This window comes from Peromyscus californicus, unplaced genomic scaffold, assembly GCF_007827085.1.
Source record: "Peromyscus californicus insignis strain IS unplaced genomic scaffold, ASM782708v3 Scaffold_17__1_contigs__length_78620276, whole genome shotgun sequence".
Lineage (NCBI taxonomy): Eukaryota > Metazoa > Chordata > Mammalia > Rodentia > Cricetidae > Peromyscus > Peromyscus californicus.
The window spans coordinates 1,921,142-2,209,499 of record NW_026294469.1 but is presented as its reverse complement, the minus strand read 5'-3'; positions in this window follow the sequence as shown (position 1 = coordinate 2,209,499).

Here is a 288,358-nt window from a genome sequence, read left to right as displayed (position 1 = left end):
GCCAGAAGAGGGTGCCAGATCTCATTATAGATGGTTGTGAGCCACCATGTGGTTGCTGGGAATTGAACTCAGGGCCTCTGGAAGAACAGCCAGTGCTCTTAACCTCTGAGCCAACTCTCCAGCCCCAGTTATTTTTATTTAATGGATTTGTTAAATATTCTTTGCACTCTGCTGCAAATACCTGACAGGAAACAACTGGAGGGCAGAAACTTTGCTCTGTTCCCACTCGCAGAGACTCCGTGTGCTTGGGCAGAGGACATCATGAAGTGACAGCATGTGAACTGTTCCTCGAGGGTGACAGGAAACGAGAGAGAGAGGGAGAGAGAGAGAGAGAGAGAGAGAGAGAGAGAGAGAGAGAGAGAGAGAGAGAGAGAGAAGGAGACAGTAACAAGATAGCCTCAAGACCCTCCATCCCTAGTAACCTACTTCCTTTTACTAGGCTCCTCTTCCTCAAGGTTCTAAAATCTTTCAAAATATTACCACCATCCAGAGACCAGGTGTTCAGCACATCAGCCCAGCCTCCCTCTTCCTAAGATTTCCTGGGCTACGGAGTGTGACGATGTGGACTGGATCCTCTGTAAGGGCAGAAGACTGCACTACTGCATGCTCAGGTCGGGGCTGCTGAGCACACGGATGCAGTTGGAGAGCAGGAAGATGTGATCGAGAAACGAGAAACGGAGCATGCCAATCTGAGCGACACCTCAGAGGCATCACCCTAAACTTATGGCCGGAAGCACCTTTTGCATCCTGTTTGGCTCCTTGTTCTTAGTTTGAGGTCATGTGACCTGTGGAAAAGCATCTGCCGATTGGCTTGGTTCACCAAAGTTCATTTATAGTTTATGAGATGTGGAGGAAAGAGCCTCGGCTCTCCCAACAATGACCTAAGCTCCAGGCCACTTCGCTCACTTTGCAGATGCAAGCTCAGTGGTTGATTTTGCTAGCTCCTCACCACCCCAAGTTCAGCTATTCTTAGAAAAGGAATTAAATCAGTGAAATCTTCTCAGGTTTCCCTTCCCCAAGGGAGGACAGATTGAGAACTGTTAGGAATAAAGTCAGCCCCTCCCTAATCAGCCAGCCCTGAGAAACCCAAGCGCCCCTTCCTTTTCACAGCCTTTCCAATACAGCTTCTCTTCTCTCCTGCTTGTGTGGGGAGCCTCTTGGAGAGTTCACACAGTGAGTGTGGTTTGTGCACTTGGTATTAAGATCTAATCATTGCCCCTAGAGGGCTGAGAAAATGAAAACACTGGATTTGAGCCCACCTCCTGGCTTCATGCTTGTCAAGACCGGGATCTACTAGCCTTTTAAAGAAATACTGATAATAAAAAGCAGACAAAGAGAGCTATGTGAATTGGCATCTAATCAATAATTTTCTGCGCGTTTTTTCCCCTCCTTAAATTACTCAGAGGCATGTGAGCAAACAAGATTTTAGTGTTCCAAAGCCCTGCTGCTTTCTTTAGACCTTGGATGACACACAAGCCTCCGCATCGTCAGGAGCCCCTTTCTTCTCTGAGATGTTTTATTATTTCCATCATTGTAGATGAGATCACATTCCTTGCCGTTGAAGAGGATACAAATAGGAACTTCCACCCTATGAACCCAAAGTTTGAAACACTTTGGCCAGAGCCTCCCTCCTTTGCCCATGGGCTGGGCAAAGGATGTGAAGTCCCACTGCTGAGTGCCCAGGCCTGAGTGCCTAGGCCATGCTGAATTGTACCTGGGAGTAGGGAGTGTGTGCATGTACTGCTGTTGGTGTTAAGCTTGTTTTGGTCGGTCTCCTGCCTGCCATCTTACCCATCCCCATTTTCTCTCCCCTGCTGTCTCCACTGCACCCCACTTTATTTCTATCACAATTATTGAGAGCATGCATCTGTGATTTTCCCTGGGTGTGGGACAGTTTTTCATTCTAGTGTGGGTGTTCCTGGTTCCCTAAGACGTTCAACATCTTGCTGAAGACCCATGTTAGTTCTGACCTGTCAACTATGGTTGTTAGCCCTGGAGTTTTTAGAGTCCTGACTGCCCTTGGCTGCCTTTGTTAGAGGAGAGCTACACTGTTAGAGAAACTATATGGCCCCGAAGGGGGACCAGTGCATTAGCTTAAAAAGACTATATTTCTATTCATGATAATAATCCACCCAGTTCCCAACCTTGCACTTGAGATGGATGTGTGCAATACCATCAGCCAGTTTCAGTCACAAAACATCCTTTTTGAGACAAAAAGTACCCTGTTCCTCTTACAAAATTCAGGATCTTTCAAAATGATAAAGAAAATTCTGTTCCTTCATGTAGCTTGCCTTCCAGAAATTTAACTGCACAGTTTTCTAAGGCTTGATATGAAATCCTATGGCAAAATTCCAGCCAGGCCCTGACCCATGGGGTTATGAGGACCAAAAGTGTAGGGCGCAGCTGCCTATTATGTCTGAAGCTTGAGTTGAACTCAGCGTAACTAATGGGAGCTCACTTCCAACCAACCACTGAAACCACTCAGGCTCCCCACATGATAAACATGTCTGTAAGATGTTCCCAGACCCTCTCCTACAGTATCCATGCAACAGACAAATCCTCCCCTTTGTGGCTTTTCCCTAGGCCAACTGACATGTGACCCCTCCCCTGTTTACACTTTGGAAGTCCCAGAGGATCCTGGGAGTTTCATTCACATTTGTGGGTGTCTATCAGGGCCCTCCTGAGCCAGGGTGGAGCTGGCATGTCACCTGTGCTGATTCTTCTGTCCCAGATCCTTGGACCTCTGTTGTTCAGTATTCCAGTGGCAGAAAGAGTTTTTAAAATATTTTCAATATTATTTAAGTGATTTGAATACATACATTTAAAAATGTCCCAAGACCAACACGTGCTCTTTCTCCAACCAGTCAAAGAACATTTATAAACAATGTTTTACAAGGAAATGGCTCGCTGTTTTGTTTTTTAACTAAAAAAAAAAAATTAAATTTATGTGTCTGTATGTGCACGCTATGCACATGCAGTGCCTACAGAGTCCAGAAGGGGGCGCTGGGGTCCCCTGGAACTGGAGTTACAGGTGGTTATGAGCAGCTTGATGTGGGAGCTGGGATCCAAACTCAGGTCTTCTGCAAGTGCTCTCAATCACAGAGCCAGATTTCCAGCTCCTGTCTACAACCTTTATTTAGCAGAGTAATGAATTTTGTTTGACATTTTCACATACATTTATTATATTTTGTTTTTATTGTCACCCTGTCCATTGCCTTCCCCTGTACCCTCTTCCTTCCTCTTCTGGCCCTCTTCATCACCCCAAATAGTAGCCCTTCTGCTTGCATGACTCATGTGTTCCATTGCCTCCCCATTGTCCTTCCTCTCCCCCTTAGACTCTTCTTCCTTCTCATGGACTTCTTTCCACTCTCATGTCCTATGAACACACACACACACACACACACACACACACACACACACATGCACGCACACATGCGTGCACACACACGTTACAGATTGCACATATGAGAGAAAACAGGCCACATCTGTCATTATGAGTCTTTCTTGCCTCCATCCTTGGTCTGCAAACACCATAATTCTGTTCTTCACATCTGGAGAGAATTCTGTGGTGTATATGTGCCACATTTTCTTTATCCATTAATCTACTGGATGTCTAAGCTAATTACTATGGTGGCTCTTCAGGTAGCTGTTCTCACCTGTGCCATTTTCTTTGTCCTTTGCCACCAGCCTTACTCGGGGATCTGCACAGAAAGCCCCCACTGAGCTGCTCTGGCTAAGGGATAACTTTGTGCACACAGCCGTTAACTGGCTTTGATGCTGAGCAGAAATGAAGCCTGCCGTTATAAAGTGACGTGTCTAGCAGAGTGTAACCTGACTTTCCCGTCTGTCCGCTATTGTCTTTGCTGGTCTGTGACCCTTCCCGCCACTGTCCAGCTTCACACTGTCTCACTGCACCAGAAACTTACTGAGCTATTTATGGAGAGAACAGAGATGAGTGACCAGTGTGTTTTTGCCTCTTGGCCTTTGGAACATAATCTACAGAGTTTGTTCCAGAAAACCTCACACAGATTTGTGTTTGTGGAAAGAGGTCCAAAGACTTAATTATTTTTTGGGAGCTCCAGTGTTTGTCCTCTGCTAATCAGGGACAATGCTGTGCAGGACTTAGCCAGCACTGCTCAGTGCAGCTGACAGGCCACCAAAAACTCAAGGCCCTGCCCTCAGGACTGAGCAAGTCCAAAGAGGCACCAGAAAGCATCTCTCTCCCAACCCGGAGGAAAAAGCAGGCTACCATGGGTCACATAAAAGGGGAGAATGCAGCCTCCGGGAAGCATCGCCATGGCCTCGGGCTGCTCCAGCCCCAGCATCTCAAACGTGTGTTCTCGTCACCGTCTGTGCCGGCTGTCATCCTTGTTCCTGGTGAGAAGCTGATGCAGAAATGCCAGTAAGTAAGAACGTTGTAACTTCACCAGTTCGTCTGTTCTGCCAACAGTTGCACAGATACGTCCACACAACTAAGATTCTTGCTCCAAATCCCTAAGCACTTGAGGATAGGCTACAAAGGGGCCAGTTGGGGGTCCTCTGTATTCTTCAGCAGTGTGTTTTTGTCCCCTGATTGTCTATAGGCAGGGCCTGCAGAGAACATCATCCATTCCATGGATGTGCATCTTTACAATGTGCAGAGTAGTGTGTTAGCATGCTAGGACTCTAGCAAGCTTTCCAGAAAGGAGGACGTCTGCATGGAACCATTGCTCCAAAGCAGGCTCCAGGTCCAAAACAGATGCAGCATTTTCTAGTCTTCTCTGGTGTTCTAGTTTGACTTGGGGAGGAAAGCTGACTTGGCTCACCCTTCCAGGTCATAGTCCATCACTGAGGGAAGTCAGGGCAGGAACTCACCCTAGATATGGGTTGGGAGGGAGAATAAGCATTTGCTAAAAGTGAACTGTTTTCTGGGCATTTCACTTAGGTTAAGGGCTGGGTTGTATTCCCCTCCGAAATTCATATAGGGAAGTCCTATCCCCAAGTAACTCAGAATGTGTATTTTGAGGTGGAACATTATGTTTTTAAGATTTATTCATGTGTTTTATGTGCATGAGTGCTCTATCTGCATGCATGCCTTTATGCCACAAGAGATCTCACTAGAGATGGTTGTGAACCACCATGTGGGTGCTGGGAACTGAATCCGGGTCCTCTGGAAGAACAGCCAGTTCTTTTAACTGCTGAGCCATCTCTCCAGCCCCCAGAGGTGAAACACTATTATTTGTTACTATTTTTTATTGGTTCTTTGAGAATTTCATGAGATGTATTTTGATTATATTCACTTTCTCCCCCAACTCCTCCCAGATCTACACCCCTTCCCTTCCCACCCAGCTTTGTGTACTCCTCTTCTCCTTCTTTTAAACCCATCAAGTCCGATTTCTGCTGCTCACACACGCTTGGATGAGTGGCCTTCCACTGGAGCATGGTCGACCTACCAGGGTAGGTCATCCTTAAAGAACACTGACTCTACCTCTCCCAGTAGTTATCAATTACCAATAGGTCCTTAGTTAGGGATGGGACTATGTGTCCACTTCCCTCTCCATGTGGAGATACATCTGACTTGCGGCTGCATATGTCTTGTGCACGCTGAGATAATCATTAGGAGTTTATATGTGCAGCTGCCCTCAAGTGTCCGGAAAGCAGGTCCCTCGTGGGCATCCACTGCCTTTGATACCTCTGTTCTTTCAAATCTGTCTTCTCAAAGGATTCCCAAGCCTTGTGGGGAGGAGGTGTGACACTGATGTCACAGAGCTGAGCATTCCGGGCTCTGATTCTCAGCACCTGGGCCAGTTAGTCTCTATTAATGGCCATCCACCGAAGAGAGAAGTTTCTCTGATGAGGATTGAGAGATGCACCAGGCTGTGGGCATTAGGATAAGTCATTAGCAGTTGGTTTAGCAATGAAGCTATTTAGAAGATGGAGGCAGGACTTTAAAGAAATGATTGAATGCACTGGTATGCCCCACCCTGTTTTATGGATCTGAATATTTTAATCCTTGTGGGGTAGTGCATCCTGAACTACATCTTATCTTCTAGAAGTCAGTGGCCATGATGAGGTCTGTATCCCATGTGTTTCATGTTTTGAAAAGAAGAGGAGATGAGGATACAGCCCGCACAGAGAAAAGATTATGAGAAAACATGGAGAAGAAGGCATCATATGACATCATCACAGTGGTGCATGCCTGGAATCCTAGCATTCAGAAGGGTGAAGCTGAGGCATCATGAGTTTGGGGATAGCCTTGGCTATGTAATAAGTTCCAAGCCAGTTGGGATTTGTAGTAAGACCTTACATCTAAAACAAAACAAAACACACACAAAAAAACAAACAACAACAAAAGAATAAATAAATAAAGAAAACTGATTCTCTCAATACCTTGATATTGGATTTCTAAACTTCAGAATTATGAGAAAATAAAATTTCTGTTTCTTTTTGCTGTTGTTGTTGGTTTTGTTTTGAGGCAGGATTTCTCTTAGCTGTCCTGGAACTAGCTCTGTAGATCAGGTTAGCCACCAACTCCTGAGTGCTGGGATCAAAGGTGTGTGCCATCACTACCCTGCACTAAAGTTCTGTTTCTTGAGCCCCACACTCTGTGGTACTTTGCTGTGGCCACCTTACCTAATATGTCTCCCACCGAGTCATACGCACAAACCAATACCATTTCCAATGTGCAGATAAGCAAACTGGAGAGTTGAGAGATAAGTAACTTGTCTATGGTCATACAGGTGGTCAAACAGCATGGCAACATATTGACTTAGAGAAAAAGTATGTGGTCCAAGTCCAATAAATAGTGTTTAAACTCAGTAAAATACTGGCATTACTGACTTAGAAGGTATGGGGTGTTAAAAAGACCCCTTCCCCAAATGGCATGCTAGATGTCAAACTGGCTACAGGCAGGCTGAAGCATTGGGGGAAGTGTACTCTTATAAAGCCAGTGTTAGAATATGCTTGCACCCAATCTAAAACCCAGAGCTTCTTCTCCAATAAGATATTGAAGTTCCCTGTCCCAGTACTTTACAGTAACCCTGTAGCATATCCAAAGATTTACATTTGTGCTCACAGTTGTTTTTAACCAACGTATTACTCTGGCTTTTCAATCATATCATTATCTCTCTTGTGCATTGCATCAAAGCATTTTGATTAGAACAAGTCATTGAGAAAGCAGATGCCAAAGTAAACATTCAAACTTAAATTCTAGTGAAGGGACTGTCCTTTCAGACAGGCCCAAGTTATGGGGACTTCTGTTAATTCTGAGAGGTTCTAGTGTTTGTGGAATTGACTTGCATATCAATTTCTTCTTGATTTATTTGGTTTCTAAAATCTTCCATGAATTTCCACTCTAGTTCTCCTGTTGAGACTTCTTTTTCCCTGATGGGCTTCTCTGAGTTTTCAGCCAGAGGATGGTTTACTTTTCCTTAGGGATCATGAATTCATATTCCTTGGCCATATTCAAAGCTCCGTCCAGCAGCTGGGTTGCCGCACCCATGCTGGCTACACGAGAACCAGCAGTGCCTACCAGCCCACGACTTCCTCGTCGTCGGCACTTCTGGAACAGGCAGCCGAGAAGGCTGGGATGCCAATCCACTTACAATGTCTTATTTGCTTGGGTCTTCCTGGGCTTGTCAAGAGACACTGTGTAGTGATAAGATGCACTCATTTTGAAGGTAGAGAGTTGGTTCAAACTCCAGCGGCTCTAAGCCATGCAAATGGGGGCATACTACTTCATCCCTCTTGGCTTTAGTGCCCAGCTGGCTCCTGGTAAAGACTAAATGTGGCACCACAGATGAAGCATATGGCTTGGAGTCTGACACACGGTTGGTCTACACTAAACAGAGGCTGTCAACAGACCTTGGTTAATACATGCTTTCTGCATGGTTCAGATTTCATGGAAGCCTGATGTACAATTGGGACTTAACCTCATACAAGACCCATGAGTCCCTGAGGAGGGCATTCTCCATGTGTTTCAAACTTGGTGCATCATCCACCAAGCATGTTCCCTCCGGAAAAGCAGGAGACCGCCCAAGGTTTGGACAAGTTCAGGGAAGCATCTGAACTTGTTGGTAGCTGTCCCATCAAAACTGGAGTTGTCTGGGTTTTTACCACTGGGGCCAATATTCTTTTCTGTCTGGAGTTTTAAAAAAAGATCAGAAGGTTGGATTAGCATTCCCTGTTCTTTATGGCATTAAAAGCTCTTTGGGAGGAAAGTTCCACTGATCTCAACCAGAGTCTTAAGGATTAAAGAGATGAGTAACGTGAGAAAATGAATGAAGGAATTATTTGACACTCGCTGGGAGAACTTGGGGACTCAAGGAGAAAAATGAGATAGCTTCACCAATGGCTTTATTTAAAAAACTGTGGGTAATTCTTCCCAGTGTTGCTTTGGGTCTCTCCTTCATCACAGAAGGAGGATTTGGGTTTGAATTCTATTTGTGATATTCATCAGATGAGGGGACTTATTGAAACTTCCAAGAGCCTCAGTTCCAATACTAGTCCATTTGATATATCAGTAAGTGCCCTGAAGCACTGTTGTTCATTCATTCATTCATTCATTCATTCATCACTATCTGTTAGACACTCCATCTATCACACACAAATGTGATAAACAATGTCCTCCCTACAAAAGCCGCCATGGAAAGCTCATCTTCACGCACCTAGACTTCAGGGAGAATTGCACGATACTGTGGCTGTTTTCATTTTTCTCAGCAATGTTTTTGTTTTTATCATTATAAAAATGAGGTTGACCCTTTAGAATAAGCACAGAAATTTTTTAAAGCACAGAACTTGGTCTAAAATCAAACCGCTACTGTTAATCCTCATGGAGAAGCAAGTTTCTCAGCTCGCTTGCGCTCACACTTATCAGAAGCAGAGCTTAGCTAGGCGTGTTCCAAAGGCCGCTCTGCCGTGACATGGAGTGACCTTCAGTCACCAAGAGAGACGTGGACAATGACCAGTGCCCGAAAACCAGCACACTTGCTTCTGCTTCCCTGGCTTTCAGCTTCCCATGCGGCTCCAGAAACTTCTGCCCCACGGAGCTTTCCTGCAGTGCTGTAGGGAGCAGAGGAGTGCGTCCTCTTTCTCTCACAGAGTCTGGGCCTTTGGTGGTGGCTCTGCTACATCTCCCAAACAGTACCATTTATTTCATAAATTTAAACAACTTGGCTTGGTGTGCTACTCATTTGCTTCTCCCCTGGTTTGATTTTGGTCCCCCTTTCTTTTAGAGTTCTGGGTACACTGGCGATTTATTCATGACTGAGTCTTGCATTGTTCTGAGAACTGTGATGTGAGGGAATACCACACATTGCTTTCATTAATATGTCATATTAAATTTGAAATCTAAAATCCAAATCAAAAGTTGGGCCTCTTAACGTTGTTCATTCCTTGGGAAGGGGAAGGCTGGGAATAATTGTTTTATGAGCCAAACTTTCTCTCTCTCTCCTCCACATTCTAATAACTCCCAGGATTTTGAAAACCTCCTTGCCACCGGCTGTACACTACATTTCCATTGGTGACATTCCTCCTCAAGTATAGTGATTCAAGATGGATAGGACTCAGGAGTTTGGAAATCCTGTTCTCCTCTCGCTCCGGAGCAGTGGTTCACAACCATCCTAAGCTGCAATTCTTTAACACAGTTCCTCATGCTGTGGTGACCCCAACTATAAAATTATCGTTGTCGTTGCTACTTCATAACTGTAAGTTTGCTACTGTTATGAATCTAAGTATTTGTGTTTTCTGATGGCCTTAGGTGACTCCTGTGAAAGGAACTCACATCCTTTTCTGCAAGCAGGAAACAGAGAGAGCAAACAGGAAGTAGGTGAGGCTTTTAATCTCAAAGCCCACCCCTAGTGATGCACTTCCTCTCACAAGGCTGAATCACCTAAACCTCCCCAAATAGTACCACCTAACAGGTACCAAGCATTTGAAGGGCAAGGACCTATGAGGGATATTTCTCTTTCAAACCGCTACAGAGACTTACTAAGTGTCAGGAAGTAAATGAAACTTACAAGGCTTAGGCAGAAAACAAAACTCACCAATCTGAATACTCCAGAAACTTAAAAGATTGACACACAGCAATAGCAATTGCTGGGGAGAGGAGACTTTCCAGGCTATAAATGCAGGGAACTACAGTTCTCAGCCATGTTGGGTGAGCTTTTTGGTGATACAACTGCATTTGAATCTCCCACATGCCCGTGAGTAGCCCCAATTAATTCATTGGTTAACTAAGCTAAACTTGGGCAGAATCATTTCTTTGATCTGTAATCAGGTGTTCTATCTGGGGTGAACAGATGTGTGTCCACATCTCCCCAGGAAAAGTCACGAGCACAGTGTGAGGGAGGAAGGAAAACAGTGAGGGGGGCAGGTTCAGCCTTGCCCTTTTAGAGCAGCTCCGTCTTGCAGAAACAAATCCATGCCTACAGAAACTGACATAGTCCAGAGAGACAACATCACTTCATTCATGATGGTGGAGACTCCATCACAAGCACCTTCTACTAGACTCCACCTCTTAAAGGGCCCAGTACCAAAACACCACTCTGCTAAAGACCATGTCTGCAGTTAACAAATCTTTGGTAGACAAGCTATATCCAAACCACAGCAGGGCCCTGCTAGAATTCCTTCTTGGGAGGTTGCCCAAACAGTCACCCTTGGCAATGCCTCTGCCACTCATGGTCCTTCTCCTGACATCATATCCCTGCCATGGTGACTTATTCCTCGGTCACCAATGCCTTCCAGTGGTGCCAGGGCCCCTCATCCAAGCCAGCCCTTTCAATCAGAACAGAGGAAAGACACGAGATAAGAGCTTTAGCTTTCCTTATAAAAACACAGTAAGTTCTAAGACATGGTGTAGTGAGCCCAAAGTAAAACAAGCAAGGACAAGAAAAACAAACAGGATGATTCTCCCTAATGCCCATAATACCAATACTTCCCTAACAACAAAGTGAGTCAAAGAGGCTTGCAGGGCAAGCAAATCAAGCAAAGCTCCTCAGGAACAGGTCTAAGGATTCTTATTTCCTGGACTTGTGTGAACTGGAACCTCTGAGAACATGTGAAATGAAGTTACTACTCATAGTCCCCTCCATCACTCACACATCTTTCATCAAACAACAACACACACACATAGACACACATATAGACACACACATACACATAGACACACAATAGACATACACACATAGATACACACATCCAGACACACACACACACACATAGACACATACACATAGACATACACACATATAGACACACACAGACACACACATAGACACACAATAGACATACACATATAGATACACACATATAGACACACACACATAGACACACACATAGATACACACATATAGACACACATACAGACACACACACATAGACACACATACATACACACATAGACACACATCCACAGATACACATATAGAGAGACACACAGATACATGTGCACACACACATGAAAAGAGAGAGAGATGGAGGATTGGTATTATTTACCATTTCAGGAAAGATGGTGAAAAATTAAGAGAACAGAGGACAGACAAACGTTCTGGGACCTAGACAGAAAAATTGCTTGACCATGGGATCATGGGGCTTTGGGTCGTGGGGCTTTCCCACCCACAGACTTGGGTAAGATAAGTATGCTTGTTTGTTTCTAAGTTGAAGAAAGGGAGGCATTCTGCTTTTCTTTCTGTAACCCACTGGGTCCAGTTAGGGCTGCCTGCTGCAGCAGTGACTGCCTGTGTTGGCCTGATCTTGTGCAGGCCTTGTGTAGATAACCACAGCTGCAGTGAGTCTGTGAGCCTTGTGTAGATAACCACAGCTGCAGTGAGTCTGTGAGCCTCGTGTAGATGATGACCACAGCTGCAGTGAGTCTCTGAGCCTTGTGTAGATAACCACAGCTGCAGTGAGTCTGTGAGCCTCGTGTAGATGACCACAGCTGCAGTGAGTCTGTGAACCTTGTGTAGATGATGACCACAGCTGCAGTGAGTCTGTGAGCCTCATGTAGATGATGACCACAGCTGCAGTGAGTCTATGAGCCTCGTGTAGATGATGATCACAGCTGCAGTGAGTCTGTGAGTCTCGTGTAGATGATGACCACAGCTGCAGTGAGTCTGTGAGTCTCGTGTAGATGACCACAGCTGCAGTGAGTCTGTGAGCCTTGTGTAGATGATGACCACAGCTGCAGTGAGTCTGTGAGTCTCGTGTAGATGATGACCACAGCTGCAGTGAGTCTGTGAGCCTCGTGTAGATGATGACCACAGCTGCAGTGAGTCTGTGAGCCTCGTGTAGATGATGACCACAGCTGCAGTGAGTCTGTGAGTCTCGTGTAGATGATGACCACAGCTGCAGTGAGTCTGTGAGCCTCGTGTAGATGATGACCACAGCTGCAGTGAGTCTGTGAGCGTAGGACCTGTCATGGACAGAAGTCAGCATTTCACAGCGCCCCCTCCTATCCAGTTTTTATCCTTTCTACCCCCTGTTCTTAGGGAAGCTTTTTAACAAGAGACCATTTTTAACTCATCTCAGGGACCTCCTTCCTTCTGCTCTGAGCTCTTCCTGTTTCTGGGAAGTGTTTCCTCATCACTTAGAGCCACAGGTACAACACTCAGGAAACCTAGATAACAATAATATCACAATCACGTTATTGTAGCCAACATGATGTTTATCCCATGATAAAACTAATATCAATGGAATAGTGAAAGTCCATCGTTCAATTCTGAAATTATTGTATCAGCCTTCACAGGAAAGAGAGTTGCCACTGGCTCCCATCTACACAGTTTCTTATTACAGCTAAATTCTATTTTCATGTGCTAGATTTGGAATATTGTTAAAATCCCATGAAAGCAGAAGTTGGTGATCAGGCCTAAGAAAATATGTAAGATCTGGAAAGAAGTTCAAGGATGCTTACATTTCCACCATGAACCAGTGTCTTTGCCCACAGGGAAATGAAATCTCTACTTGTCATGGAGCAGGGCCTGGGGAGCAGACAGGCAGAGCAGGAATAAAGACAGAGCAGGGGATTGTGAGAAGTTTCTTAGCATCCTATACTATATATTTCAGGGAGTATGGTATTACTAACTTGGCATTATGGACAAATCCAAAATTTGCCTGATATTCACAGAATCTACATGTGCCTAAAGAAGAGATGAGCTGTTGCAGGTGACAGGCTCCCAGGAGTTGTCCCCAGGGCAAGATTTGGGCCAATCTGAAACAGGTGGATGGCCACAGTTCCTTGCTGTATGTTAAAGTAATGTCCTGTTAAACGTGATATTCGTATATCATATTTCTCCATGAGCAAGCTGTGCCTTGCAGGCGTCATCTGATTTTCCCACCATCCCTGGGAGCAGGACATGAATGGGAATCTGTTTCATTCAGGTGTGTCTGGAAAAGATGATGAATTCTTAACAGGAAAAATATGAATTTCCCATACTGCACATGTAGATAAATTTTTAGGGGGTATTGGCAGATGTTAGACTGGATTGGGGTAAATTAACAATGATTTGAAACTCATTGAAAATAGGGAGAAACTATCGAAGGGGCCTCATTGTGCCCAAGGCAGAAATCTTGGGTGTTCTGTGTCATAGAATGACTCGTGGAGATGGGGAGCAAGGGCAATGAGCAAATATGACACAATTATGTGTTGTTTCCATAGAAACGGAGCTCCCTTCTGATTGGTTTAAGACTGATCCTAAATCCGGCTTTGATAGCAATGTTTTATTTACAAATAACAATTTTGAGTGTGAGCTTTTGAAGTACTGGAAGGACCTAGAGTTGTGCAGTACTTCCAACTTGCTAACATCCTCAGCTTCCTTACTGTCGTCCAGCTACGAAGACCTCAGTGTTGAATAACTTCTGATGTCACGTGGGACACCTTCAGATAGGACGTGTGGTCAGGCCCGCTCCTACCTGCTGACACACTTGTCGTCACACCTGCACATGGTGCTGCCTGCTTTCAGGACAGGTAGGGCCAGAGAAAGTGAGAAACGGTGGTCCTATTTATAGGGACTGGATAAAGGGGGGAAATCCTTAAGTTTAAAGTTTAAATTCTAAAGCTTCTAATCAAACATGGCATTTCTAGAAACAGGAATAAGGTAAAGAGATTTAAAAAAAAATCTCTGTATGGTCATGATGCCTTTGCGGCTCATTTCCCTCGTCACCTGCAAGAGTGCAGTGTGCAGTAATCGGGACGAAGGGGGCCGTGTGCTGACAGGCTGCCTTCCTCAGAACCTCCCTGTGATATCAGCCATCCAGCCACCAACAGCACTTAGTTGGTTGCCAGCATAGTCCTGGTAACTGTCTCAGTCAGCCACAGCTTCCAAACCTGGCCCAAATTGCTGAAAGTATTGACTATAGGCAACTGGTGAGTCTGCCTGCCTGCATCCATGAGCCACTTCCTGTATCCACAGGCCCTTTCTGTGTCCACGGGCCACTTCCGCATCCACTGGACCCTTCCTGCATTCCATTCAGATTTCTTCCATTAGCTCTTGGCCTTTCTGGTACGCTCCTCCTGTTGTCTATGTGTATGGACTTTTTGAGTCTTGATAAAAAAGAACACTTGAAGCTGCCTGCCCTTTGCTGGCTTTCATTTCAGGTGTGAATCTTCTTGTTAACACTGGGCTGCAAGGCCTGAGAAAAGCTACCCAAGAACTCACCAACTTCTATGCTGGGATTTCTTTATCTGTTGTGCAAGGATTCCCACAGCTAGCTGAAAAGCAGCATAGAAATCTTCATTTGTGTTTCCCTAGCAATTTACTTGTAGAGCAAAGAAGTGAGTAATAAGGCCTCAGCCTTGGCTTGGGAGTCTCTTGCATGGCCTAGCTTTTAGGAACCATCTGGCCCAATCCCTGTGTGGTAAGTGTGACTCTGTGCACCTCATTGCTCCTTACCGTCACAGGTTGCCTGGAGCTGATAGAAATGCTCCCACAGAAAAAAAAATAAAAAAAAAAAAAAAAGCTGGGCTGTGGTGGCACACGCCTTTAATCCCAGCACTTGGGAGGCAGAGGCAGGAGGATCTTTGTGAGTTCGAGGCCAGCCTGGTCTAGAGAGCAAGATCCAGGAAAGGCGCAAAGCTGCACAGAGAAACCCTGTCTCGAAAAACCTGAAAAAAAAAAAAAAAAAGAAATGTTCCCACAGAGTGTTATCTGTCATCTTTCCCAGCCTGCTGTGTAGGTGGCTTGGTGTCTTACCCAACTTTACAGAGAAGGAATCTGACATTTAGATTTGAAGTGACTGGCCTTGGATCTCAGTTCCCAAGCAGAGCTGGTCCTGAAACCCATATCTTTGGCTCCGATCCACTTTCTTTGTCCCAGGGCCCACAACACTGAAGTCACCGATGACCAGAATGATAATCTAAATGATGACTCTAGGACTGGAGAAGATCCCAAATCTTCAAAGAGATATTTGATTTGATCCTTCCTTTGTACTGGTCAAGTGGGTTGGGACTCTGTAGGGATTCCCCCCCTCCCCAGTAGTAGCGGATGAAACAACACTGATTTTAGAACGTTCCATTTCTTAAACATTCTCACTGTAAGTCCATGCCCCAGTTACTCACAAGCTGGTGCTCAGCTTTGCCATCTGAAGAAAGGAACAGAAAAGCTGTCACGGAAACTTAAAACGGTACATAGGAGGAAATGAGAAAAACCATCGTAGACTGTAATCCTGTTTACGTCTCTAAGGAGCCAGCTCAAAAACAGATGCCTGTAATCCTGAGAAACAGTGGTCATGAGCGAGCTACAGGTGTGGAAGAAGAGAGTTGGCGTTTGTGCCTTGGTTGTGGGGTTCCCAAGGGCCTGAGTCTGCTTCCAGCAGCCACAGACATCCGTGTTGTTTGGTGTGAATGATTTGGAAGGGAATCTCTGCATGCTAGGACAGCACCATCCCTTCACAGAAGAGCAGGGTGTCCTCACCAAGAGCCCGCTCTTCCTCCTCAATCCCTCTTTTTCCTCTCTGGCATGTTCATCAGTTTCCTAAGAGCTTTCCTATTTCCCTGCTTTTAAAGAAAGGACCCAGCAAGAGGTCACTGAATGAGACACATTGAGAGATTCCCTAAATCAAGCCTCACTGCTGCTAACTCTTCCTGCCCACCAGAGGCAAGACATGGCTAGATGTGATTGCAGTCCAGCCCTTAGTCCAGCAACCTCGGCTGCTACAAGAGTCCAAGTGAGCAACACCTCCCTGCAAGTGCAGGAGGAAATGAGACGTGAGCACTGTGACTCTTTCCCTCTGCTCCTAGCAATGTCTATGCTTGAGAAGATGTTTAGAATCTAAACTTCAGATCTCAGTTTTTTTCAGTTTCCACCTTCTGTAAATATGACCGCAGGTTTCTTCTTGCCACCGCTCTTGTTGTCTGGAGAGGAGGCCCATAGGCAGTGGGCATGAGCAAGGGATTCCCAGGAAATGTGAGTGCCACTCATCACCTACTCTGACTTTCCATACCTGTGACTTCAGCCCCTGTAGGGAGCCTCGTTTTGTGGCCTTTTACCAGGACTTCTCCATCTTGCCAACATTATCTACATAAGATATAAGGCTTATTATCCAAACCAGGGTCCTAGGAACTTCAGCTTGCCAACATGGTCGTCCTTGGTGCAGCCAGATCTGTGGTCTGGTTTTCCTTACTAACCAGGTTCTCTTAGGGATCAACCATCTTGGCTTGCTTGACCAATCCTGTTTCTTCTGTCCATTTTTGCCTTCCTTGCCGTCCTGTGCTAGACACCCTGTTGGGGTGTTCATATCCTCTGATTCTCTCCCTTCTTTCTGACCGGATGCTTTCGTCTCCATGGTGGGGTCCTTTGCTTCTTTAACTCTGTGATCCTTAGTTTTACTCTGAGCACTCCTGTGGCTTCTCTCCACACACGGCCTTTGTAAATTCACCAACTGCTACAATCACACTTGAATCCGTGTTTCAAGTCCCACTGTTTTCTATAGCAAAATATCCAAGGCTATAATGTTCTCTGTCAGTGATTCTCAACCTTCCTAGTTCTTTGACCCTTTAATACAGCTCCTCATGCTGTGGTGACCCCCAACCACACAATTATTTCATTGCTACTTCATAACTGTAATTTTGTTACTGTTATGAATTGTAATATAAGTGTTGGATATGCAGGCTATCTGATATGGGGCCCCCAAAGGTCGGTCACAGCCCAGGTTGAGAACCACTGTTCTATGTGAAGATGTGAGACCTGGAAAAATACACAAGAACAAAGCGGAGGTACCTAACAATTGACAGACTTGTGGAGAACTGCCCGAGGCCTCACAGAGTTTCATTCTGGTGGCACTCTGGTGGGACCCTCCCAGCTTTCCCTGACTCCCTCTCCTTTGTTAGTCTCTGTTTCTGTTGGGATCAAATTTCTGACAAGAGGCGACTTAAGGGAAATGGGTCTGCTTTGGTTTACAGTTTGAAGGGATACAGTTAATCATGCCGGGGAAGGAACGGCTGCAAGAGTACATGGCTGATCATATCGCATCTGCAACCTGGAAACAGAGAATAGACAGGAAGTGGAAATGAACTAAAAACCCAGAAGCCGGCCCTCAGTGACTCACTTCCTCCAGTGAGACTTCTAAACGTTCCACAATCTTCTAAGACAATGTCCTCAGCTGAGGACCAAGGGTCCAAACACATGAGCCTATGGGGGCAAGTCACACTCAGAAACCCTCGCTGTCCTGTCCGTTTTTTCCATCTCTCTCTTCACCAGCCTGGATCGCTCTAAGCTGCACTGTCTTCTTGACCTGGTGCTCGTGATTGCTCACCCTGTTTCTTTCTCAGAATAAACACCCCACTTCCCCAGCTTTTAATTCAGAACACATGCCGTAATAGTGTCTCCTCCCCACTTCTCTGCCTTAAAACAAAATAGAGGGAAACATCACATCCAAAGAGGTGCCAGGAGAGTGAACCCCGATGACCAGCACCCTTAGTGGCTCAGTGGAACCTACCCACAGGGTTAAAGCATCAAAGCCATGGGCCCCTTTCCTTGATGTGTTTCTTCCACAGTCAACTTCTCCATTTACAGTACTTGGTTAACTCCGAAATGTCTTTTGCTGATTACATGTCAAAAAGTTAAGTGCTATGTGGGAGGAAATTCAATGAAACTTTTAAACAATCTTTAAAAAAATCCCACTCCAAAACAAATCCAAACTATCTGTTGGTAATTTAAGAGGCATTGCCAAGGTTTTGACCCTGTTAAAATTCCTTGGACAATGGTTCTTTTAGGCAGTACTGAGAACTTTTGGTTAGGAACAACCATTGTTTAGCAGCAACATCCACTCTGAACATTTATTCTGTCTGCCTCTCATTTCTACCTTGCTCGTTTGTATGGTTGAAGTATTCACACGGCTTTCCAGTTCTCTTTTCTTCTGATCCTATTATGGTTCTGATTTAATGTTAAATGTGTAGTGTGTCAGAAGTACATATTCATTATCCCTTTATGAAGATACGTTAAAGAAAGAAAAACAGAAAATTGAGAAATTGTGTTAATGAATAGAATTAAATAGATTCTAACGAATATTCCATAAACAAATGCCCATTTTAAATTTATATTTAATCATTAGATATACTGGACAGAGAAGCTGGTGGCATTGTGATGTTCTATTTCTAGGTATATTAAAACTAAACTGTATTCACTTTGCCACACTGCTTTTATTAATTGCCCAGGATAATTCACTGTTATCCGGTGTTTGAATACAGATAGTCTCCAACATCCAATGGTTCTGCTGACAGTATTTTGACTTGTTATGGTGGGAAAGTGATACATATTTAACAGAAATCATACTTTAAGTTTTGGGGTTTGCTCTTTTCCAATCTTGGTAGGAGCAAGATAATCTTGCCACATTAGGCAGCAACAGTGAGCCACAGCTCCCAAGCTCCCAGCACTCTCAGTCGTGGGATAACCTTGATCTTCTAGTGTGCTCTGCTCCCAACATAGGCTCTCTGACTGCTTGGTAGGTCAGCAGTATTAAACACATCCTGACTTACGACATTTCTGATGTGTGATGGCCTTAGAGGGGTGCAACTCCACCACAAGTTAAGGAACACGCATATCTATATTTAGTTTTATTACACAGTGGCTTATGAAATGACTTTGATATTAGTAAAATGTTGTCTTCCCCAAACTCAAGCTGCAGTGGTACAATGTCTGGCCATAAAACTAAACCCCTACTTGAGTGTAATACCAAGGCAATTATCCACACTTCTTTCTCCACAGAAGAGGTGGTGGAGCAGGGAGCAGATACACTTAAGATAAATTTTGTGATGGTTTGACACTCCATAGCAGCACATTGCCTGCTGGGCCGTGGTGCACTTGGCTGGAAGACCTTGTAAGAGCCCGACATTCTTGCTGCCAGGGAAATGATGCCACGATTACACAGTATGGCGGTTCAGCTAATAACTATGTTTGCTTATATGAAATCTTATGGCAATTTAATGCAGTTATTAGCAAATTGCTCCAAATCTTGCCCTTGTTTTACAATCAAAGCATAGTCTGCATCAAACTCTAGGTAGGAGCCCAGCCCTCACACTCTAGTTTATGATCTTTAGCCTTTAAAAGTGGGTGTCAAGTATCTGACCCTGTCTCAAGTGAGATGGGGCGTGAAAGTGCCTGTTCTCCAGTGCATCACTGAAGTCTACAAAATGCTAACACTTCTTCCTATGAGCAAGCCTCAGAGTCCCAGTGAGTCCGTGTGGGTTCTGAGGGTAGGAGCTGTGTGAGGTATAGGACACAGAATGTTCACAAAGCTAGCTTCTTTTTGGTTTATACTCTTTCCTCATTGACTTGTCACAATTTAAAACCTACCTGGTCTGTGATTTTGGAGAGATCCTAATTTGGCACAGCCTGGAAACCACAGGTCAGGTCCCACTGAAGTTACCTCCTTGGCTAAATTCCCTGTTATCTGGCATCTGGGACAGTAGGTACTCACCATTAGCACCCAGTAAACCTAATTTTATGCCTCCATATTCTCTCAGTCCTCATATTTCTGCTGTGAATACAAGCTGTTCTCATGGATTTCATACAGCTTGACTCATCTTCTCCTAAGACATATAAGGAACTTCACTGTGGGACGGTGACTTGGCTGGACTGAGTCTCTCTCCCACACAGTACCTCATGGGAGATACTGGAGGGCCTTCTCTTTTTTGTCCTCAGAAAAGAGATGGTCAAACTACTTAGGTGGTCTCAGAATTTTCTGGAATGATGAAGTTCTATAAATGACCATCTCGTTTCACACAGCTCAATAAACATCCTGCAAATGGTAATGACCATGAGTTAATGTCTTTAATCATATTACACAGTCTGGGTTATGTTCTCCAATTTATTTTAAAGTAATGAGTTTCTAGGGTAATTAATTAAACTTTTCTGGTTTTCATCGGCACCTAACCACAGACAAAGGGGAGCCAACGGTTTATGAAGCTCTTCACTGCCAAACAGCATCAAGTCTTTTTCGTGTGTCCTACTCACCCATTGTTAGCTACGCTTACTGTGACCCTAATACAGTAACCAATGATGAGTAAGACTGGCCCTAAAGCTTGGGAAATCCCCACTGTCAGGACAGACAGGAAGTCACCGCCTAGCTTGACTGACCCTGAGTTCATTCTCACCTTCCTGATGCTCTCCACCTTCCAGCCCTGCAGACGCACTCAGACTCTACTTGGGTGTAAGGGACAGAGCAGAACTTCAGTCGAAGTGGGAAGATATTTTTTCTAACAATCATTTTGAGAGGCCATGGAGTCTGTAAGGGAGAAATGATCATAGAAACTCTGATTTCATAAAATGTAGGTCAAAGTGGCTAAGTGATGGGGCTAGACCAGAACTGTAATTTGGAAGGCAAGTTGGAATTTTCTGAAGCTTACACCGGGACCTCAGCCCAGCGCTGGATTCTACTGCCCATTTAAAGCTCAGGTGGGGTGGAATCTGAAGGGAGAAATGTTAATGTGCTTTTTCTCCCTTTGACCTGATAGTGTCTCAATTTCTGAGCCATGCTGTTAAAATAAAACAGGGAAAAAACTTAAGTGCTCAGTTTAGCTGTTAGGTGCAGCTCCCTAGCTGTACTAGGATTGCTCTTGGTTTCATTTAGCTACATAATGACCAAATTGCTATCAGGGTGACTTTTATGAATGGCCAAATGACCTAATTAATTTTTTAATAGTAGCCCGAAGAAGTCCCCAGTGATGCCCAGGTTTTGATAAAGCTCAAACACTGTTATAAGATCAAAGGGAGATAAGATAAAATTGGGATGTTGAGTGTAACATTGAGAGCCACCTATAAATGGGTAATTGATGAGCTGTTTTCAAGCTGGACTCCTGACCTCAGCGGCCATAACATCAAGGACAGAGACAAGTGCAGTCTGGGCGGTTGAGGACTTGGCACAGCTGCTCTGGGAGGAACAGATAAGAATCCAAACATCCATGAGTTTGCGATGGTCTGGGCAGCAATTCAGAATAGCAGTCAACTACTGTACGTCTTATAGGTTGGGCCTTCAGGAAGGAGTTCACTACACTTGTGACTGCTTTCTACAGTCACAGTGTTCCTCCTCCTTCATTATTATGTCCATTATACTCAGAATACAGGTCACCACACATGTTTTTATCAACCACACCAGAGTTACCAGTGTCAAAACTGTTAATCTTGCGAGTGTTACATTAAGCCACATATTCTCTCAGAATCAATATTAGTTACAGATATTGTTTCATTTAAAGGTCCCAAGGTTGTATTTGGAGCAGAAGACTTTGGCTGAAACATCAGCTGTGTGTCCTTGGGAATAACACTTAAGTTTTCACAATCTCATTGTAAAATGAGAAAGAGTACCTATTGAATGATACATCTGCTTCCTTTGGAAGCTTTGTCACACAGCAATTGCATATTTTGTGTCACATTCCATATGTGAATATAGTGTGCAATGATCAAATAAGAATAATTAACATACCTATGACCTCAAACATTTATTCATTCTTCATGTGATGGAAACGTTACAAATCTGTTTGTTTCACTATTTTGAGTAACAGGAGATGGCTTAGTCGGTACAGATGCTGGATGCCTGGTGATGAAAACTTGATGCCTGAGCTAGGTTCTTGGAACCCACATTAAGGCAGAATGAAAGAACCAGCTTCACAAAGTTATCTTCTGACCTCTCTGTGTGTGCTGTGTCATGTGCCCCTATAATGATTGAAACGTTTTAAATCGGACTGTTTAGAAGTACATGACAAATTATGGTTAACTCCAGATACCCTACATTGTTATAGAATGTTATCCTATCCAATCTCATTCAAATGTTTCATAAGAGTTTGATTTTTCAAAGAGTTTTTCAAATTGCATTTATCTATTTATTTATCTATTTGGTGGATAGGGCACATGTATTATAGTGTGCATGTAGGAGGTCAGAGGACAACTTGTTATAATCAGTCATCTCCATCATGCTGGTCCTAGGAATTGAACTCAGGTCCTCAGGCTTCATGGCAAGTGCCTTTACCCATTGAAAATAGGTTTTGTTTCTTAATGATTACAAATACACAGCAAAATATTTTTCCTTTGGAAAAATGGAAGCTTCTTTAGTAGGTGCTGTGTCAATTAAACTTAAAAAATAATTTCAAACTTTAAGCCACAATTAGACACTTAAGAAATTTTCACCTTATAGTTTATAATCATATAAATATTTTTTTCTATAAAAATATCAACCAGTAAAAGAGTCATTGACCTCTGATCAGCTCCGTAAGGCTTTTGGCATACCTAAATGAAATAATATATTTAATTTTTAGATGTCAAAGTAGATATTCATGTATAAAATTTCAAATAATCCTAATCAGAGACTCATAAATTTTTAGAATATTTTACTTTGACCCATTACTAAACTCTATTAAGGATTTCTAATAGTCATATCAGATTTTTTCCAGGTATATCCAAAATTCTGTAACTATCTCACAATTATACTAAGATCTATGAGTGAATCAAATAAAACATAGTGAAGGAATCGCTTTTTGTAACATATGTTCAGTGTGAACAGCTATGAAAAAGAATTTTAGCAAGAGCTAAAAGAGAATACATCTTCAGACCTCTTCTGAATGAAAGAATCTGAAATTCATGAGAAATGGTCAAAAAAGGAATATTCAGGCCAGCGTTATTTAACATGTGTGTAAGAAAATCATAAATTTGTCATTTCTATAGCACTTAAGTTTTACCTCCAAAAGGATCAAACAGATCTGTTACAGAGAATCATGCAGCAATGTGTGAGTCTTTGAACATGTGTGTTTAATGGACAGAGTAGCAGACCATTCACGGATGTGCAGTAGTGCAACCTAGTAAATCAATAGCACTTTCAAAGCAAGCATAGGACCCTTTCTGGTTTCCACTTGTGGAGGTCAAGGTCTTCATTATAATCCTGACCAAGAACCTGATATACCAAGAGCATGTTTCACAGTGTGTTTCAGTGTAGCTGCCTGGGTTCTCTAGAAGCCTCTACTGTCTAGATCCTAGGCCCTGTTTACATGACTAGACCACAGGACTGCTCAGGGGCCTGGATGCAATTCCAGGTGTGCCTGATGGTGTGCTGGCTTCTTCTAGGAGAAGGAAGAATATTAGTCATGTTGTCGAGAAACCCTTTGAGAGATTTGTAGAATAGTGAGAGATTTTCCTCATGGGCAGAGGATATATCGGCTTAAGAACACATCAGGGCAACATCTCAGTCAGCTTTCTATTTTACTGACAGAGATTTGTCCTGACTGTGGGCCAGGCAGGAAAACTTTAGCTACAAATGGCGTCCAACATGGGGGCAAGAGTTTCCACCTAAAAACTGAGAAAAAAGATTCTAAAACGGAGCTAAAAACAGCTTCCTAATTGTCTCTCTCAAATGAGCAGCAGCTACCGGTTTGAGCTACTGGCAGGTTCCTAGCATGCACGCTCAACCTGCCATATGGCGGGAATGAGGCCTCTGCAAATGGCACATTAAGCTGCATGGTGGATTTAGCCTTTTCTAGTACAAATCAAAAAAAGAGGTTTCTGGGCTACACGCTGCTTGGCTAAAAGCATAGACCCACGATAGCTCCCAGAGCTGATGGAAAACGTAACACCGCCATGTTGGGAAGCTGAGGTGGGCGGAGCCAGCAGCCACAGCTGCTGTAGTTTAAAGCAACAGATTCACAATAAGACAGATTCAGATGTAATAGTTTACAATGTGTGTAAAAAATACGTAGGCTTGAAAGAGACAAAAAAGGTGATCTATACAGTTATATAAACAAATACATAGTTTTAAAAAATAAAGTCTTTAAAGAGACAGTAAAATTAATATATAAAATAAGCCACATGAAGATGAATATTACATAGAGAATCTGGATTGTGTTGTCTTTGGGATTTTTTTTTTTTTTTTTGGTTTTTCGAGACAGGGTTTCTCTGTGTAGCTTTGCGCCTTTCCTGGAACTCGCTTTGGAGACCAGGCTGGCCTCGAACTTACAGAGATCCGCCTGGCTCTGCCTCCCGAGTGCTGGGATTAAAGGCGTGCGCCACCACCGCCCGGCGTCTTTGGGATTTTTAACTGCAGAAAAACATTTGATTGTAAAAGCTGTTGAGTTATGCCAAAATGTATATTTTAAAGGTACCTTGACTTCAAAATTTGGATATAAGGATATGTTGTTTTGGAAAAGAGTCTCTGCTTTTGTTCCCACAGAAAGCCAGAGGTTATGGATTTGTTCCAGATTAAGAAACATCAGGTTTGACCAGCCAAGACCCCCTGAAAGGTCTCTGATGACACCATGGCCCAGATGATCCAACATCCAGAATGGTTTGAAGGCAACTGGCTCAGACGATACACCCTCATGGACTACTCCATAATCCTAAAATTTTCTTTGTGTCCCCATAAGATACAGAGCCCCCCCCCCCCCAGCAGGAAGTAGTAAGAGAAGCTACGCCCAAATTCCCAAATTATATGTAATTTTACTTTGTTAAGGTTAAAACCTTCCTTTTTGAAAAAAAAAAAGGGGGAAGTGCTGTGGGATGTTCTGTATGGCAAATGTGTTGCTGATTGGTCAATAAATAAAACACTGATTGGCCATTGGCTAGGCAGGAAGTGTAGGCAGGACAAGGAGGAGAATAAAGCTGGGAAGTGGAAGGCTGAGTCAGAGAGACACTGCCAGTTGCCACGATGAGAAACAGCATGTGAAGATGCCAGTAAGCCATGAGTCATGTGGCAAGGTATAGATTAATGGAAATGGATTAATTTAAGTTGTAAGAACAGTTAGCAAGAAGCCTGCCACGGCCATACAGTTTGTAAGCAATATAAGTCTCTGTGTTTACTTGGTTGGGTCTGAGTGGCTGTGGAACTGGCGGGTGAGAGAGATTTGTCCTGACTGTGGGCCAGGCAGGAAAACTCTAGCTACATTTTACAGTCTTGAAAAATCAAGGACAGAAATGGAATAGAGAAGAAAAGATGGCTGCTGTGAAAACTTTCAAAGAAATAAAAAAAAATACAAATTTCTAAAGTACTTTCTTTTGAGAAGAACTAGACATATGACATTATATAAAGGGGTCTTACCCGTGAGATGGCCTATTTTAATCTCTGAAAGCAGTAACTGAAAACTCAGGTTACTATACCCACCATAACTGAAGAAGAAAGAAAACCTTGCTTGATAAATTAAGCCTGCACTGCAGAAGATCCAGGAAGGAACTCTACATAGCCAAGAGAAAGATAAACACACCCATGAGATGCAGGAGAAAATCACCTGCACTGTAACAGTAAGACATTGAAGAGCAGAAAATTATCAAGCTTTACCAAGAAAATAAAATGACAAAAATGTCTATACACCTTTCAATAATAGCCCTGAATATTAGTGTTCTAAATTATCCAATACACAGATTAGCGTATAGGATTAAAAAAAAAGGATTCTTTTGTCTCTTCTCTGAAAGAAACACACTTCACTGGCAAAAACAAACACAGCCCTAGAGTGAAAGAATGGAAAGAGGCATTCCAAGGAAATGGAACCAGAAAGCAAGCTGGTATAGCTTACTAATTACTGACAAAATAGGCTTTGAGACAAAAGGATTTATAACTGATTTCTTTGGGTGTCAGTAGCTTGGGACTAGATAAAGTGGGGACAAGTTAAGTGATATTGGTAGATAAAATACAAGCTGTCCAGTTAGATTTGAATTTCCAACAAATAAGCTACGTTTTAGTGTAAATATGTCCTTGGGCATACCTACGCTGAACAAAAACTTACTCTGTGTTTATCTGGTCCTTCTGGGCGGGATGGAAGACAGTCTGCTTATGTGTGAACTAGTGAAGGAGAGAGTGAGGAAAAACGTGAACTTTATCTAAAGAGAGAAGCTGAGGAAATGTTTAGAAGTCCACAAAAGAAATGCAAGGACACCTGAGGTGAGTGCAGAGACAGGAAGGTCCAGCGAGGCAGGCCAAGCACAGCTTCCGCTGCTCGGTTCCCAGGTACAGAGAAGGGTCCCGGAGCTGCTTCCACAAGGTAAGCCAGCAGCTAGGTACCAGCTTGAGAGAGAGAGCTCACCGCTACTCCTGGGCCCTGTTATCAGGGAGTAGACACAATCCAGAAGCCTCCGTCTGGGCTTGTCACGGCCCTTAGGTGAGGAAAAGCCATAGAAGCAGTCATGCCTAGCAGGATGGCCAGACGCCAGGAAGTCCAAGGGTGCAGGTCTGGCTCAGGCTGGAAAGTGCCAAGAAGAGACAGTGCCATGTTTGGTGACTGGAAACTACTCTCAACTGAGAATTACCTGGAGTTTGACTGCTCTGAGCTTCAGGGCAGCAGCAGGTGTATCAGACTCTGGATCACCTCTGTCATTCACTACTGCAGAGGCCGTGAACTTTGAAGTTACATGGGTTCCCATGACTCCAACAGCTAAGTCCCTTCAGCAGGCTGAGTAGTACTTTAGAGGTATTGAATATGTGAAGGCAGGTCCTCTTGTCTGCACGGATCTCAGTGCGGTCCTTGCTTCCCACACTTTCAACACGCTAGGGAGATGACCCCAGTTTACATATTAGCCCCCCAAGGTCTCAGAATCTAGAGGATGGCAGAATGGGAAGCTAAGTCTGTCCAGCAGAGGCCTTCGATACACAAAGCGCGGCATTGACACCACACGGACAGTTCTGGCAGATGTCAGACACTTGTCTGGAGCAGACTCAGCAACAACTTAAACCAGAGGAAAGACAAAAACCAGCAGTGCGGCTGCCCCACCCACGCATGTCCGCAGCCCCGGCTGCCCCACCCACGCATGTCCACAGCCCCGGCTGCCCCACCCACACATGTCCGCAGCCCCAGCTGCCCCACCCACGCATGTCCGCAGCCCCGGCTGCCCCACTCACGCATGTCCGCAGCCCCAGCACTCACTCTTTGATTTTTTTCTTCCTTTCTTTTCTCCTTTCCACACACCTCCCTTCCCTACACACTTAGCAGGATCATTTGCTTTACTGCATTAACAGTTTTTGGTTATTCGCCATTGTACTTTCATACAATTTTGTTTATACGTGATCTTAGTCAGGCTTTCTATTGCCGTGAAGAGACACCATGATCACGGCAACTCTTATAAAGGAAAACATGTAGTTGAGCTGACAGTTCAGAGGTTTAGTTATTGTCATGACAGGGAGCATGGCAGTGTGCAGACAGATGTGGTGCTGGAGAAGTAGATGAGAGTTCTACATCCTGCAGGCAACAGGAAGTAAACGGAGTGTCACACTGAGCAAAGCTTGAGGAAGAGACCTCAAAGCCTGCCCCACAGTGACACACTTCCTCCAATAAGACTACACCTCCTAATAGTGCCACTTTCTTTGGGGGCAATGTTCTTTCAAACCACCACATAAATTTTCCCCCATTATGTATTTTTTTACATGTGCCCCTATGTTTCCTCCTCTCCAGCTTCCCTACAGTTAGTAATATTCTGAATTGGCCTAGCATTTTGAATTGGCTCCAAATGTTCTTATTTTGTACTCTATATTTATCTGGTTTTTTAAAAACTCACTCACTGGTGAAAGCCCTTTACTTCTTCTCCTTTTCCTCTTTTCTAATCCCTTGTTCTCTTCCCTTCCATTGCATTCTTTTCTACTGACCGTTCTTACCCACTAATCTCTCCCACTTTCTCACAGTCTAGTTTTATGATCTACTGAGCTTACCCAGGACCCTGTGTGAGCCTGGGCTGCTGCCATCCATTGGTGCCCAACATAACCAGAGATAATGACCCCCCTTCTCCCAGACTCTGTCACAGCAAATAATTTGGCAATAAAGAGCAGGGCCCATGAGTCCCTCCCCTACCTGTAGCTGAGTGTTGGCAGGACCAGTCTCCCATAGGCCCAGAGCAAATAACTGTACTTGTTGTGAGTTCGTGATTTCAGGGCTGTGTCTAGTTTAGAGGATGCATTATATACATAAGTGAAATTGTTAAACAACAAATTTAATTAAATTGAACATTTTTTCTAAAAACAAAAAAACTATGCTGTTTACATCCTTTCCAGAAAATGTGTGGTGGTTTGAAAGAAAACGACCCCAAAGGGAGTGGCACTGTTAGGAGGTGTGGCCTTGTTGGAGTGGGTGTGGGCTTGTTGGAGGAAGTGTGCCACTATGGAGGCGGACTTTGAGGTCTCATCTACGCTCAAGTCACACCAGTGAGCAGACCACTTCCTGTTGCCTGCAAGCCAAGATGTAGGACACTCAGCTACTTCTTCAGCACCATGTCTGCCTGAATGCCACCATGTCCCACCATGATGATAATGGACTAAACCTCTGGAAATGTAAGCCACCCAATGAAACGTTTTCCTTATAAGAGTTGCCATGGTCATGGTGTCTCTTCACAACAATAGAAACACTAAGACACTGTGGTGCTGCTTGATTTTAGTTATGCTAGTGAGTGTAGATTGCGTTTTAAGTAAGATTTTATTCCATATTTTGTGACACCAAATGATACTGAGGCCCTTGTTAAATTTTCATTTCTGGTCGAGCGTGGTAGCACACGTCTTTAATCTCAGCACTCGGGAGACAGAAGCAGGCAGATCTCTGTGAGTTTGAGGCCAGCCTGGTCTACAGAGTGAGTTCCAGAACAGCTAGGGCTACGCAGACAAACCCTGTATTGAAAAAACAAAGTTTTTTTTTTCCTTCCTAGGTTCTGAAATCTCTGTTCTCTGTGTCAGGTCATGTCTGATCATCCATGTATCTGGCTCTTGCCCACACAGTCATGGCCTCCAGCAACACACACATGGAAAGCCAGCCTCTGACTTCACAGCCATGGATGGTGCCTTCAAGGAAGTTAAGCTTTTGGACTACAGAGGAAAATATGTGACTCTCTCTACCTGCTGGACTTCAGTTTCATGTAACCCATTAGAAATCATCGCTTTTAGTAATCACACTTCCGAAAGCTGGGCTGCCAGGTGCACTCTCAATTCATCCACCTGGTATGGATTATGACCCCACTGAGGGAGGGAGGCTTCAATCCTCTGAACATTCCCCTGCTTGCTGCCCTGAGCCCACGCAGCTGGCACAGGTCTATAGGAAACAAATAAAGTATTAAGGACAGTGTAAAAATTTTTATTCCTTTTTAAAATGTCTTTTCTTGTGGTGGCTTGAAGGAGATTGGCCCCATAGACTAATACGTTTGCATGCTTGGTTTCCTGTTGGTGGACTGTGTGAGAAGAATTAAAGGGTTAGGAGGTGTGGCCTTCTTAGAGGACATGTGTCACTGGGAGTGGGCTTTGAGATTTCAAAACACCACACCAAGTCCAGTATCTATCTCAGCATGCTGCCTGTGGATCAGGATGTAGAGTTCTCAGCTACTGCTCCAGCACCATGTCTGCCTGCATGCAGCCATGCTTCCTGCCATGGTGATGATGGACTAACCCCATGAAACTCTAAGCAAGACCCCAGTTAAATGCTTTCGTTTTTATAAAAGTTGCCTTTGTGTCTTCTCACAGCCATATAACAGTGGCTAAGACATTTCTAATCCTTTGCCAATTTTAGAGGATATGTTACTATTTTTGATCACAATTTATATATGTATCACAGATACTAGCTCATGTATGTACCCATGCATACACTGTGTCTTCTAGGCTATAGCCAGTTTTCTAATTTCAAAAGAATGTTGACAGAGTGTTTTACATTCATTAGAGCTAAATATATCACATTTCTTCATAAATAAAAAGCAGCTTCCTCACTCTTTCCTCTTCCTCCTTGTGTTTGTTTTTCCTTGGCTCTCTCTTCCTTCCCATCACTGTTACTGTTTTCACACTTACTCCAAATAATTTTCAGTTTTATAACACATTCTTCATTAGTTTTTCCATTTTTAGTTTTGTGGTCAATGGTGATATGCTAATCGGCTATAGTTGATTTTAATACAGTGTATTTAATACAGTGTAATATAGTGTATTTCTGTATCTTGTATGTTGACAATGTTATTGCTACAGTAGTTTGTTTCCTCCTTGCCAAGTGGTACTGGGAATTCTAGAGTACGCCACTCAATGAGAAAACCCTGCAGACCTCAATCCAGCAGAAATGTCCAACACCACACATGCACAGAAACAAGAAATCCTTCAAAAGATGCCGACTCCCTTATTTACTGAACAAAAAAATCAATATAAAAAACCCAATAACTTTTCTATATACCAATAATGAACTCATTAAGTAAGAAATCGAAGAAACAGTTCATTAACAGTAGTCTGTAAATTAAATACCTAATGATAATCCTAAAACAGGTAGAATGCCAGGTGGAAATTTCCAAGTGCTTTGTAGAAATGATCAATGACAAAGAGAATCTAAACAAGCAGATGACTTCAATCTAGGGACTAGAGAGAAAAGCCAATGGTACAGAGGAAAAGTCAGGCAAATGGATGGAAAAATGCATGATATGGATGAAAAAGAAAAGATTTTGAAAGGCAGCTATATAAAATGTTGGAAATTCAAAAACTCAACAAATCATATAAAAATATTATAGAAAGCACCACCAGTAGATTCAACCATACCGAAATAAAAATGTAAGCGCTGGTGAACACAGTTAATGAAATGTCACAGGTGAATAATGGGGAGAAATGAGCATGGTCACAGTGTTCAAAAACTCTGGGCTATGACCAAGAGAATAGACCTAAGAATATATGAGCTGGAACAGCAGTTCTCAACCTATGGGTTCTGACCCTTTCACAGGGGTTGCAATATCAGATGTTTACACTGTGATTCATAACAGTAGGAAAATTATGAAGTAGCAATGAAATAATTTTATGGTTATGGGTCACCACAACATGAGGAACTGTATTAAAGGGTCACAGCATCAGGAAGGCTGAGAACCACTGGGCTAGAAGAAGGGGCTCAGTCAGTAGCCAAACTTGGAAGAGAAGGGGTGTGCATCAACACAGTAAGCGCTCCATGTGACAAAGCCACAGTCCACATTAAGGAGATGGAGAAAATCTAACAGTGTTTCTTTTGAGCCCTGGAATGAGACCAGGTGTCTCCTGTCCACTACTACTCAATACAGTGCTCAAAGTCTTAGAGAAAGAGGACAAGAGAAAGAAAGGGGTACAAATGATAAAGGAAGAAATAAAATTAGCCTTATTTGCAAACAACACAATCCTGTACTTAAGAGACCTTGAAGATTTTTCCAGAAAAATCTCAGACCTCATAAACACTTTAGAAAAATAAAGGAACAAAAAAATCAATATAAAAAAAATAACTTTTCTACATACCAATAATGAATTCATTAAGTAAGAAATCGAAGAAACAGTTCATTAACAGTAGTCTGTAAATTAAATACCTAATGATAATCCTAATCAATGAGTTGAAAGGCCTTTATAATGAAAACATTAAGACACTGAAGAAATGAAGCACGAAGGGCCCAGAGAGCTAAGCTAAGGCAGTGCCCAGCAGGAGGAACGGCGGGGGTGGCACAATGCCCAATCTCAAATTACATCACAGAGCCACCATGAACAAAAGCAGCCCAGCACTGGTGCAAAACCAGATATGGGACCAAAGAAATGGGCGACCCAGAACAACCTGCGCAGCCACCCAATCTTAACAAAGACGTCAAAGACGCGCGTTAGAGAAAACATGGCCTCTTTAACAGCTGCTGGGAAAACTGGACTTCCGTGGGAGTGGGGGAGAAATGTTCAGGAAGACAGGAAAGAGAGAGGAACACATGCCGTAGGGAAGCAAGGGGGTGCGAACTGTGGGCGATGGAGACACCTGGCGGGAGAGTAAGAGGCGGCATGGTAGGGAAAGGAATGAATGAGAAGAAAGTACAATGACATGTGAGGACATGAGGATGGAACCTACCGCTTACCATGTTAGCCTAAAAACTCCCTTTCTAAGTGAATGGACAAAAAAAAAAAAAACAAACTATATATTTAGGTGACATTGGGATTAGTGGGTTATAAGAATTTAAAAATATCCAATTTTTCTTGCCAAACTGTTTTCTAAAAGGTTGTACTAAGTTAAGGTAATTTATACATCACTCCACATGTAATTATAAATTTCTTTGCTCATTCATTGTGCTGGGTTCTGGTAATGTAAAACGGACAAGACCTTAAGTGTGAGTCCTAGCAGTTTGGAAGCCTTCTCAGAGTAGAGATACACGCAGGGGTAGACTTGTGCTGCAGAGCATCGTGAAGGTTCTGTGGACCCATGAACAGGGTGCAGGAGTTTCTTAGGGCAGGGCCACGCGTCTACTTCTTGATCTCACACGGAGTCAGATGCACAACTGTCACTCAGCAAACAGATGTGGAAAGAAAGGGAGTGGGAACAGTTAAGGGAACAATTATCAATCCAAGCAGTGACAGACTCAGAAAACATTTCTTAGAAGAACCTGTGATTTGTAATTATCATACCACTTACTTATTCCTTTAGACATTCATTTAACAAGTGTTCGCTGGCAGTGTTCCAGAGACTGTGCTAAGTGTTAAGGACATGGCTGCTACTGTCCCTGTGGAATTGCTGCCTAGCAAGGAAGACAGATAATAAAACAAGCAATTAAATAATGGAGGGCCCAAGCCAGTGTAAGAGAGTACAGTAGGGATGAGTCACTTAGTGTGCGCGGGTCAGTGAAGACTTCCCACAGGCAATGACAGTAAAGGCATGGCCTGAAGGATGAATAAAAGTTAGCTAGAAAAACTGGGAAAGGAGGAGAAAGTGAAGAATGATTCCAGGCAGAGGCAATCCTACAGTGCAGCTCTATGCAAATCACGCTGGTCTGGCGTTTTCATGACTGGCCTTTGCTTTGCTACCTTCAGAGACTCGGTCTCAGCTCTGCGGTTTCCGTGGCTTTCAGCTCCCTAAACCTGTTCTTTTATGAATCAAACAAAGGTGAACCCATACCCTCTCTATATTCAAATTTGATGGGATCCTAATCCAGCGGGTTTAATTGCGCTGTTTTTAAAGCCATCTCGCTAGGAAGGAAATGTATACTTTCTGTTAAGGGAGCTGAGCCACAAGCCATGGTGTGTGGAGCATGAGGCAGACCTGAGTACTGAGTAGTTCCAGACTCGGCCCCTTACCGGCTGATGAACTTGTGGAAACCATTTCACCTCCCTAGGTTCTGCTCTCTGCTTCTATAAAATGATGTCTTAAAGCCTCCAAGGATGGTTATGTGAGCAACCAGGACGGCAGACGTGGTGCCCCAAGGAGAGGCAGAGGTCGCAGTTCTAACTTCTTTCCCTGTCCCAGAGTTCTTGTGCCAAGACAGCATCCATCACATTAGGATGAATGGCTTTTTTGGGCCATCTCTTCCTGGTATCTGTGCCTTTAACGTCTCTTGATTGTTCAATTCTTTCTTAAGTGTTCGTTGAACATCTACTATGTGCTAGACAATGCCATCAGACCTGTCTCTAGCTCACTCCCGACTCCCCTAAGAATTGACTAGTTCCATTGGCACAGGCTCAGTAATCAGGGAGCTAAGTGTTCTATATGCAAAATAGATATAAACATTTCTAGTAAGGACTACAAGGCTTGCTCTGCCACAGAGAGAATGTGTGTGTGTGTGTGTATGTGTGTGTGTGTGTGTGTGTTGTGCACGTGCTTGTGCATGTGCACAGAGGTCAGATCAAGACATAAATTGTCCTGCTCTACACTCTTCATATGATTCCTTTGAGACAGGGTCACTCACTGAGCCTGGAGCTGGACCAGTGACCAGCAAATCCTGGTGATTCCATCTATCTCCACCTAACAGAGCTGAGGTTACAGGTATACAGGCAACCACGTCTTATTTGTATGTAGTTTCTGTGTTTGGGGGACTCGAACACAGGTCCTCACACCTGCTGAGCTGTCTCCCCAGCCTGAGAACTCATGCGACCGCCCTCTCAAGAGCACTGTCAGCCAAACTGCAGTGTTCTCTCTTCTATTCCAATCATGACAGCACCCAGCAGAAGCCTGAAGTGTCCATTGTGGGGCCACGCTGGGCGCAGTCCTGTACCCAGAAGAGGACATGGATGTGGTGCAGCCTGACCCTGTGAAGAAAGCCCTGTAAGCAGATGGTCCAGAACCTGGTATGTCGGCCAAGGAGCTGGAATACACACACCATCACCACTCATCACAACAGAGGCTGATGTCCGGCCCAAAGCCTGGTCCCTGGTCCCCCGTGAGTCACAAGGCCTTCCGCCTTTGGGGGAGATTGTGGGACATGTCTCTATAGCATTACATCATCTCCCAAAGGCAAGGCTGATAGTGAGTTTTTGCTGGCTAAGACCTCAGGCCAGGACTTAGTGTTCTTGATATAGACCATCTGTCTTGGAGTCACTGTTGGGAAGGAAGGAAAGCTTTTTCTGGGAGCCTGACTGGCTCACTGAGCAAAGTCTACGAGGCATTTAGGGGAACTAGTGGAAAGATTGAGACACATAAACAAGACAAGTGTGATCCTCAGCTGCCTGTCTGCGGAGATGAAGCACAGGCTTCCCCTCTTCTCAGGCATAGAGACAGACAGGAAGGCTTGGAGGACATGTGTTTTTATTTGTTTGACTCCATGGGTAGACAGACAGGTATAGATATAGAGATGCAAACACACTTAATTTTATTTCTCTTTATTGCATTCTGTAGATATTGTGTTCTTTATGAATTGAAGAGCTGAGGCTACCCCGTGTAAAGCATACCCAGTGGTGGCATTTTCCCTAAGACCATATGCACTCTGCGTCTCTGTGTTACATTTTGGTAATTCTTACTCTCTTTCAAAGTTTTGTTATCACTGTATCTGCTAGGGTGCTCTGTGAGTAGTGATCTTGGATGACTCTATTATTGTTTGAGGGCATCATGAACCATTCTCCATAAGCTGTCAAGATTAATTGATAAATATGTGTGTGTTCCACCTGCTCTGTTGACCGACTGCTCCTCCATCTTCCTCCCCCTCCTCAGACTCCTCATTTCCTCCCACCCAACTATACTGATCTTAAGTCATTTAACAGTCTTAAGTGGCCGCTAAGTGCTCAAGTCAATTGAAAGAATCACAAATCTCTCTTCAAATAAGAAACTGGAGGGGGCAGAGACTCCTGGCTCAGCAGTTGAGAGTGTGTACAGTTCTTGCAGATACAAGTTCAGGGCCCAGCACACCCACATCAGAGATCTGACATCCTTCTCTAGATTCCACAGGTACCTGCTGTCTGTCTGTCTGTCTGTCTCTTAATTAAAAATAATAAAACAAATTTTTTATAAAGCTAGAAATGATTACAATTAGTAAGAGAGAGGCATATCGAAAGCCCAGAAAGGCCATAAGATAAGCTTTTTGCATTGGTTAGCCAAGTTGTGAATTCAAATGGAAACATTTCTGAAGGAAATTAAAAGTGTTGCTCCATTGAACACATGGATTAAAAGAAATCTTATCAGCTAAGGTAATGGAACATCCTAAATCCTTTGTTGTCTTTTCGACAGTGTCCAAGGATCTGCACCAGGAGTCAACTGCACCTAAGGAAGCCATTTTCTTTACTTAGCCGTCAGAAGCAGCCCCTTAGTGATGATAGCAAGAAAGTTTTAGAGGTCTGGACAGAGGATCAAATCAGCCACAGCGTTCTCTTAAGCCAAAGCCTGGGTCCAGGCTGGCCCTAGCCCTTCTATCTATAAATGGCGAGAGAAGCAAGCAGCAGAAGAAAAGTCTCAGGCTAGTAGAGGTTGGTTTATGGTATTTGAAGATAGCAGCTACCTCCATCACATAAAAATGCAAGGTGAAGAAGCAATCACTAACATAGACATGGCAAGTTACGTAAAAATTCAGCTAAGGTTCCTGATGAAGGTGGCCACCCTCAACTGGAGATTTCTACGGCAGATGAACAACCTTCTGGAAGAAGGTGCTGCCCAGGACTTTCAAACCTGGAGAGATGTCAACAATTGGCCTCAAAGCCTCTCGGCAGAGGCTTCCTCTCCTGTTCAAGGTCAATGCAACTGTAACTTGAGTTGGATCTAATGCTCACACACCATTTCAAGGATGCCAGAACCCTTAAAAGTTAGACTGAATTTACTATGCCCATATTCTGTAACTGGAATAAAAAGGCCTGGATCACAGGACATCTGTTCATAACATGGTTCACTGACATTTTTAAACTCACTATTGCTAACGACTGCTCAGAAGAAAAGATTCTTTTGAACATATCACTGCTCACTGATGGTGCACCTGGCCACCCAAGAGTTCTAATGGAGAGGTACAGCCAAACTCGGATGGCTCTGTCTTTGCTTCCTGTTCATACATACAGTATCTATCCTGTGGCCCAAGGATCAAACAGTTATTTTAGCTTTTGAAGCTTATTTAAGAAATACATTTTAAAGGTTGTAGCTAACACAGATAATACTTTCTTGTCAGGGACCAAACATGGACCATGGAAAAGTGCTGGATAGGCCAGAGAACAAACCCCTGCCCTAAACCAGATGCCCCCAAAGATAAAGAACAGGTCAGGAGGTCAGGTAGCATAGCAACAGAACAATGGGCCCTGACCAGTGACCTTACCACCTAGCAGCCTCATGAATTGCACGTCCTCCTTCACCTGCTCAACTGCACCCCTTCCTTCCTTCTGCCCCCTCCCCCTCCCATGCTATATAAGCCTTGCTGAGAATAAAATTTGCAGCTTGATCAGAACACTGTCTTGCTGTCTTCTTTCATGTCTTCCCATCCCTTTCATTCTCTCCCACAGGTGGGTTGCCCCCATTGACACCCCGCTGGCTGGGGCACTTTCTCTAAGGCATCAAGCCAAGCTCAAAACTTCATTGAGAGACTTTGCCATTCTATATGTCACTGAGAACACTTGTGGTTCATGGGAGGAGGCCAGTTGTTACCACTAACTGCAGTGTGGAAAGAGTTCATGCCACCGCCCTCAGATGACTCTAAGACCTCGGCTGATGAAGCGACTGCAAATGTGGCAGAATAAAGGAAGAAAGCCCATCATCAGGCCATCTGAGCACAATCTCACGACAAAACATTGGTGCATGAGGGGCTGCTTCTGACGGCTAAGTAAAGAATATGGCTTCCTTAGGTGCAGCCGACTCCTGGTGCAGATCCTTGGACACTGTCGAAACGACAACAAAGGATTTAGGATGTTCCATTACCTTAGCCGATAAGACAGTAGCAAAGTTTGGGAGTATAGATTTCACTTTTCAAAGGTTTATATCCACACAACCGTATACTTACTTATGACTGTAGCACACTGGAGTGTGCTGAGGTACATGAGTTTGTGGACACCAGGACACCAGGTCATATCTAACGAGTTTTGAAATGGAAACATCTTCTTCCTCTCAAAAACCTTGTCAGGATCCTCTCTCTGGCTCACACACTAGATAGGCTCGATGTCTTTGGGGCCCCATTTCAGATAGTCACAACTTCTATAAGACCTCTATCTCTGACTCCACAAGTTTTGGTCAAGTGTTCTGTCTTAGCCACTTTGTAGCCAAGCACCTAACTCAGTCCCCAGTATGCTGTAAAAGATGCAGACTGAATAAGTTCATCTATCTAAACATGTCTTAGTTTCTTCATGTCTATATTCCTATATAAACAGAAGAACTACATGTATATCAGACATGTAAAGATACACAAGCTGCACTTGAGGTTCATTTGTGCATTAAAATACCAGTACAGACAAAGACAAGTATACTTTTCCACATACAAAGCACTGCATTTCAATATGGCATTCTCATATAAACTTCACTCTTGGTTTTTTGAGACAGGGTTTCTCCTCTGTGTAGTTCTGGCTGTCCTGGAACTCACTATGTAGACCAGGATGACCTCAAACTCAGAGATCCCCCTGCCTCTGCCTCCCGAGTGCTGGGATTAAAGTTGCTGCGTGCCACCACCCTCGGCAGGCACACTTTGCTCTCACTGGTCCACCTCCCTCCCTCTCCTCCCTGTCCCTGTGCTCTGCTGCTTGGGCCTTCCTTCAGCTGTCGGGCCACAGTATTCTGTCACCTTCTCTCCTCCACCTCAAGATCTCTTTTCCCTTCTCACTGCCCCCTTTCTGTTCCATAACATACATATGCTCATATATAAAATTAAAATCTAAGATCCGTGTGAGAGAGATAATGATACATTTGTCTTTCTGAGTCTGGCATATATCACATGTCATAATTTTGATTTCTATCTAATTTCCTGCAAATGCAAAGGCACACAGTGTTTCCCAAGGTGGCATAGTCTGTTGGGTAGGTGATGTGTTCTCATATTCTCTAGATGATTCAGCTGTGCTTCCGTCAGACTATAAACTACTGATTTAAGAGGAAAAAGATTGGAGGGAAGTCTAAAGTTTATGAGATATTTTTCTTTCTTGATTAGTGAATTTTGTTTCCCCCCAAAATCATGCCTGCATGAAACTTATAAAAATTTTCTCGTAACTAGTCTTTACCAGAAGTTTGTTAGTTAGCATTTATACTAAGTCTACACTCTATTTCAAATTAATTTGGGAATTAGGTGTGAGGTATGTTCAAGGATCATTTTATGTACAGTGGTTTATGTAGTCAGATGCATACATTAAAAATGTATAGTTCAGGGCTGTGGTGTAGCTCAGTGATAGAATACTTCCCCAATACAGGTAAAAGCCTGGATTCTATCCACAGCACAATAAATAAATAAACTAATAAGTGCATAAATAAAAACAGTTCAAGAAATTTTGACAATCCACGTCACCACCACAATCAAAATATAGAACATTTCTACAACTGCCCCCAGCTTTCCCTATACCCCTTTATAGCTAACTTCTCCACTTGTGGCTGTGGGCAAGAACTGCTTTCTGTCTCCATGGTGTAGTTTAGACATCCTAGACAGGATCATGCGATGTATAGTCCATGGCTAGCTTCTTGATACAGTGTGGTTTGGGTTCATTCTCGTTCGTAGTATAGTATGACTCAGCAATTCACTTTTCTTTGCTCAGCAGTATTCTGTAGTGTGGGTTACATAACTTCTCTTGAGCAGTGGTGAACACATGTCTCTGCACCCAGACAGGGCACTAACAACAAACTGAAACAGTTCTATCTAAATCTAGTTTGGTTGATCCAGTGAGTTTATTGGAGTTTCTTATAGGAATATGGGTAAGGGGTTCCTTACAGGAACATGGGTGATTCACAGGCAGCTGGCTCACTGAAAAGCCACCCCGACATTAACTCGAGAACTGCAGCCCTGGAGTCTCCCCTGCCGGGCCATCAGTGGTGACAAGTGTAAGAATTCTTTGCCTATTCTTAAGGTCCACTGAGGTATCTCCTCCTGTTTTCAGTGTTTATGATTTATTTATTTAACCTTTCCTGTATTAATTTCTGTATAAAATGGAGTTTTGCTTGTCTAAGGAGTGGATATCCCACTGCTTCAGCACCACATATTGAAAAGGTTTCTTGGTGCCAGGAGTGGTGGCTCACACCTGTTATCAGGGAACTTGGGAGGCTGAGGAAAGAGGGTTGAAAACTTGGGGCCAGCCTGGACTACGCAGCAAGACCTGCTCCCAAAGAAGAAAAGCGGAGAAAGAACAAAAACAGAGACCCAAACCAACAAAGAAGGGCGTGTCTATTAACTAGCCTTTATAGCTTTGTCAAAGCTGAGCATGTCTAGGGGCTGCGGGGCCACTTCGGGGTGTCTGCCCTGTGTTGTTGCTGTGTGTGTTTACCCCTCTATCAACACCACATGGCCGCATCACAGTCACTATATAAAAAGTCTCAGCCTAGACTGAGCCCTCCCACCTTATTATTTTCCAAAAACTGACAGTTCTTCCAGTTCCTTTACTATTCCACACAAATTATTTTATTTATTTCTATAAAAATTCACCCTAGAATTTTGATGAGAAGTTAATTTTAAGAGAATTGAAGTCTTTGCCGTGCTGATTCATCCAACCCACAGACATGGCTTGTGTTTCCATTGACCTAGATATTTGGTTTCTTTTATCAGCATTGCAGAGTTTCCAGCATACATGTCCTATATGAGTTTTACTTTTTTATTATTTACTACTAGTGTGTGTGGGCATGTGTGTGCCACAGAGTGCATGTGGGGGTCAGAGGACAGCTCTCAGGAGTTGGCTATCTCCTTCCCCTTTTTGAGGCGGGATCTCTCTTCAGATCTCTGCCACTGTGTACTCAAGGCTAGCATCCTCCAAGCTTCCATATGATCCTCCAGCATCCACCTCCCATCTCGCTGGAGGAGTTCTGGGATTTCAGATGGAAGTCATCACATCTGGCTGTTTGTACGTTCTGGAGATTGAACTCTGGTCATCAGCAGGCTTGTGCCCCGCAAATGCTTTTCTCCACTGAGCCACCGCGCAGGCCCTACACATGTTTGGTAGACTTCCTTCTAAGTGTTCTACTTGGAAAATCTTAAATGACATTGTATCATGAATTTTACTATTCATATATTCACTGATATATGGTTAATACATATAATACATAATTAATGATTATATTGATTAATAAAATTAATTGTTACGTGCTTATCTTTTATCTTATCACTTTGCTTGAACACACTTACTAGGTACAAAGGGGTCTCTTTTGTAAACTCCTTAAGGATTTTACTAAACCTATTATCAACCAGGAATCATTCTATTTATTTATATGCTGTACATTTCCTCTTCTCGCATGGTTTCACGGGCTACAACTTCTGCCTTGTTTCTCGTCTTTGCCAGAAGCATTGATGCTTTCAACATCAATATCATGCTAACTGAAGAGTTGCAGAATTAGAGCTCAAAATTGTGGTTGTCAGCTTTAGGGAGACTCTCCCTAATTGCATTCTCAGAGTTTCTGTGATATTGAATTTTGTCAAATACTGTTTCTTGTGGTGTATGTGTATGTGCGTGTGTGTGCGTGTGTGTGCATGTACGTGTGTGTGTGCGTGTACGTGTGTGTGTGCGTGTACGTGTGTGTGTGTGCGTGTACGTGTGTGTGTGCGTGTACGTGTGTGTGTGCGTGTACGTGTGTGTGTGCGTGTACGTGTGTGTGTGCGTGTACGTGTGTGTGCGTGCGTGTACGTGTGTGTGCGTGCGTGTACGTGTGTGTGCGTGCGTGTACGTGTGTGTGCGTGCGTGTACGTGTGTGTGTGCGTGTACGTGTGTGTGTGTGTGCGTGTACGTGTGTGTGTGTGTGCGTGTACGTGTGTGTGTGCGTGTACGTGTGTGTGTGCGTGTGCGTGTACGTGTGTGTGCGTGTGCGTGTACGTGTGTGTGCGCGCGTGTACGTGTGTGTGTGCGCGTGTACGTGTGTGTGTGCGTGTACGCGTGTGTGTGTGTGCGTGTACGTGTGTGTGCGTGTACGTGTGCGTGCGTGTACGTGTGCGTGCGTGTACGTGTGCGTGTACGTGTGTGTGTGGTGTACATGCACATGTATGTGTGGAGACCAGAGGTTGACAATGATGATTTTCTCTGTTCTGCACCACATTCTAATTTTTCATTCTTATTCTTTGAGAATTTCATAGATTTGTACAATGTATTCTAACCATATCTGTCCCCACTCCTTGCCTCTGACTCCTTGTGGAAGTCCCTGTCCTAATATATCTCTCTTCTATCTTCCACTTCAAATCCTTTTTAAGACCAGAGCCCCCGAGCCAAACGAAGGCTGCCCACATGAGCATGGCTATGGGTTACGCACCGAGGCGTGGCAACCTGCCAGCGGCCACTCCACACGAGCAGAGACTGTTCCTCCACAGAAGCCTTCAACTGCTAATTCAACTTCGGCTAGTGGAGGGCCTCAGGGTCCTTTCTACATTTCTTTTTGAGACCAGGTGTCTCACAAACCTGGAGCTCACCTTGTCAGCTGGGTTGGCTGGCCAACGCGTCCCTAGAATCCACCTGTCTACCTCCCTGGGTAGCTCTCCTCCATTTGGAGGCAAAGCCTCCTTTCATAAGCCAGGCTAGCTAGCCCCAAAGTTTCTGTCATTTTGCCCCAGCCTTCACACCCGCCCCTCCCCTTACTTTTAAAGTCAGGTTAATAGTAGCTTCAGAGAATGAATTGGAGTGTCTTTCTGTCTATTTCTACAGAAAGACTGTAGGACTGTAAGTAATTCTAGTTTATGTGTTTAGTAAGATTTTTCAGTGATATAAGGTGGGTCTGCGAGTTATTTCTTGGAATTTATAGATTATGAATTCAATTTCTCTGTAGTTCCTATGGCTTTTCTCAGATGATACCACATATGGCAGACATGGTCTATGCTCCCTGAAAGGCAGTCCATTTTGCCTAAGTTGTTGAATTTGTAAGAAATGTCTTGTATTAGCCTTTTGCTATCCTCTGGATGTCTTAAGGTCTGTAGTAATGTCCTGTTTCACTCTTTTAGTGGTAGGTTTTTTGTAATGGGAGCTTAAAGTACTTATTTGAGCTCTCTTTTTTCTAAAGAATGTGTTTGGAGCTACAAAGTTACTCATAACTGCTTCAACTATATCTCATAAATTCTGTCACAATGAATTTTTATTTAATTCAGGTGTGTGTGTGTGTGTGTGTGTGTGTGTGTGTGTGTGTGTGTGTGTGTGTTACCTTGTGGGGCGTTTACCCACCACCCCCACAGTTCCCCAGAGTTTTCTTGAGTGCGAGCAGCAGGAAATATTAGATAGAAGGATTTATTGCGGAGAATCTTTCGGAGATAAACAGATAGAAAATAAAGGATAGCCTCGAGAGGGCCTGGAACCTATTCCAACGGGCCCTGACTGTCTGTCTCTGCCCCAGGGTTTTTATAGAGACGCCAAGGGGTGGAGCAAAAGACCTCCTCCCCCAGCACAGCCAAGTGCAGACCATCCCAGACACCTGCACTCAGGCCCGTGGTCCTAATCATCCTCTATGCGGACCTGCTGGGTAAAGCCACGAGGAACCCGAGAATGGGCTCCCACAGGTCCCCCTTTCTTAATATATAAAAAAAAAATATTAATGGCTTACAGCAATCTCCATAGCTGTTACACCTCCCAATATGGGAGTAGAGGATGATATAGATGGCATTTCTCTTTTGAATTAGGTCCAAGGTTTCTACAGCAGTCTTAGCTGCCTCAAGACCTTTCTAAACCAAAAGCTCTTAAGGCGACTACAAACTTAAAGAATTCCTTAGCTTCATCATTACCATTAACAAGTTAACATAAATATTGCTATACATAGCCACAATTCTCTCATTACAACTCAAAGCAAACTCTTAACAGAACCATTTGAATTAGCATATATGGTGCTATATATAGTTAACAATTTTCTCCGTCTTACAACTTTAACTCAATCATTTGAATTTTCTTGCTAACAGAACACAGGAAAAACTTCGATGTATTCCTATCAAACTTAAATATTTCCTTAACTCCACAAAACCAGGGTGCATTAATATCAATAGGGTAAATATAATTTCTGCAAACATAATTCAACCTCATAACTCCTCCTTTTCTTTATAATTTTTTAAACAAAATCTCAAACATAGTTAGAAGACCCAAACTTTTCCATTTAAACAGTTCCATTTGTAACACAAAACCAGTCCCAGAAAACAGTTTCTGGGTCATTACTGTAAGTAAACTCAAAATTGTCCCATTGCAATGAAATCTCCATTGTTCATTTCATTTCTTAAGTATTAAAATTCAAACGATAAATTCTGGTACGAGCCTTCCAAATATGAGAAATCCTTAACCAAATTCTTTTTGTAATTTTATCTCATTTTAAGTTCAAAAAGTTCAAACAAGAAATAAATTCTAGTATCAGGCTTTCACTTCCAAATATGAAGAGACGTTTTTCAACCAAAACTTTTTGCAGTTAACAATTTTTGTTCAAACAAGCGTCTCTGAACTTATTCTCAAGCCAGACCTTTTTAGGTACAGTAGTATTGTAAACCGCACCGTTTTTGATGTTAGCTCAGGTTTTTCTGTGTTGCGCTGATTTTCCACGGATCTCAGCTGCGGATGCCTTGTGCTGGTTCTGGCGTCCGCCATTCTTAGCTTCTTAGCGGCTTCTGGAACTTTTGGAAACTGCTCAGACTGCCTGCTTTGCAGTCTACTAGGACACTACTGTATCTCAGGTTTTTTCACCATATACATTAAGCATAGATTCACTCTTAACATTTACACTTTTTAAACTCACATATAACATTTTTTGCCTTGCAAAGCATTTAGACTCACATTCAACATTTACATTTTACAAACTCACATATAACGTATTAACATCTACTTATTTATACTCCTTAAGGAAACTATAGAACTACTTTAGCAAATATATTTCTTATTACTTCTTATATACTTATCAAATTTCTTATTTAAACTTACATTTACAATTAGTATCTTTACTTCTTACAAGCTTATTACTACATGTCTTAAGACTACCTTAGATACTTCTTGCAAGCTTATATTCTTAAAGGAACTCTATAGATCTATTTTACAAACTTGTATAGGGCCACTATTAGCATATATTTAACTTCACAAACACCTAAAGATTTCTTAACACAGATCTAACAGAATTTTTACAAACTCACATATCTTATTTTCATCTTTTTCTACTTCTTACTCTTAATTATTATCACTGTCTCTATTAGAAAGATTCTTAACTAGACAGGAAGTACGTACATCATTTCTAAAGTTTAGAATTTATAGTCAGCTTTGTTATAAAGCACTGGGATTTAGTGAGTGTTGTTATAGAATTGTGATAGTTTTTGCTAGGGGACTATAACCTTCCCAGGACAAAGTCACACTCCAAAGTTGCCAGTTCTCTCAGCTGTTCTGGAATCGGCAGAGATGCAGTCAGCGGTAAACAGTTTTTAACTAGAGGCTGTCCCTTCACCCAAATTCATAATAGCTCCCCTAAGTGCTTCAATTCAGACAAATGTTTCTATTACAGCAGTACTTTTGGTTTGTTCTACGGAAAAACTTCACTTCACACTGAGGGTGAAATTACCGTATTTAGCTGCTGTAAAACTCTTCGCAGAGCACTGCACAGCTATTAGGTGATATAAAGTATTTTTCTAAAGGAGCTAGTAAAACCAAAAGTGGCACAGCTCTGAACTGTATTTAGTATTTTCACTTCATTAGCTTTAACTCCTGATGTTATTAGCAGCTGTAATATTTAGCATTGATTTTTTATAAGGAACTTTCAGGTGAAGAAACTCTTTCGTAAGACAGCTAGATTTTCTGAAGTTTGTTTCCCACCTATAAAGCCGTCATTTCTTTTTGAATGCCTGTGTCCTTGTCTCCTTATTAGATTTGCAAAGGAATTACTCATTGCAGGCAGTTTGTTCAAAAGGCAAAGAACTTTTTTAATTTCAACGTAAGTTTCCTCATATCTAAGACAACATTCAGTGTATAAACTGCTTTCTAGGTTTCTTAAGGATTTTAAAGTGGCTTGTTTGCTCTTATAGATAGCTTTCTGTCATCCAGCTACCGTTAAAAACTTCGCACAGCTATTAGGGTAAATAAGGCATTTTACCAATGGAGCCCCCAAACCGCGAAGCACCTAGTTCCGTATCCTTTCAATTTTTCATTGGAACTGACACTTAAACTCTTAGATGATTTTCCTCCTTATTCTTTTAAAAGCTGTATTTTAAGTTTACCATGAACATATTTTCGAGCTGACAAGTGTTTCAGGGCAATGTCACCATCTTTAGCGGAAAAAAACTACCTTTCCCAGAATGCATTTCCCTTATATCAGACCATAATAATATCAGTCCCTTATATCAGTCCTTTATATCATTTCCCTTATATCAGTCATTTCCCATAGTTCTTTTTGGGTCCGAGAGTCAGCTGGTTCTCTTTTACCAGACTTGCTTACAAATTCTTGCCCGGGAGGCTTGAACAAAGGTTTTTGCTTTTGCAACGGAAGATTTGAACAAGCATTTTACATTTTCAGCTATGGGACATTGGGAGGGTTCTGGTCTCTCCTCAGCTGGCTTTAACAGGTGTCTCTCCTTCATTTGACACGGGCCCCCAAATCAGAACTGCACCTGCCTCGTTAGCGCGCATTGAGGCTGGCATTTCTGATAGCAACTTTCCTAGGGGCTTGTGTTTGTTTTAGCCAGTCAGTGAAAAACAAGATCATTTACAACAGCTTTTCCATAGCTCCTTCAGAGAGATTTTCTCCCACTGACTTTATTCTCATTTTGCTTGTTCCTTTCCCCCCAGATGCAGAGCTTCAGGTATCTGTCTGCGGCTCTGTTCCTCTGCTAGCTGCCTTTGGAGGTAGGGGCTCTTTTTCTCCCCCCGAATCGGCCTCAAATTCTAGCAGCTGTTTCAGGTCATGCATTTTCTGGGGAGGATTATGTCCCTTCTCTCTTTCTTCAGAGTCTTTCTCCCTGACAGTATCCAGTTTGGTCTCAGTTTATCCCCTCTACCCCAGAAACAGTTTCCGACACTACAGTGGCAGCTTTCCCTTACAGTGGCTACTGAAGGTAGGGGCTTTTTGTCCGTTTTCGGGGTCTGTGTGGTTTGCATACAGACTGAAAATCTAACAAGGGAGGTTTTTGCCATTTCTAAACTCCCATTAGGACAGGTGTTTTGCCTCATCAGGCCTTCACCTGGCCCAGTCCCCCAGTGGGTTGCATTTGCTTATCTGGGTGCTCAAGGACAGAGCTTATGCCAGAGGCAATCACCCCTCAGGGCTACACTCCCTCATTTCACCAGGAGTTAGTTGAAACAAAGCTTTTCTCAAAGAGATGCTTTCTCTGACAGAAAGAAAGCTTTACTAGTTCTGTTCTGCCCTGGCTGGGCTCTTTCCCCAGACAGCGTTCTGACTCAGCAGCACAACTGCTTCAGACACAGATCAGCTTTACTGTTTTCCCAGAAAGGTCCTTACTCTGATAGGAAAGCTTTTCTTTTTGCAGCTGTGGACCTATCAACCCCGGACTTGTAGGAAAGCAGGCAACTGTGCCGTTCCCACCGGCTTTAGTTTTGTTTGTTCATTGGCAATCTTCCCCTGGGTCCTGCACCTTCCTGCCTCAGCTCTGTGCTCCAGGAAGTTTACCACTGCAGGAACCCTAGTATCCCCGAAATGCACTCCAACTCAGAGACGCTGGCCAGTCGCCTCTGGGTTTTTGGTCAGAAGCGAGGATACAATGCTTCAGGGGATCTTTGCATTAGGATGATTAGAACACCTTTTCAAAGACGTTCACTCAGACAAAACCCTTGATGCCTCAGCTCCGCTGTAACTGAAAAGCTTGGCTTTTTTGCTTTTCTCAGGTAAAGTTTCCTGCCCTTTTGGGCTCTCAGTAGCTTTTCACCCACACTCTCCCAAGTGTTTCTGACCCACTGTCTTTTACTAGCTTGAAGAGACAGAGCTTAGAAGAGGTTTTTAGGAACTTGTCCCTGCCTCCTGCATTGCAGGGAGGATTTTTAAAGCTTGAAAGAACTTGGAGAGGTTTTGCTGTCTTAAGAGGTTTGTTGTTTTCCCTTAGAGCTAATCACAGGTGGTACTAATATCTTCAGGTGATTCTAATTTTTGTCCTTTTGAGAGAGAAAGTTTAAGGCTTTAGTTTTTAAGTTTAAGAGCTTTTGAGAAAGATGAAGGCTTTTTAGAGAGATTTTTCCCCCAAAATTTTCCAAGAAAAGCTTTATAGTTTAAGAGAAAGATTTTTTTCCCCCAGGAGAAAGAAAGACCAACTTTTCCCAAAACTTCCCAACTTTAAACTTTGGCTTTTTACACCCCCATTTTTGCCTCAGGGAGAAATCACTTTCTCCTGCCACTTGGACTTAGCATTTCAGCTGTCCCCAGGTCAAAAACTTCCATAGGAAACTTTTTCTTCCCCATAAGCTCAGAGAAGAGCTTTTTTTACTACCCGTAAAGCCCAAAGATTTTTTTTTCCCAGTTTGCATTCAGAGCCCCCAAAGTTAGAAAATTGAAGAGTTTTTCTGTCTAGTTGCCTTATTTTTTCCTACACAATCTTACACTTCTAAGTTTCTCCTACACTATATTACTACCCTATGCCTTATACTCTTTTTCAGATAGAAATTGAGAAAGGGATAGAAGATAGAAAATTTTGACAGAAGAGAATTTCGCTGCAGCATCGGACATCCTTCCAGTCCGCTTTCCTTTTCTCTCGAGGATAAAACCCCTGCCTCTCAATATATATATAAAATATATATTTTCCATAACACCGGCATGCCTTATCTACTGGCAGGGCTGAACTCAGCACTTTTGCCAAAAACTCTGTAATAAAACTATTATTTTCCTTTATCTTTAGTCCCTATTACTTTGTCTTTAGTCCCCCCTTTTTTTAGTCCCCCCTTTTTTCTTTAGTCCCTTTTTTCTTCTTTTTTCTTTAGTCCCTGTTCATGGCGCCATTCTGTGGGGCATTTACCCACCATCCCCACAGTTCCCCAGAGTTTTCTTGAGTGCAAGCAGCAGGAAATATTAGATAGAAGGATTTATTGCGGAGAATCTTTCGGAGATAAACAGATAGAAAATAAAGGATAGCCTCGAGAGGGCCTGGAACCTATTCCAACAGGCCCTGACTGTCTCTGCCCCAGGGTTTTTATAGAGACGCCAAGGGGTGGAGCAAAAGACCTCCCCCCAGCACAGCCAAGTGCAGACCATCCCAGACACCTGCACTCAGGCCCGTGGTCCTAATCATCCTCTATGCGGACCTGCTGGGTAAAGCCACGAGGAACCCGAGAATGGGCTCCCACATTACCTGACATTTCTTATTTGAGCCTCTGCTCCTACTTTTGATGTTTTAAACTATTTCAATTAATTATGCTTTATTTCTAAAATGTGGCTTATCTTGATGTCATAACATGGAGACTTGCAAGAGACTGTATATTCTGCTTCGACTGGACTGCCTTTTGTAGCTGTCAACTGGATCCTACCCTTTGAAATACTGAGGTTGTTTTACTTCCTTGCTATTCAGTCACAGAGAGGACAGGTCTCTATCTGAGACCCTAGGCTGCTTCAGCTTCCTATGCTCCTGTGTTTTGTCTCATGTATTTTGTGGCTTCGTTGTTTTGTAAATAGAGGCTTACGATTTTTTCTCCCTGATGGGTTGGTACTTTTATCATTATGTAAAATTTTTATCCCTAACACTTTTCTTTGTTCTAAAATGAACTTTATCTGATATCAACATAGACATCAATTTCCTTTCATTGACATTTCTATGTCTTACTTCATTCTTTTGCTTACCACTTGCCCATTATCTTTTGAAGTGTGTTTTGTAGACAGCACAGACTTGGGTCACATTTTTAAAGTTCCTAGATAGAAAGTACACCTAACACAATAAACAGATCGCTGTTCTACCTTCTAACACAATACTGAGATGCACGATTGCAGAACCAGACCTTGGAGCATATGGCCAGTGAAGTTATATCATTTTCATGCATGTCTCAAACCCCTTGGAGTCCTTTCTCAATAAAAGAGACTCTCTGAGATACATCTTAAACATCCTTGATATAGGAAGGACAGCTCTCGGTGTGCTGTGCTTTGGAAATCAGTAGGGGATGGAGGGTTGGATGTAGGCTCAGCATGGTCATCATTCTTACTTTACGTATAGATCTGGGGTCCTGTTGCCTTACAGGGCATCTTCTATACATCGTCCTTCAGTACCAGAGTTCCATGTTCCGTGTTGGCTCCTCCTTCTTTCCGGCATCCCATTTCTTCTCAAGCCCCAGCAAGCAGCCCCTGCATTTCCTCTCATTCTAGGCCTTTGTCTGCTCTCCATAGAGAGAAGGCCTTCCAAGCTTCTTGTCTTAAATTCTTCATAATTTCAGCATGGCATATGCACCACAGCTATTTCTCCCACCCTTTTATATGGCATAGAGACTTTCTGGTCCAAAAGGTAGAAGTGGAAAGACACAAGTAGTTTCTTTTTTCATAGGAGTATATTGTTATTTTCCTTTAAAGTTTTCTACTCAAAAATATATAGTGCCCTGCACTACTAGTTTTGAGAACCATTTCCTAAATGTGAATGATTCCTGCCTGAATTTTGGTTCCACAATCCACTCTTTCTACAGGGATAGCCTTTGGAGAACCAATCCTCATGCAGGTCTTGGCTCTTCTCAATTTCTGTTTCACTTCCTTTAATACACAAGGTGGAGGCTATAGCAATTCAGTTTACATCTGTCTGTGTTTAGTACTTCTGCTCATCCTGTGTTCTTTGGCAGGTTTTGTTGGCCATGCTAGACTTGCATTGGAATGTCACATAAATCTACAGTGGTCAAGTAACAATTCAATCTCCCATATCCTAAAAAGGAGTTTAATTATCAAGAGAGGAATGAATAATAGAGCATGACATAAACTTCTCAACTTGGACTTGTGCATGAGAGTGGATATGTTTGAGAGACCCTGTGTGAGGCCTAAAAGAGACCTCAGGAAGCTGCAGCTCTTGAGTTTACAACCTAGAGTCTGAAATTTTAGCCTGAAATGTTCCATTTTGCTCATTCCACCCACAGACAGTAAGATCCAAATTGCTGGACAGATTCTTAGAATTCCAACACGTCTGAAGCTGCCTTGAAATGGAATTGCCCAGAGGCCATGGAGACGGACAGGCAGAACTAGCGTCAGTGTAGAGCTGGGAGAGCATGAAGCAGCGTGGGCTTCTTCTGCCATCCCAGAAACCTCTCCGCTCTGTGTCCCTTCTCATGCTCCCAGTCTCTTCCACACGACAATGAGCTTTTTCCTTCTAGTTTTTCACACCACAGCCTGGTTTCCTCACATTTGCCCAGATGCGGGCCTCCACTGAACCACTGTAATTGCTAGACAGGACTCACATCCTGTGGGAAGCAGCAGTCCTGACTTTGAGTCTGGCATACTTACTAGGAAACTGAAATTCTCAAACAGGCTAGAGGGACATCTCTGGTGGTGGAGGTGAACGTAATAGTATAGCAGAGTAGTGGCGCCTAGGAGGGAGAAAACAATGCCTGGGTACCAACTTGCAGAAGGCCAATCTGTAGGGTAGCCTAAGTTATACCTCCTGACATCACAAACAGCTTTAGTGCCAGAAAATACAGCTCCTAGACAGTCACAGACCTGTGTCTATAACTCACCGCAGTCATCAAAAAGCCTTCTGTTTACTCAGCAGGCCACACTTTGTGGGGATTAAGAGAACTCATAAAATGTTGCCTCTATTCAAAGTCTTCTTCAGATAAACCTTTGAAAGCTTTAAAGTACCTCCTTGCTAAGGATTTTCACGGCCCCTTATCCCCTTGGCAAACAGCATATGCACATACACACACACACACACACACACACACACACACACACACACACACACATGCAATCTCATGGTATACATTTAAAAATATTCTGCAGTATGCCTAGACCACAGCTTTATATTTATACACAGCTGACTTCCACTGGCACAGGGCGCTCAGTCATGCTATCTGTAGTTTCTTCATGCTCAGGTGTGCAGTGGAGTGGGGACACCAGTCTGTCGTCAGTTGGTTGTGCAGCTCAGGCCCCTTTCCTGCCTTAGATCTCTCATCTTGAATGTACAGGAAGGGAGCTGAGCGCCCTGCTTTCCCTGGGTTCTTGCTGCCTTGGATTTTCAGTGGGAAACTATAGAACACAGTTCGCAGTACTTCCTCTAACTTCCCGCAGGATCTGGAGCCACCGTTGAAGAACAGTGGAGTACTCAGAGAGGAGCCAGAATTGTGTTTTTAAACGTGGTGCATGGACCACTAACCCATCTTATTTTTTGCATTGTGTGTGTGTGTGTGTGTGTGTGTGTGTGTGTGTGTGTGTTCCCTGAGTGTATTTGCCTATGAGAACACAGAGAACTACAGAAAACTTTACCCTTTAGAACTGAGAATGCCTTTAGCATTCTTCTTTTTAAAGCATTTGCTTTCAAATTCTCTGTAACCAATAACATCTATTATTTAATAACATCCTAATGTTAATCCTGAACTCATGTAAAAGACAAAAGTAGAGCCCTGGCCAGAGTATCCTAGGGCCCAGTAATTTTTTTGTCTTTCTCTCTCTCCCCATCAGCCTCCCACCTAAAGATCTCCACAGAACTCAGAGTTCAGAGCACTCACCTGAGTCATTTGCCAGATGCTCGGAGAGATGGGGACTTGCTCAGGTCTAGATCCCAGTGTGGAAAAGCTACAGACATTGAACACTTATGTTACAATTCTTTTTAGCATCAGTTTTTCTGAGGTTGTTTGGAGCTTTACAAATGAATGACAGCCCTCGCAGGCAGTGTGCTGAGACTCGGGACGCTGTGGACACGGTGTCCTCTCCTCAGACTGACTCTCTAGGTCATTCTCCGTGAAGACAAACGTAGCCTCACTCTTTCAGTGCTTTGGAAGCTGAGCTTTGAATTTAAAAGATCTCGTTTAGGACTCATCTACCTCACATCCATTAGTTTGGCTACTATCCAAAAGTCAGAAAATAACATGTGTTGGACACAGTCTGTGAGAATGTAGATGTGTTAGTCACAGAAAACAGGACAGAAGTTCCTAAAGAAATTCAAAATATAATTACCATATGACCCCACAAGACTTTTCTGGGCATATACCCAAAGGAAATGAAGTCACCACCTTCCAGAGATATCTGTACTTTCAGGTTTGTGACAGCTTTATCCACAGTAGCTGAGATATGGACACAGCCTAAATGTCCACCAGTGAACAGATGAATAAAGAAGCTACTGTATTTCTCTTCCTATCTTCCATTATATGCTGTACTATTAACACATATATACACCCACATATATACATATATAAAACAAATACACATATACTACACACACACACACACACACACACACACACACACACACACACACACACTTCAGTCTACCATTTCTTGAAGCATTAAAAACCTGGAAACCTTGTTCTAACCAGAGTAACTCGGAGACCCTCTCTCCCCTGTATTGCATCACATCACTTGTACATGGGCTCTAAAAAAAAAAAAAAAAAAAAAAGTCAAATAAATATACAGAGGTAGAAAATAAAGCTGTGGCTTCCAGGCATGTCAGGTGTGTGGAGGAGATGACGGTCAGAGGCTGCAGCGGCAGGTGTGTGTGGAGGAGATGACGGTCAGAGGCTGCAGCGGCAGGTGTGTGGGGAGAGGACGGTCAGAGGCTGCAGCAGCAGGTGTGTGGAGGAGGACGGTCAGAGGCTGCAGCGGCAGGTGTGTGTGGAGGACGGTCAGAGGCTGCAGCAGCAGGTGTGTGTGGAGGACGGTTAGAGGCTGCAGCGGCAGCAGGTGCGTGTGTGGAGGACGGTCAGAGGCTGCAGCGGCAGGTGTGTGGGGAGAGGACGGTCAGAGGCTGCAGCGGCAGGTGTGGGGGGGGGGACGGTCAGAGGCTGCAGCGGCAGGTGTGTGGAGGAGGACGGTCAGAGGCTGCAGCGGCAGGTGTGTGTGGAGGACGGTCAGAGGCTGCAGCAGCAGGTGTGTGTGGAGGACGGTTAGAGGCTGCAGCGGCAGGTGTGTGGGGAGAGGACGGTCAGAGGCTGCAGCGGCAGGTGTGTGGAGGAGGATGAAGGTCAGAGGCTGCAGCGGCAGGTGTGTGGGGGGAGGACGGTCAGAGGCTGCAGCGGCAGGTGTGGGGGGGGGAGGACGGTCAGAGGCTGCAGCGGCAGGTGTGTGGGGGGAGGACGGTCAGAGGCTGCAGCGGCAGGTGTGTGGGGGGAGGACGGTCAGAGGCTGCAGCGGCAGGTGTGTGGGGGGAGGACGGTCAGAGGCTGCAGCGGCAGGTGTGTGGGGAGATGACGGTCAGAGGCTGCAGCGGCAGGTGTGTGGAGGGGGATGAAGGTCAGAGGCTGCAGCGGCAGGTGTGTGGAGGAGGATGAAGGTCAGAGGCTGCAGCGGCAGGTGTGTGGGGAGAGGACGGTCAGAGGCTGCAGCGGCAGGTGTGTGGAGGGGGATGAAGGTCAGAGGCTGCAGCGGCAGGTGTGTGGAGGAGGATGAAGGTCAGAGGCTGCAGCGGCAGGTGTGTGGAGGAGGAGATGACGGTCAGAGGCTGCAGCGGCAGCAGGTGCGTGTGTGGATGACGGTCAGAGGCTGCAGCAGCAGGTGTGTGGGGAGAGGACGGTCAGAGGCTGCAGCGGCAGGTGTGTGTGGGGGAGGACGGTCAGAGGCTGCAGCAGCAGGTGTGTGGGGAGAGGACCGTCAGAGGCTGCAGCGGCAGGTGTGTGGAGGGGGAGGACGGTCAGAGGCTGCAGCAGCAGGTGTGTGGGGAGAGGACGGTCAGAGGCTGCAGCGGCAGGTGTGTGGAGGAGGATGAAGGTCAGAGGCTGCAGCGGCAGGTGTGTGGAGGAGATGACGGTCAGAGGCTGCAGCGGCAGGTGTGTGGAGGAGGATGAAGGTCAGAGGCTGCAGCGGCAGGTGTGTGGAGGAGGATGAAGGTCAGAGGCTGCAGCAGCAGGTTTATAGACGGACAAACCTACAGGACTGACTGCCATAAATCGTACTGTGTTTGGAATTCCTTCTAAGTGAGATGTTTCTGGCAACTTTTGCCACAAAAACACCAAAATACCGAAAGGTAAATCTGTGAGATGATGGCTGTATTCCTCCACCCCACTAATCCTTTTACTGTCTATGTTTATCCCATAATTATGCACAATAAAGTTTATTTTTAAAAGATAAAGGAATATCATTGTGTTTCTTTTAAAAATAAATAGAGATAAAAGTTCACCCCATGTTTGAGTTTTGAAATAATGGTTCAAGGAGAGGCAACATGGAGTCTTCCTGAATGTGACACTGCCGTGTGGAGACTTTCTGGAAAATTCACTTGTATAGCTCCAGGGTCTGATGCTAGATTGCAAAAGATTTCTCATTTTGGACTTCAACTCAATAGTGTGAAACTCAGTAGGAAATGGACCTTGAACAACAGTGATAGGTGTCTCCAGCTTGACCAGGGTTGCCCAAGAAACTCAATGGTAGGTTAAATAATCATATCTGCACATCATCAGGCCACACACCCAGCAGAAGAGTCAGAAGCAGAAAGGGGAGGGACTGCCCCACAGGCTCTGAGCAAGCTAAGCATGGGTGCGCGTAGAGCTGTGGTCTGGGTCTTCATGACTCTGCGCCACTTCTTCTATTTTTAGTCTGTCTGTCTGGGTGTTGGGACTTGACGCTGTGCCTTCACACATTCTAAGCATTGTTCTACCTTAGAGTCACAGTTCTAGACCTACTTCTTTTAGGTGAGCCGCACCACAGTGAGATGAAGTCCTTTCTGTTGTTGACTGGTATGGAACTTGCACTCAGATAACAAAGAATTGCTGACCACCCAGAGCATGTGGAGGAAACTCTTTAATAGGGACACAGTCTGGAACAGTGACAGATACTAACAAATAGTCCTGAATGCTTATGTACATAACTGTAAGTGTGCAAATGGCTGGGTGAGGAGTCAACTGCTGTGGGAATGCTAGCTCTACCCAAGGTGGGACATGATTTGTTGATCCTGTACGATGACTTTCACCCTTTGTTACTTCTCACAGATATTTACATAATGTGGAGGTTCCTTAAACCATCTGATTCTAAGTTCTTCTTTCCTTCTTCTGCTCAGTCATTCTGCCTCTAGGAAGATGGGTTTTATAGATGGACTAAAATTCCCACAAACATCCCCATCCTTTCTTAAAATTACTCCAACTGGAGGATTTTAACTGTGAGTCCCTATATTTGTGCTATACCAGGCCTGAGACACTATGCTCTGGAATCTGTCATCCTAGTTACCCAGTTCTTATTATAAATTCCTTACATTTATCTCAAAAGCATACCTTTTGACTTCATAATTGAACAAAATCTTGACGATCACTTCCCCCTCTTCTCCAACCCCCTCTTAAATCATTCCCATCATCATTTCATCGACCTGCCCTGTAAACACGTTCTCTTCAGAGGATCCATCAAGGTCTTTCCATCATGCCAAAATCTTTGTACCTAACTCCAGGAGTCTGTAAAGAGGAAATGTCTACACGTTGGGTTTTCCAGCAAACACTAAACCACCGGACATTTTTACATCAAGCAGACTTGAATTTGAGATCCAGTTTCCACCTAGAAGAGCTCAGAACTGATTCAAGTTTCTTGGTGCCCTTCCCTAGCACTGGCTCACCCTGGGATCACCCCCTCTTTCTGTCTTTTCCGTTACACCCTTGAGCTTTCCCTGAGCACCCTCCTTCTCTTCTCCTTTGTCCCCAAGTTTGCCCCAATCATTCTTTTGTTTCCAAAAGTGACTCCCTCCTGGAGTCTCCTGGCTGTCTGGAAGCCTCAGATCTTCACGGGTGGCCCTGGTTGCCCCTTCTTCCACGCACCAGCCTTCTCCTCTGCCCCTCTGTCCCAGCCTGATTGTGAGAGCTGAAGACCAGGGGGAACTGGACAGCAGAAATAGAAAGAGCTAGGCTTCCTTTCTCTTGGCATCCTTTGTCCACGCCCAGTGAGCATCCTGGGGAGAGGATCTTGGTCTGCCTGGCAGAGAGCAGCATGTCCAAAGCAAGTTGGCCTCGAGTCAGCATTCAGCCTGGGTCAGTGTTTTCTCCCTGTTGAGAACTTGGGCCAAGTTTGGCCAAAAGCCCACTCAGAATCCAGTTCTGGAATATGCGTGTATTCTTCATCTCTCTCCACTCTCCCTGGAGAGCTCAGGAGGCCAGAGGAACTGTTCCCATACCGGCCTCTCAGCGGGGTGGGTTGACAACACTTCCTCTCCAGGAAAAGAACTGGAGTTGAACTTTCCTTTAACAAAATCTAATAGAGGTTTAGGACTAGAGAGTAACATCCCTTCCACAGAAAAGCCAGCCGCAGGGGTGTTCTCAGCAGAGCGTGCCTGGGATACGTTGAAAACACAATTCAATCACAAATGCATCTAAGATGGTTCTAGGATTAATCGTCAAGATTGTGTTCAGTTTTGAAGTCAAAGACTCATTACGCAAGCAAAGCTTTGCCCAGGCAGGGGTGGGGGAGGAGCGAGGTGGGGGGAGACAGCGTGGGTCTTGCCTGGTCACCCCTGCTCTTGTCCTGGCCTTCTACCCCACCCTGTCTCTGTCTCTCCCTGCTATCCTTTTCTAAAGTGTGGCCATTAAATCTAACCACCACACTGAAATGCAGCAAGGTAGACATTCACCACACATTATTAAAATAAGATAACTTAAATTACACATTCAAATAAGGATGATCCTTTAAAATTGCTTGACTTAAATTTATTACAACAATGCTGTTATTACTTAAAACCTCATTTTGGAATTTATCTCTTTGAATTACTTTAGAATTACATCCAGACCCAGTTTATGAGCCAGACAAGAATTTTAGACTCAAGGAGAGGTCTCAAAATATAATCTGGTATATATGAAGAAGCTGAGAGCCCACAGGGTTTATAAACAGATTTTTCCCAACATCAAAAATTTGTGATTTCATTCTCTTGTAGAATAACCCACCCCCAAATGACAGCCCTATTTGCTCATTAGTCATTTGATTAATAGACTCAAATGTCTTTATTAAGCCTGCAGAGATTACAGCATGTGAGCGATCATTTATTAAACATTTTTATGTGCCAACACCTGTGAAAGTCACTTATCACAACAAAAACCACACACCAGTGATATCAGAATGTCCAGTTCAAGGAGGAGGTCACCGAAGCTCAGAGCCATAAGCTATAGTCAGTGACAGAACATGAATGAGGCCCTCTGCTTTCTAAGCCTGTGCAATATTCATAACTCAGGGTACACTGAACAAAGCCACAGATTGTTAGAGTTGATTAAAGATTGTTGTTATTGTGAGAACTGGAAGAGATTGCAACCTTCACCAAAGCATTCACTATAAATCACACACACCATACTCACATACTTGGTGTACAAGAGGTTACAGAATGCTGGTCCAAATGGAGCATTAAAAAGAATCTAATCCAAACTATTATATTTTAAGTGAACAGACTGTAGCCTAGAGAAGTTTGAAGCCTTGTTCCCAACCTCATTAGTGACGAGCTGTGGACCCAGGATTAAGTAAAGTCATATAGTCCATATCCAGAGTCCCTCCCTTGAACTAAATGAAAGATCCACAGCCATGTTCTCCATTCCAGGCAACAACCTGGAGGTGTGACAACTTCAGGACACCAGCCAACCCAGGCATAATCCATGCCCTTCTCAGTAAACCATTGTTAGATATTTGGAGGTCTCTCAAAGCAACACACTCAAGCATTACCTCAATTCTGAGGCCAGTAGTCTTCCCATGACACGGAGAACACGAAAGAACTCACTCTGAGCAGCTGTCATTCTGGAGTCCTTCAACTGAAAGACATCTGAAAAGAAAGTCACATAGAAGACATCAGAACACAGAGGGCCCTGAGCCTCACATCTCTGGCCACTTTTATAAATTAGGGATAGAGATGGGGAAGATTTATGGCTTACCAAACTGAAGCAGTTAGCCCAGGGAACATCTAGGTGGTAACTGAGGAATTCTCAGAGCTCAGTGTTCTCTTCAGTGTTAGCAAGTTGCCTCGTACCTCATCTGTCTGAGGGGCTTTCTCCTGCTGTGGGTGGAATGCCTCTTGGCAGTTCTTAGGCACAAGTCTACTCTGAAGAGAAGATTGCTATCATGTCAGAGCTTCTCATACACATTCACCTCCTTGGGAACGTTAACGTGGCAAGAGCAGGCTAATGTGGCCCTGCTGATGGGAGTTGCATTTCAGGGACAGGACTGTTCACCATCTGTACTGGCTGGTTTTACGTCAATTTGGAGCAAGCTAGACTCATCAGAGAGAAGCCTCAATTGAGAAAATGCCTTCATAAGATCTGGCTGTAAGGCATTTTCTTAATTAGTGATTGGTAGGGGAGGGTCCAGCCGGTTGTGGGTGGTGCCATCCCTAGGATGGTGGTCCTGAGTTCTAAAGAAAGCAGGCTGAGCAAGCCATGAAGAGCAGGCCTGTAGGCAGCACCCCTCCATGCCTCAGCTCCTGCCTCCAGGATCCTGCCCTGTGTGAGTTCCTGTCCTGACTCCCTTCAGTGATGAACAGCAATGCTGAAGTGTAAGCCAAGTAAACCCAAGCCTCCCCAACTTGCTTTTTGGTCATGGTGTTTAATCACAGCAAGAGAAACCCTAACTAAGACACCATCACAACTCATACCACATAAGAAAAGAATTTTGATGAGGAGAGATGTTATATTTTAGATGTCAAAGTTTGCTGTAGAATTTTTTCTGCAAGCTTAAATCAATAATAATATTAAATAATAATAATATAAAAGGATTTTTTGCTACTCTATTGACAATAGCTAGGAAATGGAAACAATTCTATATGTTTGTGTGTAACTTTTTTTCTGACCATCTTGTATGCTTTTTAAAGTGTCTACAATGCACATGCATTAGTTTTATAGTTTAAATAAGGGAAAAATGGTCTCTCAGAAGGCAATTCTAGAACTTTCTAACATACCAGGGAGAATGAGTGCCTCAGAACTTGCCGTGCTACTCCTAAGCTCCCCAGTGATCCCTGTTCCCTGTGGAGTAGAGCACAGACTGTTGGTGCACCCAGGAGGCAGCTTAGCCTGCTTGTCTACTCCATGGCTTGCTTCCTGACTTCCACTTCCTGCACCTCCTCTGTGTTTCTTTCTTCAGCACCCTCCTCTGCCTGAACTCCTTTGTCTCCTCTGGGGACTATGTCAGCGTGTAGCTCAGCGTCCCCTTCTCTGCAAAGACCCTGCGCGCCCTTCTCTCTGCACACCCCCTTGCCTTCCCAGCCCATTTCCTGCTCTTCTTCCAGTGAGTCATGGTGCTGTTCATCCTTGCTGACCATGGCATGAGTATTGTTGGATTCCATAAGGCTTTGCTGGGCCTCTCTCCCACAGTGGATTGTAAGGGGACCAAAGGCCTGTCCTCTCAGGTACCTCCCAAGAAGCCCTTGCTGTGTCCTGTAAGGACAGACTAAATCTGACTAATGATGTTAATCGTTGTGGTGAGATGCAGCATAAACATGTCAAGGGTCTCCTGGTCCCGCTACTGCCTCCCACGCTCATCAATTCCAGGTGTAAACTGTCAGCCCAGGTCCTTCATTTGGCTGGTACCCACTGTCTGTCACTTACTCAGGTACCCTGAGCTAGAGAGTGTCAACTCTGTCCTTCAGTACACAGAGTTGTGTGTGTGACTCTGTAGGACACTATAAATAATTGGGGATTTGCCCCCTTTTGGCCTGTATAATTTATATGTGTATGTGTGATATGTGATACATGCATGTAGGCATGTGTGTGGCATAGCACACATGTAGCAGTCAGAGGACAACTTGGGATGTCAATCTTTCCCATCCACCTTGTTGAGGAAGGGTCTCTGTTGTTTGCCACTGCGCTACTGATGCTCAGCTGGCTGGTCCTCAGGCTTCTGAAGGTTCTGTCACCGCTGTTTCCCATCTTCCTGCAGGAGCAGTAGGATTGTAGACTACACGACTGTGCCCAGATTTGAACTAAGGGCTTCATGCTCGCACAGCAAACATTGTAACCCACTGACCATCAGCCCACTGTCAGGTTTTAATTTCCTTTCAATATTAATTCAAATATGTACTCTTACTGTTATCAACTCTGTCACTAGAGGGGCACCAATTCCCCATTTCCGCAGTTTCTTTGATGGCAAAGGCTGCTTTGTATTCAGTAGAAACCATTCCCTCTTATGTCACAGCCCAAAGCTAGACTACATTACCCAGACTTCCTTGCAGTTTGCTGTGGCCATATGACCTTGATCTGGACAAGGACATAGGAATGGCAGTGTGAATATACTTCCTGCCCAACTCATAAAAACCCTCCCATAAATGGCTGGCCCTTCTCTGTCTCTTTGTCTGCTGGTGAGATGTTGACATTGGGGTAATTTGGAAAGCTGAACACAAAATAGCCTCCTTCAGCCCAGTCCCCTGGGCGTCTGCGGAGCAGAGTGGTCTCGCTCCATAGCTGGTGGATGTGTGGTGGCGTGATGTTTCAGAAACTTTAGATTCATTAATAGCATTTGTAATGATCTTAAATGTTGTTCCAGTCACACATTGGCCATGTTTTGAGCAGTACAGAACACACAGTGTGAAGTGTTTAGTTACACTATCATCATTTAGAATCATGGCTTCTTCAAGAAAAAGAGTGGGGAGTCTTCTCATTAACACTTTTCAAATGATGGCATAAGGTAACGCCATTGTTATTTACTAGGTACACATTTAGTCAAAGTAGCAAAGGCTATTTCTCATTCTAAGCATAGAGTTGGCAACACCTTTTTGGGTTTTTTGTTTGTTTGTTTTTGTTTTTTGTTGTTTTGTAAAGGATTCAATAGTAAATATTTTAGGCTTTGTAATGCACTTATAGTCTCTGTGGCCTGTTCTTCATTTGATTATTATTGCTTTTAAATAGTTCTTTACATACATAACCATTCATAGCTCATATATCTTACAAAAATACACTACAGGCTATATTCAGCCAAGAGCCATGGTTTACAAGTTATAGCCTTTGGGCAAGACTGGGTGTAGCTAGAGTTTTCCTGCCTGGCCCACAGTCAGGACAAATCTCTCTCACCCGCCAGTCCCACAGCCGCTCAGACCCGACCAAGTAAACACAGAGACTTATATTGGTTACAAACTGTATGGCTGTGGAAGGCTTCTTGCTAACTGTTCTTACAGCTTAAATTAATCCATTTCTATAAATCTATACCTTGCCACATGGCTCATGGCTTACCGGCATCTTCACATGCTGTTTGTCATCATGGCGGCTGGCAGTGTCTCTAACTCAACCTTCCACTTCCCAGCTTTATTCTCCTCCTTGTCCTGCCTATACTTCCTGCCTAGCCACTGGCCAATCAGTGATTTATTTATTGACCAATCAGCAACACACTTGACATACAGACCATCCCACAGCAACTGGTCCCACAGTTCAGTGCTCCCTGCTCTGTCCAGCACAGCTCTGGGGACAGACCTGACTGGAATGGCAAGGGAATGAAGAGAAGACAGAAAGACACACTGACAGAAAGCTGGGCTCTCTGCTAGAGAAGCCACAGCACCCCAGAAGTCCAATGTGTCTGTTACACAGGGTTTAACAGAGAGGTGAGGTTATCGCATCCAGCTGAGCAAAAAGGCAGTGTTTACAGTATACAGCTGGGCCGAGGACACATGGCTAGCAGTCTCTGTGGAGGAGCAGTCTTTAGGCTGTAAACAGCTGAGGGGAGAAAGCTACGGTGGACATTTTCTGCACACACATGGATCAGAAGGGGTTTGCCATTTCCCTCTGGGTCTGAGGGTGGGGTTCTTTGACATAGCACACATTCACTCAGGACCTCACACACTCAGGGATTCCTCCATTCCCCCAGCTCCCAGTGCCCTTCAGTCCTCTTCTAAGACAACAAGCCATGAAATGTGCTGCAAATAGAGTCTCTGGTGTCTGCCTCCTCCTCCATCCTACCACTTCCTTAAGCATGGGGGCTTGCATTCACCTCCTTTCCCCAAGGTCATAGCAGAGACACCAGAGAATGTCCTTGACACATTTTGGTGACTAAATAAACGCACACATCTTTGTGTTCTAGAAGTTAATTTTAGTATCTCAGAACTTAAGTGTGACCAAAAGAACTGTTACAGAAACATGAAGCATCTGCTTAACTGCTCCCTTGAGCCAGCTCCTCTGAGAAGACAGGTCCTGTACGTGGACACAGAGGACTGGTGCACGTCAAATCTTAAATATCCACATGGGTGTGCGTTGAAGGTTTGGTCCCCAGCCTCTAACATTGTTAGAGGTAGTGAAATCTTTAACAGGATGGGCCTAGTGCAAGGGAGCACGGTTATTGGGGCGCACTTGAAGGGTTACTGAGACGCTGACCCCTCCTTATCCCATTAGTTCCTGGGTACCATAAGATGAGCATGTCTGTTCACCACACAGCTCCTGCCGTCAAGTTCTGCCTTACCAGTCCCTAATCGATAGATAGGCCAAGCGATCATGGACTGTGAACCAAAATAGTGCCTTTCTTCACCTGATTTATCCCAGAGTCGATCTCACACTACAGGACATGTAGTAACATTAGGAGATTTTTTCACTGTCTGGAAGGGGCATCACTGGTATCCAGTGAGTGGAGGGTGAGTATACTAAACAGAACAACCCTCAAAAAGTGTTTACTACTACTACATAGTAGTAGACCCCTGGAAAATTCATGTGGAGGAATCAGTCCTCTCAGTGTCCATGGCAGCAAGTTGCCGGGGTCATGTGTGGGTCCTGGGCAGCATGGTGACATGCTCGGAGGAGAGATGAAGGTCATCATGGTATCATAAAACCACCCATGTGATATTGCTGTGGAAAACCATCTCTGGGGTGAAAAATAATAGAGAATGGAAAAAGGAGGCCTTGGCTATAAATGGTGGCTGGGTTTTGTTCTTTTTAATTTATTTATATTTTATTGAGACAGGGTCTCATATAGCTAAGACTGGCATAAAACTCACCATGTAGCCAAGGATGACCTTAAACTCCCAATCTTCTCCCCTCCACTACCCAAGTGCTCGACTAAGACTCAAACACCGTAATGCCTGGTTTACGTGGTGCTGGTGCTCAAACACGGGCCTTCATGACACTAGGTGCTCCACCAACAGAGCTGCATCTCAGCTCTGTGTTCTTTTACTTTTCATCTGAAGCACTGTGAGAGGTTTGGCCTCCACTTTTCTCAGGGGAAGAATGGAAATGCATGTTCCATGAGCCACATCTCTATGCTAGAACCTGCTAACTGGGGGGTGGCTCAGCACGAGCTTCTAAGCTTCCTCCCTGGGCATTCTTCTCACGGGGAGAGACTTTTTCCCCTTAGGAAGAACCTTGATGTTGTGAAGTCATTGCAGAAACCAGTTCTCAATGACTCGATCAGCAAAGACCCAAGGAAGCATCTCTTGGGGATGCTAAATCTTAAAACAGAAAGAAAGCAAAGAGAGTGTGGCCTTCGCATCCATTCCTTAGAAGTCGGTCAGGCACCTGTCACTGTCACACAGGGATGGCGATACAGAAATTCAAGCAAACACTTGGAAGAATGTCTTGATTTGTACAATTCAGGGTGGCTGGGGTGCCCTTTGCACACTGCTGGAGGCACAGAATGGGCACACTGATGAGACTGCAGAGCAGACAGCTGGAGTACGGGGTGTGGCTGTGAAAAATGAGCTGGGTCCTCCACCCCTCCCCGTTCCCTCAGAGACTTCTCCATATGGATTCTACTCACCAGGCAAATTTGCACACATTGCTAACTTCTCTCAAAGGAGTTTCTTATTTCAACGAAGGAAAGAAGAGAAGAAGGGAGGGGAAAAGAAGGAAGAAAACCTATGGCAGACTCTGTCATGTTCCTTCCTCTGCATCCTTGGTCCCCACCATCAGCCTGCACACTGGAGGCCCTCACTGCAAGCATGGGCAGCTCTCCACCTTGAAGCCTTTCCTGGCTAAGGGAACCTACAGGGCAAGGGTAGCAGTACTGAGGCAGAGGTGGCTGGAGTAACTTACTAATGGCAAAGAGGAGCTGGCAGATTGGTACCAGCTTCCTTGTTCTTGGGAAGGAGAGCCCTGGTGTATCCTTCACATCTCTTGCCGCCCTCGGGGACAGCCTTCTCCTAACTCGCTGTCCACGGGCTTTCCGCAGCTCCAGGCTGGTGCACGCTGTCTCTGACTAGATCTACTACTTCCGTTCAAATCTTAGTCTTGGGGTCAGCTGTGGAAAACCCAGGTGAAGGAGAAACAAGTGCCCAGTTACACGCTGCCTCAGCCCTGGCTTTACCCTCGGGTAAGAGGAGAACTGTCGTACTGTCATAACAAGCTGATGTTGATTGTTTAGACGGAGTAGGGGGTTCCTTGACTCACTTTTAGGGAGGCTCCGTGGGGGATAGATGGTGATAGTGGTGTGTAGGTGTGAACTGGTATGTAGATAGTGATACTGGTGTGTAGGTGGAGAAGGCTGGTTCCCACTGCTCTGCTGGGCACAGCCAGGCAGAAATCTACGGCTCTATCCACACCATCCACCCTCATAGCTTTAATTCAGATGTGACTGGCAAATACAGTGACAGTTCCTCATGTCCCCACTGGCAGTCCAGTGTTTGTGTTTGTGAATGGTGGGAGACGTCTTGATGACAAAATCGGCCTCTAATTAAGCTGTTATTAAAATTAGTTTGAACTTTCATAGTTAGAGATGTAGAGTCACAACCAATGGGGATAGACAGTCCACGACTAAAACATCACATGGGGTAAATGTTAAAGCAGAGGTCCCACCCCTAGACTTACGCATTGACGGCGCCTTCTCCTCTCCACCCCCTCAGTCACTGCTGATGGGCAGAGGGAAACCATTTTCTGCCATCTGGTTTTTGCAACAGTCAGGCAGGAAGCTCCTGGGGACACGGGTCTTATCTCATGCTGTTAGGCGTGAGCACATGGCTGTGTCCACTCAACGGGCTCTATTAGTGCTGAATGCAATCGTAAAAATAGCCTGAACATGGAGATTTGATAACGTCACCTCCAACTGAGTCACCATGTCTGAAGGGCACCGGGCTCCCCAACTGGTGCCTAATGTCCTGCAAACTGGGAAACAGGCTGATAAGTTCACAGGGCTGTTGTGAAAATCACACGGTAGTTCCCAGGATCCAGAAGAAAACAATGGTGATACCACAACTTTTTCTGTTTTCCCCCTTGGTGTTTGATTTTGGCACTGAGTCCTCTTAAGTGAGAACTATGCCAAACATCTTCTGTGAACCCTTCTACTCAGCAAGTATGCAAGCAGCCTCTGCTGCGTGCCAGAGGCTAAGCAGAAGGAGGGAAGGGTGCCGGGGAAGGCACTGTGGGCTTGGAACTCTGGCTCTGCAATCAGGAGCCCCCTCAGAGCATCATGTGGCAGGGCTGAACAGGTCGCAGTCCCCAGCCTGGTGTCACGGCTCCAGAGTCTGACTGGCTCTGGCCCCCCAGGCCAGGCATCTTTGCTTTTTAGCAATGGCAGGGGCATAAGCTGCATGTGACTGTCTCATTGTTTGGGATCTGGAATGAATTCTCCTAGAACTAGCTATGGAATCACTAGAGTTCAAGAGGAGAAAGTTCATGGGGCTAAGAGAGGGTTTGCAGGGAAAGGCATGGATGCTGTGTACTCCTGGGTGTGAGTGTTGGCAGAGTGTCCCTGGGTTGTGGGGTGGACAGAGTCTGTGCTCAGATGCAAGCATAGCAGGGGGATTTCCTGGGAGAAGCTATCCCTTCCAGTTGAGGAAACCCTTCGCTCATTCCGCAAGGAGCAGGAGAAGTTGTCTGCCACACAACTTCCCTGAGAGAGTGAGCAGGACCCCAGGGTGCTGCTCAGAACTGGAGCTCTGTGCTGGGCCAGCAATGAGGGAACCATTCCCGGCCAGAAAAGCATTCCCCGAACCCAGCCCTTCCCAGTTCCCAGCCAGCCTGGGGGCTGCAGCCCTCAGTGCCAACATGTCAGTCTCCGAATGCAGGGAAATCTTCCTTCCTAATTCCCAGAGCAAACTACTCCTCAGAAAGAGCAGAATCTTGGGAGGAAATCACATCACCCGAGGGGAGAGCCAGTTCTGCCTGACTATTTTTCAGGGCCGCCTTTGGAGCCAATGATCTGTCATTCCTTGAGTAAACAAGCACCTTATCATATCACAAACATTTATTTAACCCTTTTCTCCTGCACTTTTACCAGCAGGGAGAAAGAAAGCAAAGCGGTCGGCAAGGCAGCCAGCGCCCTGTGGCAGAAATGCCAAATTCCCTGAACATTACACCCAATCCATAAAATGTCAGCTGGCTCTTCCCTGGGTCTCCTTAAAACACCAGGGTGGCTCACTCAGACTCACTCCAGCACCACCCCCAGCCTCCAGGCTCCCACTCCACTCCACCCCACCTCCATTAATACCTGCCTCCTTCAACAGACAGCCCCTTCATTCCCCCCCCCCCAATGGAGCCTGTACTAATTTGTTGGGATCTTTGGGGGCTGATGAGGGAAATGGAGGCGTGGGGCGGGCCAGCCAGTGTTTACATCTCTCCTTTAATGACAATCCACTTGACAGAGCTGGTGAGCCTCAACATTTTTTGAATGTGTGTGTGATGTGTTTCAAAGGCATATTTTTTGACTCTTACATCACCATGAGCAAAGTATGTAAATTCCTCTAAGCTCTCACATTCTCCAGTTTTCTTTCTGTGAGTAGACTTTGTTTTTCTTTCTCCATGTTGCTCCCACACAATGGGGCCAAAATCTTGTTCAGGACAAGGAAACATATAAATAGAACATGCATGTGGTATGCAAGGAAATTCATGTAGACTAGCGAGAGACTGTTTGGATGGATGTCTTAGGGCTGCTAGGGAAACTTGAAGTCTTGGCCTGAGCAGTTTGGAATCTTCAGGTCCTCAAGGTGGTCAGAAATGTCAAAACTGTTCTCATTCTTGGGAATGTACTAGCAAACCATGGAAGGGACATAAATTTAAAATGAGAATTTGGAGGAGCCATGAGAGGGTGTGCGTTGGCTGTAGGATGCCTACAAGCCTAGTTAAGAGGCTGAATGTGCTGCATGTAGATGGTTACATGAGTTTTCTTATTCAGCTCATGGACCATCTTACTTTGCTAATGATTCCGTAGCCACCGTGTCTCAGCCGAAACTTTCCTCCGCTGCATTCCCCTGTATGAGTATCGCCCGCCAATCATCCTCCAACTCAACCCTCTCCTCTCAGAACTACACACCAGAGCTCTTGCCAAAAAAACTTTTATCAGAGCAAGTTTGAACACACTAATGCCTGTGGACCCTAATGGTTATTTTCATTTCCAAGTTTGGACATAGATCACTTGTTTGGTCTCCTGCTGGGTTCAGTCAAGGGGTTTTAACATGTAAATCTCTGACAAGGGAGCTGGTGAATTTGTGTAGGTTACCATCTGGATTATCTCCTCCTCTTCATTCCTTACCTTTGCCCAGCCCCCACCACAATTGGCACTCCTGGTGTTCAAAGCACACCCTTATTCGGTATACAGTTTGAATACGGTCCTATTCTACAACTATTGTTTGTTTCTTTAACAAAAACAGAAGAAATCGGAGCATCTGTGACATTCGTGCGGGAGCTCTGCTGGTTTTGATGTGTGTGCTGTACAGCTCAGACTCAAAATAAGCATCCTTCCAGCAATCACAGTGCTTTAGTTTTTTAGCTTTAAATACAAAATAATCAACTATTGCCTTGGCTTTCCCATTTGATGAAGCTTTGTGATCTCAAACGAAATCTTAGCAGCCGCTTGTGTAGTTCCCGAAACCTGTCCTGGCTGTCACGCATGTGCATGTCAGTCCCTGGGAGCTCTTCCCTCCAGGAACCTAAGAAGCAGTGGTTTGCATGTAGTTCATTCTGTTGCCTGAGTTCACAGATCAGGCTAGGTCTGTGAATAAGCCTGTCATCAGATATCTCCTCCGGTATCCCAGCCAGTAAGTAAACCCAGCCCAAACAGAGTCATGATGCCACAGACGTGTGATCTCAGGTCCTGGTTCTGGAAAGTTCTTTAATGAGTCAAAGTCAAAGTCTGGGACATTATCAGGAAACAGAAATATTGTCCTTCTGCTCCAGGACTTGAACCATGATTCAGGCAGGGCCCTGCTTTCTTGTTTGGTCCCTCTCAGAGTGCGGGGCTGTGGGGCCCCCGGACACATCTGTCCTCCCTGCCCCTTACTGTCCACTTAACCTGATGTCCTTATAACTGCCCTGACCTCTCTGAAGCCTTTCATTTCAGACTTTTTTTTTTAACAAGACAATACGAAAGCAAAATGCACCCTGGCTTGGAGAATGCCCATTTTTGTATCCACTGTCATTGCTTCATGATCCCTCCCCTCCTCTCCCTCCTCCCCCTCCCCTCCTTTCCCTCCCCTTCCCCCTACAGTGAACTTTAAATCCTTTCATCCTTGGGGACTGGAGACGAAGTATCTGGCTTTTCTTCCCAGCCAGCCACTTGCCAGTCTGGCTTTTCTCGTCTCTGGATGCTCCTCTTCCTGGCTCCTTGCCAACGGACAGATGTCAATGATTGTCTGATTATTAAGGGAAAATAAGATACGAAAGCACACACATCACCTCCTCTTTAATGATGCTAGCATTGTCTGCACAAGGTCCAGTCTGTGGTCCTGTTTGCAGGACAGCCCTGCGGTTGTCCCAGGTCCAGAAACAAATTCAAGCACCTCTGAACCCTGGAGACTGTGCTGGGCAGCCCTCAGGGGCAAGTTCTGTCCTTACCACCTCCACCCAAGTTCTCTTCCTGTCCCAAACCGTCCTCCTCAACCTAGTGGCAGTCATCTTAGGTTTGGTCTTCTTGGCCCAAAGCCAAACAGCCCCAGCCATGCCAAGTAATACTAATCATAGCTTGGTGTAAGAGAGCACTGGGCAAGGAGTCATGCTGACCTCCCATCCCTGCTTCCTGGCTGCCCGGCCCAGGGCAATTTCTGCTTGCTGCTCAGTTGCCTTCTTGAAAGCTGAGGGGACTAAGCAACAGACATTCCTTCCATTTTTCCTTAAGCAAATATTTATGTATGCTAGACACTGGGAATGGAGCTGAAACAGGACAAACAAGGCCCTTGCCCCCAGTGGAGCAGAAGGGACAGTGGAGGAAGACGGAGAAGGTAACTAAGACGCCAGCATCCTTCTGACTCGGACAACCTGCACACATCTCCCTGACCGTAGCCTAATACGTCGTCCTTCTGATTTATGGGGACCGCCGGCGTCAGTGAAGAGTAAGTAAGCGGCACGAGGAGACCCTGCTGACACCGACTTCTTCCTCCACGCGCACACCTGCTGTGGAGGTGTGCTGCTCCCCGGGTGCGTGCAGCCTTCATCCACTTGCTGCCTCAGATGAGGACTTTGCGGAGGCGGTGGCCAAGTGTGACACCAACGGCCTCTAGCTCCACCCTTTAGTGGAACTGCTAGTTTTAGGTTTCCCCCTCCTTTTCACAACCATCTCTGTTCTTCCCTCCGTGACTCACGTTTGTGGAAATCACCATGTCCACGTGACCCCTTGAGCAGGGGATTGGCTTGTTTTGACAAACACAGTTCACAGTCCATGGCTACCTGCAGCACCTAGGGGACTCTGGTGTGGGGATGAGGATGCAGCCTGAAAGCAGCCCCGAGTCCCCCAGCTCTGGAGCTCCCCCACCAATTTCTTCCCTCTGGGCTCACATCACATGACTCGATTCAAGTCTCAGGCCCTGATACTCAGGCACCAGGCTTGGAAGTCATTTTCTGAGCAATCACACCTTGCTTGGTTGTTAGTCATTTGCATAGGATGTTGAGCTCTCTAGAAATTGGAGTATTTCTAGACCATTTGTGAATCATCTACTTCTATCAGTTTTGACTGTTTTATCCCCTCCTTCAGTCATGAGGGGGACACTTCTGAATCAACATCTAACATTCCAGGTAACCTGGCACGGCAGAGAAAAGCGTTGCCATGTGATCCAGGTCAATGTTTTCTCATGTGGCACCAGAAAGTACACAGTCTCTGTGGGACAATTCCCTTTTCATGATAAGCAGGCCACTTTCCCACCATGATCCACCCGGAGATCTCCTCCCACCCTCCTTCTCTCACCTTCAGACACTCTGTTCTTAGTACTGGTTTGTTTGCTTCATTTCTGGTCTCTGTCTCCAGCTCTCTTTATCTCATGCAAGAAACTTCTCTCACCAGACCAACTCACTCGCTTTGGGCTCACAGTCTTTTCTCCCAGGAGCCTGTCTCGGGCCTTTGGATGCAGGAGCCTGTCTGTCTCGGGCCTCTGGATGCAGGAGCCTGTCTGTGTCCTTCAGTATTGTATTCAGTGTTGCTCCTCTCTAGCTCTCACTGAAACAGATTTCAAATGATCATCTAGTCAATTAACTTCCAAATGTCTGTCTTTCTGGGGAGATTGTAAACCTTGTGGAGACTAGTCTCTCCCTGAACTGCTGCTGTTTTAGTGCCCAGCAGAAAGCCTTGCCATGGGGAGTTTAGTCTCCAAATTTGTGTGGAACCCGATCGGTGTCCTTCTCCTCAGACCCACAGTCTGAAGGAAGAGATGACTGATACGAGTGTAACATGTTCCCTGTGTATAAAGACGTGCAATGTATGCTGTAGAAGCAGAAAGCAATTCTAGCAGGAAGCACGTACATGGAAGACCAACAGAGGGCTGACATTTGAGCTGGAATTCTGGGTAAGATCGGTGTTCAGGTGGAAAAAAAGGGGATTTTGAGAAAAAGACTTGGTGCTGAACAACCAAGAACTCACAAAAGTACAGAATGAATGTCAAGGAAAGCAGAGAGTCTTTTGTATTAGATTAGAATGCACTGGACAAAAAAAGAGGGAACCAATCAAAAAAATGTGGGAGGGCTGGGATTTTCATATAATTTTATATCATATTACTATATATTAATATGTAATGTTATGTTTATGTATTGTTTTATTTATTTATTTATTTGTGCGTGTGTGTGTGTGTGTGTGTGTGTGTGTGTGTGTGTGTGTGTGTGTAGGCACATAACACGTGTGTGGACATCAGGAGACTACATGTGCATTCTGGACACTGCACTCGAGTTGTCAGGATGGGTGGTAAGCGCCTTTAGCTGCTGAGCTGTTTCGTTGACTGTCTTCTAAGATTTCAAGGGAACTGACGGAGAAGTTTGAAAATACGTAAATCCAATTCTCAGTGTTCATTTTAGCAAGATCTCTGCAGCAGAAGAATGATGGCTTGATGGCAGGAGAATGTGAGTGCTATCCAGAAGGCTCTACAGTGGTCCAAGGGAAAAACAGGAAGACCCTCAACTCAGTCTGGGTGGCCTGAACAGAGGGAATGAACAAGAAAGATGGGGAGAAGAGAGGAGAGAGAGGAGCCAGAAGACCTGGTGTAGTTAGCTCAGTGAAGGGAGGTTGAGGAATCAGGTTAAAGCCTCAGGTTTCCACAGGGAACATGTGGAATTTACAATGGCATTAGCTGTGACATATGGTGGTGGGTTGGGGAATTGGAAGCAAGACTAGGGAGGGCAGGCTCTTTGGAGCTCGGACCAGCCTGCCTTGGCAAGTCTCCTCAGCCTGACGGAAATGTCCAGAGGCAGGTTTCTCAGATTTCATTTTCACCCCTTAAGGAGCCCTTTCTAATGCCTTTGTCCTAATTGCTTTGGTCCCATGACATTCTGACTGTTGATGAATTGCTTGTAGACATTAAAGCAGCAAGATTTACTGATCTTCCAATGAACCTATTTTCTGTCCAAGGAACAATATTGCCCCATTGAAAAAGGACAGGATGGGAGGCCAGCTGATGTAGCTGAAAGTTTTCCTGTGTCCCGCCTGGCCCGTGGTCAGGACAAATCTCTCTCACCCACTGGTCCCACACAAAACTAACATTATTTTTAAACTATGGCCATGACAGGCTTCTTATTATCTAGTTCTTATATCTTAAATTAACCCATTTCTATAAATCTATACTCTGCCACGTGGCTTGTGGCTATCACGTCTTGCTTCTCATGGCAGCAACTGACAGTGTCTCCTCTGCTCTGTCTTTTTTCTTCCTCTCCATCTGTTTGGATTTTCCGCCTGCCTCTAAGCTGCCTTGCCATAGGCCAAACAGACTTATTTATCAACCAATCAGAGCATGCAGAAGGCATTCCCCATCATGTCCCCTTTTCTTTCTAAACAAAAAGGAAGGTTTTAACTTTAACCTAGTAAAATTACATATATCAAGCAAGAATTATAGTTAGAATATCTAGTCTATTTGTATTTTGTAAAATTAAAGAAAATATTTTATCTATCCTATATTTGTGAGTCTAAGGTTTCACATCTAATTTATATTTTATCATAACCAAGGAAAATTATAACTATCTAGTCTTCAACTACAGAAGGATATAATATTACCTAAATAAACAGGAAGTGCATTGTAAGCAACTTCCAAAAATCTAGAACGACAGTGACAGCTGGCTGCCTGGACAGTCGCCTAAAGTTCTTCTTTAATGTTGGGGCATCCATCTTCAGCCCACAGGCCTAGAGTCTCTCAGTCACTTCTCTCTGTGTCCTGTAGAGTGTCTGGCAGTTTCTTCTGTGAAGTAGGAACCTGAAGGACCTTTTTGCCTTGTAAAGTTCAATGGTCACCTTCCTATGGGTCCTGCATGTCCAGTCAATACAACATTTTGTCAAGCAGTCCAGGCAAGAACAGTTTCTTGCCCAAATGGCTATTATCTACTTCAGAAAAGATATGGGCATTGGAGAAACTGCATATGGAGTTAACTTTCACTGTGGCAAAAGCTAGCCACTGGGCAACAAATTGGCCTTGCATCGACTGCTGACAGTATGCTGTCCAAAATGGACAGACAGGACACAAAACAAAGGACTACCAATCCTTGCCAAGACAAGTGTGGTTGCAGCTTTGGCAACAGGTATCTTCTGAGACCAGGACAGTATGGCACCATTGCTGAAGTGGCTTTGCAATCAGGAAAAGGCACAGTGCCCCTTTCTTTGAAGGCAGCTGAACAGGCAGTGGACCAATGGCTTCTGGTGTGCAGTGGAACAGTAGCTGAAACAGTTATTCTTGAAAGAGTAACTAGGCTGATGGAGTCTATCCTCTCAATGGCCAACTGGCATTTAATAAAGGAGATGAAGACACCCACAAGCCGAGAAGAATGGGAAGCTGAATTCCAAAAACACCAACAATTTCCAGAATTTAAAATCCTGAATCATGACAGGACATTGGCAGAATTCAAGTTTATCTGGTACATGGAATACTCACACTGAATGTGAGGCCGAGCTGTAGACCTTGTGTACATCCTACTCCACAAATGAGTCTGTCAGATATGCTAAGCCTATAGGCTGAAGATGATACCCCAATGTACAGAGAAACCTCAAGTGACTGTCCAGGCAGCTGGCTGTTTCTCTCATTACTCATTTTTTAGAAGTTGCTTGTTTGCACTTCCTGTTTTACTAGGTAATATTATTTCCTTCTTAGGTCTCTGAGGGAGTTGAAGATTAGATAATCGTAATTACAGTTTTTCCTTGTTAAGAAATTCAGAAAAGAAACTCACTAAGAGGTGTAAAGTATATAAGTTTGAAAGACATCAAACAATAGTTTTCTGTTGGTAATACAAGTCAGGATAGAAAGTGAATTAGGTACATTTTGGACTTACCAAAATATGATAGATAATGGAATATTTTCTCTGAATTTATCAAATGCATATAGACTAGACATTGTTTATGTATTTATTGCTTGTATATATTGTATATAGTTATTATACTTATTGTATTGTAGTTTTTCTTATATAAGTTATAACTTTTTAAAATTTTTATTAGACAAAAAAAGAGGAATGTGGTGATATTTTATTTGTGCTTCAATAAAGCTTGCCTGGAGATCAGGGGGAAAAGGCCAGCCATTTTAAGTAAACAAGAAGTCAGGCAGCACAGGCCCTTAATCTGATCACTTATCAGGCAGGGTCTCTGTGTGTTCAAGGCCGTACAGGGGAACAGAGCCCATCGCGGTGACACACGCCTTTAATCCCAGTACCAACCATAGAGACCTGAAGGTCTGTACAGACAGGTAGTGACAAGGAAGTGAGGTAGCTGGGCTAAGATAGCCAGTGAGAGGGTGGAACAGCAAGGCAATAAAGGTGTGGTTAGACAGGAAGTAGCTCACATTTGGAAGCTGCGGAGTTGGTGAGGTAAGGTTGGCTGGTGGCTTTCCCTGTTTCCCTGATCTCCCTAAGGCTTTCACCCCTGTATTTGTCTCTGTGTTTTTTATTTGATAAGACCATTTAGAAATTCATCTACAAGCTGACACTGAGGGGACACTTGAGGGCGCTTCAGAGAACAAGGATATGCCTGTAGAGGTAGGTGCATCAGCAATGAGCTAGACAGGTTGGGTGTTAAACGATTATTGATGCTAAATTCACAGGGAAAGATGTGAGAGCGCTAACTGACAAGTGAACCGCAGAGTAGCTAAAAATGGCAGGAAAGGCTTTAGGAAAGAAAGAGAGGGAGGACAAGGCTGTAAAGGCAGAGGAAATCCTGTGTCACTGTGGGAAACGCCAGCCATAGCAACAAGACGCCAAGAAAGTTTGATGTCATCAATGGGCCAACAAGGGAGATTGGAGGGGAGTGCCGAGGAGGCCTAGGTGAAGTTGGATTATTAATGACCATGGGCAGTTTGAGCTCAATGAGGTGGGTAGGAGGAGTAGGAGAGTCACACAGAGCAAATATCTCTAAGGAGAAAACACAGGGCACGGTTTTACAGAAAGGAAGGAAGTTACTGAACTACACTAGGGATTTGTGAGATGAAGGGGCAGGATCCTTTCATTATTAAGCTGACAACTCTTGGCCATCAGTACCTCTCTCTCACTCTCTTAATCTCCCATGAAATCAGAGAATGAGACATGTTTGTAAGCCTCATAGGTGTCTGTGCCTTGTGCTGTGGATGTGAGGTATTACAATGGAACATAGAACACAGTTGGCAGGAAGCCAGGAAGACCGGATTGTACGCATGTGTTTCCCAGATCGTGTGCCAAGCCCTGCATTTCACTCATCTGCCAACATGTCTGAAAGACAAAGCCTAGCAACTGCTGGACCAATGGGCATGAGATTCACCTGGACTGGAGAAGATAGCCCCAAGCTCCGTTCTCACCAGCAGTGTGAGCAGTCCACTTCCATCCATCCCTGCCTACACAGTGTCCTAGCAACCATTTCTATCTTTGCCAGTCTGATAATCAGAGAACAGCCTCACATTTTACTTTAAATTTTCATTTCCTTATTTATGAATGGGGTTAAGTATCTTTTTGTGTGGTTAGAAGATAGTCTTACTTTTGTGAGGTTACTTGGAACTCTTTGGCATTTTTTATTTTATTATTATTTGCATGATGACTTACACAGTTTCTTTGCTCATTAAAGAAAAATTATCTTCACTCAATGAAAATAAGTGGCAGGTTTTGATGACTCATTTTGTCCATTTGAGATACTGTGTGAGACATACTTCAACATTTCAGTAGATGTTATCATTATAGTAGTGTACAGTAGCTCAGTTTTCTGTTGTCCATAGCAAAGCTTTTACTACTGTGGGTTTATTTCTTAAACTTTAATCCATGCTTTCTTTTATCACTTTGGTGAGTTTATTTTCCTCCTACATTTTGAGTGCACTTAGAATTCAGTTGCAATGACAAGTAAGATTTGGGTACAAGTATGCTTTCCAAAGGCCTGTCCATTTTGATGGCATTTCTTGAATAAGCTGTCTTTTGAACTGCCAGTTTTGGTCACATACTGAATTCCTTTTTGTCTTTTATTTGTAGGATTCTATACTATTACATAGATCTGTTTGTCTGTACAAGTACTGGTAGATTAATTCTATTCACTAATAGTCACACTCCACCCAAACACATACTTGGTTCTTCTGTTTGTCTACATATTCTGAAATCTCTTTGTGATATGTCTTGATGCAAACCTCTTTTCATATATATTTAATACTTATTATTCGTTCACAATCTACCACTCCATTTGTTTCTTCTCATTGTCTAGGAGACCAATTAAACTCTGTTTTAAATGAAGAACAATTAATTTGGAAAAATAAAATCAACAGTCTTGGTGTAGATTGTTCATAACATAAAAGTGATTTATTTTTCATTTTGCCCTGTCAAAATTGATGTGTAAGTCAGATTTGATCATCGACTGAATTACTGATCAGAGCGACTTCTTCTGCTGTCTTCATTACTGTAGTGGAGGTGTGCATTGCATCTCATGAGCGCCTGTCAGCATCCTCAATGAGTTAAAGCTTCACAAGTGTTTTGTGGCCAAGAAAGTTGGGTGCTGCAGAATATTCCTTTACACTGTGTGAAGATGTGCCACTGTGACTGGGTTAGTAAAGAGGTGAATGGCCAACAGCTAGGCAGGAGAGGTTAGGCAGGACTTCTGGGGACAGAGAGGTCTCAGGGAAAAAGAAAGGTGGTACATGCAGAGGAAGCAGGACATGCAGGAAGAGAGGTAAAAGCCACAGGCCACGTGACAGCACATAGATTAATAGAAAGGGGTTAATTTAAGTTATAAGAGCTAGTTAGAAACAAGCCTAAGCTAAGGCCAAACTTTCACAATTAATAATGTCTCTGTGTTATGATTTGGGAGTTTGATGGTCTGAAAAATCCTGCTATAGTTGTGAAATGTGGCGAAGGAACACCTCTCTGAGGCTGGTGAGATGGCTCCGCTGGTTAAGGCTCTTGCTGCCACACCTGACAACCTGGGTCCAGTTCCCAAGGGCCACGTGGTAGGAGAAACCTCCCTTGTGTACCGTGGCACTTGCACACCACATACGTACACGTGCGCACACATATGATCTAAATAATAAATGTAGTACATTGCCCTCTTTGGTACTCTCTTTCCTAGCCTTTCTGCACTGGAGTCCTGTGTAACTCACTCATACATGTCTGTTTTCTCTTCTGCGGGTCTGACCCGCCACACATACCTGTCTCTTTCTTCACCTGTGTTTCTCGTTTCTGGAAGTCCTGTTTGCTCCTTTTCAAATGCACCGCTGAAACTTTTCACTATTTCTTATTTCCAAAAGATATTTTCAAAAGTATTCAAATAAAATTTGCACAATTGATTATGATATGTCTTGCTGTATGACACGTCTCTGCTGTCTGTTGACTTTGCCCTCTCTAATCAATGGTGCTTTGCTGTCTAGTGTTTGGCAGTCAGTCTTCAACCATACCACCTCCTGCCCTGGGAAAAAATCCACTGTACAAAATCCTAAGGTGAAGTTCTCTGCTGTGTAAATGTTCAGATTCACTTCTTCAATGGGTTTGGGGAACTATAGTTTAGTAACTTTTTAAAATTAAATCCATAAGTACCCACTGGGCAGTTCTCCGGTGCCAGCCTGCCAAACACACCTCTTCTGACCTTTCCTCGCTTTGATTAGTGTTCTAGTGATTCTCCCACGGTCCCACCCTGACAGGGAGGTTCTTAGAGGGAGTGAAGACCTTCTCCACACACTGGATGAATTCTGGCCTTTGGCATCTATCATGGTCACTCTAGTCCCATGAAACCACAGCCAGCTCAACTCAACCTACTCAACCAATGAAGTCAGAGCAGAAGCCAGCCACTCAGCAATTCCTTATCACCTTGTTAGCTCCCTGGGGCTCTAGGAATTGTATTTAGGGGTTGGAGAGATGGCTCAGTAATTATTATTCCTCCTTTTTAAAAACCTTCTTTTTATTTATTCTATATGTCTTTCACATCATGCCACCCCATCCCACCCATCTCCCCTGCCCCCACAAATAAAACAAAATAAAATGTAAGAGAAAAAAGGAAAGAAGGGAGAAAGGAAGTGTAGCTGGAAAATTTCTCTCCAGCTCCCACCAAGTCCCACCAGTCCTGGAGCCCACTTATAAAATAAACACACAGATGCTTATATTATTTAAACTGCTTGGCCATTAGCTCAGGCCTATCATTGTCTAGCTCTTACTCTTATATTTAGCCCATTTCTATTAATCTTTACTTTGCCACGTGGCTCATGGCTTACTGGTACCTTACATCTTCCTTGTCCTGGCAGTGGCTCCAGCCGGTCTCTCTTTCCTTCCTCTTTCCTCAATTCTCCTCTCTCCTTGTCCAGCCTATACTTCCTGTCTGGCTATTGGCCAATCAGTGTTTGTTTATACAGAGCGATATCCACAGCAAGCAAGGAAGGAAGGAAGGAAGGAAAGAAGGAAAGGAAAATCTCGTGGAAGCTGCAGTGTGACACAGTGAGTCACACAATAAACCCCCTTTATCCAAACATTTTTACTTGCAGGTGTTCATCACAAAGAATCATTGGTCTGGTTTGAGTCCCCTGGTCTCTGCTGCACCATCGACACTGGGTCCTCACTGAGACTCTTCCTGGACCTCCCACTGTGTCATGGAGATACTGCAACCCTGGGTCCACAGGACAGATCCCCTCACCTTGCTCCCGGAGATCACAGATGGGATGGATGTTGGGGTGGGTCAACACATAACCCTGGTTCTGGGCCTTGGTAGTTGCAGGGTTGGTCAGCCCACCAGCTCTCCCCTGTCCTCACCAGGGTGAGCTCTCCAGCATTGCCCAGACTAGTTCACCCTTGCAGCAATGAGCAAGGGGCGGGGCCAGGTCTCCCGCTTCCAGGTGACCCCGACTCTAAGGAGAGAACACTGGCCCACACCTTGTGGCACCAGGCAGATAGGCACTACTATGGTGAGCAAATGTATGGTGTGGTATGGGAGAGAGAGAGACAGAATGGTTCATGTCTGGTGGACAGAGGCATATCATGAAGAGGCAAAAGAGGTAAGGAGTGGGCTGAGGTGGCCTGATTGCCACCCAGGGCCATTGCAATGTCTGGACCTGAGCTGCTAGTGGGGCCCATGTCTGGCTTCAGGCTCTGATGCAGCCATGGTCTCCTGATACCACCAAAGACCAAGAGGATAGTGCTGCCCCGAGCTGGTCCCGCCCCTCACTGGCTACAACACTAGGGAGAACTGGCCCTGCCCCTCACCGGCTGAAGCACTCAGGAGAGAGGGTCCTACACCTCACCTGGGCAGCACAGTAGAGCTGACCCTGTTCGCAGGAGCGTGGACGAGCTGGCCCTGAGGGCGTGAGAATGGGAGAGCAGGTCATGTTCCTCTCATATGCCCTGCGTGCAGCGACGTGAGTGAGGGAAGCATTCCCTCCTCCGCTCTCCACCTGCTGCAGGTGGGACCTGGCCCAACTCCTCACCAGCTGCAGCACTCAGGAGAATGGGCCCTGGGCCTCACCAGGACAGCACAGTAGAACTGACCCTGTAGACAAGGGGTGTGGGTGAGATAGCCCTGAGGGTGTGAGAATGGCCCTGAGGGTGTGGGATAGCTGACCACACACCCCTTGTCTGCTATGTGGTGGTGAGAGCTAGGGAAAGATGCCCTCCCTCCTTGCCTCTACCTCCTGTGGTGGGCGAGGAAGCTGTCCCTCACCCTTACCAGCTGCAGTACCCTTGAAAGTGGACCCTGCACCTCACCTGGACCTGAAGTAGAGCTGGACCTGAAGGTATGGTGCGGGAGAACCGACCCTGAGCCACTTACTGCTCTTGTAAAGGACACAGGTTCAGTACCCAGTTCCCATATGACAGTTCACAAACCACCTTTAACCAGTTACAGGGAATCTAACGCCCTCTTCTGGCCTCCTCACAGCACATAAACCTATGAAGGCATACATACACAGGAAACTAATAAATGAACAAATCTTTTTTTAAAAGAATTATATTTAAAGTTTGGAAATGAACTTTTAAAAAAACTAACAATCATAGAAGAAATTTTCAATGTGTTTGCTCAGTTTTATTTTTGAAGGGAAAAGAAACAAGATACATAAAATTCAAATGAACCATTTTCCACTGAGGAAACAAAGTGATTTCTTTTTCTTTTTTCCTCAACTAGTTTGGAGAACTGATCAACTAACTACTTTTATGTCAGAACCATAGGACTTTAATATATAAGAATGTTCAAAATGGTTTTAGCTATGATTTTCAAATAAAAATTCGCAAATCTAACATGACCAATTTTGAATTTAGCAGCTGCATATACATGTGTAATATTTCTCGCAGGAATGGAGGAGGAGTCAGGTGTGGTGGCACACACTTTTAATCCCAGCATTCTGGAGGCAGAGGCATGCAAATCTCTGAGTTAAAGGTAATAATTAATAATTAATAATCAAGATAACCCTCCACAGACATGTCTACTGGCCAATCCCATCTAAGCAATTCCCCCGTCGAGGCCTGCCTTCCAGGAGACTCCAGGCTGTGTTGAGCTTGGAGTCGGTTATCTGTAGGGCACGTGTGGGAGTGTGGCCAGGATTAGATTCTAAAGATGACAAGATTGTCCTCAAACACAAGGCTGTGTGGATGAGGGGACACACCTGTTCTTTCCTTCTCCTGTGCAGATTAACATCTGTGGGCCGAACCCAAGCAAACCTCCCCCTGCCTTACCAACACACTTCCCTTTGACCCGAAATGTCCCCAAGTTTTATGACTTGGATTTGGAGTGTCTCCCAGGGTCCATGCTATTAACAGCTTGGTCCTCAGCTTGGAGCTGATGAGAAATGTTAGAAATCTCCTGGGATGGAGTGCAAGGCTTTAGGTCACTAGGGGTGTGCTTTGAAAGGGATTGTGGGACTGTTGTCCGTCCCTCTCTCTTTTCTGCATTTTGGCAATCTCTGCATGTTTGATACTATGACGGCTGCTTCAAAACACTGGGCCCTGGGAGCCAGTATCGGCCTCCTGCAGCTCGCAGATTTCTGTGGCTACCAAGCCTCTGCTTGAAATATAGCTCTGATCCCCGTGACCTGCTTGGAACTCCTTCAGCATCCCTGCGGCCTTCTGTCCCAGGGTGGGAACTTCTGCTTTAGAAAGATATTATGAATATTTAGGAACAAGGGACTATAAATCTTTTAGCAAATGTGCAATCCTATGGAAATGTTAAATAACAATGATTCTCACTTAACCTCATTGATGGCATTTGGACAACACAAAGAAGTCTTGCCAGTTTAGAGTGTAGCCACCAAGAATTTGTAAAGAAACCACCAAATACCTCTTGCTAAGGCCCAGGGGACGCTCTCTTCATCGACATCAGTCTGCAGCAGGGCTGTGTTCTGTTGGTCTGCGTTGTGTTAGGCTCTCATCTGTCCAGGGCTACTCACAGGACTCGAGCAGCTCAGCTCTCTGCAACCAGCCTTCCTCATGCCTGACAAGTTTGACACAACTCTTTTCCAAATAGTTCCGTCCTCTGCAACGACCCCTGCCCCGAAATTGACATACATGTTTCCAAAATCCAATTACCCATGTTAACTAGGGACTCTCTATCTGAATAAATGATTTCCATAAGTGTTCCAAGAAACTTTAACCATAATAACTTCATCGTAATTAATAGCTCTAGATTAATCTAGGGAGCCTTTCCCTAGAGTCACCCCGAAGACTGAGTTACTCTGACAGGCTCCCCGTAGGCTGCGCTCCACGTTCCCATGGAAGCTCCCACGCGTGAACAGATCGTCAAGGAGGTCTGTCAGAGTCAAGAATGAAACAATGGGGCCGTGAGGCTCTGCTGGGAGAGTGCTCACCTAGCACCCACAAGGCCCGGGGTTTGATCCCCAGGGGGAATGGCACACACCTGGAATCCCAGCATTCAGGCAGAGGCAGATCAAAAGTTGAGGGTCATCTTTAGTGACACATGATATTAGATGGCAGCCTGGCCATCTGTCTCAACAAAAACAAAAAACAAACAAACAAACAAAGCAGCAAAACAAACAACAGACCCCCAAACAAAACAAATTGAAAGGAAACAAGAAGGCGGGTGGTCTGAACACTGGATGGTCACCGTAGTTACCCCAAGCGAAGACTTCTCCCAAATCTTTGAAAGTGGAGACGCCTCCTGCCTCCCCGCTGCAATGCTGATGAATGCTGTCCACTTAAGGCAACTGTCCTCTCTCTTAAGGGCTTTCTGGGGCCGTGGTTACACCAGCGTCTCTCAGTCTTCCAGGTTGACACAGCCCCTACAGTCTGTCTCCATCAGAGTTTAGGTCTCATTTTCTAGCTGGGTTACATCCCCTAACCCCCAACAAAGTTTCTAGGGCCTTGGGGCTCTGAAATATCTCCCCAGACTCTGTTGCATCTTTCATATACTGAGTTAGTACCAAGAAGGTTTGGAACAACCAAGTCTTCATTTATACCCTTTACATAGTTGTAGATGGTTATTACAGGTTTATTATTGTGTTTAGCGACACAATAACCCAGCAATGCCCCATTTCAGAAGTGCTCATGCACAGGGACAGTATTGATGTTTCTGAAGGTCCTGGGCCCCGGGAGCAGACTCTCTCTTGTCCCTTCCGTTACTCTTGCAGCGAGTTCATGATGAGCACTAGCAGGGTGTCCACCTGTCGGCCACCACGAAATCACATCTGATTAACCAGGCATCAATCTGCGCTTTGTAGAAAACTTCACTACAAGAGGCTTTGAAGAGATTCCACTTTAAACACAACAGCACATACGGGAACATGGTATTCACCACTACACCAGCACGAGGTGCTGGGCACACATCCCTGTATCTGATGGCGTCCAGGTGAGTGCTGGTGTAAACAAGGTCTCCTTTGTGCTGTGTGATGCATGTTCTCTGGACCTATTTTCTCATCTCTTCTTTTGCCTTAAACTGAGCAGCGTTAGCTGTCTGGAGCTCAAGGGCATCTCACCGCAGTGCTGGGGTTATAGGCACAGGCCTACCTGTTGTTGCTTGTTTTACTTTCTAACTCTTACTTTAGTGAAGTGATTCTAGAATACTTTTAGAATCAGGATTCAACACAAGGACCACATTAAAGGGTAAAAAATGTCTCAGTCTGGCAAACACTTGCCAGGAAAGGCCCATGCTCCAGAATAAGCCAGCACGGATGGTTCCTAGCTGAGCCTGCGGTGGTGGAACCAAGGCCGGAAGAATCACCGAGCCCAGAGCCTCCCCTCCTTCAGACTGCAGACCTCCAGCCCCTGGTGCCACAGTGCAGTCTCCGCCTCCTTGAGGGGACTCGGGCCCTTCCATCGTTCTGACTAAAAGAAGAAGTCTGCTTCTCGGAATGGCTGTCTTCTGCCTTTATCTCTGTCACCTCCGTCAACCCTGATCTAACTCTTGTCAAGCGTCTTTTCTGCTGTGTCTTGACCACCTTTTAAGGACAAAGACTAAGATGGTGCACTGGCCCCACCCCAGTCACATTCTCAATCATCCTGCATTGGGAGTCTCCCTCTGTTTTTAATGATGCAACCTCACTAGGAACATAAGCCAGAGTGCTCCAACACCCCCAGAAGTGCGGACACCCCAACCAATATAAGATACAATAATTAGCACTGCAGGGGACATTTTTCACATTCTAGATGGTATCTTAAATGTTTTCTCTTCCAGAATTTCTTTCTGAGTGATTCTTGGGATCTTTTCTGTCAAGAAAACTCAGGAAGTTTTGGACCTGGATGAGGGCATGCCCACATCACTGCAACCCGCTGATCAACAAAGCAGTCTGCACAGTTGGGCTCAGCTACTACCGCATTGAAAAGTGGGAATAAAAAAGTTTGGGGGTGAGTTGCTTCAAATGGAAAAGCAGGAAATGGGAATGCTATGGTGTATGGCCAGTTGCTGTGAATGAGGAAGTAGGAAGTGGAGATGATCCGGTGTGGGGCGAGATGCTGAGACTGGAAAAGTAGATGAAATGGGAATGCTATGGTATGAACAAGGAAGTAGGAAGCGGAGATGATACGGTGTGGAGCCAGATGTTGAGACTGGAAAAGGAGGAAATGGTGATGCTATTATAAGAAAGGTTTGCGGGCTGAAGATCTAGAAAGATCAAGATAATAATGAACTTAAGAGTTGCTAGTCAGGGGAATAGAAAGAGACTCGAGCTGGAAAGGCAATGGCTCAGAGCACTTCCTGCTCTTGTGGAGGACTGGAGTTCAGTCCCCAGCACTCATGTAAGCAGCTCACAGCCTCCTACAACTCCTGCTTCAAGAGATCCAATGTCCTCATCTGGACTCCATGGGCACCTGATTTCACTGAGCATACCCACACACAGACACACACAGATGCACACCTCCATGCACATACAGACATAGACACACACAGGCACGCACACGCGCACACACACACACAGCCTATGGATTTGTGCACATGAGGGACTGCTTGGTGTGGCTCAGGGCTGAGGGCATGGAGCCATAGTGGGGTAGCCCGCTCTGCCTTACAGGACCTGCGTCATCTGAGAGTAAGGAGCTGGGGCTGCCCGCTCCAGCACAGAAGGAAGAATCTGAATTTACGGGTGTGAAGAAATATGACCAAGGATGCAGAGGTCTGGGACTCACACTCAGACACAAAAAGCGATGGCAAGAACATACTCTCAGTGGCTGTGACAGCTGCCTCCACGGGAAATCTTAGTCAGTCTGGAGCTAGAGAGAGGGACTCGGTGAGGGCCAACAACGGAGCAGATAAGATGCACGTGTTCACCTGACTGCTCTAAGGCCCACGTGCTGGCCGGGCCTGGTCTGCTGTTCCTGGCGAAGTCCACTTCTCCAGTGTCCCCTTGCCCTCTCCATCGGCCTTGCAAACTCGGGTGACCCAGACTTCCAGCTGTGACTTGGTGGAGATTTCTCTATGGAAGCCGCCATGCAGAACCTTGCTGTGAACTTACTGTTCTCCTGTGCTCAAAACCCTGGCTTCAGCGCCATAGGAAATGCCCTGCTTCTTCAGATAAGACAGAAATTAAGCCCCTGTGGAAATCAGAACGGGTTTATGCTGAATGAAAGCAGCACTCTTCTTTCTCAAAAATTCCATGAACTTTACTGTGGATTTGACTTCTGGAAACTCCTCAGGAAACTCATCTATTTTCTGAGCTTGACCATTCTGTATGATCACTCCACGTTTCCATCTCTTCCAAATGGATTTTTACAACGCAGGACTCGGGATGATTGCCTAACAGCATTAACAGCTAATAAATTAGTCTCCTCCTTGCTATTTTTTTAACAGAGCTGGCAGCATCGAGACCCTGTAGGTTTGGGGGAGGGGCTTCAGAGGCTATGTGAGCTATGAGGTCAAAGGTCAAGATTCCAACAGGACAGCCATGCTGCTTCTGAGGAGGTGGGGGCACTTGAAATTAGTCTAAAATCTTTCAAACCAAAGTACTTCAGAATTTTCCAGTTTTCAGAGAAGCTATGTGCTTATACATACACTCTATAATATTCTCTAGAAACCTGGAGTACCATCCCCTAATAAAATACATATTCATATTTTCTCATCCAAATATATGAATATTTAAATTAAGTGGCATAAGCATAAAAAATGGTCTAATATTCATTCAGATTAGCTTTGATTCAAACAAGTTTGGGTCAGACCAGTCTTTTATCAAATGAGTTTTCAAATCCCTTTTCATTTTCAATATTTTTGAATGTGTGAGTTTATCGGGAGGAACTTACAGGACCTACAACGGAGAAGGGTCTTTTAATGTTGTTGCTGCTCAAACAGGCCTAAAGAATCCTAAGAGTCAGCCCAAGAGGCATGGTTTAGCTGCGTTGTTACAGAGGGCACACCCAGGTAGATTCCAGAATTGCCTGGGTTTTCAGAGCTGGTGTAAGGGTGCAGATCTGATGTAACCAATTCCAGACCTGGGCTCCAGCCACCATGATGTCCTAAGAAAAGAACCAGCTTGGCATCCCACCCCTGAGAGCAGGCTCCTGGCTACCCCACGTGGGAGCTGTCCTGACCTAGAACCATCTGTGAGGGGGTGTCAGGAGGACACAGCCCCCTGTTTTCACCCGGGGCCTCTCTAGTTCTCTTGCCAAAGGCATTTTTAGAATAGTTTTAGTGCCCCAGACACTCTTAGGGCAGCCATTTCCTTCCCTTCTGACTCTTTCCGGCTCCTTTCTTTCTCCTCCCCAGTGCGGCTCTGAGGCACTCCTGAGAGGCTGTTTATTGCCTTTGGCTGACTCCACCTTTCTCCCTCTCCAGCCCTGAGCTTATCTTCTCTCTGCCAGGGGACTAACCTTTGTGCCTTTCCTCCTGCGATTTCATGGGGGAAGCCTTCCACCCGGATGATTTCACATGCTCCTGGCCGTAACTGTGGAGAAATTGCCCTTTGGATGGAACACGTTCAAGAAATGTGTGAAAGCACTGAGCTTCCTGAATTTCCCTCTGCTGTGCTCTTTGGCAGGGCTGGGATGCACCCCCATCGCAGGCTGGGACCAGGGCTCCAGGTACAGTCCAGGCTCATACGCCACTTAGGCAGCTTTACCTGACACACGGGGAGCCTGGGGATCACTGGGGATCACAGGTTCTGTCCCATCCTCAGGACAAACAGGCAAGAAAAGCTTGCTGGAGAGGAGCTCATGAGTCCCGCCCCTCCCAGAAAATATAAAAACAGTTTCTGTTGCTGGAAGAAATGTTGCCTTCCGTGGAACAGCTGCCCAGTTGCTTGTAAATTGCCCATGTTTCTGTAAATAGCCTTCACCTAATTAAATGCTCCTAATTAAACACATTGGTTCACCAAGAGGCTTGGACAGAATCATTTATTTGGTCTGTTGTTGTGCCCTGTCTGCAGGGAACGGGCTTTTGTTTATCTCCCCAGGAAAGGTCCATGCAAGAGATACTCCCGTTCTCCTTCCTTCCTAACTTATGACGTGGAGTCATGAGAATAGCACTGGACACCCCGAGTCGCTGTGAGTAGGAAGATGGTAAGGTGAGAAAACCACAGGAGCATCCTGCTCACACACCGCTCTCCTCTCCCGACTCGGAAGCCCCATGCTCTAGTGTTGCAGAGGAATGCTGGAGTGAAGACCCCACCACCAACGTGCTGTAGACTCTCAAATGCAGTTCGTTTCCGACCAAACAGGAGCATCCTTCATCCCTGTATTGGCTTTGTTTCACAGATTAGGAACAAGGATTCGATAGCAAGTGTATCCATCAGCGAGGAAGGGACTGGAAGCCGCGTTTGGGGATTCCCAGGTGGTGCTCCGTGCTAGGATGCCCAGCCCTCCTGGTCTGCCAGGCACTCACACTTCTCCCTTCTTAGAACACCTCTCAGACACTGGCCAGTCAGAGCAATCGGTCACCCTGAGCTGTGGCATCGGAAAGCTTTGTCCCTTTGTGTGTTCACACTTTTGCACAGTGGAGGAGAAACTCCGCACTCCCAAACCTGCGTATGGATGACATTTTTAATCCAGCGAAATCTGAAAATTCATAGACAGTAAGTGTTTTCCGAGCTGTGTCGCTTTGTTATACCACTCTCCACATTGACTCTTATTAACTGACTCCAACCTGACAAGTCATCTGTTGCTGGCTCTTTTGAGGTAGAACATATGCTTTCAAACTGACCGGGAGTGAATTCAACACTGTTAATATAGAAGTTCCACAAAGTTCTGACTGACTCTTGGGAGTAGCTTACAATCCATCAGACTTAATCCTCTATGTTTGAAAATTTGGGGCCTTCTGGAACACATTAGAAGGAACTTTAGTTGCAGAGTGCAGACGGAGCGGAAGGGCTATGCAAACTAAAACAGCAAATGGTGCTGTTAATCCAAATATCTTACCGCAGTGGCTGTTTCTTTTGGAAGAGAAAGAATAAATCCCAAGACTCACTTGGCCTGAAATATGCAGGTACTCAAGGCAAGTGATTATTGCTCCCTCTGGTTCAATCTATAACAAATGTTTATTGCATGCTTAATATATGCTTGTCACAGGTGTTGGCTATTGACGTAAATTATATTGAATGAGAGGCAGAACATGGCTGCTGTGCTTCTGGAGTTTTAGTCTAGGGGAAAAAGTGTTTGTGATTCTGCTTTGCAACAGAGAGCCTGGTGCTCTGGAAATGCCTGATGGGACCTGAGACCTAACCTGAGGAAGTGGTATGTGAGCAGAAATGCACAGGCTAAGTTAGCCAGGTTCAGACTTTGAGAAACAGTGTTCTAAGGTGGGGAATCTAACGTGAGTAAGCGTCCTGAGTTGAGGACAGGACTTGCCGCACATTGAGTTGCTGAAATGGGGCTGTTCGGCCACTGAGTTGACAGGCACTACAGTAAGTTCATGGTCCACAATTGGAGAGGACTGTCATTGAAAAGTCTACAAGTGGGCAGACCTCCTTAGTAGCTCCATCAAGGCCACAGCCTTAAGTGAAGGCCTTCCAGTTGATTCCAATCACATCCCAGCTTTACCATTCCTGGAGGATACCGGTACTGCCAACTTCCTCAGGCTGTGACTGGGGCTTAGATTGTGAGCAAGGCTCACCCAGATGCACATTGCCAGTCAGGGCACAGTGAGGGTGCAAGCCAGGTTTCTTGATCCTAAGTTCAAAGCCTTTCCCACATCTCCCCTATTGCTCTCATCCTAAGAGCACACTTTTCTTCTCAGATCCTCTTCCAGGGCTCATTGTAGGTTTGCCAACAAGAAGTATGCATTTCTCCATGTCCCCTTGATGAGACAGCAGTGTCGGAGCTGGACCCTTTGCCACACCCTCATGACTGTGCCCATCCTTGTGCCTGCCAGCGAGTTGTCTCAATGGAATCACTTACACAGTCACTGTCCTTGTCTCCTTCCTACATAGTGCGTGAAGAGCAGCACTCATTTTGTTCACAATAATCACTTCCATCCTCTGAAGTTATGCTTCTCATTAGAGCCCAGTTTCTGTTTATATCCTGTGGTCATGGGTGACCCAACCAGATAGACCTTACCAAGCACTATGTTGAGATAGACTCTTGTCAATCACTATCTCAGAACAGGTGTCAGGAACCACCATGGTCTCTTTCTCAAACCTAAGTCACAGGAAAATTTTGGAGAATAAGATTTAAAAAAATAAAATGAACGCATGGAAATATCAAAACAACCCAGTCTTTATCCTGATACATCCCTGCAAGGAAACTCTGTCATGTATTGTCCCTCTGAGAGAGACAGGTGGGGGCCACTGCAGTCTCTGGCTGGAACGGGCTGCCTGTCAGGCTTTCTTGGGAATATGTCACTTTGTAGTATTCCCATTTCCCTCCCCAATAAAGTCATCATTTGGAAGAGGTTGAGATGAAGAGAGTAAATCAGTGCCAGATGGCCCAGGCTCAACTCCTCAGCAAAATGGCTGAGCGCTGCCTAGGTCGAGAAGCACCCCTGAACTTTAGGAAATCAATGAGCACCCCAACAATGTTGTCAAGTCACATGAAGCCACAGGGATGAGGCTGGGGCTTCATTCTCATGGTGCCTATGGAGACGTCAAGGAAGAGTGCAAAAAGGCAGCCTGAGAAGACTCTCGTTTTTGGAATTACTCTTTAGCCGTGATTTGGAAACAGCTTCCTGCCATCATTCAGTGTCTCCAGACTGGATTCAGGAGAGCTGACCCATGTGAGCTTGTCCTTGTGAACCCAGAAAGTAGAGACAACGTGAGGGGATCCAAGCCATCACCACATTCTTAACGTAATGCAAACCAAGCATCACTTCTGAGTTCAGAGCCCACAGTGCTCCAACTACCCACACAAACAAGTTGGTGTCCATATAAAATAGACCTTCATTAAAAAGAGAGAATACCTCCTTCTAAGGATGGATTCAACTGCTAAGGTAAAACAGAACTATAAATACAAAAGTACTATTAAGAAATTAGGTTGATACCTGAACAGAACACTGATAGTGCAGGCACCAAGATCAACAATTAATAAGTGGGACCTCATGAAACTGAAAAGCTTCCGTAAAGCAAAGGACACCATCAATAGGACAGAATGTCAGCCTACAGAACTGGAAAAGATTTTTACCAATTCCACATCTGACAGAGGGCTAGTATCCAAAATACATAAAGAACTCAGGAAATTAGACATCAACAAACTAGACAATCTAATTTAAAAATGGGGTACAGATCTAAACAGAGAATTCTCATTAGAGGAAACTCAAGTGCCTGAGAAACACTTAAAGAAATGTTCAATATCCTTAGCCATCAAGAAAATGCAAATTAAAATGACTTTGAGATTCCATCTTACTCCTGTCAAAATGGCTAGCATCAAAAACACAAGTGACAGCTCATGTTGGCAAGGATGTGGAGCAAGGAGAACACTCCTCCATTGCTGGTAGGAGTGCAAATTTATATAACCATCATGGAAATCAATATGGCAGTTTCTCAGAAAATTGGGAATTGATCTACCTCAAGACCCAACTATATTGTTCTTGGGCATATATCCATCCTACCACAAGGACACTTGATCAACTATGTTCATAGCAGCTTTATTTGTAATAGCCAGAAACTTGAAACAATGTAGATGCCCCTCAATCAAAGAATGGGTAATGAAAATGTGATACATTTACACAGTGGAGTGTTACTCAGCTGTTAAAAAAGTGACATCATGAAATTTTCAGGCAAATAAATGGAACTAGAAAAACTCATCCTGAGTAAGGTAACCCAGACCCAGAAAGACAAGCAAATATGTACTTATTGGTGAAATTATTAAGGCCACTCCACGTAGTTAAAAGGGAGGTTTATTTTGTGGGGAACTTACAAGTGAAGGGATAGTTTACAGGGTCTAGAAAAGGTGTGGCACAGTCTGGTGGTGCTCTCTGGAGAACTCTGCTCGGTCTACCTCCACCATCCAGGTCCAGGAACCAAGAGAGCCAGCGATTCCGGATCTCGGGTCTTCAGGGTCCTCTCTCAGCCCCACCTTGTAGGCATGACAGTTACTGAAGCCTCAATGGGGGTAGTACTTCCGGATCAAAGCTGGAATGGCTACTCACTACATGTACTCACTTATAAGTGGATATTACCTGTTAAGTAAATGATAATCATGCTACAATCTACAGACCTAGAGAGGCTAGGTAACAAGGAGGGCTCCAGAGGGGACAAATGGATCTCCATGGGAAGGGGATATAGAATATATTTTTCAGGTAGACTGGGAATGGGTGGTGGTGGAAATAGAAGGGACCAAGTTGGGGGCAGGGAGGTGTTGCTGTGGAATAATCATCTTGTACACTGTAAAGATTTGTCACTCCAATTGGTTTTAATAAAATGATGATTGGCCAGTAGCCAGGCAGGAAGTATAGGTGAGACAAACAAACAAAGGATGATGGGAAGGTGAAGGGTGGAGTCAAGAGTGCCCGGCAGATGCAGAGGGAGCAGGAGGTGAACATGCCATGCTAATAAAGGTACCACCAGATGGCAGAGTATAAATAAGGAATATGGGTTAACTTAAAATGTTAAGAGTTAGTTAGTAATAAGCCTGAGCTATTGGCCAAGCATTTGTAATTTATATTCAGCCTCTGAGTCAGTTATTTGGGACTGGGCAGTTGGGACAGGAAATGTCTGATTACAGGGGGTGGAAGGACAGAGTACAGGGAGAGAGACTGGAGTTGGAAAGCATTTGGGGTGAGGCACAATGTGAAAGCCTAGTGCTGTGGAAATTCCCTGGAATCTATGAGAGTGACCATATTGAGGACTCCTAGTCCTCAGTGGAGGGTAGAGAGTCTGAACTGTCCACCTTCTGTAACTAGGCAAGGCTTCCAGTGGTGGGACTGGGACACCAACAGCCTCAAAACCTTTGACCTACAATCCGTTGTTCTTACAAAATGTGGTGGGGCAATGATGGTGCCGAACTTGTACGAGTGGTCTAATGACTGGTCTAATTTGAGGTCCATTCCACGAGAAGGAGCCCATGCCTAATGACTGGAGGCTGGATAGCCCAGAGACTTGGATAGAACTAAATATGATAGGAAAAAAATTAGGACTCAATGAAATGATTCCTAATGATGCTCTGCTATACCCATAGATTGGTGCCCACCCCAGTCTTCATAAGAGAGGCTTCCTCTGGCAGCTAATGGGAGCAGATGTGGAGATCACAGCCAAACATTAGGCAGAGAGTCTAGGTTGGAGGTCTTCATCAGATTCCTCCTCTTGAAGCTGGGGAACCCCAAGGAAAGGGGAGGAGGAATTGTGGGAGCAGGAGTGATTGGGGACCCCAGGAAAGCACAGCCAGTGTGTTCAACTAAGCAGGGCTTATGGGACTCACAAAAACAGAAGCAGCAACTGTGGAGCCTGCATGGATCTCTGTGCATATGTTATATTTATCAGCGTGGTGTTTTGTGGAATGCTTAGCTCTGACTCATTTGCCTGCTCTTAGAACCCTTTTCCTCCTACTGAGTTGCCTCATCCAGCCTTGATGTGAGGGTCTGTGCCTAGTCTTATTGTATGTTGTTGTGCTATATTAGCTTGATGTCCTTGGGAGGCCTGCTCTTTTCTGGGTGGAGATGGAGTGGGGGGAGTGGATCTAGGGGAGAAGAGAGGCAGGGGAAACTGGGAGAAGTGGAGGAAGAGCGTGCGTGGTCAGAATGTATTGTATGAGAGAATACATTTAAAAATGAAGAAAGGAAGGAAGGAAGGAAGGAGGGAGGGAAGGAAGGAAGGAAAGGAAGGGAGGAAGGAAAGGAAAGGAAGGAATAGTAAGGTGATGATAGATCAACCAGTGAAGTATTTACCTGCAAGCACAAGTTCAATCTCCAACAACCCATGTTTGTTTGTTTGTTTGTTTGTTTGTTTTTTAAGGCAGAGGCAGAGACACACAGATCCCTGGGACTGGGCTTGCTAGCCATCTACACCGCCTACTTAGCAAGCTCCAGGACAGTGAAAGACCTGTCTCAAGAAAACAATATGGGATGCCACCAAGGTTGACCCCTGGTCTACACACACACACACACACACACACACACACACACACACACACACACTCAGGCATTTAGGACTCTTGGAATAATCCTTGTAGACTGAGATCAGTTTGCAGTGGTATGACAACCTAGAGGTCAATTAAGTGGCTGTAACCTATGAAAGTGATTAGGTGAAGGTGCAAAAATGTTCTGTTGGAAAGGAAATCAATGGGACCACACTTACACAGGCTGTGGTTCCACATGGGTGGAAAAAAGACTGTTTCTCAGACCCTGTGGTATCCAGAGTGATGGCTCCTCCATCCAGACACACTCCGTGAGGTCTCCTCCAGCTGCCAGTGTGCAAGAAAGAGTCTCATCAGTTGTTTAGCCTGAACTGTTTGGGGGGCCCCAGACAGGGGTATCGGGATCCATCCCTGGTGCATGGGTGGGCTTTTTGGAACCCAGTGCCTAGGGTGTGAAACCTTGCACAGCCTTGGTGCAGGAAGGAGGGGCTCAGCTGAGTGTGCTCTGCTGACTCTCCATGGGAGACCTTGTCTTGGAAATGTGGGGATGAGGGGTGAGTTGAGGAGAAGGCTGGGGGGTGAGAAGAGGGGGAATCTGTGGTTGGTGTGTAAAGTGAATAGAAAATTTCTTAATAATAATAATAAAAGAAGTAACATTACTTCTAACATAAAAAAAGGAGTCTCATTTGATTTTCCATTCACATTCTCTTTCCAACTCATTCTTACCTTCCAAAAAATTTTAGAAGTCGTTGGATTTTTATGAATGGCTGTGCAAATGAAGCTGTCCTCTAAATACCAAAGGAACCTCTAAAGGACATTAGATATTCTTCTGTCCTGAGTGGTATTAATTCCTTAAGTTCCCTACAGCTTCCAAATACTGTTATGAAAGACATGGGTAGACAGAAGGTTCTCCACTTCAGGAGGCAGGAGAGTTTTCACATTTTAGTAACAACTCTATGAAATCAAAAGCTAAAATCTCTCTTATGGGAATTTCCTATGAAAATACATGTTTTGATTGATTTATATTTCTGCTGCCTTGGGGCTCCCCCCATCCCAACAACTCTATCTATCATGGTGCGTTGGTTTTTGTTTTTCTTGGCCAAGCCCTAAAAACCAGTAAGTTATTTCAGGAAACAATAAAATGCACCATTGAACATGTCTTCTGTATCTTGTGCTACTGTTTGAATATGGTTTGGTCCCATCAAAACTCATGTTGAGTTTTGGTGCTAATTGTAACAAAGTAGAGAGGTGTTGGTGCCTTTAGGAACTTGGGATTATCACCTTGACACAACCGGAAATCACCTGGGAAGAGAGTCACAGTGAGGTGTTGTCTACATTGGGTTGGCCTGTGAGCATGTCTATAGGACGTTGTCTTAATTAAGCTAATTGATTTGGGAAGACCTGTCCACTGTGGGCAGCACCATTCCCTAGGGGGCCCTGAACTGTATGAACAAAGTAGTCAAGCTGAGCTCAAGCCAGCAAGCAAGCGTGCATGCATCCACTTCTCTCTGCTCCCAGCTGAGGATGTGATGTGACCAGCTGTTTTAAGATCCTGTCCCCTACACTTCCCCACAGTGAGGGACTGTCACCTGGAATTATGAACTAAAATAAACCTTTTCTCAGGGTATGTCATCACAGAGGCTTTTAAAATGAATGCTTTTCTCTGTGAATTGGGTTCTGACCACAAGAAACTGAATAGTTACCTTGTGGGTTCCATAAAGGTAAACCTGTCCTTTCTTTCACACTTGTTTTCTTACACACACACACACACACACACACACACACACACACACACATACACACACACCCTTAACATACACATGCTCCTGCCATAGGAAACCATCTACCATGTGAGGAAGAGTGAGCCCTCACCTGATGCAACTACCCGATCCTGTTCCTTGACTCCAAAACTGTGAAGTAAATGAGTCTCTTTTCTTCACAACTCACCCAAGCTCAAGTGTTTCTTTATAAAAACACCAAATGCATCAGGACAGCGTTCTTGTCTCTTCTGCCCACGCCGCTCGCTTCTCCACGTCGCTCGCTTCTCCACGCCGTTCGCTTCTCCACACCGCTCGCTGGGTGGCAGCATGCTTCACTGCACTCATGCCCGCCGTCTGGAAGACAGTTTCTACATCTATTTTCTACTCACTGACTTTCTTCTTCCCCAGATCCCAGCTGATGGCCATTTTCTCCTTTTCTTCACCCCTGATGTCTACAAAACAATTACTGCTATTATCTTAACTTGCATTTTATAACTCATGGTGTGATCTAACATTTTCATTGGTACTTCTTGCCACTCTTCTGTGATCCAGCTGCTTCTGTCTTTCACACATCCTACTGTTGAAGTGGTTTTCTGCTATGCCATTAGTAAGATGTCTTTATACGCAGTATTGATGATGGCAGTCCATACCCAACACTGGAAGTTGCAGGTATCTTGAGGATGCTTACAATCCATGTTGTCTTGCTTTTTTTAAGTAATATTTTGCAAATGCATCCATTTTTAGAGTGTCATTTTTTAAGTGTATGGCTTCTGCCTTTGATGGTCTTCCCACTCACTCATATCTTACTCTAGAATTTTATCATTCATTTTTCCCATTTATACACCAGCTCATCTGGAATTGATTTGGTATATGACTTGAGGAAGAGATTAAATTTCTTTCTTGCCAAATGGTTAGCCAAACATTCCCACAAAATTTATTGAATAAACTATTCTTTCCCAAGTGATTTATGATGCCAACTTTACACTAAAACACTGAAATATGTGTGTTTTAAATCCTATTTGGTAATATTCTTTTATTGTTATATCTTGCGATTCTTTATTAAGATTTTATTTATTTATTTGCTTCTTTTATGTGTATAAGTGCTTTGCCTGAGCATATCTCTGTGTACTGTCTGTACATGCCTGCTGCTTGTGAAAGCCAGAAGAAGATGCTGGATCTCAGAACTGAAGTTATAGATGTTTTGAGCCATCATGTGAGCTGAACATAGGTCCTCTTGAAGTGTTCCTAACCATCTCTCCAGTACTTTATAAATATTTTTAATGCTCAGTAAACTGCATGCTAATCCTTCTAGATTAATATTAAAATTGCTTTTCCAAATCCTTCCTCAGATTTCATAAAATTTCAACCTGATTTTTAGTAGTTTTAAATATAGCTATATCATTCTAGTTTACAAACCATTTATTATCTGTATGTCTGTCTATCTAATATACATATGTATGAGATATATATGACTATCATCTATCTGACATCATCTATCACTTCTATTTATATATGTATCATCTAAGTTTTTGCCTATCTTCTATCATCTATTTATTTATTCATTATATATCTGTTTATCAATCTATTTATCCAGCCATCACCCATCTGGGCCTTCCTTCATTCATAAGATTTTAATGATACTTGTGAGTGAGCTAAGCCACAGAAGTTACACCTACCATTTGCCCACTGTCACACAAGCCAATATTTTAAGAGTCAGAATTTAGATACAGGTCAGTCTGCTGTTGTCTTAGTTAGGGGTTCTATTGCTATGATAAAACTCCACGACCAAAAAGTAAGTTGGGAAGGTGTGGTGGTTTAAACAGGTATGGCCACCATAGACTCATGTGTTTGAATGCTTGGCCCATAGTGAGTGGCACTATTAGGAAGTGTAGTCTTGTTGGAGGAAATGTGTCACTGTGGGGGCGGGCTTTGAGGTCTCATATGCTCAAGCTACACCCAGTGTGCTACACAGGTCACTTCCTGTTGCCTGCTTATCAAGATGTAGGACTCTCAGCTCCTTCTCCAAGCACCATGTCTGCCTGCATACTACCATGTCCCACCATGATGATAATGGACTAAACCTATGAAACTGTAAGCCAACCCCAATTAAATGTTCTCCTTTATAAGAGTTGCTGTAGTCATAGTGTTTTTTCGCAGCAATAGAAACCCTAACTAAGACAGGAGGAAAATGTTTATTTAGCTTACACTTCCACATTGTAGTCTGTCGATAAAGGAAGCCAGGACAGGAACTCAAACAGGGCAGGAACCTGGAGGCAAGAGCTGATGCAGAGGCCATGGAGAGGTGCTTGCTCCACATGGCTCACTGATACTGCTTTCTTATAGAACCCAGGACCATCAGCCCAGGAATGGCATTACCCACAATGGGCTGGGTTCCTCCCCCATCAATCACTAGTTAGAAAATGTACCACAAGCTTGCCTACAGCTTGATCTTATGAAGAAATTTTCTCAGTTGAAACTCCCTTGTCTCTGATGACTTTAGTTTGTTTCAAGTTGACATCAAACTAGCCAGTATAGATGCCAAGGCATAGAAACTCATAAATGATTTTATATTATGTAAATTCTTGAGGTGATTTTAAAGAATTACAAAGTACTCTACAAAACTAAGTCACATAAAGAGCAGATTTGCCCAGACTGTGACTGTGGTAACATCTAAGGTGTTCAGCCACCTTTCAATCTTTCAGTAACTCATCCTCATATATTACACCAAATATCTTGATTCTGTCTTTTAGTGAAATAACAAAGAACTTGAATTTTCATCAAAATTAGGTTTTAATGAAGAGACCAAACATGTAAATAACTACCTGGAGCTGTCTGGTTTTACCTTAGCATATATTTATCTACTTGTGAACACTATGAGAAAATCACAAGAGGTTCTGTTATTATTATTATTACCAATTATTATAATATATAATATTATATAATTATACTTTTTTCACACTCCCATTTGATTCCATTTTACAGACACAGGGTATTAACATTAAGGGAGGGTTAGTTGCTGCTAAATTGTGATGGTGCTGGTAAGAGGAAGCTAACAGCAAGACTTGTCTGCTACCTCTAAGTCACCAGAAGCTTTGGGCTAAGCAGGCCTGCAATTCCAGCTCCTTGGGAGAACGAAGTAGGAGGACTGCAAGTTCCAGGCCAGCTAGGGCCACTTGGTGAAAGCCTGTCTTAAAATAAAAAGCAAAAATAAAAAGGGGTTGGGGCGACGGCTCAGTGGATAAACTCCAGCCATTTGCTGTGTAACTGTGAGGACCTGAATTTGGATCACAAGCACCCACATGAAAGCTTGACTTCTGTGTCTAACTTCAGCACTGGGGCAGAGTCGGGGCAACAGATTGGTGGCTCCCAGGCTTTCTGGCCAGCCAGTCTAACTAGAATGACTAGCTCCAGGTTCCATGAGAAACTCTGCTTCAGAAAAAGACATCCAGAATTAACCTTTGGCTTTCACAGACCAACACACACACACACACACACACACACACACACACACACACACACACACCCTGGTGAACAGGGCTGGGGACATAGCTGAGTAATAAAGCACGAGCACACACACACACACACACACACACACATACACACACACATACACACTGGTGAATAGGTCTGGGGACACAGACCAGTAGTAAAGTGCTTTCCCAGGTTCAATCCTCACTGCTATTGGCCACTGAAAAGACTAAGCAAATAAAATCCACTTTCAGATTAAAAACAAACAAACAAAACAAAAAACTTCCCTTGTGTTTTAGAGCAATGCTAGGGTAAGAGTAAAATGGAGCAGAAAGAACTGGGTTTCCAAATACTTTCTGCCTCAGCTCACACACAGCGTCTTCTACTGCTGCTATTCCTCCTCAGAGTTGTATGCTAGTTATGGTCAGAAAAGCCAACACAGACAAACCATTTTTACCCAAAGTGCACAATTTCCTGGTGGGTTTGCCCTTGCTGCTATACATCTGTAGGTTTTGATAAATGCGTAAGAATGAACATCCAGAGCTATAGTACCACGCAGAGTGCTCTCACTGCCCTAGACATCCTTCACCATGACTGTCTGTCGCTTTCTTTTCCAGAAAGTCATTGGACTCATACAATGTGTAATCTTTACAGATTGGCTTCTTTCACTTAGTAATATGGGTTTAAGATTCTATGATATCTTCTAGTGTCTTCACAGGCCAATTCATTTTAGTGTTAATCCACTATTGCTCGGATACACCACTGTTTATCAGTCCTTCACTTACTTAGGATTTTATTAGTTGCTTCCAAGCTTTTGGCAATTATGAACAAGTGTGTTATAAATATTCCTGGGCAGGTTTTGTGGGGATATAGTTTTCAAGACATTCAAATTCTATCAAGAAACACAGTTGCTGGATTTTTCAAACACATTTGATTTTAGAAGCAAATGCCAAACCATGTCCCAGTGTGTCTGGACTATTTTGCAATCTTACCAACAGTCGGTCAAGACTTGTTTCTCCATAGCTTTGCACCATTTGGTGTTCTTATGCTTGCTGTTTCCACTACTTTACAAGTTTTGCCATAGTATCTTGTTTTAATTTGAATTTTCCAAATGACATCTAATGTGGAGTATCTTAGTTACAACTAATATCTATCTTCTTGCTTAGAAAGTTTTTCATATATTTTATCCATATTTAAAAAATAGGTTGTATTTTTCCTACTGTTGAACTTATTTTTTAGATATCTTTTTAAAGTATTTTATACATGGAGCTTGTTTCATTTTCCTAGCAATGCCATTTGCATAAGAGTTTTTAAATTTTTAATGAATCTTGGCTTATTTTTTATTTATGTCACGGATTATGCCTTAGATATCGTATCTAGATCATAGTCTCCAAACCCAAGACCAGCTAGAATTTCTCCTGTGTTATTTTCTAGAAGTTTTATAGTTTTACATTTAAGTCTATGATTCATTCAAGTTGAGTTTTATGAAACACATAATGTCTGTGTAATTAATTTGTTTTGCTTGCTCCAGAATCATCTGGTGAAAAGACTTACCTCTTGTGCATACTATTGCTTTTTCTCCTTTGACAGAAATCGCAGAATCTATTTCTGGTCCTAGCTTCCTGCCCTGTTGAACTGATCTGTCCATCTGTTTGGTCACCAATACCACACAGTGCCTTGCTTAGACTGTCTCAAGTCTGATGAGATCAGTCCTCTGCCCATTGTTCCTCTGCCCTTCAGTACTGTACTGATGATCTGGGCCTTTACTCTTTCCATTATTAGTTTTAGAATTAGGGGTATTTTTGATAGCCACAAAATAACTTGCTGGGATTTTGATTGGGATTATGTTGACTCTATAGATCAGGTTGGGAAGAATTTATATCCAGACAACCTTGAGTCTCTCATCCATGAACATGGAATGCCTCCCTGGGTGTTTAGTGATGCTTTTACTTCTCTCAGGGGTTTCAAGATGTTCATTATATGTACATGGCTTATATTTTGCTACATCAATACTTAAGTGTTTCATTTTCTTCAGTAAAATTTTATGGTTTTCTTCACATTAGCAACATTTAAGTTTGTTCTTAGGTGTGGTATGCATTTTGATAGTCATATACTTAGAAATATTTCATAATCATCTTGGTGATGGGCCCTCTCCTAGGCATTGGTGATCCTGTTGGAAACTCACATACATTTGGTGTCTTTCCTCATAACAAGTCACTTAAGTGGAACATGTACACACTGAAATAACAAAAAATAAGAAATTTGACTGTGACACAATTATAAAAGGTTATGTAATGAGGAAGTTTTCCCTGAGAAAAGGACAACTGGCAGCTTGAAGAGTGGGGAGTAGTTACAGGCGAAGGTGAGGTAGAAAATGGTGGATGTTTCTGGTAAACCAGTAAGTCGGTAGCTAGAATGTGAAATAGTGAGCTGAGCCTCGCACTTCATAAGGAAGACCTAACCATAAAGGGGCAATCGTGTGCTCAAAGTGAGCGCCTTCATCTTAGAAATGGCAGAAAGCCGTCAGAATTTGTTTTTTCAGAAGAGTTTGTTTTGATAGAGGGGAGAAGAATCAGGGGTAGCATGAGTTGGTGTAACAAGACACAGATGAGGCTGTCACGGAGACACTCGGTGGCGGCTTGGCCGTGGGTCAGGCTTCGAGGCATGATGGATGGAAGCGCAGGGGCGGCTGGAGTTTCTGTCTTCGGAAAGTGTTACTCACTGAGATAGAGAAAGTTCCGGAAAGACCCCAAGTTTAGTTTGGAGTACACTGAGATATCAAAGAGGAAACTTCAAGTAGCAGGTTGATCTTCCCTGAATCTGATCCAGAGCAAACACAGCATATTCTGTGTATTAACTCCATATTGTATATAAATATAGTAAGTATGTGGCTCTGCTGAGGATATCAGAGTCAACAGAAAGCTGTGTGTGAGGACATGAAGTCCTGGAATAAACAAACATCCTTTAGTTCCTACATTTGACACACAGGTCTCATTTACCATCATCTTGTTGCTTAAAGCTCACTGGTTACTCACATGTGTGCATGCTGATATTACTCTCTGCTAGATAAATTCCATCACTGGCTTGCTTTTCTTTCCCCTGGGAGAACATATACTGCAGTGCTGGTTTGACTGAACAAGTTTTTTGAATGCTTCTCTGTTTCCTTGTTTGTTACCTACTGTAAAGAAAAAAACAAATGAACTTAAATATTGTTTGTAAAACATTTATCACAGTGTTTGACATCTGGGATGAATAAACATTACCTGCCAAAAAAATGAAACCTGTTATAAATAAAGGATATGTTTAGGGCAATGTTTCTCAACCTGTGGGTCTTGACCCCCTTGTAATTTGAATGGCCTTTTCACAGGGGTTGGTTAAGACCATTGAAAAGAAACGGATATTTACATTATGATTCATAACAGTAATAAAATTATAGTTATGGAGTAGCAATGAAAGTAATTTTATGGTTGAGGGTGACCACAATATGGGGAACTGTATTAAAGGGTTGCAGCATTAGGAAGGTTGAGGTCTACTGGTCTAGGGGCTGGAGAGAGGGCTCCTCAGTAAAGATCCTACACTCTTTCAGAGGACTGGAGTTTGGCACCCAGATCAGGCAGTGAACTGCCTGTAATTGAGGTTTGAGGGGAATGTGATGCCTCCAAGGGCCACACACACATGCTAACACCCCCGTACAGACACATGTACACATAATAATTTTCTAAGCGGCAGTATTCAGGGTTTCAAGCCATCATCAAATAGACCAAGTCAGAATACTTCAAAGACAAAGCTATCTCCCCACCCCACTGTTTCTAAAGCAGGGAAATGATATTCAGCTTGAATAAATAAGCATTAGCTCATACAAAGTACAATGAGCGTTATTTGTCCTTTGGACATCCTCCCACTGTATGCAGACCTACTCTGGAAGCTTGGTGTGTGTCACACAGCAGAATATTCTCTAACATCACATTAGACACCCTAGCTTTACAGGCATTTGGAAGACAATCTTGCTGTGAGTCACCTCCTCTGCACTAATGGTACCTGTGAAAACTGGAATTTTGTGTTTTATATTGCAATGAAAATTACATTGGTTGTGAAATGTAATTCAGCAATAATAGTCTTCCTACTATTTTTATGTGATCTAAAAAAGATATAAAAATGATATTCTTGCATTTTAGCCACTTGGGTCATACTGGATAACACAAATATCTAAAATAAAAGATGTTTTCACACATTATGTGCTCATCAGCAATGAAAATCTATTTCCCCTACTTGTACTGCTAATTTTAGTTTTGTTTTTGGCTTTATGCACACATATATATGTATGTATGTATGTATTGTATATACATATGCATGTATATATAATAAGAGCACACACACATCCATATAAATTCTTCAAAATTATTTTTGTGTACAGATACATAAACATATCATATGTATTGAGTCTATTGAATGAGCCATAGTGTATAAAACTTAGAGAAAGATTGCCCTAATTTTCTGTCACACAGGCCTTCCAACTCCATTTGATCTTTCCCTCACTCTAGCTTGTTGCAAGTGTGTCTCTCATTCACCCAGTCCTTTTCCAATAATAAAGTTCAGTACAGCGTAACACTCTCCTATCTCCAGTTATCATTTAATAAAGCATTACCCCTGCCTGGTAGCTTTGAAGATTGTCATGAGGACAAGAGCTCTGATCAACTTCTCTCCTCACATCTGGCTCCACTATCTCATCTGTTAACAAGCTATTGTTCCAGACCTCTCTGGGGGTGAGCATTGACTGAGAATTTGGGGAAAGGCAGAATACAGGAAGCCAAGGAGAGAGGCTCTTACTTGATTGGTGCATGTACGACCTTGAAGAGATGGTCTCTGACTCTGTGAGATGCATTCTTTCTTAGTGTCTTCCTGTGACTCCTTCAGGTTCCCCCCTCTGCAATCCTCTGTGGCAGCTACTAAGACCTTTGACTCACAGCTCCTTTCGAGTGGGCAATGCCTCCCTCTGATTGGCACCATGATTTCCAAAGGTTTACTGAAGGAGTCACCTTGCCTGGAGCCCCCGTTGAGATGTTCCATGGGTTTCTGAGCTAGTCTGCTGTCTCATCACTGTGACGGAGTGATGCATGTGTGTGTGTGTGTGTGTGTGTGTGTGTGTGTGTGACAAAGCCCAGCACAAAGAAGAAAAGATTTTCCTTGCCACCATTTCATAGGGTTGAGTCTGGCTGTTTCATCCCTTGTGTGTGTGTCAACAGAGCTTCATGGCTCTGGAAACATGGGAGGAGGAGGCTATTCATGGCATGATGGGCGGGAAGCAGAGGTTGGGAGCTGGAACAACTTCCAGAAGACATGTCCCCAGTGACCTGTTTCCCCTAATCCTTCCACGTGACATTCTAGAATCTCCCCACCTGGAGATGAAATGTTCTCCCACATGAGCCTGTGGGGACATAATTCAAATTCTAACCACACCAAGGTCCATCTGTGGGTTTCACAGTCAACCCACAAGGAGCTCACATATTCTTCTTGGTCTCTGCAAACCAGTAAGTCTGTATTCTTAAAGTTAATTTCTATAGTTGGCCTTGCCGATTTGAAATTCCTAATCAGACACAGCCACTCACCTTTAACCTTTTTAGGGGTCAATAAAATATCAGTTCCTTTCTCATTTCAACCAAAGGACCAACATCAAGCTTTTCAAATGATGCTCTTGGAATCTTCATGATCTAAAGCTCTTCATCACCACCACCCCCCGTACCCTCCCCATCCCCATGGAGGCAATACATGGTCCACCAACTATCCTGAGACAGTAGTTGATGCAGCCCTCTTCAGGTACAATAATTTAGTTGCTTTCTGATTTGAAGTCTAGCGAAGAGTGATGGACCAACACTGGTGGGGGGCTTTATAGTTTCATAGTCTGTCCCAAATACACAGTCTAACACTGAGAGGCCCAGGCTGGGGGCCTGCAATAACTACTGTTTTGACCAGATGTGAGAGTCTCTGCAGAAACTGAGTCAACAAGTAAGGTCTCATCTTAAGAGAGAGAGAGAGACAGACAGACAGACAGACAGAGAGACAGAGACAGAGAGACAGAGAGACAGAGACAGACAGAGACAGAGACACTAATATGAGCTCTGTCTGGTAGTTCTTCACTTCTTCAATACATTATGATTTAAGTCATGTTTCTTGATAAAATACATTTGGAAAACATTTCCCTATTGTTTTTCTCTTAAGTATGATGTAAGTTAAGCTATTGGTTTGAAATCATTTTTTAACCATATCAGGAGGAGTATTCCGTATACAATTTAACTTTTATCAGAAATGGATGCTGGATTTTGTTGAATGTCTTCTGACATTTATTAAGATGAGAATGAAGTTTGTCTCTTTTGACCTATTGATGTAATGGTGATATCTTAATATTTCCTAATACTGAGTCATTCATGGGTTTCTTATAGCAATATTTTTAATATAATGCTAGATTACATTTTCTAGTATCTTGAGTGATTTTTATCTGTAGTTATAAATGACCTTGCTCAAAAAGCATTTTGTTCTATCTTCACCAGGATTTTTGTATAAATTAGCTTTTTTTTAAGAAAAAGGTGAAATATTCCACATTTTATTCCAGTCACAACCTTCTGTAAAGTTTTAATTAAAGTATGATCATGTATTTAAAGAGCATACACTTCCATTAATCTTCATGTGTAAGTGCATATGAGTAACCAGGATCCAGATAAAGAAACTTCCCACAACACCCATCTGATAACAGTTCATGGCCAAACATAATCACGTTCTTGATATCAACAATAAAATTTACCTGCTTTTCATACCTTATCTAAACAACTCTAAATATTTAAAAGAGTACACATACATACTCTTTTGTGTTTGTCTTTAACTCAGTATTGTGAAATTTCATACATGTATACATTATATATCATTTTATCTCTCTGAAATTAATATTTTATAATTCAGACATTCCCCAAATTTCTTATCTATTCCACTAATGGGCATTTCGGTTGTTTTCAGCTTGACGCTATTACAAATACTATTTCTGTGAATATTCTATTTCTAGTATATGCTGTTTCTTTAAGCATATGCACATAACTCTGCTACATTGTTGAACTAGAATTGCTTGATCATAGGAAATACATACAGGATGATTACCATTTTTATTTTTAAAGCATCTTTTATATATTCAGAAATACACACACACACACACACACACACACACACACGTATGTTGTTTGTAATATATATGTGTGAGAAAGTTGGAGTGGCTGGATTAATATCAGACCAACAACTTGAAAACAAATGTTGTTACCAGAATTAAAGAAACACATATTGTAATTAAAAGGCCAATTCTTGCAGAAGATTTAACAGTTATAAGAGATAATAAATAAGCCCCCAAATAGACAAAGCAAAACATGACAGAAATGAAAAGAAAAATAGGCAATTCAAAAGTGATACTTAGAGATTTATATTTACATTGTATTGATATTATATTTCTAACTTCCAATAATGGAAGGCTTTTGAAAAGACTTACAGGAGTGACTCTTTAAGCCTGCATTAGTCAAAGTACTAAAAGTACAAGTGACAAAAAAGAACAAGGAAGCCAGAGCCCTGGGCAAAGCAGGCCTGACCAAAGCTAGAACGACTCTGCTCAATAGAGACCATCAAGAGATAAAACTACACACACCGGATGGGAGAGAACAAAAGACGCACACACATTGCCAAAGCTGGGTAGCTGGACTGTATGGGGAGATTTTAAGTGAGCAATGGATCTAAGGGAGACATTCTTCAAAGACAATATACAAACAGCTGATGAGCTTGTGAAAACATGTTCAACAATATTAGTCACAGGGGGACACAAATCAAAACTGTTTTGAGACCATAGTTCACACCCACCATGATAGATATAGAAAAGCCAAGACAATAAGCATTGACAAGCATGTTGAGAAATTAAAGCACTTTCACACTACTGATGGTATAAAAAATCGTGCAACACTTTAGGAAATAATTTGGTAATGCCTCTAAAGTTTAAACAGAATTGTCATATGATCCAGAAATTGCACTCTTTAGTATGTTCCCAAGAGAAATGGATACATTTGCATCATTTTTGGCACCAAACACTTTACACAAATGTTCACTGGGGCATTATACATAATAGTCAAAATGTGAGCACAACCAAAGTGCCCATCAACTGATGGGTCGATAAATGTGGTATATCCATAATAATGGAATATTATTCAGCAGTAAAAAATAATGAAGTACTGATAAAATGCTTCATGAATCTCAAATACATTATGTCCAGTGAAAGAAGCCAGTCACAATAAACACATATTGATTCCATTTGTAAGAAGCATTCCAGATGTAGCAAAACCATAGAGCAGAAGATAGATTACCAGATTGCCTGGAGCAGGGAGCCTTAAGGAGAGGATGCTGAGAAGTGATTGTTCATTGGTATGAAATTTCTCTCATAGGTGATAAAACGTTCTCAAAATAATTGGGGTGATGATGAGGCTCAATTCCAAACACTCGGAGTGGATGGATTGTTTGTTATGTGAGTTAGATCTCAATACAGCTGGTGAAACTATAAAACAATAAATTCAATCTTGAGCCATTCAGGCTTTCATTTTTTTAAAGACTAGCTCTTTGAAATTCCCCATAGAGCCCAACACACACTTGCTAAGAGGTCGATAAATGCCAGGAGCAAATCCTTTGTTGAACAAGTCCAACTGATGGACTTGACCGAATATCTCGAGATTTGTCCTGTACACTGTCTACGAGCACTGCACAGGATTTGATCTGATGAAGAACACAACCCTTCCCCAGGTTGGGGGTAAGGGGAAGCACCCCAAACAGTAAGATGAACCAGCTCCAAGCTGCTCTCCTGTCTGCGTGACTGATAACGACCATCTGATGCTTCCTATTACTCCATGAGGCCATTCTCTCCACAAAGTCACAATATTTACTTTAGCACCAGTGAATATTGAGTGAGTGTGTATATCTACATAGAGATAAAACACTGCTCTAATAGGAACGTGGAGGCTGAGCAAAATCAATTCATCAGGACAATCACGCAGGCCTCTGCATGAATGTTTAGACAGTGGGCTGATAGAGCCATGTGATATAAGTTGCAGAGAAGCACTGTCCAGTTCTCATAAAGCATGATAGATATTTTGTAACACTGGCACTATACAAATAATTAATAGCATGGACTAGAGACAACTGATGGGGAGACAGAAGACAGTGTGTAAAGAAGTCTGATCAAATCCTTTGCTCCTTAGGAGGTGGGTGAGGAACATGCAGCCTGGTCCAGTACATCATAAATTTTATGGGGTTTCTTTCTCTAGCACTGCCTTGTGGGATGGCTTCCTCTTACTAGTCAGTGAATGTCATTTCCACAGGCACAATTTTGAAACGCTTTATGTTTCTGTTGTCTATTTGTATGAAAGTCAGTATGTAAGAAATTGCCCCATGAAAGGACACAGTAAGACGTAATTGTTTGAACTGCTTAGATGCCAGTGTTTTTCTCAGAAATGTACTCTTCAGGAATAGAGTAAGCTTAATTGGTAAGATATTGACTAGCCTGTGTGTAATTTATCTTTCAACCATTACTCAGTGCTCCCTCAAGTACCCTGTCATCTACCTAGAGAGAAGCACTGCACTGATATTTAGCTCATATCCCTAAGGGCCTCTCCTTTCCCTAATACATATGTATTAATTCCCATTAACCTCATTACAGCAAGAAGTAATGTGGGTATGGAGAGAAGGCCAGACTGCCAGATGACTGTGAGCGTCTGTTACGGTATGTGAGTAACTTCCCATTACCATACAGCCTTCACTCACTCTGTGAGTTCACGTTGTGACAAACTCCTTTTGGAGAACTTGTTGACTTCCCTTCAGGAATCCTACTAGCAAACACACAACTGCCCTCACAGTCTCTTCCACACCGGAGAGCCTTGGTAGCTGTGAGACACCAAGGAGAAGTGACACTCCAAATAAGTTGTGGTCACTCGGACGTTTATGACTGGACAGAGGTTGTGACTTCTTGAAGGGACCAAGCCCACAAACCATGGCTGCTCCCAGACAGGGCACACTGTGGAGGTCGGAAGTTCTCTCATACCATCTCTACCCACTTGGACGGTGGCGGGAACTGAAAGAGAGGCAAGCGTATTTGTATGGATCTCATGATCCAGGGAAGGAAATAACTCACCTCTCCACTCTCAGGTTAATAAGAGCAATGAAGAGGAGCCAGCTGATGGCCAATCTTGAGACCTAACTCACCCTGTGAATCTCTTCAGGTCCCCAGGGACTGAAGGTCCAAGGATCAAGAATTTACAGTCACAGTTTATATAGGCCCCTGATTAGGGACTTGGTCAGAGGTGCTCTGCACAAATATTGAAAGTGCTTCAACTCTCTGAATGATTCGTTCCTCAACAATTTGATGCTTCTGTAAAAGTATTACCACAGTCTTTTAAACTGCTAAAAATAATCCTAGCTTTAATGTAAACATGAAGCAAAGAATGAGAAGGGCATTTTACAATGGCATTAGGAGGCCTGAAAGGGCATGGACAACAGCGCAAATGACTTTGAGCAGGAGAGAATGAACTTGAGAGTCAGTGGTTTGTGACGGGCCGGGTATGATTTCTTCCACCTAGGAGGCATAGAATTGGAGCAAAACCCTGAATAAACACAAAGCGATGGAGAGAGAGGAAGAGAAGGAAGGGGAGAGTGGGAGGGAGGGAGGGAAAGAGAGAGATTTGAGAGTGATCGCAAGTTACATCATACAAATCAAGCCAGAACAGAAAGGATGAGAGCATCTGATGGGAGTGAGGAAGGGAGTCTGTGAGTTGAACATGCGTAGGCACACTTAATTCTCACAATAGTCCTACAAGGTATGGAAGAGATGGACAGAACAGTAAGGAGCAGACAGGAGATCGAAAGCTGCTTTGTTAACTCTAAATCCCCATGTTGAGCTGCGATACCCACTACCCACTTACACTCCCGTGAGATACTCTTCAGTGCTCCCAGCAGGTGGAGCCTGAGCTGTGGACCAGGGTGGAGCTGATCCAACTAAGAGACTGGGTGTCCCTGTGTGGCGCCCTGATCCTACTGTGAGTTACAATCCTGTCCTTGGAAATGTGCTTACATATCAAGGAGCAGGGTGGCTGAGAAGGACCACATTTTACATCAACTTCTTTATCTTTCAGCTCTATGTTCATTCAATCTTTTTTAAAGATATCTTTTTAGATCCCAAAAATGAAAAAGATAGGTGTATGCTTGAGGCTTCTAATCATATGCGGAAAGCTCTGCAGTGTGTTCCAGATTGGAAAAAAAGCATGAAACGGAGGTGTCTCAGCAGGTCAAAGCACTTGCCACACAAGCCTGATGGCCTGAGTTTGACCTTAAAGCCATGTTAAAAAAAAAAGAAAAGAAAATTACTGGCTGGACAGTGGTGGCGCATGCATTTAATCCCAGCACTCAGGACGCAGAGGCAGGTGGATCTCTGTGAGTTTGAGGCCAGCCTGGTCTACAGAGCTAGTTCTAGGACAGCCAAAACTACACAGAGAAGCTTTGACTTGAAAAACAAAAACAAAATAAACCTACTGTGATATAGGTAGTAGAGATCGAGAATTTTCAGGAAGCTTGGGGATTAGCTAGCCTGGACTACGCACCACAGCAAAACAGCAAGGGAGACTGCCTCCAAAGAAAATGAAATAGAAAGGACCAAATCCCCAGATCCTCTAACCTGTACATGCACATCATGGTACACAAGTGCCTGTGCTTATACACATATATCATACACAATAATAATAATTAATTAATTTAAAACATTATTCACAATATCCAAGAGTAGAGTTGGCCTAGATACCTACCAACAGACAGATGGGTAGAGAAAACATGGTCTATGCACACAGTAGAATTTTATTTAGCCATAGAAGGAAATCATTGCACTTGCAGAAAAATGGATGAACTGGAGACATCATGTTAAGCAAAATAAGCCAGCCTCGCAAATGGTACATGGTTCTCTCAGTCTGCAATCTGACGTGAGGAGGGACAAGGAAGTAGAAGGTGGGCTACTGAGGACAGAGAAGGCAAAAAGAAAGAGGGGGAGACTGGAGAGGGTAACAAAATAAATATGACCAGAGTACATTAGAAACATGCGTGTAAACGTCATAATGAAGCCATTACTTTGTACAATTAATATATACTGATTTTATTTTTATTTATGTGTAAATGTGTGTGTACACATGTGTGACGATATCCACAGAGTCCAGACGAGGGCATCAGATCACCCAGAGTTGGAGTTACAAGTGGTTGTGAGCAGACCTAATGGGTGCTAGGAACTAAACTGTGGTCCTTTGGGAGATCAGCAAACAGTGTTAACTACTGAGCCACTTTTCTGGCCCCAATAATTTTAAAGGAATAACAAAATGCTTGAAGTCCAGCCCAAATCCTTTCTTTTTCTTTCACTAAATAGTCTCTTACTTACTTGATGAATGTGAATTATTAGCTAAAAAAAAAGAAAGAAAGAAAGAAAGAAAGGAAAAAAGTATTTTTTCCTCTACTTTCAGCCTACCCTCCATGAAATCTCTCAAAGCTGGTGCAGGTAGCACCTCCCTGGTGCGGCTACAGAGTGCAGATGTCTGTGTCCCTGGGTCACGTGGGCAGGAACAGCAAGTTCTTTCCCAGTTGTTCTTTATCTGGGTCTACTGCACAGTTTTTGCCACGTACTTTTTATTATTCTAAATTGTGGGTGAGATAATAGTTGGTTTCTCAAAGTGCAAAGGCTAAACCTTCTGATAAACTTCAGCTGCTACCAGTGATGACCACCACCCACATGGCCAAAATAACCATGAGGTCACTTCCTGCATGGCGTCCTGCTGGCTTCTCCAGAAATTCAGAAGCTGAAGGCAGGTCTGGCCCGGGTCAGAGGCTGGGACCAATGAGTCACTCGACCAGCTTCTCAACCAGCTCCTCTAAGGAAGAAGTATGCATGGAGAATTTTTTTACTCCAGGGCCCCTGTCACTGCCGGTGTCTTGGGAGATTTGTGGTCAAAGAGACTTTCAAAGATTTGATCCCCACCATTTCCACTCATGAAGCTTCCTTGGAGCTTGGTAACAAGCCAGGCCCAAACACGATGCAGCAGAGACACTCATTTCCTCCCCACTAATAAGTTTCTCAGGTGTAGGATAAACTCTTCCATTTGAAGCATGGCTTGGCCAAAGCACATGTATTTAATTTGTAGTACAATTTAGAGTTTCATGAGACTTCAGGAAGCATAGGCCTGGGAGCTTTCTGGGTGGTGGTGGAGGTCTCAAACAATAATAATTGGTCTTGAAACAGATAAAAACAGATTTTCAATTCCTAAAGGTGAATAAATATTATGTAGAAACCATGTAGAAATTTGGGGTACAGCTCAGTGGTAATAAGAGCATGGGTTAGTATTATAAGATCCTGGGTTCAATCTTCAATAACAAAAGGAAGAGATAGTAAGCACAGAGATAGGAATGATAGAGATAAAAATAGAGATGATAGAGATAGAGATAATAGAGCTAGAGATGATAGAGAGAGATATGGATGATAAAGATAAAGATGAGAGGAAGAATTGAGATAGTGATAGGCATGAGGATAGGGAGATAGAGAGATGGCGAGTCTAGTTGGCTAGAGACATAAAACCTTACTTGGGCCTTGACCTCTGTCTAGTCTTTGTCAAACACTGTAGAAAAGGCTAAGTCTAAGAATGTACAGATGTCAAGGGTGGCCAAGGCTGCAGTAGGCAATAAGGCTGAAGAAGTGAGCAGCAGTCATACTCCAGGGGCTGAGACTGGTTTGGGGGGTGAGTAGTAAAGACAGGACAAAATTTATATGTAACCAGGGCAGACTGAAGGTTTGTGGGGGGTCTTATTGAGGTCCAGTGAAGACAGAAAATATTGATGGGAGAGTAGCCTACATGGGAATCTTCCACAGGATGTATGGAGCAAGTATACCCAGAGGGCAAGTGGCTAAAACAGAGTCCAACTGAAGGCCTCTGGAGTCAAGGATGTCAAGAAAATGATTGACTGCAATGTTGACAGGGCTGTGCATTGCATGGTGATGTTCTTCCCAGTAATGATAGGGCACAGATAAAAAGCCAAGTTGTAGAGTCTCTAACAACCTTCTGAATTGCATGATGGGTACCATTGTCTGCCTGCTTATCCTGGGCATCCTCACGCTCTCCTATCCTTATCCTTCTATCCAACTAGGGAGTTCACTCCCAGTAACTAGTTGTACAATGACCTGGGACCTCCAGCCAGAGGAGGGGCTCTGATGCCACCTGGCCCACATAGTCAGGCAGACCTGGAAGAGTTGGCTCCGCCTTTTCTAGACACCTTGTGTGCCAACAGCCCATGTGGTAGACTTCACTTGCCTTAATTGTGAAAGACTCTTCATTAACACCAAGCCCAGAGGACTATGAGATAAATTGCGAGCTCATGCTGTAGACACACAGCCCAACATCTGGCACACTGGAAAGCCTCTGAAGACAGTGCTCCAACAATGACGGCTGTCAATGTGGTGGTACTGACAGTACTCTGTGGTGCTGGTGGCATTCCGGAGTGCTACAGCCAGGAAACTCCAGAAGTTGTTCTTCCCTGTGGCAAAGGAACAGTGACTATCTGGGGTGAAAACTGACTGTGTTGGGGAACAACACATACTATAAAGAATAAGAAAAGCCAAGCACAGTGGCACTCGGGAAGCTAAAGCAGCAGGGTCCTGAGTTCTAAGCCAGTCTGGGCTGCATACTCCATTACACTGCTTCTCTGAGCCCAGGAAATAGGGCATTGAGGGTGGACTGGGCAGAGGGACCCTTAGAGAATTCACAGAGGGTGGAAACTAGTGTCTACCTACCAGGTGGGCTTTTGGCAAACAAGGTGGCTAGAAAAGGAACCAAGTCTCCCAGACCTGCTGACTGCATGGCCCAGGTGCCACTGGAGCTCAGAGCCATCCCTCCTCCAGCTGGAGGTCCCAGGCTACTGTTCAACTAGTTAGGATGAGTTAGGGTGGGAAGCCGGATGGGTGGGGAGCAGAAGGGTAGGTAGTAATGACAACAGGACTGAAGACCTGTCTCTGTGGAGCCTGCCAAAAGAAAGTTCTGGAATAAGGGGTTGGCAGACAACTCTTGCCACACCATCCAGCTGGAGCAGGCACAGGTGCTGAGGCAGGAGCGGTGTCAGGCTGACCTCCCAGGCTGCCTCCTCAAGCAGCTCAGGTCAAGGAGTTGTAGGAAAGCTGGAGGTCAATGCAGCCAGAGTGCGTGAGCCTTTACAGTTTCCAGGGAGAGGAATGGGCTCTGCAGATAACGTTCCCCCGGGGAGTACTCGTATATTGAGATCTGTCTCAGATCCCCTTAGCTCTGGGGTGCAAAAATTTCCCAAGTATTACTTTTCTGAAGTTGAATCACGTCTTAAAATTGTTTTCCTTTCCTTAAATATGTGGATATGATATCCCTGGTGCTCCCCTCTGTGGCATCCGAATGTCAAAGAAACACAAAAATGTGTCACGATGGTAGAACACTAAGAAATGCAGTGTGATAGTTAATCTTCTCGTGTAACCGTGTGGCATTTGGCCCGGTAGTCACCTACCCCAAGGAATGCTAGGAAAAGCAAACATTCTAACCAGTGACACACAATGCAGCTAATTACCTAGGGAAGTCCACGTTCAAACAAATTGATCGGGAGGTTACACACAGTCAGGAAGCTGACTGGTTGGAGGTGATCGCGGCTGAGGCACCCCCACCGCCTGGCTGACTAGAGATGGGGTCTTCCTACTGCAGCTTTCCAGTAAGCCCTTCCGAACATCTGCAAGGGTAATGCACAAAAGCTTTCCTCATTCATCCTGAAGCCTTGACGGATGTGTCTTTGCTTCCTGGGGCTTCCAAATGAAAGGTTAAACGGAGTCTGGGCAGAATGCAAATAGTCCTCCCTTTCAGGGCTTTATTCTCTGAGTTCTCAGGCCAGAAGATGAACTCCTTCTGGTGTTTGGTGTTCTGATGCCTGGGACTGGAGATGTCCCCCAGGTTCTATCAACTCATGCAATTGCATATCTATATAATCAGTTTCCACCATGTTCCTGGAAAGGCATTTAGCTAGCTGTAACAGGCTCCTCCTCTGCTCCCCTTTGCACCATTCATTAGGCTGAGCCCCAGGGGCTCCGTCCTCTTTCCCTGCAGCCCTCCCAGTCAAGCCCATTCTTTCTTTAGAGTTTAGCTCCTCAAGTCACCCACACCCTCTTCCTGTCCAGGATAGCCAAAAGGAAACAAATGTCTGTATAGAGGCAGGCACCATTTGGAAGAAAGAAGACTCTAAGTAGACGTGAGTTCAAACAGGAAAAAAATCCTGGCTGACTCTGCAGAGGGCATGAAGGTACAGTCGAGAGAGCACCCTACAGGGAAGGAAAATCAATTTTCATTAATGATTTTGAATGTGCCATTGGCCCTGGGTTAATTATTTATTTGCATGAGGGTTTAGATTTATCTCATGGATATGCCATATTATTTGAAAGGGTTTTAGTGCCTTTGACCTCTGCTCGATGGATCTTCTTGACCCATATTTCATCCTACATGCAAAGACAGTAGGCAGTAGCTGGTCATTTATTCTACTTACTTCATTGTTTCAACTGACAAATAATGAAGCTTACTGTGTGCTGGACACTATTCTAGGTTCTGGGAATAAAGCTTTGAGAAGTGTAATATCCCTTCTTTCACATAGCTGAATATCCTAAAGATGGGAAAGGCAGATGGCCAACTAAAATGAAACATGAAGTTGAACCCTGGAGAGAATACATCGGATGGCCCTAGTCCATAGCTCCAGGTTAATCATGAGAAAACTATCAGACAGATTCCAGTAGAGGGAGTCCTACAAAATACATGTCCAGTACTCCTCAAGTGTCAAGGCTATCAAAAAATCAGAGCAACCGTCTCAGCTAAGAGTTATATAAAGAGGCATAGCAACTATGTGTAGCATCTCTGGGTGGAATTCTGGGAGGGGAGAGACCATCAGGCAAAACTATGAAATCTGAATAAATTTCAGATTTCATAGACTTCAATTAGTGGGAACAAATTAGTGTGAGCATCATCATTTCAGAGAGTGAAATTATTCATAATCAGGAAGTTTAAAAGGAGCAATGCTTTAGAAAGGGAGGGGTCGCCACTAAGTCAGAGAAGTCTTACTAAAGAGGGGACAGATGAGGTACCAATCTGCAGAGTAGAAAAGTGCATCTGGAATCATGTGAGAAGAAAAGGCTCTGAAGGAGGGATGAGCTGACATGTTCAGAAAACACATAGGAGTGCTGTGTAGCCACAACACCATAAGCAAGTTAAACAATGAATGGTTGAAAGTGGTGAATGTAATCTCTCTCTCTCCCTCAAAAAAAAAAAAAAAAAAAGACAAAGGAAAGAAAAGGCCTCCTTTCCTTCATATCATATTCAGAAGTGAAAGAACAGAAGATCCCAAGCCAGCAACTTTCCAGCATGTTTCCCATCTATTTCTAAACCAATAATCATCATGGGAGATGGGATTATTCTAACTGGCTTCCACTACTCAATCCAGACCCTGGAGCTAAAGACAAGTTTCAAATTTCCGCAGATTACATAGCAATGGGGATGAGCAGGGATTCTACTTGGACAGTGTAGAGACTGAAGGATGCATGTTAGATAACCAAATGATAGTTGTATTGTCAGAACTATGTGTGATGAACTGTCCTATGCATATGTTCATTGGAACTGTAGAAAGTTCATCTTGAATCTCACTGACTGTTTGGAAAGAACTTGAAGACCCAAGGACTTGAAGTTCCTAGAAAGATTAACTATAGTAAGGGGAAAGGCAGGAAATCAAAGACTGTTTCAAAATAACACCAAGCATGGCTGGACACTTCCTATGCATCTGACACAATCCTACATAACATAAACAATATCATTTGCTTCCCAAGACACCTTGTAATGTGGCCTTTAGTGCCACATTTTCACTTTCCAAGGGAGGAAGGAAACGGAGATTGAGAAAGTTTAAGGCAATTTGCCAATCTTACACATGCAGCCAGGATTTGAACCCAGACAGTCTGGCTCCTGAGCCTGTGTGTCTAATCCCTGAGCATCCTGCACACCAAGTACTCAGTCTGTACTTGAAAGTTAACATTTGAGAGCAGTGCTTCTCAAATCAGTGTCTCCCTTTTGAAAACACACAACTCTCATGCCGTCTTCGAAGAGATCTACATTTTCATTCTTTCCCCTTTTATACATTAAAGCACATCATGAATTGACTCAGATTTTCAGTTATTATCTCCCTCCCTGAGGTCCTGAGACGCCTACCCCTGCAGGAGGCAATCTTCCGAAGGATAAATCTTCTTCCAGAGCCCTTCTACAGACTTCCTGTGGGATGAGCGTCCAGTGGAAGCTTGGTGCTGATGGAACTCTAGGAGAATCGTTTCTCAATATTGCTCAATCTTCCACATAACTTTAGCTGTGCAGGTCTGCTGTTGGGGTCAAAGACCTCCCAGAGCTGACTTCCTATTGTGTAAGGGAGGGCAAGTCACTGGCTAAGCCTCTCACTTGGCAAGCAGAGAAAACACGTCCCCAAAGAATAAATGGGACTCGTTGTGGTTCAGTTGTTTGGAAATTGAGTTTTCATTTTTAGAAGAATTACCCCCCAAGGATCAAAAAAAATCCATTCCTATTTCATTTAGGAAGACCATGAGGCTCAAAGGACATGTTTGCTTACTCCTTCTCCCTCTTTTCATATAATTATTCTGCAGGGCAAGGGGCACGTTGATAATCGCCCTTGTGCAGAGTTGAATCATAAATATGCTAGATAAGATTCAAAGTGCTACATTGGTCAGTGTCACTGTTCAATATAGAAGCTCCACGTGTACCCATGGGACTGACCCTGACTCCATAACATCCAGTATCTGTGCTCCAGCTAAAGATCACTCAGAATTGACATCCAGGTTGCAAATGGTAACCTGGGCAATAAATATTAATATCCAGGCTGCCTGTCAGTCTACAGGACAGGACTCGGCATGGGCCCCTCCAGCAATGAGTATGTATTTATGACATATATTAGAAACCTGGTTAATGTTTCTCCCACCCTGCCCCCAAACAGGGGCTGGGGTGACTGTCAATGATGTAATACTTCCACCAGAGTGCTTATGTTACTGAGAGAACTTGGCCGTGTGTGGAGTTCAAATCCTTGACTCTGTACGTACGATCGCTGTTTTATATTGACACCTTCAGTGCTAGGTTAGCAGCATGGAGAACTACATAACTTTATAGAACTACTCAATACATATGAGCAACGTGCAAATATTCACTGATATTAATGTGTCTGTGGTAGTTGTAGTCAGGCAAAAGCTTGAACAACAGTGTAAGACTGTCCATCCAACACCCTGGAGGACTCCTGTCAAGAGCTCTTAGATAGTCTCTCTTGGCTTTTGTCTTTCAGTGCTCTCCTAAGGAGCTTCTAAGGAGCACGTTAGCAAAATAGTTACAAAGCTTTGACCACGCAAAGGATGTTAGCTGGAGTAGTACCCTTTTCTACCCTGGAGAGGCAGTGTGGCTGCTGACCTCCTCCTTCAGTCTGCCTCATTGGCAGGGAATCATGGGAATTTCTACAGTTTGCGATGTGGACATTTGCCAGCTTTGACAAAAGTCAAAGCAATCTACACAGGACAAAGGGTACTAGATTCAACCAGAGCAGCAGCACATACTTTGAAGACGTCCCACTTGGATAGGCCAGGTTCTTTGCTGTAGTCAAATTAGAAACTTTGGGATTTCAAATTGTTTATCCCCTGTGGTCCTCAATTTAAATGTCAATTTTCCAAGTAAAATGGGAGGAATAAGTATAGGATTGAGCTGAGACTGAGGAGTGATGTATGTCATACAGATCTTGAGCCTGGCAAATAGTCAGTGCCCAATACATGGTAATTATTGTGATAATCTCTCTTCAGGATCTAGACCATGAAATAACTCTGAAGTTTCTAATAGTGCATTCAAAATCACACACAGACCAGTGTGTTTGTGCACACTCAGGAGGCTGAGGCAGGGACCACACAAGCCCAGGAGAGTTCAAGGCTAACCTGGGCTACACAAAGAAACTCCATCTCAAAACAAAACAACAATGAAATGCATACATACGGGTACATATATGCACACTCACACAAAAGCTAAAATATGCACAGGAAAAATGAAAAATACCAACATACTAGTAGTCATTTATTCTAAAAGAGCCACTTACATAACAAAATAAAATGAACTTTAAAAATAACTTGCAAGGCTAGCCACATTTATTTCTAGCCAACTGTGTGATACCTAATTAGTGTGTTTTCCTCATGTTTCACCCTTTTCTCACTAGACATCAACATGGTTATTATTTTGCCTGGAGTAGTTATACCTTGATCTTAATATCTTCATAATTCATATTTATATTTCTAAAGAAAGCATAGTATTATTGCCTTAAGGTTTTACTTTTAAAAGGTCTTAGGTCACATGTGCTGTTCTCTATCTGGCTTTTTCATGCCACTTAATTTATAAAATCTTAACATGTTTCTGTGACTGCATCTGGTTAGTTTCTTTTAACTTTCATATTTTCGTGGGAATAAGCCACGGTTGACTCAGTGATTCTGCTTCAGATGGACTTTTAGTCTGTCCTAATGTTTTAATTTCTGGTAACACTACTGCAAAAACCCATGTTCCTCTCCCCTCCCTCCATGGGTGTTTCTCTGGCAGGGCCCCGGAGTCTCTTAGAATGCAGTGTCTATGCTTAGTTCTGATAGACACTTAGCAAAAGCCCATCAAAATGGCTGTCTTTCTCAAGAACTTTCCCAAACTTAAGGGTATCAAGTTTCAATGTGTTATCCAAACTGATGATTACAAAGGTGACCCCACTGTTTTGTTTTGTTTCTATGTAGATATGTAGATGTGTATCTATCTATATGTATATATTATTAGCTCTCTGGTCTCATGTCCTCTTCAGCCCCCATGAAATTCTCACATCATTATATCTTATCTACAACAAGCACAGGGTCAGAAGATCAACATGGCCTCAAGTCCAAGGAGATCCAAGCATCTTCTCAGGCTTGTCCTTAGTGTAACCATAACCATGACCAAGATAGAGAAGCACATCCCTGCTACAAAGATCGCCTCATGTTACCCTTTCTCGTCACACACACCTTCCCCACTATGCCTAAACACCATTAACAGGTATGGTTGTCCTCCCACCTGACTGGCTCTGGAATCCCTCTACAGATAACAAAATCCAGTGCTTGGCTCTTACTTAAAATAGCACATTTGCCTATAATCTACAATTATCTTGAGCATACTTACAATAAACAGCACATGTAAATGCTATGCAGGTAGTTGTTCTGGTCTATTATTTAATGAATAATGACAAGAAAAGAGTCTGCACATGTTGTTGGGATACAATATTTTAAAATACACTTTTCAATCCACAATTGATGGGATCCAAGGTGTAGCATCTGCAGATGTAAGAGGTCAGCTTACTCATCTAGTATCTATCTCTAAACCTGCACTATTTTGGAAATGTTAAATGAAAGCACTCCAGTCTTTGGCTGCAGGGGTGCTGCTGTCAGTCTGGCAGAACATAGACTTCCTGGGGGATGGGCCTCTGGGCAGGCCTGTGGGGATTATTTTGTTAGTCAATGTGGGAAGGCCTATCTTAATTGTGGGAAGCCTGCTCCCTCAAAGGCAGACCCCAGACTATGGAGTTAGGAGAAAGTGAGCACTAGGAAGCATTTCTCTGTTTCCCAGTTGTGGGCAAGAAGTGGCAGATGCTTCAAGCCCCTGCTGCCTTGATTGCCCCAATGTGAGGAATTTGCCTGAACAGAGTTGAAAGAAATCCTTTCTCCTTTAGGTGGCTTTTTCCAGAGTCATTTTCTCACAGCAACAGAAAAAAGACATAAGGCACTGACTTTTTGAGGCTGGCTTTTTTTGCCCAGCACATCCCTAGACCATCTAAACTGTGATTTACAGAGTGGTTCTTCATTTTGCATCCCCTCCAGCAGTGTAGGAAGGACCCATTTTCTCTACATTCTTGTCACCATTTGGTGTTGGCACTCTTCTTATTTCAGATGCTTTATTGTATCGTGATGCCGTTCGGTGGTGGTTTTATTTTAAGGTATGCGGTGTATGTAAACATGTCTGTGTGGTCTCATCTGCTCATGTGGAGGCCAGAGAAGGACACCAGGTCTCCAGCTTTATAATTTTCCATGTGATTCCACTGAGGCATATGGTAATATTTTATTTGTGCTGAAATGTGATTTTATTTGTATATTAGTAAATAAAAGTGCCTGGGGGTCAGAGCTAATAGCAAGCCATAGCAGAAGTCTGGCAGTGATAGCACACACCCTTAATCCCGATCACATGACAGGCAGATCTCTGTGTGTTCAAGGATACAGCCAGCATGGAGACACACGCCTTTAATCTCAATACCAACCATAGAGGTCTGTATAGACAGGCAGTGACGAGGAGGCCATGTGGTTGGGTTTACAACCAATGAGAAGGCAGAACAGAAAGTCAATAAAAAGAGAGACACACAGGAAGTAGGTCTCTTGCTGAGGGGAAGGACGGCAGCGGCAGGAAGGGTAAGAAAGGGTTTTTAATATCAGCTCTTAGCTACTGCTCTGACCTCCTGGGCTTTTAACTCTGCATTTGGCTCTGTGTTTCTTATTTAATAAAACCATTTAGAATTACATCTACAGAGGCAGGGTCTCTTGCTGAACCAGCCTAGCTGGTGTTCAGCAAGCCTCAGGCAGGGCTGCTTCTGGGTTTTCTACCCACAGCCCTGGAGTTATAGGTAATGTGGACACACCCAGCTTTTTATGTGGATGCTGGGGATTCAAATTCAGGTACTCATGCTTGCATAGTGAGTGATCTTAACCAGTGAACCATCTTCTGAGCTTGTTTCATGGTCTTTGTGGTCAGACTTTCTTTGGACCACCAGCTCCCAAATAATGGCATGGAGACTTCTTATTAATTATGAAAGCGTGGCCTTAGCTTAGGCTTGTTCCCACGCAGCTCTTATAATTTAAGTTAACATGGTTTATTTTAATCTACGTTCTGCCACGTGGCTCCTTACCTCTGCTCAGCACCGTGCATTCCACTTCCTCCATATCTGGCTGGTGAATTCCGCCTCTCTTCTTCCCTGAGTTCCTATCTTTTTCCAGAAGTCCCGCCTATCCTTTCCTGCCTAGCTATCGGTCATTCAGCTCTTTATTAAACCAATCAGAAGGTGCCTTGGCAGAGACACGTCTTCACAGTGTGCAAACAGATTATCCCACAACAGTCTTAGTCAATGTTTCCCTAAGACTAATGATGTTGAACAGATTTCCATATGCTCCTTAGTCATCTAGGTACCCGCTTTCATGAAGTCTTGTCCTATCTTGTTCATCTTCTAATTAGGATGTTTTATGTCATACAGTTGAGACTGGAGTGTCCTGTATTTGTCCCAAACTATGAGTTCTTATGGAAGTGGAAGTTCCATGGGAACTCCACAAGGGGACCCAGTGAGGAAGACGGGAGGGGCTCATTGCAGGCATAGGTGGAACTCCAGGCTCCTTACTTGGCCCTTGACACCAGCTCAGCATGGGGCAAGGCTGTGAGTCCATCCACGTTCTCTGTAGAACTTCAAGGGCCCCTCTTCGGGATGCTGCTGGTAGAGGTGGAGTGGGCCAGTTTTATGTGGTAGCCTCCGGCCAGGGCAGATCACCTGGTGCGTAATGCTTCCTATCCCGCAGGGGGTCGGGGAGGGAGGGGCTGGGGGAGGGGCTTTTCTTGGGTTTCTTTGGGTTCATGAGTATTGCTGTTTTCTAGTGGCCCTTTTCTTTAACACCCCACCCCAACGTCTAAGACAAAAAGGGAACCAAGAGAACCCATTACGCTGTTGCTCCTCAGGTTTCAAAGTCTAACCGCTCTGTCTTCTCGCCATCTTGCAGGGTGTTCTTGTGTTGTTTGACACACAGTGCCCAGACGTTTCAGCTGGACCTAACAGGGGGAGTAGAGACAGGCTTCTACATCACCTTTCCAGAAACACTGCGTGCGTCACCATTCTAATTTGCTCTTCTGTAAGGGAGGCAGATGCTCACCTGACCGCCGCTGGAATCATCTGCCTCTTAAACCGATCTGTTTTCCCATCGCATGTATTTTCTTGTCCACGGCGACTGGCCGGGGCTCTTCGCGGCCTCTGACGACCATTGCTCGCCAATACGAGGTGCACACGTCTTCCAAGTCTGTCGCTGCTTCTGTCGCTGCTGGTACTTTGTCTTCCTGGGCCTTCGTGTTTCCATGCAGTCCGTGGACTGTATTTTGATAATAAACACACGAGGGTCATATAAATGTGGGTTGACGAGAAGGTGAAAAAGACTGTATAACTATTTCTCTAAATCACAGAAGATCTAAACTTCTTTGAAAAGCGTTGCTCTAGACACTCCACTGCCTCTCTCAATACAGTGGGCAAAGGCATTTGGAGTAGAAATACCTTTTTGCTCTCTGTTCCCCTCAGGAATTTATCTTCTTTTTGAAGTTACTTTTGTCCCTTTTTTTTTTTTTTTTTTTTTTTTGAGACAAACTAGCCTGGAACCTCTGTGTAGACCAGGCTGGCCTTGAACTCGCATAGCTCCACTTGCCTCTGCCTCCCAAGCACTGGGATTAAAGGCGTGCGCCACTGCACACAGCTTCGTTCCTTCCCTTTCTGCTGCCTTTCCATTGTGTGATGGTGGCGCCATTTCTCACAGGATGGGGAGAGCTCCACCTAACCCGGCTTGCTGAAGGGCTGGAGAGGTGCACTTCCTGTGTGCTTAGTCTGTGCTCTTCCTGTTGCTCTCACACTGGGGGGACTTAATTCTATTCAACTCTCCTCTCAGGGAGTTTGTTAGAATTCTATCCTGTCTTATTCCCAAGAGATGCTCTCCAATTTTTACACCATCCCTCCATTTCAAGCGAATCCCCCAAGCCATGACTTCTCTTAAAAAGAACCTAGTTTTAAACTCCCCGCCCCCCGCCGGCTGTCACTCCTCTTTCATTCACTGTGTCCCTGGTCTCAGCAGGAGTGGAACGGCAGAAAAGTAAGAGTTTGGAATGTGATGTTCCTTACTGCACACTGAGACTTCTAGGTCTGTTAGTCACATTGCTGTTGCTGTGACAAACCATCACAGGAGAAGGGGTGAGCCTTGGCTTACAGCTCCAAAAGGACAGAAGTCCATCACTGAAGGAAGCAGCAGGCTACATGGACACACGTAAAAGCAGAGAGTGAACAGGAAATAGGTGAGACACAGAGGGTGAACAGGAAGTAGGATGAGACAAAAACACTGACTCCACCCACCACCACCGAGATATACTTCTTCCAGCAAGGCTCCATTTCCAAATGATTCCACAACTCCCCAAAATAGTCCAACGGGGACCATGTCTTCTTAAACTGGAGCCACAGGGGAAGTTTCTCATTCACAACACCACCCTGAATGTGTGATCACTGCCATCCTTGGTGGCTTTTATCTCTTTCCTCTCCTTATTCTGTTAAAGCCATGTTTGCTATTGGGAAATGATGGTTTTTGCACACCATCTTTCCTGTCTTCCTTTCAGTCAGGGAAAGCAGACTCTTGAGCCAGCATGGTTTGCCTTCCCTGTTGAGCACGTTTGTCCATGGTGTCATGAGAAGCATCTCTCCCAGAAGCTGTATCCACTCCCAGGCAGGGTGCTCTGCTCACTTGGTGGAAGAGAAGGGCGGGCAAGATTAAGGAGACTTTTCTGAGTTTTACTTGTGTGCTGTCTCCGTAGGACTCTTTTTAGGGGTTTTTCATATTGAATCAAGCATTGATTTCTAGAGGCATCCATTTCTAGATATTTCCCATAGTCAGAGCTATTCCTACATCATTTGTTGGGTTTGTTTATTTATTTTATTCATTCCATTTCTACTAGCTTCATGCAATGACTTGAATATTGTGTCTCCAGAATTCATACAGAAACATGATCCTTGATGTAACAATAGAAAGAGAAAGGTCTTTCAGAAGGTCGTAGAGCACAAGGGCTCTGCAAACTTGGATGGGATTGGTTCCTTATACAGTAAGGCTTGGAAGGACCCTTTGTTGCTGTCAGGATTGTTTGGTTTTGGTCTTAAGTGTCTGGAGAGAGGCCCCCTCCCATGGGCAGAAGTCTTAGCTGTGGCATTTAAGGTGTACCATGGGAGAGATGAGAAAGCCCGTAAACAGAACTGCCAAATGCTGGCACACGCTATCTGACTGGCTGTCTGAAGGCTTCCAGGTCCCTGTTTTAAGTGTGGTAGAGAAGGCCACTGGGCTTTGCGTGCCCTGCCCCTCTGGCCAAACTGGGCCTTGTTCAAAATGCCACCAAGAGGGACACTGGTCAGCTGACTGTCCTCATGCACCTTGTGGCATGGGGGCATCACCCCAAGACCACCCTCCAGCTGTCTCCTAGGCTTGGCTGTGGGCAAGAATTAAAGGTACCATCTCTTACACAGAACCCAGGGTAGCTATTGCAGCCTGGGGCGATCCATTTCCTTCCTTTTGGACACTGAGCTACTTACTCAGTCCTGAGGGAGTTTTGGGGTCCACCTCTCCTTCTTGTCTCCCTATTGTCTGGGTAGGAAGACAGCCTTACCTACCTCATCAGACCCCACCACTTAATTGTATCTTCAGGGACGTCCCTCTTACACATACATCTTAGTGGTACCAACCTGCCCTGTGCCCCAATGGGAAGAGGTTGCCCAGCTAAGGTAGGAGCTTTCACTTCACTTGCTCCCCCGTGTGCTGCTCTCCAGACCCACCAGCAGTGCCTCTCCTTCTCATGCACAGGGACACAGACAGGGCCCTGCTCTCTCTCAAGTTCCAGAGGACACCAGGATCCACACTGCCTTGTCACCAATTCCAGAAGAATAAGGTTTCACCCCACCAGCTCTTCCTTCCTGGTTTCCTCTTCTAATTAACCACTCCGATAACTGTTACAGGGCCACCATAGAGCTGGAGTCCAAGGACCATCAGATATACCCAGGCAGTAAGGAACAGTAACAGTCGAAAGGTATTTCCACCCCTAGACTCAAAAGGGTCTGGGCTCTGCAAAAACAGACTTTAATTTAACAGTCTATTACTGTTAGCCCTCAGCAATTGATCACCTGTGTCTCCTGGATGCCAAACTAATAAAGGAAACAGGTGCCTTAAAATCTGTCTCAGGGGGGCTGGAGAGATGGCTCAGAGGTTAAGAGCACTGACTACATTTCCAGAGGTCCTGAGTTCAATTCCCAGCAACCACATGGTGGCTCACAACCATCTGTAATGAGATCTGGTGCCCTCTTCTGTATACATAATAAATAAATAAATTTAAAAAAAAAAATCTGTCTCAGATAAGGCTTATCTCAGGTAAAAATTAAAAGCGTGTTCCAAATATCCCCTGCCTCTCTCTCTCTCTCTCTCTCTCTCTCTCTCTCTCTCTCTCTCTCTCTCTCTCACACACACACACACACACACACACACACACACACACTCTAACACTAACCAATATAGCAGAGTACTAAAACATTACAGTATCATGGTCACCAGCTCAAGATTTTAAATTTCCCTTGGCTGCTTCCTAATATGTTTAAAAATTCTTCTGAGCTCCAAAGCCAGCTTGAATCCACCTGGACAACACCTTGTCAGATAATTCCCAAAGCAGCAGATGACAATCCACTTCCCCAGGATGCCTGGCTACCTCAGAAGCTCCCTTCCCTACCCCCCCAAGAGTTAACCAATACCCACCAAGTCAGCTGGAAACAGTTTTGGGAGACATGGCACCCCCACTCCTGTTCATCCTCCTTTTTTAATAATAAGCAAAGAGTCTGGAATGTTGGAATTCCTGGCCACTCCCCCAGCTACACAATCACTCATGCGCTGGCAAAATGATTAGTCATTCCAGGGCTTTATGTCCTATGTAATCCGTGAGCTGCGTGATCATGTAACTTGTGCACAGCATGATCGCGCAATCTATGTGCATGCATGGCATAGTTCTGTAAGCCCATGTGCGCATGTGCAGGGGAATCCATAAAAAGAGGATCGCAGACTCCTCCCCCTTCTTCTTCATCTTCTTCTCCCCCCCTCCCCCCCCACACTTATCTTCTTTAAGCCTAAGCGCATTCTCTTCTGTCCTTCCTTCCCTAATAAACTCGGATAGTGGGTTTTGTCATGCCTCATGGCTTTTCTTGTATGGTAACAGTACCGCTTAATGAATAACAATGTACCACATAAAGCCAACACCAAGTCCAGCTCAGAGCTTTACAAGTAATTGTCTCTCAATATCAACCAGTTTAAAATGATTTTTAATTACCAAAAACAAAAACCAAAGCAAAATAAACAGGCTTAAACTAGAAAGGGTTTCCCTTGGCTCATGACTGCAGGGGGCACAGCCCATCATGGTGTGGGAGGTGCAGGGTTTCCTTTGGCTCACATTTCCAGAGGGACACAGCCGTGGCGGGCGAGGTATAGAAGCAGGTTGATCACATTGCATACGCACCCAGGGAACAGAGAAAGGTAACAGAAAGTGGGACCAAGATATCAAACCTCCAAGCCACTCCCAGGGACGCTTCCTCCTAAAGGTCCCACAACCTCCCCAGACAGCGCCACCAGCTGGGGACCAAGTTCAAAGTTATGAGCCTATGGGAGACACTTCCTACGAAATCACACTCATAACACGCTCATGCACAACACCCACGTGGAAGTTAGAAGGTAGCTTTGTAGAACTGGGTCTCTCCTTCCACCATTATGGGGGTCCAAGGACTGAGCCTGGGTCATGAGACTTGTTTGGCCTGGCTATCTTGATGGCTCAAAACTGGATTTTTAGCTGCTTAGTAACATTTCCAAAGTTTTAAAAGTCCAGAAACAGCGTATCATTGCCAAGCTGGTTCTCAGCATCGAAGCCTTTGTGGTTTATTGGAAAGGACACATACCTGCACCTAATTCATGGAAATGCAATGAAGTAGACCAGGATTTTAATGGAATCTGGTAAAACGTTGGGGTGAGGTAGCAGCCTGAGCCAACTGAGAAGCCACAGTTTCATCGTGCTGTTATTAATAACTCTGTCTTGTTATTATTAGTTCACTATCCCGCCCTGTGCACAACTCCTCGGGACGAAATCTCTGCACTGTGGCTCTGGAGTTGATTGTTCCATCAGTCTGTGAAGAAAGTAGAATGTGCATCTACCTCATTAGGGTGTTGAGTATTAATGAGACAATGGCCGGTGGCCAGCTGTCCTCAGCATGGAAGTGCATCTAAGCAAGAGTATTCCATGTCGTTCTAATTTTGTCCCATGTGTGAGCAAGGTGACTAAGACCCAAGAGCTTCGCCAGGGCTTTGAGTGTGCTGCAGAGCCTGTTGTCTCTACAAATGAAGTGCCACCAGGAGGCATTAAAATGTCAACGTCCTTTGAGGGCCTTAACTCATTACCACAGCTGCAAAAGCATCCTCTGAATAAGTAAGTATAGACTGTTAGAGTCTAAACTTTAGCACAAATAAGGTCCTCTAGGGAGTTCCAGAATATCCAGGAGTGCAAAGAACAGGAGTTTTAAGTGGTGGGTGCCATGCTGAGAGGGTGCTCATAGACAGTCTGAATTTGCCCAGCACTCCAACCCCCCGAACACAGCAGTAGATCAACTTGACACTTCCCAGCTCTAATTTACTTCCTCCTCATTTTATTTCACGGCATTCCCAATTATGCAGCTGCCAGGAAAGGAAGCAAAGGGATTTCAATACAGAAAAGACCAGGCCACTTCTTTGTGGACAAGACATTTTGCACAGAGTCAATGGGTCACATCTCCTGCCGGTTCTGAGACACTTCCAGAACAACCTAGCAAGGTCAAGCACCAGCACCAGCCCTTTGGCTTGGCTCTTTCTTCAATGGCCACACGGTTTCTCAGCTGTCTGGGAGACCTATCCATAATAGGCCATCTTATTTGGTAAATGTTTCCCTACTTACTGAAGAGTGTTCATTATTGATGACCAGAAAGGGAACTCCTGCCTCCCGTGGCAGAAGTTGATACATTTGCTTTGTATAATTGCCGTGTGTAGTTATCCATGTGGTCGTTCAGCTAAAATAAATTGCCTCCTTCCCATAAGAGTCTCCCCCAGTGTCATGGGAGAGCTGGGGGAAACTTGGCCGCAGAGACTGAGTTCTTTGCTAACACAACAGGCAGGCCCAGAAGCAGCGGGCAGATGGCAAGTTGGAGATAAATAGTGTTTTTAATGGCCACAGGGGGCTATGTCTGTAAACTGCTCCACTGAATGGCAACATGATGTGAGTGTTAATTTATCTATATTGCCGTCAGTGTTGGATCTTCTGAGAATGTCTCCCCATTTCCTCTAACACGCAAAATGTGATCTGCCTTCAAAGGGAAGTGGTTAGAGTGGTGAGGAAAAGCAGCAAACAGGGCAGGTGAGTAAGAGGGGCCTCACGTAGATGACCGTAGATGGACGGCAGGTGCTCTACCGCACAGAGAAAAGGACTCTGTGCGGACTTAGTGGCAGGAGTTGAACTCTGGAGTAAAGTGGGTCATGGTAAAGACAGCCCACCCCATCTGTCACTAGTAAGATTAGTAACAATTTACACTCTACTGATGAGATCAATCCCTTATCAACCAAGAAAGCACTGTCAGAAATCCTGCTATTAATGAGGGTTTTCTATGTGCCTTCAGGACACTGTAAAAGGCCAGTGGTGTCAAAACAAAGGAAGAAGATAACTCCAGACTGGTGATTTTCAGTTCCTAAAGGGTCTAGCAAAGGGAGTCTGTCTTATAAGAAGCAGACTTTACTCCACATTTGAGTGATTAATAGAAAATACAGAGCAAGAGCAAATGATCAGATACCATCATCAGAGAAAATTGGACCATAGTTGTATTATATTTCTGTTTTGATGTTTGAAGTAAAATGAGGTGGAATGCCTCTCTGAATCAGGTTCATTCTTTTAAAAAACATGCACAGTAATTAGTGACCACAGGAAATGTATGTTTGCTGCCTTAATATGACATTATCTTAGATTTCTCTGTCTCTCTGTCTCTCTCTGTCTGCCTGTCTCTCATCCCCAATTCAAATCTGAAATAAGCTTGATTGCTTGACCTATATTATCCAAGTCATTTGTGTAGACAGTTATGGATTACCTGCAGTTTTCAAAGCATTTTTATCCATTGATGGCACTTCAAGGGTGTGAACTGGGTCAAGACTACTGAATTCATGTGGGGGAGTAACTGAAACTGAAGCCAGGACTGTGGGACGCCCATGACCCCAGCTCTCCAGTGGCTGGACAGGAGGAGCAGAGATGTAGTCTTCAAAGGGAGACTCACTCAACCGAAGAAGGGAGGGAGGAATAAGAGGTGACAAACGTCTGTGTTCACAATACAAGCTTGGTGCCAGCAACGAAAAGGGAAAAGTTCCTCAGGAAGAGATACACAGGGGAATAAAATAAATTCAAAAATGTATATTAAGCAGACAGGAGACCTGTTTCCAAGAAGATATAAATAGAGCTGTATGGAGTCGCTGCTCACCCAGGGTGGCTCCTACCGGGCAACAAATAGGCTGACAGCGACCCCACAGATCTTCTGCTCCTCCAGAGCCAATCCCCCAGTCTCAGGCCCAGCTCTGTAGCAGAACACCTGCTGCAGACTCCCTTTCCTCTGACCCCACCCCCAATGGATCTCAAATACCTTCTCCTCCAACCTTCCTTCCCTCAACCTTCCCAGTATCCCAGCCCCCAGCACCAGCAGGCATTCATTCCCTGTGAACACACCAGTTGAGAAGGCCAGGGAAACACGTGAGCTAACTGAAGACCTCCACCACTCCCTCTCCAAATCCAGTCCCCAGCCACATCCCTAGCTCTGCAACCTTCCATCCCCCTCTGCCCTCATCTCCTGTGGATCTCACAGGCCTTCCCCTCCTAACCCTCCTTTCCCTGCTTGTTACTTTGTCCCAGCCCCCAGCTTCAGCAGCCACTCCCTGCTAACCCAAGCCTGCCAGGGAAGCAGTAGGCTGTCTGTGATCTTCTCCTCTCCTTCCAGATCCAACCCCCCAGTCTCATCTCCAGTGCTATAGTAGACCCTCTGGGGTGACCTCTCTTCAACTGTCTCCCTCATTCCAAGAAGACAAAATAAACAGATCCTGGTTAAAAAAAAAATCCCCTCCCCTCCCTCCTGTGAAACCCTTTGGATGCCTAGCCTAAACCCATTCCTAAGTCTCAGCTCCCAATACCCAGAACACATTTTACCTGCAACCCCCAGTGGCCACAACTATCAGGTCCAAAGAAAATTTCCTACCAGGCAATGCACAGCCATCATACGATCTGAAAATCCAGACAGGAAACAGAAACCAAGGACCAAAACACCTGCTGAGAAAAGACAAATCCAGAAATCAGCACCTAGACCTACAATCCCAGATGTCTAGACACCAGCATAAAACACAATCAGTAACAGCCAAAGCATTATGTCTCCACAAGAGCCCAGCTATCCTACTACAGTAGGTCTTGACTGTTCCAACAGAGCTGAAACACACACACACACACACACAGAGAGAGAGAGAGAGAGAGAGAGAGAGAGAGAGAGAGAGAGAGAGAGCTTAAAACCACCCCATGGAGATGATAGAGATCTTTAAAGAGGAAATTAATAAATCCCTTAATGAAAAAACAAACAGTAGAATAAAATGAATAAAATTGCTTAAGACCTGAAAGTGGAAATAGAATCACTAAAGAAAACCCAAACTGAGAGAATCCTGGAAATGAAAATTTTAGGAATTTGAACAGGAACTACAGAGGAAAATTTCACCCACAGAATAAAAGAGATGTAAGAGAGAATATCAGGCATTGAAGATACAATAGAATAAATGAATATATCTGTCAAAGAAATTATTAAATCTGTAAAACTCCTGAAACAAAACATCCAGGAAATCTGAAAAACTTTGAAAAGACAAAACCTAAGAATAATAGGAATAGAAATGGGAGAATTCCAGCTCAAAGGTCCAAAAACTATTTTCAACAAACTCATAGAAGAAAAAATTCCTAAGAAGGAGATGCCTATACAGGCACAAAAAGCTTACAGAATAGATTGGACCAGAAAAGAAAGTCCCCTTAGCACATAATAATCAAAACAATAAAATACAGAACAAAGAAAGAATATCAAAAGTTGTAAGAGAAAAAGAGCAAGTAACATATAAAGGCAGACCTATTAGAATTACACCTGACTTCTCAATGGAGACTTTAAAAGCCAGAAGGGCCTGGACAGATGTGCTGCGAACTCTAAGAGACCACAGATGCTGGCCCAGACTACTATACCCAACAAAACATTCAATCACCATAGATGGAGAAAATAAGATATTCCATGACAATTCAAGTTTAGACAACACTTATCTATAAATCCAGCCCTACAGAATGTGCTAGAAGGAAAACTTAGCCTAAGGAAACTGACTACACCCATGAAAACATAGGGAAAATCAACAGAGGGGAAACACACACACACACACACACACACACACACACACACACACACACCACCCTCACCACCACCACCAACAACAAAATAGTAGGAATCCACAATCATTGCTCATTGATATCTCTCAATATCAATGGATTCAATTCCCTCAATAAAAGAACACAGACTAACAGAATGGATGTGAAAATAGGATCCAACCCTCTGCTGCATACAAGAAACACAACTCGGCATCAAAGATAGACATTATATCAAGGTAAAGGGTTGGAGAAATGTATTCCCAGCAAATGGACCCAAGAAGCAAGCTGGTATAGTCATTTTAATATCTAACAAAATTGATTTCAAACCAAAATTAGTCAAAAGAAATGGGGAGGGAAACTACACACTCATCAAAGGAAAAATCCACCAAGATGACATTTCAATTCTTAACATCTATGCCCCAAACACAAGGGTACTTTTGTAAAAGAAACACTGCTACAGCTTAAATCATATATTGACCCTCACACACTGATTGTGGGAGACTTCAGTACCATACTCACCAGGGGCAGTCATCCAGACAAAAATTAAACAGAGAAATACTGGAGCTAACAGATGTTATAAACTAAAGGGACCTGACAGATACTTACAAAACATTTACCTCAAATCCAAAAGAATATACCTTTCTCTTTACACCTAATGGGACTTATTTCAAAATTGACCACATATTTGGACACAAAGAAAATTAAAGTAACTCCCTGCTGCTTATCAGAACATCAGAGATTAAAGCTGGATGTTAAAAATAACAGAAATGACAGAAAGCTTACAAACTCATGGAAACTGAACAACTCTCTATTGAATTTTTAAAAAGTGTGAAAACAAAAAAAAAGAAAGAAATTAAAAACTTTCTAGAATTAAATGAAAATGAATACACAGCATACCCAAACTCATGGGACACAATGAAAGCAGTTCTAAGAGGAAAGTTCATAGCACTAAGTGCCTACATAAAACATACACACACACACACACACACACACACACACACACACACACACACACACACATACACAAAGCACACCTGAAAACTCCAGAACAAAAAGAAGCAAACTCACCCAGGAGGAGTAGATGGCAGGAAATAATCAAATTCAGGGCTGAAATCAATAAAATAAAAACAAAGAGAACAATACAAAGAATCAATGAAACAAAAATTGGTTACTTTGAGAAAATCAACAAGATAGAAAAATCCTTATCCAAACTAAAAGGCAGAGAGTGAATATTCAAATTAACAAAATCAGAAACTAAGAGGGGGACATAACAATAGACACCCAGGAAAGCCAGAGAATCATTAGGTCATACTTCAAAAACCTGTATTCCATAAAATTGGAAAATCTAAAAGAAATGGATGATTTTCTCATAGGTACTACTGACTAAAATTAAATGAAGACTGGATAAGCAATTTAAGTAGACCTATAGCCCCTAGTGAAATAGAAGCAGTCATTAAAAGTCTCCCAAACAAAAAAGCCCAAGGCCACATGGTTTTAGTACATAATTCTACCAGACTTTAAAAGAAAAGTTAATGACAGTACTTCTCAAATTATTTCACAAATGCAAACAGAAGGAGCATTGCCTAATTTGCTTTCAGAGACCACAGCTACTCTGATACCCGAATCACGTAAAGACCCAACAAAGAAAGAGAATTACAGACCAATTTCCCTTATGAGCATAGATGTAAAAATAAAATATTTGCAAACTATGTCCAAGAACACATGAAGAAGATCACCCACCATGATCAAGTAGGTTTTATCCCGGAAATGCAGGGATGATCCAATATACAAAATCAACAAATGTGATTCACTATATAAACAAGCAGAAAAAAAAAGAGAGAAAACCACATGATCATCTCATTCAATGCAGAAAAAGTCTTTGATAAAATCCAAAACCCCTTTATGATAAGAGTCTTGGAGAGATTATGGATATAAGCCGACATACCTAAACACAGTAAAGGTAGTTTACAGCAAGCCTATAACAACATCAAATCAAAGGGAGAGAAACTCAAAGCAATTCCACTAAAGTCAGGAACAAGACAAGACTCTCCACTCTCTCCATCTATATTCAATATAGTGCTTGAAGTCTTAGCTAGAGCAATAGGATAACTGAAGGCAATCAAGGGGATACAGATTGGAAAGCAAGAACTCAAATTATCTTTATTTGCAGATGATATGATAGTATACATAAATTCCACTTGGGAACTCCTACAGCTGATAAACACTTTCAGCAAAGTAGCTGGATACAAAATTAACTCACAAAAATCAGTAGCCCTCCTGTATACAAATGACAAACAGACTAAGAAAGAAATCAGGGAAATAGCACCTTTCACAATAGCCTCAAATAATATAAAATATCTTGGGGTAACTCTACCCAAGCAAGTAAAAGGTTTGTATAATTGTCTTAGTTTGGGTTTTTATTGCTGTGAAGAGACACCACAACCACAGCAACTCTTATAAAGGAAAGCATTTAATTAGGGCTGGCTTATAGTTCAGAGGTTTAGTTCATTATCATCCTGGTGGGACATGGTCACATGCAGGCAGACATGGTGCTGGAGAAGGAGCTGAGAGTTCTACATCCAGATCCTCAGGCATCAAAGAGAGAAAATTACACTGGATCTGGCTTGAGCATCTGAAACCTCAAAGCCTGCTCCCAGTGACACACTTCCTCCAACAAAGCCACATCTACTTCAACAAAGCCACACCTCCTAATAGTGTGTGGTGGTTTGAATAGGAAATGGCCCCCAATAGACTCATGTGCTTGAATGCTTGGCCCAGAGGGAGTGGCCCTACTAGGAGGTGTGGCCTTGTTGGAATAGGTTTGGCCTTGGAGGAAGTGTGTCACTTTGGAGGTGAGCTTTGAAGTCTCATATGCTCAAGCTAGGCCTAGTGTGGCACTTCCTACTGCCTGTGGATCAAGATGTAGAACTCTCAACTACCTCTCTAGCACCATGTCTGCCTGCATGCTGCCATGTTCTGTCATGATGATGACGGACTAAATCTCTGAAACTGTAAGCCAGCCCTAATTAAATGTTTTTCTTTTTGAGATTTTCTGTGGTCATGGTGTCTCTTAACAGAAACAGAAATCCTAACTATGACATAGTGCCACTCCCTATGGGCCTATGGGGGCCATTTTCATTCAAACCCCACATTCCACTCTGTGGCCCTTATAGGCTTGTAGCCATATCATAATGCAAAATGCATTTAGTCCAACTTCAAAAGTCCCATAGTCTATCAGTCTCAACCCTGTTTAAAAGTCCAAAGTCTCTTTGTAGACTCATGACTATCTCTTTTTTTTTTTTTTTTTTTTGGTTTTTCGAGACAGGGTTTCTCTGTGTAGCTTTGCGCCTTTCCTGGAACTCACTTGGTAGCCCAGGCTGGCCTCGAACTCACAGAGATCCGCCTGGCTCTGCCTCCCGAGTGCTGGGATTAAAGGCGTGCGCCACCACCGCCCGGCTTCATGACTATCTCTTAATTGTAACTCCTATAAAATCAAAATGAAAAACAGATCATATGCTTCCAACATATAGTATCATAAAATATACATTACCATTTCAAAAGGGAGGAAAGGGAGCACAATTAGGAAATACTGGACCAAAGCAAGACTAAAAACCAGCTGGGCAAACTCCAAACTCTGCGTCTCCATGTCTGATGACAAAATGCTCTTCAGATCTCCAACTCCTTTCAGCTTTATTGACTGCAACCACTTCTTTCTCTTGGACTGGTTCCACACACAGCCTGCAGCTCCCTCAGGCAGGTATCCCATGACTCTGGCATTGCCAACATTTTGGAGTCTCCAAGTCAATCCAGACTTCAACTTCACAGCTTCACACAATGGCCTCTATGCAGGGACACCCCTGATACAGGCCTGTCCTTAGAGGCTTTTCCTAGCCATGGACAGAGATTCTATAACCCCTATTCTTATATCCTTGACTCTAAAGCCAGAACCATGTGGCCAAAGCTGCCAAGTTCTGCTGCTTGCTGGGGCTGGAACATGGCCCCCTCATTCAATTCTATTTTCATCAGCTTTCTGTTTTTGATGGTTTCCTTCATTGCTTAAGCTTAGATCTCCTGGAACTCTCTCTGTAGACCAGGCTGGCCTTGAACTCAGAGATCCACCAGCCTCTGCCGCCCCCCCCAAGTGCTAGGTTTAAAGCTGTTCACCTGACTCTGAGCTTTTCTTTAATTCCTTTTCAGAAATTGGAAGCTTAGCTGGGTGGGATTTTGCCCTGAGGTCACCACTCCCTTTATTCCATTTAGCATCAGGTTTTTCTTTAATCTTTTTTATCTCCTTGAACACTGGATTTAGCATCATTAAACTTCTCAGTGCCCCTTTTCTCCTCAAAGTGTATGTCTTATATTTTTCCTTGCTCAGCTTGCTCCTTTTAATTATAGATCTGCATAAGCATGACCACTAACAACCAAGCAATACACTTAATACTAAGCTGTCTGGAAATTGCCTCTTCCAAGGCTGTTAATCTGTAACTCTTCAATTTAACCTCAGGTAGACTTTTTGTACAAGAGCAGAAAGCAGACACATTCTTCACCAAAATATCACAAGATCAGTCTCTAGGCCACATATTAATATTCTTCTCCTCTGAAATCTCTTAATTCAGGCCCTCTAAGTTCAAATCATTCCAGCACCACTGTCTTGCAAGTTCCTACTTGTTTGGCCCATTAAGCCCTGCTTAAAGTGTCCAATCACTTTTCTAGTCTAAAGTCCTAAAGTGTTCCATATTCTTCCAGACAAAAACATGGTCTGGCCTATCATAGAAATACCTCTGTCCCTGGTCTGTCTTAGGGTTTTTATATTTCTGTGAAGAGACACCATGACTGTAGCAACTCTTATAAAGGAAATTGTTTAATTGGGGCTGGCTTACAGTTCAGAAGTTTTAGTCCACTATCATCATGGTGGGAAACATGGCAGCAAGCAAGCAGATGTGGTCCTGGAGAAGGAGCTGAGAGCTCTATGTCCAGATCCTCAGGCAGCAGGAAATGACACTGGGGCTGACTTGAGCATCTGAAACATTAAAGCTCACCCCCAGTGACACACTTTCTCCAATAAAGCCACACTTCCTAATAGTGTCAGTCCCTGTGAGTCTATGGGAGACATTTTCATTCAAACCATTACAATGATAAAATCTTCAAGTCTTTGAAGAAAGAAATTGAAGAAAATACCAGAAGATGGAAAGATTTCCTATGCTCATGGATGACAGGATTAGGTAGCAAAAATGGCCATCCTACCAAAAGCAATCTACAGATTCAACACAATACCTATTAAAATTCTAACACAATTCTTCCCACAGAATATTGAAAGGACAATTATGAACTTCATATGGAAAAATAAAAACATCCAGGATAGCTAAAACTATTCTGAACAATAAAAGAACTGCTGGAGGTCTCACTATTCCTGATTTCAAGTCATACTACAGAGCAATGGTAATAAAAACTGCATGGTATTGGCACAAAAACAGACACATGGATCAATGGAATTGAATTGAAGACCCAGACATAAATCCATATACCTATTGACACCTAATTTTTGATAAAGAAACCATAGTAGAAATACACACTGGAAAAAAAGACATCTTCAACAAATGGTGCTGATCAAACTGAATGTCTTCATGTAGAAGAATGCAAATAGATCCATACTTAGCACTCTGTACAAAACTCAAGTCCAGATGGATCAAACACCTCAACATAAAACTAGATACACTGAAGCTAATAGAAAAGAATGTGGGGAATAACCTTGAACTTGTTGGCACAGGAGATAGCTTCCTGAACAGAACTCTAATAACACAGGCACTGAGATCAACAATTAATAAATAAGACCTCATGAAACTGAAAAGTTCCTGTAAGGCAAAGGACACTGTCAATAAGACAAAATAACAGCCTACAGAATACGAAAAAAAATTTTTTTACCAACTCTGTATCTGACAGAGGACTGTTATCCAAAATATATAAAAAACTCAAGAAACTAGATATCAAAAAACCCCAAATAATGCAATTAAAAATGGTTTACAGATATGAACAGATAATTCTCAACAGAGGAATCTCAAATTGCCAAGAATCACTTAAAGAAATCCTTAGCCATCAGGGAAATGCAAATCAAAATGTCTTTGAGATTCTATCTTACACCTGTCAGAATGGCTAAGATCAATACACAAGTGACAGCTCATGCTAGAAAGGATGTGTAATAAGGGGAACAATCATCCATTGCTGGTGGAAGTGCAAATCTGTACAGCCACTATGGAAATCAATATGGCGGTTTCTCAGAAAGTTGGAAATAAATCTACCTCAAGACCCAGCTATACCACTCTTAGGCATATACCCGAAGGACAATTCATCCTACCATAGGGGCACTTGCTCAATCATGTTCATTGCTGCTCTATTTGTGATAGCAAGAAACTGAAAACAATCTACATGTCTCTTAACAGAGGAATGAAAAAAGAAAATATGATACATTTACACAATAGAATATTACTCAGCTGTTAAAAAATGACATCACAAAATCTGCAGGCAAATGGATGGAATGAGAAAAAAATCATCCTGAGTGAAGTAACTCAGACTCAGAAAAATAAATATTGTATTATTCACTTATACATGAATATTAGCCATTAAGTAAATGATAACCAACCTACAATCCACAGACCCAGAGATGTTAGGTATAGAAGAAGAGTCTAAGGCAGTACTTCTCAACCTGTGGGTTGTAAACCCATTAGGGGATTGAATGACCCTTTCACAGGGGTCACCTAAGACCATTGGAAAACACAGATATTTACATTATGATTCATTACAGTAGCAAAATTGTAGTTATGAAGTAGCAATTATTGGGGTCACCACAACATGAGGAACTGTACTAGAGGGTTGTAGCATTAAAAAAGTTGAGAACCACTGCTTTAGGGGGAAACACAGATCTCCCTGGGTGGAGGAAATAGAATAGATCTTAAGGGTGGACTAAGGGTGGGTGGGGATGGGAATGAGAGGATCAGGGGTGAGGGAGGGAAGAGAGATTGAGGGAGAGAATCAGGAAGAGACAGCTGGAGTTCAGGAGCATTTGAGGGATGATATGAAAACCTAGTGTAGTGGAAACATCCTAAAATATTTGAAGGTGCTCCTGATGACCCAGTGAGGTCTCCTAATAACAGGGATATGGAATCTCAATTGGACATCTCTTGACACCAAACAAGACTTCCAATAGGAGGACTAAGTTGCATTCAATTGAGTTGTTGACCAAGGGGGTCCCCTGGAAATCCTCAAACACCCCAGGCTGTTGCTAAGACAACAGATTGCTCTCTGCAAACTGACAGCAAGATCATATTGTATAGGAAAACACCACACAATTCATTGAACATGAAGCCTTCATCCCTACATTCTAGTGTCTTTAGTTAGGGAAGGTATTCTGCAGGCTACCTAAAGAGTAACATAAACAACAACCCAGCAATGTAAACACCAACCCAGTCATAAAACTTTGACCTACAATCTGTCCTGCCTTCAAGATTGCTAGGGCAACAGTGGCACAGAACTTGTGGGAGCAGACAACCAATGTCATCTCATTTGACCTAAGGCCCACTCCATGAGATGGAACCCATGCCTGACATTGCTTGGGTAACCAGGAACAAAAGATTATATAATCCAGAGACCTATGGTAAAACCAAACATGACTAGCCTAAAAACAAGTATCAATAAAATGACTCCTAATGATACTCTGCTATACTCATAGATCAGGGCCTTATTCAATCATTATCAGAGAAGCTTCCTTGGCAGCAGATAGGAACAGGCAAAGAAATCCACAGTCAGACATTTTGAGGAGAGAGAGTCTAAATGGGATTTCTCCATCAAATCCCTTCCTTCAGAGTTCAGGGAATCACTTGAAAGAGCAGGAAAGACTGTAAGAGCTGGAAAGGATGGAGAATACCAGGAGAACAAGGCCCTCTCAATCAACTAAGTAAGGCACATATGAGCTCACGGAGACTGAAGCAGCACGGGGTCTGCACGGGTCTGCGCCAGGTCCTCGTACATGTGTATTATAGCTTTCAGCTTAGTATTTTTATTGGACTCCTGAGATGTGAATGAGTGGGCCTCTGATTCTTGTGCCTGCTCTTGGGTCTCCTCAATGTGATGGTTTTTGTTTTATTTTGTTATATTTTATAATATGTATTATATTTTGTTATGTTTGGTTGTTATCTCTTAGAACACTGTTCTTTTCTAGTAAAAGATGGAAAGGGAGTGGATTCAGAGGGGAAGAGAGGTGGGGAGGAACTTTAAAGAGTAGAGGGAGGGAAAACTGTAATCAGGATATATTTTATGAGAATAAAAGTTTTACAAATAAATAATTATCTTGATTTTTAAAAAAGATGTTCAGAGTCATGGGTCTACTACTCACTGCTCACTGTGTGACTCTGAGTAGATGTCTGAACCATAGGAAATCTTGGTTTGGCATAGAAAGGGAGAGAATGCCAGCCCATCAGAGTGTTGTGGGGATGTAATGAGATCTTGGAGCCATGTCTGCCATGTAAGAGCTGCTCAGAAGGCCATGTTGGAAATGCATCTTGAATTTCCTGGAACTGACTTAGAAAGGTAGGTGTTTTGCTTAGTTTTCGGCTGTCAATATGCCACCTAGAATCACTTGGGAAGATTAATGAGAAAGTATCTCCATCAGGTTGGTCTGTTGACAAGTCTATGAAGGACCGTTTTGATTGTTAATTGATGTAGGAAGACCGTTGTGGGAATCACCATCCCCTAGGCAGGGGTTTCTGAGCATTATAAAAGAGGGGAGGTCTATCTGAGACAAGCTGGCGCAGGGGTGCATTTGTTTCTCTACTCTTGACTGTGGGTGTGATCTGACTGAATACCTGCTTGAGTTCCTGCTTGGACTTCCTGAAACAATGGGCCTTCACCAGGGCATGTAAACTGAAATAAACTTACCTTTCCTCCCTTGAGTTTGGCCAGGGTATTTTATCACATCAACAGAAATGAAACTGGAGACGTAAACAAGGAAAAGATCATTTTTTCAAGTTGGTATTTGAGAGGTTTGAGGGTAAGTTTTCATAGCTGAAGGCTCTGATGAAGAGAGAGGACCTGCTCAGAGATGAGAAAGAGTGGGTTAGGGATGTATCTCAGTGCTCAAGCATTTGCCAGTATAAAGCTCTGGGTCACACCCCGGTACTGGACTGGGAAGAAATGAGGGAGAGAGTGGGACAGAAATCTTCTGATATTCCAACATCATTAGAGCATTTTAGGACAAGCACTCAGCTGAGGAAAACAATTAGGAAAATAAGGAGGGCCAAGAACGAAGTCTTGGACAATGCTGCTGTTTAAAGGGAAATATAGGCAGGAAAAACATAGATACGGATCTGAGAGATTAGAGAAAACTTGACGAGAACAGTGCCACAGAAGCCAAGATAGGAAAGAATGCCTAAATGGAGCCTGGCGCTCCAGTGAGGTGTAGGAGAAAGGAAACCGAGAAGAGGCCAGTGAATTCCAAGTCAGTGGTTAATGGGTCTGTGACAGTAACGCTATAACAAAGTTACATCGCTGTTATTTTGATTCTACTGGAATCTCTTGAAGAGATGTGTTTATAATGCTAATGTTCCTCAGGGCTGGGGGGATTCAGGCCTGGGGTCATGGCCTTACTCATACCTCTCCGGAAGGAGTGTGTGTGTCAGGACAGCTGGTTACTCTGTGAAGAACCTGGGACTTGGAAGCACACATAAGAAAGATCTCTGAGTTTCAGTTCCTTGAATCTAGACTTGGAGAGTGTGTAAGACCCATCACAGGGGTTAGCTACAGAGTCCCCTCACACTGAACACTCTAGAAGAAAGCTCTACTTTGTTGAGTAGATAACTATTTGTTTAACCCAAATCTTCAGTCTTGTTTGACGTAAAGGTTTCTGGTTGGTTTTACGTACATACGTCATGGGGAATTATAAAAGGTGTGGTCCAACTTCCCCTATACTGGAGAGAGGAAAAGGGGAAGGTATTCACTGAGGCCCCTGGACCCCAACCAGGACAGAGGTTGCTCTCTAGAGGATTTCAGCTCACATAGACCTCGAGGGAAAATGAGATAACAGGGTAGTGGTACTACAGACAAAGATGAAAGACTGAAGAGCCTCATTCTTCCCTTAATGAGAATCCTACACATCTGGAGGAGTGGGCATTGGGGGTGACTATGGGCGGGGAATTCACCTCTGATTGACACATGACTGGATGGAGCAGGAGCTTAGTGGTGGAGGGCTTGCTAGCATGAGAGGCTCTGACTCAGTTCCTAGGACCATAAAACAAAACAAACAAACACTACAGTTTTCTGTCTTGTTCTCAAGGAGCCCAGGAGAGCAGAAGACCGAGGAACCATCCCTCAGAAGACAGAGGCAGCATGTTTGGAAACAGGCGGGGGGTGGGGTGGGGGTGGGGGAGTCTGTAGTGACATGGAAGGTATGAAACAGGGATGAGGTGGGTGAGGAACTAGGGACGCAGGCTCCGGGACTTGGGGAGGGTGACTCTTGCAAATTCTTTTGTAACATGAAGAAAAGCTCACTTGAGAAAAGTGGGGAGGTTTTTTAAAAAGTAAAAGAAAGAGAAAGTTAAAAATCAGGTGGCCACGGCACTCTGTGCCAAGCAAAAGGTGAGAACCCGTAACTGCAGGGTAGGGTAGAAGGCTGCAAGTGCTGCTGGGAAATGGCAGGGAGGGAAGAGCTGCTGCATGACCCCCCATTGCTGGGCAAAGATGCGTATCCATCACCACTGAGTGACAGCTGCCAGAATGACGGGCATCAGGCCTTTGGGGAGATGTGGCCTGTGGCCTGTGGCCTGTGGCCTGTGGCCTGCCAACTAGCTGAACTAGCTTAACCCCATGAGAAGCTGCTCTCAGGAAGTGACCTCAGAACTAAGGGGTAGAGACAGGAAAGAACAATATTGACAGACCAAGAAGAGCACGCTGGACTTTGTCGTGTGCGGGGAGCTGCCTGGACTGCTTCCCAGACACTTAACTAATTATTACTCAACCATGAAGACTTCAAGTTTAAAGGCCCAGCTCCATGGGTGCATTCAACTTTCCCTCTCTGTCCCTTACTGTCACTGCTTTAAGTGTGTTATCCCTAGGTGATGGGTCATTTCCTGAAGCACAGAGGCTGCACCCCTTGCCTCGGTGGCCTCGGCGTATAGGTTTGGCATAGCCCAGATGCTTCAATCTAGATTTCCAGCTAGCACAGAGCTACGCTCAGGGGGTCTAGGCCTCCATGCAGACAGCTCTAAACAGCTTCCCCATTCAAATTCTCCTTCATTCCTGTTTAAATTGTCCCAAGGGAGCTTTTCTTAGCCTCCATAAAGCACAGCTGATTAGTTTTCATATACTCATTTGATATGTCATTCCAAACTTATAATAAAGCTTTATTTAGAGCTAATAATGAGTACATGATTCATGGAAATCACAAATGAAGAGAAATATACTTCATTTTGATTTGGAAAAACTTTGTTTCTCTCATGTCTTTATATAATTTTAATAGATATGATGATAGGTAATAGACAATGATGATGAAAATAGATAGACAATGGATAGATAGATGAATGGATAGACAGATGACTGATGTATGGGTGGAGAGATGATAGGTTAATGGATGGTGTCTTAGGGTTTTTATTGCTGTGAAGAGACACCCTGACCATGGCAACTCCTACAAAGGAAAACATTTAATTGGGTGGCTTACAGTTTCTGAGGTTTAGTCCGTTATCATCATGGTGGGACATGGCAGTGTGAAGGCAGATATGGTGCTGGAGAAGAAGCTGAGAGTTCTACATCTTGATCTGCAGGCAATAGGAAGTAAACGGTCTCACTGGATTTAGCTTGAGCATATATGAGGCCTCAAAGCCACCTCCACAGTGACACACTTCCTCCAACAAGGTCACACCTAATCCAACAAGGCCACTCCTCCTAATAGTGCCACTTCCTTTGGGGGCCATTTTCTTTCAAACCACCACAGATGGGTAAATAGATAGACAGATGACAGATGGATGGATGGGTGGGTAGATAGATAGATAGATAGATAGATAGATAGATAGATAGATAGATAGACAGATGCTCATTCCCATATATGAACTCTAAAAACTATCTCATTAAATGGGATGACAGAGCAGCAATCTCCATCTTGCATTCAGGCCTCCATCTCAGACCATCTCAGAAGCGTCATTTTAACAAGATCCCAGTTGATTCCTGTGATAGTCAGAATTAAAACCCCCTTATATCATTGATTACAAACCAAACTTATAGGGCTGGAAATACAGGCCAATGGCAGAGTGTTTGCCTAGCGTGTACAATGCCCGGGGTTTGATCTCCAGTACCACGCTGGGAGAGGGTGGGGCTGACAGGAAAGGCAAGAAAACTTAGTGAGATCAATTGCGTATTGTGACATACGTAGTCTGACAGTCTAAATCCATTTTTCAGAAATCTCCGCCCTGACACCTTGAATTTACATTGTGTTTTAATAAAAGCCATAAGCTGGCGTTTGAAAGCTCAACATTAGTTTATGTGCCTTTATTAAAAAGTCTTTGAACCTCTGACATGACACACAAGGGCACAGGACAGTGGCCCCAGTGCCCCTAAATGCCTTACATATACGAGCCTGCATGGCCAGTCTGAAAACAGTTACACTCAGTACTAAATGAGATGTCTTCATCAAACCCTCCCTGCAGAGCTCAGGGATGTTTGAGGAAGAAGAGATGGAAAGATGTAAGCCAGAGGAGAGGGGTGACTCCAAGTGTCTCCCAGACACAGCAGGACGGCGCACATCTGAACTCGCATAGACTATGGCAGCGTGCACAGAGCTGGCAGAGTAAAGCCAGACAGGGTCCCAGTGCTGGGAGGAGGGCGTGGACACAGGCTCCCTCCCCTAACCAAGAAGCTGTCTGCAACTGACACTTGCTTGCAAAGGGAAAATTAGCTTTCTCCAATGGAGTCTCTCTAGATATATTAACCACACTAAAGGATAGGTCTCATGCTGAGGAGTAGTTGGCCAACATAAAACAAACTCAATAATCTTTGTATAGAATGGTTTCTTAATTTGCGGTGTTTTTTTGTGGTTTCTCTGTGCATGCATGTGTGTGCATGAGCGTTTCTTGTATGTTTGTTTCTTTTCTTTTTGGTTTTTTGAGACAAGGTTTCTCTGTGTAACAGTCCTGGCTTTTCTGGAACTCACTTTGTAGACCAGGCTGGCCTGGAACTCACTGAGATCTGCCTGCTTCTGTCTCCCAAGCGTTGGGATTAAAGGCGTGTACCACCACCTGGCCTGCCTGTTGGTTTTCTAAAGAGAGAGAAAAAAGGGATGTAGAATTGGGTGGGTGGGATGGGGGAAGGGTTTGGGAGGAGTTGGGGGAGGGAAAACATGGTGTATGAAAAAATCTTTTTAAATAAAAAAGAAAATGTGTTTGATTTTGAAGTTTTGTGCAAATTCTGCAGACAGATTGATGTAGAAGCTGCTTGCTCTGGTTTAGAAATGAGATTTTTAATGTAGAAAACTTCAAACACACAAATAGGCTATACAAATCCTTTTTATTAGTCACACAATTTTAAAAATTATTAAAATTCTTTTTTCTTTCAACTCTCCGCCCTTCATGCAGAAAGCCACTGCATGTGCGGCATAATCAATTTACAGTCTTTTAAAAGTAAGTCCAAACCAACATGTCACCTGAAATATTGTTGATATTTAAGAACTCTACTTTTTAAACATGGTGATACCATCACTAAATCAAATAGATCTCTAGGAACTCCTTAACGTCATTTTATTTCCAGTCTGTCTTCAGTTTTCCATACTTGTTTCAAAAATTACTTTAAGGAACTATATTGTTTTGGGGGGGGAGTCCTAGAACATCTACATATTGCAAATGGTTGGCAAGTGTTTAAGAAGATCTACTTTGTTTGTTTTCTTTAAATGTCATTTATTTGTGGAGAAAAATTAAGGTCTTAATGCTGTAGGATGTCCTTTATTATATTATATTTGGATTGCTGAGGCCTCATGGTGTCACCAAGGACATTCCCCTATCTTCCATATTCCTGTGACCTGAGAGGTTGAGACTTGATTGAAATCAGGTAATGCCTGATTTCAATGCTTCATCTGTGCGTCTGGGTAGTGTGTACATGTGCACACACCTTCCTGTGTGTGGATTCAGACTCATGTGTGTGTGTCTGGGTAGTGTGTGCCTGTGCCATGCCTTTGTGTGTGTGGATTCAGACTCATGCATGTTTGTCTGGGTAGTGTGTAGATGTAACCAACCGTCTTATTAAATAAGAAACATGAGCCGATTCAGAGAAGAAAGCCAAGAGGTCAGAGCTAAGAGCCTCACCCTTCCTGCTTCAGTAATCCTCTTCAGTCAAGAGAGCTCTCCGAAAGGGACCTACTTCCTGTGTGTATGTCTTTATATAGTCTAGCTGTTCTGCCTTCTCATTGGTTGTAAACCCAAACACGTGACTGCCTCATCACTGCCTGTATGTACAGCCCTCCAGGTCCTCTATGGTATTGAGATTAAAGGCGTGCGCCACTGCCGCCACACACTTGCTATGGCTCTAATAGCTCTGACCCCTGGGCAACTGTATTTATTAACATACAATTAAAATCACATTTCAGTACAAGTAAAATACCACCACATTTCCCCTTTTCTATCTTAATAAAAAGGAAAAAAAGAAAAAGGTTATAACTAACAACAGAAAAACTATATACAAAAGTACAATGACTATATACAATATATACAAGTAACAAATGTCTAAACAATGTCTAGTCTATTTGTATTTGACAAATTCAGAGATATTAATTTCATTATCTATCCTATTTTGTTAAGTCCAAAATGTATCTAATTCACTTTCTATTCTAATTAATCTTCAACTATAACTAACTAACCATCAACTATAACTAACTAATCTTCAACTCCCTCAGAGACCCAAGAAGGAAATAATATTAGCTAACAAAAATAAAAACAGGAAGTACATGCAAGCAACTTCCAAAAAATTTGTGAGTTGACAGAAACAGCCAGCTGCCTGGACAGTCACCTGAGGTTTCTCAGGCAGGAAGTATAGGCGGGACAAGGCGAGAGGAAAGAGGGACCGGCTGGAGCCGCTGCCAGGACAAGGAAGATGTAAAGTACCGGTAAGCCACGAGCCACGTGGCAAAGTATAGATTAATAGAAATGGGCTGAATATAAGAGTCAGAGCTAGACAATGACAGGCCTGAGCTAATGGCCAAGCAGTTTAAATAATGTAAGAGTCTGTGTGTTTATTTTATAAGTGGGCTCCGGGACTGGCAGGACTTGGCGGTGGGAGCTGGAGAAAAATTCTCCAGCTACAGTAGTGTGTGCATGTGCCATGCCTTCGTGTGTGGGTGGAGGCTCATGCATGTGTGTCTGGGTAGTGTGTGCATGTACACATGCCTTCATGTGTGTGGGTGGAGGCTCATGCATGTGGAAGGCTGTCAGTCCTCATCTTTACCCTTGTTTGAGGCTGGTTCTCCCTTTTATGTTTGCCTGTGAGCCTCCCCGGATTCCTGTGTCTCTGCCCCATCTCACCTTAGGAGCACTGTAGACACGTTGCTGTGGGTCCTGGAGATTTGAACCTGGGTCCTCATGCTTGCATGGCAAATGCTTTACCCAGTGAGCCTTTTCTCCAGTTGTTCTTTTTATTGCCTGCCACGCAGAGGTGCATGCTGGTGCTTTTCCCACTGTGAGGGGTTTGAAATTGGCCAGTGGATCCAGGTGGTGTCCTTGAGATTCACAGAAAGCAAAGTTACAATCCACATTTATCTAGTGGGGTAGGTAGCCATTGGGGATTGTCACCTGAACCATGAGGGACAAGAGGTGATCGCTTCTTCCCACCCTCCTTCAGTCCAGTGGCTGTCCAGTCCTCTGCCATTTGCCTGCCCTGAGATACACAAAAGGAAAGCAGGAAAGGTGCTTATCTCTCTGTTGTCACCACTTTCAAATGGATAAGCATCTTCTCAAAACCTGTGGAAACGTTCATTACAGCCCTGTTCCACAGAGGCAGAGACAGGGCACTGGCTAGGAGGAGGTCAGAGGTCAGCAGGAGTGGGGAGGGGATAATGTGGGGGTAATAGCACAATACATTGTATACATATGTCAAAGTGTTTTTAAAAAAGTAAGAAAATACTTTCTTAAGAGAATTTACTCCTACTGACTTAGCAACCCTCTCCACGCAGTGATTTCAATTTCACCCTGGTAGAGTGGCTCTTAGCCCAGGGGTTGATGAGGACACAGGGAAACGTCGATTCTGTCTGCCACTGATGAGCCTGATAAATGCTGACGTCCCTGGAAATCAGCTCGAAGGCTCCTCAGGACGTTAAAGTAGAACTGCCATCTGACCCAGGCAGCCCACTCCTGGTGTTCACTCAGAGTGCAAGGCAGTGTCCTGAGAAGACAGGAGCACCCCCAAATCTACTGCAGTGTTAGTCATAACAGCCAAGACATGAAGGCAGGGGCCTGCAGAGATGGCTCAGTGGGTAAGAGCACTCGCTAGCAAGCATGTGGTCTGAGTTCCAATCCTCACCGCCTTTGTAACAAGTTGGGCATGGATGAATATGCCTGTGACCCCAGGATTGGGGACCAGTTAGCCCAACATAAGCATAAAAGTTTCAGGTTCAGTGAAAAACCCTGGCTCAGTAGAGAGTGACAGAGGAAGACAGAGCCCTCTGTGGCCTTTGCATTATATACATGGGTGTAAACACATGCACATACGTGTACTCACACACAACACTCACATACACATATACAAGCACACTCAAAATGTATACACACACACACACACACACACACACACACACACACACAGAGCACTCAATGTGAAAGAGATCTAAATGTTTATCAACAGATGGATAAAGAAAATGTAGACTATACACTCAGTAGAATAGGATTTGACTTTAAAAAAGGAACTTCTAAAACATATGGGTACATGGATGACTCATGAGGTCATTATGTCAAATGAAATAAGATGCAGAAAGGCAAATGCATGATTCTCTTACACAAAGTATCTAAAATAGTCAAACCCAGAGGGCTGTGGGGATGTGGAAATTAAAAGTTACTGTCAGCGGTTATGAAATTTCATTTGTTCGTGACAAATAAGCTCTGGACCTACTGTACAACAGCAATACAGCTGTACTTAAAAACAGAAGAAATCTTATGGACTAGCCTTTCATAGTCTAAACTTAGAGGTGGAGAGGGCTGGAAGAAAAGAGAGGCCTCCTGCCATGGAACCCAAGTGGAGGACTAAGCTAAAGAACTGTTTTCTTTTCCAGTAAAGCTTTGGGAAAGTGTCCAGTCATTGTTGCTGATGTCAGCAGAATGCCCGTGAGGATGAATCCGTTACTGCTGTTACCATGGCAAGTGCATGTGTTTTCAGATGATGCCTGGCTGACTGGTATTACTTCAAAACTAGAACAGGCATGGGGGTTACCACGGACTCTCAGCACACATCCCCTTCCACATACCTTCCAACTGCTGACGAGAGTAAATTCAAAGCATTTGCTGCAGACCTCCTGAAGTGTTGAGCAGAGAACTACTGAGGTGCTGGTGAAGAGGTTCCATGTCAAAGAAGTGTCAGAGGTCATTGGAGGCCATTTTCTAATCCCTGTGAGCTGTCCTGGGATGCTATGGATGTTCATATTGTACAGTTGTAATAAGGACAATGTGACGAAGTGGAGGGATGCTAGAGGTCAACACAGACAACAAAGGCCAGCAGAGACATCAGGAATATTTAGGTGACAAGAAAATCACAGAGGGTGAAGCTGATGAGATAGTAGTGCAGGTGCCTGAAGGTCAGAAACCAGAGAAAAGAGAGGATCTGTGTCATTTAAAAACAAAAGTCACTGCTGTATGTAGACAAGGGTGGGTCTGCAGTATGGTACCGTCGGTACCACCTGCCTGTCCTGATGCTTTTCCAGATGTTGCTCTTTGCCTGGGAAAAGCCGGTTTTCCTAGAGAAAGCTCCAGGACTGAGATCAGTGATTCATATTCAGTAGGATGATGATGTGTGTGCCTCTACTGTATGTCACACACACACACACACACACACACACACACACACACACACACACACACAATTTATTTTATTTTTAATTGCACGTATGGGTATGTGTGTATTTACATGAGTGCAGATGCCCATGTTAGCCAGAAGAGGGCATCTGATTCCTCTGGAGCTACAATTACAGGCAGTTGTAAGCCATCCAATATATTTCTTGTATCCATTTCACTCATGGTAGAATCACTTAAAATACATGATCTGGGCTGGGCCCCAGACCTAGTAAATCAAAGTATCTAGAATTGGGCCCAATGGTGAACACATTGTGCCAGTTCTCATGTGACTCAGTGCATATTGAAATCTGAAAAGCAACCTGCGAAGTGGTAATATGTTTAGCTAATTCATAAGAGAAGGCTTATCTACTGTTTGTGCTCCAAGTTCTCCATGGGTGTTTACTATGCTAAGTGGTGGCCCAGCAAAGATGCAGCCAACTGCCTGGTGAATTTTGAAATGCAGCCACCTTCACACAGGAAACAATAGAGGCCATTAAAGTGACCTGAGTTTCTCAATAGGAAAACAGAACACCAACTTGAAGTCAAACAAAACTCCCATGAAAAAATACTCATGTCAGTCAGTGATGTTAGTAGAAACTTTGTCATTGTAGGCACTCATTCACAAAGAAAACGGCAAGATGTAGGCAACGTCTTTTTTGAAGATTTTATTTTTATCCATATTCATGTATGTCCATGCATGTGCAGGTGCCTACTGAGGCCTGAAAAGAGCATCAGACCCCCTGTGTAGCTGGAATTACAAGTGCTTGTGAGCCACCCAACAACACAGATGCTGGGACCCAAAGTCCTCTGTAAGAGCAAGTATTCCTAACATCTGAGACATTTCTCCAGCTTCTAAGTATACATCTTCATGAACTTTTCAAAATGAACATGGCTGTGTAACCACTATGCAGCCAAGAAACAGAACACAGTATGCCTTTTCCTGCCCATCCTGCCCGAGGAGACCGCCAGTCTGACCCTTAACACTCCAGAGGTAGCGGCTTGCTCAGATCCACTGTTGCCTCTCTGCCTGGCTGTCTTCTTCTCTATTCATCTGTGTGGATTTCCGCCGTAGTGTGCAATCCCATCACTTGACTCCATCAGTCTGTTTGTCTTCATCACTAGAGACGGGTGTTCAAGCTATTCTCAGCATTGAGGCTATTGTAACTGGTGCTGCTGTGCATGTTTTTATATATGTCTCTTAGTAGGCACATGTATACCTTTCTGCTATTACTGGTTTCTAGGATATGCACATCTTTCTGATTGGAATAAATCTTGGCCCAATTTTTCATGTTTCTTTGTATGCATGCCATTGACATGCCCTCCCACCCTGAGGCTGGACTCTGGCATGTGACTTGCTCAGGCCTTGGGGAGTAGAAAAGTAGATACAAATAGATCCAAACACTTGCGGGGTTTTGATCTCTCTTTTGTTTTTCTCTGAAAACACAGCCAGGGTACCCTGCTCACACATGTGAACTACAAGAGAAGAGTGGAGTCATCTTGAATGAGGTCATCCGACCAGCCAACCCAAGCCACTCTGCCAAATGCCCACAGGTATGAGTAAACCCAGGTGAGATTGACTAAGCCTAAATCAAATAAGTGGTGCTACCTGCTTGACCCGTAGACCTGTATAAAATAAGAAATGGTGGGTTTTTAGGACACTAAACTTCAGTGTCATTTGTTACATATTAATTGTTAGTATTTGTTATGCAAGAGTAGCTAACTGCCACATTGCCAAACAGATTTCCAAAGGATGATGTCAACAGACACACCATTGGCAGTGTCTGGAGTTCTGAAGTTGTATACCCTTATCTATATATAGTATGATCAAACTATATGGAAAACACAGTATTGGATCTTGTTTTCATTTTAAGCATCCCCAGGAGCATGCAACTGTATCAGGTAACAGATTCAATTATATTTTACTGATAATTAACAGTGTTGAGAACCTTTTTATACATTAGTTTATAGCATATTCTCTGAAGTACCTTGGTTTCATTTTTCTGTCAGATTAATTGCTTTCTAGCTGCTGAGTTTTACAGATGAACACATGTATCTACAGACACACTAGACAAGCACACTTTTATTTTGTTTGTTTATTTGATGTGTGGGCATACATGTGGAGGTCAGAGGACAGTTGGCAGTGGTGGGCCCTCTCCTTCCAACATGCAGATTCTGGGACAGAGCTCAGGTTGTCGGACTTGGCCCCAAGCGCCTTCACCTGCTGAGCCAGCTCACTGCCGGACAGCAGCCCTTTGTAGGCACATCTATGCAGCTATCTCCTGCTCTGTGCCCCATTTTACTGCAGCCAAGGTATCCCCTGTGAGTGAGCATTTTTAATTCAGTTTGCACATTTTATCTTTCATATCTCTTGGCACGTTTTTTGAGGTCATGAAGCTTTTTGTTGTTGTTGTTTTCTCCTAAAAGCTCTGTTGCTGTGGGATGTTCTGTATGGCAAATGTGTTGCTGATTTGTCAATAAATAAAACACTGATTGGCCATTGGCTAGGCAGGAAGTGTAGGCGGGACAAGGAGGAGAATAAAGCTGGGAAGTGGAAGGCTGAGTCAGAGAGACACTGCCAGCCGCCATGATGACAAACAGCATGTGAAGATGCCGGTAAGCCACGAGCCATGTGGCAAGGTATAGATTAATAGAAATGGATTAATTTAAGCTATAAGAACAATTAGCAAGAAGCCTGCCACGGCCATACAGTTTGTAACCAATATAAGTCTCTGTGTTTACTTGGTCGGGTCTGAAAGGCTGTGGGACTGGCGGGTGAGAGATATTTGTCCTGACTGTGGGCCAGGCAGGAAAACTCAAGCAACACTCTGTTGTCTTTTGGGGTTAGATCCTGGAATTGATTTTCTACTTATGGTAGATGGGGAATCAAAATATTCTCTGGTTCCTGATGGGTACTCAGTTGACCCACGCATTTCTGTGAACTACAGTTAGTTGCAGAATTTGATTTGCACAGCTCTCACTGGGAGGCAGCATGGAATTGTGGGAAGAGTTACTAGCTGGGCTCTAGTCTTAGTTGTGGTAGCAGCTTACTGGCTCTGTCTTTGGACAGGTCACTAGAGCTGTACCTGTCCATTCATAAAAAGAGGAGGTAAGCTTAAGATGTCTTCAGTGTTCCATGGAGAAGTGATGTCAGATTCCAACAATGCCCTTGTTAGTTCAGGGATCACAGGGGAAGTAGTCAGCATATTGGAGACCAAATTTCCTTTACCTGCTAAGATGGAAAAATCCCACCCATATGCCAAGCTCTTGGGAGAATAAGGAAAATGTACATGAAGTTTCACACCTGGCACCCTATGCTGTCTGTTCAGCAGGAGCATAATGGTGCTGTTGGTAGTCATTATTCTGTGAGAGGGAAACGGCCTTCGTTTAATTTCACTAAAAACACAACTGGTAGTCTTAACTTAACAAGTGTCACAGGCTTGCTAGGAAATAAAGCCGCTTCATCTTCTCCATTCCTAAAAGATGTTACTTTGTCAAGATATAAAATCAGACTTCTAGAAATCATTCTCTATTATGTTTGATTTTGAAAGTTTGCCGTGTTTAATTTGTAGAGTCCTGAAAAGGACAGAAAGCCACCGTGACATGGCAGCAATGGCACCAGCCAGTGATGAGCTGAGAGGCCTTAAGTCCTCAGGTTTCTATGGAGGGATCCACTCGGGACTTCCCGATGTCCAGACTACTCCATGGACGTGCTGCTCCTCTGTCCTCTGGATCTCGCTCCACTTTCTTCTCAGCAGTTACAGCTTCCTCACAGATCCCGCACCTCTGTGTTAACCATTTGTCTCCTTTATCTCCTAGAGTGTCATCTCCAAAGGAACAAAGCTGCCTATTTTACTATGTGTCTTCACACCTAAGAGAAGGGCCAGCCCGCAGCAGATATTCGGGAAATATTATCAACTAAAATGAATGACAGCAAAATAAGAGCCACACAAAATACATATAAAGAGTAACAACTACTTTCAGTTGGCCCCATTCTCTTCTTAGTATGACACAGAAATAAATAATGGGTTTTGACTCTCACAGAGTCCCATACCCCCACTACTGCAGGTGTTCAGAACCAACTTTTGAATAAAAAATATTAGCCCTGCTAATAAACATGTATTTCTGAAGTGTGCCTTTGGGAATGAGAAGGAAATTGATATTTCCCACATACATGTGCTGTAATTGTTTTTGTGGAGAGGAACTGTTTAATAAATACAGTTGCTGAAGGCACACATTACCCTGAAAGCTATTGTTCTTCCCTTTAAATGAAAGCAGACACCAGAACCATGTTTTCACTGTAAACAAATGCCAAGTTTTGAGTGTTGATTACTAGAAAGTTTCCAGTTTTGTCCTTTACCCAAATAAGTTGTTAATTAAGATAGACAAAAACCAGGAAATGTGGACATTTAATCATTTAATTTCCTCACTCCAAGCTGCCTGGAGTCATTTCCTGCAGGAATCCAGCAGCTGGTAAGAAAATCATCAGCCCGGGTGGGTGATGCTCCAGACTGCGACTACAAATCGGGGGTTTTGTTCAGACGTAGATGGAGCCAGATCAACTCTAGAAATAAATCTAAACACCGACAAGAATGCTGTCTCTGTATTGTGCTAACAGGCACATTGGTCTAGTGGGAGGAACTGTGGACAAAGAAACTCAACTTCTGGGTTTAGCTTGGCCAGTGATTAGTTAGTTTTGTGACCTGAGATTTCACCTCCTGTGCCCTAATATCTTTGACTATGTGAGAGTAACAGTACTTAAATCCTACAACCAAGTTTATTTTGTTTTTTGTTTGTTTGCTTTAAAGAAGGAACAGCCAAATTCAAAACATAGCTGTTTTTGTACAAGTTCATGATTTCAACAAGCCATAAGGATGGAGCCTTTGGCAGGTGGCCTCAAGCACAGAGGCCTTCAGAGAGGCCCCTGTGGCCAAGCCAGTGTGCTGCACGTGAAGTGGCTAATGGTGAATTAGTGAAAATGACATCTTTTGCAGTGTTACTCTGGCTTGAGTAATTGTTTCCTACAAGCGTTACACGTACAGGCTTTCCCCCATTGCTACATTGCCTGTCCCCTCGGGAAACAAGCTAAGTTAAAAAGCGAGAGTCTATCTGAATTTGGGGTGGGTGGCTGGAGCGTGGAGCTAAAATACCATTCCCCAATTCACATGCTGAAATCCTTGGTGTGAGGGTTATGGAAGGTGGGCATTTGGGTCATGAGAAAGAGACTTGTAGAGTCACCCTTCAGTCTCTCACCCACACGTGGTGGGTTGAAACACTATGAACTGTCATTGGTCTGGATTATCATCCAGATCTAGAACCTTTTTCTTGCTCAAATAAACTGTCATATTTAATTTACCTCACCTTTTCCTTCAATGTAAATCCTATTTAAGAGTTTACTTAGTCTAGTTTGGCAATCAGAAAGAATAAAGCAGATGTCATATTTTTTGGATTAGTTTTAGACATCCTGAGGATGAGAGTGCTTGAATCAATAAGCTTAAAGAAAAGTCAAAACTCTTATTAAAATGAGAATTCTTCTGAATTATAAGCCAGTTGTGTTCTATGCTGTCCCCAACAGCTTTCCCTGTAATAAACACTGAGTAAATGAACTTCTGAGTATAAAACATAAATATAATATATTTACATTGACCTACAATTAACTTACGTCATTTTAGCACTTCATGGATCACACACACACACACACACACACACACACACACACACACACACACAGACAGACAGACATGGGTATGTGCAGTTTCCTGTGACCCATCAAGTGTCTCTCCAAAAGTCTAGTCAGATGGACATTCACTTTTGTTTTTCACACAGCAGCTAGGGTCTACGTCATCCGTCACTCTTAGAAACTTCCAAGTAGCCTAGAATCCTGGGAATTGTCTTTACTGGTTAATGAACATGCCCCCCCATAGTACTATGATGATATAGTTCAACCCTTCAAAGGGTTTTCAAATGCCATTGTGTTTATAGCATAACTTGCAATTAGAGGTGTTTTTCTACTGAAGGGGAGTTAGGGATTAGGGAGTCTTTTTTCAGCTTGATGCAAATCAAGTAAATGTTTGTGTGTAGTGTTCTCTCCGTGTATTACTCTTGTGTGTATGCCTCCTGTTATGGGTCTGCCAGCAAATCCAACAGATAGGAAATGGTATAACATAAACTCATATAACACCAATTACTGTATTTAATATATGAGAGTGTGTGTGTGTGTTTGTGTGTCCATGCTGATTTTGTAATGTGACTGAATTCCTTGGAAACACTTTTCTGCTGTGTTTGGAATTCATGCCGGAATTCTGTGGTGCTCTACAGTAAGTGTGGTGGAGACTTTTCTGTAAGGAGTATCATTATTTCCAGAAACTTCTTTACTTAAGTATTGAGAACCAGATAACCTTCCCAACTTTAAATGGAATGATAAATAGATGAATTTGAATGTAGCATCAGAGATGTGTTTTCCAAGCCAAAATATTTTGGCTTGTTGATCATGCTTTTCTGTCAGTTACTGGAGAAGGGGCTAGCAGGCAGACGACAGTGGTATGGCAGCTCCTTCCCCCGCTCCTCAAGAACATCGGCTATAGGAGAGGGTTTCTTATGACAGTAAACGATGCTTTGTAAACCATCGTGACACACACACACTTTACACACAACTGGGGAGTATGTTGGTGTGGTTGCCTCAGACACAACACACAATAGTGCTGCCCCCAGGTCCCTTGAAGTGTCCGCTACAGCCCCTCGGAAGGTCCCAGGGTCCTGACCATTTGTCCCCAGAGACACATTCATTGGTGTCCTCTTCTTGGCTCACTTCGTCATAGTGTTTCCTGCCACTGGCCTCCAAACAGGCGCTGCACCCAAATAATTGTCCCGACTGACTCTACATTTGGGAAATTCAAAGTAAGATGCTAGAGTTCCCAGATCATAGGTCATTGATCCCTGGGGTAGTTCAAGGAATAATAATAGTAACCATGTTCTTATTGAAAAACACTCTAGGCATCTTTACCTAGAGCTTACTAAGTGCCAGGCATAGTGCTGAAAACTGTACATGCACTGTTTAATCTCCAGAATAATCATATGAATTAGGCAAGATTATTCCCATTTCACAGGTAATAAAACCAAAGCATGGGAGGTGACATCACTTGCTCAAGGGGACTGGTTAATGACAGGGCTGGGATGCAGGCTTACAGCCTTTGTACTTTTTGTTTATTGTAAGCTCTTGCAAGAGTGCCTGTCATTGATGCATGCATACCTGCATTTCAATTATAATAGTAATGAATTAATACCAATTATCAGCCCACAGAAATAGGGTTAGTAGATATATTAAGGGAAATAAAGAATCCTGTGTGACTGCTTCCATCTTCCAGAGAAAATGTTCTCAATGTGTATTTTTTGAGTCTCAAATGACTTTTTCCCCAAGAAATATCAAATCAAGAAGTTAGTTATTGAAACAAAATCAAAATTTGGTTTGCAATAACTTCATTCTCATCCCAAACATCTCAGATCTTTCAGTCATAGAAATTCCTTTTTAAAGAATTTGATTTATTTTTTAATGACTATTTTTATTTTCATATTGACATAATGCTTTTATAACTACTTATGGGGATTTATGTGATATTTTTGCATATGCAGAATGATCAGTCAGACCAAGGTGACTGGCTTCTCCATCACCTCAGACACCCATCATCACTCGGATTCTTCTCTACTGTTACATGAAATATACAACTAATTGTCAAATCTCAACTATGAGTCTAGAACATAAGACATTTCCGTGTCAGTTCGGCCTCTGAGTCTTCTGACAGACCAGCCCACTGGTCACACCAGCACTTGTGCTCAGGGGATCCGAGAGCTGATTTGGAAGAATCCAGACAAGAAAATGCCAGTCTCAAGATCAAAACACTGATGACAGCTTATGTTGGAGAGGATGTGGAGCAAGAGGAACACTCCTCCACTGTTGGTGGGAGTGCAAACTTGTACAGCCACTGTGGAAATCAGTATGGCAGTTTCTCAGAAAATTGGGACTCAATCTACCTCAAGACCCAGCTGTACCACTCTTGGGCATATACCCAAGGAATACTCAATCATACCACAAGGACACATGCTCAACTATGTTCATAGCAGCATTATTCATAACAGCCAGAACCTGGAAACAATCTAGATGTCCCTCAACCAAAGAATGAATAAATAAAATGAGGTACATATACACAATGGAGTACTACTCAGCAGTGAAAAACAATGACATTATGAAATTTGCAGGCAAATGGATGGAACTAGAAAGTATCATCCTGAGTGTGGTAACCCAGACTCAGAAGGACAAGCATGGTATGTACTCACTCATAAGTGGATACTAGATATAAAGCAAAGAACAATCAGACTACAACCCACAGCTCCAGAGAAGCTAGTTAACAAGGAGAACCCTAAGAGGGATACATGGATCACCTTGGGAAGGGGAAACAGATGAGATCTCCATGAGTAAACTGGGGATGAGGGGTGGGCAATAGAGGGTAGGGGATGGGAGATGAGAACATAAGGGAATGGGATGGTCGAGCTGGAACAGGGATGGAGTGGGAGAGCAAGGAAAGAGATACCTTGATAGAGGGAGACATAATGGAGAGAGGGAGAAACCTGTTGCTTAGGGAAGTTCCCAGGAATCTGCAAGGATGACCCCAGCTTGGACTACTAGCAGTAGTAGAGAGGGTGCCTGAGCTGGCTTATCCCAGTAACCAGATCAGTGAATACCCTAACTGTTATCTAGAGCCTTCATCCAGTAACTGATGGAAGCAGATGCAGAGATCCACAACCAAGCACCAGGCCGAGCTCCAGGAGTCCAGTGAAAGAGAGAGAAGAGGGATTCTATGAGTAAGGGGCATCAAGATCATGATGGGGAAACATGCAGAGACAGCCAAACCAAACTAGTGGGAACTCACGAACTTTAGACCAACAGCTGTGGAGCCTCCATGGGACTGGACTATACCCTTTTTATAAGCGAGACAATTGTGTAGCTTGGTCTGCTTAAGGGGCCCCTGGCAGTGAGAACAGGATCTATCCCTGGTGGATGAGCTGGCTTTTTGGAGCCCATTACCTATGGTAGGACTCTTGGTACAGCCTTGATGCAGGGGGAGGGGCTTGGACCTGCCTCAACTGAAAGTACCAAGATGTGCTCACTCTCCATAGGAGGCCTGAGGAGGGAATGGGAAGTGAGCTGGGGTGGAGAGGAGGTTGGGGAGACAGGAGGAGGGAGGAGAGGGGGATCTGTGGTTGGTATATAAAATGAATAAAAATTTCTTAATAAAGAAAAAAAAGAAAATGCCAGTCCCCCTCTAGCCACGTGATTCAGCCATTGAGCAGGATTGTGAACCTTCCCAACCACGCCCCCCCCCCCCGACCCCACCCCCGCAACCCTGCCCTCACTTCCTCCCTCACTGGAGGGCTGGACTCCAGGTCTCATATGCAGCTTTATCCCCCTCTCCTCACAGCACCAGTGAGGCAAGAACACACTGCTGGTTGAAATGACACACAGCTGTGTAGAGCACGCCGAGTCCCCTGGACATCTGTCACTAACACTAGCTTTGTTTTGTTCTTACCTGGCGGCTTCTGGTGTCCTAAGTTCAATGTGTCTCATTCCACCCACTTCCTGGTGTGGGAAGTCTTTGTGTCTTAGTGGTTTGATGTCATGGAGTCTCCAGGACTGACCAGGTTCCAAAGTGTCTACACGTCGTCTTCTACAGGCTTGGGGGAAACAGAGCCTGGCACAAAGAGAAAGTGAGTTACTAATTGGATTTATGGCCATTACTCCCAGAGCAGCCCTCTGCCCCCAGTAATCTTGATAGCAGTTCAGATAGACTCTCTCCACAAAAGACGCAGAAAAAAGCTGGCACATCTCCTGCTCACCCAATAAAAAGTCAGATTGTTATTAAAATGTCCTTGAAGCTACTGAGATTTACATTCATGTTAATGGCCCTCTTTGTAGCCCTGTCCCTTTCGTGGGGGATGCCCTCCCTCGCTATCGGATGCATTTAAAATAAATCTTCCACCAGCTCAGCGGTCAGCTCTCCTTCCCTGCTTTGACTTACCACTGAAAACACAGAGGGATGGTTCCCTCTGAGAGACTCACATGCCCACGGATGCCCAGCACGTTATTTGTGTAGCTTGGGCTTCACCAGTAGAAGAACGTCGATATCTTCTGTGGAGTAAGATGCAATATACAAAAACAGGAACTAGACAGATATAAAGCACTGTGTGGAGAACTTGACATCATCGGGTCAAAAGAAATGCAACGAAATGTGAGTTAATGCTGCGTATGTGCATACATTAGCTGAGTGAGTAACGTTCTCCAGCACAATACCTATGTAAAATGGTGCTTTACACATTTGCAAAGATATGTGTATACCCAAGGCCACACACTCAACAGAGTGATGTGGCACCTCAGGGTAAGAAAGAACAATTGTAAACTAACACTTGAGGTATCGTGCAGGGAGCGTGAGTGGAGGGTAACGCTACAACTCATATCTCGCTTCTGAGAGGGAGCAAACATAAGCCAAGTGAGTAAAGACACAGTCAGAGTGCCCTTCCTTCTACCTGACATGATCACAGTTCCGCTCTGTGACCTTAGGCAAGTGGCGTCACATCCTTCAACTTCCTTACTGGTTAAAAAAAATCAGAGAAGGAAACGGCCAGCAAGGGGTAGAGTAGCCTACACCCACAATGTTAGGAGGTGTCCACGTTTTGTGAGACTAAAACAGTGCAGTCTGAGGCCTGGCACCCAGCTGGCACCGGATCAGAAAGCTATTTTAGTCATCTGTGCCCAGGCACAGAACAAACGCCTTAATATGTATTCTTAAATTCATGACTTCCAGGGTGGTCCGAGCAAACACGTATGCCTCTAGCATGACGCTGAGCTGTTACCTGTTCATGTCAGGGACAGAACTTTGTGCCCAAACTGCTTCCATTGATCAGTTAGCAGAAGTAATCTAACGTGGCAGCTGCTACCTTCCCACCCAGGGCAGGACGCTTCAGGTTATTAAGTCAATGCTCCTAAGATCTGAGATCTGATCTCTAAGACACAATAGAAGGCATCACCATCGTCCCCCAAGTTGTTGACCCCAGGTACCTGAAGTCTCTGTACTTGTCCCAGGCCTTTCTAGGAGCAGCCGTTTGTGGTCTGGAAAGGAAAGCAGAGTGTGCCTGTCTCTGCTCTCCAGTGGAAGTAACAGGCTATGAGAACCTGAGGGAAAATCCTCTCCCACAGACTGAACAATCCAAGGTTTCCATTATAAACACAAAGCACCTGGACAACGAACAAAGCAAGGGACCAACCCTGGGGACAGAGGTAGCCTTGCCTCCTCACCCTCTCTGGGCAGATGAGCATCAGGTTGGTTCTGGGCCTAGCCTTTTCATGGAGGTATCAGGTGCCCTTCCAGGCAGGAGTGGAATGATCAGGAATCTCCCACAGGGCTCCTGGCTCTTCCCTAACCAATATGTCGTTAGTCTAGGCACAAAGAATTGTCCCTAACCTCATGGTCGAGTATGATCTGGTGGGTTTGGGGAATTCCCTTGGGTTCAGGTTGAACTTTTAGTCAAATAAAATAGCTTTGGACAAAACTAAGATCGTAGAGAGAGGACTCAAAACCAAGGTTGTATTTTTTCCCTTTCTTTACCAGGTTGACAAAATCCCACAGCATCAATGGAACATGCAGGCACATTCAACAGCCACATTCTACTTTCTACATTCTCTGTTCCACTAGAAGGCTTTTCATGACTGGCTTGATCCTGTGGCTGAGGAGCAAACCTTTGGTACTTCACCTTGCATGGGTAGGGTACCCAGGAACTACAAGGCATGCTGCCAGCTTATTCCCACCTCCTCACCTGAAAGTGTCGACTCCTTCATCTCTACCAGAGCATTCAGATGCCAAGGACAGAAGAAAAGTCCCACTTCTCCATCTTTTAATAAAAATGAGGTCAAGTACACTGACCAGATAATGTCATTTCAGTAGGTCAGTCCCCTGCAGGTCTGAAAGTGAAAGCAATTTGGAGACATTTCTTCCTTTAGTTCACCAAGTCCTCCTGCTGGCTACCCCAGTTTTCTTTTGAACAATTTGACAGACAACACGAGGCTTTGTTTCTTTCTGATTCTGTCGCTAGGAATGGACAGGATAGTGTGGTAGTAGAAGAAGCTGGCATTTGTTGTATGCTTGTGAACCAAGAAGGAAAGAGAAGGTATTTTGTTGAAAGGGAAGGAAGCTGGACCATGAGAAGCCCAAGATAAAACTAAACGAGATTAGCTCTGACTGCTAGCTTCCTTCCAAACCACTAGGCTTTCAAGGAGTTCAGAACCCGGGGAAGGGTAGAGAAAGATCATGGAACAGTCACCCTTGGTCAAGAGATGTATTATTACAAAGATACTAGATAATCCCAACATGTTGAAATGAACAGATAGCCACTGAAGAATCCATGAGCAAAGCTTGGGAAGCCTCCATGGCATGGGTTTGTATAAATATAAAACCTCCCTGGTGAGGAGGCAGAGCAGTCAGAGATGCTGAACACTCAGATTTCGGGAACCTTGTACTCCAGCATGGGAAAGACACGCCGTAGATTCCATAATGGAAGGGCTTTGAGGACCACTGATTAATACACCAAGCAATTTTTGAGCATTTACTTTATCTTAGTCACAGTGACAAGCTACAGAGATATCTAAGATTCAGTCCCCAATCTAAAATGAGCTCATATTCTGGTGGGAAAACCAAGTTTAAAAATACAGTGCCAACTGTTTGTAATTGTAGACATGTACATTTAGAGGCAACAGTGAGGGCCCTCCTCTGGTGGAGTGCTGGGGAGGTTTACTATGTCCTATTTTCATTTCCTTAGAATGAGAAGAGATCTTGTTGTTTAAGCCAGACACTCTACCACCTATCACCATGGAGTTTTATTTTATACTGTTGGGAGCAAAGAAATGTTTGTGCATCTTTTTGAGTGCATGGAACACGCAAAGAAGATTGCAGAGATCTTGGGAGTCAATAGCCAATTTGTGTTTGCAAACAGCGGCAGAGAGTCAGCATTCCTGCGTGGAGGTGTGTGCGCCAGGCTCAGGCACCCTCCCCTGACCTGAAGAGCTTCTGAAAACTCTAGACTGGAAATCACACGCAACTTTTATCCCCGACTTACTAAAACTGGCATATAGCCCCACTCATCACAAGGATGCCAGGAAATGTAATACCACTACATACCTGGAAATGGGGAGAGCTACATAGTAACAAAGAGCATCATACAAGGGAAATGACAGGAAAACATTCATGTAGCCTGGTATGGTTAATCTTGATTGTTAGTTTGATTGGGTCGAGAGGAGCCTAGGAGTTTAGTAAAGCACACCTCTGCTGTGCTGCTGCTGCTGCCCCTCTGAGGACATACCCACGGAGGATTTATTAGCCCTGAACGTGGGGAGTGCCATTGCATTGGCTGAGTACCCAAATAACAAGTGATGCCTGTACAAGCTTGAGGACCTGAGTTCAGATCCCCAGCACCCATGTAAAGGCCAAGCGCGCAGGCACATCTGTAAACCACAGATGTGTATATCTGGGGGGTACAGAGTCAGGTAGCTGATTGACAGGCAAGCCTTGACAATCAGTAAGCTGCAGATTCAGCGAGAGACACTGCCTAAAGAAACAGGAGGCCTAGAGAGATGGTTCTGTGGATAAGAGCATTTGCTGCATGGACACAGCAACCTGAGTTTACATCCCCAGCACACCATGGCTACACACGCCTATAACCCCAGCGTTGTTGGAGAAGAAGCAGGAGGATCACTGGGGCTTCCTGGCCACCAATCTAGCTCCAGATTTGGTGAGAGACCCTATCTCAAAACAACATGGCAGAGAGGGATAGAGCAAGACACAAGACACCCTCCTCTGACCCCCACATGGACAGGCACATATACTTGCACATACATTTGTATATAGACCGCACACGCATCACATTCACACACATAAACACATATGTGCACACATGTGCAAGTGTACCTGCACACACATGTGTGTACATATCATATACCTCTCACACATGCATACAAAGGGGAGGATGAAAGGGGGGAGCATACCTGTGCTGCTGTGCAGGTGTATTCCTCCGCCTTTCTCCAGCCCTCAAAATCCTGGCCATGGGATGAGAGTTGCTTCTTTTTGCCATGCCCTCCCAGCCCTGAAGGATTAAGACCTCAGACATTACAAGCAAAACAAATCCTTTCTCACTGGAAAGTTCTGTCATGGACTCTATCAGTGTGATGACTAACAAAATTCATTAGGTGAAAAAGGCATGTGACAAAAGACTGCATTGTCCCGAGTAGAATGTGGTGGTATCATTATGTCGTGAGCTGAAATGATTAGCAAAATTACCTGATTTTCTTTTCCAGCGTCTGATGACAGTCACATGAAGCTGGTGACTTGCTTGTGTGCAAAGGTCTCTTCCTGAACATGTTCATTAAAGTTAAGAGCTTTGTTTTCTTACATCTAAAGAAAGTTCCAAATCTAAAAGTAAAATGGATTTTACAAAGAGCCTGAGTCAAAGTGGGAAGCTTTGCTCACAAACAAGCAGGGAACCCTTATCCTACAGTCGTGAGATGAATTATCACTCTCAGGAAAATCTTCCCAAGACTGTTTGAATTGGGTTCTGAGTGTTGTATGAGTAATTGTTATGAGGTTGGTCTATTTTCCTTGATGGTGTCCTGGGGTCCAGAAATCTGAAATCAGGGCATCTGTGGTGGTTTGTTTGAATGAGGTACTCCCATAAGTCTTGGGCATCAGAATGCTTGGTTCGTAGTGGAACTGTTTGAAAGGATTAGGAGGTTTTGTTGTTCAGCTTTCTATGGCCCCACGTTGGTATGCCAAAATGTTGTTGGTTGTTTTTACTCTTTTTACTCTTTGCCTCTTTTAGGGGCCCACCACCCAGCTCCTAAATAAATACACATGAAGGTTTATTATTACTTATAAATGCCCGGCCTTAGCTTGGCTTGTTTCTTGCCAGCTTTTCTTAACTTTAAATTATCCTTCCTACCTTTTGCCTCTGGGCTTTTTCCTTTTCTTATTTCTGTAATCTTACTTCACTCTTACTCCATCGCTGGCTGTGTGGCTGTGTGGCTATGTGGCTGTGTGGCTATGCGGTTAGCCCCTAACAGCCTCCTCTCCACCTTCTCTGGCTACTTCTTTTCCTCCCAGATTTCTTCTTCTATTTATTCTTTCTGTCTGCCAGCCCACCTATCCTTTCTCCTGCCTCACTATTGGCTGTTCAGCTCTTTATTAGACCATCAAGTGTTTTAGATAGGCAAAGTAACACAGCTTCACAGAGTTAAACAAATGCAACATAAAAGAATGCAACACATCTTTGCATCATTAAAAAAATACTCCATAGCATTAAAAAATGTAACACATTTTAAAATAATATTCATGGTCTCTGGAATGACAGCTGGGAAGCCTCCATGGAACCGAACTAGGCCCTCTGAATGTGGGTGAAAGTTGGGTGACTTAATGTATTTGTTGGTCCCCTGGCAATGGGACCAGAACTTATCCCAGGTGCACAAACTGGCCTTTTAGAGCCCATTCCCTATGGTGTGATGCCTTACTCACCTTGATGCAGGGGGGAGGGGCTAGGTCCAGCCCCAGCTTGATGTGCCAGCCTGTGTTGACTGCCCAAGGGAGGCCTTACCCTCTATGAGGAGGGGATGGGGGTGGAATGAGGGTTTCCCTGAAACCTATGAGACACATGAAACTTATTGATCACAAATTTGCATCAAGGAAACAAAGCAAATTTTGTGTTTGGTATATATGAAAAACATCTCACAACAAATGCATCTTAAAACCAAGTGTTTTGTTCCATTTAATGCAATTAATAATAAAAACACTTCATTTAAAAGTCGGGTCTGGGACTGTAGCTTAGTAATAAAGTACTAGCCTAGCTTGCATTGGGCCCTGGGTTTGATCCCTAGCACAAAAGGGAGGGTCAATTTAATTTGAAAATGAGGGATATTATGGACTATAGATCATGCATAAGGTCAAATAATAACTTAAATTAGAACCATCCCAGGCATAGATGTTATTTTATATTGCTATGATAAAGCACAATGACCAAGGCAATTTATAAAAAAAAAAAAAAGCTTTTAATTTGGCTTATGGCTTTAGAGGGTTAGAGGGTTAGAATCTGTGATCTTGGAATGAAGACATAGTGGCATGAACAGCTAAGAGCTTATATCTCCAGCTCAAGGCAGAGAGCACTCTGGGAATGACAAGAGTTTTTGAAACCTCAAAGCCCACCTCCAGTAGTATACTTCCTCCAGCAAGGCCAAACCTGTTATAGAATATTTTTTTATTTTAATTTTTTAATTAAAAAAATGTTCTTTACTTTTACATACCAACCCCTGTTGCCCCTCCCTCCTCTTCTCCTGCTACCCCCATTGGTTTAAAGATGCATTTGTGTAGGTAACATAGACTATTTCTTTCACAGAACATAGTCCAACTTCTTCTGTTGAAGGAATCTTGTTACTTCTTGCATAGTGTATGCCACAAATATGACTCCCTTGTTATTTCTTAGTAGATTTTAATTTATAAATGCTTTTATAAGGAAAGAGATTAAAAGATTAAGTACACATTGAACAAAAAATTAAGTACTAAATTTCTTCTTAAGTGTTGGTGACAGTAAAACTGACACACATTTATTGATTGACCTTCAAAATCCTACAGTGACAGCTCTCCCCAAACGGACACATAAGAACACCAACTTCAAAGTCAATAGTTGTGTTAAATGGCAGTGAATTGAACGATAGTCTTTCAAAAACGTCTGTGTGGATCCTGTGAGTGTGTCTTTGTGGACACAATTGAGAATCTTGAGATGAGCTTTCTAGAAGATTCAGGTGAGTCTTGAATTGAGTGACAGGTGTCATTAGGAAGAGGAGACATGATGGCGGAAACAGCTGAGTGTTCGCATCTTGAGAAGGAGGCAGAGAATGCACAAGGAATAGAGATCATTTTGCACCTAGAATCCTTCTCATACATTTTTCAGTCCCTGTAGATCAGCCTGTTCCAGAATCTCATAACAAGTAAGGTCTCCCAGAAGCCAGTCTTCCAGTCCAGCTTCATCAACTTGGAAGAATGTATCTGGGGTCCTTCCACTGTTCTGTAAACAACAGCTCTTTGTTTTTATTGTGGAGTATTTCAGTTGTATGAATGGACCATCATTTGCTTATCCATTTATCCACTGAAAGGCTTTTGTTTTGTTTTCAATTTTTGGTGGTTACAAATACTTCATGCACAGATTTTTTTGTGTATGTCTGAAAATATTTTCATTCCTTTAGCTGAAATGTCTAAGCGTAGAACTTCTGGGTCATCATCTGTCTTTTAGTGAATTGTTACATTTTTTCTAAGTTGTTAAAATTATTTAAAGTTGTTCCTAATATTTTCTTATATGCATTTTAATTTCTGTAGAGATGGTAGTAATGTCTCTTTTTCATTCATTTTGGAAATTTCTGTCTTCTCTCACTCATTTTTTCCTTGCTCAGTTTAGCTGAAGGTTTTTATTTTTCCCTTCAATAAGGAGGAAAAGAGGGCGGGAGAATGGAAAGGAAGGGGAAGGGAGAGGAGGAAGGGGAGGAGACAGCTGCCTCCCACCTTTCCTGCACTGATTTCTCTGTTGTTACCCCTTTTCTGTCCTCTTTGTTTCTGATCTAGTCTCCACAGACTTATTTTGGGTTTGGCTTGCTTTTCCTTTTGTAGTTTCTTAAGATGAGAGTTCTTACATTTTTTCATGGTATATGCTTTCTGAGCCTACGAGGAGTCTCCTACAGTTACCATAGGGTTAAGTGCTGGTGTTCATCTAATGTTTCAATCCACTGACTCATTTTCCTCTGCCATTTCTAACCTGCTGCTGAGCTATGCTAATCTTGATTCTTGTTTTGTGCACTGAAATTCTGAATTACCGTTTAGCACATTTTTGTAACTTCTGACTCATTTACACTCTCTATCCAATACTCTAATTATACTTTAATTCTTTCAGTTCTTCTTAAAGTCTCTGTTTTCTAAATCTAATGTTTGACACTAAAAGATAGTTTCCAATCACTGTCCCTCCCAAGAATGGATACATTTTTCTGTTCCTCTAAAGACCTCAGGCCATTGTTTTTTAATGTCCAAACTGGCAAGAACTAGAAATGTTTGATTACCTAACAACTTCAGAGTCTGGTGGCTTCGCACTGAAGGGAGCTGCTATTGTTTGCTTGTTACTTTGTAATTTACCTGAACTAAACCTGTGACTATGGTTCCCAGGAGAGTTGAATGCCTGGTGTTTCTGTAGCTTGGTGGCCGTGAGTTTAAGTCCGGCTGCCCTTGTGCCTGTATCGGGTACTGACAGAGCCAGTGATGGAGGGAGGTTTGCTCAACCATCCCGAACCACTAAGACTTTGGTCCTGCCCAGGGATCTGCATTACAGCAGACAAAACTAAAGGATGGAGCCAGGGACAAGGACATGCTTCCTTGCCTGCCTTCAAAACTGCTTCCGTTATGGCTGGAAACACAGGCCAGAATGCCAGAGTCCCCTGTTCTCTCTTGTGTCTTGCCCAGTATTAGCAGTTTTTCAAATGTAAATGTTTCTCCGATCATCATCCAATGCCTTTAGTCGATTTCCAGTGTGTGCAATGGCTTTTGGTTTTGTTTTCCCATGCCTTTTAAGGGTGGAACTTGCCATTTTCCACACTTATCCACAGTCAGAAGTGTACCACTGACTTACTTCTGAGAGATACGGAAAGGACCCAAAGCCTTGAGATCTCAACATCACTGTAAGACCTTCTGTTGTCAGTATTCTACATCGATAATGGAAAACACCGGGGACAGTATTACGTTAAGCTCTGCTTTTCTTTAAATAGTTATTTCATGTATCCATTTTGACACCTTGGCGTAACTCATGGAATGCCATCATGTTCACATTCCACGGATGACAGCGAGCTTTTAAAAGTCCACAAACACATGATCCTTCCAGGTCTGTGTGTCAGTTTGGAAACCAACTTTGTTCTCTTCAGGGTGCACGTGGTGCTCCAACCAAGCTTTCTGAAATAAATATTCCTGACACCATCTTGTGGCTTCTTACAGATTCACCAAAAATAATGTCTTACAGATTGTGAAAAAAAAGTCCTAATATTCAGAATGTTTTCTTGACAAGCTTTAAAACCTGTCTCCTCACTGTGCTACTGAGTGGTCGCAATAGTTACAAAGTCACTTTACAGTGTGTAACTATGATTCAGGATGCTCTGGATATAAGGTATTCTATTCTGCATATGAACTTTCATAATATAGTCCACCTTTCCCATACATTCTGTCATCTACTAATCCAGGTCTTTCTACATCTATTGATGTGTGTACAAAGTGAACTGAAATCGCTGACTATGATAACCAGTACTTTAAGACAACCTTAGAGCTACCTAGGTTATCTACATGCTGGGTCACCCCAAACCAAATGTGACCATCAGATTACAGCCATTAACAATTTTGAGATATACCAAGTCTGTAAAATAAAAAAAAATTTAAAAATACTTTAGGTCAGAGAGTACCCTAGTACCAGAATTCCGTAGTTCCTAAAATTTCAAGAAAAGGTATATTTACATTTCACACTTACTATTGAACATACTAAAGTCATTGTGCCTTGCTTTCTACTTACAACTCAGTTACAACATAAATCAAATTGATTTGGTGTGGCCTAATGGTAGCACACAATAAGGCACCAGGAAAAAAAGTGTTTTAGGAAAAGCAAAAAGAAACATAAAGAGGCGACAGCTTTTCTCTAAATCCACATGTGGTAATAAATATATCAATACTACCTGTGGGTTTTAGAGAAAATTTTTAAAAGTTCTTTATAAAAGCCATGCTTTAGTTCTCTAACCTATTTCATTAGTGAACAGCTGTTAAAGATTAACCAAAATAAATCCTCACTGTATTTTAAAGCACTGATTTCCCCAAATCAGGACAGTGTAGACTTGAGGGTTTTTTTTTTAAATCAATTACACAAATAAATGGACAGAAGGCAAGACTTGCGAGCAGTTTTAAGAAACTGAGGAACCGACCACAAGGTCTCTAAGAGCCCTCCCATGACACAGTTACCACGGGAGCCGACAGCAGGGATGGAAAACGCAGAGTTTGATCATACGGGGGTAGTCCCACTGATCTGCTTAGCAGCACCAGGCACATCGGAAGACGGGCTGAGTGCCAGGCACACGTCACAGCCATACACAAGAGGACCAAATGGCTGGTGGAGGACCATGTAAAGAAATTTCCTCAACATCCAAGAGGAAAAGTTGCAGGAGGAGCAGAAAGCCATATGAAGTGTTGGTCATTCAGGCTCTGTCCCCAAGGCTTGCCACCATTCAGGGTCTCCCCCATTCCCTCCTTCTCCCTGCTAACCAAACAGGCTCTTCCTGGTTACCACAGAGATCCTCTGACCTCAAGAAGGTCCCATCCGAGTCCCAGCAGAGCGTCACCATGGGTCTAAGCTTGCTCCTCAAAGCGAGCGTTAATTCTGGCTATGGAGGAGTAACAGTGATTAGAACTCCAGGAAAGTTTGATTCCTTACAAGAAGGGAAAGTTTGGTGGGCACACCCTTCATCCCCTAGCTCTTCTCCTTTTTGTTTCCTGAGCACGCAGCAGCCAGCTCCTGTTGAAGAGGTGATAATCAGGAACTCCAATGCGGGAACACTGAGAATGGTAACGTAGAAGGCGCCTGTGTGCTGGAGAGCTGTGTCCTGAGAGCAATTTTGCCTTGTGAAGAAGAAGCAAGCTCCGGGGTTCAAACTACCATTATGGGGCCTTTTGCAACCAAAAATACTCCTGGCACATGCAGTCACTGTAGAAAAGATAACACAGCTGTGGTTTTCAGATCTCCTAGAAGGTGAAAGTGAAATTTGGCTGTAAGAGTCACAGTAAGAAAGATTTCATGTCCAAGAAGCAGAATTGCTGGAAAGATAAGTTAGCTCAGACAATCCTACTCTAAGCACATTCGTGTGGAAATGGCTGATGGCTGGGAAGGGTGTAAGAGAAAGAGTCTATGCACCAATCAAGAAATTCCAAAGCCCCCTTTCCACTTTAATTACAATTCCAATCTTTTATACTTGGGAAAGGCACTACTGATGTCTGCTAGTCATGTGATCTAAAAGAGTGGCAGATACCCAACGGTTTGTCTGGACTTCATGAGCAAAAACTCTGGCATGCTGGTTGAGGATTTAGTTCAAAGGTAAAATGATTACACAGTGTGTCCAAGGTTCTGCGTTTGATCTCCAGCATCCTCGTGTGTGTGTGTGTGTGTGTGTGTGTGTGTGTGTGTGTGTGTGTGTGTGTGCTTTGCTCTGAATTACTCCCAGAAGAGCTTATTTTCTGTGTGACATCTCTCCAACAGCTCCATATATCCTATGCATTGCTGTGCTCTGCTCTGAAGGGCCTCTCAGCCCTGCTCAAGGATGCCCCATGAGCAACTGACTGTGGAATTGTGATACAGGCTCCACACATAGACAATATGGTAGCAGAGACATTTTCCTGGCCACATTCTGGCTTCCTTCTGGAACTGTACTGTAGATGAATTAACATTCACTTTGACTTATAAGGTGTGACACGGAAATTAGTCATTAATTGATCATGTCGACTGACTATCCACACTCATGTATCACATAACTTCCTAAGCATTAGTGATGGGAAAAGGGGATTCTTGCAGAGACTCACAAAGCATACTGGAATACATAAGACAAGAGAAGCCATAGCTGTAGTGACTTTTATTTGTTTATGACACTTCTTAGCTCATGTGTCAGGACAGACGTGATTGTCTCCATTTTAGAGAAAAAAGCTACAGCAGCTGGGAGAGATACATATGATTCTTACAGGCAGCAGGAAACAGACCTCTGCAGAGCGAGAACCAGGTTCACTCTCCCCCAGTGGATGCCCCTGGAAGCACTGTCAGGTAATTTGTTCAGACTCCATAAGGTGATGCACAGGCCAGCAACAGTCACAGCAGACTCCAAGCAGGTTTTTGTCATCAACACATGAATATCTTCCTGTAGCATGAATTGCGAGATGAATTAAAAGTAAAAAGAGCCTGGGAGGGGATGGGGAATGGCTCAGTAGGTCAAGCGCTTGCTGTGCAAGTTTCAACCCCTGGTCCCCTAGGCTCATTAGTGAAAGCTCTAGCCCCAGGGCTGGGGAGTTGGAGGATTGCTGGGACTTGCGGGTCAGCCTGTCTAGCCTAATTGATGAGCCCCAGGTTTGGTGAGAGTCCCTGTCTTAACAAATATGGCAGGAAATAGTTGGGAAGTGAAGCTCTGGCCCCTATGTTCATATGAACACACAGGAACATGTAACACACACACACACACACACACACACACACACACACACACACACACACAGCAGGGAGGAGACAGGGATATAGCTCAGTAATAGAGTGGTGGAGTGAATATTTGTCTAGCATCCACAAGGTCCTAAGTTCAATCTCCAGCAGGAAGGAAGAGGGAAAGAGGGAAGAAGGAGGGAGGAAGGGTGGAGGGAGGAGGGAGGGAGAGAGGGAAGAAGGAGGGGTGGAGGGAGGAGGGAGGGAAGGAGTAAGGGAGGGAGGGAGGGAGGGAGGGAGGGAGGGCTGGCTAGGGCTTTATTGTCTGGAAGGCTGGATTTGGCAGACAAGTAAGTGGCATATGCTCTTTCCAGCTTTCAGAGCCCTTGGGGTTTCGGGGGTGCAGAGAAAGAGTCACAGGCCAGTCCTAGCTGCCAAGAACCTGTCTGTTGGCACTGGATGATGCAGTCCAGGCAGATGTCACAAGAGTGACATCTCAGTCAGACTTTGAAAGGCTGGTTAAGTACACCAGGTTAGTATACCAGGTTAGTACACCAAATACAAGGAATACAAGAAGAGGAGACGTTCAGTTACCACCCTGCTCCCTGGGGTGTCAATCAAGATCCCAAAAGGGACTGAGTGCTAAAGTCCCATGTCCTGGGAAGCTCTCCACCCCAGTTAAGCTGGGGCAGTTGGTCACCTGGGAATCTCCTGGCCCACTTTCTTTGTTGATGGGGAAATCTCTGTCAGCAAAACTCAGAGTTGCCGGGCGGTGGTGGCGCACGCCTTTAATCCCAGCACTCGGGAGGCAGAGCCAGGCGGATCTCTGTGAGTTCGAGGCCAGCCTGGGCTACCAAGTGAGTTCCAGGAAAGGCGCAAAGCTACACAGAGAAACCCTGTCTCGAAAAACCAAAAAAAAAAAAAAAAAAAAACAAAAAAAAAAAACTCAGAGTTGCAGTTTGAATCTGTGTTATCCAGTATTTATTAAGTGCTGTGGCTGCACCTAGCTGGGATGTCTATCCCTGAGGATGGGTCCAAAACCCTTGGGCAGTACCTACCCCCGTGGAGGGGTCCACAGGCCCTGGGCAGCGCCCATCCCCGTGGAGGGGTCCACAGGCCCTGGGCAGCGCCCATCTCCATGGAGGGGTCCACAGGCCCTGGGCAGCGCCCATCTCCATGGAGGGGTCCACGGCCCGGGGGCAGCGCCCATCCCCGTGGAGGGGTCCACAGACCCTGGGCAGCGCCCATCTCCGTGGAGGGGTCCACAGGCCCTGGGCAGCGCCCATCTCCATGGAAGGGTCCACAGGCCCTGGGCAGCGCCCATCCCCGTGGAGGGGTCCACGGCCCGGGGGCAGCGCCCATCCCCGTGGAGGGGTCCACGGCCCAGGGGCAGCGCCCATCCCCGTGGAGGGGTCCACAGGCCCTGGGCAGCGCCCATCTTGGTTATGCACCTCTGGAGTCAGACCCAGAACCCACAGATGAGCACACAAGGATTTCAAAGATAGATGCAGAAGGAACATATTTTAAGTCTCCTTTTCTCTCCAAATAACTTACTCTAGATTAAACAAAAAAGAAAAGCTAAGAAGAGTTTTGTTTTGTTTGAATAACACCTGTATGAATTGTTTGAGGAGTTTGCTTTTTTTTTAACGATGGCTGTTATTTGAATAGTAATGTGTTTAGGGATCCAGCAAATGTAGCCCTGAGTCAAAGAACTGGACTGTTTGTGAACACACAGATAAGCAATGTCCTGCAGCCTCGGCCTTGATGCTGTGCTCACTTGGAATTAGGCTCACGGTATGAGGCAATGTGTTTAAAGCATGTCACACACAGAATTGTAAAGCTGGATTTAATATAGAAAATGATAAAAAGCCAAATTCAGATAACGTTTCCTCCAGAAGAAGCAAGCAGGCCCGGACAACTTGGCAGACACCTCTTTTTAGCCATAAGGATTAGATTAATTGCCACCAAGTGGTCTTGTCCTTTGCTAATAGGACATTGCGTGGTGTGTTTCCTGCCTCTGGTTTCCCAGAGGACAGAATAAGAACTGCCACTTCACTCTGTCCAAGCCCGCTGAAAATCCAGATTTAGTCAGGCACCAGCTCGGGCCAGCTCAAGCATGGACGTGATGGAGTCCAGCCAAACACCTCCCTAATCCTAATAGCATCAGGGAATGTGTTGATAGGAGCTGTTTTAATTCCAATGGTTACCAAGCTGTACATACTCTTTACGTGACACAACCCAGGACTGACAAATGTGGGTGTGTCTGCCTTGAAAGATTTTTGTAGCTTTCAGAAACAATCATAACCACAACCTTGGGCAACATAAATAAGAAAAAGTGAAAGATAGAAGATACACTAACAGTGCAGACTCCATGAGATCTCGTGTGTCCAGAATCTGAACGCCAAGAGAAGCATGCGGCCTTTGTTGTGGCCAGTAAGGGATGTCTAAAGCATCTTTCTATTGAAGCATTTGATCGCTGTCACTTAAATGCCAATGTTTTACGTGTTTTCATTGCGGTTCAGGAAGTGGTAGGTGGTTTGGCTTTCTTTCTATTCTGTAGCTGTGAGACGAAAAGCACCTTTGATAAGGTGTGGGTTTATTTCAGCTTACAGTCCATCACTGAGGGACGTCAGGGCAGGAACTCAATCAGGAACCTGAAGGCAGGTCTGTTTGACATTCCATGGGTCACCTCTGATCAGGGAGCTTACAGCTGAGGAAGTTCAGCCAAGAACCATGGAGAAAGGAGGCCTGATGCCTTGCTTGCCAGCTCATGCTTAGCTAGCTCTCCTGTGCAGGCCAGGAGCACCTGCCCAAAACATGGTGCTACCCCCAAGAGGCTGGACCCTCCTACATCTATTAACAATCAAGACCGTCCCTCATAGACAAGGCCACAGAACCTCCTGATGAAGAGAATTATTTAAGGCAGACTCCTTTCCTTAATGCAGTAAATCAGAGTCATCCCCCATTTGAAGACTCGGAAAATAATAGGCTTGGTGTTTGCATTTGGAACATCTGATCGGGGAGGCATACCCAAAGCAGGCAATACATACGCTGGACAGCCATTTACATTGTCTTTACCCGAGTTTGTCTCCTAATCATGTACTGGAGTCTCATTCTAAACTGGCTATTTTTGTTTCCCACAATTCAGTGATATTCTACCACTTGACAGTGTTATTTTGAGAAGTCTGTGTTTGGCCAGTCAATTGGAGAGGTAGGTAGTGGCCACAGTGAGAGCTGAGAAGCCAGGGAAGGTCTAGTGACTCATCTTCCATACCTCCCTACAGACTGCTTACTGTGAAGAAACAGGCATGGAAGGAGACAGAGCCCCTGAAGTGGGAGGAGGGTGCTTTGAAAGGCATGCAACTTTCAAGTGGAATCATGGCACAGCTTGCTTCTGTCCATTATAACCAAGCATCTCCTTTGAATTTTGTACTCATATCTTCTGACCACGTTTTTTAAATGTTTGTAATCACAGTTTGTAGGAAAATGATCCATTTTCCTACCAAGAATACTATCATTTGGATACCCAACTTTTCTTTTTATATTGAAATTTTTTTCGTATAGTATATTCTGCTCACAATTCTCACCCCTCATCTCCTCCCAGATCCTCTCCATCTCCCCACATATCCAACTCCATGCCTTCTTCTTCTCTCTCTTTAGAAAACAAACAGGCCAATAAACAAACATACAAATCAGAGTAGCCAGTTTCTTAACAAACACACTTCCTGACTTGGGCATATGCTAGCCCTTCCATTTGGGCTGTCGTCTATGTTATACAGAGTTGGGGTTTGTTTCTGTTTCATTTGGTCTTATCTGTTTTCCAAAAAATGGAATGGTATCATACATTACACACAATTGCTTGCAGATTGTCTCCATTAACAACCATCCACTTACCTGGCAGAACTTCACTGCATTCTTATTGGTGGCTACATAATGCTGTGTCACAGGACAAGAGCCTCTTACCAAGCTTTTGTTGTTGGGCTGTGGGGTTTGTTTTATGTTGGTGTTGCTACTGTGAAAATCTAACACTTTAATATGTTTCCAGTTATCCCATCCTAGAAATCTGTCTCAAGAAGAAGGGAAAGGAGAAGGAGAAGAAGGAAAAGAAGGAGGAGGAGGAGGAGGAGGAGGAGGAGGAGGAGGAGGAGGAGGGGAAGGGGGAGGGGGAGGGAGAGGGGGAGGGAGAAGAAAAGAGCAATAAAAAAGAAAAGAATTCCGAAGAGGAAGAGGAGGAGGAAGAGGAGGAGGAGGAAGAGGAGGAGGAGGAGGAAGAGGAGGAGGAGGAGGAAGAGGAGGAGGAGGAGGAGGAAGAGGAGGAGGAGGAGGAGGAAGAGGAGGAAGAGGAGGAGGAGGAAGAGGAGGAGGAAGAGGAGGAGGAAGAGGAGGAGGAGGAAGAGGAGGAGGAGGAGGAGGAGGAATAAAAAAGAAAAGAATTCCTAAGATGAACTTCTGGTTAAAAATGAGAGGAGCTTTAAATGTTAATAAATTATGCTAGCTAGCCTTCCAAAAGGTCTAAAATGACTCATATTTCTGTCTGAAAATTTCTGAAAAGGATTTGAACAGGCTTGAATGATAAGCAACCTTGCTCACTGAAAGTGCATGTGGGTGATAGGGAGTGCAAAATCTATGAGGAAGAGGCTAATTATGCCTGTTATGGTATTCAATTCAACAAAAATATACCATTATTGAATATTTAAAAAATAAATGAAACCTACATAAATACCTGGAAAAAAGGAGACTCTTAGAAAATCATAAAAATATATGCAGACATACCAGTTGCATTTAAATATATTATAAATATAATGCACTGCAGTACTATAAAGGGCTATTCAAAAAATTTTAAAGTAGGTATGTATTTTTTAGTGAAACTATTTTAATGATAAAGAAATTCCTTCTTAAAACTATTCAAAGGCCAGGTGGGGTGGTGCATGCTTTTAATCCCAGCACTCGGGACAAAGAGGCAGATCGGCCTCTATGAATCTAAGGTTAGCCTGTCATACATAGTGAGTTGTAGTTTAACCAGGCCACACAGTTAGACTCTGTCTCAAAACAAAAACGAACAAACAAAAATCAACTATTTGCTATAAGAAAAATGAAAACACACTTAGATGATGATGTTGGCATGGTGGTTCTGTGGGTTATTGAGTATCCCTTACCTAAAATGCTTTGGATTAGAATTGTTTTAAGAATATTACTTACACATAATGAGATATCTAGGGCTAGAATTTAAGCACAAAACTAGCTTTGTTTCCTATACACCTTACATATTCAGCTCTCATTGCATATAGATGTTATACAGTATTGGAATACACCTGTGCCTTCACTGTGGGCTGTGCATGAGTTCAAGTGTGCCTTGTTCTGCCCGAGGGGTCACTGTAGTACTCAAAAAGCTCCAGAATGTGTCCTGTTTAGATTTCAGAGTTGAGGTTAGGGATGTTCAACCTATACTTTTCAACTGAGATTTGAGTCTTCAAATAAAGGAGAAAGGGGAAAGGGGGAGAGGAAAGGAGGAAGGGGAGGAGAGAAGGGAAGAAACACTCAAATGAGGGGAATAAAAGCTATGGGGCGCGACAATACACTCAGTTTGAAAGCACAATAAAAGTCAATTTTGAATCATTGGTTTTCTACAGCAATTCCCCGTCAGTGGTGTTTGTATAAGGGTAGTTTCCGCCGCAGTCTTTAGCAAGTCATGAATCACCATTGTTATCCTCACTTAGAGACAGCGATGGGGACACATTAAATGAACGTGATGGTGGGAGTGAACAGACCTGAGCTCTCCTCTCAGTCGGTTCTCAAGCTCCCACAGGCCTTGTGCTCACAGTTCAACCTTTATCATCTCATGGGAGCCTCAGGGAGCCAGCAGAATATCATTTCCAGGTGTGAGGAACCAGCCCACTGTTACCTCTTCACCCCAATATTCAGATGTTAGCAGGGTCCCCGTCATTCTCAGACACATTGTACATTCAACATGCAAACCCAACTGGAAAGTCCTTGTTGCATGGATGTGGTGGGGTTGGATCCACCCTGATCTCAAGCTCACCTCTCAGAATTAACTATTCTGATGCTGGAGCAGAGCCCTTTGCTCTGAAGATTGCTTTTGTCTACAGAATGGATGTAATGGAGATTGTGACCCACCTACGTCTTGGAGCTACAATAAAGGGCAAGTGAGACCACAGGCTTAAAGTGACACACAAGGTATTGTGTTTACTTCTAGAATGGGCAGAAACACAAGACTTAATGACTTCCCAGCACCGAGGAGGTGGCCCAAATACTGTGTCATGTAGGCCTTGAGGATTCCAGGAACAGTTTTCTGCTCTGTGTAAATGAGCCCGCCCGTGCCCCATCCCTTCAGCTAATTCACACGGACCATGACTCTAAAGGCTATATGAAGTCCTATCCTCAGCTTGCTAATCAACACATTGAGTTGGAATGGTTAATCATTGCAATATGTCCTCTCACTTAGATCGGAGACAAGAGGATTGTGAGTCTGAGGCCAGCCTGGGCTACATGGTGAGACCTATCTGAATGACACATCCCTTTCCCTGGGTCACTGAGTTGCTGCTCTGCTCCACAGCCTTCTCCTCTATTTGTTCCTGCTTCAAAACAATGACCTCAGATCCTCCAACTGTCTGACGGGCTAGCATCACCAGGAGGCCTGGTTTGTAAAGATGCTTGCAGGCAAGTGCGGAAAGTTCAAATCTGGCGTGCTGTGAGGTGCATGGAGTGCATGGTCACGTTTAATACAGCTGATTGATGAACTAACTTGTGTCCAGGAGACCAGCATTTCATCTGTGGCCACTTCCTATTTTCATTTTTGAAGGACAGTCAAATCCTTATAATCACACAGCACTGTGCCTGAGCCAACTCCGCTACTTGGAGAATAGAGCCGGATACACTCCCTCTGGACTTCTGGAAGACCCTGGCTGGTCAACAGGAGAGTGGGTACACAACTCCTCTATGGCTGTGTACCCTGACTATGCACCAAGGGGAAGCTTGCGTAGGACTTTTGACCACAAACTCGTTTCTTAAGGTTCAGGGCCTAGAGCTGCAGTCTGGTCTCAACGGGACTCTCAGAAGAGCAAGGTCACTCGGACTTGGTCCTGTTCCACAGTGATCAAGAGGAAGAATTAAAATTCCAAAAAAGAGAAGGGAGGAGAGATAAAGAGGGAGTGAAGGGAAAAACAGAGGAAGGGGAGGTGAATGGGGAGAAAAGGGGAAATTTTGTATATCTCAGAACGAGTTAAGACTAGGAGTATTGACCTTGACTTGTCTGTTATCAAGGATGTGGCAGTGTGGCCTGGGGCAGCTGGAGCCACATTCAGTTCAGCTATTTCTAAAAGGGCTGTGCTGTATCAATGTTTAAGGTACACACTGAAACTAGACCACCCGGAATTAAAGGAGGGTTCCATCCCAAATTCTCAATGACTTTGAACACCTAAGATCCGAGTTTCTTGACCAATGACCATGGACAAGCTGTCTTCATAGTGAGTTAAATAAGGGATGCAAGGACAGTGCCTAGATCAGAGGCTGATGGAGCATTACACATCGTCTCCCCGTCATGGCCAGTGAGACAAACAAGCAGGGCACAGAGAAGGGAACAAGAAGGGAGCAAGACACACAGCAGTGATGGGAGGGGAAGAGGGAGAGTTGGGGGGGCAGAGAGGGAGAGAGGGAGTCTCAGGCTGAGTAAGGAAGCTCAGCTCCTCAATTCACCTTGGCATTTATTGGACATTTATTTGCCAGGCTTTGTGCCAGACACGGGGTAAGGGTAGGGTCAAAGATGAATAGACCCGAGGTGAGGCTAACCTACAGACTTTAACCTGGATCCTGGGTCAGCCAGATGCATTCCTCTCACTGTGCAGCTTCTATGTCTACCATTTGCAAAGTCGGTGTCCCTTCATGTCCCCCTTCTCTGTCCTTCAGGCACAATCCTCCTGTGTCCAAAATCTCCAGCCTGCCCTGTTCTTGCCATTCCCAGAGGCAACTGTAGCCACTTGACAAATAGGAGGAAGCTGGCATTTCTGGCTGGCTGCTTACTCAAGTGTGTGTCTGTTATTCACATGTGTGCATGCACACAAAGGACACAGACGGGGTGGGGGACAGGGGAGCTCACAGTGTCACAATCAGGCTAACAGCACAGGCCGAGGAGTAAATAGAGTGCTCTTCAATGCCCCCACATGATCCTGAGACCTTTGCCATTTCAGCTCACAATTGGGGGTAATACTATGACCTTGTCTTTCAGGATGACTAGAAAGTTATACAGCCATGGTTAACGATAATTACCCTAATTTCATTTTTCTTAAAATTGTATTTATGTTTCTTTATGTGTGTGCATGTACAAGTGTGTATGTGCCCCTGGAACCCAGATGAGGGCATCAGATACCTTGGAGTTACTGGGTCTTGTGAGCTGCTCAGTGTGGGTTCTGGGAACTTAACTCAGGTCCACTGAAAGAGCAAGTGCTCTTAAGTGATCTGCCATCTCCTCAACCCCCAAGCTCATTTCTTCACTAATGACTTTCCAGTGTGACATCACACAGAAGGCAGAAAAGCAAGGGACAAAAGTGGTTCTCAAAAGTCACCTTGGGAAAGTCCTCTTGGACTTCATTTCACCATCTATAAAATTGGGATTCCCATTTAAGACCCACTGAAACCTGGAAAGAGTTAAATGAGATCATGTGTGGAAGGGTAGAGCATAAGGCTCGGCATACTGTAATTACACATAACGCTGGCAGTCATATCCTTCTTATTGTTGTTGTCATTATGAAAATCATAAATACTAAAGAATAAAGTCATGCTTTGAAAACTCCACAGCCTTAGGAAAGCCCTTATTATCTTCTCATTTCTCGTCTCCTGTGATCTGCATTGTCCAGTGAGCAGTTAGAATCAGCTCTTTGAGGGGCGAATCCTTGGCCTAGAGAGGACCACTTACTCTGAAGCTCTTACTCAGTGCCGAATGAGGAGAGCAATCTGATCACCTGCATTTCCCAGAGTATCAAAAGGGAAAGAGTGTGGCATGTGTGTAACAGCATCATGATTCTCTCCTGATTCTGACAGACTGGTAAGATAGCCCAGGGCACCACGTGGGCTCCTTTGGGAACTGTCTGAATGAGGGCTCCCAAGCTCCAAAGCCAACACTGCTTACCCATGGCCTGTGAAGGAAAGTAACTGGTAACCACACAGCCAGAAGGATCCTGGGACAGCTTTGGCACCCTGGTCAGCCCATTAGTCCAACGCAGTGTGACCCCCTGGACTGCTCACTCGGGGTACAGTGCATGCCTCTGGGTTGACCCTGGCCAGCTCTGCTCATCCCAGTGCAGGTAAAGGGCTCTTTAGGGGATGTTATTTATTTATTTATTTATTTATTTATTTATTTACTTATTTATTTATTTATTACTTCTTCTTCTCTCATATATTACATCCTGACCACAGTTTCCCTTCCCTCTTCTCCTCCCAGGTCCTTCCCTTCCCCCAGATACACTCCTCTTCCATTTCCCTTCAGGAAAAGGCAGGCCTCCCAGGGATATCAACCAAACATGGCATAATAAGATGCAATAAGACTAGGCACATACCCTCATACCAAGGCTGGACAAGGCAACTCAGTAGGAGGAATTAGGAGTCCCACAAGAGGACCAAGCTACACAACCATAATGCATAGGCAGGGCGCCCAGGTTAGTCCCGTGAAGGCTCCCTGACTGTTGGTCCAGTCTCTGTGAGTCCCTATAAGCCCAGGTTAGCTGATTCTGTGGGTTTTCCTGTGGTGTCCTTGACCTCTCTGGCTCCTACAATCCTTCCTCCCTCTCTTCTGGAGGATTCCCCAAGCTCCACCTAATGTCTGGCTGTGAGTCTCTGCATCTGCTCCCATTAGTTGTTGGATGAAGCCTCTCTGATGATGATTATGTAGGCTCCCTGTCTGCAAGTATAGCAGAATATCATTAGGGATCATTTCATTAATTTTTTTGCCGGTCATGTTTGGTTCTATCCTAGGTCTCTGGGCCATCCAGCCTCTGGGTCCTGGCCCTCCAGGTAGTGTTAGGCATGGGTTCCCTCTTGTGACATGGGTCTCAAGCTGGACCAGTTCAGGCTCTGTATCCCTTATTGATAGGAATCTTCACTAGGGCCACCCTCATAGATTCCTGGGAATTTCCATTGCACTAGGTTTCTACCTCAGCCCTGAAATGCCCCCACTTCCAGCTGTCTTCCCAGTACTCCCTCACCCCACCTGATCCCTCCTGTTCCCATCCCCCCACCCTCAAATTCTATTCAATTTTCCCTTCACAGTGAGATTCATGCATACACACACACACACACACACACACACACACACACACACACACACCTCTTGAGCCCTCCTTGTTACTTAGCCTCTCTGGGTCTGTGGATTGTAGCATAGTTATCCTTTATTTTGTAGCTAATATCCACTTGTAAGTTAGTACATACCATGTTTGTCTTTCTGGGTCTGGGTTACCTCACTCAGGATGATTTTTTTCAGGTTTCATCCATTGGCCCGAAAATTTCATAATGTTATTTTTCTAACAGATGAGTTAATGTACTGTGTAAATGTACCACATTTTCTTTATCCATTCTTCGGTTGAGGGGCATCTAGGTTGTCTCCAGGTTCTGGCTATTATTATAAATTTGCTATGAACATAGTTGAGCAAGTGCCCAGGAGTGGTATAGCTGGGTCTTGAGGTAGATCAATTCCCAATTTTCTGAGAAACCACCATATTGATTTCCAAAATGGCTGTACAAGTTTGCACTTCCATCAGCAATGAAGGAGTGTTCCCCTTGTTCCACATCCTCTCCAGCATGAGCTGTCACTTGTGTGTTTGATCTTAGTCATTCTGGCAGGTGTAAGATGGAATCTCAGAATCGTTTCGATTTGCATTTCCCTCATGGCTAAGGATGTTGAACATTTCTTTAAGTGTTTCTCAGCCATTTGAGAGTCCTCTGTGGGGAATTCTTTGTTTATATCTGTATCCCATTTTTAATTAGATTATTTGCTCTGTTGATGTCTAGTTTCTTGAGTTCTTTATATATTTTGGATATTAGCTCTCTGTCAGATGTGGAGTTGGAGAAAATCTTTTCCCATTCTGTAGGCTGCTGTTCTTATACAGGATGCAAGATGGCTTTGTGTGGTGGAGGGAGCTGAAAGAACATCTCAGCATTTGCTCCAACAGCTCTTGTGTGGAGCTAAAACCAAGCCTCCATCCTTCACCAGTGTATGTGGGGGGTGAGGGCGCAATGAACAAAATGTTCTAGGATGGAGCTGGTTTCAAAATTTGTACTAGGGAAGCAACTAGAGGAATTTAGGGACGAGCAAAGTGGTGGGTGTGTTATTCTGGTCATGCCGAAGGAACTTGGAAAAGAGAGTCAGAAAATGGGGGGAAAGCCGTGCAGTGACAACTTGGCAGCCAAATAAAAGGGAACCAAGGAAAACAACTCAGTCTCAAAGAGGACTGAGGAGGCCCCTGGAGAAGAGGGGCATCAATTTGACAACTTGGCCAGAAATCTGGACACTGTAAGAGACAATTTAGTGCTGGGTCATGCCCTAGGCGGAATTTATTGTTGCTTTCCTTGTTAACTCGCCTCATGTTTAAAGTCAAAACTGCCATGGCTCCAAGAGGCTTTTATCTTTGTCATTTGTATAATCGGCCTCAAAATACATACCCGAAAGCAAGGGCCCTAACACCCTTCCTGTCGGGTGAAGCATTCTAGACTTCAAGGATGCTGAAGATGACCCTTTAAAGGTTGTGAGTTTGGGGAGGTTCTGCATGAGGTTTGTGCTCTGAGAAAAATGATGGAAGGAAGAGCAGGAACGTGCGCTGAGGCACTGTGGCCCTGCAAAGCCGCACAGAGGCGGACACACCTGAAAGCAGGTTAAGGGCACAGACCAGTGGGAGCTCCCTGCAGACCACATGCACACCCCCACCTGTCCTGGCTTGCCGGCTGCCCAAGGGGCAGGATTCCACTTTCTGCTGCTGCACAGGCAGATGAGTTAACCTCATCATCCTGAAGCCACCTTTAGGCCCAGTCCAGGTGAGTAGTGAATTTACTTTTGAGCCAAAGATAGTGACAAGTGAGGCGCGGGAAGAAACCAGCGCGCGACCCACAGGAGAGAGCTGCTTCTCTGGGTATAGCGAGGGAGGTGGGGAGCCTGGGAATGCCACCGAGCCGCCAGTGGCCAAGGTCTCCCCTCCAGTGCCGCCGCGCCGGGCGGCCGTGCCTGCTGAAGCGCAATTAGCAGAGCCCGGCGTGCCGCCCCAGGCTAACGATGTTTATCCAGACATACCGCACGGGTGGAACCCGCCCCACATTCCGCGCGGAGCTCCGCAAGGACGCCACCGGCGGGTGCGCGGCCCGCCGCCCCTCCCCCGCCGCCTTCCTGCGCCGCAACCTGCACTTGACCCCCGCGAGCCTGGCGCGGCGCGGCCCGGCCGCCCAGCCGGAGCCGAGGCACAGACCGGCCGGGGCCGGGCCCGACGGCGTCGCCTCGAGAGAGTCGCAGAAGTCTGGGCCTTTGGTTTCACCGGAGGGGACGTGGACCCGGGACGCCGAGATGGGCCACAGCAGAGTCTTGTCTCCAAATGAGGAGCTGTGGAAGAGGAGGCCCAGGGCGACACCATCGGCCGTCCCCGGATAGTGGCAGGCGACTCTGGGGGCCTTCTCAGCAGCATGGAGTTGACTCTCTGTGCCTCAGTGTCTCCCCAGTCTGCCCAGCCACGTTATGTAATCTAAACCCGTCTGATCTGTCCTCAGCTGGAGAACAGCTTAAGGAGCCGCTGTAGAGAGAAACCGAACACTAGAACGCAGCGTAGTTTATTTACCTTTATTAAGCTCCTGAGGTTGTTTATTTCTTTAGAAATGCAGCTGGTGACAGTGCTGGGCAGTGAGCGTTTCCTCTTGTCTCCAAATAATTGCACTTTTCATTTCCAAGTACAGTCTGAAGCCCTCCCAAGCCTTCCTTCTTCCTAGAATGTTGCTCTGCTTCCCAACACCAGTGGCCTTTTCCTCAGACCCACAGGCAGAGCCTGAATAAAGCCTGAGAAAAGAGTCCTGCTTTGCTGTTGCAGCCTGGGAAGAGAAACTTAAATTTTTATGTTGAGACTTTTCATCTGAAAAGAAATAATCTCTCATGTCCTAAAAATAAGATCATTTCTAAACTAAGGACTCCACACCCTTAAAATTGTGATTCTAAAAGTATTTCTGACTGGGGAGAAAGAAGCAAGCTCTTCTAGGCACACCACAGAAATGCTGCAGTGGATGAGTGCCCCGGTGGCTCCCTTTCCCCACATCCCCCAAAACAGTAACAGTAAGGATTGTGTTTGTGACACTTGTCATTTTAAAAATAATGAGTGTAAGGTACTGTATTCCAGACCATCCAAAACAAGATAGAATGATATTCCAGGATCATGAAGCTTTCAAGGTGCGACTTCCAAACTGTGCCTGTCTCATCGTGGGGGTCGACTCTCCACCTCACCCCTGTCCTTCCCCGGTGTTCCAGCTACAGTCTGCAGCCTCCCCAGGCTGGTCCCATCCAGGAGTCTTGAGACCAAGAGCTCAAGCTGCTCCTCCCCCAGCTCCCCAGGGGTCACCCTTCTTAGGATGCTTTTGTTGTTCTGACCTTGTGAGCCAGGGAGCCAGGGAGAGGGACACTGTGTGCTGTCCCTGGAGTTTTCTGAGCTCATTTGTCCATATCGATATTCATGAGACTGCCAGCATGGAAGGGGAAGAGGAAGTGGAGAAGGAAGACTCTGAGGATGTGCCCCGCAAGGGACTGCAGCTGCTTTGGTGACAAAGAATAATGAGACTTGGTTTCCTTGAAGAAATTGTTTTGAGTTGAAGGCAGTGTTCGGAGCACTCTGGCCAACCTCTGTTCTTAATTCCCTGGCTTGTTTCCTGCCTTCTTTCATTTTGAGAAGTTCCTATCCAAGGCCAGGGCTATGTGCTAAGACCCATATCCTAGGGTCAGATGACTTGTGGTCAAATCTCACTTCTGCATCACCTCTGTGGACCAGTTTTTGGTACCTGCAAAATGGGTTTGATTACAGCTTCATCTCAGAGGAGTTCCATGGGGTTGAACTTCAAAGGAGCCTGGGGCTGTGCAGGTTTCTAAGGGCATCACCATGGTTTTGTTCTGGCATCATCTCCCTCAGAACTGTCTGCTCTATCCACAGGATCAGACTTTGTCTTCTCTGCTCCTGTGAGCCTGTCCACAGCACGTGCTCCTCCAGCCTGAGTCCTGCTGGGGATAGTAAGTCCCAACCTCGGTGACTCCCACTGCCACAGGCCAGCTTTGAGGACTAAAGATCTATTTCCCATGGGAAACAAAAACAATCACAGGTCATTGCTTTTTGCCCTTGAATCTTCGAAAAATAATAACTATTGTTTCTTTTCCCCTTTGTTGTTTTTTCTGGTGGTTTTTCCTTCCAAGAATCGAGGGAGAAGGCCTCATATTGAGACAGGCTGGCCTCCTGTCACTGCCAGAGGTTCTTCCTCTCTCAAATGTAGTGTAAGACAAGGCCATCCTGCCAGCTTTCTCCCCAGCCTGGGCGGCTTCTGCCTGGGGTATGAGTGGGTCTTCCCCAGGACTCAGGAGAAAGAAGTTCCTGGGGCCAGGCTGGCGGTGAAACGGAGAGAAGGCAACCTTGATCTGCACAGGCACATGCTGTCCACCCTTTGAGCTACAAGCTCCTTGTCAACACCAGTTCCCGATTACTCCTGTACGTTGACCTCGAATGTGCTGATATTCATGGAGAGCTAGCTACTGAGGCTTCTTGTTCTTTTGCAAAGGCAACCATTTTTATGGTTTCACCCTTTCAAATAACAGGATCATATCTAGAAGTTATTTAAGGCATTAAAAATAAAACATTAACCTTTCAAAGTCATTCTTCTTTAGTATCCTGGTAATGATCTGAGAAGGTCAAAAGAATTTCCTTTGGAAATGATCAATAGTATGAATTCTGTCTTTTCATTTTTAGAACATCAGAACATTGGTGCCCTTCATTTTTTGCATGTAACCACATCTTAGTAAGGGTTTCTGTTGCTGCAATGAAAAATCATGACCAAAAAACAAGTTGGGGAGGATTTGGCTAACACTATTAAGTTATTTGGCTAACACTACACTTCCATATTACTGTTTTTCATCAAAGGAAGCAGGACAGGAACTCAAGCACGGCAGGAACCTGGAGGCAGGAGTTGATGCAGAGGCCGTGGAGGGGGGCTGCTTCCTGTCTTGCTCTCCATGGCTTGCTCAGCCTGCTTTTTTGTAGAACCCAGGACCATCAGCCCAGGAATGGCACCACTCACAATGGGCTGGACCCTCCCTCTCCCGTTGATCACCAATTAAGGAAATGCCCTACAGCTGGATCTTATAGAGGCATTTTCTCATTTGAGGTTCCCTCCTTTCAGATAGCTCTAGCTTGTACCAAGGTGACGTAAAACCAGCCAACACAAATCACTTCCCTATGTGTGGAGCAAGTGTTACGGAAGTGTGACAGTCACCTGGTCAGATGCCACTCCCCCCAAAAGTGTAGCCCCTGATCTGACCCTAGAACTTGATATAGTTAGGTTCACTACACTTTAGTGAAATAAAAATAATGACCTCAGCTATCATTTCCATGTGCCTGATTAAAGGCATTAACTCATCCTTGCCACAGTCCTCAGCAGCTGCTGTTACTATCCCATCCTACAGATGAAACCAAAGCACAGAGATATTAACTAACTCACCAAATGTCATACAGTAACTAAGGATTAGAGCTGAGATTTGAACTTGGGCATTCGATGAATAGCGTCTATGTTCCTAACCACTATCAAATTCCACAATTCTCAGTTTAAGCAGGAAATTCATGTCCCTGTAGAACTGAAACATAAAATGTAACAGAGACAAGGCTGGAGAAAAGGTTCAGGCTGCCTAGTCCAGCCTTGTCCACTACACACTTGTTCAACAAGGCCTTGGCTAAGTTTGGTGTTTACTCGTTAACGTATTTATTTATTTTAAATGGTATTGTTATATAATGAAGCTGGTCCTCCTGTTTCAGCCTCCCAAGGGCACACCACACATGGCACCCCATACCCCCATACAGACACACACCCCACTGAGATGTGAGTCCCGGTTACAGTTTGGAATTCAGTGTCTTCTCTGTAGCTGTCTACAGCTGGTCATCAGTGCATATCAGACTCACAGCCAGAGAAATCTGCTTAGGTTGTCACCATGAGACTTCCTTCCAGATGCCAGGAGCTTTCATCTGTGAAAGTGCGTTTACATCGAAGTGGGGATTGCTGGGCACATATCCCGCTCCCCACTCCTCCCCTGCATGTTGTGTGGGAATCAGAGAGCCTGGCTGGCTGTGGGCTTGTGCTGTGAAGGTGTGAGAAGACCTTCCTTCCGTCACACGGGCCTCGACTTCTTCTATGCAGAGATCCCTTGCTGTCCTTCCCTAGCGCTGGGGACTGAACTCCATTAGTCCCTACCGTACTGTTGTCTGTCTGTCCATGTTATTAATAACGCTTTTAATAAACTTCTTCCCTGGCAATCTGCATCAGTGTCACTTTGGCACTCCTCTCTGAGACCTGTAAGTTACCACCACCATTCCCACAAAATGGATTAAGGACTGTTTTGTGAAAATTTTGGCCCAAGACCTCGAAGCATTCCGGACTTGCCCCAGAGTGTGGACAAGACTTTGAGGTGAGGACAAAGAAAAGGTATCAGGGTCTTGCGGCTGCTGTGAGTAACTCATTTCAATCTCTACCGCTGTGATTCAGCCTTGGAAGATCAGGCTGCCCTGCTGGGGACAGAAAACCCGAACCCAATGCACACGGCCTCTGCACAGTCAGGCCTGGCAGCCCACAGGGGCCATTCTGGATTGTAGAGTAAGGTGAACAGAAGCCCTGCATGTTACAGTTAATTCAATTTAATTAAAGCCATAAACACAAACCGCGGTTCTGCGGTGGCCACTGACCACTCTGACTGCTTGGAGGAGTCCGCCACACTCTTAACAGATGGGCAGGGACCCAAGTTGCCACACCCTCTGCCTGCACCAAAGGGCCGGGCCTCTTACCTTCATCCAGCCTGGTTGATCTCAAGCACTCTGAGTCCTTCTCTGGATTCTGTGGTTTTGGGTGATTTCTGGGGGTTCTTTTCACCCATAGCCAGAAGTTAACTTTAATCCCCTTTTCCTGAGCTGGGTGAACTGTTTTACTGCTCTTCCCTTTAAATATTTTTCTCCTTGCCATCTCAGTATTCTCCCATTTTCCCCGTTTGCACTTTCCCCTGGTTCCCATTTTGCCAGCCGCCAGGAACTCATCAAAACCTGAATGTGCTAGAAATTTGTGTGGCTTCCTGAACTAAGTGCTAGATCTTTGTAATGTCAGATCATTGAAAGGGAGCTGTGGTATGGTAGCCTTGCTTAGCTGCTTCCTGTGTGGTCCAGCCTCAGCTACCCTTCCAGACCCACCCCTTCCAGCCTCAGCTACCCTTCCAGACCCACCCCTTCCAGCCTCAGCTACCCTTCCAGACCCACTTCTACCTCCTTCCAAGTTCATCTTCCAAACACATGAAGTTTTCCTGCCTGTTTCAGTCTTGGTACCTGCCGTCTGGAACTCTTCGCATGCTGCCCACCCCTCACCAAACTCATGCTGACTCATCCTCTGGGTTTCCAGCTAATTGTCTTTCCTCTGGGATACATGCTTGTCCCACCAAATCTTGATGGAATTCCATTTATTCATCCCACTGAACCCTGCATTGAGTACTTGACATCGAGTGATATTGTTATCACTCTGTTTGCATTCCACTCGGGACCACAGCTCTATGGAGGCAGGAATAGTGTATTTCCTATTTATCTTTGTATCTCAGTCCTGGAAACAATAGTAGGCACATAATAGGTGCTTATTCAAGTGGCTGGGTGGGTGAGCAGTTGGAGAAAACAGTGAATTAGTTATTTTCCCCATTGCTATAACAAAATACCTGATAAAAGCACCTAAGGGAGGATTGATGGCTCAGGACACAGTCCATCGTGATGGGGAGGCATGAAAGCAGGATCACGAGCAGCTAGTCACACTGAGTCTGCAGTCAGGAAACAGATGGACAGATGTTCTGCTGGCTTCTGCTCTCTAACACAGCCCAGGAGGGTAGCCCATAGGCTGGTGTCACCCAGATTCAATGAGTCTTCCTTCTCCAGCCAAGTCTCTCTGGAAATACCCTCACTGATATGCCTATGGGTATCTCCCAAGCAATTCTAAATCCCTTCAGACTGATAATCAGGATTAAGCATCATGCTTAGGGAAAGGTGGTGTGAAAAAAAGATGGAGGGCCGGGCGGTGGTGGCGCACGCCTTTAATTGCAGCACTTGGGAGGCAGAGGCAGGTGGATTTCTGTGAGTTCAAGGCCAGCCTGGTCTATAAAGCAGATGCCAGGATAGCCAGGACTGTTACACAGAGAAACCCTATCTCAAAAAACCACACACACACACACACACACACACACACACACACACACAATGCAGGGGTCTGTTAGCCGGTTTTATGTACACTTGACACCAAGAATCGTGTGGGAAGTGGGAACCTCAGAAGAGAATGCCTCCACCAGGCTGGCCTCTGGGCAGGCTGTGGTGCATTTTCTTGACTGATCATTAATGAGGGAGTGGGGGTGGACAACTCACCAAAGGCAGTGCTGTCCCTGGGCTGGGGGTCCTGGGTGCGATAAGCGAGGAGCCTGAGCAAGTCATGAAGAGCAAGCCAGTACGCAGCACCCGTCTATGGCCTCTGCTTTAGCTCCCACCTCCAGGTTCCTGCCCTGCTTGAGTTCCTGTTCTGACTTCCATCAGTGATGGAGCACAACCTGGAACTGTAAGCTGAAATAAGCCCTTTCCTCTCCGAGTTGCTTGTGGTCATGCCATAGGAACCCTAATAAGACACATGTGGGATTGGATCATGCAGCACCCTGGATGCTGTGCTTGAAGACAGGTAGGACAGAAGCGAGGAAGATGAGGAGCAGACAGAGAGGGCATGGCCTCAGAGAGAACACTCACTGAGAAAGGTGCAGAAATGTGTGGGGATAGTTTGTGTGTGCGCTAACAAATGAAGCTCACCTGAAGATCAGAGGGCAAAGCCAGCCACCAGTTAGCCACAGAGGCCAGGCAGTGGTGGCACACACCTTTAATCCCGGCACTTGGGATCTCATGCCTTTATCCCAGTACTTGGGAGGCACACACACCATTAATCCCAGCACTAGGGAGGTTGAGACAGGAAGTGATATAGCTGGGTGGAGAGAGGAATATAAAGCTGGAGGAGACAGGAGTTCTCTCCCTTTTGGCTGAGGATTCGGTAGAGGTAAGAACCAGTGGCTGGCTGCTCAACTTCTCTGATTTTTCAGCATTTACCCTGATATCTGACTCTGGGTTTTTATCAAGACCGATTAGGATTCGTGCTACAGAAATGTCCTCAAGCCATTCCAGAAACCAGAGAAAGCCGGGCACTCTAATGAGGCTGAGTTCTCTTAAAGAGGAAGGAAAGAGCTCCTCCAGCCAGCCTGAGCCGTCTTGAATCCTGGCACAGCAAGAAGAGAGCGTTGTCAGACGGAGCTGGTAACGCCTCTGTGCCGGGCATTTCTTCATCTGTGTATGGCCGTAAGTGGATCTGTTTGTATCTTGAAGCAAATGAGACACTTCTGGGGACATGAAGAGACTTAAGAGCCACAAAGAGGCCCAGGCTGTCCCATTACTGTGATCAGTGAGTGTCTGCTGCATCAACACAGCCTGGCACTTCCCTCCCCACACTGGTGTGGAGGCTGCTCTCAGGGGCCAGGGCCTTCTGGGCCTGCCCAGAAACTGTGTCAGAATCTGCATCTATGCATTCCAGAAGCACTCATGTGCAGGAGAAAAATATTCCACCCCTTGGCGCCTGAGCAGGACAACCTAGATATGTGCCCTTCCTGTGCCCTGAGAGCTGCTGCAGGACTTTGCTTCATGTCACCTCTTTCCTTGGCACCTTTCCATGCTGATCCCGTGCATCACACTCCTGCTCGCTTTGCTAGGAACACTCATACAAGAAAAGAAAGAAAGTGCCTCGTCTCCGAGTCTCTATTCAAGGAACCTAGCTAATGGTAGACAGCATCCCCAAAGCCTAACACTCTTCTGCAAAGGCATTGTCTGGTCATGCTTTGCCCAAACTGTCACATATCTATTGTTTCCATTAAAACTGTGATTGGAGGGTAGATGTGGTGGTATGCAGTTCCAGAACTTGGGAGACTGAAGCAAGAGGGTCATGAGGCTAGTTCAAGGCCAGCCTGGGCTACTGAGCAAGACTGTGTATCATCCTCACCCCAAGAAAACCCTTATAGTCATCAGAATAAAGGACACACTCTAAGAATAACTCCTAACCCCAAGGACTTTTTTAAGACTGGTTTTTATTATTTTTAAATTGCGTATATGGGGAAGTATGTACATGAGAGAGCAAATGCCCACAGAAGCCTGAGGCATTTGACTCCCATAAGCCAGGAGGTCCAGGTGATGGGAGCTGCTAGACAGGATGCTAGGAACTTACCTTGGGTTCTCGGCAAAAGCAATACATGCTCTTAACTGCTGAGCCATCTCTCTAGACCCCCTGAGGTGTGTGGCTATTAGTTTGTTTCTGGAAGATGTTCAGTGTCTCATATCTGAGAGAGAAACTGCCCATGGAGAGATTTTGAGGCCTGGAGCTCCTGAGCATTTGCGATCTGAACGCTCAGGCAAAGGAAGGCTCTGCTGAGCTTCCCAGAATGTGATACCATTCCAACTTTCCCAAGAATGTGGCTGATGGTCAAATGTTCTTGGGGAGAGAGGGTTGTGTTTGGGGTGTGTCTATTTAATCTTAAGAAAAGCTAGAGCTGTAGCGGGCCAGCAGCTCTCACTTTGTGTGCCAGGTATTTACCAGAGGAAAAGTTTCATACGTCCAGGTAGGAAAAAGAAACCACAGACTTCTGTGCCAGCAAAGATGGGAATATGGGCATCACTGACATGTTTGGAGGCTGACATCTGTCAGGGGTTTACACAGCTCACTACCTTCTTAAAAGGAAACCAACACAGACTGTCTTTCGAAGCCCATGCCCACTGGAGTGTGTAACCTTGTCCTTTTCTGAAGTTTCCTCCTAATACCGTGTCTGAAGCTGTACTGGAACCATTTCCTGGCAAACTCCATCTCCATTCACACTGACTAGTCCTCAGATTCTTTTCAGCAGTGCCCTTGGAAGTTAGGTCTCTGAGGAGAACTCCCCAGACTGCTGCAGACAGCATCAGAGGACTGACTCTCCCCGACCACTGCCCTGCAGTGGGCATCTTAGTGTGTGGCCGCACACAGTCAAGCCTGAAAACTCCAGCAGATTACTTACACCCCTTCTCACCTGGAGAGGGTTCCTCCAGTGATCTCTGTTTCCTTGGAGTTGTTATTTCTGGCAGGATCGGTCTGCATTGTGGCTGTAACTATCAAGTTTATCTTTTCTATGAATTTCTTGTGTTTTCCTAAAGCTCTATTTCTTTAAATTTTGTTATTGTTGTATGTGATCTGAGGCACTTGCCATGGCACATGTCCAGAGGTCAGGGAACAAGTTGATGGAGTTCATTTTCTCCTTCTCTAACCCTAGGTTAGAGGAGATGGGAGGGGAGTGAGGGGCAAAAGGAGAGAAAAGATAAACAACAAAAGCCAGGCTGAGGCAGGAAGGTTATGAGTTCGATGACAGCCTGGGCTAAAGTGAGACCAAGAGAGAGAGAGAGAGGAGAGAGAGAGAGAGAGAGAGAGAGAGAGAGAGAGAGAGAGAGAAAGGAGAAGGAGGGAGGGAGGGAGGGAGGGAGGGGAGGGAGGGAGGGAGGGGGGAGGGAGGGAGGGAGGGCCATCCTATATGAAGGTAGGTAGCATCTCCCCCAATACGGGACATCACAAGAGTTCCAGAGAGTGCAATGTTCTCTCCAGACATGACACAGGTGAGCAGCTGTCTCGGCCTGTGGCATGTGGCAGGGGATCTGAGACAGGGGAGGTGGAGCAGTGGGACGAGTCTGCCCGGAGAGATGTCTCAGAGGGCCTGAAGACCTCTCACCCCTTTTCCTCACTGCTCTTCTTCCCTCAGGCCCAGCCCGGCCCCATCGGCTGAAGCAGTGTCTGTCTACAGGCTCCCTGACCTCACAACGCCTCTCCAGCTCCCTCTGCTTGTGCCTGCCCCCCCCCCCCCCCCCGGCACAGTCCAGCTTTTCGGGTCCAAAATGAAACTTCTCTTGTTCTTGTTCTTCCGTGGGACCCTTGGTTGGCCTGTCCAGTCTTCTGTCTCCACACTTGCTTCATCTTTTGGTGCTTCCTTCTGTCAGCCGTGGTTGGTTCTCATCCTTCACGCTGGGCCATCTTCTGCTCTGCGCCATAGGCAGCTCCCTCAGCAATACCCAGCTGTCCCTCTAGACATGATGCTCATCTTCCCCCCCTCAACACTCCTCATTGGCATTGGTCATATTCACATTCCCTATTTTCAGAGAATAGTGACTCTCACTCTGCCTTCTCGGCCCCCTTAGCCTGAAGCAGGCAGAGAATGTCTGTCCTACCAAGAGAAATCCAGTTCTCCAAGGTGACTGGTCCAGGTGCCCCAGGGGGGTGTTGTGGTATCATTAGAGTGTCAGAGACATCGCCACCTCTCCTGCCCATATCAGTGGAGATGGCAGCCATCCCAGAAAGGGATTTCTGGCAGATCCACGCTCTCCCTGCTCCCTTGGACTTTCCCATGCAAAGCTAAAAATAGCAACCTGTCTCTGTTCTTAAGCTAAAATGCAGAAGCAGCCTCCCTAGGGCCTTCCTGCTCATTGTGTGGCTCATACCCTGGGAGGTAACAGAAACAGCATGAAGGAACAGGAACAGGACTCACAGGAAGGGTTGAGATGGACCCGTGTCACAACAGGTAGCAACTCTGAAGAGCAGAGTAGAAGTGGGAATTTGCAGACGATCTGGCATCCAGTTGGGGTTTTCCAAAGGGCCTCACTAGTCTCCCAATGAGCACGCCTCTGCAAAGTCAGCTGAGAGGGAGAGTTCATACACAGGCAACTGCAGCCCCTGGGAGGCATCCTCAGACTCCAGAGATGTGGGTCAAGTTGAAAGTCATGCTTGGAAGTTCTTGGCCTGTGCTAAGGAGCTCTGACGTGTGCATCCTCATTGGTCTTTACTGTGAAATCCTCCTGGCAACTCCATCGGCATGGACCGTTGGCATTTCATTAGGCATGGCTTTAATGTCTATCTGCTATGCTATTTTTAAAGTGGATATGTGAGCATGTATGCATCTGAGCATGTGCATGCATGTGTGCGCGTGTGTGGGTGTGTCTATGTGCATTCGTGCCCTCACAGGGAGCATGGTGGTCACCGCAGTGTGGAGGAAACACGTGCTTGAGTCAGAAGGACTCAGATGCTCACTCTGGCTGTGTGACAAGATTCTGTAAGACTCACCTGGAATTTGTGCTAAATAATGTGAGAGCAAAAAGAAATGGTCCTTCCCAGGTTTGTCTACAGTAGGGAATTCCTGTCTATTCAGTCAGGAAAAGTTAGGAAAAATCAGGGCAAGCTTCAGAAATACATTTGTAGAGATTCTTGGGAAGCAAGTGAGCCCAGATCATACAATCAAGTAAGCATGTGGGTTGTATAAAGCTGTAGAGGAGAGATAGGTATATATAGATGAATAGAGGATTAATAAGTGGATGGATAGATAGAAAGATGATAGATAGATAGATAGATAGATAGATAGATAGATAGATAGATAGATAGGTAGATAGATGGATGATCAATACCCACATACATGCATGTGTCACTGTTTTAAGCAGAAAATTAAAGAAGACTCCAACTTGATGAGGCTGGAGGAGCCAGCCATCAAGGAGCATGAAAATCTCCAGTCAGCTACTGAGAAGCCACATGATAGTACAAAGGTCCTCACCAACATGTAAAGGAGTATCTCATCAGACCACCGCTCTACAGGCTTGAGTCTAAAATGCCGTGTATTTGAACACTTAGCCTCTAGCTTGTGGCACTGTCTTGGGAGGCTGTAGACTTCAGGATGTAGGACATAGCAGGAGGAAGGTGACTGAGGGTGGGCCCTTGGGAGCATACAGTTCCTGACTCTTCCTGTCTTGGGCTCTGCCACATGCTCCCACTGTCAACGAGTCACTGTACCCCACCTTCTCTGCTAGAAATCGTGAGGCAGAATAAACCTCCTCTGCCAGGCAATTTGTCACAGTGACAGAGACCTAACTAATGTAGGCAGAAAACCAAACGAGGCTGCTGCAGTTCCTAAGGAGCCCCCAAGGGAGGAGAGAGATCCCAGGGGCTGTAAAAGGTCCTGTATGTGGGTTCAAACAAGGAAATGAGCATCTCTAACTTGCTTGTATGTGTCTATATCTACAATCTTCCTTCAGAAAGCTCTGGTTGACAAAGCTAACTTGTCTCAAGGTGACCCCCGTTCACTCAGCACCCCACACTTCTTCCTCTCAGTGAGGAATGACCCCCCACTTTCTGCCTCACCAGCTTCTATGACTCTTGATTGTATCAGCCCATACTGTTGAGCCACAATGTGGACATACTCTGTGTTGAGCCACAGTTGTTGACATACTCTGTGTCTGTCTGCCTCCTAAGCCCCACGAGGCTCTGAGGGTGCATTTAAAGACCTTGGGCTGCAGATATCTAACTGAATTAGCTGGGTAAACCTACTCTAATTGTATGTATCCTTACAAAAACAGCTTAGTTTGGTGGCTCACACTTACAATCTTAACACTCCAGGAAGCCAAGACAGCACCTGAAGCCAGAGGCTAGTCTGAATACATTTTCAGATCTTTTTTCAAAACAAACAGAAAACAACAACAAGCCACCACCACAAAGGAAACCTAGAGCTGTTTCTGTCTGTCATCAACAAACCAGATGTGATAGCAGAGAAATGCAGCTGTGCTGATGTTGAAGACAGAGGAAGGGGCTATGAGCCAAAGAAAGTGAGAAACTTCTAGAAGCTGAAAAAGGCCAGAAAAATGGATTTTCCTCCAACTACCCCAACCTTGTCCATATCTTGAGTCTAGTGGAAAGCTGTAGCAACTTCAGATTTATAGAGCCCTGGGGTTCTGAGCTTGTAGCAGAAACTCTGCCTCAAACAAACAAACAAACCTCTATTCACCTTTTTAGAAATTTTAAACATTTCGTAAACAACTTAAGTCAATTGGGAAAAATCCAAGAAATACACTAATATCCATATGGGACCCAGAGGAAAACTAATGTTGAAAACTTATTACTTAAATTACTGAATTATAAAAGATAAAAACAATTTGCAGAAGAGAAGTTGGAGAAAAAGATAATACCAATAAAGTTTATAGTAACTTTTAAAAATTTTTATTTTTTTAAATGAGCCAATTAAATTTTTTTATTTGATGTACGTGTTTTACCTGCAAGTATATCTGTGTACCACATGTGTACCTGGTGCCCAAGGAGGCCAGAAGAGGGCACTGGATCCCCTGGAACTGGAGTTACAGATGATTGTGAGCAGCCATGTGGGTGCTGGGAATCAAACCAGGGTCCTCTGGAATAGCAGTCAGGGCCATTAGCCACTGAGCCATCTCTCTCACTCCCATATACTGTTTTAATGGGAAAAGATCTTCACCAACCCCACATCTGACAGAGGGCTGATCTCCAAAATATATAAAAAACTCAAGAAACTAGATGTCAAAATACCAAATAATCCAATTAAAAAATGGGGTGCAGATCTAAACAGAGAATTCTCAACAGAAGGATCTCAAATGGCTGAAGGTCATTTAAGAATGGCCCAACATCCTCAGTCATCAGGGAAATGCAAATCAAAACAACTCAGATACATCTTACACCTGTCAGAATGGCTAAGATAAAAAAAAAAAAAAAACCACTGATGACAGCTTATGTTGGAGAGGATGTGGAGCAAGGGGAACACTCCTCCCCTGCTGGTGGGAGTGCAAACTTGTTCAGACATTTTGGAAATCAATATGATGGTTTCTCAGAAAATTGGGATTCAATCCACCTCAAGACACAGCTAAAACCCTCTTGGGCATATACTCAAAGGATGCCCAACCATACTACAAGGACACTTGCTCAACTATGTTGATAGCAGTATTATTCATAATAACCAAAACCTGAAAACAACCTAGATGCCCCTCAACTGAAGAATGGATCAAGAAAATGTGGTACATTTACACAATAGAGTATTACTTAGCTTAAAAAAATTGACATCATGAAATTTACAGGCAAATGGATGGAACTAGAAAAATCATCCTGAGTGAGGTAACCCAGACCCAGAAAGACAAACACAGTAGGTGCTCACTCCTAAGTGGATATTAGATGTAAAGAAAAGGATAACCAGGCTACAATTCACAACCCCAGAGAAGTTATGTAACAAAGAGGACCCTAAGAGGGACACACATGGATCATCCTGGAAAGGAGAAATAGATAAGATCTCCTAGGTAAACTGGGAGGGGAGATGGGGGATGGGAACATGAGGGATCAAGATGGCTGAGTTGGGGAAGGTTCAGAGAGGGAGAGCAATGAAAGAGATATCTTGATAGAGGGAGCTGTTATGGGGCTAAGGGAAAACCTGGTGCTAGGGAAATTCCCAGAATCCACAAGGATGGCCCCAGCTAAGATTCCTAGCAATAGTGGAGAGGGTGCCTGAACTGGCCTACCCCGGTAATCAGTTTGGTGACTACCCTAATTGTCATCATAGAACCTTCATCCCGTAACCGATGGAAGCAGATGGGCCAAGCTCCTGGAGTTCATTTGAAGAGAGGGAGGAGGGATTATAGGAGCAAAGAGGAGCATCAAAATCACAACAGGGAAACCCACAGAGACAGCTGACCCAAGCTAGTGGGAGCTCACAGACTCTGGACTGACAGCTGGGAAGCCTGCATGGGACCCACCTAGGCCCTCTGCATGTGGGTGACAGTTGTGTGGCCTGGTCTGTTTGTGGGGCCCCTGGCAGCGGGATCATGACTTATCCCAGGTGCATGAGCTGGCGTTTTGGAGCCCATTCCCTATGGAGGGAAGCCTTGCTCAGCCTTGATGCAGAGGGGAGGGGCTTGGTCCTGCCTCAACTTCTATGCCAGGCTTTGTGGACTTCCCATGGGATGCTTTACCCTCTTTGAGGAGTAGATGTGGGGTGTGGTGGTGGGGGAGCTGGGGAGAAGGAGTGGGAGGAGAGGAGGGAGGGGGAACTGTGGTTGGTATGTAAAATGAAAAACAATTTAAAATAAAATAAATAAAAGTCATGAAACAGTGGTTGAGGAGAATGAGTTCCCCAGGCAGGTCTGGATTATGGATGTCTATCCTGTGTTGAAGAGTCCATGTGTGCCAAGCTCTCTACCACTCATTTGTTCTCATCTTTGCTTTGAATGGTTCCACTTGCACACAAGAGACAGGCAGGGTACCACACACCCGTGATGGGAAATGGTGAGAAGGTGCCAGAGTGTGATCTCTTCACGTTAGCTGGCCCTCCAGGACTTCTCAGCTCTGGGATGGAGATGCTCAAGGATCCAGCATAGCTATAATGGGTGGGGTTTCAAGCCTTCTCTCTTTGAGGGTTTGGTTTGGTTTGGTTTGGTTTTAATGCACATAGCTGTTTTGTTTGTATCTCATCCTGCACCAAAAGACAGGCACCTCTTCATGGACAGCAACCGCCTCTTTCTCTTCTATTCGTTCACTGTTACTGGTGACTCTGGAGATGCCTGGCTGTAGAGTGACCCTGTACTCAGGAAAACGTACCCTGATATTATCTGTACCCCTGAGCCTTTGGTCTTTTCTATACCCCATGTCAGCAGTCAGTACTGAGCTCTCTGGGGACAGGCCATGGAAGCTGTGTGTACACAGGTGGGCGCTTGTGTCTAACATGGGAATGTGGGCAATGCATTGTGCATGGGGATTGGCAGAATGCATTGCTGAAAGACAAAAAAAAAAAAAATTGGAAAGAAAAAGATGTCTGTATCACAGGAGCGCCTGGTGCCTGTGTGGGCCAGAGGGAGCATCAGATCCCCTGGAAAGTGAGTTGCAGACAATTGTAAGCCTCCGCGTGTGTGCTAGGAGTTGAACCTGTGTCCTCTGGAAAATCAGCCAGCGTTCTTAATTACTTAGCCATCTCCCCGGGCATTCTCTGGTTTTGATGAGGATGATACCTGGGCACATGCTGGAGATGACACTATGGGTGGGAAATAAGAGTGTGCCTGTCTCTAGCAAGGATGACCTTCCACAAGGTCACGAGGTGCATAGTAGATGCTCCCTCAAGCAGGATGTGCCAGGCACCTCTAGCGACGAACATCTGTAGGGCCTGGGTCCTGCCACCTCTGAGAAAGGTATGAGTGGGGAGCCGGGGCATCTGACTGTCCCTTCTGAAATGGCCTCCGGGATCCCCCACCTGAGAGTCAGTCAACAGGACACAATGAGGAGGCTTTTCCTCTCCGGCTGAGGTAGAGCCCAATGCTGGAACACTCGCCTCACGGCCCCTCAAAGCACTGCTTTCTGAGGGCGGGGGTGCTTACCATGGAAACCTTGCCCACTCATCTCTGAGGGCTTCCCTGGGTCCTCTGCAGCACAGGTTCAGCCGCCACCACCTGATCATTTCTTTTCTCTCCTGGGTCCCCATTGGCAGAGGAGCTAGGACCTCCCTGGGGTCTTACAGACCCTGCACCTCCAGTGCCTCTGACTTTGCCATGCTTCTGACTTCCAATACGTACTGCCACATCCGTCATCCAGACTAAGCCTTACCAAATGTGACATCATCCAAGTCCTCTGACTCTTGGTGATGTCACCAAATCCATCAATTGACTTCAAGAGAAAGCTGATTTAAGTAAAAGCAGAGCAAAGCAGCTAGGCGAGAGAACTGATTAGTCAGAGGCTGAAATGAGTCCTTGGGAGTCCAGCCTTCCCCACAGGGCTCTGGGCTGCTCCCATCAGGCCTTCATCATCCTGATGTCATCAATGCTCTGTAGTTCAAACGTAGAGAGGCTCCAATAAGGGCCACGATCCCCAAACCACAACTAAATTTCCCCGTGGAAGTGACCTAATGGTCACCATCCCTCGTTTGGGGGTGTTTTACTTGATTGGGCTCATCACCCTGCTAGTCTGTCTTTTTGTCTTGGTTGAAAATGCCACAGTCCTGGATTCTGGGCATTTTAGTGGCCTTTTTATTACTTTGATCATTTTTCCAGCGCACAATACGTGTTCTTGCTGAGGCTCACTTCTCCATGTTGAGTGAAGCAGTTGACGGTCTGCCTTTGAAGCTCACCATCTCATCATCCGTCCTTTCACCAGCGGACTCTGCACAGAGCGGGTGTTGAGCTCTGAATATTCCATCGAATGTCCAAAGGACTCCTATGAGCCTCAGATCCCGCGGGCCTCCGTGCCTGCCCCACCCGCCCGTCACTAATCTTCGGGAGGAAAGAACCCAAACTGCCCTGTGCGTGCACACACTTCCACTAGCTCACACGGACGCCACCGTGTTTGCCTGCAGTTCTACTATTTCACCCACGTGCTTTGTGCAGTCCCACTCACTGGTGACTGTGCATCCATTTGGAGGATGGCTGCCTTTGAAAATAGGTCGTGACAACCTTCCAAATGCACCAGCTTTCATCTCTCAGCCAGAAGACATCAGCTCGCCTCTTAGGATATTTTTACCTTCTAGGCTCAGGCCAAAATGGTCCCGCTGCTCCCTAAGCACGTCTCCCTCCTGGAGTATCACTCCCCATCTCCTTTCTTCCCTTGGCTTAGCGCTATCACCTCCTCCTTCCAACACTTAAGCTTCACCATCCCAGCAATATTTTACCTCAGCTGAGAGCCCTTCTGCAGCTGACAGGCGACTGGAGAGCCTTTGAAGTGCTGGCTCCAGGAGAACTAGCTGGCTAGGGAAACAGCTCCCTGGAACTACTTAGAGTGACCCTTTCCTCCTTCGTTTCCTTCTCTGTGTTTACTCCCAGTTGTCAGGGACCAGGAGGGAAGTACCTGTGAGTCACCTCAGGATGCCTGTCCCCTGCTCTTTTCTCTCCCATCATGCGTCCCTTTCTCTCCACCAATCTCCATCCCCAGATGCCCCTCCTGATCCTCATCAGTATCCCTGCTTGGCACACGTGTTGAAAGGAGTCAAAGCCAGGTGTTGTCACCTGGCAAAGAGTGCCTGAGTGGAGCCCCCACCCCCACTCTCACCCCCACCCCCATCCCCAACAAGGCATCTCCTTTGGCTTTATCTTCTCCGCAGCCAAGGCAAATTATAAAGACACACACACAGGCCCTGATGGGTTCCAAGGGGATTTGTTTAACTGCTCCAAAGTTATTATTTGCATGCAGAAGATCTTCAGACAAAAGCCCTTGTGTTTGAAAGTTAAAGTGCAGGGATTAAGCCTTTGTCTGGGTCCCTTCTGAAAAGAAGTGTGCCCACACAATAGCCTGGCCATTAGAGCTAAGTGAGCTACCCAATGACCCAGCAAACTGCTGAGGAACCAGGTCAAGCTGGAAATCTTCAGTTGCTGCTACATCATCACACGCACACCTGGCCTCAGCCTTCGACTGCAGCCTGGTTTACTTCCACCCTCTGGGGCAGTCTGGGACTCCAGACTCTCCCTCACCTACAGGCCCAGCATTCACTAGTGAGTTCTACCTCACCACTGTCCCTCCTGTCCCTCTGCTTACCTCTGTCTCCAGGGCCTGCTGGTTGGCAGGATATGAGCAAGAGTATGGGATGACCTGAGGATGGAAATAGAGGGACAGAGTGACTGGCACAAAGTACTGAATGAGCCATTTTACTTAATGAGACCACAGGCCCCCACTGATGAAGCCAGAATGGATGATCTGGAGATGAAGTCAGCCCCGCGACTCTTGCAAACCCTTATCCAAAAGGAAAGGATTGGTATCAGATTTTGCCCAGCACTGTCACTCTATATATGATAAGCTACATGAAAATTATGAAATCCGAGCAGTCCAAAGTTCTCTCCTCTCCTGGACACGAAGCTGCCAGCTGAGGGAGAGCACCTGACTCCTACAACACTCGGTTTTGAATGGGTTAAAAGTCTACGTTTTAGCCTGACCCATTTACTCACACATGAGTTCTAAGAAGGGCTTTTTGTAAGGTTTCCTAGTCAGCCCTCCAGCCCACGTCTGAGGATCCAACCAACCACAAATCCAGAATATGCTGACAACTATGCCCGTATTGAACACGTACTGACTTTTTATTGTCACTATTCCAAAAACAATTTAGTGTAACAGTGATTTACATAGTATTTACATTGTATCAGCGGTTACAAGTCATCTGGAGATGATTTAAAGGATATAGGAGGATATACGCAGGTCATATGCACATATTACTCTTGAGATCGACAGACATCAATACCTGCAAAGAGTCCTAAAATGGATCCCTCATGGACACTGAAGATCAACTGCAATGGTTAAGTCCTCATCATCAAGCCACATTCATAAAGGCTCGTGTATACAGGTGTGATGTGAAACAGATAGGTACCATTAGCCCATTGAGCAACTTTGGGTCATCTATACATCACACAGAGACCCCAAACTCAGCTTACTAAGCTTGCGTTTACAACAGAACTTGTTTACATCCCCTCAGAATCCATTGTCTCCATCAAAGTACTCTCCTCTGATTGACAGCTCTTTCTCTGTATCATGAAAGTTCAACACAGTTCCTGTAGTAGTACTCTTAGTATACTCTCCCTCCCAACCTGTCCTCTACCCTGCATCCTGTGGTGACAGCACAGGCTCAAATCCCCTGCTCTCCCGCTGTGGAAGTGCTCCCACAGGTCTTAGCTGGTGCTCTCCCGCTGTGGAAGTGCTCCCACAGGTCTTAGCTGGTGCTCTCCTGCTGTGGAAGTGCTCCCACAGGTCTTAGCTGCTGTTCTCCCGCTGTGGAAGTGCTCTCACAGGTCTTAGCTGGTGCTCTCCCGCTGTGGAAGTGCTCCCACAGGTCTGAGCTGCTGCTCTCCTGCTGTGGAAGTGCTCCCACAGGTCTGAGCAGGGAAATGGTCACCCCTGGCCTGTCATGACCCACTCCCCAGCTTCGTTTGCATCTTCAGCCCTCCTTCATCCCACACCCTGTCTGCAGTCTGCAGAAGGACCCTCCGTATGGTCCTCTCCCTCATCTCTGCCTTGCCCTGCTAGTCCTTCTCCTGCATGGCTATGCTTATGATGGCTCCTGGCTGAAGTATGCTCACCCTTCAAGGTTCAGGTTAGTGTCCTCTCCACCAGGAAATCCTTCTTTACTGCCACAACCCCTGTGGCAACTTGTGTACACACAGACCATGCTGCTGAATGGGTGCTTTTTGTTCCAGGGTTTAAAAAAAAAAAAAAAAAAAAAAAAAAAACTAAACTCCAGAAGAAAAACAAGCCTCTACACAGCTTCACATCCAGCATGTTGATGGCAAGTAAAGGCTGCATAAAAGATGATGGTCCATTAAGAGAAATATGCAAGTCAACTTAGTAGATACAACTACGTGCCTAGTACTGGGGCTTTGGATAGTAATCAACAAGATACACCGGGCATGGCGGCTCATGCCTATAATCTCAGCATATGGAAGGCTGAGGCAGGAGGATCTCCAAGAATTTGAGGCAAAGTTGGGTTACTTAGTGAATTCCAGGCCTGAGATAGGGTATGAGACCATTTCTCAGGTGGAAAAAAAAAGGAAGGAAAGGAGGGAGAGAAGGAGGGAGGGAAGGAAAGGAGGGAGGGAAGAGGAAGGAAGGGAAAGAGGAAAGGAAATAAAAGAAAAGGGAAGGAAGGAAGAAAGGAAAGAAAAGAAAAATGAACAAAATATAAAAGACCTCTTGGCTCTGGGGCGATGGCTCAGCAGTTAAGAGCACTGGTTGCTCTTCCAAAAGACCTAGGTCCAATTTCCAGCATCCACACAGCAGAAACCAAACCAACCAAACAAACACACAGATGCCCACTCTCCCAAAGCTCACAGTGCAGTAGGAGGATCCAATAGTAACTATGCCTAATTACTCTGTGGAGGAACGCTAGAGAACTACTTTAGACCATAGGCTCGGAGACAGCAGGCTTGGATGGCCCAAGGAGTCCCATCCCGTTAAAACAGCAGCACAGAAGTGGGGCGGTAGGCGCCAGGGTGCCAGCATGTGCTTGGCATTTCTGAGGAACAGCAAAGGAGGCTCAATGTGTCTGTGAGCAGCACACAAGAGACTGTAGTGTGTGTTTATGTTGAAGAAATGGCCAGAATGCTAGACCACGTAAGTCCTTGTGGCCACAGATGCAGCTACCACAAAAGCATTTCTTTAGGAAAGAACTGATGAAGACGCAGCTCCAGTGGGTGCTTATGTACACGGAGGGGAAAAGGTCACTGTGGGTTACCGTCAGTATCCAAGCTCTAAGGCTGTGTGGTGGCTCCATGAGTTTTATAACGTGATTTTATGGTATAGGCCACACATGAATCATAGATGAAAACATGTCCTGAACCAACAGTGGTCATTAATCTGATTCTATGAGCCAGAGAGATTAAAAAACAATCTGCCTGGATCTAAAATATTCATTGTTTAAAAATCTTCATCTATATTTCTTGCATTTAGAGCAAAGTTGTACAATCTATCTGCTTAAATGGGAATGATCTTCCAAGGTCTAGCCAGGATCTGCTTTTCCTGGTTGACATTTTTATTTCCCAACAGGATGCATCAAGTGGCACGTGGATCAGTCTTCACACTGCAGGATGCTAATAGTTCCATTCACAAAGATTCCGTTTCCAAATAAAGTCACATTTTCAAGTTCTAGGTTAACACAAATTTTGGAGAGACACTATCCACAGAGACAATAATTTATAACTTCAAGCTATGGTAGCTGAGGGGGTGACAGGGGAGGAACTGACCCTTCCCCTGTGGGCTTCTTCCCTGGGATGGGAACAGAGTTCAGCAACAGACTGGTAGCCACATCTCAGGGACATCCACCCACTAAGCCAAGGGACTTGTGAAATGGTCGTGACACACAGATCCTGCATCACTGCAGAACAGAAGCAGTCCTTGCTTTAGAAATGTCACTTCCCTGAGGGGAGGAAGGCAATTCTTGCCCTATTGAGGAAGCTGGCTTGTGACGGTGGGGACCAAGAGTTCATTCCTGAGCCTCCATCTTTGGACACAGTGAGCTGCCCACCTGGCTTCTTTCCTGTCACCTGCCCAGCCCCACCCTGAGTGGGAAGTGTCCGGCTCTCGTCCAGTATTCTGAGACACAGCATCTGCCGCACTCCGAGCTGCTCGGCGTTTGCCATCTTCCCAGGAGAGAGAGAGGAACCCCACTCTTCCTCCAGCTCTCCTCCTGCCTTGCTCTCTGCTGCCAATGTCCCAACACAGACATGGCAGCTGTCCAAGACATGCAGTCACTCTGAGGGTGTGCACATACACCCAGGACAGGAAGAACTGGAGAAATCCAACAATAACTTATGCAACTCCTGGGCGAGTCTATTCACCCTCCCCACACCAACGGCAGGAAAGCAGGCGTTCTCCAAGAGGTAAAGTACTAGACAGGCCACACTCTTGGTTATGGAGCAAGCTGTCTGTGGGGCTGTTCCACCCTTTCCCTGAGGGCCCGCCTTGTGCTCACCCAACACAGCCACCTCTTTGAACAGCCTTGGCTAATTCTTGCCTGGGCACCACACTTTTCCAGGGCTTGTTCACATTTTGCTAACAATGGAAGTTATTTAAGAAACAAGCCTTGTGGATTTAGCCAGCTATTGGGCTGCATCTCCCAGGTGCCAAGATGCCTTAATGTAAAATATGTACAAGAAAAATGTGCACAAAACTCAGCTGGTGGGTTCTCTCCGTGATTCCTGCATGGCTGACCGCTCCCTGCAGGAGTGAAGATTTATGGAGAGTTTACACTTCCCGCTGTGTGGTGAGGGGCTTGTCTGTGAACTAAGTCCTTGAGAATCACTAACAGAGAGTAATAAAATCTTCCAGGGGTAAGCCACCTCTTCTCACATGTGCCCCAGCTCCAAGCAGGAGCCAGGCTTGGGGTCCCTTGTTCGTTAGACTTGTGGCAGCCACCAGACTGGACGCAGCACAGACACATTTAAACCAGATTCCAGGCTCCTGGGGGTTTTGAAGGAAATATAATCTCTGAAAAACCCAAGATAAACTGTGTCTTTCTTAGCTGGACTCACTCTGCCCACCTTGTGATTGTGTCTGAAGTGCGTGGAAAACCTGATTTTTCCTTACTAACACCCTTTCCTGCCCATTTTATTATAAATTTGTCATGGGGATGTTGCTCAAAGGGAGAGTGCTGGCTTGGTATGTGGGGCTCTGGGTCTGGTCCCCAGAACCACACTCACAAAATGAAATGATGTAATATTTTGGGAATAGGGATGTAGCTCATTGGATAGAGTGTCTGTTCAGCATGCAAGGGACCCTGGGTTTAATTCCCGGTACCACATAAAAGCAGGTGTGGTGGTACAGCCTGTAATCCCAGCACAGGAGGTAGAGGCAAGAGGATCTGGAATTCAAGGTCATCCTTGGTTACATAGCAGATTTGAGATCAGCTGAGCTACAGTGAGACCCTGTCTCAATTAGAAAATAAAATAGATCTTGATAATAAATACTTATCATGTATGTAATTTGACTAGACATTTAACTCTGAAATCCTCCAGTATTTCCTTGCCCAATATCCTCAACAACACTCTTGCTGTCATCCTATGAATTTGATTAGATATATATTTTCACTATTCTTTTAATTCTATGTGAAAAACAGGGAAGACCTCTGTTGTTGTTGTTGTGTGTGTGTATACCTAATATCCTCCATTTCATCTTATTGATGTATTGTGAACTTAGTTAATAATAGATTTAAAGTATATTGACTATGTGAGATATTTTATATGAGTACAATCACACAATGTTTCCATATGTGTACTAAGCCACCCATATAAACACAGGCATGTGTGTGCATACACACACAGGTGCACATAGGTACATAATTCTGCTTATATGAAATACCTGAAAGAGTCAAATTCACACAAACAAAAAGAATGATGGAGTCTAAAGAGATGGGTCAGTGGGTAAGAGTACTTGTTTTATAAGACCTCGATTCAAATCCCAGCACCCACATGAATGCACATGCCTGTGGGCCCAGCATTGAGGGGTGCAAAGATAGATGGGTCCTGAGAGCTCCCTGGCCAGATAGTCTCCTGAAACAGTGAGCTTCTGGTTCAGTGGGATATCTTGTTGCATGGCAATAGGGTGGACACCTGATGGCCTGCTGGTCTCTGCATTCATATACATCATATCACACACACACACACACACACACACACACACACACACACACACACACACACGTACTACACAAAAAAAAGAAAAGAATTGTGGTTAGAAGAGCTAGAAGGAGAAGAAGGGAGTGTGGTGTTTAAGAGAGCAGACTTCTAAAGACTGTAAATGGTAATGATGGTTCAATAGCATGAATGTACTTAATGTCACTGAACTGTCCACTTAGAGTGGCTAAGATGGTAACATTTATGTAATGTGTATTTTACCACTAATACCTATTGTATATATACCATCTCATGTACACACAGCCTCAACTCCAGCCACATCTATCTTGTAACTAATGTCAGTCTTTTCTCTTTCGAATCTCTCTCCTCTTCCACACAGTACATCTCGGCTTGGGTCTTTTGTCTCTGAACTGTTCTCCAGATTTGGCTTTTAGTCAAGCAGAAGGAACAGGACTCTGATAACCCCCATCCTGGCCTTCTTCTTGTGTCCTCCACAGCCACCTCTTCTCAGTTGCTTTTAAGTAGAAAGAGAAAGTCCGTGGTTTTGCAGTGGTACATTTAATAATTCATAAATCACCAGAGGTTCAAATGAGTTCAAAGTTTAAAAGTTTAAAAGTTTTGTCGAAGCTCTAAGTTTAAACTGTCAGAGGCTTTGACAAAAAACTTTTCCTGTCTGGGATATTTAAGATTGTTGTGCCATATTAGATCCAGGGTCCCTGACAGCCTCCCCTTCCAAAGCGGGTCTCTCAAGGAAGTTGTGGCATCGCTGATTGTAGAAGCCCGGTGTTCTCTTTCATAGCAATGAAGCTACATGGGTCTTGCAGCAGTGGATGGAGGAGGTTAAAAGTTAATGCACAGTGGTGAGCCCTCCGGACATAGGCTCTTTAGGTCCAGGACCTGGAGCAGCCACTGTGTGGGAAGTTCTCTCTGGATACGGAAGACGGTTGTTTGCCTTGAACTGCTTGGGGGGCACCCAGTCAGGGGGATTGGGATCTGTCCCTGGTGCATGGACAGGCTTCTGGGAATCTGGTGCCTGTGGTGTGACACCTTGCACAGCCTTGGTGCAGTGGGAAGGGACTTGGACCTGCCTAGGCTCAGTGTGCCGGGCTCTGCTGACCCCCCATGGGAGACCTTGATTTGGGGGATGTGGGGATGCAGCATGGCTTGGGAGAGAGAGCTGGGGGGTGGGAAGAGGGAGGAGGGAGGATCTGTGGGTGGTATGTGGAGTGACTAGAAAATTTCTTAATAAAGAAAAATGAAAAAAAAAAAAAGAATGGAAATTGCCCAACACGGTCCTGGCAAATATGCGGAGCAAGGTCTCAGCGGAGGATGGCAAGTTGTGTCTAACCTGCTATTTCAAAATCTGGAAGCAGAGGGGCCACATCTTCAGCTGGCCCCCCAGGTGACCCTGGTTTTCCAGGCATACTGACTGTATTTGTATGTGAATTGAGCACGGTGTCAGCTAGGCTCACCAAGGCATTTTCTTCAATTTCTTGGAACCCAAACAGCAGCTTCTTGTCACACTGTGTGAGTAAGGCAGACAAGGCACAGGTCATTTCTAACGTCCTGACCTTATACCCTGGTTCCGTGCATGCTGTTGTTTGGATGACTATGTCTCAGAAATCTGCCATGGTTCCCTGTGGCCTCTCAGGTCAGATGCCAACATTTAGCCATGAACTTGTCATGCGAATGTGTCCACACTGAACTCTCACTGCAGACAAACAAAGCCTCCACTTCCTTCCCCCTGTCTTGTTCACCACCCCAACCCAGCCCATTCATATTCCGTTGCTCAGAGCCGAGAGTTTCCTCCCGCTGTGCACTCCAAGCACTTCTTCACATACCTTCAACAGTGCACCCACATCCAGCACCCTCAGCATGCACATCAGCACCAGGAACAACTCTGGCACAGTCAAAACCTCTTCCTAGCTTCCAGAATTATGTGACAGGATGTTGTAAAATCACCCATGACGTGAATCTATAATACTCAACTCCCAGCTCTGGGTCCAGTCTTTATAGCTGTTATAAATCCCTTCCTGTGTTCTCAGCAACCTCCCCTCAGGTCCCTACCTCATGTGATGAGCCCATGATCTTAGATGACTCTACTGGATTCATTAGGGTTTCTACTAAGAAAACTAGCAGTTATTTTTCCAAGTGCCTTTTTAGCAGTGTCTTGGTGACATCTGACACCACCCGGCACCCTCAGTTTCTCCTGATTTAATGCCAACCTCCACCATTCCACAGGTCTCCTCCCGTGCCTGGCACACTCACAGCCTATTCTATTCACGTTAAATGGCTGCCTCCAGGTCTTACTACAGTTCCTATAAAGGAGACCCCCAAGTCTGAGTCTCCATCCCCCACCTTCTCCTGCATGCCAGCACCACTTTCTCATGTATGCACCGTTCCTCATGCTGAAAACCAACAAGTCCAAGTATTTCCATTGATTGCTTCCAACATGGAGTCAAAATTAACAAGAACTACACACTGTGCGTGGCTGGCCCCACATCCCTTCAAACTCAGCATTGCCTTTTCTTCCTACCAACACACCTTTTGAACTTCCTGCTGAATCAAAGATCTGGCTGCCCACAGTAGAAATCTTGAGCCCTTCTTCACAGGCTCCTCCCCTTGACCTCGGAGGAGTCCTTACAGCTACACCACAGCCTCCCCCCCATCCTCAAACTCTTCTCCACCCAACGTCCCAGTCCAGCCTGCACCATCTCTCGTTTTCACTGTTACTTCCTTCCCAGTTAGCCTCTCTCTCTCTGGCCTTCCCTCTTCCGTCTTTACAGGGTCCCCAACCAGTGACAGCCCGCTCCTTCCTGGAGCTGCAGTCCACATGCAAACACCAGGCCCGTGCCAGTGTGACCCAGTGCCTTTGTCGGTTACCCTGACTGCCACCCACATCCTCTCTCTTCCTCCACCCTTGACTCCAGCCACACCAGACTTCCTGCAGTTCCCACCTCCCAGCCTCTCCAGTTGCCACACCTAAGCAAATACAGTCAGTCCTATATGGCTGCCTTTCTCCTGCTCTCTGCCTGATGAACCCCATCTCTTTACAGACCAGCTAGTTTCCACCATGAGCTGGCGTAAGACAGGGAACTTTGATCCTCACCTCCTCATACACACCCTATGCCCAGACCACCATGTACCATAGCATGGCCATCCATGAGATATGCTTTTCTTGCCTGTGGGCCTTCTCTCAACTACAGCAATCTCTCTTGGGAGTGAGTTAAACTCCTTGCACTATGAGCCCCACCAGGTAAACTAAATGCAGCTAGTTAGCACAGAGCTGCAGTTTGAGTAACCGTTCTTTCCACGTTGCAACTTGATCAAATTTTCGCTGTTCCCTGATGCTGCCGTTGGGGTCTGCTGCATGCCGTAGTTCTGTGTATTTGCGTGCTTGATCTGCAGCTACCTGTGTGCTAAGTGCTGAGGTTGGAGTGTGGGCCTTGCTGGAGGAAGGATCACAGGAGAGCCTTGGGAAGCCATTCCTGGACCCCAGTCATCACCCATCCCACCCCCACATACATGGGACCTCTTTATCAGCCTTTCTCCCTCTTTTTCCCTGTTTCCTGTCCATTAGGAGAGAAACAGTGTGCCCTCTGACATGACCCTGCTGCTGCCGTGTTCTGTCCAAGTGTCACATGAGGTCAAGCTAAAGAAACCTGGGACAAATGGCTGAGGAGCCTATATTAACATGTCAAAGCAGACACTGGCCACCAGGCTCTCCTGGCTCCTCCCAGCACTTCTCACCCGCCCCTAACCTAAACCTCTTCAGCCCAGGGGCTGGGCTTTCCTTCCCCAGCTTCTGAGACCTCCAGAGGCCAGCCGCTCGGCCATGTCTCTCTTCGTTCCTCTTCCTCCTCTTGGTTCTTCTTCCTCCCCTGGCCACCTTCCTGTCCCTCTCTCTTCTCTCCTCTCTTGGTTCTTCTTCCTCCCCTGGCCACCTTTCTTATCCCTCTGTCTTTTCTTTCTCCTCTTGGTTCTTCTTCCTGCCCTGGCCACCTTCCTGTCCCTCTGTCTTCTCTCCTCTCTTGGTTCTTCTTCCTCTCCTGGCCACCTTTCTTATCCCTCTGTCTTTTCTTTCTCCTCTTGGTGGTTCTTCCTCTCCTGGCCACCTTTCCTGTCCCTCTCTCTTCTCTTCCTCTCTTGCTCCCCACTCTCTCTCCTCTCAGGGCCCAGTCTATTCCTCTGACCACGTTCAGTCGGACCCTTCCAGATGCCTCTGGCTGTTCTCTCCCTCATATATACAATGAAACCTTCTCCTCAGCTGTACCTAGGAGCATCGTTCCTCATTTTCATTCACCTACTGTGGGCTGAACCCTCAGTAGCCACGAGCCGAGATCCATCGCTCCTCCCTGAGGTTTGTTTATGTCAGGGGTTTGATGGCAGTAACTATTACCATCATTGTAGACTCTGGAAGATGGAAGAGAATTCGCATCTGGAGGCAGGCTTCCTCCCCGGGAACAGCATCTACCTCTCTCTGTGGGTGATAAAATCCATGTGTCCAGTGCCATGCATCTAGGCGTCATGTATAACACTCTGATTTCTTCTGGAGTGGCCGTAAATCAGTGCATGCTCAGACCTGAGCACCACCTGGGCGTGGAGCTCAGTTGGTAGAGTGCTTGTCCAGCATGCATGAAGGCCAGGGTTTCCATCTCAGCAACACATAAACTTGGTATAGCAGTGTCATCAAGAGGAAGAAGGGGAGGATCAGAAGTTCCAGGGCATCCTTGGCTACATAGGAGCTTGAGGCCAGCCTAAGCTACATGAGATTCTAAAAGTCAAACAAAACAGACAAATATTTGAGCATTTGGTAGAACTTCTGGTATAAGTGCTAGGGATGGTATCTGTCAATCTCTTTTTCTTCATGATAAATATCAGGCTTTCATGTTAGACATCCCAGGGTCTAAATCCTGTCTCCATCAGCGTTTGACCTGTATCCTGTCACTTAACTTCTAACTACAGTTTTCTCATATGTGAAACAGGAAATGAGATGCCTTCAAGCTGTTCTAAAGATGAAACAAGGTCAACTCTTCGAAGAACATGTCACAGATGAGCCTCTGATACATCTACTCCTACTGTCCTAAAGATTGATATTTCCTGTATATGCACACACAGGAACATGGAAATGTGTGTGCATATGTATACATGTGGACATAAATGCTTTATATGTGTATGCACATATACATGGCTGTAACAAAAACTTTTCAACACATTGTGGTGTGGGTTCTCTAATTAATTCCACTTTACAGAGGAAGAAATTGGGGCATGTTACATAACTTGCCCCAAATCACATATCTAGTGAGCAGTAGACTGAGAATCTAACTTTGGGCATGTGAATTATAAGGCTGGGCTCTCAACTGTTTATCCACAATGCCTCTCGGTGCCCCATTCCCTTTTCAAGTCTATCTGTGTTACCTGTCACGACCCTCCTCATCATTGTCATCGTTACCGAGGCTACCAACCACATCAATCCCAATTGTAAGATGTACTACCAAGCTAATTCCTCAGCTCTAAAATAACAACTGTGTTGCTCAAACAAGACTGTATTCATCAGGCAGCTCTGGGCCTGCAAGGTCAGTCTGGTGTGGCACTAAAAGTAAGAAACATTGTCAGAAGGCCTTGGAATTCCAGAGTCAAGCCAGGAGACAAGCTGGCACGCAATCAGAGTGCGTGACCCTGGCACAGCTTCACCCACGGGCTTGCTGCCTTCCTTCCCTCAGATGGAGCGAGAGGCTGGCGGATCCCAGCCTCCCTACCACCTCCAGACTGGGGTTTTTTGATTGTGTCTGCCTGCCTCTGATTGGGGGCCCCACAGAAATCAGACATTCATAGCTGTCTTGGGCTCTCCTTACATTCCACCCGAGTCAGGAAATGAAAACTTCTAACCCAGTGTTGCCGTTTCACTATAAAAATCGCAATTACTTGTAAAATACAGAAGAGGAATTAAACATATCTTGTGTCATGGGCTTGTTTACCAAAAATGTCACTTAGCTTGGGTTTTCTTTTTCCTCTTCCCATCACCTACTGTGCCAAGCCACCGTGCTCACTTTCTCAAGGCCCCATTTCCAAGCATGCTGTTTGTGTTGATGTTTAGAAACCTGCCTACTTAGGGTGAGTGTGTGTAAAACTCCTTCCTAGTTTATTTTCACTTTGAGGACTAAGCAGATCTGTCCTTCAGTTCTCACTCTGCTCTTAGGCCAGGTGCTCCCTCATAGCCTAAGTTTTTGCATAAGTAAAATGAATATAATAGAATATATAATATTAATATTATTAATAGAATATATAATAATATTAATAATCTATTAATATTTAATAATATATTATTAATAGAATAGCTGTGTTGATTATAAGCAATTAGAGCAACAGCCACTAACAGGTCCAGACCAATCTCATAGAACAAGCTGCTGAATGGAAGGAGAGAGGGCAGTATTCTATTTGGCTGTCCTCTGCAGTAGGTCCAGGGCCACCAGAAATGAAGACTCACTCGTCTGCCACATCTGGGACATGGCACTGGGACATTCCTATCATTTCATTTAATCTTCCCAAAAACCCTTAGAGAAAGGATCACTTACATGCCTATTTTACAGAAAAGAAACTTCAGTTAGATAACAATGCACCAGGCACAGTGGCTCACAGAGGTTGTGAGTTCAAGGCCAGCCTTGGCTACACGGGGGACACTGTCCCCAAAAACCAATGATATCAACTGGGCTGTATTCTTTCCAAAGAAGGGTAGCTTCTTTCAAGCACGTATGGTTTTTGGCAAAATTCAGTTTCTTTTGTCCACAAGCCTCCTGGCTTCTTGCTCAATATTGGGTAGAGGCAACCCTCAGGTCCTAAAGATCCCCAGTGGCCAATCATGTGGCTTTGTGCAAAAGAAGCTCACTTCCGAGCAGTGGCTTCTCCCTGACCAGCAGAGGAGTCTCTGCCTCTGGTCTGCAGGGATGGGATTCCATCCTTGGTGACACCCAAGAGACGCCATGTCCGCCTACAGAGACATTTGCACATCCACACTTTCCACGACTCTGTTCACAACAGCAAAGAAACAGAGCCGTCTAGATGTCCATCCATGGATAGGTGAATAATAAAAATGTGAGATATGTATGTATGTATCACACATTTTATTTATGTACATATATATTAGAAAAGTGAAATTTGCAGGTAACAGAACTGGAAAACATTATTTTAACTGAAGTAACTCAGGCTCAGAAAGAAAATATTGTATTTTTTCTCTCATATACAGATCCTAGCCTCTTACTGATAAATACAAATATCCAGGTAGGAGGAAACACAGGTAAAGGAAACAAGAATGGGACCAGTAAATAAAGAGGCTCAAAGAGAGTGGGGTGGGGAAGATAATAAAATTAAGTGGAAACAGGGAATGCTAAGGACAAAAACAGGGTGGGCAGAGATAAGGAGGACAGACAGGTCGGGGAGAATTAGACAAAATGAAATAAGTGTGAAAACCTATCATTTGTAAGCTAATTTTTTTAAATAATTAAAATATTTGTTTATTTATTTTGGTTTTTTTTTCAAGAGTTTTTTTTTTTTCAAGAGTTTCTCTGTGTATCCCTGGCTGTCCTAGAACTCACTCTCTAGACAAAGGCTGGGCTTGAACACAGGCTTGCCTCTGCCTCCTGTGTACTGGGATTAAATGCGTGTGCCACCACCACCTGGCTTGAAATTAAAAACTTTAAAAGGCAAATATCACAGATAATATGGCCCTGTTTCTGCCATTATCCAATTATTAGATCCAAGTTATGATTTCACCAGAACGCAAGAGTAAATGGTCCATATTCAATCCTTTGTCAGTAGCTCCATTTGCTTAGCAAATGCTGCTGAGGTTCCTTGGTGCTGCAATATAAACAGGATTATTTTGGCCATTTAGGGAAGAGACCAGAGAGATGACCCTGCCGTTGAAAGCGCTTGCTCTTCTTGCAGAGGACCTCGGTTCAGCTCCCAGCACCCACATGGTGGTTCGCAGCTGCTTGTAACTCAAGCTCTGAGTGATCTGATACCCTCTTCTGGCTTCTAGCATATGCATACATGTAGGCAAATACTCAAATACAAAAAAAGAAAAACGAATCTCTAAACAATGTTTTAGGAACTATAGAAAAATTCCAGAAATAAAAGGGGCATTGATTCATCAAAATAAGGGTTAGAAATGAATCTTTATTCATTTTTCTACTTCATGATTTGTTTGGGTGGGTGAATGGGTTTTTATTGTTGTTCTTATTTTGTTCTGATTTTTAGGAAGCCCTCAAAATGTAAGTCCTGGGGCAACAAAAAGCTATAGTTCTGAAGGGGCTCAATATGGTCAAGAAAACAAATATACATCTAATTATACACTGACTGTGCTTACACACACACACACACACACACACACACACACACACACACACACACACACCGTAGAAGATGAAATTCACAGTGAATTTTCAATTCCTAGACTAAAAGAGAAGTTGGCACAGTCTCACCACAACTTTTTCAGCGGGGCAGGGGTGGGGGTAATGAGAATGCAGACCCTGTTTTCAGTTATGTGGAGTTTGCTGACAGTATTCCGTAGGGTGGGGTTTGCTTTGAGAGATGTCACGCCTCACTTGTAAGTCCAGTTAGTGAGTGAGATCCAGGGGAAGGGAGGCTTTCCATGGGAGCTGGTGCTGCCTGCCCGGACATCAGCCCCAGTGATCTCATTTTGCAATGATGTGTTCATAGTAGTATGCTCCAAGCCGGAGGAATTTCACCACCGCGTGGTAACAATTCTCCATTTACCCGGAGGTCAGCGCCTGAATATCGAAAACACTTCGGATTTAGACAAGCTGAGGGCTGACGAGACTAAAAGGGTTCTGTCAGCAGGAACTAACCTATATATGGGAACACTGGATGTTTCACTGAGGTCTTCACAGGGCAAACTCAAGAATCCTTCAAATCTAAGAGGTGTCGATCACACCAGACGCTGAAGACAATAGTGAAATAATGAACCGCTTTGCAGAAATGTGATATTCGCAGTGTTCTCCAGACACTCTTCGGAGACAGGCAAGGCTGTTGCTTGTCGCTCAAGCTTTTCAGATAGGTCCCGGGGATTTCTGCTCTAGCCATGGAAGGGAGGCCAAGGCTCAGCCTTGGGACCGGCCCACAGCCATCAGCCAGGGCTCCCCTTATCAAGCTTGCTACCTTGGAGGGGGCTGTCCTCAGGAGCACACCTCAGGGGCTCCTCATGAAAAGGTTCCTGGATCCCACCTGGCTCACTGACCTGGAATCCCACCTTAAGAAATTTAAAAGCCCTGCACCAAAGCAAAGTACTCTTTAGAAGAGAAATGTCTTTCATCAGTCATTTACACTTAAGTGCAAATGTGTTTGTTAGGGCCTTGGCTACCGGGTACCCCCCAAAATGTCTGAGGACAAAGAGAAAATTGTGCAAAGCCACAGGAGGACAGAAAAAGAAAAACCAGTGCATCAAGAACAAATAAACTCTGCCTCTTTGGAGGAGAAAGGAGCATAGGCCTGAGGAGAGGAAGGGCTGGTGCAGACTCCTCAGAAACAGATGGGGCCCAAGGAAGTCACCAGGCCATCACCCAGTGTGGGGTAGTCTCATGCTGTGCCTCTGGACCTACAGGAAAAGCAAGGGTATTAGGACCTTGCCTGCGGGTTTGTGTGAGAGTTCTGCCTCCTCTCAGAAGACACAACCTCACTAGAACAACAGTACCTTGGGAGTGTTTGCGCGTGCTGGCCAAAGGAGAAAGGGTCAGCCCTGGCCTTTGGTGGCTGCTTCACTTCCTAATATCACCTAGAACCTTCGGGCTGCTACAGCTCAGGCTTTCTGTTCCCAGAGGTGAGTAGAACTTGCCCAAGAATATGTGATCTTGTAGGCTGGGAGGAAGGAGGCCCTGACCCAGGCCCCACACTCAGATACTGGGCCAGGCAGGCCTATCCACATGGAAACCCCAAGCCTGCCCAAAGGATTATTTGTTTGTACAACACAGGGATTTCACAACACCCTGCCAGTGTTTCCAGCTCAGAGCTTTGAGTGCACAGGAAAGCAGAGAACTCTAAAAAAGGATTTTTGACAGTTAGTTTATTGCCTTTACAGAGTCTTCATGGCCTCCTAGAATTGATAATTATTAAGATTAAATCACTGGCAATCTACAGAATCAGCTTAATGATCAAATGAATTTATTTGGGGGTTAACTCACAACCACGGGAGGTTTATCTTAGGGTCCAGGAAAGCTGAGCTATGTCCCACACTGATCTGCCTGGTCCAAGATCTCAGCATCCAAACCATGAGGCAGCCAGGAGAGTGAGAGTGTATGTGCATCCCAGGTCTTAAGGGTCCCCCAGTGGCCACACCACAGGGGCATGGACCTCAAGGTCATAGGCAGGTGTGACAGCTACAGCTGCCTCACTCGGGGCGGTGCTTCAGGGCATGGCCCAAACAGGCACCACTACAGATAACTCTTCCTGCGAATAATAATCTAGGGATATGCCTGTTCGGTGAGTCCAGATTAACCAGACTCGACGCCAGCATAGGCTGTTGATGATGGGCTCACATATGGGGGGTGGCCCATGAACAGGCCAAGTTTGAGACTGGCCAAAAACAGAGTTGAGAGTATTTCATATCAGCCTGGCATATACAAATAGTCACAGTTCCACTTTAAGCAGTAGGCGTTTATAGAGTTCTATTTAAAAATAAAATACATTCAAGGAATATGAATAAAATTTTTTTTAATCTTTTCATTACATTTATTTATATATTGGGGTGGCACATGCTATGGAGGTCAGAGGACAATTCTTTCCTCCCACCACGTAGGTCCAGGGGATGGAACTCAGGTCACTGGGCTCAGCGGCAATTGCCTTTACCTGCTGAATATCTTGTCAGGCCAGGAATGGAAGATTTTCGAATGAGGTTCTCCAGGCAATTTTAATTGCTAAAATCTCGAAGGAAAAGCCTAGAAGAGGAAGCTGCAAGTCTCTTAGCTCTCTTTAACATACAGTTCTTGATCTAAAATGTCTTATTCCTCTGGACCAGGGACAGGAAAATAAACATCTCTTGGCCACTGAAGTTGAAGACTCTCCTTGTAAAGTGGTTGCTGTTTTGGCATTTTTCGTGTTGTGTGGAATTTTGGTTTTGTCTTTTGAAATAGAATCTCATTATTATCTCAAAATATCCTTGAACTCACTATGTAGCTGAGGTTGGCCTAGAACTTGTGGCAATCTCCTGCCTCAATCTCCTAAGTGCTTATACCAGCTGTGATTGTTTAACAAACTCTGAAACTCATTGTAAAAGACACTTCATGGGGCTTCAGTTACTAACTAGCCAGTCCTTCCTTCCACTCGCAGTCAGACACTGCTCTGCTTTCTCAGGAGTCGGGGGAGCCTGCTAGCCACACTACTCAGCTTGGGCACTTTAGAAACAAAACCAGGGCTGAGCGTGCTCGTGCGTGACTTTAATCCCAGCACTAAGAAGGCAGAGGAAGACAAGTCTCTGTGAGTTCTAGGTCTCTGTGAGACCCTGTCGTAAACAAACAAATTAATTAATACTAAATAAATGCTTTCTTTGTGTCTCAGAGATCTAGCTATGCTTCTCTTCTTGGAGAAGATTGGTTCTGAAAAACCATTTAGAGACATGTTTGCTGCATGGAAAGTTCTGTACCTCCCACACTGGAGCCCTCAAGTTCAAAAGACTGCATCATTTCTAGTTTGATGTATCTCCAAAACTGAGAACACAATGTAAGGGGTGGGTGCCATATTTCACTCTGCAGTGGAGTCACAGGTTTTCCTTAGACATGGTTTTAGCATAAAGTAAATTGTATTTCCAGGATCGCCGCCAAGCACAACAGTACGAATAATGATGACCAAAAACAGTGACATGCTAGTGAACCAGAAGTGATGATGTTTCAGAAGGAAATGTTCTGAATAGGCTTTGGTTTCACTTGAAGATTAATTAATTAAACCAAGTTGGCCAAACCCCAGTGCACAGAACTGTAGTAGAAGAGGAGCCAGCAGGGGTGTAAACAGTTTCTAATGTGTCCTGATGTAAATACTGAGTCAACTTCCAACCACCAATGATTTTGAAAATGGAGTTCAGAAGAATCTACCTCTCCTCCTCCCCCTTCTCTCCTCCTCCTCCCCCCCCTCCTCCTCCCCCCTCCCCACCCACATTCTTCCTTCTCCCCTTCTTCCCCAGGTTCTCCCCTTCTCTCCCCCTTCTCCCCTTCCCCCCTCCTCCCCCTCCTCCTCCTCTCTCTGTCTTCCCTCTCCTCCTCCTTTCTTCACATACTTATTTATGATATTGGCACAATAGTAACCCTTTTCCAGAGTCTCTATATTATTTCATTTCTTGATTATAGGGCTCTCTAGCAAATCACCATATCAGCATAAAATCACTCATCAGGCATTAATATGAGTTCCCCTCCTTGGTATTTATTCTTCAGTGGGGTGCAGCTGGTTAGAGATATTGGGGAAGAAGGGGAACAGGTATTTCATACAAGACCTTCTCTGGCTGGCCCATGACTTTTCCCACATAATTCTCACAGCAACACTTTGCAGGCAATGGCTCTGCAAAGCAAAGTAAATTATTAAAGTCCAAATATAGTATAAGTTTGGGAAATGTGAAGGAAAATAAAAGTTCTGGGAGTGAGGCTGCATTCTGTGGATCCTACTTCACACTACTCAAGAAATCCCTAGGACCAAAGTTAAAACTGCCTGAGACTACCAAGTCTACCGGTATATTAGTCCATGTTTTCTCTCTTATACCAAAATATTGGCAGCCAGCTAACTATAAAAAGAAGGGGAGGTCATTTGACTCATAGTTTTCAAGGCTGGTGGTGCAAACAGCATTGTGCCAACTCTGTTAAGCATCCCAGTGTGAATGATAACAACACATGGCATGGTCAAACAGGAAACAGACAGTTAGGGCTCCCACAGTCCCTTCCTGTGGCATGCTTTTAATTAACCTAAGGATCTCCCACTAGACCTCATACCTTAAGGCTAATGGGCCCAGACTTGGATGTCACCACGCCGAGGACCAAGCTTCTAGTGGGAATACTTAGAGGAGAGATCACATCCAAACCATGGTAGCTGCCATCTTGTTCCAGGAATAGTTCTCTGAGACAAAACCATGAGGGTCCTAGCCTCACAAATGTGACACCTTTTTATGGTGATATTTTATTTGTACTGAAATGTGATTTTATTTGTATGTTAATAAATAAAGTTGCCTGGGGGTCAGAGCTAATAGCAAGCCATAGCAGAAGCTGGGCGATGGTGGTGCATGCCTTTGATCCCAGCACTTGGGAGGCAGAGCTAGGCAGATCTCTGTGTGTTCAAGGATACAGCCAGCATGGAGACACATGCCTTTAATCTCAATACCAACCATAGAAGACCTGGAGGTCTATACAGACAAGCAGTGACGAGGTCATGTGGTTGGGTTTACAACCAATGAGAAGGCAGAACAGAAAGTCAATAAAAAGAGAGACACACAGGAAGAAGGTCGCTCTTGGCTGAAGAGGATCGCTGAAGCAGGAAGGGTAAGGCTCTTAGCTCTGACCTCTTGGGCTTTCATCTCTGCATTGGCTCTGTGTTTCTTATTTAATAAGATGGTTACTTCTACACCTTTTTATCTGTATAAGATTTTCAAAACAAGGAAGAAAACATGGTGAGCCGCGCCAAAATACAATATAGTATTAAATACATGGAATCAAAATACGATTCATATAACATAGCTCGTCATTTTTGCTGTTTTCAAGTGTACAGCTCAGTGGTCACTGCTGTGTAGACAGCTCTTCCCTCTGGATCCTTCAGAGGGCGTTGGTGTGAGGTTAGCGTGTCTTCATTAAATCTGACAATACCTTTTAAAAATGGAGGTGTGCTTACAGCCTCTAACAAATAAGCATACAACAGGATTTGCTATTGTGCACACTTGGCTTTGGTTGGAGTTTTCTCCTCTTTTGCGTTTATATTTTATTTGAACCATAAGTAAATGTAGACAGACGAATCTCTACCATCCACCTATTCCTAAATAACAGGTCAGAGGCTTAATATTAATTGCAAACTGTTTGGCCTATGGCTCAGGCTTATTATTAGCTAGTTCTTCCCATTTTTATTAATTTATGTATCACCATGTGGCCGGCAGCTTACTGGTACTTTCATATCTTGCTTCTGGGGCGAGGGCTTGCTGGTGTCTCCCCTGACTCTGCCCTTCTTCATCTGTCTTCAGTTTGAATGTACTGCCTAACCTTATTCTGCCTTGCCATTGGCCAAAACAGCTTTATTTATCAACCAACGAAAACAACACATATTCACAGAGTACAAAAACCATCCCACAGCAAGTAAATATACGAGTGAAATGGCAAATATGTTTAAAGAAAAAATTCAGCCGATACTGTTTAATCGTGGTGTAGAGACACAGCCGAGCACAGGGAAAGAGGGGTGTGGATGGTTGCTCATCAGGGACTGCCTCTCTGGTGCAGGAGGGTGTGCTAGCTGGGTTTCCTAGCTTCTTTCTTTCTGTCTTTGAGACAGGGTCTCTCTGTGTAGCCCATACTGACCTCAGTCTAGTGACTCTCCTGCCTCAGCCTCCAAAGTGCTAAGATTATAGAAGTAGCTAGAATTAATAGCTCTTTTTCTTTCTTTCTTTCTTTCTTTCTTTCTTTCTTTCTTTCTTTCTTTCTTTCTTTCTTTCTTTCTTTCTTTTCTTTATGTAGTGTGTGTGTGTGTGTGTGTGTGTGTGTGTGTGTGTGTGTGTGTGTGTGTGTTTGAGATGACCGTTTGTTGTTCATCACTACATGCCACATTGCTTGGCCCGTGAGATTCCAGGGAGTCTACTGGCTCTGCCTTACACCTCACTTCAGAAGCACTAGGGTTACAGACATGTACTGCATGCCTCATTTTATGTGGATCCCAGACATTTCAACTCAGGTCCTCTTATTTCCATGACAAGCTCTTTACCCATTGAACCACCTTCCCAAGCCTAAACACGATCGCTAGCCTAGAGCCCCCACAGCTGAATCCTGGTTTATCCCCCATAATGGGGCTCTGCCAATGGAAAGGCCATCAGCAGATGTAGACTTCAGTCCCTTGGCCCTGCTCTTCCCAAACTGTGGGTCAAAATAAATTCCTATCTATATAACTCCTCCAGTCCGTTATTAACAACAGAAACAACTCACCTGGAGGGAAGGGACGGGGAGAGTCAACATTTCCTGTAAGAAGAGCCAGGAAAGGACGAGACTGGGAGTGATTGGGAGCAGAGCACAAACATCAGGCTGGTGCTCAGGAGGGACAATGTGACGGTGAATTCACGACTTTGGCCCAGTCCTCACTGAGCCTTGTTTCCCGCTGGAAGTCCCTAGCCTGTCCTGCCCTCCTCAGTAACTAGGCAAACAGCATGCCGTCATGCAGTCAGCTGTAGATCCAAGCCATAGATTCACCTCCAGACAGGGCCTGAGAAGGAAGCACAAGCAGGCTGTGAGGGCTGTCTCTGCAGAGGACAGTCAGGAAGGGGGCTGAGGGGTGGGCGAGGCCGCTGTGAGGGCAGATGCGGCACACATAGCTCAGCAGCTGCAGGCTAAAATCAAGGCCACGATTATTCTCCTAGTTGCTATTGAGGAGGGGGGTACAGGACAGAGGTGTGGCTGGGGCTCTGGGGTGACCTTTAAGGGGTGTTTGTCCTTTTGCCCTTAGACTTTCAGACAAGACTTGTAGTGAGGCCGCGTTGTGGGAGTGGATGTGTGTGATGAGTTGCCTTCCTGCTGACAAATCTGCTCCCAGGCCCGTTTGTGCAGAAAACTGACTGCGTGCCTCAGAAGTGAGGCTGCGCTGCTGGGAGATCCTTCCCTGCCTCCAAATCTGTTTCTAATGATTCACCATTTGTAAATGGAACTTCCATCCCAGGCTCTTCATTAGTAAGAGGTTATCAAGAAGAAAAATGGGGCACCCATCTGGAGATAAAAATCCCTGATGTCTAACAGATTGTCAGCAAGATTTCCAGCCCGCTGGGTCTGAAGACAAGGCATCGCACACTCACAGGCACTCAGATGCAGATACGTGCTCTCCAGTGTGTGTGTGTGTGTGTGTGTGTGTGTGTGTGTGTGCTCTCTCTCTCTCTCTCTCTCTCTCTCTCTCTCTCTCTCTCTCTCTCTCTCTCTCTCTCCTCCCTCCTTCCCTCCCCTGGCTCTCTCCCTCTTCCAGAGCTAGTCTTAGCTGAATAACCATTTGTTCTAGGCACTGAACATGAACCAGACAAACTACATGAAAAATGTAGCTCCTCCTTATCAAAGGTGAGCATGCAGCCTGGGGTAGGTCATTTGCTGGAATGCTTGCCTCGCACACCTGGGTCCATGAGTTCAATCCCCAGCACCACAAAGAGAAAACAAAATTAAGTATACATGAAACATGCGATATAGTAAGGATTCGGTATGACGCGTGTGACCCCGTGTCGAGCCAAGCCTTCCCTGCTGGAGTTCTTCCTGGCCCACTTGTTCATTCTCCGCCTTTCACACTGACTCTTCTGTGCCATCCAGCCTCAATGTGCCACACCCTGAGCCTACTTTGCACACTCACCGGTTCATGGCAAATCCAACGGTCGCTTCTACGTCCCTGTTCTGGGTTCTCGGTAGCACTCCGCGGCTGACTGTGAACTTAGCAGGCCTTCTCCCCTTAGCTGCTCTCGCTCTCAGCTCTTGGGACTTTCTCCCTGTCTCCTCCCTCTGGGGCTCCGTGTCACAGTAGGAGGCGCTGGTGGCCTCACTCCCTTCTCTCATCCATCTCCTGTCCTGCCTGAGCCACCAAGTCACAGTTACAACTCCAAATTTGTAACTCTGGTCACTGCTCCCCTCCCCAGATCTGGCATCAAGTGTCCGATATTTGCTCTAGGATGTCTCTTGTGCACATCACACTTAATGCACCCTCAGCAGAACTCCGGTTTATACTCCTGTCTTCTTTTGTCTCCTGTTTCTTAGGAATACTAATGCCCAATTAGTTTCACAAACAAAAACATCCTGTCTTAGCAAGGCTGTCACCTCCTTGCTGACTGTGGTGGTTTGAATGAAAATAATCCCATAGGCTCAGATGTTCCAATACTTGGTCCCTGGTTGGTGGTACTATTTTGGTAGGTTTAGGAGGTGTGGCCTTGCTGGAAGAAGTATGTCAGTGGGAGGGGCAGATTTTGAGGTTTCAAAGCTACATGCCTTTTCCCAGTCCACTCTGTTTCCTGTTTGTGGTTCAAGATGTGAGCTCTCAGCTTCCAGCTCCGGCCACCATGTCTGCTACCTGCTGCCATGATGTCCTCTAACCTTCTGGAACACAAACCAAGTAAACTCTTTCTTCTATAAATTGCCTTGTTTGTGGTGCTTTAACACAGCAACAGAAAAGGAGCTAATACACTAATTTTCTGGCTCTGCTCAAAATTTTCCCAAAGCTTCCTACCTAGAAACACAATCCAAATCTTGCCTTAGTCTGTCCTTCACTACCACCTACTTCTTCCCGACCCGTCTCCTCCGCTTCCTCTCCCGACCCGTCCCCTCCCACTTCCTCCCTCATTCCCTCCACTCCCAAACAATGCCTCCACCCCTGCTTCTACGCCACCCTGCCCTTCAACACACCAGGAGCACGTGCTTCCAGTTCCTGCCTCTTCCCGGGTGCCTTGACCCCCAACTTGAGAGTCATCACTTCCTCCTCTTCTTGTCCAGCCATCAAAGAAGACGCCTTGCTTGTCTTATCTGCTGTCCATGCCCCTCTTTACTCCCTCACATTTTTCTTTACTTCAAAGCTCCATGGCCAACTTGATTGATAGGTTGTTTATTTACCCCTTCAGAGGGGACGGTCTTAGAAGCAAGGACTCAACTGCTTTATTACTGTCTATCTCCAGCAACCAGCAGAGTGCCTGGTGCACAACAGGTATTAAATCAGTATTTGTTTAATTCATGAATGCGTCTTTATTCTTCTTTCTCATACTCCTTATGCTGAATTCATCTGAAAATTGTTTTTATGTAGACCCAAACCCGTCCAGCTTCAATATAGTTTAAGCCAACATTCAATTACACTATCTAAATATTGGCATGGTATTCGCTAATATTACTGCTTAAACATTGGTGGGCATTCAGCAACTAGTTATTAAACTGAATTAAATTTGGTAGCATAAAAAATAATCTTTCTGTTTCTAGTAAAACTGTTATAAATCTTAGGAAGAATTGAAGACACCAAGGTTTATCTTAGCCACACTAACTGGTATCAGTCTAACCAGAAACGCAGAGGCCTAAACCACAGAAGTGTGTTTTACTTCCGTCTCACTGTCTGGTGCAGGGACTGGAATCCAGTCTCTCAGAGATGTTGGTTTCCACCCTCTTTCCAGCTGCGGCTTTAATAGCCCCAGCCTTCTGACTGTCCATGGAGACTTCCTAAATGGTCAGCTTGAGAAAGTCAAAGGGTGTCTCCATGGAGATTCTGATGCCCCCACCCCCATCAAGGAGTGGAAGATATCTCTTTTCCCCACCTTCCAGTGACCAGAATTAGTTACATGACTCTAACTAAAGTAAAGAGGCTGGAGGTGGAGAGGCGGGGGTGGGGCTGCCCAGAGGAAGAAGGGAATAGAGACCATCTTCCTAAGCTCTGCTACAACATTTTAATATTCACGGCTAGCACCAGGTGTTGCCATCTGAACAATTCGGACCACCTCCTTTCAGGTTTTTGAGGCTTACCGAAGCAGATGGACCAATCTTAGCAGACAGAGATGTCTGCTGTCCTGATGTCCTGACCATACCTTTTAGCATTCATAGGTGTACAATATTTACTGGTGGCCCCTGTGTTAAAAACCAAAGCTCCTCAGACTTAGCACTTGGGGGCTGATGGTAGGCAGGCAACAGCCCACATGAATTAATCAAGACTAATCCAGGTAGGCTTAGAACAGACTCAAATCCACCTTACTTTGATCTTAAAGGAGTGGGTCTGAACATTTTCAGACTTACTGAGAATTAAATCTCTCAGGGTTATTGCCTCTTAACTTTTCTTAGTTTACACATTCACCTTGGTTTCACCAAGTCAACAGTGGAAGTTCCAAAGTCATGAGATGAGAAACAAAGGTTTACTTAAGAGTAATACAGACTCTCGTGAATAAAATGTGAAAATCTGGCCTGTAAGAAGGCTCATTGGGTAAAGTGCTTCCTGCCAATTCTGATGGCCTGAGTTTCATTCCCAGACCCAACAGAATGGAAGGAGAGAACTGACTCTGCAATTGTCCATACACATACACACACACACACACACACACACACACACACACACACACACACACACACAAATAATTGTAGAAAAAGAAAGAAAGAAATATCTAAACTCCAGTCGCATTCTTAATAAATAATAATAATAATAATAATAATAATAATAATAACGTTGATTGTCAGATATGGTGGCACAGGCCTATAATCCTAGCATTTGAAGTTTGCAGCCAGTTTGGGCTACATGAGACTGAGAAAGAATGAGAAAAAAATAAGTTAAAGCAAAATGCATTAAAATGAATTTCAGATCTTATGGTTTAATTTCATTTATTTGTTTGTTTATGGGTTTTTTGAGACTAGGTTTCTCAGTGTAGCCCTGGCCACCCTGGAACTCACTCTGTAGCCCAGACTGGCCTCAAATTCACAGAGATCTGCCTGCCTCTGCCTCCCTAGTGCTGGAGTTAAAGGCATGCACCGCCATGACCATCTGTCTTTTTTCTTTTTCCCCAGAAAGATTAAATACCAACTAACTAACATCCAGATAGACACATTGAAAAATAGAAAACAGATAAAAATAATCAAGGAATAACAATGTATGCAAGTAGAATATCTATATGGCATTCCCAAAATAATCTTCAGTTCATGTCAAGTCATTTTGTAAATGTGAGTGATAGTCAGAACTATCCCATCTGATGGCAGGACTTCAGGGTAGACTGGCTGAAAGGAGGAAGTGTCCAGACACTGATTTAAAAAAAAAAAAGGCATCCTGTGGGGTGGGGAAGAGGAAAGGACTCTTCAGGAGGACACGTGAAGATGGGCATCCACAACAAATAAACATCTGCTGACTGAAGAAGAGTGTGTGGTGGAGTGCTCCACAAAAGAAAACTGAGGACTAGAATCTAATGGGAAAACCCTGTTATTATTGGGATGTCTTACCCTGATTTACACTGCTGTAACAGAATATCACAGATGAGGTCACTTTTAGCAAACTGACATACATAAAAAGCTCACAGTTCCAGAAGCCAAGAAGTCTGAGATGCAGCGTGTGGAGTCTAGGACGGACTTGGCTCTGCTTCACTCCATGGTGGAAAGGCCGAAGGATGGTGAGTGAGACAGTAAAGGGGAGAGTGCACGCCCACCACCATGAACCCACAGCACTGTCACTGATCACTCAGGGAAGCCATGGCCCCTGACCCAGACCTTTCCCACGAGGCCCCAGCTCCCAGCACCATCATACGAGGTCGAGCGTCCAGTGCATGAACTTACAGAGACACATCCCAACTATTGCACAGGCTAAGAACCAGATCCGAGGTCATCAGAAAGAAGGACGTAGTGCTGGGCCTTGGTCAGAGGAGAGGGACTCTGAAAGCAGGGGTGTCTGCAGGATTGGAGGGACAAATCGAAAGTGAGGAGGACGGTGAGGCCTTTGCAGGAAGTTATGTGGGATGTGATAGGGACTTGGCTCTGAGAAGTGACAGCTGAAGCTGAGACCTGAGGACAAATCCAAGAGACTACACAGAAAGGAAGGATGCTGGTGAAGGGCTGGATAAAAAGAGATGGCCGAGTGAAAACTCTGGGGACTAGGACAGTGGTGGTGGCACTGAAGACAAGGGGAATTCATGAAGCCCATGATGCATTTTTTTTTTCAGATTTAATTTTGTAGCATTTATTACTGAGTTATCATACATGGAATATTCTTTTTTAATTTCTAATTCTAAGACACATGGTTAAAATTAGGGTTCATATTCTTGTTGGCTCTCATTTCATATAACTGAAATTTACAAGGTTGAGGGGGTGGAGCACATGCATCAAAATGTTATACAGCTGCCAGGTCATGTCTTCATCTTAAACAGAATTGCAGAACATGGCTACATGCAATTAAAACATGTTGTACTAGGGAAGGCGGTCGACAATTCAACTTAGAATGATTTCCAAATAACTGTAGCTTGTATAAGAGAGATAACTGGTGTGTGATCCTTTCGCCTAGCCTCTTGGTGGGCTTTGCTTTTTGTGGCGTGGAGGGATTCACAGTTACTTCTGTAGCAAAGCTTCACAATGCCAAGATGCAAAGAATCATAGCTCCTCCTCCCAAAGTAAGACAGATACCAGGGAAGGTGTCCCTAGAAACCTCCAAAAAGCAAAGCATGCAGATTTTAGCAGAGAGATGTCTGAATATGAAGTGAATGTGAACATGAGGATCTGCCAGGAAGAAAAGCAAAAGTCGCCCCACCCATGAGCTGAGAGTGCAGGAGAGAAAGTTGTAGCATTTCAAAGTAATCTGCAGACCCCAGATCAGAGGTGGGTGATTGGCAGCAAATGGAAGTGAAGCATTTGCCTGGCAGAGAGGTTGGGCTGCATCAAATGTCAATCTCTCTCAGATGCCTGAGCATCCAGCTTTCTGAAAAATTACAGCAGTTGACACCAGTACAAGATAACAGGACTCTGAATGTTGTAGAGGTAGGGCAGAGCCCTTGGGAACACAGATAAGTTCCTGGTTGAAAGATTTACATTCAGGATCTCTGCCATCGTGTTCCCAAAGCCAAGACTGTAGAATGAAACCATTCGCCAATTGTGGGTGCATAGACACAGTTACAGAAAGGGGGAGTCAGGAGTTCTTCGGAGTTGAGGTCTGTATGAGGGATTTCTGACTGTTCTCCAGTGTTTAGTGTTCTCTGCTTGATCAGTAGCAGATTCTTCAGATGATAGTAGGGCTCAAGGCTACTGAAATTAGAGACTGTAGTCCTCAGCCTTCTTTGCAACTAAGGCACAATTATGATGATGTTTTGGTCAGTGGACTGAAAGGAAGTGATATGTGCAATTTCAGGGATAAAAAGGCGCATATTGAGGATGACAAAACAAGACTGTAGAAGCCCAACATCCTTTCCCCCTCCTGCTCATGGAAGCATGCACATGATTATAGAGATCGCCATCTCAGATTAGTAAAAGCCACATGTTGCCCAGCCTGGCGACACACACCTGCCCTCCTGGTACTCAGGAGGCTGAAGCAGGAAGAACATGAGTATAAGTCCAGTCTGGTGTGCTGGGGTGTGTGTGTGTGTGTGTGTGTGTGTGTGTGTGTGTGTGTGTGTGTGTGTGTGTGTGTTGAGAACTTGTCCCAAACAAACAAACAGAGCAAGGAGCTGGGATAGAGTTCAGCTGATAAAGTGTTTGGCTAGCATGCAGAAAGCCGTGGGTTTGATTCCCCAGAACAGCATAAACCGGGCACAGTAGCAAATGCCTGCAATCTTCGGCACCTAGGGTGTGGAGGCAGAAAGAGTTGGCGTTTGAGGTCATCCTTGGCTACATAGTAAATTAGAAGCCAGCCTGTCTCAAAAAAAATTAAAGTTTAAAATAAAAAGGCGCATATTGAGGATGGCAAAGCAAGACTGTAGAAGCCCAAATCTCTGATAGGGAAGGAGCCCCTCACCACATTAACCACTGATGGTATTTACCAAAAAGTAAGATAAACCTCTGTCTTTGACAGAAGTCCCTGGCAGTTACCTCACTGGTAGACAGGAACACATAGAGATGGGGCAGGCTTAACCTAAACTACATGGGTGGGGGATTCTGTGATGAAAGGAGAAAGGTGTCTCCAAACCAAGAGTCGGGTATGTCTGCTCAGTGTGAGTGGACGTGAGTTTTATCGTGATGGTGACAGAAATAAACACCTGACAGGAGAGAGCTTGGAGGAGAAAAGTCACCATAACTAACGCCATGCTTAGATGTCACAAACTGGACAAGAGGGTTTAGAGTCATGGGCGGAAAGGGAAGGCTGTGCACCGCCATCACCAGTCAGCAACCATCAAGAGCTGTCTGGCTGCAGAAATGGGAGAGAAGGGAGGGTTGTGTCCTGGAAAGAGATCCACGGTGCAGAACAAAAGCCACAGGGACTCCGGACATTTCTTGCCAGGCTACAGAGGTACGGTGCTGCTTTTCTCTATTTCACTGTTAAGTTGGGGTCTATAGCAAGAGCCGAAGCTCATGGAGACCAAGAAAATCTTAAAGGAAAGCAAACAAGTCACAGACCAAGCCAGGGAGATGAAAGTGGACCTCATGCATTGATGAGCTCTGTCTGACCAGCCCAGCGGCTCAGGCAGACATCAGAGAAGTGACTGTCCTGCAGAGTTCATGGAGGGAATGTTGTGGATTTGGCTTCTATTGTCAGATAACGATTTATATAGAAAACATTTTCAGAGGAAGCACTAGGCAATAGTGGTTACAACACAATCTAGTTCCACATTCTGGCAGAAAACTAAAAGAAAAAAAACCACTATTCTACACTTCCTCAATGTAAAAAGTAAAAAAAAACTGTAACTCCACCCACAGTGGCAAACTGGAAACAATGACTACAGAAGAGACATTACAAAGGAACCGTATTAAAAGAATTTGTTAAGACTCTGAGTTATTGCTTAAACCTCACTAGAAGCCCAAGGGAAATGTTTGCCAGGAAGAAAAACAATCTATATAACTAACAATTAAAAACAAACACATAAGACCTACTTCTGTGTTAGAAGTACCTCTTTTTTGCTTTATTTTGTATTACTGTTTGTATTCTTTACACGTGTGTGTGCACACACATATGTGGTGTATGCATGTGTGGGGACACATATGTTGGAGATACAGAGTCCCTGTGCCTGTGAGGGGAGCAGTTATCTGTCGAGCCATCTCCAGACCCTTATTTTCCTTTTTAAACATAAAGAGTGGCCGACCACAAGAATCAGAGAGCAACGCAGAGTTTGAAGGACAGGCATAAACCACAGATTGGACAGCACGAAAGAAAGGCTTTCAAACACAGGGGTAGGAGGCTGCAAGTCTGTGGGACCCACCTTTCTCCTGTGTAATCTTTTTCAGAGTCTTTTATATGCTCCAGGTAGGTCTCAAACTTTCCTGGCCTCAAATTCCCAGTTCTCTTGTCTCCGTGAGCTTCGTGGTGGAAAGCAGGCAGCAGGTGTGGTGCTGGAGCAGTAGCTAAGAGCTCACATTGGATTCACAAGCACAAGGTGTAGAACAAGAGACCGACCGGGCCTGACTTGAGCTTTTGGAACCTCAAAGCCCACCCTAAGTGACACACTTCCTCCAACAAAGACATACCTCCTCATCCTTCCCAAAACAGTTCCACCAACTAGGGACCAAATGTTCAAATGTCTGAGCCTATGGAGACCATTCTCATTCAAAACATAATCTGTGTTTGGATCAAATCACTCCCATTCTCTCCCCCTCAAATTCCTCTTCACTGTTTCACATCTTGTGGCCTTTCCTCTCTCCTGTGTGTGTATCACTCTGCCTCTCCCCTACACCCCTCTCCCTCACCACCTCCTGGGCAGCCTGCATGGACTCCTTCCAGCAGCCTGTTGCTGCTTAGGTTTTCACAGGAACTCACACACTCATCATGTCTCATGCACACATTCTCATGGGGAAGTGTCCAAGCATGTAACTCACTCTTCATGCTCACACAAACTGACCTCTGTGTGCCACCATTTCTCCAGGGGTGATGATGGCTCCATCACTAAAGTCAGAATAGAGGAACATAGCGATGGATTTTGGGGTGTGTATGGGGAATTAGGAGACTGGCATTCAACATCTCTGAGCTTCTGGGAGTGAAACCAAGGACAGAATGCACTTGAAGTTCTCAAAAAACTTGTTTCCTTGAGCTCTAGAATTGGAGTCTTCTGGGCAGTCTCTTGGTCCTGTAAGGGAATGGGTTGAGCACCTCAAGGTCATGGCCATTCTGGGTCCACACAGCTGTAGGAAGAGCTGACCAAAGCCCCTCCCCTAAGATGACTTCCCAGAGATCCAGCAGTGAAGCATGTGAATTATATAGATGTAGTTGCTGCCCAAGCTAGGCAGTCTGGGGGGAGGGGCATCTGTACATTGCCGGGAGGAGGGGGGAGGCTTGGGGGCAGAAAAAGGGCAGGTCAGCAGTTATCAAACCCCTTTATCCTTCAGAGAACCACCACTTGCCTACTTCAGTGAGTCCACACTGTGGCCTGTCTTTGAACTAGCCCCACGGAGGTGCTGTGTTCCTAGAGCCGCAAGAAGGGTCCTCCAGCCTCAAGGGGGTGCCCGAGTTCCAGGACCAGCATGAGGAGACCCTAGAATTATTGGCCACATAAGGGAGACAGGGGCTAAGAAAGAGATACTGGGTTTCTTGCCTGTCAAGACATGTAAGGTGTAGAGACAGTATGTATTTCAAACATGGGGCATGTGGTTTTATTTATCCTTCTATAGATGTGAAATCGATTGTACCAATCATGTTACATAATTTCTTCTTTCTTCTCGCCATTGCATCTCAGTAACTATGGCCTAGATCATATTTTCTAGAGCCAATACTGTTTGACTCTATTCCACCATGATACAATTTTTCATCAAAGAACGTATTTCTTTTTTTCTTTTTTAAAAAAATATTTAGTTTGTACTGGGACCTCACGTATGGGCTCTGCTGTGAAACTATATTCCTGGCATATGTTTTATTTTTTATGTTGAGACATAATTTTTACTTTGTTCTTCGAGAATTTCATAGATTCATCATATTCACCCCTCCTCTCTCTCTCCAGTTCCTCCTGAGTCCCTTCTACATGTTCTCTCTCTTTCTCTTTTTATATTTAATCATGTTTAATTAATGTCAGCCATTGCACATGAGTGTAGGGCGATTCACTGGGACATAGTTAACCTAACAATGACCACACTCCTAAAAAACAAAACAAAAAAACCTGTCTCCACTGCCCCTAGCAGCCAGCAACTGTCCGCTACTCCTCTCCACTAAGAGTGGGACCCTTGTGCCCCTCTCCCACCCATGCTGGAATGTCTACCGCCATCTTGTGCAGGTTTTGTGCAGACCACCACTGCTCTGAGTTTGTGAGTAGAATGAATGGTCCCTTGTAAGAATTTTGGCTAACTGGACATGCAGAATCATGGACTCTTTGTAATGCACAGTAACAGGAAGAAGCTGATGTTTAAAAAACTAAGTCAAAGGATGTATTTTTTGTTTTAGATCTTTCCTTTATGCAAAAATTATATATATATAATTATTGGTTGGTTGGTTGGCTTTTCAAGACAGAGTTTCTCTATGTAGCTTTGGCTATCCTGAAACTCACTCTGTAGACCAGGCTGGCCTTGAACTCACAGAGAACTGCCTATTTCTGCCTCCCTGAGTGCTGGGAATAAAGGTGTCTGCCACCACCACCCAGCTCAATATATTTTTTTATCAAAAAGAAATACAAAATATGAGCAAATTGAGCTAGTTAATACATATTTTGCTTTGCAGTTACTATTCTGTGGCAAGAATAGTTAATACCTTTTAACAATATATGCTATTAAATATTGCTAGCATATTTTATAATAAACTAATTAAAGTTTTAAAAAGGAACCAATTCAAGCAAAGTAATTTGAGAAAATAAGAATAAAAGCAATAAGCCCATCTTAGAAGTTAGAGCTTTTTCCAAGGATGTGTGTGTGTGTGTGTGTGTGTGTGTGTGTGTGTGTGTGTGTGTTTGAGTATACATGTATGTGTGAGTGTGTGCATGAGTGTGAGCATGCATGTGTGTATGAGAGTATTGTGATGTGTGTGTGTGTGTGTGTGTGTGTGTGTGTGTGTGTGTGTGTGTGAATGTGTGTGGTATATGTGTGAGTGTCAGGTGGGAGAGAAACAGCAATATAGATGCAGAGAAGTTGGTGACTTTGACATAACTTGGAGGTAAAATACACAGGATATGGCTAGTTGAGGGGGTGTCAGAAAGCATTAAAGACCCACTCATGTACTAATCCCTTTCAGGAAATGCAATGGATGCTAACAATGGGCCAGGTGTGTGGCTAGTGGTCTTGATCAGACAACCAAGTCCCTGTCCCTCCTGGAGTCACATGCTAGTGGAAGGGGACACAAATGGGTAGAATACGAACATGCTCTGGACACACCTGGGAAGTCATCTGTAGGGTCCCATTGTCCCCCTTCTCTAGAGATCATTGCCTATACCATCCGCTGGCTTTTTTAAAGTCCTGTCTTCACTGAGGCTTCTAATGCTGGGATAAAATACCATGAGTAAAAATAACTTGGGGAATAAAAGGTTTACTTCACCTCACAGCATCTAAATCCATCACTGAGGGAAGCCAAGACAGGAACTAACACAGAGGCCATGGAGGGGTTCTGCTTGCCAGCTCATTCTCCATGGCTTGCTCAGCCTGCTTTCTTATAAACCCAGAAATGGCACCATCTATACTGGGTTGGACCTACAACAATCATCAATTAAGAAAATGCCCTAGAGACTTGCCTGTAAGTCAATCTCAGGAGATGTTTTCTTCATTAAGATTTCTTCTTCCCAGATGACCCTACCTTGTGTGAAGTTGACATAAAAAAACTAGTCACACAGGCCCAATTACAGTGAAGTGATTGATGGAGATGGAGCTAGAAGTAATAAGGCCACCTAGATTCAGCAGTTGCCCAGAGGAGATATGATGGGTTGGGTATCAGCTCTTCATATTCTAGAATTCATTTCATGTATTTTCCCCAGTTGCCCAGGGTGTAGAATGGAAATGTGCATCTGTTCTCTGTTATTCCATCATAGTCAAAGGTGGAAGATCTGCTAAGCAGGGAATAGTAGTTGGTTCTAATGCTGCCTAGAGTTCAAATATGTTAAGAATTCAGAAGTACCAATTAGGTCAGGAAGTTGGAAGTCACTGGTTGTAGGAGACCAGTTCTGACCTGTTCAAGGGATCCTGGAGGGAGCAGCGAGGAATTAATAATATTAAATAGAAATATAGGCCTAGACAAAGAGAAAGACAGAGACACAGAATAGCTTCGGGAGGGCCCTGGGTCAATACCCAGTCACCTCGTGTTTATTCATGATGGGCATTTTATACATCAGCAAGGAAAGGAGCAAAAGACCTGCCCCACCTAAGGTCAAGGTGTAAAGTACCAACAAGTGTAGACCCTTCAAAACACCTGGTAACCACACCTTTGGCCAAATCATCCCATTATGTAGCCCTGCTGGGCAAAACAAGCTCAGACTTGTAAGTCTGTGGGCCCCCACAGATTACCCCTTCTTTATAGTATAAAGATCTCAAGTGAGGGTATAGAGCTTAACTTATGCAGCTCTGAATCAGCTTTCCACTAAGAGCTTGCAAGTAGATGGAATAATCATAGCTATGCACCTGCTCCTTATGGCTGCTATACCTCCTAGTAAAGGAATAGAGGGTGATTAAGATGGAATGGCCTTTTTAAATTGGTGTAAGGTGACTACAGCAGTTTTAGCTGCATCAAACCTTTTTAAAATCAGTAATAGAAGAGTCTACACTCAGCCAGTTATATTCAGCATGGCATTTAAAATGAACTCCCATCTTTAACCAAGGAAATTAGGGCCTAGCAATTACCAACCCAGTTATTATGCAATGTCTACTCAAGGCTTTATGAATTCCCTGGCAAAAACTGTAACCCCTTATCATCACACCATGGTTCACTAATATTAACAAGTTAACACCGTAATTCTAGCATGATTATTAACAATAGACACAATTACAATTCTCACAAACTTACATCCAAAAGTACACTCTTACTAGAACTATTTACAAAGCATAGGATACATTAATACAGGCTAACATTAATCCACTTAAGGGACAAGAAAAAAATTTTTTTTATTAAAGATACTGAGGAATATAACACCCCCCTTTTTTTATATTTTTGAAGCTGCCTCTTGAGCCTGGGTAGAAAAAAAAAAAAAAAAACAAGCTTCTCCATTTCTACACAAAACAGTTCCATCTATTCCTATACAACAGTTCCATTTCTACACAAAACAGTTTGTGAACCTCCACAGTTGATAGAGTACATAGGTGAAATCAAAACTGTCCTATTTCTGCAGTCTGAAAAGTTCAAAAAGTCAGCTCTGATACCAGTCTTAATGTTCCACTGAAAGCTCAAGATCAGGGCCTGGCTCACCAGCTACCCTGAAGTCTTTGTAGAGCTGTCCAAGTCATAATGAACCTGAAGCAAAAAGCTTCAAATATGAAGAGACCCATACCAAAAATTTGTTGCAATTCCCTTGAATGCAACAACGCAATTCAAACAAGAGTCTCTGAAACTTTGCTCTCAGCTACAGAGGCACTTTGCAGCAGATAGCCTTCCCCTAAGCAATCTGCCGCAGGGCGAAGGAGGCGTCACAGCAGCTGAGTGGCTGCAGACCTCTCAAAAGAGACCTCCATGCACCCATCATGAACGAGGAAGCCATCTCTTGAGGGAGCCATGCATTTTTTTTACAGCCAGCAAACAAAAGCTGCATGGTTTTGGCTACTAGCGCTGTCCTATTTCAGCTTTTATAGTCCTGGTCCATCTGTACCTCCTGTCCCCAGCCTGTCAGTCCTGAGACCCCTGTGTCCTGGGGCCCAAGGCTCTCAATTGCCTCACATCACAAGGGCTCAAGGTGCCTCCCTGCCAATACAAGCCATGGCTTCCATTCAGCACCACAGGTCCCAGAGGAAACACAGCCCTGGCCAGTTTTGGCCACTGCATCCCAGCTCCACTACTTTCTTTGCCAGTGGCCTTCCTCTGTGCACTGCCTTGTTTGTATGGCCGAATGCTGCCTCAGGGCAGCTCCACAGCTCGGCCACACCTTGCCACTGGGAGCCTGGCCAGCGCATCTGAACCCTTGAGCTTAGAGCAAGGCTCTGCCTCACCTCAGCAGTTCCCGTATTTCCATTGCTAGGGACGCATACCCTGCATTTTCCATTGCAGAGAGGAATTAAAAACCTCCCGCTGCACCCTCACCCAGGTGTTCTGTCAACCAGCAGTCTCCCTCGGGTCGCAGCACTGCCTCTGTGGCTGTTTGCCAATTGCCTCTCCTGCGGCATCTCTGCTCAACTTGTCAAGGTTGCAGAGTGTAGCCTCCAGCCACGTCAGTTCGGCTCTTGCAAGCACCCTGGCTGACTGTGCTCTCCTCACTGAGGCTCCTTCACAGCACAAAATGCACAGACCCTTGCTGCTCTCCATGGCTGTCTCGGCATCTGTTGCCTGTGATGAGATGATGCCCCATGGGTCTCAGTGGTGCCGATGCTGGGTCAGCCCCTGCTTCTGCTGCTGTTGCTTGTGGTAGGAGCTTCATAAGCCGCTGCTTGTTCTCAGACTGCTAAGTCTGCAGTGGCTGCTCAGTCCCGGACACTCTTTTCTGCATCCTAGGTCCTGCGCTCTGGAAAATCTATTCTACCCTGTTACTTTCTATTAAGCCTTCACAATATCCCTATACCTAAAGCCTAAACTTTCTCAAACTTCACCAATGTTTTTATGACTTACTTATATTACAACTTTAGACCTAACTTAGTAGAGAGGGAGAGAGAAAGAGAGATATGTGCTGCATCCTAACTTTAGCTTCTCTGGTTGTTTTTTTTTTTTTTTTTTTTTTAACAGCTGTCTACTATTGCCCTGTTCTATATTTACAATTTTACTCACGAAAAAAAGAATATCACTGCACCCCAATTAATTATCTGAGCATGCCCACTTAACCTGAGGTGTTCCTTCTGTTTATCCTTTATACCCAAGTTCCACGTTCAGGTGCTATATGTAGGAGGCCAGCTCTAACTGGTCAAAGGGTTCTTGAGGGGAGGAGAGAGGAATAAGGAAGTAGACAGAAATATAGACGGAGACAATGAGAAAGAGAGAGACACAGGGAGGGCCCTGGCAATACCCAGTCACCCCAAGTCTATTCATGTTGGGCTTTTCATACATCAGCAAGGGGAGGAGCAAAAGACCTCCCCCTCTCAAGGTGGAGGTGTAAAGTACCAACAAGTGTAGACCCTTCAAAACACCTGGTATCCACGGCCTTGGCCAAATCATCTCATTATGTAGCCCTGCTGGGTAAAGCAAGCTCAGACTTTCTGACCTTGAGTAAGGCCTTACGAGGGAGCCTCTATAGGGCCCCACAACTGGTGAGCTTGTTAACAGTAGTTTGGGTAGGTGGGTGAGGGGAAGTTGGGCCAGAGTGAGAGGAAGAATGGATGGTGGGCACAGTGGTGCAGCATGTGCAAAAGGGAGAGAATAAAGCTGGAGAGACATGATGAGTTATGGAGATTTTATGTACATCTTTATTTTTACATTTATTCTGTGTGTGTGTGTGTGTGTGTGTGTGTGTGTGTGTGTGTGTGTGTGTGTGAAGGCATGTAGGTGTGCACACATGCCACAGTGCACACATGGAGGTCAAAGGGCAACTTAGGGTAGTCATTTCTCTCCTTCTATCATGTGGGTCCTGGAGACAGAACTCAAGTGACCAAGCTTGGTGGTTGTGCTGCCTGGTCTTATGTCAACTTGATACACAAACTAGAGTTATCCGAAAGAAAAGAAACTTAATTGAGAAAATGCCTAAGATCCAGCTATAAGGCATTTTTATAACTAGTAATTGATGGGGGGGCAGTCCATTGTGGGTGGTACCACCCCTGGGCTGGTGGTTCTGGGTTCTACAAGAAAGCAGGCTGAGGAAACCATAATGTGCAAGCCAGTAAGCAGTTCCCTCCATGGCCTCTGCATCAGCCCCTGTGTCCAGGATCCTGCACTGCTTGAGTTCCTGTCTTGACTTCCTTCAATGATAAACAACAAAATGGAAATATAAGCCACATAAAGTTTCCTCCACAACTTGCTTTTTGGTCATAGTGTTTCATGACCACAATAGAAACCCTGACTAAAACAGTGGTACCTTATCTGCTGAGCCACTCAGTGATCGTGTGTGTGTGTGTGTGTGTGTGTGTGTGTGTGTGTGTGTGTGTGTATGGACACGTGCTCACTTCCCCTTCTGCTTCTCTGCCGTGTTGTGACACAGCTGACAGACCCACTCTGGATGCTGTTACTGTATTGTTTGGACTTCCCAATCACTGGAATTGTCAATCAGCCAAATCTCTTTTCTACTTATAAAATTAATTTCTTAGATTAGCACATAGAGCAATGCATTTTATTATGGCATCTTCTACATATGTGTCATTGTACATTGCTCACATTCATTTTCCTCTCCCCACTGACCCCCTTTTCTTTATATACTGCCAGTGTCAGTTATTCCATTACAGCAACATAAAATAGGTTAAGACAGGATACATAGTGCAAGTGAAAGAAAAATGAAACTTATCGGACAAAATCTACCCCCAAAAGAGGGGCAAATCTCTTTTTAATTATACTTACATAAGAAAATGTTTTCTGTAGACTTTCATGATTATCTCCAGAGTAAAAATGAGCACAACAAAATAAAATTATTATTATTAATATTTTAGAGATAAGGACTTATATTTTTCCAAGTTAATCACAAGTGATCAATAGCTACTTCCTGCGTAGACCCAGTGGCTTCTTTCATCATTCCAGGGCAAAAAGTAATTGCTGTGTTTTACATCTGAAATCCAATCTCATTTATCAAAAACACATTAATTTGAAAGGTGTGACATAATTATTTCCATAACATGTTGACACAATGTCATTATGCTATCAGTTCTCATCATTAGTCCAGTGATGGAGTCATATCCCGGGAAGTCTGAAACAGTGAAACACGGTCCAGTGATGGAGTCGTATCCCAGGATGTCTGAAACAGTGAAACACAGTCCAGTGATGGAGTCGTATCCCAGGATGTCTGAAACAGTGAAACACAGTCCAGTGATGGAGTCATATCCCGGGAAGTCTGAAACAGTGAAACACGGTCCAGTGATGGAGTCGTATCCCAGGATGTCTGAAACAGTGAAACACAGTCCAGTGATGGAGTCATATCCCGGGAAGTCTGAAACAGTGAATCACGGTCCAGTGATGGAGTCGTATTCCAGGAAGTCTGAAACAGTGAAATATGGAGTAGGGGACTGCAGGCTTGTCATTCTAATTAGGGCTCCTTGGTGTTAATAGTTCCCATCAACACATGATGGCAAAGGGTTCAGCTCAGACACATTTTTATGGCGAGGGGTATGCCTGGGATATTGTAATTTCTGAGGTGTATATATACAGAATGGATCAAAAGTTGGCTAAGAGGGAACACAACCCCTTAGAAGAAGAAACACACACAGATCAGGGCAGGGTGAAAGAAAATTAGACTCGTGGAAGACAGAACTCAGGGCCAGACTGTGAAAGCACGTTCTCATTTCACAGGTGGCATCAAGACTCACAGAAGTCACATGACTTGCTCAAGGTTATGAAGTAGTTTACTGAGCCTTCCTCACATGATAGTGTGCTCTTTTGTGTCCTCTCGGGTCTTGTTTGCCTCCTTTGAAATCTCCAGAAGAAAGAGTTGCTTTCAAATTCTGAGGGGGAATTGTTTGAAGATTTTTTTAAATTGTGTGTGTGTGTGTGTGTGTGTGTGTGTGTGAGAGAGAGAGAGAGAGAGACAGAGACAGAGACAGAGAGAGAGACAGAGACAGAGAGAGACAGAGAGACAGAGAGACAGAGACAGAGAGAGACACACAGAGAGAGACAGAGACAGAGATATGCCTGTGGAGGCCAAAGACATCAGATCCTCTGGAGCAACAGTTACAGGTGGTTGTGAGCTGCCCAGTGTGGGTCTTGGGACCTGAACTCTTGTCTGAGGGTTATTTTTAAACACAAAGAATAAACTGAAATCCAAGGTAGGAAACCCATTAGGGAAATTTGGATTTTTGAAGTTTATGTTACTCCAGACACTTTCATAGCTACGAATTGGTTTTGTCAAGCCCCTTTGAGACTTTATTCCCATTTGCAGATGAGGAAATAGAGGCTACAGACACCAAACAATTTGCTGCCAGTCACAAAACTGGCAAATGATCCATCAAGACAGGAATGTAGGGTCTGGAGAGTCTCAATGGATAAAGCACTTTCCAAATGTGTGCAGACTGGAGGCTAGACCCCAGTACCCACATGAGGAAAGCTGGCATGGCTGCCCTGTTGAACTCCCCAAAGCAAGCTGCCTAGATGGACTAGTGAGCTCTGACTGCCTTGATAAATAATATGGAGAGTGACCAAGGAACACGCTGGACATCAGCCTTGGCCTCCACACAATATGTGCACATACGCATACATACACATACACAAATGCGCATATTTATGTGGAAGCACACCACACACACACACACACACACACACACACACACACACACACACACACGCATACACGAACAAAAAAAAGAAATAAAAGATAAAAGAAACACAAGAATTTAGGTCCATAACTCTAGGTACGTTTCCTTTCCATCATAGCACAAGTCACATCCAAAGCACTGCAATACTTTGAAATGTAGTTATGCAACTGCTACAGGAAATCCTGGTGGGAAGGGAGCAGGCACAGGGAGCAAAGAGCCACCAGAAGACTGCAAATAGCTTTTGATTGTGAAATTGGAGAAAGCCTAGATTCTGGGAACTATAGTCTAGTCAAAGTAAATTCTTGATGTCGATCCTTGGAAAACTCTAGAGTAAATGACTAATCCTATCTAAGTGGTTTGTGACCCACTGAGAGGAAAATGTTCTGTTTCACCAGAACAAGCATGTCACAACAAACCTGCAAATGTGTTCATTAGGAAATGAGGTTTGCCGGTTTAATGCAGCTGTGATCAATTTGGAACGTGTGGTTTAGAAAATAGGACCATTTGATATGTTAGCAGCAGACTGATGCTGCCGCTGGTCCACTCACATGGTCTCATCTGTAAGCTTAGCAGTGATTTAAAAAAAAAAAAAAAAAACCACCGACATTTGTCAAGATTGTAGATATCTCAAGGTTCAAAGAGATAATATGTTCAATGAGGAAGATTATTTGACATACTGAAGTGATGGTTGATTTAGCCTTCAGTTTTAAGGAACAGGAAAAATAAACTTTATTTAAGTTAAAATAAACAGGAAGTAAATGAGAAGAAAGAGAGGGAATAGGAAAGAGGAAGGCATTATTAGTGACAGAATCACACAGATTCCACCTGGAGAAAATGTGACTTGATCAAAAGTCACAAGACTAGACTTCAGAGTTCAGTTGATTGCAAGTTCCATTAGCCGACAGTTGTGCTATAAATTACATGCTCAGAAGCTGGGCTTCAGCACTGGACAAGCTGTGCTAATGACCAGGTCCACTGTTTCATAGATACATGACCTGGAGCATCTGGCTTAACCTCAGAGCCTCACACCTTCTCCTGCTAGATGGGTGTGGGGTGAAGTGGCAGAACCTAGATTTCAGTGCAAATCTTCTGGTTCCTATCTGGTTCATTTTGCATAGAGGACTATCTTTCAATGTGAAGACATTTGTTGTAACAAAAAGGATTAGGAGTATTTATTTAATAGGATCCTAGAGGTCCAACCAACACCAGAACAATAGATGGACATTAAGAAGCTAACTTAGTGATCTGGAAGATAGGCTGGTCAAAACACAGAAAAAAATAACAGCTTCTGAGAGAGGGAGGGAAGAGAGGGAGGGAGGGAGAGAGAGAGCATGCAGAGAGGTTGGGGAAAGGCATAAGATGCATCATCTAACACAGTGGCTCTCAACCTTTCTAACACTATGACCTTTTAGTATAGTTCCTCATGTTGTGGTGACCCCCAACCATAAAATTATTTTGTTGCTACTTCATAACTATAATTTTGCTACTGTTATGAATCACAATGTAAATATCTGTGTTTTCTTATGGTCTTAGGCAACTCCTGTGAAAGAATCATTCAACCCCAAAAGGGTCAAGACCCACAGGTTGAGAACTGCTGATCTAACTAAAGACACAAAAGAGACAACACAAAATGTTCCAGAAGCAGTCTATGATGGGTTAACATCTTACTCACCAAACCCCATGAAGGAAAATCCAAAACACTCCATAACTTAAGCAGAATAAACACAAAGGGCACCTCACTTCTATATGTCAACAAAAACTCAAAAAAGGAAAAAGAAAAAACAAACACTCACTTTCAGAGTAGAAACAATAAGGACAAAACAGTAACAGTGAATTTCTCAGCAGACATACTGGAAGCTTCAAGCCTATAATTCTATCACTGAGGTAAGAGAACAACTGACTCTCAGGCTAGCCTAGGCAATGCATTCCAGGCTAGCCTGGGCTACAGGGTAAGAAAAACCCTGACTCAAAAAAATAGATAGATGATAGATAGATAGATAGATAGATAGATAGATAGATAGATAGATAGATAGACAGATGAGAGGGAGGGAGGGAGGGATGAAGGAAGGAAGAAAGGAAGGGAGGGAGGGAGGGAGGGAGGGAGGGAGGGAGGAAGGGAGGGAGGGAGGGAGGGAGGAACAGAAGAGAAGGAAGGCAGGAAAGAAAAGAAAAAGAAAGTCAACTGTGGTTAATACCATAACAAACCCAAAGCAGCTACGTAGCTGATGAGATGTATGCCCCAAAACAAGACCAAGAGACTGGGAATAAGAGAGGAAAAAATAAACCAGGAAATATAACTAAAAACTGTATGAGTATTCTAATATCCATCTGGTGACATTTAAGGCAAGAAACATTAATAAAGATAAATGTGATATTCATAATTGTAAAAATGTAGTTCTTCCAGGAAAATACAATAAAGATGTGTGCACCTAACAACATTGCTTCAAAAACTGAAAAACTTGCATAGTGGTGCACACCTCTAATTCTAGTCCTTAGGAGGCAGAGGCAGATAAATCTCTATGAGTTTGAGGCCAGCCTGGTCAACCAGAGCTAGATAATGAGGTCCTATCCAAAAAAAGATCTGATGGTTAATCTTTATTGTTAACTTGACAGGATTTAGAATCACCATGGAAACAGCCTCTGGGGGGTGTCTACAGGGCGTTTTTAATGGAGCAGGTAAGACCCACTCTGAAGGAGGAAGGTCCCATCCAATGGCCCGAGGTCTAAGTGTGACCTCACACTCCTGCCACCATGCCTCCCCATCCCCAAACTTCCAGCCAAAAGAAACTCTTAAGTTGCTTTTGTCGGGCATGTTGTCATGGCAACGAGAGAAGTAATTAAAATATAAAGGAAGAAAGGCAAAGTTACAAGAAGAGATTTGAACAAGCCACCTCACCACATGAGATCATGACTCTACTTGCACTTTATGATCCCATCACCCCAGGACTCAGTACCTTGAGTACCCAGGTACTCAGTACCCAGTACCCAGTACCTGGAGTCTCTGACAGGACCTCATTATTTTTTATCTGTTTAATCTATAGTGACTGGTTTTTTTTTACTCTATTGTTGATATTGGTGAACTTTGCCTTTTTTGTCATTTATTAGTCTTACTAGATATCATTATTACACTTTCAAAGAACCAGCTGTGTTCATGCTCATTCCCCATTTGTTTTCTATTTTAATTAGTGGTTTTTATTATTTCTTCACATTTTATTTTTGGATTTAAGTTATCATTTGCCTTTTTTGCCATTTATTAGTCTTACTAGATATCATTATTACACTTTCAAAGAACCAGCTGTGTTCATGCTCATTCCACATTTGTTTTCTATTTTAATTAGTGGTTTTTATTATTTCTTCACATTTTATTTTTGGATTTAAGTTATCATTTTTGTACTAACTTCATGAGGTGGGCAGTTAAATTCCCAGCCTTCCCTTTGACATTTAACATTATTTTCCTTTAGCCAGACTTTCAGCCATATTATACAAATGGATGTCATGTTCTCACTCTGACACAGTTTTTATCATGAGTTACTTCTTGAAAAAACAGTGCTCCTTTGGGGGAGGGCAGTTGTTAATTTTACCGGTTGAGAATAAGACCACTACCACAATTTTTGATCCAAATTTGAAGCCAGGATGATGGACTCCGGCCAGGTTCATTCCTGGGTTCCCAGAAAATAATGAGTCACATTTTGCAGACTTATAAGGCAAACCCTTAAGGCCACCGTATTTCCCATCAGATCCAATCAGGGGCAAACACTACCCTGACTTCCTGCCTGTGCACCTCCTGCCCACATCCAATCAGGGGCAAGCCTGCCTGCGACATCCCGCCCACATGGAATCAAGCACATCTGGTGCAGTTGATTCAAATAAACCTGCTTAGGGGAGTGAAAACCTGTGGCTTATTATCTTACATAAATAGCCTCCAGCATTGTAGAAGTATCTGTCCTTGGGCAAGGGGCTTTATTATTTCATGGGTATTCTAGGCACAGCAATCAAAATTTAAAATATAACTTTGGCTCTCACAGGGGGACCTGAAGAGAGGGGGTCTCTGTAAGAGCCAGGATCTGTTTACAAGCTGAGGTAGATATAGGGCAAAATGTGAGGAAGAGGAAGGTTAAATTATTTATTTGTTTGTTTATTTGCACACAATTGGCATGGCAAGTGATAGTGAGTTGCTTTTTGCCTCAGGGTAAGTTCTAAAACAATTTTATTTTAAAGGTGAATTGCTTAACTTACAAGCATTTGAGCATACTGTTCTGGTCAGTATGCATACTCTGAATGATTTGAACGATTTGAAATTTTTTGAGAATACACTTATGGACAATAGAAGGTATTCTAAATAACCTGGGTCCTTCTACCTAAGCCAGTGTAGTGCCCCTAGGCAGAGTCTCTGTTTTATACAGCCAGTGTGGTAGATATAGGAAAGGGACCACACTTGTATGTGTTGAGTCTAAGCCAGTGACACTTCAAAAACCTGAGTGTCTTATGTCTGCAGTAAATACACAACCAGGGCTTTGGGAGTGGTGGGGAGACTGAGGCATACACACCTTCTCAAAAGGTGATTCCATTGAGAAGTCACAGAACTGCTGAGAGACAGCATGAGGACACACAGGTTCATCCTCTGTTAGCCTGAAGTCCTTTGGCTCCAGGGCTGAGCAGGGATACCTTTGGCCCCCACAGGTGCCTGCATACACACACACACACACACACACACACACACACAGGGGCGGGAGTGTGGCACAGGGATTGAGCAGGCACTCTTATACTTACTGGTATGGTTTGAATGCTTTTACTGCCTTCTTAAATATGCAAAATAAAATAGATTTTTAAATGCAGCAGTGCTGGTGAATGATGTGCTAGTTAGTATAGCCCGAGTCACAATGCTGGAGAGGCTGAAGCAGAAAGACCAAAGTGGGGTATGCAGAGACCCCATTTGAAAAAAAAATCTAAACGTCCAATAAAGCAGGAAAGCTTCTGGAAGAATGCATAAGTGAGTGGAAAAGAGCAATACTGAGGTAAGGGCATGTTCCTCAGTCAAACTGCCTAAGCACAATTACTTACCCCTTCTCTGCTCAGTGCCTCAGTCTGCAAAATGTAACAAATAAAAGATAAAAATAAATGAATGTTTTAAATGGCATGAATAAACAAGGGCTATCATGAACAGCAAATACAATGACTCATGGGAAATATGTTTCTGGTGTCCAGTGAATGACAGGTATCTAAGAAGACCTTTTATCACTGCCCCCAGGGAGGCTTGTTTTCACTTTGTGTGGACACCTTTGTTCAGCACTTTGACTTGGGGTTTATGTTATTCATTTATTGTATGTGTGTATGTATATTTTATGGGCATTGTGAGTGTGGGTGCTCTCGGAATCCAGAAGAGGGTATCAGATCTCCTGGAACTGGAGTTAAAGGCAATTGTAAGCTACCTGACATGGGTGCTGAGAATCAAACTCAGGTCCTCCAAAGGAATACCAATCGCTCTTAACTGCTGAGCCAACTTGAAGCATGGTCCCAATTAGTCTCATCAATAAAAACCAGGAGTCAGATATTGGGGTGAAGGCTGAAAGATCAGAGAAACAGAACAGCAGCCACAATCACTTCCTACCTCTCAGAATCCTCCTGCTAAAAAGGGCTGAGATTCTGTCTCTGCCTCGCCTTATCACTCCCTCTCTCTGCCCAGGCTTGTCACTTCCTGTCTCCTCTCTGCACAGACCTCCAGACCCCTATGGTTAATTAGTAGCTAACTCTGCCCTCTGATCTCCAGGCAAGGTTTATTTGTCATAACACAAATAAAATATCACAACATTTCCCCCTTTTTTGTCTAAATAAAAAGCAAAGGCTTCCAAGTGAGTTCCAGGAAAGGCGCAAAGCTACACAGAGAAACCCTGTCTCGAAAAACCAAAAAAAAAAAAAAAGGCTTAACTAACATAGAAAAACTATATACAATAAGAATAATAACTGTATACAAATATATACAGGCAATAATTACATTAACATGTCTAGTCCATTAGCATTTGACAAAATCAGAGAAAATACTTCATTATCTATCCTATTTTGGTGAGTTGTACCTAATTCCAAAGTGTTGTACCTAATTCCCTTTCTATCCTAACTTGCACTATCAACCCAAAACTATCTCTTTATGTCTATGTCTCTCAACTTTACACTTCACACTCACTTCTTTAGTGAGTTTCTTTTCTGAGTCTGGTAACAAGGAAAACTTTAACTAAATGCTGTGGAATAATCCTCTTGTATACTGTAAAGATTTGTCACTCAAAATGGTTTAATAAAGTGCTGATTGGCCAGCAGTCAGGCAGGAAGTATAGATGGGGCGGCCACACTAAGAATGCTGGGAAGAGGAAGGGCAGAGTCAGGAGTCGCCAGCCAGACCCAGAGGAAGCAAGATGAGAATGTCACACCGAGAAAAGTTACCAAGCCACGAGATTAAATATAGATAAGATATGAGTTAATTTAAGTGTAAGAGCTACTTAGTAATAAGCCTGAGCATTTATAATTAATATAAACCCTGCATGGCAATTTGGGAAGCGGCTGCTGGGTATTTGGGAACAAGTGGTTAGGACAAAAAGCATCTATTTACACCAATTCTCCTCCACTTATGGCTTTAAAAAAAGAGACAACCTTGGCTATATTCATATTGGAGGCATTACTCCACACTTGTCAGCACCTATTGAACACCTGCTTGTCAGTTCGCTGGACTCAGGTTTGGGAACAGGAAAGGACATGAAGAAGCATGGAAGCATCTGATAGATCTCCCAGTCACCAAAAACTTCCCAAACACTTGAGAAAAGACAAGACAATATGACTGTACTTACAAAATTACCATACTTCAGCAAAGTGCATCAAAGAAAACACACAGTGTGGTACGGGCACTATTTGTATATATAAATGGCATTGTACACAAAGAGATGCGTGTTTTAGGAGCTGAAGGGGACAAAATCAAACCTGGAAGAGGTCAGTTAGACTAAGTCAGAGGAGCCGTGAAGAAGATGTGCCCTGGAACATGACTTCTGAAAGGTAGCAACCCTATGGCTGCTGGCATGGTTTGCTCTATTTGCTTAAGAAACACCCAGAACTGGAATTGCCTGGGCGGGGATAGCAGGTTTGGACGAGGAAGGTCCTGGCAGATAGAGGAAACAGAGGAAGTCAGCTGGGGGTGGGGGGGAGACACCCTCCCACAGGCCCTCTCGGCTTACATCAGTCATCTCCCAAGGCACTCATCAACTGTCAAATGACAGCTCTCAAAGCCTTCTGTGCATCAGGACAGTCGCACTCATCCTGTTCAGCAAAGGACATGTGTGGATTTTCTTTCCCACTTAACTAAATTCCAGGTGGAAACAAAACACCATTTCTTTTTCCTTTTTCTTTTCTTTTTTTAAAACTGCTTATCATCATCATCATCACCATCATCATCTTCATCATCCTCTCATACATTACATCCTGACCGCAGTTTCCCTTCCTACTGCCTAAATCACCCCATCTAAAAATATAACATGACTAACTCTAAAGAAATACAATGTACAAAAAGGAGTAGGCATTTTTCGAAACTGATCCACACAAAGCGATTTGCAGACTTTGAATTTCCAGGCTTAACTAACCTTCTGGCTGACTGTCAAATGTATCTTAAATATCTCCAGGTCTTGCCTATCTGGCACTCAGACATCTGAGTTGAATGGGTGAAAGAGCAGTTTGTGGTTCCGGGGCCCTGGCTCCTTCCCCCTTCTGCTGGCCTTGTCACCATTCACTGTTCTGCACTTACTCCAGAATCCCCACCGAAGCCCAGTAGGAAAACAAGACTGAAAAGCATTCCAGTGAAGAGTTGGAACTTGACGTGTGAGGACCATGGAGGCTTCTCTTTCATCTCTGGTATTACGTTAGCCCTTTTCCTTTGTCCAACCTCTCTCTCGGTGACAGTTTTAAAGGCTTCTTTCTCCTTGTTTCAAATTATGAAGGGAGTTTGGGCTCAGACAGTGCTCAGTCCTGTATAGCTTTCTATTTGGACATGCTTTCTGGGAGCTTGGCTGTTTAATTACTGACTTCCAGATGTGCTGAAAGGAGAGCACATTTGAATCTTTAGCTTCCTAAATTATAATTCTGCAGCTAATTCAGTTATTTCAAAGGGAAACAAAATCGCCTTCTACCTTCAAAACCTTCTCTTTCTGTCATAATGAAGCCTGTTACTATATGTAATGAATACATGCTAATAAAATAATTTCAAAACTCTGCTTTATGCTGGGCATGGTAGCTCACACTTAAAATCCCAGCACTTGGTAGGCTGAGGCAGGAGGATTATCATGAGCTTTAACCTTGTTTCAAATGAGCGTGTGCACATGCATGTGAGCACACACACATGCACACACACACACACACACACACACACACACACACACACACACACACACACACTAAACCCTGATCTTTTATTCCCCAAACCCCTTAGCTAGTTACTATGATCCACTCAGTTGACTGACCTGAATATCTGGGAAGCATCCTTGTTCCTCCCTGCACCTCACCTTGCACCCCCAGAAATCCCAAGTTATGCTGAAGCTACTCTGCAATTCTTTCTGCAAGATCACTTCCTTCCATCACTAGAACTGCTCACACTCAGACCTCCTGTCAAAGCTGTATCAATCCCCCAAGCACACGCTTGCCTCCAGTCTCCACCTGTGCCCATCCACCACTCAAGATGACCTAGGTCCAGTGAGAATAGAGATTCCATCAAGAGTGACCTGCAGCCTACAAGGAGACCGTCAAAGGCCTTGGCGGAGCACCTAAGGCTCCACACTCAGCTGTTCTTTCTGCTCTCTGCCCACCATCCCTAGATGTTCACTGTTTATTTTCGGTACCTGACGTGATGGAGGTGCCCCACGTCCCCACACCATTCCCCCCACAGAAGCCCTCCCCAACCCACTCACCTCGTTCTGCATCTAAGTTCTTCCAGTGCCCCACCATCCTGCTCTGCACCAGCTCATCCCTGAAGGCTGCTGCTCTCCTCCACCATATGGGGACTGTCTTGCTTCCATGTCCACATCAGTCACTCATAACATCCACCAAGTACATCAAATGAAGAGTTCATGTGGAATGCATACCTTTAAATAGTTTTGAACTTAGGTATATAAAACCCAATATATGAAGGAGTAGAAAACAAATATGTTTTTGAAACTTTTGCATGGCTTTGGATCCAGAGCACAGAACCAACCCTTTGTTCTTCCCACAAATCAGTGGCATCTTGCCAACGCATTAGATTACTTTTGCTTCCTGAACAATCAGAGTAAACATCGATTGCATTACTTATTAAATGCAGGTGCTCGGTGCAGCATGACTGTCTCATTTCATCCACTAAACTAGCCTACTGCGTAATAACTAGTTGAGGAAACTGAGGCCTGGTAGAATTGGGATGTTGGTAGAATATGACCTAAAGTTCATGTTTGTGGTCATTATGGTTTCCATGAAGGTCAGGTCAGAAAGTAGCAAGCTGGTGAGAGAACTCAGAGGTTAGCTTCACTTCGGCAATTCCTTTTCATCAAAATCTGTATCTCTTTGACAAGAGCTTGGAACACATATTGAAGCTCCCAGGTGGGGCTGAGAGTACAGCTCAGTGGTAGAATGAGTGTTTGGCATGGGTGAGGCCCTGGTTTCCACCCCCAGTGTGCTTCTCTCCAACCCCTGAAAAAAATTCATACTCTATGTCTGAATTCTCCAGGCCCAAGTCTAATACCATCTGAATCTTCTCTGAACTCTGACATTCATTTGACTTGTGTTTTTCATCTCTCTCAAGTATTAGTCCTGCTAGAATGAGCAAGTCTGTGACTGGGGCCTCCTTGGAGACAGCCAGACCATCTCTCAGCTCCTGTCCTCGAGTGGAAACTAGTCCCCAAGGATTACAAGGAGCAGCTGACCAACATGCTGGAGCCACACTCTGTGTCCATAGAGCGGCGAGAATCCCACCCCGGAGAGTGAGCTCTTTACAGGACGACAGCACAGGAGACAACTCCACTGACGGAAGAACAGAACGACAGGCCAGCTCCTTTCTGATGGAAAGTGTGTGCTTGAGTGCACGCGCATTAATCACTCAGATCGAATGATTGCAGGGCTTCAGAACCCTCCTGTTGCCCTGAAGGTCAGGGCATCTGAACTGGGCAATAGTGACCATTTTTGTCTTAAGTTTTCTCTTTGAGGAAGTGTGCAGCTGACATTCTTCTTGAGCTAAATGCTTCAAGCTGCAGGTGAGCATGGCTTCCACATGTCTTCTATTGCTTAGAGGTGGGGAACTGGTGTCTCGAAACAAAAGAGGTACTTGCCACTCCAGAAGGAGGCCTAAGCAGCATGTGTTCCTTTTGCAAAATAAAATGAACTCTGATGCCCTCAAGGAGTAGATGATAGGTAGATAGATAGATAGATAGATAGATAGATAGATAGATAGATAGATAATGGAATGATAGAAAGAACATACATGTATACATACATGCAGAGATACACAGATAGATGATCTAGAACTAAAAATATTGGCCAGTAATGTTTTTCAATTCCTTTCAGAAAGATTTTTAAAGGCTACTGTTTGGGCCTGGTGGGTCTGGAGCAGTTAAGAGCACTGGCTGCTCTTCCAGAGGACCCAGGTTTGATTCCCAGCATCCACATGGGGCAGCTCACAACTGTAACTCCAGTTCTAGGGGATCTAACACCCTCTTCTGTCTCCCTCAGGCACCAGACACTTATATATATGTGGTTCACAGACATACATGTAGGCAAAATACCCATACATATAAAATTTTTAAAATTTTAAGTAAAAATGGCAAAGTAAAAGCCTACTGTTTTCCCATAGAAAATTATGATTCCCATGGCCCCTCATATTTACACCAGTTCACCATGGCCAAACTCTTTAGGAAAAAGAGATCAAGAAAAGCAGGGCCAAATGAACATCTAGGAATCACCAACCCTCCCAGACACGATGGAAGCTACTATATAACTCTGTACTTTCAGTGGACAGAGTACTCTAGCGATGCGTGTTTACTTCCTGTAATAAAAAAGATGAGTCTAGCAAATGAAGAATGCCCTTGATGGATCCCATGAGGCTCCAGCTTTCCTTCAGAAGTTGTGTAGTGCTCTAGAAGATGGCCACAGCCATCCTCCCAATAGAAACTGTTACGCCAGTAACAAAGTTGAGAATAGAATTGAGAAGTCCAGCCCTCCCAAAGACCTGAGAAGAACCTTCCCAATCCAGTTCATCAAGACGCCCCTGGCCACTTCTCCATGTCCTCACTGCTCACCACAGCTCAGGGAGCCTGTCCAGATGGACAAAGGGTTGACTTCCCAGAGATTCGTTTCATCTAAGCTGCAGAAATAGAGGCTTTGAAGCAAACCCAGTGTAGTTTAGCAGAACTGTAAAAACTTCAGTTTGAATCTGCTTGGTGACCCAACTCCTCACAGTCCAGTTCTCTCTCCTGCAAAGTGGTGCTTTGACAGTTCCCAGGGCCTAGCACTGCCTGGGATATTGGCTGTTTACACATGCAGCCTGGCACCTGGTGCATACTATAACTTCTATTCTTTTTCTTTCTATGCTCAATTTCTAAAGCAACCCATAAGAGGACGTCAGCTAAGCTACCCAGTGAACCTGATCACAGAAGGCTACTGCCCTGCTCACCATGATTGAAGGGATGCATCACTAACACCCTGGCTACTGGTTTACATTGCTGGTTACAAAGATACTGGGTTCTGAGCACTTCTCCTGGGCTGGGCTTCATCTTTTCCATGTATCATCTCTTACATCCTTCAGCCCTTGGAGTGCTGTATAAATTCCTCCATATGGAAATAAGGAAGTGAAAACGTAGATGGATGCGGTGCTTGCTGAAGAACTAGAAATCATGCTGAACAAGAGTGGCTGGCTCTGGCGCCCCTCCGTCTCACAGGGCCACCAAACCTTCTCAAATGACAGATTTTGGTGCTTGTTTATTCATTTATTTTTTGGAGACAGTACTTTATGCAGCCCTGGCTGGCCTTGATCTCAAGATCCTCCTGCCTCAGCTTCCCAAGTTGCTGATACTGCAAGTGTGCACCAATGACAGTGCCAGGTTTTTAAGGTTTGTCCAGACATAGTTGCTTCTATGTGATCACTCAATGTAATGAAAAACTCTTGTGTGTTAGTAAAATATGGACATATATATATATGTATATTATATATATATATATATATATATATATAATTTCTTGGGTTTCTGGGATAAACTCTAACTGCTAAATGGTGACATCCAATCATATTTTAAATATTTCACTGAAAATTAAATGTCTGACTTCTCGGCCTTGTCTTGCATGCACTGGCACCCAGCAGCCCTCGGGAACTGCTTTGTGTCCTGCTGATTTGGGTAGCACAGTCCTCTAAAACATCACTAAAATTCCTGTCTTGACATGTAATGTTTGGATTGCTTCTGAGCACTGTCACCCAGCCTGTATCACATCTGAGACACGTCCACAGACACTTTGGGAGCAGTAGGGTTGAGCAGAAAACATAAAGCCAGAAACAACTGAGCAGTGCTGTATTCTGTCCCTCACAAGCATGTGTCAGTATCTCAGCCTTGTACCTGACAAGCAGATGAGAATTCTGAGTGGAAACATAGACGTCCAATTAATTTGAAAACTTAAAGAAGGGTAGGGCTCCTCACAAGGCTATTTTTGTTTCAGATCTCGGGTCATTTAACCTTGCTCAGCCTTGCTCCTCATAGAACATCTTTAAAATGTGCTAGGAGAATATAAAAGCCCATTTATGTATGGTCTATACTCTTTAGAGCCTACAAATGATGTGTGATTTATGTGCCTCATGGGTGACTGAAGAGGTCAACAGGGTGGACATATAGGCATACATACTCCATTAACACTGGAGAAAACTGAGGCCAGAAAGTCCATGAGCCAAGGCCATGGAACTAGTTAAGTGAAAATTTAAATTCTGGATCCCAGGTTATATTAATTATTTCTCATTACTGTGGCCTGCCAGAAACAACTTAAAGGAGAAGGAATGTATCTCAGCTCAGTTTTAGTCCATCGCAGTAGGGGCATGGCAGGGTGTGTGGTCCTGGAAGTGTGTGGAGGAGCATCCTCACACCACAGTAGAGGCATGGAAGTGTGTGGAGGAGCATCCTCACACCACAGTAGAGACATGGAAGTGTGTGGAGCAGCATCCTCACACCACAGTAGAGACATGGAAGTGTGTGGAGCAGCATCCTCACATCATAGTAGAGGCATGGAAGTGTGTGGAGGAGCATCCTCACACCACAGTAGAGACATGGAAGTGTGTGGAGCAGCATCCTCACACCATAGTAGAGACATGGAAATGTGTATAGCAGCATCGCACACCACAGCCAGGCCGTGGCAGAGTGTGTGGTCCTGGAAGTGTGCAGAGGAGATGCAGTAGAATCCGCAGCAATGGGAATGTGTGGTGGAAGCTCCTCGTGTCTTAGAAAACAGAAAACAGAGGCCAAGACTGGAACTGGGCCAGACTGTAGCCCTCAAAGGCTGGCCTGCAGTGGTCCATCTCAACCTCATAGAACAGCACCATCAGCCGGGGCCGGGTTTTAAACACATGTGGGACACATTGCAGATTCAAACTAAAAGGAGACTAATCTTGTCTCTTTTTCCCCTTTGCTTTTTCTTTTCCAGTTCTGAGGATTAAACTAGGGTCAGGGTCTCACATAAGCTAAGCAAATGTCCTCTACAAAGCTATACCCTCAGCCCCTTTTCTCTCGACCTCCCTCTCTCTTCATATGTGTGCATGTGCACACTCTATTATAATAACATATATTATGTATGAAAACAAACACACACATATGTATGGTTTTTAAATACGTGTGTGATTTGTTTTAGCAGTCATCACTGTTGGAAGGAAGAAAAAATGCATAGACACAATTTGAGAAATTAGTAGCTGTCTTTAGAGTAACCTGCTATCCCACTCAAAGACACCCTGCCCCAAGTGGCAGCCCTATAAATGAGCATTTTCACTTGGCTTGCCCCAAGGGCAGCTTTGCTGTTCTGGTGGTCACTTTTTCAACACACCTGCTGTGCTCAGGGCTACACATAGGATCCTCCCGCCCTCTCACGGCTATATGCCACCTTCCACGGTGGCCAATGAAATGTGACATGCATTGTTGACTGTGTTCTCAGATGAGGGAGTAGACACTCTTGTCCCCACATCGCAAAAGAGAAACTGAGACTTTGAAGTAGGCCTCCTGGTTGTGCCCAGGGTTCCCACATGGTAGCTAGGACTCCAGAGTCACAAAGGCTGGTCCTCTGTTATTCCCAGTGACACACCAAGACACGGAAAGCCCCATGCCATCTAGCAGGGATTCCAAGTCTCTCCAGATGGGGAGGGGGGTCTAGCTTCCCTGGCGTCTACAGCAGCCCTGAGACCACACCATGGCCCTCAGGAAGCAACCCAGAGGTGGACAGTGGACCTCTCCAGTAGGTTGGTCAGGGAGGGATTGTCCAGATGTAGGAAGATGTTTCAGGTCAGCACACAGGTCCACAGCCCTAACTACCCGAAGGGGAAGACCGTACTTCACAGAGGACTGAGGGAAACAAAGGAGGGAACACTGAGACAGAAGCTATCTCTCTGACAATCTGCCATTTCCTAGTCTCCACTGGCCCTTCCCCCACACCTTGGGAAAACATCGTCCGCCTCTCCTCTCACCAAGAGTGGAACATGTAGGAACAAGGGCTGGTGGCACTAGATATAACGAGGCACCAGCATACGGGGATGTGCAGCCAGGCTCCTCTCAGCTCCAGGACGGCTGACTGTGTCCTCCCGTCTCAGAGCGAAGCTCTACCTGAGAGATGCCGCCACGTACTGGCTGACAAAAGGCTAGGACTTTTAGACGGGCTTTCTCAGCTTTATTTCCTGGGTCTGTACTGTTTTACTAAAAATAATTAACTTTCCCCAATATTACTTACACTGGGCAAAAACAATGGGGGTGGGGGAGGCCAGCCCAGTGGCTCAGTAAGTAAAGGCACTTGCTGCCGAGGCTGACCAACAGCCAGAGTCTGATCTCTGGAACCCACACGGTGGAAGGAGAGAACTGATTCCTACTACCCTCTGACTTCTGTACATAAGCAATGCCCTGTACACACACACACACACACACACACACGCACGCACGCACGCACGCACGCACACACACACGCACGCACGCACACACACACGCACACACACGCACACGCGCGCACACGCACACACACGCGCACACACGCACACACACTTGCAAACACACAGTGTGATCTTTGAAAATTATTTAACAAAAGTAAGGTTGAAAAGAGCTGAAAATGTATCAGAAAACAGGTAAATAATGCAGAAAGAAGGAAAAGAAGTAGCTGGGTATTCACCTTGTTTTTTATTTATTTATATTTTGAATCTTTTTTTTTTTTTTAGGGAATCTGGCAAAGTTGCCCAAACTGGCCTAAAATTTGTCCTCCTTCTGCCTCGGCCTCCTGAGTGCTAGGATTTTAGGCATTTGCTACTATAAGCAAAGCACCCACCAGGTGTGGTGGGTTAACCTTATAACCCCCACATAAGAGGACAAACAGGAAGATCAGGAGGTAGGGGCCAGTCTGGCCTGAATGGTGACTTTAAGACCAATCTGAGCTCTAGATGATCCTCTCTCCCTCCCTCTCCTTCCCTTTGTCTCTCTCTTGTGTCTTTCCAATTCTTAGGAGTTTTTCTCCTTCCAAGCATAAGCCGTCTTCAGTTGAAGGTATCCTTCAGTTCGGTATCAACTGATTCAAACAGCCACGAATGAAATATATCCAGTAGGTGAGAACTTGTGTCTGGACCAAAGATGCGCAGACGTTCCTATCCTTGCCATTACTCCCTCAACTGCACATGACACAGCATTTGCATCGCATTAGACGGTGTCTGTCATCTAGAGATGGTGTATAGTCATGCTTCACTTAGCAATGGGAATAGTTCTGAGAAAAAAAATGTTGTCAATGAGCTGCATCGTTTAAATACCACAGGGCGCACTTATACCAGTTAATAATGGTGACAGTGTCTCAAGCTGATGACGTAATCTTATGGGTCTGTTGTATATGTAGTCGATCACTGATAGAAACATCATTGTGTAGTGCATGACTACATCTGGGAGGACGTGCACAGACTCTGAGCAAAGACTGTTCCATGTGATATAACAGATCTCAACATCTACAGGTTCGAGTATCTGCAAGTAGCCTAGGACTGGTCCCCTTCCAATACCACAGGGTAACTACAGTGGGTTTTTTCATTTCTGGCCAATGGATACTACCAGAGTTTCATCAGTTTAAACACTCTTGGTGTAACGTGAAGTTATCACAAAGTATAGCATCTTGGTCAGAGTGGAGAGTGTCATCCTTCCACAGCCTACAGAATTCCTCTTTGGCTTGTCCCCTCAGTCACTAGCTCGTTTCTCAGCTTACTCCATAAATGTTTCTCTTTTCTAGCAGCCTTCCTCTGCGTCAAAATCTTGCCAGATTCAATTTATCTTCTTGGCGGCAGTCACAAGAGCCAGCAAAGAAATATTACTGGAGAGGGGAGGAGGTATTGCTGAAGAGTCCACTCTACTCCAATCCTGTCTCTCCTTGATGCTGAATCCGTTTCAAATAAAGTGGAAGCAAAGGGCGGTTAAGGAGGTTCCAGGGGCATGGCGAAATATAAATTCCATACTCATGTTGGTGTATTTCATCCAAGGTCTCTTCCTAGTTGAGGTCAGCCAAAGACTTAACTTACTCCTTGGGTATACTCAAGCTTTCATTGAAATCCAACAAATACTTATCAATGGTCTCCTACGTGTGCTAGGCGTGAGTACTAACAGGATTCACCCAGAGCAGCAAATCTTGGCACCAGTAATTAAATCCTGGCTGACTTAGGATTTGGCAGGAATATTGTTCCAATGCATTTGCTTACCCAGAGCAGCGGTTCAGCCAGCTCGAGGGTGCGAGGTGCGCTGTGGTGGATCCTACAGGAACCGAGGGTGGGACTGTGGGCGACCGACTCTCTGCAACCCCCCTGCGCACTTTCTCTGACTAGTCTCCAGGCTATGGATATGAGGTCCAGGACAGAGAAATGACAGTCTGCTCTCCAGAGCTTCCAACCCAGAGGTGGGTCCACAGAAGTGACTGTAGAAGAAAAATCTGCTTCTTCAAAATGTAGCCAAACAAATCAACGTGCCTTCCATTGAATAAAACTCTTTTGATCCAAAACCAGAAGGGGAGGTTTTTGTACATCTAGTCTTCCTGTGTTTCTGCTTCCATTGTCTATCTCACAAACATGGTCTCCCAAGATTCTGTTTGTGTGTGTCATCTTACAGGTGGCTTTCTTTTACTGGGCCTGTGGGTTTAGTGTTTGATGGCACTGTTATTCTGGCAAAAATGGTGCTTGCATTGACAGCCCCACCATCTACAGATCAGGTTCGCCCCCACCTGAATCACTGGGTCACCAAGGATGAGCTGGGAAGCTGCTTTGTAATGGTGGGATGTCCCTGACACCCTCAGAAAACAAACCCCTGTCGACTGTTTCTTAAGTCCCTCTTCTAGAATGTCTTTCTACTGTCCAGGAAATCTATAAAATGCTCCATACTGACATAAACATCGCTTATGCTGATGTAAAATATTTGCTCATAATACCCATTGTAGCTGACACACAGTACACAGGACCTGGTAGAATTTTTTTATCGGGGAGGGAGAAGGGTTGTGATGATTGGTTTTGTTCATTCTATCAATGAGCCAACCCAGAGCGTATTGTCTTTCACACAGACGACAGCAAAAGCTATGCTGTCCATCTCTCTCTGTCTCCCTTGCTACAAACCGTCCTCTCCACTTCATTCCGCATCTCCAGTACTGCGGCAATGCTCGCTGCCGTGACTGAAGTCCTTCAGTGACTCTCCCCTGTCAACCCATGGTGCCTTGCTCTTTCACAGTCCTGTCCTTTCCTGCCCTTCCAGCCTCACCTGCTGCCGCTTGACACCACTCACTCCAGTTACACGCCCTTCCTGCTATTCCTTGGGTGGACCAGTCCCAGGAGTTCCTCCCCCACTTTGAAGTGATCTCTCCTCTGTTTGGGGCATCTTTCCCATATGACTTCAGTGGGCAGCTTTGCCCCTCAAGAGTGGATTCAAATCCCCTCTATGACTGCAAGCCTTCACTATCTAAATCAAAACAAATGTCGTAGGGCTGAGAAAGTAGCTCAATGGATAGAATGTTTTTCTAATGTGCACAAAGCCTTGGGTCCAGTTCCCAGCACTGAATGAAACTGGAGATAGTAGTGCACACCTATAACCTCAGCATTCTGGTAGAGTCAGGAGGATCAGAAGTTCAAAGCCAGCCTCAGCTATATAGTAAGTTTGAGGCTAATCTGAGCCTCAGGAGACCATGTCTCAAAAGGTTTCTGTATAGCATTTCCTAACAGCTGTAATGCGATAATAGTTCATGTACCAAAATTCACCCATTTCAATGAATGCCCATGGTTTCCAGTATGGTCACAGGGGTGTGCAACTATTTCCACAAGCTCGTGTGGAGTATTTTCAGTCTCCCTGAGATTCTACTCTCTGTCAGTCACTCCTATTCCATCTGTCTGAGACCCGAGCAAATCCTAATCCTCTTCTGTCTCAACATGCTCGCCTCTCATGGACAGTGTGTGGACGGACTTCTGTTGCTGTTCTGGCTAGCTCCCTTCACTCACCGTGATGATTTGGGGGTTTATCTGCGCACATGGGCCAGGACTTCCTTCATTTTACGTTATTGGAAGGTGTTTTATCATCTGTCGGTTTGTGGGAATGTGGGTTGTTCCTCCCCAGGGCTGTTAGGAACTGTGTGGCTGTGAGCATCCGCATGTTTGTGTTTGACTAAGAAAAAAGAACCTGGTGTGGTAGCACACAGCTGTAAATGCCGCACTTCAGAGGCTGAGGCAGGAGGGTCAGGAGTTCAAGGCTAGCCTGGGATGAATGAAATTGTCTACTGAAAGAAAATCATCTAAGGAGAACAGTTCTGGCACTGGGCCCGAAGGCAAGGACAAATAGGACAAACAATCCTAAAGTCAGGTCACTAAGTGGCCACCACAAGCACACTCTCCCATGTCCATGTCCTGTCCCCGGGAACTTTCAGAAGCATGAGCTCATCTGAGGCTGGAGGGACAGGGTGCTGCAGAATCTACGTGAAGGACCAAGTGAAACAGTTCTTCCACAGAAGACTCAGTAAGTATGGAGGTTACTCTTGACTGTCAACTTGGTGGGATTTAGATCACCATGGGAACATACCTCTGGGGATATATGAACAGGGATGGCCCTCCTGAATGTGGCTCATGTCTATCATCCCATGGGTTGGGGCTCTAAAACTGAAAAAAGAAGAAGGAGGAGGAGGAGAAGAAGAAGACTGTCCTCAGGCTGACTGGATCCCCTGTGATGGACTGTCCTCAGGCTCTGAGTGAAATCTTCATCCTTCTTTAAGTAGATTTTGTCAGAAATTTGTCACAACAATGAGAAAAGTAACTAATCCAGCAACGACTATTCCCTGCAGTAAACACTTGGCACCTGACACAGCCACCCAGCTGCCCAGCCGCAGAGCCACCCAGTCACACAGCCACACAGCCGCACAGCCGCACAGCCACACAGTCACACAGTCACCCAGCTGCCCAGCCACACAGCCGCCCAGCCACCCAGCCGCACAGCCGCCCAGCCGCACAGCCGTACAGCCGCCCAGCCGCACAGCCACACAGCCGCACAGCCGCACAGCCGCACAGCCGCACAGCCGCACAGCCGCACAGCCGCACAGCCGCACAGTCACCCAGACGCACAGCCACACAGCCACACAGCCGCCCAGTCGCACAGCCACCCAGCAGGGAGAGACAGGGCTGGCCTGGGGTCCTGCCTCCTCTCCCTACCTTCCATCGTGTTGGTATCTGTTCTTTGGAGTGCTGAGACCTCCAGTATTCTAATCCTGTAATTTTATCCCCCTGGGGCACAGGCATCAGTGGCATAGGATAACACAGGGCAGCCCCCTCCGTGTCCCCTGGAAGCCAGCAGGATGATGTATCTGGAGGTGAAGGTGCAGGGCTCTCACGTAGACACTAAAGACTAGAGTCCAAGGAGCACTGTTGGAAGATTCAGTTGTCTTCTAATTCTTTTCTGGACCGTGTAGACACAGAAACACTCCTGTGAGCTGAGCTTGTCTCCGGAGCAGCCCAGAGTTCACCACATGGAGTGTGTTTCATCCCTTCCACCTGATTAGACATGCCAAAGCACATTAAAGGAAACGAACACATGCTGGCTGGCTGGTGCTATTTAGAGACCCCGATAGGCTGCCTGACCTCGGAGTGCCTCAAGGCCACCTGACCCTGTGTGCCGAGAGCACAGGATGACGTTGCCTGCTCTGTCACCCCAGAGGTTCAGGAGGTTCCTAGTGACAGCTCACGGCACGCAGACCCTAAAATAACTGATTAGGAGGTGGATGCTATTTCTAAAAAGTACAGCCTGTTCTGTTGCGGATGCCAATGGGTTACGTCACTTTGTTCCCATCACAAAGAGATGCTTTTCTGGCCTGCCAGTTCCCAACACCTACTTCACTAGCTGGCTCCTGGATTTGCCCAGGCTGGGACTACCATCCAGGTAAAAGGTGGGAGTTCGCCTTCGGTCTAAAGGAGGGACATCCTCGGGTGCTTGCTCCAGAGGGAAGGCACTAGAGGCAGTGTAGGGTGGGAGATGCCCCGAGACCCAGAAACAATGGGTCATGGATGTGCTGGCCCAGCTGAGGAAGAGGTTCACTGCCAGGCAAGGACGGCAGACCTGTCCCTTCTGCAGAGGACAAGTGACGGGAGGGAGAAGTGACCAAACTCTTTGGCCTTATGCCAGGAGTAGGGGTCAGAGTGTGACCTCAGCTTTCCACAAGCAGGAAAGACTGTATGTGACCAGAGGCCACCAACTCTGAGGTAGCAAAATGAGGTGGCGAGCCCCAGACTCTGAGGCTACCTGACTTTGAATCTGATTTCTGGCACTTAACAGTGTTCCTTAGGTGGGGTCTCTGTCCAGAGAGGGCATTGTTGCTATCTACTGTGAAATTATTGTAAGAACTAAATTAATTAATATCAATGGTTTACGCCTTTTTAAATGCCTGACATAAAATAAGCAACACACAGTGATGGTTTTTATATACAACAGGGTCTTATATTTGCCAAGCTGACCTTGAACTTACCTTGTATCAACAATGACCTTGACCTTCTAACCCTCCTGCCCTCACTTCTGAACACTGCCCAGTTTATACAAACCCAAGGCTTCCTGCCCTCTACCCGGTCTGGATCCACTTCCCCACCTCCTCTGGAAGGACTCTTCCAGCTGTCACATGTTGCTTTATTCCTGGGTTCGTAAAAGTCGCAGGTCTCAGCCAATCTAAATCCCATCATACATCACCAAATAAGCAAATAAATAAATAAACACGATCACTTATAAAACAGGAACCAACCACTATTGATAATGAAGGAAATTTTTATTATTTTTATCTATGTGGGGGAGGGGATATTTGTATGGGGGAGGGTGCCCAAGGAAGCCAGAAGCACTGTAGTCCCATGGTGCTGGAGTTACAGACGGTCGTGAACTGCCTGACACAGGTGCTGGACCAGACTCAGGTCCTCTGCATGAAGGGTATTCAATCTTAACCTCTGTGCCACCTCTCCAGCCCTGATGATCGTTTACAGCAGTCAACAGGGTAGGGAACAGCTCAGAGGTAGGTGTGTTTAGTATGTGGACGACGCTTGCTTGGTCTCCAGCATTAACAACAAAACAACGATAAAATAAAAAAACTAAAAGTCAAGCCAACTGTAGTAGCCCAGGCCAGCAGTTCTGTATTTCCAGCACTCCAGAGTCTGAAGCAGAAGAATCATGAGTTCAAGACCACCCTGGACTAAGCAGCAAGATAGTTGTTCAAAAAAAAAGTAAAAATGCATAATAAAATTAAGTGCAGGCCCTGACTGCAAAGCCCCCGTTCACAGCTGGGGCAGCTTTACCTCTTCTCTGCTGATGGTCCAAAGACAAAGGGCATGTGTCTGTGGTTCTGGTTCCTTCTAAAGGGGATGGTGGGGAAAGAGTAAAAGACCTTTTCTCAACTCCTAAGTATTTCAAATCAACTGACAGATTCCAGTATGATTGGACCTTTTGTTGACCATGAGAGGCAGGAAAATCTTTAGGGCCAAATGTTAAATGCTGTATCACCCATATGATATGTGGGGCTGTGGAGAGTTAGAATGAGAGAGTGAGAAAGAAAGAAAAAGAACCAAAGGCATAAATAAACAAGTAGGTAAATACAGTTTTATGATTAGGGTGATTCTCTGAGCCAGATTTCAAGCCTGGGTTTCTAGGCACACCTGTAAAAACAGACTCTCCCACCCGGCACTGCCAACGCCTGCAGCATGAGTAGCTGTCGCCATCGCATGGAGTGTGGGAGGAAGAGGGCAGGCAGGCCCGAGGGTGAGCATCCGCCCACGGCGGGGCCAGGGTGGCTTCTCGGGTGCTGAAAGGCGAGCAGCAGCTATGACCAAAGCAATACTTCCCACCTTCATCTTTTATGACTATTTTTTTAATTAAATGTGTATGACCACCTCTAAGTGCTACCTGGCGCCTGCCTTCGGAACTTTCTAGAATGTGAACGATATCACCACAGGAGCACACCTCTCCCCTTACTGCCATTGTTAAAGACACATGCTGACAGGATGTGTGCTTTCTCAGGAGGAACCAATCAGAACTGTAAAGCCAAATGCACACTGGACGAAGCTGGTCAAAAATTCAAGGAATAAAGATGAGCCAAATTATGTTTAAAAGATGAAGAAAGAGCCAAGAAGAGGAGGAAGTATGACAAGATTTCACTAAGTCACCCTGGTTGAGTAGGAACTCACTCTGTAGATCAGGCTGGTCTTGAACTCAGACATCCACCTGCCTCTGCCTCCCAAGTGCTGGGATTAAAGGCGAGTGCCACTCTGCCTAGCTGGCTCAGACGTTCTCTAAGTCACAGAGTCTGTGGGTCTTGACCCTAGGCAGGTCATATAACTGAATGCTGAATCTTTCTTTCTCTTACACACACACACACACACACACACACACACACACACACACACACACCTTGAAAACAGTAAGAGATTTCTGAACAAGCAATGACCAAAGAGTCATTTAAGATTCAATAACTTATTTAAGACTGAGAAAGCCAGTTGCTGGAGACATGGCTCAGCAGGTAGGAGCACCCGATGCTCTCAAGGAGGACCCCAGGTCATTTCCTAGCACCCATGTGATGGCTCACGACTACCTGGCACCCTCTTCTGCCCTCCGTAGGCACTGCATGCACATGGTACACAGACACACATGCAGATAAAACATCCATACACATAAAATAAGAATAAATACATCTTTGAAAATAAATAATAAGAAAAACAACCAATCTCATTAGTGTGCAAACTTGCTTGTATCACCAGTAAATGGTATAATATGTATATCAAGGAATTTTTTTTAAGTAAATTTCTTTTAGATTTGCTAGAAGGAAGGGTTTTGTTTGCACACCTATTTTACAGATCTGTGTGAAAGGGAGTTGTGGTGGTATTATGTTCCCCAAAATATTGTGTATCCTAATAAACTTATCTGGGGTCAGAGACAGAACAGCCACTAGATACAAAGGCTAGAAAATGATGGCACTCACACCTTTAATCCTAGCATTCCAGAGGCAGAAATTCATCTGGGATCTCTGTGAGTTCAAGGCCACATTGGAAACAGCCAGGTGTGGTGACACATGCCTTTAATCCCAAGAAGTGAGCCTTTACTCCCAGGGAGTGGTGGTAGAAAGCAGAAAGGTATATAAGGCGTGAGGACCAGAAACTAGGAGCATTTGGCCTGGTTAAGCATTTGGCTGGTTAAGCTTTCAGGCTTCTAGCAGCACAGTTCAGCTGAGAGCCATTTGGATATGAGGACACAGAGGCTTCCAGTCTGAGGAAACAAGACCAGCTGAGAAGTTGGCCAGGTGAGGTTAGCTGTGGCTTGCTCTGTCTCTCTGATCTTCCAGCTTTACCCCAATAACTGGCCCCAGGTTTGATTTTATTAATAATAACTTTTAAGATTCATGCTACAGGGAGTCATGAGTGGAATGAGTTTAGGAGGCTCTGTTTATTTTATTTTTTTTTATTTTTTGGTTTTTCGAGACAGGGTTTCTCTGTGTAGCTTTGCGCCTTTCCTGGAACTCGCTTTGGAGACCAGGCTGGCCTCGAACTCACAGAGATCCGCCTGGCTCTGCCTCCCGAGTGCTGGGATTAAAGGCGTGCGCCACCACCGCCCGGCCCAGGAGGCTCTGTTTAAAGTGAAGCATGCGCAGTGATGTTGGACTCTCATGGAAACTAGAGCACAGAGCGGTACTCGGTGCTGAGTACTGCTGAGGAGAAGGGATCAGGGAAACGTGTCAGAGTCTGTCTGGAGCAGGAAGGGAGCTCCTTCAGATTGTGTAAGACAGGTGCATTCCTCAACGGAAAGGCGTTCAATGATCATCAACCTGCTTGATAAAAAATAGTTCTTATGTTCAGGAATGCACACCAAGCTGAAGTTCAACTTTGGGGTGCAGGGTACACCTGAAAGAGACTCTCCACACTGTACTTGCCAACATCTGTTATTTTTATTTGGTTTTGCCTTGTTGTTTGGCTTTTTGAGGAAGGCCTTTGCTATGCAGCTTACACTGGCCTCAAATTTACAGTCCTCCTGCCTCAACTTCTCTGAAATTCCAGGCAAGTGGGTTAATGTCTGCCTTTTTAAGGCTCAGGGAAGAAAGACCCAGGAGCCCTCTGCAGGGAATGAACCACTTTGCCACGGGGCTGTGTGGCTCAAGCTGATGGAGAGATAGAGACCACAATGGCCTATATGCAAGAGTACGCCTCTGGAGCTCAGGACAAAGCATGGAGGCCTGTGGGTACCAGTAGAGTGGTAACAGGGAAAGTGCAAGGGGGAGGGTTAGAGGGGGGACAGGCCCTGTGTAGAGCTTCAGAGGGTTCATTCTCCAAGCATGAAATCTGGAGTAAACTTCAGATTTGCACATGCTGGGGACTGGAAATATAATTTTGAGCAAACTCCTCAGTCAGCAATAAATAATCATTCTAATCAAAGTGTAAGTCACACAATAACTATATTAAGGTTTTTGGAACCAAAAGCCCAGGGCCTCTTAACGTTCTAGAACAAGATCAGCCCCAAGCTGTGAGAGTGGATATAGTGTTGGGACACAGCTCCTTCCTTGAGGGAATGATGCCCTCTCTTTACTCTCCACAGGGGTATAGTGGCAGCCAGCTGTATCCAGGGGCACGAGGAGGAGAGAGTAACCAGGGGGGAAACAGGCTGCTGTGGGGAATGGAGATCTGAGATCCAGGGCAAACGGCTCTGACACCAAAAATGGAGGCAGGCCCAGATGTCAAAGTGGCCAGATGTTGTCATGGTGCCCAAATGTCATAGGGTCACCATGAAAACTGTGCAAAGACATGTTGAACTTTAGAGCAAGGAAATAATAGGCAGATTGTGAGTGAGAGAGACACATCATATGCTTACACAGTTTTAATGGAAAACACATTATAGGGGTGAATATGAGGTGGCCTCACAGGGAAGCTTCTGCAGGAAGAGTGGATTAGACACAGTGGATGGATGGATGGCAGGGATGAAGACACATTCCCTGGTTGTCTGCCATATACCAAGCATAAGGCAACAATGGGTAAGACATGGACAGAAACCCAAGACCCACTCTCAACAGTATTATGGTGGATGCTTGCAATGTCAGCCCCAAGGGTGAAGATGGGCAGATCCTTGGGGCTCACTGACCAGCCAAACTACTGATTACCCTACTTGGAGAGTTCCAAGTCCTATCTCAGAAAATCAAAGTGGGCAGCTGAGACTGTGCTCGAGCAAGCGCGCGTGGGAACACACACACACACACACACACACACACACACACACACACACACACACAATGTTAAACATTACTGCAGTTAGACATAAGTCATATGTGCCAAGAGGTAGGCAAGTCTGAGACAAGAAGCTCCAGGTGAGGGCAGACCAGAAGCCCAGCCACCAGCCTCCATTGCAAGGTAAGTGCCCTTCCCTAAGTGAGCTCCAGCCCCAGGTCAAGGACTCCAGTGCTGAGACAGGCCTGCCTGAGGCTATTCCAAAAAACTAATGAGAGGTATGAAAGAAAGAGAAGAACTGTCCTCATCACTGCCTTAGGCCAGCACATTTAACAAGGACAAAATGTCCAGGATGGGTCCTCCCACTCCCAGGACACTGAGCCAAGCAGCCTGCTGGCCCTATGACCATGTCTCCCCAAAACCAAAATCTCACAAAACCATGGGAACTTGCTTGGACCTGAGGATTCAGGGAGGAGTTCTCAAAACAACTAGAAACCAGTTGGCAGCCTAGAACCCCAGAGCTTGCAGCAAGTTCAGTACTAGCCCAGGCTACAAAGAGAGTTTCAGAAAAACAACAAACTGTAGCACAAATCCTAATTGGTCTTAATAAAACCCAGAGCCGGATATCAGGGTAAATGGTTAACGATCAGAGAGACAAAGGAACAAGCCACAGCCACCTCATCTCACCAATCCTTAGCCCAAAAGACTGAACTCTTGTCTCCTCCCGCCTTATATTCCTCTCTCAGCTCAGCCATATCACTTCCTGTCTCAATCTCCCTAGTGCTGGCATTAATGGTGTGTGCCTCCCAAGTACTGGAAGCAAAGGCATGAGATGCCAAGTGCTGGATAAAGGTGTGTGCCACCACTGCCTGATCTCTATGGCTAACTGGTGGCTGGCTTTGCCCTCTGATCTTCGGGCAAGCTTTATTTGTTAGAGCATACACAAAATATCACCACAACAAACAACAAATCCCAACAGTGAAGACAAGCTGGGCCAGTGGTACAAGCACCAGGGAGGGTTGTTGAGAGGCCCCGGATGCCACGAATGGAACCAATACACAGTATTGAAAGCAAGCAAGACAACCCCCGCAAAGACGGCGAAGCAGGAGGAAGCCGACTCCAGGGCTGGGTAGACAGGCCATGTGGTAAGGGTTTGCTTCTGCGTGAGGACTTGGGGTGGGCTGCCAGCACTACAATCCCAGCTCTGGAGAGGCAGAGGCAGGAAGACCCCCAGAGTTCACTGACCCACCAGCCTACCCTAATCAAAATGCCCCAAGTTCCAAAGAAAAGAGCTGGTCTCCAAAAAGAAGATGGTTAGCTCCAGGGGAAAAAACCCTGAGGCTGACCTCTGACCTTGTGTACCTCTGACTGGAGTGTACACACACACATGCACACACATACACAGGGAAAAAAATCAACAATCAGAAGAAAATTAATGCCAAACTAAACTAAATTTTGATGAAAATAGAAAGATAATATAAATAGACATAGATATGTCAGAGTGACCAAAAATGGAACAATTTTCATTTTAAGAGCATAAGTACTAAGCCAGGTGGTAGTGGTGCCTGTCTTTAACCCATGGTGCCTGTCTTTAACCCATGGTGCCTGTCTTTAACCCATGGTGCCTGTCTTTAACCCCAGCACTTGGAAGGCAGAGGCAGGAGGATCCCAGTTCAAAGTCAGCCTGGTCTACAGAGCGAATTACAGGACAACCAGAGCTACACAGAGAAACCCTGTCTCAGAAAAAGAGAGAGAGAGAGAGAGAGAGAGAGAGAGAGAGAGAGAGAGAGAGAGAGAGAGAGAAGAAAAGAAAAGAAAACGAAAACGAAAAGCATGAGTTGATGAAACAGAACAACAAAAAGGGAACAAGTGGACACACATAATTTAAAACCTTAACAATTAAAAATACAGTCTGAAGTACAATAACAAATAAGTGGGGTTGGACCGGCTGGCTCAGTGGGTAAATGCTTTTCTGCACATCCACGAGCACCGAGTTAGACGATGTGCCCTTGTAACACTAGTGCTGTGGGGACAGACAGATCGAGGGGCCTGTGGGCCAGCTCCGCTACCAGAAATGCTGAGCGCTGAGTCTGGGGAGAGAAACACCGTTATCAAGAATCAGCTGTTTCTGCTGAAGCTCTACTAGGCCATATCAGAAAACATAGTTAAGATCAGTCCTACTTATATGAAATAAATGGAGAATGGCGGTGGTGGCGCACATTTAACCCCAGCACTCAGGAGGCAGAGGCAGGCGGATCTCTGGGAGTTCAATACCAGCCTAGTCTACATAGATTCCGGGACCAGCCAAGACAGCGTAGTAAGACCCTGTCTGGAAAAAAAGAGCAGAGAGGATAGAGGTAGACATACATCAGACTCTCTGTATACAGACACATGCACACACATGCAAACTCAAATAACAGATAAGTGAGATACATTGTAGCATCCATAGAACCAAAGTGAAAGGAAATGTCTGAGGAATGGGAGGCCTGCCTGGACACGGTCAGGGGTGGGTACCCTAAAGAGAGGGAAAGACCTCAGACCTTAGACTTTGCTGTTCCTTAAAACTGTTCTAGACTAAAGAAGCAAGTCACGCGGCAACTAAAAGTATTTCATGTTTCTAGAATTCTGCACTAAAAATCAAAAAGACATTCATACAAGAGTTGGTCAGATCTGAGTAGAGGGCTGTGACCGGACTGTTGTGTTGGTGTGGCAGGACCGGGCTCAGTGTTCACCCCGTGAATGGAAAAAAATTAGAGGAAATACATCATAGGATATTTAGAACTTAAACTCTCTCTCCCTCTCCCCTCCCTCTCCTCCTCCCCCTCCCCCTCCCCTTCTTCCTCTCCTTCTCCCCCTCCCTCCCTCTTCCCCCACCCTTTCCTCTCTCTTTCTCTCTGGATTGAACCCAGGGCTTCATGCACGCTGTATTCCTGGTTCTCCAGTTCACTGTAACCTGCATTTCACTTTAAATCATGTGGGAACAACGTAAGCCAGTGATGATGTAAGCAGGGAGCAGAGGGAGTGCACAAGCATGCATGGTGACATCTTAACAACTAGAAACTGCCTCTGGAAATGTGAGGGCATTCTTGCTCTTTTGTGCTTTTTTGTTGTTTATTTGTTTTTGTACTATTCTTGAGACTTCTCTATATGTTTCCAGTGAATTAAAATAAGCCACTTAAATGTAAATAGGAAGGATTTTGGTTGTTTGCTAATATGACCTAATATGGCTCCAAACAGGAATAGCAAGCTGATTTTTTGATACCAATATTTCTTAATCAAATTTAAAACTGTCAAAATACATAAGAATCCTTCGGAACATGCAGAAACAGGCCATTGCCTGTTTGCCTTCAGAAAATAAGGACTGTGCCCATTTGGCTTCATTTCAGGAAATCAAAGAACTAAGATTGCCATCGTGTTAGAGGTGACCTGATTTGACCTTTTGCCCCTCAACGGGCAGAGCTTCTGAGGAGGCGGTCTGACTGAGTTCTATAGGAGGTCGTCTCTGCTCTCTGCCATTGTGTGTGTGTGTGTGTGTGTGTGTGTGTGTGTGTGTGTGTGTGTGTTCTAAATTATAAATAAGAGCAAAGTGAACCTTTGAAGCTGGGTATAGTGGTATATTCCTGTAATCTGAGCATTCAAGAGGGTAAGCCAGGAGGGTTGTGGTTTTGAGGCCAGCCTGGGCTAGAGAGAGAATCTGAGACTACCTTGGGCTATGTAGTAAGCTCCTGTCTCGAACAACAAACAACGTGCTTTTCTGTTCTAACACACTTTCCTCTCAAGTCCTAGGAGAGAATTAAGTGCTCTGATGGTTACACACAAAACAGGGCGCTGTTTCAAGTATTAACACCTGAGATGCATTTTAAGTAGTGAGGTCAATCGAACAACTTTATTATTGGCTTGTAGTCTGTGGCAGTTGAGAAAATGGGGCTGACATTTTGAGAGTGACATGGTAAATGGGATGTTTCCTGAGGAAGTGACAGCAAGGGCAGAGCCTGGGAAATGAACACCCAGGAGGAACAGTCAGAGGAAGTCAAGGTGTTTATTCTAGAGAGACGGCTTCAAGGGAACAGAGTTGTTACAAATATCCACAGCAGCGCCTGTGGAAAAGGGGCTGCATTTATTCTGCACAGTTCAAACAGGCAAGCTAGCACTGACTCATGACGTCCAGCAGACGAAAGAGTGGAGATTTTAAAAGAGAAAAAACCAGCAAGTGGCTGAGGCTCACTAGCATGGGCTAACCTGTAATCCTGCAAACTGTGGACTCAGGTTCCTAGTTTTTCACAAACATTGGAGCTTTGGAGAAGTCATTCCGAAAACCATATATATACACACATGGTATATATATGCACAAACAAGTGTGTGTGTGTGTGTGTGTGTGTGTGTGTGTGTGTGTGTGTACCAAGTGATATCACAGAACTATTACAAATCTAAGTTGCTTTTTACAACATTTCTAAAATTACAATCACTTTTACTTACCATGCTTACTACTGAATATTAAAATGTCTACATTATATCTAAGTTTCAGAAGTAAGCCTCCTGTGGTCAGTCTACACATAAGTCATACTTATGAACTTCTAGGGCACCAGAGACTGAGAGAAGCTAAGAAGTTATTATTGAAGAAACAATTACTCATTTGGAAAATAAGTAATATAAAAATAAAGTTATAAACTAAATGTGTTGGGCCCCCTAATTCTTACTTCTATCCTCACACACTGTGGGCTAGCCTACCATCCTCACACACTCTGTGGGCTAGCCTACCATCCTCACACACTCTGTGGGCTAGCATCCTCACACACTCTGTGGGCTAGCCTACCATCCTCACACACTCTGTGGGCTAGCCTACCATCCTCACACACTCTGTGGGCTAGCCTACCATCCTCACACACTCTAGGCTAGCTTACCATTCTCACACACTCTGTGGGCTAGCCTACCATCCTCACACACTCTGTGGGCTAGCCTACCATCCTCACACACTCTGTGGGCTAGCCTACCATCCTCACACACTCTGTGGGCTAGCCTACCATCCTCACACACTCTGTGGACTAGCCTGCCATCCTCACACACTCTGTGGGCTAGCCTACCATCCTCACACACTCTGTGGGCTAGCCTACCATATTCACACACTCTGTGGGCTAGCCTACCATATTCACACACTCTGTGGGCTAGCCCTCAGCTCTCGTCCACTGAGAATCTACCAGGTCTCAGAGAGGAGGTTATTTAAAGAAAGAAGATAGCTTGGGCAAGAATACCAGCTGTCCTCAGCCTCAGGACTATCCGGGCAGGACCCTGAGCTGCCACGGGAGGACAAAGCTCTCCAGCCTTGGGGCAAAGAAAAGGTCTGCCACCACTATGAGCTATGCTCGCTCTCTAGGAGGAAGCAAGGCCCAGACTGAAGAAGAGGAGGTGCATGGTGGATGGCGTACATGAATCAAGGGATCTTTTCCTTCCCCTCCCTCCCTCCCTCCCTCCCTCCCTCCCTCCCTTTCTTCCATTTTTAGTTCAGTGGTAGTTTGCCTCTCACAGCAATCCTCAGCATAGACCAGCAGCACCAGGAAGCCCTTGGACGTGATTAACAGTTCTATATCTCACTTAGGGTGCTGGCAACTAAATCTGCATGTGTGATGAGAAAACATACAGCTGCACACACAGACACAGACATGCATACATATGTGTCAAAGATGGCGGAAACTGAATAGGCTTGGCTAACAGCTTTGTCCAATGCCTGATTCCTCATTTTTTATCTGTGTTGAAGTTAAGAAAAAGCAGACAAGATTGCTCAGTGGATAGAGCCCTGTGGCCAACACTGACAATCCAGGTTTGATTCCCAGAACCTGAAAGGGGGCAGAACCGACTCCCACAAATTATCCTCACCACCACACACACCAGGGCGTGTGAACACCACACACATACACAAATAACTAAAGTGTAATTTAAAATTTAAAATTAGGCGAGATAATATTGTTGGGTGGGTCTGTGTGAAAATTAAAGGAGATTGTTGTGTTTATACAATTTCATATGAGTCCATAATTACTCCAAATTAAAAGAATAAAATAGGAGAAGGAGTTATGGCAGTTATGGTTTGCATTCGGAATGTCTCCACAGCTCATGCTTTGAACACCCAGTCCCCAGCTCATGACGATGAGGTGACGGCTGTGGAGGCTTTTGGAAGGGCCTGGCTGGTGGGAGAAGCTCGCTACACCTGCTCAAAGCTTTGGTGGTGCCTCCTCTCTTTTCTGGTCCTCATCTTGTGAATGAGCCACTGCTGCATGCCCCTGCCGCCACAGTGCTGACGCCCACTCCCCACTCCGGACTGCAGCCCTCTGAAGCCACGGCGAGAACAACCCTTCCCTCTGCAGCCGCTGCTCTCCAGCGTGAACTGGGCACGTAACTGAGTGATGGGGGTGATGTAGGTGAAAGGAGGACCCCCAGGAAGTGGTCGTCTGTTCCCTGGATGGCTGTGAGTCCCTCCTCTTACTATGCCTTCCCCAGGGCTAGCCTCCTCACCATCATGAATACATAAAAACGCGTCTATGTGCTGGCATGGAGGCTCATGCCTTTCATCCCAGCACTTGGGAAGCAAGGCAGAGGCAGGTGGATCTCTGTACATTCAAGACCAGCCTGGTCTACATAGTGATTTCCAGGCTTGCCAAGGTTACCTAGTGAGACCCTGTCTCAAAAAAAAGACTAAATTAAATTTTTAATCATATTTTAAAATAACAAAAATAATAATCTGACTGTCTATGGACCTTACCTACCAGGACACTTTGCCTCCCATGGTCTCTAGCACCCCTGTTTCTTGGCCTTCTGGGATACTGCACGCACCCAGCTATTCACCTGCTCTCATTGGGATCACATTGACACCGCCACTTGATACACACTTTATCTCTACCCTTTCCTCCTCTCTCAGGTTGTTAATTAAGTAAATCAGGCTTGGGCACCTATCCTACCTCGACCCCTTTTCCTCTTAGGTGCTCTGCTTGCTTCCGTTCCGGGGACATTCTACATACTGAATACCTGGCACCATCCAAGCAGAACAGAAACCCGAAATTCATAAGGAAAGTTCAGCGTGAGCTTCAGGTTGAGTCTTTGTGCTGGTCCTCTTCACCACTTAACTGGCCGCACAGTTTGGAAATGGTAAATGCTATAGTTTGTCCCCCAAAGAATCATGGGTAAAGACTTGGTCTCTTGTCCATGGTATTCTGATGAGGTGGTAGAACCTACAGGAAATGGGTCCTAATAGAAGGAAGTTAGGTTACTGGAAATGTCCCCTTGAGATGTTGACTCTGAGCCCTCCTCTTGCTCTCCCATGTTGCTTCCTGGCTGTCATGAGGTGAGCAACTCCCTTCACTGTGCACCTTGCAAGGATGTGCCCCTCCAGTGGGACCATCCACAGTGAACTGAAATCTTCAAGACTGGGTTCCCAAATAACCTTTCTTCTTAACAAGCTGGTGACCTCGGCTATTTTAAACATGCTGTGACACAAGCTGACTGATGCAATACTTAGTACCTGGCTCTCCCCCTCAAATGGAGAATGACCAAAGCAGAGATCCCACCTCTTCTCTGGACCCTCGGTGCCAAGTAGAGTGCGCGTGGCAGCATTGCTACGCACTGGATCTGCATTCAGCTACCAGGCCTAAACAGCCAACTTCCTGACCACGCCTTGCTTCCAAGCAACTGCTTTACATCCAAAACCAAGAGGTAGGATGAGCGGCCTTTCCTGAGATTACAGAACAGAAAGCCAAAGAGCTCACTGGCATCCAGCATCAGAGGAGACCAAAGACAGCGTGAGATAGAGCATCAGCACAGACCCAAGGGAGGCTGTGGGGGCTGAAGCACCCCCGGCCTGACTCTGAGCAGAGTGGATGAGGGTGGCAGCAGATGACAGCCTGCAGCCACCAGCCGAGGATGGGCTCCGTAGACACCCAGAACAGACCAGAGCGCAGCCTCCCTTCATTACACATCAAATGGACAATCAAGTTTAGCAATGGCCGCAGCAGAACAAGAGCAATCAGGCTGGAAGCTGGACACATTCCCAACACAAGAAGCCACCATACAAGGACAAGGAAAGAAGACAGAAGAGAATTGCCCTGTGAAAGAGGTTTGGAGTGCATCTGAGGGTCATCCAACCAGACTCCAGGGGGTGTCCAATTGAAAGAACATCCCAATGGAACACTAAGGATTCCAGCCCCTTCCTCATAAATGAGCTCACTGAAAAGGTGATACCATGTGTCCAAAAGGACAGAACAGCTGGCAGCCAGGGTACAGGAGTATGTTGTCAAACCTAAAGCACCAACATGAACAAGTCCATGCTCCTGGTCCTGAGCAGAGGGCTGATACAGGGTCCCACAACATAGAAGAGACCTGGAGGTAACATGTTCCATCCCTATCAGGTACTGCAAACAACCAAGTCAAAAACTTCCTCAGAATAACATTTGGCCTTTCCCCACAAGCAAAATGAAAAGAGAAAATAATAATCATGTTAAAGGCAACTGGGTGAGGTATTGTGGAAAGTCATTCGTGGGATCCTTAGGAAAAAAAAATGGTATTGTTTTCTTAAAGGCCCACACACTGCAGGGAGCAGGACTGGGAGCCCAGAGGCTGCCTGAAGCCTTCCACTTCCTGCCCATCCTCCTGTCACCAGGATGTGGATGGGGTGAGGGGGATAAGTGACTTCCTGCAGCCCTGGCTCCGGGGCTGAGCTGCCCAACACTGGAGGAGGCTAGCTGAGCAGGGAAGAGGAAATCTCCCTTCCTCTTTTCAGTCACTCAAGAGGTGGTAGAGAGGGACTGTGGGAAGTAGTTCATTGTTGTGGACACCACGGCCCAGTTTCTTAAATCACTCCTCTATTTACATTTAAGTTGAGAGTGAGGAGGGAAGTTGAAAGGAAGGTTTTCTCAATCGCTAGGACCTGTCATGGGCTCAACATGGTCACAGGGTAGGTACCATCAGCCACAAAATCCAGAAACCAGGCACCCAGACACCATTGCACTCCCCCAACCACAGGCTAATGACACCCCCTCACACACTAAGCTTTATGCCAAAACCCAGGAAAAAAGAAAGTCAAGTTTGAGGAGCCGTTTCTCTGTAGCTCAAATAGGACCATTCAACATGTTTGGGAGGGGCCTAGGGAAGGAAGGCATTTGGGAACCATTGTTCACACAGAAAAAAACACTCACACTATAAACAGTATAAATGGCCTGGGTAATGTAGTTGCCCAAGATCCTGCTGAAAACTTTTACTCATTACTCTTGTTATTGTTGTTATCGGAGACATTCCCTCCTACACATCCTTCCTTGCTCCTGGCAGGAGATGAGTCTTGATCAAAAGCAAAGAATATTCAATCTCCCCTTCCAATTACTGGGGACCAGAGGGAGCACAGGCTGCCAGGGCTGCTTTCCACCATTAGTAATGGATGGGAATCCTGACAGGCGTTAGCTAAGCCGAATAACTTCCTCCAAACAGCAACTCCTCAGAAGAGCCGCAAAGATCAACTGAGGAACATTTTCCAGAGGGAAGACACTGGGGTTCTATTAAACCACAGGGCAGAAAATGCCATATCCACTCAGATGGTCTTAAGTTCTCAGGTGAGAGTTTCTGGAGCGATGCCTTGGCATGTGTGGGGCATTCAAAAGTAGAGACTACGCTTCCTCCCAATAAATCAGAGCTTGGAACACTCTTAGTTTGCCAACAGTAACCCTCTGAAAAATTCATCCCTGAAGGCGCAGGTCCAAGTGCCACATGCTCCCTGAACCCACCTCAGACTCCACAATAAAACCATCTTTTCTTTGTGACCAAGTAACACCTCACCTGTTTGCACCTTGCCCTTCAAGTACAATGAAATTAAATGCACAGTCTGACTCTTAGATCTAAAGCTTTAGGTGATTTTCTTAACCTATCTGTATTTTGTAAAAGAGACTTAATGACATTCCCTACCTAGTTTTTTTTTTTAACAATTATTTATGTATCATCTACAGTTTTAAGTACTAAAGGCAAAGCCCAGCTGGGGCCATGGCTCCCTTGGTAGAGTGTTTGCCTGTGTGCAGGAAGCCCTGGTTTTGATCCCAACTGGTAAAAGGCTGGGTGTGGTAGAGTACACCCATGGAGGCAGGAGGAGGCTCACGTCCTTTGGCTAGCTACATAGGGAGACTGAGGCCAGCCTGGAGTACATAGACCCTGCCTCAAAAACCTAAAAATTAAGAAGTTAAGGGAAGCATGGAGGGAAAGAGGGAAGAGAGGGAGGGAGGGAGGGAGGGAAAAGCAGTGAATATGAAACTTCAATTTTAAAGGAATTCATCTAAGAAGAAACAAGACTCTCATTGCAAGCACTGAAAAAATGTTTGCTTAATGGATTATCAAACCAGTAACTGGTTGAATAAAGGACGTGAGCACCATGGATGCTTTTTTCAAGGTGAACCCACAGCCTTTAAGCCTTCCCTGCTTTGGGAAGATTTAGCGGAGCAGGCTTTTAGAAGGGAGCACTGCAATTCACTTCCCAAAGACTGGAAATTAAATAAAGATTACACTCTTAGGTTTAAATTTTAAAAATCACACCCAAACACAGAAGAAGAATCATCACAGCTCACAGCTTATTCTTCTGGTTGACAGATACTAACATTTTCATACCCACAGCCAGGGATCCTGGAGAAAGGGCACGTGGGATTTCTATTGCGGGATTTTCTGTAGTGAGTGCTGGAGAAGATGTTAGAAAATCCTTCTGCCATCTCACTTGCGTGGGGAAAGCGCTGGGCATTTTGATATTCACAAATGCCCCTCCACTTCCTCCCGCTGGAGCCTGATTTCTATTATCATGATCTTCCCTCATTCTCCACTGAAGAATCAATGAGGGGGTGCAGAGCTGCCTTCTCTCCTTTGGCCCACCTCCTCTTCGGGTGCCAACTCCCCTTCGGAGGAGAGTCACAGGGAATTGTTTGTGCAGGGAGTGGCCCTGCCTTCCCTTTCAGGCCCCGCAGCCACCCCCTCGCCTCTGATCTTCACCACCTAATTCCCAGCAGCTGGGTATGTTGCAGCAACAAGTGGGAACTCTTTCTTAATGCAGTACAGAGGTGTCTGTAGGCAGCCAACGATGGGACACCACTGGCCACAGCTGGTTAGATGTGGTTTTTCAGACTTGTTTGTGTCCCTGTGTGACTAATACTTACCTACTGCTTGGCTGGGATGAACCCTCTCTCCTACTCATCTGGCACTTGGAACACAATCAACCGGCCTCCCAGACACTGCCAAACTCATTCACAGGCAAGGTGGAGAGTCTGAACGGAAATGTATAGAAGGGCCCCAAAGAATAGTGATTGGACCAAGGACTCTGGAAGCATTGGGATGTGTTTCATGCAAAAAACAGGGAATAGATAAGAAAGCTTTTAGTGACTTAACTTGTTGAACAAGTCTTTATTTGTAAGGTAATGCAGTATTTGTGTGAAGTTTAAACTAGTCAAGAATTAAGTTAATCGAGAACGATATGCAACACATGGCAAGCTTTGAAATTGAGCTAACTCATAAATAAATATCAAGTGAGTGAGTGGATAAGAGGTTGGACTGATAAGACCAGGGAACAGCAGAGGCAAAGTGTCTCTGCATTCTAGGAATTTGCTGCACCCACCCACTCCCTATCTGTCACTCACCAAGGGGCAGATTGTATAGCCCACAGCACATCTGCACTGGGGACCATGAGACTCCAGAGCTGCGCTGGAAGGTGAGACAACTGTGTGTGGATATGAAGTGGCTAGCAGCCAGGGTGGCCTCGGTGGCCAAGAATGTGAGCAGCACACGTGAGGCCCTACTTAATCCCCAGCACCACAAAATCTAAGATCCACCCTGAAGAAAATGCAAGCAGGGGCAGAAGAGAAGAGACAGCATGCTGCAGCCTGGGCTGTGTGTTTGTTTTGTTCGAGTTTTTTTAGATGTGGTAGTGTATATTCAGTATACAAAATAACAGAGTTTCATTATGATATTTTCATCCATACTTCAATATCCACCCCTTTTCGGCCTCTCCCCTCCCATTTCCCATTGCCCCCCTTTCTCTCCCAAGTAGTCCCTCTTCTTCTATCTCATGTGGTATCTATCTATGCCCATGCAGATTCTACGTATAAAAGAATCTTGTCTCTTTGAATCTGGCTTTTTTGTTTTCCACTTAACATGATGATTTCTGGTTTCATTCACTTTCCTGTAAATGGCATCGTTTAATTTATTTCTTGTTTTATAGATGAATAAAACTCCATTGTGCATATACACCGCATTTTCTCCATCCATTCATCTCTTGTTGGACATCTTGGCTGCATGCTGACTTTGACTCCTTCAAGCCCATCCCCGGGAGTGATACAGCAGTATCCTGTATGTGTTGTGTTGTGCTTGAACAATACCCGAATTTGTTGCTTTGTGATGCCCAGCCACAGTAATTCCCGGAGAGTCCGGGCTAATTACATTCCCACCAGCAATCAGTGTGAGGGCCTCTGTCCCCCACACAGGTTCTCACTGCATTTGTAACTGTGTTTTCTTTTTTACATTTTACATATTTATTTAGGAAGGAAGTGCAAGCCTCTACGTGTGTGTGGAGGTCAGAGTGCAGAAGCTGGTTCTCGCCTTCCGTCATGTGGCTACAGGGACTGGACCCAGGTCGCCAGTCTTGGTGGTGAGTGCCTTTGCCCACCAGCTACCTCGCTGGCCCTTTGATTGCCTCTCTGCCTGGGATGAAACGGAATCGCACTGTAGTAGAGTCACATTCTCCTGATGGCTGAAGATATCGAACACTTTTTGCCTCTCTTTACTATGACATCATTTTTGAAGACAACAATTTCTTAAATAACGTTTGTTAGTACATTGTGTACCTCTGGGGGACATGGCATAAATAAGAGCTGTGGCTGAAAGGACAGATTCCGCCAGGGGGACTTCCTTCTCATAGGCCACCTACCTTCTAATATGGGGACACTGTATGTCTACTAAGAGAAAATAAAATTTAAAAATAAAGTGAATATCTGTCTTTAAGAATAAACCATTATTAATCAGGTTTTCAAATTAAAAAGTCGCTCATATATAGCATAAGATTTCAAATACTCAAAAAATAATTTTAAAATAAAAATATCCCGTGTGTATATGCATATGTGCATGTTTGTGCACATGTGTGTACTATGAGGTTTCTGAACAGTTGTGAGATAGACTGGCAAGAGAGCTGAGTGGGTAAAGATGCTCGCAGCAAGCCTGACAACCCAAGCTCCACCCCCAGAGCCCACGCAGTGAAAAGAGAGAACCGACTCCTGCAAGTTGTCCTCTGACCTCCACACACCTGTGAGTGACACACGCAATCCCCCCCCACAGACACAGAGCTGCATGATAAGAATGCAATGGGGCAGGGCCGGGCAGTGGTGGCGCACGCCTTTAATCCCAGCACTCGGGAGGCAGAGGCAGGCAGATCTCTGTGAGTTCGAGGCCAGCCTGGTCTCCAAAGCGAGTTCCAGGAAAGGCACAAAGCTACACAGAGAAACCCTGTCTCAAAAAAAGAATGCAATGGGGCTTTCACGGTTTATTCTGTGCATCTCTGTATGTCTCAAACACTTAGAACATGCAATTGTTTAGGAATTGATAATATGTAAACGGGCTGGGTACATAACTGGGTTTACTTAAGTAAATAATTAAATAAATAAGAATAAAAAAACAATAAGCTAGTTCCAGATGTATTCATCATAAATTTTCACCAGTACACCATATTAGGATAAAAAGAAGGGAACAAAATAGAATATATATTATGTCCATTTAAGAGGGTCATTTGCTTGCAAATGCACAGACAGGCCCCAAAAGAGTACATGTGCAATTAGTATTATTGATTCTCTTATCCAGAGATAGTAGGTAGCTAAACTATAGGTCACACTGGTGAATTTCCTTAACTTGATATTATGCTTTGAATATTTTAGGTTTTTACCCCATATTATAGTGGCCATACACATATATTACTGAGTCAAACTCCTATATTATTATTTTAAGATTTTTTTTAAATTATGTGTATGGGGGAAGGGCACTATGTGTAAGTCCTGGGCAAAAGAGAGCATCAGAATCCTGGAGCTGGAGTTACAGGCAGTTCTAAGGGTCTATGTGGGTGCCGGAAGCTGAACCCGGGTCCTCTACAAGAGCAGCAAGCACTCTTAATCGCTGAGCCATCTCTCCAGCCCTGTTTTAATTTTCTTAAAACACGTCCTTTTTAGATAGACTATATTATGCCAAAAATGATAAAGTTAAGACTACATCTTTAAAATAATAAGATAAATAAGATAAACAATAAAAATCAATAGGACTAACTAAACTCTTGAAATAAATAAGATCATCACAGGATTTATCCTTGTTACTCACGTGCTCACAGCCCTCACTGCAGAGCAGTACGTCTTCTGTACCACTGCTCTTAAGCACCCACAAAGACATCCTCTCAAGAGACCATAACACAGCAATGGTCACACCCTTCCAATGTCACGTCCAGAGAACCCTGTCCCGGGGTCAGTGTGAGGCAGGCCTAAAACCCACGTGCAGCACTGGTGGCAGCTCTGAGAGGTGAAGTAACTGGACATCCAGTGGGGCCCCTGGCTGTCTCCACCCATCTGACACTCCTCTGCCCACCCTGGGACCACACTTGCTCAAAAGGCCTCACTGATTGCCCTGAGTGGGAACAACCTCAAAATGATCATAAAACTATAAACTGCTGCAGACGGAATTATCTACTTTCCTAAACTCTTTAAAGGTTTTTTTTTATTACACCTATTTATTTGTGTGTGTGTGTGTGTGTGTGTGTGTGTGTGTGTGTGTGTGTGTGTGTGTGTGTATGTGTGTGTGTGTGCGCGCACACACGCGCAGATGACAGCTGGGCACCCTGTAAGAACCGGCTCTCCTTTCCCCCGGTGTACACCCCAGGGACTGAACTCAGGTCACTAAGCAGCAAGTGCCTGAGCTGCTGAGCATCTCAGGCTAAGGCCCTACTTTACTGAACTCTTGCATCATCTGCTGGGTAGGGGCTGGGATGTGGGGTGTTACAAACAGTTTTTGCTTTAAAATATAGATTTCTACCATCTCACCCACACAACCTGAAAAGGGAGGAACATGTTAAACACTGTGATTGTCTTGATTTCAATTTTATAACTCTGGTTTCCATTATTTTCTCAGGTTATATATGTGTTGGCCACCTTCTTTCCCTCTGCCCTCTCAAATAAGCCAGGTGAGAATTTTTATGGAAATGGTCTGTGTATACTTGTAAAAAGTGAAGGGGAATGGGGTACACACCAAGTTTTCTGGTTGTCAGGAAATGGTGTCCACCTTTTAAAACCAAACTCCAAACAGTATGAACCTTACAAGAAACGGTCACAAAAAATCTATGCTGTTCTTCTAAGTTAGATTTAAATCTGTCCCTTGGTTTGTGTTGTTATCGAAGGAACACTCATGGGGCACTCTGCTAAGTGGTTATTAATATATTTAATACTAATATTTTGAGCTTGAGTAAAGCTCTGTGGTAGAGCATTTGCCCAGCATGTGTGAAGTGTAATCCCCAGTATCACAAAAAAAGAATATATTTAAATATATTTTTATAATCCAATGTATTAATAAAATCATGTTACCTGTAAATAAGGATAATTTGACTTCTTCCTTTTCTATTTCTATTCCATTTCCATCTCTCTTTTCTTCTTGATCCACTTTAAGCATTGTACTGAATAAGAGTCAAGAGAGTAGACATCCCTGTATCATTTCGGGTTTAGTTCTTATGTCCTGTTTTTCCCCCAGTAGTATGATGCTGGCTGCAAGTTTGCTGTATAAATCTCTTACTACATTGCAGAGTGTTGAATGGATTGCTGATTTCATCAGGACTGTTACCATGAAGGAATGAGTCTATGTTTAAAAGGTCCTGCAGCCTCCACGAGAAAACTCTCTGATATGATAGACACTTCAGTAAAGTTACAGGACCAACAAAAACAGGTAACCTTCACATACCAATAACAGCATTGCTGAGAAAAAAAATAAGGAAACATCCCACCCACAATAGCTTCACAAAATGATAAACAGCAGGAACAGAGCTAAGTGTGGAAGTGAAAGGCCCCTCAGTGATCATGGCAAGACCAAGAAAAAGACCAAAGAAAGTGGGCCCTAGAAAGACCTTCCATGCTCCTGAGTTAGCAGAATTGGTGTGGTGCAAAATGATGACAGTATTACCAAGGGAAACCTCTGAGCCTAAGGCAATCTCCATCAAAATTCCAGTCACATTCTTCACAGAACTAGGAAAAACAACCCTGCAATTAATATGGAAGCATTAAAAGCCTTGCCAAAGCAATCCCAAGCAGAAAGAACACTTCTGGAGGAACCATGATGCCTGACTTCAAATTGCAACTCAGAGCCACAGTGACAAAGACAGCCAGGTACTCGAACAAAAACAGAGATGTAGACCAACAGAAAAGACAGGGCTCACAAAGAAGCCTGAATGGCTATGGTCCCAGATTTCTGACAAAATCATCAAACACGTGCACAGGAATAGGTGCTTGTTCGATCGTGGTGCTGGAGAAACTGACCACAGAAAATCAGGAAAAAATGAAATTAGAGCCACATCTTTCACCCTGCCCAGAAACCAACTCAAAACAGATCGAATTTGAAATCTGAAACTGTTATACAAAAACATAGAGAAAACACTTCAAGATATAGGCACAGGCAAGAACTTTCTGAATAAGACTCCAGCAGCACAGGAATCAACCCCAAGAATTGACAAACAGGATTTCATGAAATAAAAAAGTTCTGTGTGGTAAAGGACATGAGTGGACAGACCATCTACAGAGCAGGAGAAAATCTTTGCCAACTATATTTTTCAGGTGGTTAAACATCTAGAACACATAAAGAACTGCAAAAAATAATAAACACCCAACAATAAAATCCTGATTGGTGTCAGTAGAAGGCAGAAGGAATAATAATAAAAACTAGAAAAGCAACCATCTAAAGCCAGACGTTATGGCTCATGCCCATAACCCCAGCACTCAGGTCGTGAGGCTTAAAGCCAGCCTGGGCCATCATGTGATCCTTGTCTCAGACAAACAAAAGGAAAAGAAAAGCAACTGAATATGGGTGTGGTAGTACACCCCTAGAATCCCAGCACACAGAAAGCAGAGGCGAAAGGATTCCTGCAAATTCCAGGGTAGATAGATCATCTTGGGCTGGAGAGATGGCTCAGTGGTTAAGAGCACTGGCTACTTTTCCAGAGGACCTGGATTCAATTCCCAGCAACCACATGGTGGCTCACAACCATCCACAATGAGACCTGGTGCCCTCTTAGGGCCTGCAGGCATCCATGCAGGCAGGCATCTATGCGTTTATTATGTGTACATAATAAATAATAGATAGATAGATAGATAAATAGATAGATAGATAAATCTTTTTTTAAAAAAAAAGATAGACTGTCTCATAAAACTGGAATTCAGGAGATGGAGAGATACATGCCTTGGTCTTTGGGGTACTTACTCTTGAAAAGGGCTAGGGCTTGATTCCCAGCATTCACACCAGGAGATCTGACATCCTCTCCAGGTACCAGGCATGCACGTGACATACAGATATACATGCAGGCAAAAATACCCACACACATTTTTTAAAAATCCAGTGTGATGGCTCAGTAAAGATTCTTCTTGCCAAATCCGATGGCCTGAGCTGGCTCTTAGGATCCACACTGGGAGAAGAGAACTGACCCCACGGTCACCTTCTGACTTCCACGTGCAGCACGCTTGCCCCACCACACACACTTAATAACAAATGCCATGAAAAGAAAATTGAAGAAGAGTACCACTGAGAGTCACCATGGGAGGTGCTGACTCAGGAAGCGCCAGTAGAGGCTAGAGCAGGTGGGTACAAGTTTCATGAGGAACAGTACCGTAGAGTTCCATTACTGAGACAAGGGCCTAAAATAATCAACTTCTACAGAGAGGTTTGGAGGGCTCACTATTTCAGAGACTCCATCTACAGTTACTTGGCCTGCTTCTTTTGGGCCTGTAGCAGCAGTCAACATGGTGTGTAAGTGTGAGAAACAGAGGGAGCCAGGAAGAAGAGGACAGGGACGAGAATGGGCTGGCCTTGATGTCGCACAGAATCCCCAGCTCCTGGAGCTCCCATCACCTTCCAATAGCACCACGGGCTGGAGACTTTGCGGTCAGCACACGGGCCTTTGGAGGGGACATTCCAGACAGGTAAACACGGCAGGCTGTTCAGACAGAGCAAACAGGATATTGCTGCTATTCCTCACAAGACATTTGACATTTATGAAGTAGAAAATGGAAACTTTATAGCAGAGAAATCAAGGTGAAGGAGGTAGGGGCAGTAACGGCAGCAGTGGGGAGCGTGGACAGCATGCACCTTCTCAGTCATCGGCGCAGTGCTGAGAAGGCCAGGCCTGCAACTGGGCGTGAGAAAACACCAGGCAGACCCCGGGCCAACGTGGAAGAGGGAAAACAAGTTCTCACTCTAGCTGAAGTCCTGAAAGACAGAGGAAGACCAAATAACCAGTCCAGAGCAAAGGGGCCTACACTGTCTGGACAGCTGAATATATGCGCCTGTGCGTGAGTGTGTGTGTCTGTGTGTGTGTATATGTGTGTGTCTGTGTCTGTGTATTTCCGTGTGTCTGTGTGTGTGTGTGTGTGTGTGTGTCTGTGTCTGTGTCTGTGTCTGTGTGTCTGTGTGTCTTTGTGGGTTTCTGTGCGTGTCTGTGTCTGTATGTGTGTCTGTGTGCATGTCTATGTATGTGTCTGTGTGTGTGTGTATCTATATGTGTTTCTGTGTGTGTGTCTATGTGTGTATCTATGTGTCTGTGTGTGTATGTGTGTGTGTGTGTGTGTGTGTGTGTGTGTGTGTGTGTGTGTGTGTGTGTGTGTGGCTGGATTTTATCCCGAGCAGGTCAAAAGAAGGCAGTGACCTTGTTGAGACAGTTGGCAAGGTCAAAGTGGAGAATGAAGGAAAAGTGACTTGGATGCTTCTCTGCTGTGTCCTTGGGAAGCAGAGAAGTCAGGTGATGGATCACAAGCCAACAACTTGTTCTCAGAGAGTTCAGAAAAGTGTGGGACTGGAGAGATGGTTTAGCAGTTCACGCAGAAATCCCAGGTTTGCTGCTCACGCACAGAACCCAGGTTTGGCCCCAGCACCCACATGGAGGCTCATGACCATCTGTAACTCCAGGGTCTGAGCCCCTCTTCTGGTCTCCAAGGGCACAAGACACGTGGAACACATACATACAATGCAGGTAAACCATTCCTATACATAAAATAAGTTGATTTTTTAATTGACACTATTTTTAAAGTGCAGGAAAATAGCATATGTTAATTATTTGCATATGTGTAGCATGCAAAATTAGTTCTACATCTGGAGATACAGGACGAGAGAGTATTTGGGCAAATATAAATACAACTATTTGGAGATCTGCATGAAAGATACACAAGTTTTCCAACTCCTATAAATTTAGAATTATGTGGGGGGTGGCATAAGGGATAGAACTCAGGGTCTATAGTCTTCAGGAAGTTGGAGGATCACAATTGCCTGAGGAGCCTGGTCCGCACAGCAGACCCTGTGTAAGCAGAGTATTACTTGACCAGTACGGACTTCTGTACTTGGATTTCCAGGCC